The sequence below is a fragment of the Marmota monax genome, unplaced genomic scaffold (assembly GCF_021218885.2).
Source record: "Marmota monax isolate L192 unplaced genomic scaffold, Marmota_monax_Labrador192_F-V1.1 WCK01_AAM20220418_F8-fsc00008, whole genome shotgun sequence".
NCBI lineage: Eukaryota > Metazoa > Chordata > Mammalia > Rodentia > Sciuridae > Marmota > Marmota monax.
In genome coordinates, this window is record NW_026694432.1 from 6,914,930 (window position 1) to 7,203,287 (window position 288,358).

A 288,358-nucleotide genomic window follows, 5' to 3' on the forward strand; every position below is an offset into this window, starting at 1 on the left:
CTGAGCACTTAACTAAGCGGCACCTAACTAAAATCTATTGACTCATTTCATCTTCACAATAGTCTTATTATTCCCATTATAAAGATGAGGAAATGGAGAGGCAGAGACGATTTGCCTATGATCATATACTCCTCAGAGGTAAATTGCAGAAGGTCAACATTCAGAATCCAAGTGCTTAACAGCCATGTAATGCTTCTGGCAGATGTAATTAGTCAAGAAATAACTATCTGGCTCACAACCATGACAGATGGTGGGTATTTGCATTTTAATAGGTTCTGGACTTTATGCATACATAAACACATTCCCCTGGATCTAGGCATGCCATCTCCATTGTGGGTGGCCTCCACAGAAGCCTCTGGTCACTCTACTCAAAGTGGTCTATAGACAGTAGCAACAGCAGAACTGGGAGTTTTATAAAATGTGAAATTCTAGGCCCTGCCCCAGACCTGCTAAAACAGAACTTGCATTCACCAAAATCCCCAGACAATTTGATAAAGTTTGTGAAGAGATGATCTTCAGTATTTCCATCTGGCTTGCTCAGAATCAGGGATGTTTGGTCTCAAACCTAGCTTGTATTGGTCTTCGTGTTGGTACCAGAGTAGTAGTTATGATCTCTTCATGGAGGCCAAAGCCTCCTGGGCACACTGGTGGTTCCTATTCTGACTCTGAGAATTCAGATGCTGGCTTAGGCAGGGAAGGGCAGATTGGGATGGAGGAGTATGCATAGCCATGTTAACTCCTACATTTAACCCCTTGAACTCAACTGGGGCTTCCATTGCTGGCTCCTGCAGACCAGGTGTCCTCACATCTTTCTGTCTTCCTCCTTCTGAATTAATTTTACTAAAAAGGAATTTCAATAGGGGAGGGGTGGGTAGAGGGAAGTGTTTCCGCCCTCCTGTGAAGTCTTAGTTTCTCTGGCACCATTTTTCGGCAAGTTGTCCCTGATCCAGGTTTGTCATAAGCCCTGTCATCCTTCAGATTACAAAGACCAATGGTAATGACTTTGGATGCCTCCCTCTGCCCCAGTCTCCAATCAAGGGCTACCCAACTTCTATCAGATCAAGGAAGAGAGGAAACACAACTTTAATGTTCATGCAGTCCACAGCTTTGGATGCTAAGTGAATACTCCTCTGGGCCCCAGATTTAGTGGCCAACTGCTTACTTGGCTTCTCCATGTGTGTGTCTAATAAACATCTTACAATTATGATGGCCAAGCTAGGTGTGGTAATATATGCCTTTAGTCCCAACTACTCAGAAGGCCAAGGGAGGATCCTTGAGCCCACAGGTTCAAGACCAGCTTGGGCAACAGAATAAGATCCCCATCTCAAAAATAAATAAATAAATAAATAAATAAAAAGGCAAAAGAAAACTCTTGATTCTGGTTCTCACTTCTGAAACTTTGTTTTCCTACTTTTTTTCTTTTAACCCAGGGCCTTGTGCATGCGAGGCAAGTTCTCTACCAACTGAGATATATCCCCAGTCCTCCCCCCCCCCATTTTTTATACTGTGTTTTTAAAAATTTGTTCTAATTAGTTATACATGATAGTAGAATGCACTTTGATACATCATACATAGATGGAGTATAATTTCTTATTCTTCTGGTTGTACATGATGTGGAATGCCATCAGATGCATAGTTTATATATATACATAAGGTAATAATATTTGATTCAATCTACTGTCCTTCCTACCCCTATTTTCCTATCTCTTGCCTACCTCTGTAAATAACAACTCCATCTACTGAGTTGATCAAACCCAAAAGCTCATTACTCCTTGATTCCTATCTTTCTCTTAACCTACATCAAATTAATTAGTAGGTCCTGTACTTCCTTCCAAGTGTGCACTAAACCTGAACATTTTTTTACCCCTTCTCCTCCCATCCTGGTCCATGTCTGTGTTACCGCAGTAGCTTTCTAACTGGTGTCCCTGCCTCTGCTCTTACTCCTTCCATCCATCTTCCATACAATAGTCTGATGTTTAAAACACACATCCAGGGCTGGGGCTGTGGCTCAGAGGCAGAGCGCTCACCTGGCATGAGTGAGGCACTGGGTTCGATCCTCAGCACCACATAAAATAAAAAAAAGTTATTGTGTCCACCTATAATTAAAAAAAAAAACACATCTAATGTCTTCACTCCCCTCTTAAAATCCCCCAAAGACTTCCCATTGCACTTAGAATATAATTCACATGCCTGCTAATGGCACACAAGGCCCTATCTGATCTGGCCCCTGCCTGCTTGAACCTCATCTTCTATGACTTTCTTCTTCATCCTCCACCAGCCACAATAAACATTGTGTCTCTCATCTTCATCTTCATTGAACTCAAATTTTCTGCAACATTCAGTATTCTTCCCCTTAGGCTGTACAATGTCACATTCTCTTGGCTTCTTCCCACCTACTATAACATTCCCTCTCAGTTTATTTCAGTGGTTTCTCTTTCTTTTAAATATTGCTGTTCCCCAGGTGTTCTTGCTTAGCCCTAAGTGATCGTATGACTTCAATTTGTTGTATACACCAGAAAGTCCTAATCACTCTCTTGAAATTCAGTTCTCAAATTACTTTTTGGAAATCTCTATTTGTTGTCCCATGGGCACTTCAAACCCACCAAGTGCTAAACAAAACTATTACTAATTTTCACATGCCTGTGGTGAGCCGTGTTTGTAGACCGTTGCCGCCATTAGAAGATGGCGCCGGTCTCCGTTGTGGATCTTGGTAAACAACTCCTTATTTGGGAGAGTTGGCGCGCTGTCCCTCAATACCCTATGAGAAAACCCCGCGTGGCAGCTTTGGATTGGACTTGAGTAAGCTTTATTAGGCTGTGTGTGGGTGCGCGGAAGCAAGCGCGCTTGAGAGAAGACTAGAATTAAGGCCTGAATAAACCGCTGAAAGAAGAATCCTGTGTCGTGTCTTCCTTGCTGTCGAGGGGGTCGCGACACATGCCCTTTTGGATCTTTTTTCCTATGTTCTGCATCTCATATAGGCTACCCAGCCATCTAAGTCTGAAACCAGAGAGTGATTATCAAATCTTTAGTCTCCTTCTACTCTTGCATCCAAGTCCTTTCCAAGTCCTATGACTTCTACAGGGAAGCAGTATAATAGTGATTAAGGGTGCAGAGCCCATATGGGGCTTGTCTGTGACTGTCAAAGAGTTGACATTAGGAATGTTCCTCCTCCATGGGATGAGGCCCAGCTACCTGTCCTTGTCATTTTCCCATTCCCTCCTACTTTCACATAGCTAGAAAAAGCTGCCTTCCCCAGTCCTTTGCTTCTTTAGAAAATCAAGCAGGAACTGGGTTAGGCCTAGGAAAAAGGAGGCCATGTGGATCTTCCCACTTTGGCTAAAAAGTTGAAGACTCTTTAAGGTTCAGCCCAGTTTATAAGGCCTAGCCTTTTCTTTTGGAATATAAGGCCAAAGTCCTGGTTTTTGAAAGCTGGCATTTGATCTCTGGGTAGCCATTGTTCAGTAACTTTAGGGGTTGCTGGATGAGGACAGGCTCAGTAGAGTGCTGTAAAACTGGCTCTCAGAGAGGAGGGAGTCCTGTTTTGTAGGCTTTGCTGCTTTTTGTGGTGTTACATACTTCATAGGCAGTTTCAAGCTGCTAACGTGATGCCACTGGATGGTGAGTTGGGAAAAGAACTGGCTCTTGGGAGCACCTACCTGGGTCTTTGCCTTTCATCTTTGTCATTCCAGATTTCCTAACACCAGACATTTTATCCAATCAGGAAGCCTGAGTTCAGGTAGCTCTAGGCACCAGGATTCTGTATCTCTTCATCTCTTTTCCAACATTGCCAAACTTCTCTCTGAGACAAGGGTCTATTTATACCCCTACAGTGTACAGAGCACTGTACTTCCCCTTCCCTTTGTCAACATTAAGTTTGCCACTCTAGTCTACAAATGTTATCTCCTTACACAATATTTTCTGAGGCTTAAATTTGCTTTTATTTTTTCCCTACTCTAAACTCCTTTCATTGCTCCACATAATCCTCTGGATCAAGACTTCTCCCTAGATTCTGGGACATGGACTCTTCCCATCTAATCGCTCTCTTGAAATTTGAATTCTCAATTATTTGTTGGACATCTCTAGTTGTTGTTCCATAGGCACTTCAAACTCACCAAGCCCCCAACAGAACTATCACTTTTACATACCCTTTTGGAGACCAACTTTTACATACCCTTACCCTTCCCACCTTTGTGCCTTCCCATTCTTAGAATCTCTGTTTCATGATGTGCCATTCACTATCATTAAGCTCAACTCCTCCTTTGCTCCACCTCCCCCAGGGTCTAACCAGGTACAGAACCTTTCCAACTTAATAGCCTGTTGGATCTTTCTTTATGATTTCAGACCTATCCCCAAGTCACTAGTTCTTAGGAGTCATTTCTTACTTTCCAACTATATGTAATGAGGGCAAAATTCTAATTTAAAAAGAGAAATGCAATTTACACTCTTTTCAGAAGCCCATAGCTCTCTTGTGATCAGAAACAACTTGATGGACTTGGACTTTATTTATTTATTTTAATGAGGGCTTTGGGAATGATCTTGATAGGAAGCAAAGAGCTAAATTTACTGAATATGGAATAACTTCAGAGAAAAAGGAGAGGGGCCAATAAGGGAAAGATGGCAACCTGGGGGGCTAACCAGAGAGAAAAACTTCTTGAGGAGTATTTCAAAACAGTGATGCTCAATACTCATTTTAAATTTGTTCCCTATCCTGTGAATATTTAGCTTTCCTCCATCTTGCCCATCCAGTGAAAGATTTCCTGTGCTTAAAGCTCGTATTCATGGTGCTTTAGAAACAAAGAGAAAGAGGCAATTACATCTGTGGAGTTGAGAAAGGAATGGTGTCCATAGAAAATGAGCAGCCCAATAATCAAGAATTAGCAAGAACAAGGATTCAGATTGAGGGGTGATGATGAAGACTAAACCTTGAGGAATCCTGGTAGAAGAGAAGGGGGCAAGGACTTCCCAGAGGATGAGGAATAAGGATGGAGCCACCCTAATTAGATGTAAATGGAAAAGGAAGCCATAAGAACCTGCAAGCTTTGAGGACATCTGGGTTGCACACACATTAATCTTTCCTTCTTCTATGTCCCCACAAAATCTTGTACTTCTTTTGGGGCATTTTTGTATGAAAATAGTCATGCCATGCTCCTCCACTAACTAGATGAGATGTGAACCCCCAAGAAGAGACTTCAGCTCCCCTAGGGTGAGAACTGGGCAAGAGTGGCCTCCTCCTACTGACTCCCTCCCTTATTACTATTCTGTCTGTTACTGAAATCAACCATGCTGTTGTTTACCAGTGTGATGCTTGTGTTTTGTCTCCTTTCATCCTACAATAACTATTTAGCACTCAGTCCTCACTTTTCAGAAGAGGAAACTGAGGCTTAGAAGGAGTAAATGAGTTGTCCAAAGTTACTGTTAAAGGATAGATCTGAGATTCAGGTCTGTTTGACTCTGAAACTTGTTCTTTTTTTTTTTTTTTTTAATGCTAATTTCTATATTGCCTAGGCTGGTCTTAAGTTCCTGGGCTCATGCAATCCTGCTGCCTCAGCCTCCCAAGTAGCTGGGATTGCAGGTGTGTGCCACCATGCCCAGCTAAATCTTGTGGGTTTTTAAAAATTTTATTTTATTTACTTTTTATTTTTTAGTTGTAGTTAGACACAATTCATTTATTTTATCTATTTTTATATGGTGCTGAGGATCCAACCCAGGGCTTCGAATGTGCTAGGCAAATGCTCTACTGCTGAGCCACAACCCCAGCCCCAAGCCGGTGTTTTTAACCCCTCCATGGACAACTTTGACTAGGGCCACATTAGAGCTGTTTCCTCTGTTTTGTTCACTTATTTAATATCAAGTGTCTGGCACTGGGCTTAATGTGAGTCTCTCCCACAGTGTGAAGCTGAGTCCAAAGCAGGCATCTGGAGGGGTAGAATACTAATCAATGGGAAAAGGACCATTAAAAAAGCTACAGGGGCTCATCTGGTTAATCCTGTGCCTGTACTCCATGCAGCATCCTGGCTCCTGAGCTGCCCTTACTTTGGCTGCTGGCCTCTCTCTGATCCCTGGATTCAAGGCCTGCTGAGGAAAGAGGAGGGCCAGCCCCACCATTGCCAGCTTCTGCTTTGCCCCAGGAGAGGGCCTGGGGTGAGATAAGAGGATACACAGCCCATGGGAGGAGCCTGAGCTGCCCAGAGGGCCCTGCAGGAAACCACCCTTTCCTTGGGGGTGAGAAGGGAATGAATGACTCAGGACTGACTGGTGGGAGTTCCGTTTTCTGTGGTCAGGATGGGCAGCCAGGAGGCCCCTCAGACGAAGTGCCCACCAGGTTCGCCTTTCCTGATGCCTGTCTAATGAGGCTTTTCCTTTTGCCTTTTCCGTCATTTCTCTGGAAACAAGTTTGTGTTGCTGGGCTAATCTCTTGCTCCAACCCCTGCCCAACCCAGGCCGTCTCCCATGGGAACAGGGCGGTGGAGTGAGCAGTGAGAAATGAAGCTAGAACTGGGTGGGGCAGGTGAGGTGGAGAATTTATGACCATGCTGTGTGCCTGCAGTTCCCAGTGGGGCCTTGGGTCCTTATGGTGCCACAGCAGGAACGTGGGGTTCTTCTGTGTGGGGAGGGTGCCTTTGGAACTACCAACTTAGGAGGGAGTATGTGATCAATGTATTTGTATTGGGCTTGGAAGTGTTCTATACCCAAATCTGGCTCTTTCCCATAGTGTCAGAGGCAGCTCAGTGTTATGGCTAAGAAAGCAACTCTGGAGCCAGAGGTTAGAATTCCAGCCCTGCCACCCACTAGCTGTCAGACTTTAGCTAAGTTACTTAACCTCTCTGAGCCTTAAAATGAGGATAATAATAATGGTATCTACCTAATAGGTTGTTGAAGATTAAATAAATTAATATGTGCAAAGTGCTTGGCATTTAAGCATCATACAAGTGTTAGCTGTTTTTATCCTTTTAGTGGCTGACAATCCAGTTGTATCAACAGAAGTTTGGCAGTAATCTTAGACTGTTCCCTCTCCAGATCCAATCCCAGATCCAATCCCTGCCCATTCTTTCTCCTAGGTATTTCTTCAGCTCACTAGTGCCACACTATCATATCACCTGCACTCTTGGAGTAGTCTTGCATTGATTTTTTTTTTGGAGGGGGTATTGGGAATTGAACTCAGGGGCACTCAACTGCTGAGCCACATCCCAGCCCTATTTTGTATTTTTTTAAAAAGTACTTTTAGGTTTAGATGGACAAAATATCTTTATTTTGTTTATTTATTTATTTTTTTATGTGGTGCTGGGGATCGAATCCAGTGCCTCATGTGTGGTAGGCAAGCACTCTACCACTAAGCCACAACTCCAGCCCCTACTTTGTATTTTATTTAGAGACAGGGTCTCACTGCTTAGCAGCTTCGCTTTTGCTGAGGCTGGCTTTTTTTTTTTTTTTTTTTAAAGAGAGATAGAGAGAGAAATTTAATATTTATTTTTCAGTTTTCGGCGGACACAACGTCTTTGTTTGTATGTGGTGCTGAGGATCAAACTCAGGCCGCACGCATGCCAGGCAAGCACGCTTCCGCTTGAGCCACATCCCCAGCCCCCTGAGGCTGGCTTTGAACTCGTGATCCTCCTGCCTCAGCCTCCCAAGCTGGCATGTGCCACGGTGCCTGGCTTGCACTGATTATTTTTTACTTCATTATTTTTCTTCTTTTTAAATAGTTTTATTGAAATATAATCACATATCATATAATCCACCCATGTAAGATGCACAATTCAGTGGTTTTTACTGTATTCACACATATGTATAACCACAATCAATTTCTTTCTTTCTTTTTTTTTTAATTTTTAAATATTTATTTTAGTTTTTCGGCGGACACAACATCTTTGTTTGTATGTGTTGCTGAGGATGGAACCGGGGCTGCACGCATGCCGGGCAAGCGCGCTACTGCTTGAGCCACATCCCCAGCTCTCACAATCAATTTCTATTACTTCAAAAAGAAACCCTGTACCTTTTTGCTCTCACGTTTATCCCCCACAACTTCTTCCCAATCCTAAGCAACCACATTTCTAGCACTTTTATATAAATAAAATTCAAATTTGGTCTTTTTTGACTGCCTTCTTTTACTTATCATGGTATTTTTAATGTTCATCCATGATACACTGTGTATTAGTACTTCATTCCTTCCTCTTTTTGTGGGGAGGAGTACCAAGGATTGAACCCAGGGGTGCTTACCTATGGAGTCACATCTACAGCCCTTTTTAGTTTTTATTTGGAAACAGGGTCACACTAAGGGCTGGGGATGTGGCTCAAGCGGTAGTGTGTTCTCCTGGCATGCGTGCAGCCCGGGTTCGATCCTCGGCACCACATACAAAGATGTTGTGTCCGCCGAAAACTAAAAAATAAATATTAAAAACTCTCTCTCTCTCTCTTTAAAAAAAAAAAAAACAAGAAACAGGGTGTCACTAAGTTGCTAAGGGCCTTACTTACTACTGAGGCAATTGATTGAACTTATAATTGTCCTGCCTTAGGCTCCTCAGCCTTTGGAATTACAGCCACGCATCACGGTGCCTAGCTTCATTTCCTTTTAATGGCTGAATCATGTTCCATTGTTTGGATACACCATATTTAATTTATCCATTCATCAGTTGATGGATATTGGGCTGTTTCCACATTTTGGCTATTATGAATCACGTTGGTATAAACATCTGTGTACAAGTTTTTGTGTGGACATTTTATTTCTCTTGGGTATATATGTAGGAGTGGAATTTCTGTTTCTTATGGGAACTCTATGTTTAATTGTTTAAGAAACAGCCAGAATGTTTTCCAATGATGCTGTACAATTTTATATTCCCACTGGTAGTATATGAGAGTTCTGATTTCTCCTTGCCAATACCATGATTTTTTAAAAATTACAATTTTAGTGTGACCCTGGTGGGTATGAAGTAGTATTTCACTATGGTTTTGATTTTCATTTCCTGATAACCAAATCATGTTGTGTGTGTTTTTTTGTCCGTTGTATATCTTATTTGGAAATGTCTATTCCGATCCTTTGCCCTTTTGAAAAAATTAGGTTATCTGCCTCTTTGTTATTGAGTTGTAAGACTTCCTTATATATCATTAGTCAGCTTTTTCATTGCTGAGACCAAAATACCTGACGAGAATAACTCTGAGGAGGAAAGATTTATTTTGGCTCATGAACATCAGAACATCACAGTGGATGGATGGCTCAGTTCAGGGCAGCCAGGAAACCTGGGGGTAAGGGGAGTGGCGGGGAGGGGGGGAGTGGCGGGGAGGGAGGGAGGGGGGAGAGAGAGAGAGAGAGAGAAAAGAGAGAAAGAGAGAAATAAAGGGGCAGGAGAAAAGATAAAGCCTTCCAGGGAACAACCCTAGTGACCCACATCCTCTAACCAGGTCCTACCTCCCTGTAGTCCATTCTTTGATCAATGGATTGATCCCCTGCTGAGGTCAGAGCTCTCATGATCATTGCCAAAATGATCCACCTCTGAATCTTGCAGTATTGGAAACCATTCTTTCAACACAAGACTTTGGGGGACATTTTGGATCCAAATGACAACAGAAATTCTAGATATGATTTTCTTATAAGAGAAATAATTTACAAATATTTTCTCCCATTTTTGTGGTTCTTTCCTCCTCCTCCTTCTTTGTGCTGGGGATCGAACCCAGGGGCATTTAACCACTGAGCCACATTCCCAGCCCTTTTTTTTTTTGTATTTTATTTAAAGACGGGGTCTCACCAACTTGCTTAGGGCCTTGCTAAGTTGCTGAGGCTAGCTTTGAACTCTTGATCCTCCTGCCTCAGCCTCCGGAGCCACTACTGGGATTACAGGCAGGTGCCACCGCACCTGGCTTCTTTTCATCTCTCTCTCTCTCTCTCTCTCTCTCTCTCTCTATATATATATATATATATATATATATATATATATATATATATATATTAGTTATTTGTAGTTGGATACAATACCTTTACATTATTTATTTATTTTTAATTGAGGATCAAACCCAGTGGCTTGCACATGCTAGGCAAGTGCCCTACTGCTGAGCCACACCCCCAGCCCTCTTTTCACCTTCTTGATAGTGTCCTTTGATACACAGACATTTTCAGTTTTGATGAAATGTAATTTATTTATTTTTAATTTTATTACTTGTATATTTACTGTCCTACCTAAGAATCCATTGCCAAATCTAAAGTCATTTGATGTAACCCTATGCTTTTTTTCTAAGGGTTTTATAATTTTGTATTTAATACTTAGACCTTTGATCCATTTTGAGCAAATTTTTATATATAGTCCAACTTTACTCTTTTCCATGTGGACATCCAGTTGTCCCAGTATCATTTGTTGAAGAGAATGTTGTTTATTTATTGAATGGCTTTGTCAATTGACAACAGACACATGGGTTTAATTCTGGACTTTCATTTCTGTTCCATTTCTAGTATCATCCTGTCTTGATTATTTTTGAAGGGGGTACTGGGGATTGAACTCAGGGGCACTCGACCACTGAGCCACATCCCCAGCCCTACTTTGTATTTTGTTTAGAGACAGGGTCTCACTGAATTGCTTTGCACCTTGCTTTTCCTGAGGCTGGCTTGGAACTCACAATTCTCCTGCCTCAGCCTCCCAAGCGGCTGGGATTACAGGTATGTGCACCCCTGCACCCAGCCTGTCTTAATTTTTTTGTTGCTTTGTAATATGTTTTGAAATATGGAAGTGTGAGCCTCCTGACGTTTGTTTTTTTTTTTTTTTTCAGTATTTGGGATTGAACTAAGGGGTAGTCTACCAGGGAACTATGTTCCCAGCCCTTTTATTTTAAGATTTTTGTTAAATTTTCCAGGCTGGCCTCAAACTTGTGATCCTCCTGCCTCAGCCTCTTGAGTCAGTGTGATTACAGGTGTGCACCATTGTGCCCTGCTCTTCCAACTTTTTCAAGATTGTTTTGACTATTCTTCATCCTTTGCAATTTCATATGGATTTTGGAATCAGTTTGTCACTTTCTATAAAGAAGCCATCTGATATTGTGATAGAGATTGTGTTGAATATATAGATCAATTTGGAAAACATTATCATGTACCAATGTTAAGTCTTCCAATTTGTGAACATGAGATACTTTGCTATGTATTTAGATTTTTTTTTTCCTGCGGTGGATGTTGAACTCAGGGCCTCACACATGCTAGGTAAGTGTTCTAGCACTAAGCTACAGCCCCAGTATAGAGCTCCTGTAATTTCTTGATTATTAATTCAATTTCTTTTCTTTTCTTTCTTTCTATTTAGCCAGTTTTTCATTGCTGTGACTAAAAAACACCACCACAACAATTGTAGAGGAGGAAAAGTTTATTTGGGGCTCATGGTTTCAGAGACCTCATTCCACGATCTCTCTCTGTTCCTTGGGGCTGGAGGTGAGGTAGAATACCATGATGGAAGTGTATCATGGAAGGAAGTAGCTTATATGATGATCAGGCAGCAGAGAGAGAGACTCCCAAAATATATACCCCAAAGGCATGGCACCAATGCCCACCTCCTCCAGCCACACCCTACCTGCCTTCAGCTCCCGCTCAGTTAATCCCATCAGGGATCAATTCACTGATTGAGTTAAGGCTTTCATGATCCAATCATCTCTCCTCTAAACCTTGCATTGTCTCGCACATGAGCTTTTGGGAGACACCTCACATCCAAACCATAATGCTTTCTTTCTTTCATTTTTTTTTCTTCAGTATAATGGATTGAACCTGGGGCACTCTGCCACTTTACCAGCACTTTTAAAAAATTTTTGAGAGAGTCTTACTAAATTGCTGGGGATGGCCTCAAACTTGTAATCCTCCTGCCTCAGCATCCTGAGTTAAATTCAATTTCTTTACTTGCTATAAGTTTATTAGATTGTCTATCCTTCTTGACTCAGTTTTGGTGGTTTTTAATCTTCCTAGGAATTCATCCATTTCATCTAAGGTATCTAATTTATAAACATGTTTCTCACCTTTTCTCTTTTCCCCCATATAATCCATTCTCTACAGGGTAGCCAAGTGATGTTTTAAAAAAATGTAAACCTGATTATGGTATATACCTGCTTACATACCTGCTCTTCTATGGCTGGTCTTTGCTTCTAGAGTAAAAGCCTATATCATTTTTAAAAATTATTGTTTAAAAATTTTATTGGTACATTATAATTATACATAATAGTGGGATTCATTATGCCATATTTGTATATGCACATAACAAAATCAGTCCCCTTCCCCAGTACCTCCCCTTTCCTGCCTTCCTCCCTCCCCCATTGCTTGATCTACACTTCCAAACATATTATTAATATTTTAATTATATATACTTATGTATATGTGTATATATATACATACACATACATGCATATGATTCATTGTGGTATATTCATAGTGGACATGGTATAACTTGATAGATTTCATTCCCCAGCACTTCCTGTGCCCTTCCCTCCTCCCTCCCTCTCAATCCCCTGTTACTGTTATTAATGTTACTTCTCATTAGAAATGAAAATCTATTCAGCTATGCTTAAAATTTCCTTCTTTAAAAACTAATTAATTTTTTTGGTCATACTGGGAATTGAACCACATTCTACCACTGAGTTACATCAGTTATATCCCCTGCCCTTTTTATTTTAAGACAAGGTCTTGCTTAATTGCCCAAACTGGCCTCTCACTTGTGATCCTCCTGCCTCAGCCTCCTGAGCAGGTGGGATTACAGGGGTGTGCCACTGAGCCTGGTTTTCCTCAGTTATTGAGCATAGTTGCAAATGCCAGGCTACTTTCTGCTCTGAACCAAAATATTGGTACTTACGCATGTACATTATGAGAGGAACTGTGGAGAAGTGCTTGCTTCTGTACATCCTCACCAACATCTAGTGTTAGCAGACTTTACAATTGTTTAAATAATGGATTTGAAATAACTCCAAATGGGCTTAATTTGTATGTCTTTGATTATTCAGAAGGTCTTTTTATGGGTTTATTCATGAGCAGATCTTTTCATATGTTTTTCTTTTTTATATTTAAAAATTTTTAATTTTGATTTCTTTTTTTTTTAAATTTTAATGCCAGGCAAGCGCGCTACCACTTGAGCCACATGCCCAGCCCAATTTTTTTTTTTTTTAATTTTTATTGTTGGTTGTTCAAAACATTACATAGTTCTTGATATATCATATTTCACACCCCAGCCCAATTTTGATTTCTTTGATTGCTAAGTTTCTTAAACATTTTTCACATTTATTTGTCAAATGTTATTACCACTCTAAGAATTACGTATTATCTATGGGGTTGTCACTGTTTTTATAAGTGATTAATTTTTTTTTGATTTATTTACTTTTATTGGTTCTTTTTAGTCATACATGACAGCAGAATCCATTTTGACATATTATAAAAGCATGGAATATATCTTGTTCTAATTCAGTCCCCAGTACCTCCCCTCCCCCTCCCTTCCCCCCATTCCCTTCTTTCTTCCCACTGCTCTACTAATCTTTCTGCCATTTAAGACCTATATCCTTAATGCTGCCTCTCAGGCCCAGCATGGGCTGGTCTCTGTCACCTCTCTGGGTGCTTGACCCTCAGAGTTGTGTTTTCCCTTTGTTCCAGCCACATGCAACTATTTGCTGCTCCTGAACACAGCATATGTCATAGATGCCTAAGTTTCCTATGCCAGAATCTCTTCCTCTGGGAATGTCTGCTTCCTCTCTGAAGTGCAGATTAAAATGTCACTTTCTATGGAAAAGCTTTCTTGGCTCCAACTCCTGTTTCAGTTGTTGCCCAGGTCCCCTTCCTCTCCTACAGCATATGACACTGTATTTTAATGTTTGTTTACATATCTGCCACCCACAGGGGCATCCTTGTTCTTTTCCATATCAGTCCCCATCTGGGACAACTTTCAGTGCCCATACCCTGGATCACATCCCTTCAGTAAATGCAGATCTGAAATGAAGTTACATTCTAGTGAATCCCATCTCCGCATCCTATATAACTTCTCATTACTCCAATTAATTTCTTCCTGAATTCATCCCCATACTCCAGCCATTCAAGTCTGTTTGACTGCAGATCTGATACCCCCAACTTCCTGCATTGTATGTAATGTGATCAACTGACATTTACTGAGCTCTTACAAGATACCTGACCCAGGGTTGTGGAAGACAAGCCTGTGAGATCTCATTTGACACTAACACAACAAAGTGCTCTAATTAACCCCATTTTTTTCACTGGAGAAAACAGAAACTCAGAGAGGTGAAGTGACTTGACCAAGGCCACACAGATAGTAAGTGGTATAGAAGGGATTGGACAGGTCTGTGTGAATCTGGGATCTGTGTTCAGCATGTGCTTTACTGAGCTACATTCCCAGTCCCAGGATCTGTGTTCTTAACCACAATGCCTCGCTGTGCTATGCCTTCTTTGATTTCATTTGGTTCACTGGAAAAAAAAAATGTATGACGTATGACCAGTGTTATTTCCTAAGGACTGATGGGAGGGAAATCTGAGGCTGACTTTCAAAGCATAAGCAAGCCAGAGGCCCCATGGCATGGGGTAGAGTGAGACTAACTTTCAGAAGTGACAGCAAGAGCCCAGTCAAGGAACACTGCCCAGAACACTGAGACCCAGAAGAAGGTGAAGGAATCCAACTCTGGCTGGCTCAAATTGGGGGTGGCCTCTGTCTTCCTCCTTTTACACCCACCAGCTGGGCAGTAGGGAAAGGCTGTCTGGAGGGATAAGGAAAAGGATAGGAGCAGGAGGAACTTGAGACAGGCCAGAATCTGGGGTTGAGTGTCAGTTTGAGCTGAGGCTGGGCTCCAGCCAATCCTGGCACGGACTGTGCGTGGACAGAGTGAAGAATCCTAGGCTGGCAGCTACCCAGAGATACTGGGAGACATGTTTGTGAGGAGGCTGGAGAGCAGGGAGGAGACCAGGGGAAGATAGATTTGTGTTTAGGACAGAGATAGGGACTAAAGGTGTCAAATGGGTCTTCCAAAATGTCTCCCAGCATGGAGAGGCAATCTCTACAGGGCCTTGGGCCTCAGGCAGTACATGTAGGATGGCGCTCCTTTTTCCGGAAGTCCAGTTTCCCTCTCCCAACCCCTGCCCTGGGATGGACTAAGCGGTAAAAGGTACACATTTCTCAGAGCATTTATTTATTCTGAGTACAAGGCAGAGGGTGGGGAGCAGCTGAATAGGGAATGCATGCTGGCTTGGCAGAGGAGCTGGAGTAGGGGCTTGAGAGTGGGGAGCAGCAGAATGGGGAGCACATATGTGAAGCAGCTGAAGAAAAGGAAGGATGTGAAAGATAGCCATTAAGAGCTGCAAAGGATGGGGCTCCATTCTCCTAGGCCACCCCCTCCATGGATTCCCTCTTTCCCCTCTTAAGTTAAAAAATTCCTTGGGGAGGCTCAGGTGAGAGGCTAGAAGGGTCAGAAGTGCAGGTTGGTGAGCAGAGTTTGCTCTGGCCAGCAGAGCCAGGTTCTGGTGTGTCGGCGGCTCAGGCCTCCTCAGCTGTGGCGTCAATGCCCGCGTAAGTGAAATTCTCAAACAGCGACATGTTCACATAGGCCTGGGTGGGCAAAACGAGCTTTAGTGGAGGCCAGAGATGGTGGCACATCTGTCCTCCTGTGTAGTTGGGGCATTTAAACAGACACTGATTTGTGCCGAGGCTCCATTAGGCCCCCATGGCCAAGGTTGATCTTCACCGGCCCAGAGCAGTAAGGGCATAAGACCACCGCTGGGGGTCTCAGGTGGGAGGCAGACACAAAGGAGAACTTTTTCTTCTTTTTGTTTTGTTTTTCCTTGTCTTTATGGATGCATAATAATTATGCATAATGGCAGGATTCATTGTTACATATTAATTCATGCACATGATATAACAATATAATTTGGCCAGTATTATTGCCCACTATTCCCCTTTCCCCCTCCTCCTCTTTCTTCCCTGATCTGTTTCCTCTACTTTACTGGTCTTTTCTTGATTTTCTTAAGGTCCTAGAGAAGCTCTTTTTTTCATGTATTCATTAGATGAATTGCTCATTCATTTATTAATTCATTTGCTTATTCATCTATTCTTAAGGCTATTATTGAGTCACCATTTATATGGTTATTTCATATTCAATCCTTCTTAAGATAATTATATAATCACAAATTCATATAAATAACTATTTTAAAGTTTACTTATTTTAATATATTTCTTCATTATATTTATTTGATAATTCATTTATTCATAGTTATTAGAGTCAATTATTGAATTGTGCATGCATGTAATTATCATATCATCCACCCACTAATTCCTCTTATTTAAGCCTTTCCTGTAACATTCATTCACCCATCCAGCTTGGGTTAGTGGACCATTCATGCATTCTGCTCTGGCTCTGCCAGGTGAGGACAGGTGTCTCATCAGCCTGGGCTGATGGCCTCTGCAGTGGAGGACAGGCAAGCAGTCTGGGACCAGGGACTGCAGGGAGGACTTACTGTTGGGGCTGAACAACAGCAATCCTGGAAGTGTGTGGCATGGCCTTGTGTCTAATCCAGCAAGGGCCACAAAGGGAGCCTGCATGCTGGGGCCCCGAGATGATGACAGTTCTGGCTGAGGGAGTTTGGGTGGCCAGGGGTGGTGGGACAGGGGACATAGTGGCTGTGCTCTCTGGCATCTAGGAGAGAGCACTCCTGTGAGCCTGGGGAGCCCCAGCTCCATCACCTCAGTCTCCTCACCTTCCTGGCCTCCAGCATGCGGCCCAGCTGCAGAGCGATCTGGGCAAAGGGCGGGCGCTCATGTGGACGGTCCCGCCAGCACTGGCGCATCAGCTCGTACCTGCGGGTGGGGCATTTTGAGGAAAGGGGTTAGGGCCAGATGGGGTGATGGGGTCACAGAGCTCAAGGGTGAGGTGACTCACACTTCATCGTCACAGTTTCGAGGCTGCTCCATGCGGTAGCCCTGAGGCAGCTTCTCATAGAGCTCTGCACAGGTCATGCCGCAGTAGGGTGTGCCTCCTGCAGGAGGAGACGAGGCTCCCTCAGACCAGGGCCCCCCTCATAAAGCGGTGCTCTGGGGAACAGCGGTGGGTACTCACCAAGGCTCACTATCTCCCAGAGGAGGACCCCAAAGGACCAACTGAAATGAGAAGGATGTACTTAGTTGCCTTCTAGGCCCTGGCACCCAGTAGTCTACCTATTCACGATGCGTGGCCTCTCCCAGACCTGCATGTGTCTGCTCTACAAGTGTCTGGCTTGGCCCGCTGCTCTCTCTGCTTCACTGAAGCTCCTTCATACCTCTAACCCTTGGTTCAACATAATTATAGCTAAGATTTTTATTGAATACTGACTACAGTCCAGGCACTGATATATTATATATATTAACTCTCACACCAGCCCTAAGATATGGGCGTATTATTATCCCCCATTTTACAAAGGAGGACACTGAGGCACTGAGAGCTTGCCCAATGTCACACAGCTAATAAGTGGCAAAGCAGGAATTCAAACACAGGCAGTCTAGTTCCAAAGCCCTTGTACTTAACTGCATTTCAAACTGCAACAACCTCCATGTAGGTATGTATCAGACCATCTGGGGGAGGGAATCTAGGGAGTCTTATGGTAGAGCAGGAAGTAAGCATATAGTGGATAGAGGAGTGGTCAGCGAGCAGGCAGGCCAGGCCGAATGGCTCAGGGCCAAAGCAGAACAACTCAGAAGTCAGGGCTGAAACATTGAGTAGGTCAGGTTCAGACTGAGATGGACGATCCTGGAGAGAGGGTGAGAAGTGCCAAGATGGCTATCTGAGGTTGAGGAGTACAGAGAAGGAGTTGTGAGGATTGTGTGATGGTTAGCCATGCCCCTGCCTTCCTGACAGGAAGGTGAGAGCACGTCCCCAACGCCTGCCTTAGAGATTATCCATAGCATTCCCCAATCTCTCCAAGGCATCGCCCATCTGTTATACAAATAAAATTTTCAGCTACCCTTACCCAAGTCCTACCCCTAAAACACCTTCCAAGACAAAACTTCCTTCCAGCTAGTCCCCTACCTTCCCATTCAGGTGATGGGCACTGCCAATCAAGACACACCAGTTTCACACCCAGCAGTACCCAAGTCAGGCCTTGGATTATCAGATGTTGCTGAGGTGTGTCTAGGTTATGCCTGCCTGATCTTTGGGCATCAAGCCCTCCTGCCCCTTCCCACCCTCACACTCACACGTCACTCTTGGTGGTATAGACACTGTAGTTCAGAGACTCGATGGCCATCCAGCGCACAGGGAGACGCCCCTGGGAGAGAATGGGTTTGAGGGGTTGGGTGTGGAGGAAGGGCCTGTCTGGAGGCTTTGGGGGACCAGGCCCAGCCAGGCATAGACCCTTCAGGGGAGGGTTGACTGAGACTCACCATTGTCTTCTTCACATACACTTCTTCCCCCCGAGAAAGGCCAAAGTCTGCGATTTTGGAGGCAAGGTTCTCTCCAACCAGCACGTTTCGGGCAGCCAAGTCCCTGTGGATGAACTGCAGACAAGGCCAGAAGTCAGGGGGAGGAGGGTGACTGGGTTAGCGGGGCCAGGGAGGGGCACCCTCAGGCTTTCAGGAGCCCCTTCCTCTTCTTCCCACCCACATAGGCCTCAACCTTGTGTCAGCCGATGTCTATCTGAGAGAAATCAGTGCTGGCTCTGCTCCTCTCCTTCCTGTGACCTGGGCCTTGGCCAAGTTCTGGCTCATCCCTCTTCCTGAGACAGCGATGGCCACATTGCATCTTCCCTTCTTCCCATGCTCCCCATCCTCTTTCTCCCACTCTCTCCTCATTGGTGAAAGACCCTAAGCAACCCTCCCCACTGAGTTCCAGTGTCTCCCCTTGGTCCTCCACCTTCCTCAGAGACTTCTCTTCATCACCACCTCCTCCTGTGTTGGCCCCTGCCCCTCTGTTTTCAAATATTCTCAAACTTGACTACCTGTAAAATGCCTTCCCTCAGTCCCATGTCCCCCTCTAGAGGCTTTCTGCTCCCTCCTCCCTTTCAGGCAGGGTATTCTCAGATTTGGCTCAGGGCCCCCCCTTCACCGTTGCTGGTAGATCTACTCACTCCCTCACCACTAGTCACCATCTTGGGGTGCCAGCTCTCTCCTGAGTGCTGGGCTGGCCTCTACAAGTGCCCACCCCACACTTGCCCCAGAATGTCCCTCACACACTACAAATGCAGCACCTTCTCCAGACTCGCCTGAGCTTCTACTCAACGTTACTTGGGTTAGGTACCCTGGGCCATGTCCTTCCCTCTCACTGTCCCTCAGTTCCCACACCCAATTAAAGCCTGCTGATTTTATCTTCTGAGGTTGGCCCCACAGCCCCTCCTCTGCCCTCAGTCACCCACTGTGCTCACACAGACCTGCTTCTCACTCAGGTACTGCATCCCATTGGCAGCATCACTGGCAAAACGCAGCAGCTGCCGGGAGCTGAGGGTGGAGGCTGTTCCATGTTCTCGGGCAAAAGCTGGATCAGTCTCTAGCACCCGACTCTTCCGCAGAAAATCTAGCAGGTTCCCATAGGGGGCATATTCGATGGCGATATACAAGTATCCTGGGAGTTGAGGAGATACAGGGGGGTGATTTAGATGCAGCCCAGCTGGAGTGGGAGCAGGTACCCCAGGGTAAGAGCTTACAGCATGCAGGAAATGTGATGAAGGTGACCTCCAGCTCCCAGCAAGCCACTGATATGTTAGGGGCAGTGGCCAATGATGGGGGTGGGAGAAGGACAGGGGCCTCACCTCGGTTCTCACAGGCCCCCAGGAGGTTGATGATGTTGGGGTGATGCCCCAGTTTGCACAGGACCTCCAGTTCTCCAGCAAAGTCACGATGGTCATTTTCAGAGGCATACTCTGTAAAGAATCCAGTGTCACCCTTGCCAGAAATAACTAGAGAAAGGGCATGGACTGGTGAGGGCTGGGGTCAATGCTGGAGGGGTCTAGGTGAGGCCTGGGGTCTATGAAACAAGGTAGAGGGCCAGGGCTGAGGTCAGGGGTCACTCTTAGGGACCTTTCAGCATCTTGATGGCTGCATTCATCTTGAGCCCATCCTTCTTGATCATGGCCCGGATGACTTGGCCGAAGTTCCCCTCTCCAATGAGGTCCTCAAAGGTGATGTCCTCCCACTCCAGCACTGGGTAATTCAGGGGTTCGGGCTGTGGTTTTGGCCGCCGAGTTAGTGTCAAGGTCCCTGAGCTGAACTGCAGGATGGTTTCCTCACCCTTCACAGGATGGAACAAATGAGCTGGCAGTCCATGCAAGAGACACGGGGAGGGGGCAGAAGGAGGCGCAAATATCATGCAAAGAGAAGGTCAGTGGTTAGAAAAACGGACAAAGAGCCAGACAGAGGGCCCCCGAGTGGTCAGCCAGGGACATACTTACAGACAGAGGACATATACTGAGACAGAATCATAGGTGACAGAGCCACAGGGGGGTCACTGGGTGGACTGATGTCCAAGAAGAGAAATGCAGAGGCTGTAGCATGCAGGTTTAGTAGGGTTAGTGTGGGGCTATGGAAGGCAGAACAGGGCTTGTGGGTAATTTTCTAAATGCTATGATGTGAGTCAATGGAAAGATGATTTTCACATTTAAAACAGAAAAGAATTGGGATGAGCTGTGATGGGAAGCAGGGGGCTTCCTGTTATTGTGCTAATCCCACAACTAGGCTTTTTTTTTTTTTTTTTTTTTTTGCCAGAGTGCTCTGGAGAGGAATCCAGCCTTAGGTATATTTACTGAGCACCAACTACATGCAAAGCCCTGAAATACTGAGAGTCAATGGAGGGGTTTTCTTTTCCATAGTAGCAGAAAAAGAGAGATGACTCCTGTCCACCCACTTGGTGTCTAGCCATAGCTCTAGAACCAGGCCAGCACCCAAAGATACTAAGACCCTAACAAAGAGGAATGTTCACTTCCCTCTATTGAGTAGGAGGTTCACCTGGGCAGGACTGATGGCAGGAAAAAGGAATAGCTAGCTGAACAGGATCAAGGGAACTGCCAATATGAGACCTGGAAACAGGATTAAGATAGATCTTGTGGAGCCTGGGGTTGTGGCTCAGCAGTAGTGTTCACCTAGCATGCGCGAGGTCCTGGGTTTGATTCTCAGCACCACATAAAAATAAATAAAATAAAAGTATTGTGTCTAACTACAACTAAAAAAAATAAATATTAAAAAAAAAAGATAGACCTTGGGCTGAGTTTGGTGGTGCATACCTGTAATCCCAGTGGCAGGATGATTGCAAGTTCAAAGCCAACCTCAGTAATTTAGCAAGGTCCTAAGAAACTCAGCAAGATACTGTCTCTAAATAAAATATTAAAAGGGCTGGGGATGTGGTTTAGTGGTTAAGTGCCCCTGGGTTCAATCCCTAGTACCAAATAAACAAACAAAAAAAACCCTTGGGATGGGGGTTCCTAAGTGAGCTGAAGCCTAGCTTGATGGGTGGGGACTGAGGACATGGGTCACATGGATTTACATGAAGCATGAATAGTTGCAGGCTTATACCAGAATGCATGCATCCATGCAGAGGTTCAGAGGCACACAAGGGCCTGGAGCTACACAGGCACAGGGATACACGTGCATCAGGAACACTTATATACATGGGAGGACTCATAGAGGATGCATACATCTACTTGGACACAGCACATGAATTATATCTGTGGGCAGACACAGGTAGCAGGGACACATCTTGATATGCGTTATGATAATATGAACACTAAAGGCTGCTTTCTGTGCCACCTTCTCTCTGCATCTGTGCCCAACACCCTCCCTCACTAGGCAGTGATGGCTGGCTGTGTGCCCTGACCTCAGAGGGAGAGCCCAGACAAAGACACCAATTGAATCCCTGGATGGAATTTTTTAAAGGCATAGTAGACACTAGACTTGGACACTGGACTTTCTATTACAAGAGTCAGCCCTTGAGAGATAAAAAGGGTTTGTGTGGTTTTTGTTGTTTTGTTTTGTTTTGTTTTAAATACTAAAGCTTGGCTCTAGATATCAAGTGCTCAGGCCTGAAGGGCCAAGGGCCCTCAAATCCTAAGTGACAACAGTGGGGAGAGTCTCAGAAGAAACATGACTGGTGGGATAGGCAGATGTGACAAAATGAGGTGATGCCAGTCCCTGAAGAGGAGCCAGCACCCCTCCCCCATCCCATCTAAATGTCAGCTCTGAGGCCAGAGGGATGTAGAATACAGGAGGACTGAGAATCCAGGCAGGTTTGCAGGGAAGCCTGGAAGAGTGGAGGTGACTGCTTCTCTTCTCAATGGGTGCTGGTGAGGTTGCAGGCCAGACTCAATTCTAGAGGCGTTGAGCCACAGAACATGCTGCCCTCTGCAGGGTACAGGCAAACCAAGAATTCAAAAGGATGGAAGGAGGCTGAGAAGAGGAGCTCACAGCCTGAGTGGCCTGTTGGCAAGAAGCCACAGTAGTGCTGAGGACATCAGTCACAGATGTGCAGATGGAGGCTGGCTCCCAAGTCGGGAGGGCCTGCAAGGACAAAGGCTAATATGGACTCCAGGTGCCAAGAGCAACCCCAGGAAAAAGGCAAAGATTGGGCAAGATAATCTCAAACTGACCCCATTCAAGCCTGGAATTGGCCCTGGTGAAATATGGACAAAACTGAATTCTTTTGAACTAGGAATACTAAATATTTCCCTCTAGTAGAAATGGGCTCATGAGCTGAATTCAGTTCTAGAGAAATAGAAAAGGATTATATTTTGTACCCTTAAGTGTGGTTCAATGTAGTCTTATACTTGTGACATAAACACATGTACACGCACACGGTGTACAAGTACTTGTGTTTATGCAGACAGAGATGCATGCACATTGGGGACAGCGCTTGTGCACCTGGGAGTGTGGTTCACTGACCGATCCTGACTGGTAGGTGAAGGTGCGCCTCCGACGCACACAGCTCCTGCGGATGCACACCAGGGCTAAGAGGGCAGCCAGGGTGGTGAGGCAGGTGGCAGAGATGGAGCCCACTACAGCCAGGACCAGCTGCTGATCCAGGCCCTCTTCAGCTGCCCGGCTCTCTTGGACTGGGCCTTGGCTCTGTAGCCCTGGACACAATGAAGGATAGATGATGGGGACTCCCAAGTCAAGGAACCCAGAGGTCACCATAGGGTTCCACAAAGGGAAAGTATTCAGATCTCAGTAATAGGACATGGGGAGGTACTGTGGGGCCAGAGGTGTCACAGAACAAGTGTGATTACCCAAATACTAGGATCACGAAATGGGCAAGGTGGGGGCTTGTGTCACTTGTTGGGAGGGCCCCAACTCCAAGGTAGCTAGTGAGATGGATGGAGTGCATGCTGAGACCAGCCCCAGGGCCCAGGTGTCCTGTGGGCTCTTCCCTCTCACCGTTGCCTAGAGTGGCCTCTTCTACCATGTTGCTCCAGTCACCAAGACCTTGAACGCTGGCGCGCACGCGAAAGAGGTAGCGTGTGCTGGCATTGAGGCCACGGACGATGGTATTTGTCTCCTCAGGTCTGTCCACGTCCATCCACAGTGGGTCTCCTGAACCCCCAGCCACCTGCACCTCCACAATGTACTTGGATATAGGCCCAGATGGAGCTTCTGGCCGCTGCCACGTTAGCTGGATCTCAGAGTCTGAGAGGGCCTGGGCATGGAGATGTCGGGGGGCTGGAGGCCCTGGGGGAGAGGGGAGCAGGAAGGCAGGGCTCAGACAGGACCAGACCATATGGTCATGGGTCAGTTACATAAGTTACAGCTGTGTGTCCTGCTCTGTGGACTCCAGAATGGGAGCCACCCTGCCACCTGCCCCCTCTCCCAGTTGGATTCCTCTCCATCCTAAGGCCACATTCACCCACAAACTTCTGCTAACCCTCTTTTTTCCATGTAGTTCAAGACCTCCCTATGTCCCCCATACCTTGTGGTTCTCCAAGTTTCATGTCCTCCAATGACCCTTATTTTCCACACGAACCATGAACTCCTCTGTCCACATATTCATGGTGATCTATGTTCTGGTAGCCTCTACCTTCCCCCTGTCCCATGTCCTCCCTGGTTCCCGAATGTGTCCTGTGCTATCTCTATGTCCTCTTCTGTGTCTCTTGTGTTTCACGTATCCCCATGTGCCCTGTACTCTCTTCATCCCCCACTCATCACCCATTCCATGCATACCACTGAGAGGCAGCAGCACGTGTGCAGGGGGCGATGCAGGACCTAGGAGGGTGCAGTGATAGAGCCGCACATTCAGCTGGTAGTGGGTGCCAGGCGTGAGTCCAGTCAGGAGGGCAGTGCGGGCCTGGGGGGATGAGACATTCTCCCGCCGCTCCTGTCCCCGTGCCCCGTCCCATAGGCGCAGCAGGAAACCATCACCCACCAGCGGCCCAGGCACCGAGGGTAAGGACCAGCTCACTCGAAGCCGGTCAGGGCCTTCCACATGCCAGCCCTCCAGCCATGGCTGCAACAAGGGCTCTGGGGCCAAAGGTCAGGGGTCAGAACTGTCCAATGGGTCTTCAGGGCTGGGTGGGACAATGATCCCTAGTGAACAGGTAAGAACCTCCAATGGGAAAGTTAGGGGCCCCTGGATGGATAAAATATAACAACCTGAATGGACAGGTCAGTAATCCTAGGGACAGGGCAAGAAGGGATGACTCTTGGCCTCTCACCAGGACAGTCTGTGGTCATGAGGGTGGTAGGTCCCCAGGTCCCCTCTCCCCCTTCCCCTGGACGGCTCAGCTGCACACGGACACTGTATCTTGTCTTCGGCTTCAGATTCATTAATGTCACATTCTCACTGGGGTCCACTGAGGGTGGGTATGGCACACATATCATTTAATGCCAACCATTCCTGAATCCACCTGCTCCCTTCATTCCCCCCTATTATACAATCTTCCTTCCCTTTCCATTCTCACCTTATCCCCTCACTATTACCCAATACCCCTGTCCTTCCCCCAGCTCTCTCCCCACTCACCCACAATGGTGGACCAGCGCATGGTGCTGTCCTGGGGCCGGTAGTACAGGCGGACAGAGGAGATGGGTCCATCCCCAGAATATGAGACCAGTGGGGAGATCACAAGCTGGCGGCTCTGCTTGGCCAGGAGCCGAGGTGCGGTCAGGGGCACTGGGGGCACTGCCAGGAGACTAGGGGTAAGGCACTGCCCATAGGGCCTATCCTGTCCTCAGAAAAGGGGGAACACTGTGCTTTGCATCTTTATTTGGATCTGGGGACCCTCTGGACTGGGTGCAAGTAGACCAAGTTCAATAGAAGATCAGAGTGGCCAGGGCCCAAGAGGACACAGTTCTGGTCCTTGGGTGGCTTAAGATACAAGGATTCAATGACAAGGACATTGGTATCTCAAAAGATGTGAAGCAAGGGAATGACATGGTCAGCTGGGCTGGGGAAGAGCACCTTGTCCATGAAGTGTAATGTAGACAAAAGGGGCTGGAACACAAGGCAGGGAGACAGCCTGGGTATCGTCTCTTCTCTGCCCCTCCCCTCATTGTTCACTATTCTCTTTCTTTTCACCACTCTCTTAATTAAAGCAAGGTGCCAGTGATGAAGTCCCTGCTCCACCCTTGATGCTTCATATGCATGACCTTTAATTCTCACAACTACCTTTCAGATGGAGCTCATTACCCCTGAGTCATGAATGAAGAAACTGGGGCTCAGACATTGAATAACTTGCCTAAAGACTCACAGATAGGAGGAGAGGGTTTGAACTAAGTGTGTCTGGCCAGGTCACTTCAAGTCAATGGATTCTACCCTGAAATAGCTTTTATGTTCTTGCCCAGCTTCCTTACTCTGTGGTCACTGCCCCTATTCTGGCCTCAGCTTTTCTCTCCAGATTATTGCATTATATGCCTTAAGAGGTTCCCTTGCTTCTTCCAAATATTTACGAGATGTGACTTGGAAGAGAGGGAGGGAAAGAGGGGGGAGGGAAGGAAAGGAAGGAAGACTGCTCAGGGAAGATGCAGGGTTGTGAGCTGAAGGAGCATCCGATAGCAATGAGCACATCAGCAGGAGATGCAGGTTTGTGAGGAGACGAGGTCCAGCTTGGATACTGAGGAGCCCCTGCTGGTGGCTGCAGCTTATACAGAGGATCAGACACGCAGGCTGGATATAAAACAGGCCCTTGAATCATACACCAGTTAACTTTCACACCAATTTCAGAACCAGACCTCACAGAAGATGCCTCACTTCATGGAGGTCCTACCAATAAGTCTGGGGCCAGAAGGATCTGACTACAGATCACATGAGGGCATTACCAGACAAGGGTTGACACTTTGGGGACTAGATGTCATTTTAAAAATATCAATTGTCAACATATACTGAACACATACTCTGTATGAACTGCTTAAAGCATCATCTAGTTTAATCTTTTTTTAAAAAAAATCTTTATTTATTTATTCTTATGTGGTGCTGAGGATCGAACCCAGTGCCTCATGCATGCGAGGCAAGCGCTCAACCACTGAGCTACAACCCCAGCCCCTAGTTTAATCTTTGTAACAACCTTATCTGGTGTGTGCTAATGTCCTCATTTCACACGCAGACAAACTAAGAGAGGTTAAGTTACTTGCTTAAGGTAATGGGACTAGAAATTTTTTAAATTATTTATTTTATTTAGTACTCGGGATTGAACCTATGAGCACTCTACCACTGAGCTATATCCCTAGCCCCTTTTATTATTATTATTATTATTATTATTTTATTATTATTTTGATTCAGTGTCTCACTAAGTTGCCCAGGCTGGCCTTGAACTTATGATCCTCTTGCCTCAACTTCTCTAGTAGCTTTGATTACAAATGTGAGCCACTGTAACCAGCAGAACTTGGGACTTATATAGAAGGATTTAGACCCAGGGTTCTGGGTCTGAAGCCTTGGGAAGACTGAGAAGAGAAAGGCTGAAGGTGGAGCCTTGTGGAGGAGGGGGTGGTGAGAGGACATGGTGAGGAACCTGGAAGCAGAGTGTGACAGTGAAAAAGAAGAAGGTGAGAGAGAGCTCATGTAGAGGAGGAGGTCAGAGGGAAAGTGGTGGGGTCTGGGGGTGGCAGGGCCCAGGGGTGTGACCTGCCCATGCTATGGTACTGAGAAGGTACAGGAATACCTAATTTGGGGAGGGGGCCTCTTCTCTGAGCACTCCTAGATGCTGGGAGTTAGCCCCTTGTTCACCTGGCAGACTTCTATGCAGTTATCCCCTCTGGGGAGCCAAGCAGATCACCCTTGAGTTCCATAGATCCTGTGCTCCCCAGTCCCAGCACTGAGTGCCTATGCAGGGAGACTCAGACACAGGGAGCAGTGTCCTAGAGGCAGAGTCAAAGGCACAGTGTGTGTGGTGGTGGGGGTGGGGAGGCATGGCTAAGCAGGAGGTAGGGAGAGATTGGAGGGCATCCCCCATTTCTGGGGTGTGGAATATCCTTTCCAGATGGGACCAAGCTGTGCTCCAGCCTTGACACTGCCCAGCCCAGACCTTTGGTTGACCACAAACCCTCTTTGCCTGATGCTGGCCTGACAGATTGGATGCCCTTGCCCTTTCTGCTGGGATCCCCAGTCTGAGCATTAGGTAGATATCTGCCCACTGTCCATCCTCCATGGCCCTAAGACATTACTGACCTTTGACATTGACCTTAAAGCGCCGGCTGTCTTGACCACCAGATGTGTACACACGACACTCCCAGAACCCACTGTCCCCAAGGGCCAAGTGGGGTACCTCGAACTCAGCTGTGGTCCTATCTGGCTCCACAATGGCTTTGGTGGACTAAGATAGACAAAGAGAGGGGACAGACCACAGAGATTGTGCACCTATGAGGCATATATGCAAATATGTTTGGACTATTGATGGGAGAGGGGCCCAGTAGCAACCCCTCACCAATCAGCCTCACCCTATTAGAGCCATGCCCAGGCTAGGGGGTAGAGTTTGCAGAAAGTTCTGAGGGGATGGGGTTCTGAGGAATCAACTAGGAAAGTGGAAGGACAGGGGACAAAGGGTTAGGATCACTGGGACTGACCAGGAGTACAGTGCCATCTGGTTTACGAAGCTCCATGCTGCCCCTTACTGGGAAGGGGTTCCCTGAGGCTGCGCAGTTGATCCGGGGCATCGTCTCTAAGTTGAACTCCAGTTCTGAGGCCACATTGAGGATCTGGGGGATCTGGTCTGGGGAGAGAGAAGACTAGTGCTGGGACTCCCATGGGGCAAGCACGTGACCATAACCACGAAAGTGCCCCTTGTCCCTTGCTCTGCATCTCAGTAGAGGCACCACCATCTCACTCAAATTTGAAAGCCAGCAAAGTCCTATATGATCCCTCCAGTGTCCTCGTGCCCCATATCTGATTAGCCACAGGGTCTACCTCCTCTTCCCCCTCTCTACAGCACTCTTCCTCATTCCTCCATTATCCATGGCAGGCCCCTCGCTATCCTCACAGCCAGCACACTGTTTGGGCCTCATTGGTTTCTGGTCCCCAACCACAGACTCCTTGCAGTTTCCAGCTTCGGCACTCTACCCAGCAGTGAGAGGTCCTTTCTGAAAAGAGTCCGACTGCCTCAGGCCCCTTCAACAAGTCTCCCTTACCCCTATCATACCAAGTGCAAACCTTTGACCTGGTATTCAGAGGCCCCATGATTTGACCCCTTTGGACATTCTCCCTGCCCCTTACCTCATTGTCCTGATATCCAAGCCTGAGTCCCAACCCTCAGGCTTTCTCCACACTCCTTCCCTGTCATCTCTCCTCTGTCCTCCCTATCTAATCTCAGATCTCACCTCTTCCCAGAAGCCTTCCCGAACTTTCTCTCTCTCTCATCCTGGCCAGGAGCCTCCTGTGGGCTCCAGTGCCCTCTGGGCTGTCACCTTTCAAGTTATGGGCGGCTGAATGGTGAGAACTCCTGCCAGACTATGCGGTCCCTTGGGCTGTTAGCAGAGAAAGGAAGGGCAAGGCTCCTCTGTGCAGACATGTTCAGTGGGGGCTGACTTGTCTTGACCAGTCTCTAATGCTCATACCTGACTTCTCACAGTGGACTCCATGCCACCCAGAGGGGCAGACACAGCCACTGAACCGGTCACATGTGCCACCATTCTGACACTGGCACTGGAGGCGGCAGTCAGCCCCAAAATGACCAGGGGCACAGGCTGGGAACAAAGCAAGTATAGTTAGGAGGCTTGGTTGGGGGCCATGAGGGCACAGATGGGGCATGTGTTGTACAACAGGCTGAATGTAGAGGGGGCACAGGTCAGGGGACTGTAGAGGGCTTGGTGTGTAAGTCAGGGTCAGAGTGAAGGGTCCAGGCCAAGCCTGTGGCTGTGGAGGGTAGGTTAGTTCATACCTTCCTGGCACTGGCTTCCTTTCCATCCAGATCCACAAGAACAGCCATAGGGGTCTGGGAGGCAGAAAGTGAGACCCCGGCAGCCTGATGTGCTCGGGCACTGCTCCTGGCAGCTCTGTCCAAAACGGCCCTCTCTGCAGGCTAGAAAGAAGATATGTGGCATATGGGTCTCTGTTGGGTGCAGAGTCCAGGACTGAATCAGTACCTCACCCTCCAGGTTCTGAGTCTTACTCCAGTCAGGTATCCTCTCTTGTCTGGGTCTTAGCGGCCCTCCTCCTTACCCTGCTCACAGCGGGTACCAGTGAATCCAGGGGGACAAACACATTCGCCATCATGGTCGTGGCAGACACCTCCATGTAGGCAGCCTGGGCATTCCTTCGCACAGCCTGGCCCCCAGCGGCCAGCCTCACAGCCTGGAGGAAAGTGTCTTCAGTAACTAACCTTCACTCACCTACCCATGGCCACTGAGGACTGGGGTAGCTTCAGGGACTTTGGGAATCTCTAAGACCTATGGGAAGTATAGAGCTTTCAGGCTCCCACAACACCCATAACCCCTGCCCTTTGCTCCTGACCCCGCACAATGAGCCGAAAGAAGGCACTGCCCAGGGGGCTGGCTTCAAGGTAGGTAGCACTGTAGATGCCGCTTGATGGTGGCTGCACATTTGAAAGCTGCACCGAGAACCGTCCATCCCGGGCCTCCTGCCGGTCCAAGATATTGAAGTAGGATCCTGGGGGCGGCATGAAGGGATCAGGGGTCTCAACACCATCATATACGGGCTAGTGTCATCTCCCTTTGCCCAGGTCACATCACTGTGCCCTAGCACCAACCACCCAGTAAATCACTAAGTCCAGTTCAGTCCATCTCCTCCTCATCTGTGAAGTTTCCTATGCAGGATCTCTGCCTCCAGCCTGGCTCTTCCCACCATCCTCCACTTCATTTAGCAGCCAGTGAGGTTCTTCTACAACAGATTCTTCACCAGTTTGTTTTCACCAGTTTGGCTCCTGCTGAGCCCTCTAGCTCTAAACCTCCCCACTCCCTGCCCTGCCCTGCCGGACTCCAAACATTCCTGAATTGTTTGTTTCCCTTTTGGAAACATCTGGTATTTCAGAGGGTCCAGCCTTTGCTCTTGTCAGTCCAGCCTCCTGGAATGCTCTCCCTTCGTCTTTGTCTGGCTCCTGCTTCTTCCCACTTCTTTTGGGTACACTTTCCATCTACTTTGGGTCTCACTCTTGCCTCTGCTTATAACAGCATAGAGACTCTATACTCTATGTCTATAAGTCTCCCTGCCTCCTCCTGCATCTCCTGTCAGTTCAGATGGCCTGGAGCTCAGGGTACAGACCCCTGGGCCCAGGAAGGATCCCAGAGATGCAAGAGTCATTCAAAGGATTGTGTATCTGAGGGCTGAGGCAGGAATCTTTGGAGCCATACAGGAAAACTGTTCTCCTATGGGGTAGCCAAAAGACAGAAAGGATCAGGATGGAGGGCAGACCTGGGGCTGAGATTCACAGGTGTGCCCGGATGGCTCTTGTGGACATTTGGGCTGGACAGGACTTTGATAAAGGCTGGACTTTCTTGGTCCTGTGTTGGACACATTGTTCCCAGTTCTCTTCTTCCAGTTGGGAACAGCTGCTCTTTCCAGGTGACACACCTGCCAGTTCCCAGTTAAGGATGAATACTTAACATAGTGCTTAAAGGGTAGCTGGCCCACTGGCTCCTGGTCCTCTGAGTATAGTAAGAGGGGGCCCAGAGCTAGAATGGAGATGAATTCAAGTGTGTTCAGGTCAAGGAGTGGCCCTGAAGGGTGGCTACAGGGACAACAGGTGTATCAGGGTGATGGGGCCCAAACTGAGAATTCTGAGGATGGAGGTGCTGGGGAGTCAGAATTGTGGGTCCATCTGTCCAACCAAATGCCCCTCTCACCATTGCTCTTCCAGATCACATCAGTCTGCTTCTCCTTGTGCACACGTGCAGAAAGCACCACAGTGTCACCCTTGTTCACTGTATGTGTGACCTTGTCTGGGAACAGATGGGCTGTGGAGTGGAGGGAGGGTGGGGTCAGTGATCCAGGACAGTGCCCACCCCCACCCCTCAAGGCCAGAACTCACCCCCTGGGCTGTTGTGCACATAGATGACCCGAGTGCGCCGCGACCCAGCACCACCCACGCAGGAGAAGACACCCACGAGGTCTGAGGGCTTGGAGAAGCCTCGCAGCGTGACCTGGTGTGAGCCATTGCGCGCCAGGTGCAGAGGCTGTCCGGGTGGAAGGGTGCGCACGATGCGGTCGTCCTTCTCCAACAGCAGGGGCGGGTCCCAGGCATCCGAGCCCCTCCCCGCCCCAGCCTCCCCGGACACGCAGGTCAGGAAGAAACGCTGAGGGTCCGTGAGGCGCAGGTTGGCCAGCAGCGTCAGGTCCACAGCCGCACCTGGGCCAGGACAGCAGTGACTCCATCATAGCCCCAGTGAACCCTTCCTTGTACCCCAGAACCCCCTATCCCAGTCCTCTTATCTTACTGTTCTACCGCACCCTCTGAAGAGGGTCCCCTCTTCCCACCCTCTTTCCTTCCCTGTTGGGACCCTCAGAGCCTACAGGCACTTCATTTTATAAGGTACTTCCATCCCCCTCCTTTCCCCTTCCATGTGCACTGGTCCTTTGCCCTCAAGTCTCTTCATCCTAAAAGAACAAAAACAAAAACACAAACCCTTCTCTGGCTGGACATTCCCCGCCTTCTCCTGCCACATGGCTTTCCATTACAGCCCAGCTGTCAGAAGTAATGATCTCTGCTCCCTGTCTCATCTCCTCACTTTATTCTCCGTCAGGCCCCTTTCCCAGCTCCTCTCCAAAACTGGTTCATCAAGGTTGCCTCAAGTCACTTCTCTCTTCCCCCATCCAGACCAAAAGCATCTTTTAGGGCCCCCCTCCTTGTTACCACAGAAATCATGAAATATTTGATGTGTTGGGATTTAATTTGGGTGTGTAGCAGAAATGAAGCCAGTTCTGCCTGGCTTAGAGACAGAGGGCAGGTCCAGCACAGGCCTGGGGCCCAGATGGATGCAGACACAGGTGGGTCTTGGTGTTTGCTTTCCAAATAGTTTACTGTCTGGTTGGAGAGGCAGACATGGACATAGCTGTCAGATGCAGGGTTCTGTGAGAGGGAGCAGAGAGAGGGGCACCTAACCCAACCTGGGGGTGGCAGGAGGGTGGGGAGGTGTTTCCTGGGAGATACAACTTGAGGACTTTCAAAGCTCAAGCAGATCACAACAGGTGAGGAGAATGGGGAGGGAGACAGGTCAGGGTGGGAAATGGGCATTCTAGATAGGGGGAAGAGCTATGGAAAGACATGGAAGGAAAAATGCTATGGTGTGCGGAATGAGGCTGCCCAAGTTTGGTGTGACAAGAGCATAAAACATGTGGTCACATGTGGGCAGAGACCAGATAGAGCCAGAGTCCAGACCAGATCCAGGAGAGCCCGCTTGCCTGCCTCAGTTCCATGATTAATTAATTAAATTAATTAATTAAATTAACTTAAATGCCACTTAGCTTATCATTTAATGTTCTTTGAAAGCTTGATATGAGTAAACAAAACTGGCATTTATTGACCATGCACCAGGTATCAAGCACCCTTTTCCTATTTATCCTGGAAGCCTCCAGTGAAGTTGATATTCTTTCCACTTACAAAGGAGGCAATAATAATTTTTATAGAGGCTTCTTTGAGCAAGCTCCCTTTAACTATCACCTCTGAGTCAATAACTCTGGGATGGCCTTTCAGCTCAGCGCTTCATTTCCATCAGCCTTCCCAAACCTGCTCCTCTCTTCTGCTCCCTGACTCAGCAGACAGCACCTGCCAGCTGAGGCAGTAACTATGGAGTCATCTCATCCTCCCACTGCCATAACAATTAATGTTTATTGAATGTCAATTATATTCAGGACACTATACCAGCCACTCTATTGATGTTCTCTCATTTTATCATCCTGACTGTCCTGGGAGGTGGATGTTATTAACCATGTTTTATAGGCAGGGAAAAGACTCTGAGAAGATAAGTAACTTGCCCAAGGTCACACAATTAGTAATGAGAAGAGCTAGGTTGTTTGATTTTAAAATCCACACCATTAAGCTTTGTGCCAACTACCCCAACCAATCACAAAATTCTTTTGGGAGACTTTATCCCAGTCTCCCAAAAACCTTTGTTCAATCCTTATCCCTAGTGACATGGAACATTCCAAGAAACCACATCTACCTCCCCGCCTCCTCTTTCTCTTTCTCTCTCTGTGAGATATTCCCCCCTCCATGCTGGAGATCAAAACTAGAGCCTCATGAATGCTAAGCAAGTGTTCTACCACTGAGATATCACCACTAGCCCCTTGTAACACTCTTGCTTGTAACTTCCATGGCTCCCCATTTGATGTAGGACAGTGTGCACGCTCCTGAGCCCCTTGCTATACACACTCTGCCTCTCTGTCTGCTTTCCCTATAGGACCCTTTTCTCCTGTGCTATTCCATGCTTCTGAGACTTGCATTGATTCTTCTGACTGCCAACTTTCTTAGTGAAATGTTTCCTGACTCTGTTCTTGTCTATTACTCTGACTCTTCCTCAGTGCTCCCCTAGAGCTCCTCATGACTATCTCTGATTAGCTCATCCCATGTGCTGTATTCCCCACTATACCACGAGCCACTCAAAGGCAGCTTCTGTGTTCTAATCCTCCTACCAGGAGACTGAAGGACTAAGCTTATTTAGAAATCCTTACCAAGTGCCAGGCTTTGTGCCAAGCAGGCTATGTACATCATCTCATTTAAACCCCATAACAGCCATAGGAGGTCAGCATTGTTGAGCCTCACTGTATAGGTCTGGAGGTTGCCAGCCTCGAAACTGATGGAATATTGTTAGTGTTCAGGAAACATTTGTCCAGTGATTACCGGAATGAGCCCAGTACACTGACTCTATAAGCATCCACTGAAAACATCAGTGAGTCTATAGGCCCTGTTGCTCCCACAGATCCTGAGATCCAACAGTCAATGGATGTTCTCCTTCCCTCCCCAGCCCCAGCATGCAGTGATTTCTAGTATCTGCCTAAGTTTTCCTGACCCTGATCTTTGCTTTCTGGCGGGTCAAAATCATGACAGTGATGATAGAGTTTCTATTTTTCCCCCAATTTTTTTTAATGTGGCAAAATACCTAGAATTTACCATCTTAACCATTTGGGAGCATACACTTGAGTGTTATTAAATACATTTGTAATGTTGTACAAACTTTACCACTAACCGTTTCCACAACTCTTTTCATTTTGTAAATCATAAACTCTATACCCATTAAACAATAATTCCCATTCCCCTTCCCCAGCCCATGGCAGCCATTATTCTCCTGTCTGTTACTATGACATGATAGGATTTCTTTGGGGGAAAATCAGGACCTTGGGGCCTAGTAATGGGATGGGGGACTCGTGGAAGACTTACCAACATGAGAAGCCAGGAAAAGAACAGGGAGCAGGAAAGGGGGCTCCAGCCAGACCATACTCCAGAGGCTGACCCAGGCCAGCCAGGACAAGCTGAGCCTGGGGTCAGTTGTGGGTCTGAGTACTCCGCCTGTGCCGGTCAGTAGGCCCCAGTGTTGAGGAGGAAGAGGAAATGAGGTGGCTCTGGTGGGAGGGGTGGCAGGGGAGAGGATGGGAGGACTTATCCTGCTTCTCAGTCTCTAGATCACCCAGTCTGGCCACCACAAAGCTGGGGATGGGTGTGGCCTGGAAGGCCCTGGAAGGGGGGCTATTTAGTTGGAGGTCGGGGAGGGTTATGGTAGAGAGAGACCTGAGAATGTTTGGGCTAATTTTCTATCCCTTCTCTGCCTTCAGTCCACAGTCTTGCTGGCATACAGGAGGCAGGAAACAGAGGAAGTCAGTGGCTTCCGCCTATTGAGGAGCTTTGGAGAGATGGCATTGTTCTGGGGTCTCCCCTCCTCCCAGCACACACACACAAGTGTGGCCCACATGATGCCTCACACATGTGCTCCAAGATGCAGACAGTTACATGGGCTCCTAGAGAGGAGTTCTCATGTAGCACAAGGATTTTTGGGACCTGAGAATGAACACACTCAAAAGAATATGGGTTCAGGGCCACAAAAAGTCTTTGAGTCTATCTTGTGGACTTCTCTTGTTTTACAGATGGGAAAGCTGAGGCCTGCAGTGCTTGAAGGCATGCTGAGGTTGGGGCAAGGAGGGGATTGGAACTTCTGACTTGGTGCTTGGTTACTTGATGCTGATTACTCCACAAGTGCACATGTTAAACAGACCCAGGGGAACCCATGGACAGCGCGGATTGTGACATAGGTGCTCTCAGCTGAAGCTGCTGACAGAATGAAGCCTCAGCTCATTGTCCGCCTGCTGTCATTCATTTTGCAGCAAACCCATGTCTATCCCTATGAGCCAGGGAGATGCACCTACTCTGGAAGGCTTGGAGCAGACCTGGGAGCAGACTCAGACCCTTGGCCACGGCTTCAGAGCCTTGTGGATCTTGGATCTGCTGTACTCTCAGCACACTGGCACCCATGCTCACCTCTAGCCACCACCGGCAGTTCCCAGACAGAACATGACCTGCAGGTACAGAATGCCCATGGGAAGGTCCTTCCAGGGAACAGCAAGAGGAGCCATCAGGTGGCCAGGGCTCACTGGTTAAAGCTGTGACCCCCACTACCTGCCTTGGATGGAAATAATTGGGGTGGGCTGAGACCTGGTGCTAACTTAAATGACTTGGAAACCCAAACTCCCTCTGGGGTGGGGACATCTTTCCATTCTTTGTTCTGAATAAAGACTTGATTCTACTCTGGATCCCCCATACTCAAATTCTCTTTCCGATGGAAACTGGGTCCCTCCAGGTGGTTCAGTTGGGTTACATCCCTCTTCTGAAAATCTCAGGAAGGATTTTGACTCCTGGAGTATCATAAAAAAGGACCAGAGAAAAATCTGCCCACCTCACAGGTACTCCCCTTCCCAGGTCTGAGGCCGAGATGAGCTTTTTCTGCAGGGGCACTGGGTGGGAGTGGGAGTCAAAGAGTGATTTATGCCTTAGACTTCAGCTCATTTTGGTGCCAAGATCTTTGGATTTGGGATGAGAAAGGAGCTGGAAAATGCTGGGGCATTTGTGTGGCAGGACTGTGGGCAGAGTACACTTGTGTGGAACTTTCACTGGTTCTGGGAAAACCTGGTGGAGTTGATGTCATTTTGCAGTTGTAGTACGAGCACTGGGGCAGAATTTGTTTTGAAAATGTTACAGATATTGGCAAAGGTTTTTTTTTTTTTTTTTCTGAATGGGGAAGTTTGAGATACTGTGACTGGCACATGAAAAAATTCTGGGCCCATCTGTCTTCACCGCTTTCAACTAGGAAACAAAACTCAGTTAATGATCTGTAGATAAATGAAAGGCAAATGTTACAGAGTTTGCATACAAGAATTTGTATTATAAAACAATGTCCTATAAGTGTAAAGCTATTTTTACATGTATCGAGTTTATATTGCAAGTAATTTAAATAGCATTAGTTTACACACAGCATATGCCAAATGAAATATCACAGCACAAACAAATGTAGAGTGGGTTGCGTATACATCTGCAGTTACAATAGGAATATTTAAGCTACCATGCAGATCTTGAAGTCTCAGTCACTGGAAAATTATAGGCCAAAAATACTTTTTAATCCTGTTCTATACATTGGAAGGTTAACCCACAGCCCAAACAAACCAAATTGATAATGTTAGAGCTAAAGTAAAGGTAATTTGTTAAAAAAAAATAACAACCAAAAAAGACTAGCAGCATGATCAACTCCTCATAAGGCTGATAATTCACTGTGAACAAAGCCACTGTCTTGAAAGTAATGGGAATTCCAGCTGTGGGTATGTGGACAGCATGTGGGGCTTTTCCAGGTTGACAGGGGTCCAGGGTAGCCAATCTTCCTGGTGAACACTGAAGTTGAACTTTTAGTAAGCTCTATATGCCAGTTTTAGTTTCCAAATGCTAAATTTTAATGGCTTTCATTTAGAATTAGCTAAGTAGTTGTAGTTGAACCTAAAAAGAAAAGCTAATCAAATTAGTTATCATTTACCTTTATCAACTGAAAAGAGGACTTGTATTTTTGGACCCATCCAAGCCCTGTCAGGTGCTCATGCCCCCCAGAGGGCTGTGGAGCTAAGTAGGTCTGTGTTTGCTTGATGGCAGCAATCATTCTGAGTCATTGTAAAAACTGTGGTATATTTTTCATAAGCATCCTGTAGATTTGGGGCTGCTGCATTTGGAGTAGTCCTTCTGTAGGACCAGGTTAATGAAAACAAGGTGAAGACAGGGATACAGCTTCACAGAAATCCACTCACATGTGCATGTGTTTATTGATCCATTCTCCATGTGCCAGACCCTGTGAAGGATAGGTGCCATGCATTGGAATATGGCCCAAAAAGAAGAGGTTATTTCATGGCAGAAACTTGAAGACTTGAAGTTTCAAGGCACTTGTCCAAAGAACAGAGACCAACTTACTTTTTTTTTTTTTTTTGGCAAAGACCTTATTTTACTGTATGCTTGCTTCCCTCCCTCCCTCCCTCCCTTTCTAGTATTGGGGATTTAACCCAGGGTTATTCTACCACTGAGGTACATCCTCAGCTCTTTTATGAGACAGGTTCTCACTAAGATGCCCTGGCTGGCCTCGAGCCTGATGATACTCCTCAGCCTGCCAAGACTTGGGATTATAGGTATGTACCATTATGCCCAGCTGTTTTGTTTGTTTTGATGCTGGGTATTGAACCCAGGACCTTGCACATGACGGGCGAGCACTCTACCACTGAGCCACATCTTCATCCTTGAGTTTATGATTTAGCAAATCTCATGATAATGTCTGACCCATATTGAGCTTCCTTAGGAGTGGTGTTTCTTTTTGGGGTATAAGTTCCAGAATAACAGCTTCAGAGGCATAGGGAAGTACCAAAAGGATCTGATATGGCCATAAGGAGGCACAACTCTGTACTATTTTTATTTCTGAATGTGATAATAATGTGCTGAAGCCTTTGTCCTTGGCTGATGGTGCTCTTGGGAGGCGGTGAGACTTTAGGAGGTGGGACCTAGTTGGAGGAAGTAGATTGGGGGTATGTCCTTAAAGTATACAAAGGGACCCCAATCCCCCCACTTTTGCTTTCTGGCTGCCATGAGGTGAGCAGTTTTGCTCCACCCATGCTCTCTGTCATGAGGTTCTGCCTCATTATAAGCCCAGAATAATGGAGCCAAGTGACCATGGACTAAAACCTCTGAAAGTGTGAGCCAAAATAAATCTTCCCTCCTTATAAGTGATTATCTCAGGTATTTTGTCATAGCAACAGAAAGTTGACTAACACATCCAGTCTAAGAAAAAAATGTTAGAATCACATAAGCTGTGCTTCTGCTTTCCATTGTGAAGGGAAACTCTACCTCCCCCAGGGACCTCTCCATTACACCACTCCCATCTGCCCACCTCCACACAATGCCCAGCTGCACCATGTGTTACATCTTCAGTGAGGTTTACATTGTTTCATGGCTTCCTGTACCTCTCCTTTATGTTCATAAATAACCTTCAACTTCCTTGTAAGGTCTATCCAATGTTTCCTTTTGAATTGAGAACTCCATGGACCACAACTGCAAATGATTGACATCACTGGCAACAATTGTCTCTCAATAAATATTTGGTAAAAAAAATAATAATAACTGTGTGTTTGTTATGTTCTATTATAACAGGGAAAGGCATGGATCTTCTTTGAAGGGAATTTTGTTTCCATGATCCCAGAGAAAGGACCCTTTCCCACTCTGAAGAGCAACAGCCTGAATTAGAAGGGGATTCATTCTAGATTGAAATAAATGGTGTGAACATTCATGGAGGTGCTCTCTGGTGATTTAGGTTGGGAAGGACATAAAAGTCTGGATTCAGAAGTATTTCTCTTGGAGAGGGGTTGCTTTTCCTAGATTGGGAGGAGTAAGAAACACCAGCTTAAAGGTTGAAGCTAGGAGTGGTAGAAGGGCCATTTAATGCATGTTCTCAATTTACATTGACCAACACAGACTTTCCTGACTTATGTACTATCTGCACATTGTCTATGACAATATGTAAGACTCTTAAACTCTCTCAAGGTGGAAGTCCATCTTTCCTAGAGAGTGGCTTCTAGCTTTTTTTTGAGGTGGTGATGGGAAAGACAGGCCTCCTCTAAAATCCTGCTATATGTCTCTAGCAGGCAACTACTGTCACATGCTGCACTTTTTTTTAAAAAAATTATTTTATAGTTGTTGATGGACCTTTATTTTATTCATTTATTTATATGTGGTGCTGAGAATTGAACTTAGTACCTCACACATGCAAGGCAAGTGCTCTATCACTGAGCCACAACCCCAGCCCACATACTGCACTTCTTGTGTGAATTCTTTAATACCTGATCTGGTCTGTACAATTCTGCTGATCATACACTTGGCTGTTGCAGGAAGGTCAGATTGCTATAAAAGTTTCTGAATGCTATTCTGAGCTTTTGCCCAGGTCTCATTGTAACACTTCTCAGACCAGTGCAGGGCTACATTTTGAGTAGCACTAGTCTAATGGAGTAAGAGAGAGAGGGTTGTAGGGATAGATGGCTGAAGTCATAGTTGAAGTTTGAATTTGGGGAGAATCCTTGCATTTCTGGATTATTAAAGAGTCCATGGTGGGGCAGGGTAAGTGGCAAGGAAGTGAAGATCACAGGAGATGAGGTAGTTCAGTGAAGTTCAAGTTTGGTAGGTTCCTCTATGCAGTTATGCCCCTTTTCCCCTTTACCATGCACAACACAGAGATGCAGGCATATAAGACATATGGTGAAGGGACTCTGCACTGGGCATTTCCAACACAGACTTTCCTGACTTATGTACTATTTGCACATTGTCTATGACAATATATAAGACTCTTAAACTCTCTCAAGGTGGAAGTCCATCTTTCCTAGAGAGTGGTTTCTAGCTTTTTTTTTGAGGTAGTGATGGGAAAGACAGGCCTCCTCTAAAATCAAGATGGTGTTAGGGAGGTGGTACTGGCCTTCTTTGCCTGCTATGACCAGTGTGAGTCCCACTTGATTCCAGCGCTTGGAAGGCTCCAAACTATGCTTACTTATGTGAGGATAGAGCTGCTTTTCTCCATGTTGGACTGTTCCCCACCTTTCCTCTGATCTCTGTCACTGTCCTTCCTCAGTGAATGGAGGGTGGGGAGAATGTGGGGGAAACAGGGAAAAGCAGACCATGCTGGGGAATGGGTAGGAGGCTAGGTGGGAGCTCACTATGGAGGGACAAGGATTGACTGGCTAAGGCCCACTGAGTTTGTACTTCTAATAGTGGTGGTCCTAGGAGAAATATCCCTTCCCCTTGTGCCAGGCTTAAATAAGGAAGTACTTAAACTTTCACCCTGACTCTGTATAGGTGTCATGGATATGGCTGATAGTGCCAGGCTCGGCTTCTTCAGTGTTGACAACAGAACACTGGGAGAAGAGGCAATGGCTGGCATGGCCCATGGCCACAGCCACAGGCTCCTGTGAATCTTATTCTCTTGAACTGAAGGTGCTTTTTAAAAAATTAAATAGACTTTATTTTTAAAATAATTTTAAATTTACAGAAAAATTGAGAAGATAATATAGAGAGTTCCATGGTATCCCACACCCAGGTTCTCCTGTTATTAACATCTTACCTTATAGTGTGGCAAATTTGCTACAATTAATAAACCAATATTATTATTAACTAATAATTATTATTAATAACTAAAGTCACTTGTTTAGTAGATTTTTTCAGTTTTTCCCTGCCTCTTTTCTGTTCCAACATCCCATTCATGGATATCATGTTAAATTTAGTTATCATGTCTCCTTAGATTCTTCGTGGCTGTGAGTTTCACAGGATTTCCTTGCTTTGATGACCTGACAGTTTTAAGGAGCACTAGTCAAATATTTTATAGGATGACCCTCTACTGGAATTTTCTTCATGATTAGACTGATGGGAGGAAGAACATAGAGGCAAAGTGCCATTTTCATCCCATAATATGAAAGGCACAGAGTAGCAACCCAGTGTTGATGTTGACCTTGGTCACTTGGCTGAGGTAGTAGTGGTCAGGTTTCTCCACTGTAAAATTACTTTTTTTTCTCCCTCCTTTTCCATACTGTACTTTTGGGAGAAAGTCACCATATATAACCCACACTTAAGGACTGGGATTTATGCTTCCCTCTCTTGAAGGTGAAGTAGCTCCATAAATTATACATTTCTTCTGAAAGCCAGATTTATCTCTCTTTTCACCCACTTGTTTATTTAGTTTATTGTTTATTTATATCACTGCAGGCTCAAAGATATTTATTTCATACTTTGGGTTATAATCCAAAACTAGTTTATTTTGTTGCTCAAATTGTTCCAGTTCTGTTAATTCAGTTGGCTCTTGTGTCCCTTTAACATCCCCTTCCCTACAAATATAGTTTGTTGTTCTTGTTTATTCTTTAGCACTTCCTTACTTCTTGGCATTAATAAGATACTCCAGACTCATCTTGCATATTTCCCATTCTAGTCCTGGGAATCAGCCATCTTTCCAAGGAGCCCTGGTTTTCTTCATTTGAGAATGGTACTAGAAACCAAACTCTGGGCTGCTGCTGTGCTCATTGATACTGGAGTGTCATTGCTTCTAGGTTCTCTCAGCTGACAAGTCAAGGAAATACACGTGTGTATACTAATACACATATACACATATCTATAAATATTTCTATGTGTAATTATTTGTATTTATATAAGCTGAACATGAATTCATAAGGATGTCTCCAACTTTAATCCATTACCACATGGATCAGGGACAAGGCTTTTTTATCTGAGAACCTACCCTCTCCCCCCCCTCCACTAAATACATACAACATTTATGCCTATTGTTTGATTTAACACACACACACACACACCCATTTTCAGAAATGAATCACATATGGGAACTGGTAGGTATGGCTCAATGGTAGAGCGAGTGCTTACTATGGATGGGCGCCTGGGTTTAATCCCCAGTACAAAGAAAAGAAAGTAAAGAAGAAAGTAAGAACTTATCCATATTTAGAGCTAAATGTATATTATGAAAATGATAAAACATTAGCACATGATTATAAGTGAACTCACTTCAAGTGTAAGGTTTCTAATTTGAAAGCAGAGTTTTCTTCTGGCAAAAAATAGCCAGGAATACTCTGGAAGAGGTCAATTAATGGTGCTCTATCCCTATCAGAAAATAAAATGTGTTGGACCATAGTTTTCCAAATTGGCCACAACACTCTCACAACCTGGAGCTGCCATGTAAAAGGTCTGACTTCTCTAAAGCTGCCATGCTGTGGGGAAGCTCAAAATAGCTTATGCAGAGAGACCACACTGAAAAAGCCTCGAGGCATGAAGAGAAAGAGAAGTTTGGCTAACTCCAGCTCCTCTTTTGCCCCCTCCAAGTAACTGTTCCACTTTCAGTTACTCTCTGACAATAATGGTCAAATAATACTGGTTCTGAATGAGCCAGAACCACCCAGATGAGACTTTCCAAATTCCTCAAAAAGACAGCAAGGTATAACTTTTTTTCTTTTTTGCTTTAAAGGACTAGGTTATGAAACATTTTATTCTATCACAATATTTGCAGAAACATCAAACATATCTAAAATATCAGTAATTAAAACCATGTAATGCTGGCACACAAAAGACCAAGACAATAGAAGAGAAAATACAGAAATGAAACTAAATACACGCAGGAATTTAGTAAAAAGTAATATGTCAAACCAGTGGGAAAAGTTGGGCTTTTTAACAAATGGTGTTGCAATAACTGGGTAACCATGTGTAAAATAAATAATGTTTACAACGCTTATCAAGACTAACTCCTCAAGTGTTGAAGATTTAACATAACAAAACCCACAAAAGAACTAGAAAATAACAGGAGCACATTGCTTTACAACTTTAGGGTAGGTGGACCTTCCTAAAACTAAAAATTAACAGATCTGAACAGAAACTATTAATCAAATTTAGTTCAAATAAAAAAATCTGAATGGTAAAAACTGGGAGATAAACACAAAAAAAAAATTTGTAACTCACATTGCAGATTAGAAATCAACTGATTAGAAATCTAAACCACCTAAAATCCAATAGATAAATGGGCAGATTTTGAAAAAGTAAAAGTTGTAATTCTGAAAAGTTTATAGAAAAGTAAATATAGATGACCCTTTAACACATGAAAATATGCTCAACCTCACCTATAGGAAGTGTAATACAAAATGAAATTTCCTAATTATAATTTTTACCTATCAATTGCAAAAACACTCTGTCTTGGCAAGGCATTGGTACAACTTCCCAGGAGAGCAATTTGGAAATATCTGTCAAAATGTCAAATATGGACTGGGGTTGTGGCTCAGAGGTAGAGCACTCTCCTACCATGCATGAGGCACTGGGTTCGATCCTCAGCACCATATAAAAATAAAATAAAGATGTTGTGGCCACCTATAACTAAAAGATAAATATTTTAAAAAATTCAAATATGAGTTCCCTTTGACTTACGGTCCCATTTTGGGGAATTTTTCCTACAGATACCCTTGCACAGAAAAAAAAATGTCATGGTTACTCACTGTGGCGTTACATGTACATTGGAATCGACCCATGTGTCAATCAAGTGGAGACTGGTTAAATAAACTGTGATGTAGCTATACAAATGAAATATTCTGTGTTTTTAAAATGGTTGAAGAAACTCTCCAAGTCTATGTACTGATTTTTAAAGTTCCCTAAGACACACTAATTAGTAAGTGAAAAACAACAAAACAATATGCGGAACAGTGTATATAGTAAGTTTTTGTCCCAGAAAGAAAAAAAATAAGCATATATATTCATTACTTGTATTTGCATAAAGAAAATTGAGAAAGATATACCATAAGGGAATAAAAGTACTTACCTGGGGTGAGAGGAAGGAAGCAGGGGTGGGGTGGGGGAGCAGCGGGGTGGGAGTGAAAATTTTCACCATATATCTTTTATATTTTTTTCGGTTCTCTGACCCATATTACATAGTTGAGAATAAGATAAAATTAACTTGAAGATAATTCAGCTTTTCACATTTATTTTCTCATTTTGACAAAAGGCAAGAAATGTCCCACTTTACATGATAAAATTTGGCAGCATGGTTATCAATTGTAGTATTAAATTCTATTCTAGAAGGAGTGCTCAGCTGGAAAGCAAAGCATTATTTTTTTGAATTGTCTTTCATTTTAGGAAAGTAAAGGCCTGTGGTTTGGGTGCACTGTTTTCCAAGTGACCCTCAGGTTCCAGAGGGACAGAAAAACCTGATAGCTCAATTTCCATTGGTTTCCCTGAAGAGGTGGCTCAGAATGCAAACTGATGATATCTTCCTCTTACAACATTCATTTTTTTTTTTTTTTGTGCAATGTCTTAAACTGATCTTAGGGTTTTAGAACACATGTCAACATTCGTGGGAACATTCGGGAAACTATTGCAAATGCCCAAGAATTTGACTTAATTGTCTATGTAGATGAGGTCCTTAACCTTCTTGCGGAAATGGTGGTGCAGTTGAGGTCCATTTGGGTGAACCTGCCATACAAATTATGCACACACACAAAAAAAGCTGGTCAAATTTCTGGTTGGATCAAGAAGCTGTCTGAGGAAAAGACTGAATCTCTATGAGTTGCCTTTTAAAATTGGTATCAAGAGGGCTGAGGATGTAGCTCAGTAGACGAGTGCCTGCCTACCATAGGGTGAGGCTCTGGGTTCATTCCCCAAAATAAATCAAAACTGCCATCCAGACCATCTGAATCAGTGTCAAATTGGTCCTCTTCTAAGTAACAAAGACTCCTCCCAAGAAAACCTGCCAGACTGAGGTGGATCACCTGAGTGTCCATGCAATTATTTTTCTAAATAAACGACATGAGAGTCCCATCTTTGCTTCTTGGATTTGAGCGAAGTTATTGTGTATAAACAATGTAAAGTCAGTAAGTGAAGTTGAATGCTGCTTTGTTTGTTCAGTGATTTTTAAAGGAAATGGGTAGTTCCAATATGACTTCCCCCCTCCCAAATTACATTCCTGTCTTCTCCTAAAGCGTGCCCTTGTGTCTTGCCTTCTAGAATATTTTTAAAAGTATTTGAGCTATTCCTTTGTTATATGCAACCCCCAACGCTGGTGTCTTTGTATATTCTATCAGGGCCTTCACTCCTTGCTGTTGGGCACAATTGCTTTTTGAAGGACCCAGTAAATATTGCCCAGACAACATTTATGAAGTTGACTTTTGGTTAAAATAAGCAACATGTTGATTGGCTTCCTGAATTCTACCTTTGCGGAAATCAACTTTACCAATAAATCACTTCTAGTGTTCATCAGCCAAGAAAGGAAAAATATCTTTTTGTGGGCCGGGGTTGGCGGGGGGGGCGCAAAAAGATATTTTTTTTTCTTTAAAAAGAAAAAAAGTAATTTCTAAAGTTTTTTTAGATTACTAATTGATAGCAATGGCATTTTCACTTAACTTCAGCAGTAACCAAAGCCATATTGTCGATTAAGAACAACTTTTGCTGCTCTTCCAGGAAATAACTGTGTAGTTAGAGGAAGTTTGTCAGCAAATGCTTTTGGAACATCAGGCCGAGGCTGTGCCCTGAAGTTAGCAAGGTAGTGAGCGTGTGTCTGTTTTCACTCTGGTCTGAAAAGATGTGCCAGGTTTTTGTGACAAGCTGTGATGAGGACTGTAGATTACTTGGAATCCATTGTGTTCTTTTCCTTGTTAGAAAAAGAAGGCTTCTAAAAACAAGCCTTTATTTAAAGGAAGCCCCAGTTAATTCAACAAGGCTCTGAATGAAGTCCCTTTATACAAACTGTTTGACAAAGGCCATTTGGTTCTGAGGAGTCTTGTGGGGCCAGAAGTTGAAATCAACACCCCACACAGGGTTCAGGCAGTTTGAAGCTCAGGACTTACTTAAAGCATAACAAACTTCTATTGAGTTTGATCAGGATAAAATTTACCCAGTAATGTAAACAGTCTTATGCTAGAGCACCAACAAATCTCCATTCCTTTGGTGAACAGTGATTGAACATTTACAGGTGTAAAGAAAAGGTGAAGGCCACACCTCAGGGTCTCTCAGGCTTCTGAGACAGTTTTCATTATTATCCCTACTTCTCGGATGAAGAAACCGATGCATCCTCAGATTAGTTAAGAGATAGAGCTCAACTTTGACTCCAGATAGTTCAAGCCATAGCCAGAGAGTTCGCCTGAGTACTAGGCTCATTACATGGTACTACCCAGGTAAGAAGCAGGTTGAAAGTTACTGCCAGCAACTACAGGAAGGCTGTTAGCTTCTGTATACACCACCTCCCAAAAAATGATCTAAGAAAACCCACCTTTATGTACTCAGGCAGCATTAGAGTTTATTCTGGAAAAAAAAAAAACATGAGTTTAGTGCTGTACTGGATTCTGATGCAACAGGGCCTTGTAAAAGGCACCCGCAGATCAGGAGAGATGGGTTGGCATGAATTTTAAGGGCATCTCGCCTTTAAGTTACACCAGGTCACTCTGAAATTCTAGAACCAATTGCACCCTCAGTGTCTGAGGACACAAGTGACTCATTGTCTTTCTGCCTCAAACAACAGCAAGCCTACTTAGCATACAAAGCACATGTTATGAGAGAAATCTGTCTCCATGGCCACAGTCACACACATTCCTTACAGGACCTGCACATGCGGATTGCTTTTTGGTTGTTCAGTATTACTGGCACTCCACTAGCACTCACCATCATGGCCCAGGGGTGACAGGGAAAGGTTTGAAGGTAGCACCCTCACTCCACCCTTTTCTTACCCCCTTTTTCCTGACTGCATAGTGGTGCTCTAGAGTTCAGCCCTTGCCCCCACCCTGAGGAGGGGATACTTGTTCTGACCGGGGAACTGGAGTGTGAGCTATTGCAACCACATGCAGGTGTGGGCCTCTCGCCCCCCACGGGGAGATGATATCCTTCCAGGCTTAAGTGGTGCCTGCCACCAAAGGACTTCTGCATGAGAACTGCTCCCACACCCCTGGGGTCTCTGGTGGACACCAAATTCCTAGTCCTCTCCCTTTCCTAACAGGGCTGCCATGAAAAAGCAGGAATACAGTAGGGATGACTGACTATTCCTACCACAGAGGGCCCAGGAGGCAGGGCTGGGAGGGGACACCAGGGTGGGCAGCTCTGCCCAGCTGATCTACTGCCTCTGGCCACTTCCATGGACCTGGTGTCTCTAAGGAAAGGAGGTCCCAGGCCTGCTCAGCTCTGTTTCCCTAGGCCTGGCTACCCCAGAGATTGTCAACCATGGGGTTTGCTAAATTGCTATATTGCTACCCTGTGCATGGGTGATGTTTAATTATTTTTATACATCAGATGTGGTAAGGGAAAGCTGGTGACTTGGGGAAAAGTTGCCCATGAGCTTGGATATTGGATCCGATGTGGCAACTGTATGAGGTAATTTTATTGAGTTTCAGGGTGGTGTGTTTGGAGGTGTAGGAGGCTTGGTGTAAGCTCATCTTCAGGGCCTCGCGGAACATTGTGGCTCTAGATGGGCTCGTTTGTCTTGAAGAAGTGAGGAAGCCCTAGAAGATGAAGTCTTGAAACATTGCCCTGGTCTCAGGTCTCCTGGGAGGCTCCACTGAGGACATAACCTTTTGAGCTTATCTCACAAACTAACTTAGTGATAATTGGATTGGAGGGCTTGTTTCCATCAAACTTCAAGCCTAGTTGTTAAGAGTCTTCAAGGAGGCTCTGAATACTGGGATATGTCCAGGAGGCAGATCAGAAAAAAGGCTAGCCTCCTTGAAAGGTGAAGGTTGAAAGGAGGCCAGGCATGGTGGTATACACCTGTAATCCCAGAGACTTAGGAGGCTGAGGCAGCAGGATTGTGAGTTCAAAGCCATCCTCAGCAATTTAGCAAGGCCCCTAAGCAACTTAGCAAGACCCTGTCTCTAAATAAAATATAAAAAGAGACTGGGGATGTGGCTCAGTGGTTAAACACCTCTGGGTTCAATCCCCAGTATCAAAGGAAAAACAGTTGAAAGGAGGAGGCAAAGTTCTGTGTCCTCCTAAACATGCTTCTAAGTGCCAGGGAGGGGCTGACAACTTTCTGAGAGGCAGGAAGAGATTGGAAGCATGGGAAATGGGTGGCTTCCCTCCAGAGGCTTGCAAAGAAAGCAGCGTAGAACATAAATACCTTAGAACAGAGGACCTTGCACACAGAGTGGACAGGGTTAGTACCAGTTCTGAACCTGAAGCAAGCAAGTGAACGCCTTGGAATTCTAACCCTGAATTTATCCAACAATTTATATTGAGCATTTGGTAGAGCCAGGCCTGTATACATATTCCTGACTGCAGGTACACACGCATTTCCTGCTTTCATGGCTTTTCGGAGGGGCTCTGCAACTACCCCAAACCTAAGACCCCTGGGTGAGAAGTTCTGTCTGCCTCAGGGAGGAGTTGGGTCTGATGGAGAAGGTGACTGGTGGGTGTTGGGGTGGGGGAATTAGGGCTCCTCAGACTTTTGCTTGCTCAGCATCTGTTCCCTGTTCAGCTGGCAGAATCCTGTCTTTTCTTTGGGGGACATAAAATCACATCATTGAAGGGAAGAGATTGTTATCTGTCACTCCAAATGACTGAGGAATTGAACACCTTGATAGGAAATTTTACTCATCAGAGTGGAGACACAGCTGATGCAAAGGGGCCATACTTGGAGTCAGAAGCCTGGGTTTGAACTCTTGCTCTGTTATTTATTAATAGAGTTTTTAGAATGTTTTCCTTAGACCTCTGATTCAGAAGGTTAGCCACATGCCTCAGATAAGAGTAACCCAACACTGGTCTGCCAGCCCCGCCCCAAGACCACACCACGGTCCATTTCTTAGGACTTGTCCTTATCAAGAATTGCATCCCCAGCTGGGCGGTGGCACATGCCTGTAATCTCGGCGACTTGGTTGGGAGGCTAAGACAGAAGGATAGTAAGCTCCAAGTGTGGAGAGCCATCCATGGACTACGCGTGGACAGGTCGGCATGGAAGCTGATTGAATAGGAAAATCTGGTATTTGGGAACTTCTGGTGGCAATCAATCCTACTGGTTAAGACCAGATACATGTGAATTTCTATTCAGCTCTGCCAGGTCCCACATAGCACCAGAGATGGGGTGACCTACTGCAGCCACACAGCTTCTCAGAGATTGGTGTAGCCTGCCAAGATGCCAATCAGCCTGTTGACTGCAAGACAGCATGGAGCAAGACTCCACCCCTGAAACCTTATCCCTGCCTTTGATGTACCCCCTTAAATAAAACCACCAGAGCCATTTTCTAATTGTTCAGCTCCAGCTCCTGTGTGGGCTGGACCTATCGGATGCTCTGCATTTAAAACTATTTTTCTGATTTTGTCTTTTATTTCTTCACTAACTCTTTCAGACTTTATTTTCTCAGTGGCTTGTCCCCTTCTGCATAGGAAAAATCACCCTGGCGAGGCACTGGATGCCTCGAGATACTCCAGGACAGCCTCCGCAATTTAGTGAGACCCTGTCTCAAAATAAATAAATAAATAAATAAAAAAGGGCTACAGATGTAGCTCAATGGTAAAGTGCCTCTGGGTTAAAACCCCAGTACCATGGGAAGAAAAAAAAGAACTGCATTTCCTGGGTGACTTTAGTTTCCACCTGCCACCATCTGCCCCCCCACCCCATCTTTTCACTTGCCCTCTCTAGTACACCAACAGTCTCCCTAAAATTCATGGATCCTGGGGCTGGGGTTGTGGCTCAGTGGTAGCGTGCTCGCCTTGCATGCATGAGGCACTGGGTTTGATCCTCAGCATTACATAAAAAAAAAATAAAGACAATAAAGTCCATCAACAACTAAAAAAAAAAAAAAATTCATGGATCCTGCCACCCTTGCTCTGTGATAATGAACTGAATCCTCACCTTCTCTTCTCTCAGCCAATCTCAGTGCCTCCTCCCTATTTTTCAAATCTCAGCTGGGGACATCACATCCTCTTTACTCTGGAAAAACAGAAGCCACCAGAAGAAAACTTCCTCAGGTTCTCCCCACAGACCTGCTGTATTTTACCTGTACAGGCCGCCTTCCCCCGTGACTCAGCAGGACTCTGTTGCACCTGTCCAAGGCCAACCCTGTGCACCTGACCCCACCCTCCTGATTTCTCAAGGACTGGGTCTTGCACTGTCCCTTCCCTCTCTCCTCTGCATCATCAAGTTACTGTCTTTCCTAGATTCTGATCAGCATAATGCATGTTCTAATAGCTCTTAGCCTTAAAAAAAAAAAAAGATAAAACAAACCAACAAAAACCAAACTCCTCCTTTGATCCGCACCCCTCTTCAGTGTCTGCCCCATTTCTCTGCTCCCTTTATAGCAGAATTCCTTGGAAGAGCAGTCTCTGCTTCCTCCATTCCTCTGCTTGTGTTCTCAAGCTCTCCTCCAGCCAGGATTTGTCCTCAATACACTAGCGAAACTGCTCTTGTCAAGGTCACCATTGTAAGACTGGAAGACGCCGCACCACATGACACAGATCACCGAAGAGGTTCCGCTTTATTACAAAAGGCTGTGTGTTTATATAGGTCTAAGGAGAGGTAGCAGGGCTGAGGTAGGTAACAGGTCGCCTGTTTATTGGCAAGCTCTTCCATATGTCAGTTCCGGAGCCCAAGAAGTTAATTCTTATTGGGGCTAGGGCTTCCCACCAGGAGGGTTTGAACATTGGCGCCAGCGGGAACGTTTCGCGCCAGTGAAAGAAAAAAAAAGGAGAAAGAAGGTTGTTAGGCGCCATGTTGGAGTTTTTCTCGGGGGTGCTGCCGCCGTTATATGTTTTCCCAACAACCATGACTTTCACTTTGCCAATTTAAAGGTTGATTCTCAGCCCGCATGTTAATTGACCTATCTGCAGCATTGACATCGATAACCAATCCCTTGCCCTTGCAGTGCTTGCTTCTCTGGACTGGACGCCTCTTACTGTACCGGCCATTCCCTAGGCTTCTTTCCAGCTTTTCCTCCCCACCTTGACCTCTCTTCCTGGCCTATTCCAGAGCGCCTCTCTCTCCTCTCCACCTCTCTCCTCACCCAGATGCCTGACTTGAAAAATCATGTACATTTTGCTGGTTCTCTTACTCGAGGGGGTGGTGTATCCAGGCTAGTTCATGCTACACCTACTTGGTGTGCTACTGGGTTGTCTCGCAGGTTCTGCTTTCCCTCCAGATCCTGTCCCTGCTTTAGCAAACCACAGATCCAGTCTTCCAGTTGTTCAGCCCAAAATTCTTGTTTTTTTTTTCTTTCTTTTTAACTCCAATCCACACCCAGTCAACGAGTCTTATCAGTTTCACCTTTAAATATATCTGTGACCTGAGGATTTCTCCCACAGCCAGGCCCCTTGTCTTCCCCCAAACAACATCTCCTCTCCCTGGATGACTGCACCAGCTCTCTAGCTTGCCTCTCTGCTCTATCCTGGCCTGCTGGAGGCAAACCAGCAGTGAATGAGGTCCACGGGGGATGAGGACTCTCCCCCAGTCACCTTCCTGCACTCCACTCCCAGGCTCCTTTCTGTCCACTTGAACCAGCCAGTCACGCTCCCACCTCTTAGTGTCTTCCTGTGTGTTCCCTCTGCCCGGAATGCTCTTTCTCCAGACTTTAGTGTAGTTGCTATCTTACTCTTATCTAGATCCTGGTTCAAAGGTTCCCTCTTAAATGAGTCCCCTCTTTAGATGATCTTAAGTGAGATCATCTAAAGTAGCAATCTCTTCTCATGTTCACATGAAGCTATTTTCTCCATAACACTCACCACCATCTGAAATAGTCTTATTTGTTTCTTTAATTCTGTACTGTCCATCTTCTCCATTAGAATAAAAGCTTTACAATGACACTAACTCTAATCCTAGTAGCTTGCTCAGAGCGGACCACATGGTTGCCAGGGCTGTCATGGAAGTTGCTCACTGCATCAGAGCTCCTGGCTGAAGAGCCAGCAGAAGTTGATATCCAGCCTTCTCTCTGTTCTCCAGGTTACGGGGGCATCCAGCAGATTGCCTTCTGCTGTTTTACAATGTGAGCAGGATGGACCGGATGTGGATCTCTCATGGGCATTCAAGAAATTTTCTTTCACTTATGGATTGACAGGTGGATGTGTGGACCTTTTGCTTATTTTCTTCTTCTCCAGGACTTCAGGCCAATTGCCTTCTCACAGCCTAATTTTCTGCACCTGTTAAAGGGATAAATAACATCTATCTCATAGCCTGGTTATGAGGATCGAATGAGACAGTCCATTAAATAATCACAATGTGATTGCATCCATGTGACATATCCAGAATGGGCAAATCCATAGAGACTGACAGCAGATTAATAGTTGCTAGAAGCTGGAGGAGGGGGAAGGGGATGCTTTTGGTGTGAAGAAAGTGCTTTGGAAATAGAGCTATGGTTGCCCAGTGCCACCAACATACTGCTATAAATGATATGCTTTACAAAGTGTGAATTTTATAGTATGTGAATTAGGGCATGTTATATCTCTTTTTTGAACAATGCAGTGGCAGGGGCATGCAGGTGTTCTGTGGATATCTGTTGAATCCTATGATTTTTTTTTCCAGTACTGAATCCAGGGTCACTACACTCCCAGACCTTTTTATTTTTCCTTTTGAGACAGGGTCTTGCTAGTTCCCCAGGCTTGTCTTGAACTTGAGACCCTCCCTTCTCAGCCTCCAGAGTTGTAAGGATTATATGTGGGTGCCACCAGGCCCCTCTGAATCCTATGATTTCCTTGTTTCAAAAATAAAGTAAACACCCACCTTTCTTGGCGCCTCTTGCTCCATTTGGATTAATATTGACTTTCCTCTCATTCATTTCATAAGTATTTATTGTTGCCATTTTGGAGTTGGTGATATGATGAGAATTTAGACACAGACCCCACATCCAAAGATCACAGGCTTGTGGGAGAAAGTAAAAAGAAAATCACCACACGAGGTGGTTGGTGGTCAGGGTTGTGAGGAGAAGGGTTGAGGTCTGCTGGCATGGGGCATGGCATGGGGCACGGAGGAGGGCACGTCACCCAGACAAGGGAATGTCAGGGAAGGCTTCTAGATAAATGAGGCTTGGTAGCTGGAACCAGCAAGGTAAGGAGGCCTGCTCAGAATAATTCAGCAGTTAGAAGATGCAGATGTCGGGGAGGGGTCGGAGGTGCCATTGGAGTAGGGAGGGGCCCAGGAAAAGAGCAGAACACACAAATCCAGGGAGGGGAAGTGTGGGAAGGCATTGCAGGTGTAAGCCAGATCAGGGAGAAGTCGGAAGGGGCTCCTGGCAGTGAGTTGAAACTCCATCCCGAGACATTCCAGGCCTCTGCTCTCCAGCACGGTTGTCCCTGTTGAACATGACTCACAAGACTGTGAAATCTTGGCGAGGAAAGGTGAGCCATTACCAGGCTTGCCAGAATGGACTTGTCTTGGAACAAGCTGATGCAGCCCCCACCAGCAAGGACCAGTAGTGGTTGGGAAAATGCCAGAGTACTTTATTATGAAAATCTAAGGAAGGCAGCCTGGTTGTTCACACCAGACCCATACTGGCTATAGATGAGAGGGCTGGGATCACACCCCATGGCCAGACAAGGCTTCGGGACAGGGAGGCAGTCATGATGGAGAAGCAACCTGTAAGCAGGACACGGCGGCACTCCAGGGTTTAACAGAGCTCAAGAAGGTAAAAACACACTTTGGTTCTTGTGGCCTGTAGCTCATTTCTGATCTAACTTCCCCATCTGGCCTCCCTTTCATCCCCAGCCCTGTGTAGTTAAAGTGAGGGCATCTCAGAGTTTTTTTCTTAACATGGCCTTTGCAACCATCCTCCGCAGCCCTTGCTCCAGCTGTGTCCTGTCCTGTCTGACCCAGTGGATCCTGGCCCATTTGTGCCTGAGCCCAGGTAATCCGTCTTCCCCAAGAGCCCACCTCACCCCAGGCCCTGTGCTGGGTGTTGGGAACCCAGGGACTCCCAAGAGACTGCCTCTCACCCTGGGAGAGCTCCCACGCTAATCGCTAATCGGGAAGCAGCACAAAGAGAAGTACAAGCGGGTGGGTCGAAATGCTGTGATACAGAGGGTGCTCCGGGCATGCCACAGGCGGCCTTACCAGGCTCAAGGGCTCAGGGAAGGTGACTCCTGAACTGGATCTTGAAGGACAAGGAGGCACCAGGCCCAGGGATGAGGTGCAAGGCAAGAAGGAGCAGCCCTGGAGAGGCCCAGAATTGGTTGATGGGGTCACAGGGAACCTTGAGATCCAGATGAAGGCCCAAATTGGGTAAACACACACACACACACACACACTTGCAGGAAATTTTAGAGAGTCTGGTCCATCTCGCTTTGCCTGGGAAGGTCACTCTCCCCCTCCCCCTGCAGTTCCGGCCCACCTCCTTCTCAGGCCTGCAAAGCTCCCTTCAGCTCTGGACTTTGTACCCATCACAGGAAATTTACTTGTTTATCAGGGCCACGAGTCTGAGTAGCTGCCTGCTGAAGTCTGCTTCTATTAGGGCCTTCTGGACCCTCCTCCAGATTCCAGCTGTACACCCACCTCCCAGTATTGGGGGTGAAGATGTGGGATGAGTCTACCCTGCGGGAGGCGCTGCTAGCCGCCCTGCTCTGCCCTGGCCTCCCCTCCCCTCCCCTCCCCTCCCCTTCCTTCTCCTGCTGCTTCCGCCCCACCCACCGCCTTCCCAGGTGAGTCAAGTGGTAACTCTGTCCCGCCCACCTGTCCAAGTTCTGCCGGCCCAGCCGGAAGCCACCTCCACGGACTGTGCCCAGTTCCTGAAGGTGGGAGCAGAGTGGGGAGACATTGGGGGGCGTGGGTGAGGGTGCACAGACTCTCTGTAGATTCCCAGGGGCTCCTGAGAGCAACAAGGAAACTACAGATCAGGGTGGGGGTGTGTCTGTGCAGATCAGAGGGGTGTGTGGTTATCTGACCTGAGGGGGCAGGGCGTGTGTGTGTGTGTGTGTGTGTGTGTGTGTCTGTTTGTCTGTCCGTCCTTGGGAAGGATTCATAGAAACAGGCAGGGAGGAGAGGAATTGGAGTAAAATCTTAGGAAAGTCAAATTGAATTCAAATCATTTCACTATAACAAACTCTTATTTGGGGAAACTTAGTGCCTGGGGAGAGATACGCAGCAGGCGACCAAGAAATGCTTGCAAATGAATGAATGAACTGTATACCTCGGCCTTTCTGATGTGTCCTTCCCCCCTCCCCCATAAGTTCACTCTCTCCTTCCTTCCCTGCCCCCAGCCCCCATTCCCCATTCATTTCATTAACTTGCTGAGCCGCCAAAGGGCAGCTCTGCCCGCATGCACCTTGATGCTGATCAGCCAGCCAAGTCCTTGTTCCCAGAGAGCTGCTTGGCTGGAAATAGCCGGTTCTAACTTGTGACTCCCTGAGCAGGACAGGACTGAGGCCACTTCGGGGGAATCCTTGGAAAACCTCAGGGGCAGGATGATCTGATTTGGCCTTGAGGGATGGAGATTCAAAAAAGTGTGGAGAGGGTGGTTAGAGGTAGAGGGTGGGTGTGTGTCTGAGTGTGGATAAGGACCTGTGGCAAAGAGGTAGGAGAGTTTGTTTGCCCTGAGGACCCCACGCTGGATTGATGGCGAGGCCTGGGAAGACGTGCTGGCCATCAGCCTGCAGCCCTAAGAGGCTTGGAGCTTTTGAAGGGCTTTTAAGTAGGTGATAGGGTCAGTGTTGGCTCTGTGGAGTGGACTAGAGGCAGGGAAAGATCATTTAGGAGGTCGTGGCGGAAAGATCATGGCAAAAGGTGCAAGGAAAAGGTGGCTTGGGTACAGCAGTGGCTGTCAGGGGAGGGGAGGAACAGGTCACTCTAGACATTTAGAGGAAGAACTGATGGGGCTTGATGGCAGTTTGGATGTGAGGGGTGAGGGTGTCACTCGGTTATCTGTATTAAAGAATAGGACAGAATACTTCCCTACACCAAGTGCTTCCTTATAGGTACTTCCCTAGCCTGGCTACTCTGTCCAGGGACTCCTCTGATTCAGGTGCTCCACCTGCAGATGCTGCCCAGCCCAGGTACTTCCTGGGCTGTCTCTCCCCAGGTACTTCCCAACGTTGGAGTTCTTCCTCCAGCTCTGCTGCAGGTCCAGGTGGGCCTCCCCACATGCCTTTGATTCAGGTGCTCCTCCAGCTATTCCCCTCACCTGGGTGCTCCTCTGGCAAGTTCCCTGCCCAGGTGGCCCTCATCTGTAACCTTTCCTGACTCAGGAGGCCCTTGCTGGAATAGTTAGTCTCTGGCATGATCCTCCCTCTGGGGGCAGTGTGGGCCTTCTGTGGGTGGAGATGAGTAGAGGGGGTTTGCTGGAAAGCTTGAGGGCAGAGGTGTGGCAGCAGTGGTACGGGGAGCAGAGGTTCAGGGCTGCCCTGGCTATGTCTGGAGCCCCTAACCTGGGTAGGGTAAGGGGGTATTGGCCTTCTCATGTGGTCTGCCTGTGTCTAGGTAGCTCCAAACAACTGCTCTTGTCCAACCTTTGGGAGCCACGAACAGCCTCTGCCTCCATGTCCCATCCTTAGCCAAATAGCATAGCAGACTGGGCTGTGGTGTCAGAGACCTGGGTTCAAATTCTAGGGCTTTGATTGAGTTAGTTTTTGGACCTCGGCATCCTCTTCTGTAAGGTGGAGATGATGTTCATACCCTTAGGAACGTACAACCAGTTTCTGCATACTCGGCTTGTTTCTTCTGTGGACAAGTGATGTGGTGAGTTGTCCAGGCCCCAGCATTTGTGCCATGCCCTAACATGGCTGTGTGACCTGGAATATATGCTCTCTGTCTATCCTTGACACCCACACCTCTTTGTATTTTCCAGGACAGAGGCATAGGCCTCTGGCAGAGGTTGAGGCTCACTGATGTCATCAGGCCCTTCCATGAATGGGACAAACCAAAGTGAGTGACAGCACACGGTGGATGAGGAGAGGGTGGGTTCTCTTAGCTGCTGAGATTGGGGGAGGACCCTGCCCACCCTCCTTTCAGTTTCCCACCTATAATGCTTCTCTTTCTCTGCAGCCCCTGTGGAGCCCTCGAAGCTCCCCGCAGTAATATCCACGACCCCTGGACTGGGCACTGGGGGCCGGGCGTGGCCTGTGCTGGTAGGGGTTGTTCTGGGGGCTGTGGTCTTCTCTGTGCTCCTTGCACTTGCTGCCAAATTCCATGTCTGCCGTCGCTACTATGCCAGCTACCGACACCGCCCACTGCCCAGAACAGGAAATGGGAACCGCCCAGAGGTGGGTGAAGATGAGGATGATGATGGTTTCATTGAGGACAATTACATTCAGCCTGGGGCTGGTGAGCTGGAGACAGAGGGGAGCAGGGACCGCTTCTCCCTCTGAGCCCTGATCTTTGGCAGTTTTAAGGACAGCCGATGCTAAATAGGAGCCTCAAGCCTCAGGGACAGAGGGGACAATGACTTAAATGTTGACCAAGAGTAGTGCAATTCTCTCCTTCCTGACACTAGCCACAAGTGACAATGACCTTCTCTTGCTCAATAACTCTAAATGACTCCCTGCTGTACCTGGAAAAAGCCTAACAACCCTATGAGTATGGAGAAAAGGCCCTCTGTGACCGGCCTCCGTGGACCTCTTGTTTCCTCTTTTGCCTTCCCCTACTTAACTCCCTTCTTAATTAGATGAAGTTTTTGCTCAGGTTGTTCCTCAGCCTGGGCTGCCGTACCCTTCTCTAAGTCCCCTCTGATAATTCTAGCCCACAGGCCCTCTATGGCCTGCTTGCCTACCTGCCAGCATTTCAGATGTGCCCAGATGGTGCATTTGAGCAGGTGAAATCAGTACCAAGTTTCCTAATGAATATATTTCGTATCAATAAAGTGGGTGATCTGGTTGTAATATATTGTTTTTCACAGGAATTAATAAATCTGTTTTCATTTTGGATAAACATAAAAAGTCATCATTCATTTATATTTTACCTGAAAGATACATATCATTCACAGCTGGAAGACACTGCTTCGAGGTCCCTTGCACCAGGATACCCTTCATGAGCACCTCCCTCAATCACACCCTGAGAATTTCTCCATGTTGCCCCGGCCATGTTTTATTTTAATTTCTATGACAACTGATATCACCCTTCATCATGCCTTTCCCCACAGCTAGACTGTGAGTTCTCTCAGTCTCCAGGTTGTATCTTATTCTCTAGTCTTGTTACTGGAGTCCTAGGCCAGAGGTCTAGCTAGGGAGGTCTCAACAAATCAGATCCTGCCACACACCCCAAAAACCAAATAGAAAGGTAATGGTAAAAAGCAGGAAAGTAATCTTAATCAATATAGCCATATTGGGAAGGCAAAGTGAGAACAAGCATCTCAAACTTCCAGCTGCCAGCAGCTCTGTCTTTAAGGGTCTGACAATGACTTTGAAGTTTTACAAGAAGACAAATGAGGGTAAGGGTTGGACATTTTTATGGCTGGAGGGTTTGCACAGCTGGCAAAGCAGTGATCTTGGTCAGGTGGTCTGTTCCATCATATGTCAGGATTGGTCAATCAGGGCTTACCCTAAGAAAGTTATTACTGCCTGGGGAGGGGGTGGTTCCCTCTATCATAAAATGTTTATCGATAAGATCTGTTGTTTCTGGAATCTAAGGTGCCTCAGAGCAAAGAAGATAGAAGTAAAATGGAGGCAGAGATGCCAAGTTTTTAATCCTGTTTTAAATTAACCATTGGACATTTGCAGGCAAAAGTGAAGCCTCTCAAGTCCTTGTTTCAGTTTTAGATTCTCTCATGACATGGATGCTAAATAGATACCACAGATCTCCATATCCATGGGTTCTGCATCCTTGGATTCAACCAACCATGGGTTGAAACTATTTGGGAAAAAAAATTGCAGAAATATCCAAAAAAGTAAAATGTGGATTTGCCATTTAACAAGTATTATGATGAGTCCATGGGGATGAGCTAATGTACAGGCATTGTATTAGGTACTATAGGTAGTCTAGGGATGATTTAAATTATGAAGTAGGATGTGCATAGGTTATATGCAAACATGATGCTGTTTTATTTAAAGGACTTGAGCATTTGTGGATTTTGGTATCTGTTGGAACCAACCCCTTGTAATTCTAGATTCCGAGGGAGAGTTGTATTGTTGAATTACTATGGGCTGAGGAGTGAATGGATGAAAGGTGAGGAAGTAGACAGATGTGGAAGATTTTACCAAGAATCTTGGCAAAAGAGGAGAGGGAGAGGGTCATGATTTTGGAGGGGAAATTTAAGAGCAAGGAAGGCAGTTTTAAGATGGGAGAGACCTGAGTTAAGCTTCTCTAATTGCAAACAATAGAAAGGAGTTTGGAGAAGAATTCTGGCTGTTGTGTGGAATCAAAGGGTCAGCTGATAGGAAAAAGGAAAAGAAAGGTGGGGGCGAATCTCATGAAAATCAAAGGGAGATCAGTAGAGGAAAGGGAGGGGTAAACTGCCGGGGTGTGATATTGGCCAAATTATATTGTTATATTGTGTGAAAGTATGAATATGTAATAAAAAAAATAAAAATGTACATCATTATGTACAACAATAATGTACCAATATAGAATGTGGGAAAGTAAATAAATGGAGAGATAAACAATGTTCATGGATGACAGTAAGAAAATAAAAGGATGACTTGGATATAGGTGGTCTTAGTGGTTGGAACTCAGGCATTGTAATCTGTGCTCGTCACTTAGGGGCATTGATGAGACTCTCTCTGCTTAGGACTCAAATTCTTGAATCCAAATTTCAAGTTCTTGAGCAAGAGAATCTGGCCAATTTGGGTCAAGTATTCACCGCTGGGCCAATCCGCTATGACTAGGAAGCAGGGTCCTATAGCATTCACATGATTTGAGTGGTCCACGTCTTTTTTTCCAGATCATTCCCAGACAAGGGGCAGTTCTCACAAGCCAGGTGGCCACCTTTCCATGTGTCCACCAGGATGCAGTGTCAGTATTTGAGGGAAAGAAGAAAAATGTTGGTGTGTTTTACACAGGGAGGGGCTTGAGACAAGCAGAAGGTTAAGGAGGACTTGAGTCTAGTGTCCGGGGGTGCCCGTGGCAGCCATGAAGCTTGAGAGGATTCATTAGAGCTTTGGAAGCTGAGATGCAAAGCTCACAGTTCAGCCTGAGAGCAACTGAGGCTCAACTGTGACTTTGTGTGTATGTGTGTGTGTGTTATATAATCATGATAGAAAAGTCATCTTGTTGTGCAGAGACAGAAATTCAAAGACCAGCTAAGGTGTGGCTAGGGGAACAGAGAGACTCCAGAGACAAGGAGGCATAGTTGACAGAACTTGTTGATTTGGGATATGGGGAACAGAAGGTATCGATACAGTTGCCCTGTTTTCTGGCTTAGTAACTGGGTGCAATGAAGAAGAGTAGGTTGGGGGATTGGTGGTTCAATGTTGAATGCAGGATTTCCAGCGGGAGATGCCAGGGACAACTGGGCTCATGGGGAGAAAAGTCCAGTCTCTGGACATGGGTTTGTGGATAATCAGCACTGTGGTCATTGAAAGCAGGAACAGTTGAGATGGCCAGGGAGGGCCAGAGTAAGAGGAGGTTCTGGAATAGAGTGGGGACCTTATCTCAGGGATTGTCAGCAGAGGAAGGCCTGGAAGGGAAGGCTAGAAGGAAGCAGCAAGCTCATGCAGCCCACCTAGCAATTGCTGCTGAGTCCAGAGGTTTGACCCTCAAAGGCTTGGGAGAAGCAGAGGCTGCTATAGCCTGAGACTCACAGGGAAGGCCCCGAACAGTTGGCCTAAGAGACAGAGGGCTCCTTGCTTCTGAGGGAGGTGTTGCTGCAAACACAGTTGAGCCTGTCCCATGCATTTGAGTTTCTTTGATTCCCACCACAGAGGAGCTGCCCTACACACAGTTCTGTAACAGAATAACTTTGCTGTTCTTATTTTCACATACTTTTTGACATCTGGGTCAGTACCTCTAGGGGTCCAGAAGAAGGTAAGCTCTCTATTCCAGATTAGCAGTTGCTTTTCCTGAGCCCCAAACCCACAAGGTTCCACTAGCTAGGATTTCTCTTAGAACCTGCCAAACTGGGCTCAGCAGGATCCTGGAGTTACAGGAATCTTGAATCCTGTTTATCTAGGCCTCATTGGATTCCTTGGAAGACTCTGTTCCCATTGCTTTTCACATGCCTGGCCCCAGGCACAGAGGGTGCTTGAACTGGATCTGCAGGCTCAGAGGACCAGAGCTGCTAGAACTGTTGGGAGGCTTGGCACTCACCAGGGCCTCTCTGTCTGGTCTGGCGTCAGATCCTGGTCCTCACCTGCCTGTGTCCCTAGCCCTGTACATTGTCTTTCACTCCTCAGCACCTGCCACTACCTGTATGCCCCGGGAACCTCAGCATGTCTTTGGAGGACAACCCAGCTTCCTGGCTGCTTCCAAAGGCAAGGCCACACATCCCTTATCTTGTGTGGTGGTCAAAGACAGTGGGGGTGGGGGGAAGAGGAAGGTGTCACAAAAGCCACAGCCACAAAGTGTAAGAAACTCCAGCTGCATTCTAGCTCAGTAGCAAAGTGATTTGGGAGCACAGGTTACCTGGATTCAAAATCCCAGATCACATGCTGTGTGATCTTGGCAAATTACTCAAACCCTGAGTTCCCTAACGTCATCTCAGTAAAGTGGGGATCATAAGTATTTGCTTCACATGGCTGTTAGCTGGACTAAAAGAATTCTAAACATAAAGTAGAACAAGTGCTCTAGCTGTATCCTGACCCGCACCCCCAGGGCACTGGCTCCTCACAAAGGTAGCCAGCCTTAATCCCAAGGGTGGGGAGTTTGCCAAACTGCCACCCTCCTCATTCACTTCCTGCTGGAGACTTGAATTTTTCTGTTTCCCAGGATAGGAAAGATCTATTCAGAACAACAAAGGATTTAGATTAAAACCTCTGACACCGTAAATATAATATTAACACGAGGAACAATGACATATTGTTGTTGTACCTGTACTTATCTTATAATAGCTCTGCTGGGCAGGCAACCTTGCTTTCTAGACTGAATGTTGAAACTAAATCATTTTCACATGTCTGGCCCCAGGCTTTCACCACCTTACCCAACTCATCAGCATCTTCTTGTCTTTTCACCCAGTGCCAGCTTAAATTTTGAGGTTTGTTATGCCACTGTCTCTTGCCTGTATCCCAGCAATTGTAATTGTAACTTGCCTGTTCACCCAGCAATAACAGCATTGTCTCACCTTTTAGTAAGGATAAAACGGACTCACAGCAGGAATGTCCTAGGTGTAGACCCACCACCACCTTGCCTGGCTGGCTCCCCTATCACCCCCATCTCAGCAAACAGGGGCCGAGCAATTTCAGAGTACAAGCTCCAGGTTTGGGAGAGCAGGCTGTGAAGGTGGAACTGGTCTGCTTCATGCCAAAGCCTGGACTTTGGCATCTGTGGTCCTTCAGATTCTGGAGGTGACTTCTAAGGCTATGACCAGAGGAGTCTCACAGGTCCTGGAAAAGAGTCAAGAAGGCATCCCCTGTCCTTATGAAGGATGCTGAGCACGAGGGGGCATGTGCAGGTCCCTTGGGCCCTGGAGGAAGTTTCTCTAGGGAAAACCAGTGTTTTCAGAAGGCCTGAGGCCTCATGTGGGATGTGACTGGATATGGTATGAGAACCACCTGAACTGGACCAGATTTGGCAGTTTCTTGAACATATTCTTCCATTATCCAGATATTCAGGCATCATGGTTGAGTTTTCCAGGTAAGCCAAGGGGGAAATCTTATGGTTTGGATCTGGAATGTCCCACAAAGTCTCATGTTTGAAGACTTGGTCTCCAGTGCAATAATATTCCAAGGTGGATTTTTAAGGGAATGATTGAATCATGAGGGCTGTACCTCACTGATGGATTAATCCATTTGATGGATTAATAACTTGAATGGCCTACAGAGAGGCAGGTGGGGTATGGTCAGAGGAAGCAGGTCACTGAGGGTGTGCCCTTGGGGACTCTATCTTGTCCCCTCCCCATGCCCTTCCACCATGATGTTTTTGCCTTGAAGCTAGCTGACCATGAACTGAATCCTATGAAACTAAGCACCCAAACAAATCTTTCTTCCTCTTAGTTGTTTTTTTCACAACAGTGGGAAGCTGAATAACACAAGGGAAATGTGTCAAGTTTCTCTCTCTGTCTCTCTGCACCTCACCTGTCACCTGATGAGAGCTTCTAAGTCCAGACCACACTTCTCCGCTTCTATCAGCATCTTCTTCTTTGAACCAGTGGTTCTCTATTGCTAAGCTACATCCCTAGTTCTTTTTATTTTATTTATTATTTTGAGACAGGGTCTGGCAATTTGTCCAGGTTGATCTTGAACTTGTAATTCTCCTGCAGCCTCCCGAATCGCTGGAATTATAGGCTTTCACCACCTTACCCTACTCATCAGCATCTTCTTCTCTTTTCACCCAGTGCCAGCTTAAATTTTGAGGTTTGTTATGCCACTGTCTCTTGCCTGTATCCCCAACTTACCTGTCCATGGTCTCAGCATTGCATACTCTTGGCGACACTCTCACCTGGGGTCAGCTGCTCCCTGCGCCTGCAACTTGGCCTTTGGTGATGCCTGGTCCCGAGCCTCATGAAGGCTCTCAAAACTTCCACAAATCTTGCTGTTTTCTTGGTCAGATCCTTCCCCCTTCTCCATAGCAGTTCTTTAATGCTGCTTTCGCCTTGCAGAGAATAGCTGTTGGTCAAGGCCTCTCTCGATTTTCTGTTTTCAAACTCCATATCCTTTCTTCTTTCCTATTAAAATGGAGCTGCAAGTCCAATTCTCCATCTTGTGGCTCCACCCACCACCCCCTGCTCAGGGACTTTGTTCTAAGACTGACTTCCCTACCATGTATCTTCACCCCTTCTTTTAATCAACATTTAACTCATCTTATCTCTCCCATCTCAAAAAAGCTTTACTAGCTAGTCACAAAGACCTGTCAGATTCTGAACATCCATTGAATCTGTTCTCCTTGAACTTTATCCCAGCAGCCACTCCCCAGTTTAAGCCCCACTATCACACACCTGCATAAAGTCCTTAACTGGTTTCCTTGCCTCCATTTTGGCCCCTTCCAATTAATTTTCTACACTGTGGGCAGAGTGATCATACACAATTCTAACCGGGCCATTTCTCTGCCTGACACTCTCCACTGGTTTCCTCTTGTCCCTGAAAACTAGCCCGCCTGCTAAGGGGATTCTGAAGCCCTGGGACTGGCCCATAGCACTCTCTGGCCCCACTCCTTGCCTCTTCCAGCATGGCCAACCCTCCCTGGTGCCTCCAAGGAGCCAAGGTCCTCTGGCCTCTGGGCCCTTCTTCTTGCTATTCCTTCTTTCTAGGATTCTCTCCTCAACCTCTATTGCTTGGTCAGTTGCTTCTCCTCCCTCTGGGCCAGCAGAGACAGTACTTCTCTGGGCTGTTTGGCCACTTCTTCTTTTCTTCCCAAGGCCAAGCCCCAGTGCCATACAGCAGCCAGCACAGCCTAAATCCTATCCTGGCCACACTACTCCCTGATTACAATTGTTTTATGCTTCTCAGTGCCCTGAGGACAAAGTTCAAATTCCTCTATTGGCCTGACAAAGCCATTCCTCTGACCAGCAGGAGTAGGAGAGGAGGGATCCCATCACATACTGTCCTATTCTGATGGATTGGGAGGTGGAGTCATCTGTGAAGAACTTTGGGGGCCAAAGAATCTTAACTAAAGGACAAGGGAGGTGCAGACAGCAAGTAGGGGTGGGTGTGTAGGGGGGCCCCGCTTGCAAGTGAGCAGAGAGGCTATTAGACAGCTGGTGGCAGAGTGGACTGGGCAGGAGTTCAGCTAAGTGATTCGAACCCCTGCAGCTGAAGGCAGGGGTGGTGGCAGGCCTGTGTTAGTGATCAAGGGACCCTGGTACAGTTCTCACCATCTTTTGTCTGGTGTTAAGTTTGGATGGAGAGGTGCTGACTTCCACTATCCCGTGGAGTAGGCCCTCTGGGGGCACAGACCACAGTCTCCATCTGGTGTCCTTTCAGAGAAACCTGACATTGGCCTTGCTGATGCTCAGTCAGATATTTAAACTGTGTGGCCCTGCCCTCTCCCCATTTTCTAAGCCTCTTTGTTTCTCCTCTCCTTTCCTTTTCCTTCCTTCCTTCCTTTCTTTCTTTCTTTTTTTTTTGGAACTGGAGGTCGAACCTAGGGCTTTGTGAATGCAAGGCAGACGCTTTGCCACAGAGCTATATCCCAGCCCTCCTTTAGTTTCTTAAAAGGAATATTGGGAGGGTCTAACTTTTCTCAGATGAAAGGAAAAGGTACTTCTCCCTGTATTATGGGACAGGAGCATTCTGTGGTCCTCCCACAGTCCAGGAGTTGGCATAGGGGTAGATCCCTCTTGAGAAGTTAGGAAGAGTGAGGAAGGATTCAGAGTCAAGTGCCCCATGGCCTAACTTCTCTATCCTTCCCAGCTAAAGGTGGGTCTCCCTGCCCCTTGCATACACATTGTCATCTGCCCAAGCCACAGTCCTTCATCCATCCCACAAAGCCACTACCATGTGTCAGGCCCATGCTGGGAACTAGGGATACATAGGTGAGCGAGACCCAGAAGAAGCTCATCACCTAGTTGAGGTGACAAGTACACAAAGAAAGAATTGCAGCTACTGTCTGCATTTGAGGGTCTTCAAGCCAGGGTCTTGAAGAACAAGAAGGCAAAGAAAACAGAACATCTAAGACCCGGACAAGTGGATTCATTTTGTGGAAATAGTTTGATGTGGCTGGTTTTGGGGGGTCTTTGAGGGGAGAATGAGATCATATGATGTTAGGAAGGGTGTGAGTGGTGGGGAGCCACGGAAAGATTTTAAGGTAGGTTCCCATCTTAGTTTCAGGATGATCACTCTGACTTAAGTGTATACAGGAGCATGTGGCAGGGGGAGGTGGATTTAAGAGGCAAAAAGAGAAGAGGTCGGGAATGCGTAGTAAGGAGGCAGTTGTTCAATTCAGGCAAAGACAAAGGGAGTTCCTGCTAGGTAGGATACAGATGTGGATTAGCAGGCAAATATCTATGAGGGGAATCAGAGAAATTGGTGATTTATTGACGGAATTGGGGGAAGAGACTGTGAAGGTACCACCATTTAGCACCACTCTGAGATCTCTGACTTGAATACTAGGTGACTGGTGGCACTTCCAGGTGAGACAGAGGAGCTCCTTCAAGGTAGCAGAAAATTCCATTTTGCATGTGTGGAGCATGACTAGGTGTTCTTGGACATCCCTGGCTTTCCCTCTGGGCTGCCCGTGTTGCCCCGTCCCTATAGCTCTCTTCTCCTTGACCATCAGCCCTGTGTTTTTCCAGAAGACAGGCCCGCCCTTGCCTGCTGAAAGCAATTTTCTCACGTGAGGGCCTCTAGTGTAATGTTTCTTAGGAGACAATTCTCTTTCCCTGACTCTCTGGCACCTTCCATCTGCACCTTGCACAGCAGGATGTGAAGCAGCAGTAAGCAGCCCGGCTGTGGGCTGATTCCAGTGGGGCTGTCTTGCTACCACCCAGGAAGTGCCAGCACACCACAGAAGGGCAGGTTCCTTCCAGGGCAGGAAGTGACTCTTAGCACCCCAGAATCCCAAACTCCTCTCCTATGCCCAGGAGCCCACAAGCAGGCCAGCTGGTGTAGTGACTAAATGGATGTTCTGGTTTCCAAGGTGGGGTAGGGAGATTCAGCCTCCCAGTCACCCTCAGGGAGTCAGCTGAAGGGAGACAGTGTAAAGGAGGTGCAGTCTCCAGAGAAATCAGCTGAGAACACCCCAAGGCTTCCGGCCTCCCCTTGAATCAGCACGTGAACAAACGTGAAGGACTCTTCAGGTTCTCCACCCTTTTTCTGGAACCACAAACTCATTATCTTCCCAAACCTGAACAGCCATTCAACACTCTTCCCCTCCTTCCCCTTATTACCTGAGAGGAGAAACCCCAGGCCAGGCCCAGGCCACCTTCAAGGCTCCCTTTATGAACTGACATGGCAGGGAAGAGCTGGCCTTGGGAGGAGTGGTGTGTGTCCTAGGGAGAAGGAGGATCTCCCAGGTGAGATGGTGAGGTGAAGATGACAATGAAAACAGCAGCCACCACTTTATTGTACATGCATATCTCTCCTGAGCCCAGTCCTTCCATTCATGACAACATTTAATTCTCACAAACAGTGGCAACCTGACCTCTAGAAAAGGCCAGAGAGACTAAGTTGCTTGCTGAATCTCCCAGCTATTAGGTGCCTGGGTTGGGGGTTGGAAGGATTTCAATCCTGGAGCCCCTGTTCCTTCTGCTTTGCCACCAGTCATTCTTCTTGATGAGCGGTCACTGGTGCAGTCTCTGGGATGGACAACAGTCACCCTGTGGAAACCCTTGACGGGTATTGCCGGGCAAGGCTAGAGTTGAGGGGTGTTGGAAATAGGGATTGCAGATGTTTCTCTCCCTAGAGAACTCAGACCCAGATAGACAGAGTGACAGTCATCAGACACAAACATGCAGTTCCAAGGAGGCACACGCTAACCTGTGATGTGGAATGTGAGTACATGTGGGCTCCTAATCCCATATCACACACCCAGTGAAGGGCTGATGTGGCCCTGAGACATACACACATTCACACACAAGCACACACATGCACGTCCTGGCACAGTTTTGGAGACGCTGAGACAGGTCCTGGGAAGGAGGATTCTGGCTCTATCAGATGAGGCTGGCGATGCTGGAGGTGGTCTCATTACGCTGGCCAGAAGACAACTGTCCTGAGATGCTGAAGATGCTGCTATTGCCACCGTGGCCACTATGGGTTGAGGGGGCAGCTGCACGGGTAGCAGGGCAGTGTCCACTCACGCCCACCTGATATAACAGCAAGCCCAGCAGCAAGAGCGAGCCCAAGGCAGCCAGGGCAATCCCCACAGACAGCATGGTGGCCAGTGGCCGAGCAGGAGCCGGGGCAGCAGCCAGTCCAGCCAGAGTTAGGCCGGTGACCAGCAGCACGAGACCACTGAGCAACACCACCAGGGCATCGGCCCCTCCACCGCTGCGCAGCAGGGCCACGTGGTGGGCCTGGCGTATACAGTTCATGTCCTGCACAGCTGAGCTCATCAGCTGCTTCACCAGAACCAGCAGGGCCAGTAGGCAGAGCACAGTGCCTGTTGCTAGGCGCCACTCACCAGAGCGGCTGCTGGTGGAGGACAGCAGGGCCACGCCACCTGCCCCACAGCCTGCCACAAGGCCCACAGCGACGCTGAAGCACAGCAAGGAGCGTCTTGGCTGCTGGGACCACCACAGTTCCACCTGCTCTGCCAGCATGTCGGGGGGCAGCCCCCGGCCCAAAGGGGCTTGAGCTTGTTCAGACATGGCTTAGTCAGGCAGGTCAGGGCAGAAGGTCAGCGTCAGGGATCAGAGGGTACAGATCATGGCCTGGTGCCCCTACCACCTGCTTGGCAGTCGCAGGCCCAGAGTCTTGTTCCTCTCTCAGCCCAGGCTATAGTCATCATCACCTGCAGGGGAAGGATCTCGATGTTACCTCCCATCCACCCAGCTTTCATGGTCTCACCTGGGAGCCTTGGGGACGATCCCCGAGTATCCTCCCCTGTGTCCTCTGGAATCCCCTTTGGGAAAGTCTCCTCCCCAGCACTACCCCTTGGGGAAGCCTCTACAGTGACCCCAGGAAAATTCCCCTCCTCCCAGGATACCCCCACACCCTTCCAGGAAATCCCGTTGCCCAGCCCCTGACCTCTCTGGCTCTGGCTCTCCCAGTCGCCTGTCCCATCCTGGCCAGCCGACGGAGCTGGTGCCACAGTGGACGATGGGACGAACAGCTAGAGATAAAGCCTCATTCAGGATCCAGACTCACATGGCCTCAGCTGTCACCACTGGTTCCTGGGGGGGAGTTGTGGGGAGGGGGGCTGATGACTTAACTCTTCTGGAACCAGTGGCCTGATTCTGTAACTTCTCTCTTAGAGATGAGTCTCCTCCTTCTCTGTGGGTCAGAATCTGGCCCCTAATACCCTCCTTCCAGGCCTATCTCATCTCACAGCCTGGCAGGAAAAGACTTTGGTTCCCAAATTTCCATCTCCAACCAGGATCTTCCTCCCAAGTCAACTGTCATTGTGATGTCCCATTGTCATCTCTGATGCAACAGGTCCCAACCCAAACTGGTCATCTTACCCCAAACCTGCTTCTCTTCTGTGTTCCCAACTTCAGGATTGCATCACACTTCTCAGCCAGGGGGGCTGGTCTCCCTCTGTCACACCCAGTCCACCAGTCAGGCTGTCTATCTATTCTGTTCCTACAGTAGCCCCCCTGTGCCTGCCTCTTCAGCCCTGACCCCCAATAAGCTTTCTGTTGCCCCACTCTTCTCCACTTTCACCCACACCCCACCCATGTCATCCTCCTCCATGGTTTCTTTAAAGTGCTGAGGAAAAAGAAAGGCTCTGGACTTGAACCCCAGCCCAGCCCTCCCCACCATGGAAACATGGGGAGGGACCTAACAGTGGTTACTCATTTAACCTGTCCTCTAGAGGACAGCCAGCATGACTCACACAGGGCAAAAATAAAGCAGGTGCAGTCCCTGTCCTCAAGGAGCCCAATTTGCCACAAACATCAGAAATAAGCAGGTCCTGTTGGCATGCTAGGCGTTGGGTGTGCTTGGTCAGACAGGGCCCTCTGCACCCAGGAGAGGAGATGGGGAGAGTCAGGGGGCCCCATGAGCTCAGCTCTTAGAGCTTCAGTCTCCTTATCTAAAAAGCAAGGACTGTGACATTTGTCTTAAGGGACGGAAGGGAGTCATTTGACCTCTTCCTTTCAGAATTCCAGTGGGGCCTGGAGTCTGCATAGAGGCTGAAGCATGCTTTTTGGATAAGTGAACCCGATGTTACCCCTCTGATTTCAGATAGGACGGAGCATAGGTCCTGGATCGTTCCAGATATGATAACATGACTGTGCAGGGGTACACCCTGAGGAAGTACGCATGCTCCACGACCCCTCCGCTGGGGCTACCCAGCAGGGGAAGTGGGCGGGGCAGATACTAATGCCCCAAGGGAGGTGGGGAGGGGCCGTGGGCGGGGCATGGACTCTGTCCCAGCATTCCCTTGGGTTGTGACTCGCTGGTCTGAAAGTAAGGGCACAGGTGTATTGGGTCGGCGGGCGCCAGGCTGGGGGTGGGGTGGAGGATCTCAGGGCGAGAGCTAGTGGGAGAAGGTGGGGGCGGAGCGGGTGGGGAGACTGTGGGGCACTCACGAGAAGCCTGGACGTGCTGGATCCGATTTGAGCAGGCAGGGCCGGGCAGGTGGGGCGCTCTAGCTCCGTTTCCGGGGAGGCACTTCACCTGCCTAACCTGCACTCAGGTGAGCCTGGAGGGAGGGGGATTAACAGGTGTTGTTTACAGGGCAGGGCCTAAGCCGATTGGCTGACGTGGCAGCGCTCCTTCTGCTGGGCAGAGGCATTCCTGGGAAGGGAGGGGATTTTGTCAGCTGCTGTTGGGGCTCCGAACACAATTCGCTGCGGGGGGGAATGTTGTCTTTCTGCCCCAGAGCCTGGGCCGCAACCCAACCCCCACTTCAGATTTACCTCGGAACCTACCCCCAACTCCAGCTGCACTTGCAAACCCTACCTAGAACCCCCCCACCCCCAGCCGCAGCTCCTTTTCTACACCCAACTGCTCATCTGGCCTGAAACTAACTCCTAATTTTAACCCAGATTCTGAACTTAGATCCTAGACCCCAACCCTACCCTCAGCCCCAACCTTGACTCCTGTTCCTGAGTCTAGCTCCCTAAAACTCAACTCCAACCTCAAATCCCAGAACCAGGATCCCCTAACCCAGCCCAGGACCTCCATCCCTTGACCCTCCCAGGCTGGAGCCCCACAAACCCTTTGCTTATTCTCTAGTCTCAAATGCCAGGCAGAAGCAGGCCTGCTGCACCCAGTCTTTCCTGCTGGGGAGGCCTAGAGGAGGAGTAAAAGCCTTTCAAGTGGAAAAGGGAGATCCCAGAATAAACATTTGACAATAAATGCCATACCGCCCTCCAGTCAGGATGAGTGTCAGTCAGTTCTGCAGGCTCTGCCCTCCACCCTGCCCTTTGCATTTTGAACTCAAGTTCCTTCCACCTGGAATATTTACCACTCCCCAGACGCAGTCTGGTTTACTCAGATTCTTCAGCTGAGATGTCACCTCCTCCAGGGAGCCCTCCCCAACCTAAGGCTGGCTTAGGTGCATGCATGGCCTCTGTGCTTCCCCACAACTCTCTTACTGCAGTGGGCCTAATGCCCTTTATTTACTTTCCTCTTAACCCCCCCCCCCCAGATATGTGGCCCCTAGGGAGTACAGGGATGGTGCCTGTCTTGCTAACCATCATGCCCTAGTAGCCAGTGCTCAGCCTGCACATGGGAAGCAGTCAATATTTGTTGAATGATTGACTGAATAAATAAAGTGTGAACTGACCAGTGTAGAGGTTTTGAGCAGGGAGCATGTGAGAGGAAACTGGAAGGACAAGTTTGGCTCAGGCTTGGTTTGGGACGGGGTCTTTAATGCCAAGGGAGGTATTTGGCCTGGGCAGGGTGCCCATGGAGGGTCTGAAGGGTGACAGGGACATAGTTGATATTCTTTTTCTCCTTCTTTGAATTAAATACAGGGGTACTCTATCACTGAACTATACCTCCAGCCCTTTTTATTTTTTGAGACAGGATCTCACTAAGTTGGTAAGGCTGGCCTCAAACTTGTGATCCTCTTGCCTCAGTCTCTCAAGTCACAAGGATGACAGGCATGTGCCACCACACCTGGCAGGGTTCTGCTTCTAATCAGCTAATCTGGCACCACACACACCGTGCTCTGGAGTGGCAAATGGGTGACTGGTTGGGGGGGTGCAGGCTGTTATTTATCTTCGGAATTAGACCTTTTAAGGCCCCTTCTCTTTCTTTCTGATGTAAATGGAATAGAGAGAAAAACAAAGTCAAAATGATCTTTTCATTATCAGTTTGCAAAATAATTGCGCCTGAGCTGTTTGTATTCCTCTTTGCTTTGCTCTGTTGAGATGGCTGGAGGCTGTCATAACTCCAGGACGACACATCTGTAGATGCACACCTTGAGCACCTAAGTAAATACAATGTTCCCAATAACATGTTTCAAAAGAAACAGGTGTAATTCACACATTAAAATGAATATATTTTAATTCCCCAATATATTTTAATATACAAGTTACAAATGAGCTATTTGACAATCTTTTATTTTGTACAAAGTCTTGAAAATTTTACACCCACAGTGCATCAGTTCAGATTGGCCACATTTCAAATGCCCAATTGCCACGTTTGGCTTGTGGTTATGTCCTCACTGGGGGCCACAGCTCTAGATGTTCATCTTCTGAAGAAAAGCTTGGGGCAGGCTGAGCACTGTGGGGCAGGCTGGATGTGGGGGTGATGATGTTTTAGGTGTTCATTTTGCCACTTTGCAAAATATTATAAAGGTGTCCCTTTAGAATAAAGGGGCTCATGGGAGCAGAGGGCCTGGCAGGATTTGCCAGCTGTGGATTCCTCTTTTTTTTGTATGGTCTTGGGAATTGAACCCAGGGCCTTATCCATGCAAGGCAAACACTCTACCAACTGAGCTATATCCCCAGCCCTGTGGCCTCCTCTTACACACATCAGACATTTATTTATCATCTGGGTCCCAAGGAGGGTACAGTCCCAGGCAGACCCACTGTCTAGCAGCTCCAGGCAGAGTTGGGGTAGTAGACTCATAAGATTTAACCTCCCTTTCTTCTGGGAGTTTGAAGTGGGGGAGCATAAAAGCTTCCTCAGTTTAAACATTGACCAGGCACATCTTTGTTCCAGTCCTGGGTCTTGTCAAATGACTTGCAGTTAAAGGACAGGCAGGCTCTGCACAGGGATGTTGCCCTCTGTCCTCAAAGTGGAGGTTGTGGGGACAGCTCAGATGGACAGTAATGAAGATCAGGAGGAGGAGGTGGTGGCAGTGGGTGTGCTGGGGAAAGTGTACATTCCATCTGCCCTCAGGAGCATTAGAAGATGAAGGGTGGGAGTGCTGGGAGGAGAAGGGAGAGCTGGGGGCCATCTACTGCTTCTGCCATGTTCCCACCTCACATTCTGCTCACCCTGGAAGCCAGAGTGATCCTATTGTTAGGTAGAGCAGGTAGTGTCACTGCAGCTTGAGTCCCTCCCTCTGTCCCTCCAGGTTCTTAAGGCCCTCTCTGACCTAGTTCCTGTTACCTCAGAGCCTCTGCACTGGCTGTTCCCTCTGCCTGGAATGCCTTTCTCCCATGTGGCTCCCTCCCTCAGCTTCAGGCCACCCTAAAATTCCAGTCTCCCCCAATATTTCTGATTCCCCCCACCTTGATTTCTTTGTTTCCCCCTTAGTATTCTTTTGTACTATCTATCTATCTATCTATCTATCTGGAGTATTTTCTGCCTCACTGGGGGCCACCGCAATCGAAATGTCATGAAAAAAGGATTTTTTTTCATTGGCTACTATATTCTCAGGAATAGGAATAGGAATAGACCTGGTATATCGCTTGCATGTGCGATAAATGTTTATTGAATGAATAACTGAGTAGTGGAAAGTATACTGGTTTGGAGCTAGATCGATCTTGAAGATTCCAGTCCCAGCTCTAGATGTTTAACATTAGTAAAATTGCTTACCCTTTGTGGGTCTCAGTGTCTTCATTTGTAAAATGGGGTCATTAGTGTTTAATCCTAAGGAGGTTTAAATACTGTAATTCATCCACTGAGCAAACATTTACTGTACCTCTTGTCTGGACTAGGTAGAGTGCAGGTGCAGGAGACACAGGAATGGGCTAATAAGTCTAGGAGAATAAGGGTCATATAGCACAGGGAAGCCATGTGGCTCACGTAACTGGCCCCAGGTAACTGGAGCTTCAGTGGCTCTAGGTAACTGGCCCCAAACTTTGCAGGCTGATGGTTCCCTGTTATAGACATCTTTTGAGGTATCATTCCCACTCACAATAATCGTTCTCTTTGCAGGAAAGAACCCTGGCAACCAGGATTATATTTTGTGACTCAGTCCTCTGACTACAGGTGATTAGGTAGAGGTAAGCTCCCAACTCAAGCTAGGTCCCAAAGATTCCCTTGTGGAAATTTAAAGTTGGACTGGGGATTTTGTTTCAGCCTGGGGACTTCTTATCCATTCATCTATTATTCTTCTATTCTCATTCATCTATTAATGAGAGATGCTAAAATACTCTTCTGCCAACTGAATTGGCAATGGAAAGCTGGTTTGGACAGAGAGGCAAGGACAAGAAAGAGAGAGGGGTTGCACCAATGTTCCAGGTCCTGGCTCAGGTTCTTTTTGAGATTTAGGTGCTACATTGCCAAGAGAGTCCATGACACACCAAGAGCCAAATAATAAATTCTCCTTTTGGGCTTAAGTTAGCTAGTTTGTTTCTGTTACTTTTGGCAAAAGAAGGGCACCCACAGCTCCTCTGTTCATTCAGAACTAGAATCTTCTAGTCCTAATTTTAATAATACGTACTACACCCAGTATGTGCCTAGAAAGTTGCAGTTTATCCTCACTGCCCCTGCCAAATCCCATCATGTGACACTACCTGAGCAATAAATATAAATTCCTGTATACTACTGGCCATAGGATGTGATCAGCAATTGCTGCTGCCCAGCAGGATTATTTCTTTCTAAGTCTGTTCTCCTGCTCAGCTCAGCTCAGGGGAGTTAGATTGCCTTTCAGATTTATGTTCATGTTCAAACATAAGCAGGCCTTGGAACTCCTGATAGTCCTGGGGCGCTATCCCAACAGAGCTCAGGGAAAAGTGAACCCCACTCCTGGTCCTGAAATGCCATTTCTCTCATTCCAGATTTAGAACAGTGATTTTTCAGAGGGTCCCACCTGGGTGCACAGATATTCCCAGGCCCTTCATTATTCCTAAGTCACCTCCTGGAAACAGCTGGCCAAGCTTTGCGTAAGAAGCAGTGGGGAAAGTAGATGTTGATATTCGGCCCTCCCATAGGGTGGGGTCTTTGGTTCTGAGAGAACAGGACTGCACAGAGGCTCATCTGGGCAGCTCACACTGTCTGGCCATACCTCTGGAGGAGGGGGGAGGGTCAAGTGGATATCTGAGGGGGGTGGGTAGAGAGAGAAATTCTGGAGGTTTCTGGAGAGAGCTCAAGAATCAACTGCAACTAGATGGGCATGAATGGAGTCCATGTGCTAATATCTAGTCACTTAGGTGACCAGTGGGGCCTGGGTGGCTGCTGCAGGAGGGGGTGACTTCTAGATCAACTCCATCAATGAGGGGCTGAAAAGAAGTTGGCCCCAGTAGGGGGAGTACTTCCAGCCTCCCCATGAAGTCAGGATAGACAAAGTGGAAGGAGGTCTGAGATGCAATATCCAGAAAACCAGGGCCAGTAAGTCAGCTTAGGAAAACTGTAGACAGAATGTAGAAAGCAAAACAAAATTGCACCTCTAGCCCCAGATTCACTAGCAAGACACTGTGTTCATCAGTATGCAGCAAAGAATTCGCCCTGCTGACCTGCTGGCCAAGGTGCCAGGTTCTTCTGGGGTGGGTCTCTTCCTTGGCCTGGACTTCCTCCTCCTCCTCCTTCTCCTCTCCAGCTGGAGAGCAGCCAGGTTTAAGTTAGGCTCAGCTTGGTTTTCAGCTCCTTTTCCTTCTGGTTCAGCCTCTCTGGGAGTCACATTCACATCACCTTCACACCTAGTCTGGGGTGTATTTCTTGGGTGCTTCTCCAGAGCACCGTGTAAGAGCACGAAGCCCTGGAGTCCTCGGGGCAGATGGGACTACCGTCCTGGCTCTGCATGTCTGATCATGTGTAGTAAATTTACTCTTTCTTGGTTTTGATTTCCTCATTCGTGAACTGAGGTCCATCTTGTAAGTAAAAGGTGAATGTCTTGACTCTAAGATGTTTTTCAGTTGAAGCATCCATCACTTGAATATCAACACATCCTAGCCATGGTGGATTTCCTCTGCATTTTTCTTCTTCCCAGGTCATGCTTCTTCCCCCTCAGCTTGGCCAACTCCCCCGATTCCTTATGTTAGAAGAGTTCTCTCTTCTGTTTCCCCTCTGAATCATCTTGGTCCAAGCCACTGGACACCCACAACTTCCTCCTAACCGGCCCCCACCTCCTCTATTGGGTTCTCTTAATCAACCCCATCCAGACACCCAAGTGAATTTTAGATGCAGGCATAGCTCTTGCTCTGGTGGAACTTTCCTAGCAGGAGAGTTTAAATACTAAATGGACAGGGTATTGTGAGGGTCATGAAGGAAAACAATATGATGGGTGTAATTTATATGAGAGGGGTCAAGGACTGACTTTCTTTTCTTTCTTCTTCTTTGGTACCAGGGATTAAAGCCAGGGCGCTTAACCACTGAGTCATATCCCTAGCCCTTTTTTGAGACAGGGTCTCACCAAGATGCTTAGGGTCTTGCTAAGTTGCTGAGGCTGGCCTCACAGTTGCGATCCTCCTGCCTCAGCCTCCTGAGTCACTGGGATTACAGGCGTGCACCACCATGCCTAGCAGGGACTGACTTCCTGAGGAAATGACATTTAAGCTAAGATCTGAAGGAGGTATGGGGGCAAGAGCATTTCAGGCAGAGAAACAGTATGTACAAAGATAAAAAGGCATGAAGACCTTGGCTAGTTCGAGGAACTGAAAGAAGGCCAGTGTAGCAAAACCCTGGAAAGTAAGAGGCCAAGCAGCAGCCAAGCACTGGCCTCTGGCCTCCAGTCCATATCTTTTATGTGCTTTTGAGGACCTGAAAGTTCTGGCTCCGCTGACCCACTTCATATCTCATTTCAAGAGTTTTCTTCTGTAAAGGTAAAGCCAAGATGCTTCTTTGGAATAGAGAAGTCTGAGTCCCGGAAGAGCCCAGCTACCTGGTATGATAATGTAATAGGCCGTCATCTTTGTGGCTGAACTTTTCTCAGAGGTGTATGCATTTTTTCCTGCTCTTGGGATCTGTTCTCCCAGGCAGTGGATGGCGTGCTAGCGGGCACACTGGTATGGAGGAGATGAGCTGGCTGTTGTGATAGGGGGCAGGGGAGGGTGAGGAGGTGGTCACTAAAGTACTTTGCTTCTTGGCCTCTGTCATGTCCCTTCTGTCTGCTGCCCCCACCACCTCCAGGAGAGCTAAGTCTCAGCTCTAGCCTTGAAAACTAACCCAAGAGCAGTGCCAAGAGAAAGTAAAGCAGACTGAGAAGGTGGTAAGCCTTGGCGACAACAGGCAGCAGGGGTCAGGAGGGCCTGTGGGCTTAGGTAAGTTATCTGGGCATCAGAGGCGCATCTGGCCTCTGCAGGAAGAAGCAGGGGCTCTTGGGTTATATTCCTTTACTCTTTAGGATAGAAAGAAGTATCTTTCCTGGTACCTGTGTGTGGCTGAGTCTCCCAGGATGGGGCCCAGAAGCATTGCTAGAGGAAGAAGTACCTCTCAGAAATGGAGGTGCTGGGAAGGGCACTGCAGAAGATTAGTCTAGAGCGATGGGGAGATCAGAAAAAGGAGGGTGGAGCTCTGCTTGTGATCCTAAGAACAAGGTGTGCGTGTCATACAAGATGGGGGTCCCTGTAAATTTGCATGTTTGTTCTTTTACTCTCATCTTTTCCGTCACCTTTATACATACAAAAATCACCAGAAAGCCTCATGACATTGCATCATGGAGAAGAAAACGTAGGAGGTGTTATCTGGTTCTGACTTCACTGACAAAGGAGGGAACCAACGAGCAGAGTCGCCTAAATAGGAACAGGCAGCCCTGGCTGGCCTCAGGCCTCAGGTGGCAGGAAGCCAGTCCCAAGCCCACTGCGATGTTCATGGTGCCAGGCAGTCCTGTGCCTGAAGACACAAGCAGCAGTGGCTTTGGACAGCCCCCCAGTCCTCGGCTCCTCTCTTTCCCTCACCTGCCCTGGCCCCTTAGCTAAGCAGAAGTTGGACAAAGTTGTAAGCAAACACCTTTATTCTGACCGTATCCCCAGTTCCCAGGGCAAGAGAAAGGAGGGGTGGGTCAGTGTTGCAGGGACTGCCCGGACCCCGGCGTGAATCTGGCCTGGGGACAGACATGTGGTACTTGTGGCTCTAACTGGAGCTGGCTCATGCGAAGAATCACTTGCTCATCGTATTGACATCTGAATCAGGCATGGAAGGAAGCCGAATTCCAGCAATAGTGTGGAACCCTGGGACCTGTTCTTGTTCTTGAATCTGGTCTCTGAGCCGCCGGATTTCTAGGCGTTGCATTTCAATGATTCTGTTAGTTTCTTCTTGCTCCTTCAGCCTCCTGATGGGAGAGACGCGGGGCAAGTCCCTGCTGGGGACTGTAAAGAACAGGGAAGGGCAAATGTGGCCTGTTTATTGGACTACTGTGGCCTCTGCCCTCCCTTCATCCCTCTTCAAACATTCACTGGGTACCTGTTGTGGGGATGCCACTCAGTCCCAGGGGTGTGGAGAAAAATAAGCCCTTTCATTGTCTGGCAGAGAGACATACTTCCAAATGATAAGGTGAATATCAGTGACACCAGCCTAGTCTCTCCCCTGGGCCCCCCATGCACCTGTACTGAGATCCTGGCCAGTGAGGCTGCTCTTTGTCCCATTCCCCATGCCTCAGGCAGGATGGCACTCTCCTCTGGACTAGCTGGCTTCTATGCCACCAGCCCTCCTCCTCACGTAAACCCCTGCTCCCCCCTGTGTGGTCATGCACTCACGGTCCCTGAGGGCTTTCCTCACCCCCACTCAAAGTCTTCCTCCTTGTTTCAGGTTCTGCCATTTGTTTTGGGCAATGTTAGTGTTCACAAGAGTCATGACTCATCCCATTCCCATATCAGCACCCGCTTCTGTGGCTTCCCCTCTCTCCTCACCACCCAGGATTCTAAATTTCACCCCAGCATGCTGTTCTCTGGCCACAACCTCTCTTCCTGCTGCTCAAGACTCAGGCTCTTTGATTCCACTTTTTTAATCACCACATGGGCTCCTGTGATACGAGCACTCCCTTCCGTGGCTAGTTAGACCCATTGAGTTTCTTCTTCTCTTTCTTCGACAGCAGTCTCAGTATTCTAGTTGCCATGTCCTTCTGTTTCAGTGCCCCTGCCTGGAGTGGTACCCCCTTTCTCCACAGAAAAGTCTTAACTGGCTTTCTCCAGAAATCTTCACCATGGCTGATTTTAGGACTGTCAGCAAAAGAGTCTCTGCAAAAGAGTTCAATGTAGATAAACTTCCAATTTTTGTGTTGCTCTGTTTCACTTGGCCACTGGCCTGGAAGAAATCAGCACTCCAGGTGCTGGACATCCCCACTAGTTTTTCACAAACATGTATCTAGTATAATAGTTTGTAGAAATGTGTAAACAAGGCCTTTGGCCTTGAGCTGAGCTTCACAGAGATGGTCTACATTTCTAATATAAAAGAAGTTACCAATTGGGCTCCATGGTAACAGCTGGCAGGGGGAGGAAAGGGGAGAAGAAGCTGTCTCCTTCTCAGGTGTTGTCCTTGAAGGGTTAACCTGCCCAGAACAGTGGAAGAAAAAGCTGCTTTTATGTGAACTTCTGCAGACTGTGAACTTCTGAGCCCCTCCCCTTATATGCTGGGTATAAAACTCTGAAATTACCTGAACTTGGGGTTCAGGGGATTGATTGATTACAGCAAAAGCTGTTCCTCTGAACCTGGCTGCAGCCAAATAAAACTGTTTCCTGTTACCTTCGGTGCCTTGCTTCATCTGTCCCCACAACATGCCCAGTCCAAATCTGAGGTAACCACCTTTCAGCGTCTCCATGTCTACATCTGGCCTGCTGTGTGTTACTGGAACAAGTAGCATGTAAGACTGAAATGCTTGGTCTCCAAACACTGAGGGGCTTCATAGTCAGCAAACTCTCCAGTCCCCACAGCTGCATGTTTGACCTTTGAGTCTCACTTCTCCCTCACTCTTAATAAATGACACTGCTACCTGTCTCCAGTTCCCTGAAACTGTCTGCAACTCCTTGACCCTAGTCAAATATCTCTCAGTGGAAAAGGGGTCTCTCCTTTCCACTACCCACCCTTCCCTGTACATCTGGAGGAAAACTAGAAAAAAACAGATATTGGAGGCAAAGGAAGAGAGAATTTCAAAGAGGAAGTGGTTTGCAGCGGCCAGTGGCCACACTTGCCTTGGGCCTCTAATTGGTCTAATGGGGAAAACATTCAAACAGCACCTGGCTTATCCCATCCCTCTTCCAGGGGAAGTTTGGGCCATTCTCTCTCTGCCTTTGTTCCTTGAACACTCTTCTGCAATCTCTTTGTCCTCCTCACCCTCCATATTTTTTTACCATGCATTATATTATACATAATGGTGGGATTTGTTGTTTTGTATTTGTTTATGATATAACAATATAATTGGCCAATATCTTTTCCTAGTACTTCCCCTTTCCCTCCCCTCTTTCCTCCCTCTGGTCCCTTTCCTTTACTATACTGATCTCCCTTGGATTTTCATGAACCCCTCACCCATCAACCTTTCTTTTTCCTTCTTCCTCTCTACCTTCCACATGTGAGAGAAAACATACAACCATTGACCTTCTGAGTTGGATTATTTTGCTTAACATGTTTTCAAGTTCCATCCATTTTCCTGCAGATGACATAATTTCATTCTTCTTTATGGCTGAATAAAACTCCACTGTGTATATATGCCGTATTTGCTTTTGCTTTTTCTATTTTTTTTTTTTTTTGGTATCAGGGATTGAACTCAGGGGCCCTTGACCACTAAACCACATCCCTAGCCCTATTTTGTATTTTAGAGACAAGGTCTCACTGAGGTGCTTAGCACCTTACTTGAGGCTGGCTTTGAACTCGTGATCTGCCTTCCTCAGCCTCCCCAGCCACTGGGATTTCAGGCATGTGCCATTGAACCTAGCCTTTCATCCATTTACGAATACCAATCTCTAGATTCTTAATCTTTTAGTATTCCTTTTTTTCCCCCCCTAGATTTTGGCTTTACCAAAATCTTTACCTCTGCTACTGGTTGCTCCTGGAACCATCCCCTCAGTCAAGTGGTGCCCTAGGCCTGGGGCCCTGGGAGAGCAGAGCTCCTGGGGAAGGTACAACCCGCACAGGCCTGTAAGTCCATCCACAGGCTCAGGTCTGCATTGGTCAGCTGTGCCTTGTTTCTGCTTAGCTCTCACCTGTTTCTTCAGCTACTAACACAGTCTGTGCCCTCTACCATCAGCCAATACACAGCTATTTACCTCGTCATCATCTGGTTTCCTAGGGGGATCTGACCTGTTTATGAAGTCACAGTCCTAGAGGTACTCAGTGGAATGAGTTTGGAAATGTCCCAGCACTTGGAATTCTCTCTGCCCTGCCAGGAGCAGCACTGATTACACCAGCATCTCTTTGCCCATATGTGCTTCTGCAGGTGGCACAAGTAGCATTAGGGCTCTTCTGGCTGCCCCCAACTGTGAGTGGATGGACCTCAGAGACTGGGCAGTGGTATGCCCTGTACTGGCAGGCTCCTCCCACACACGAGGGGAGGGGGAGCAGATACAACTGCAGGGCAGCTCAGGGCTGCGTGAAGCTGCAGGCTGGAGGCTCACCTCCAGGAGTTGTCATTTTGGAACATGACCCACAAATGTTCCCGGAAGTGTAGCTCACTTCCTGGGGGACCAGCTCATGTGGAAGATGGCCCAGTGAACCCAATGTGGTGCTTCTGCTTTGTTTCCTGGTCTATCTCCCCTCTGATCTGTGTCTCAAGGGCACAGGTTTGTTTTTCCTGTTCTTTCTTTCACTCCCACCATTCTCTTCCCTTTGACATTGACCAACCTGCTCACATACCGTGTTTCAGTCTTACAGGGGGCCCTTTGATGGTTCTTCCAGGAGCTGTGCCAGCGTAAGCCTCCTGGCCCCCATGGCTGTGTGAGGCCAGTTCTCTCCATGTGACCCACTCTCCTGTCTCTCCTCAGATCCCAGTCTCCTCGTCCCTTGCCCAGAACCTGTCATCTTCCAGACCTGGTCAGTCTTCTTCTCTGCATCCTTCCCACATGCTTCCTTGGATAGATTCAAGTCTGATTTTAATTAATTCATTTAAACATTTTTTTAATAGTATTGGGTATCAAACCTAGGACCTTGTATACATGCTAGTCAAACACTGTACTACTGAACTACATTCCTAGCCTGGATTCGGATTATTTTAAATAATGGAAAATAAGAATGTGATTGCTAATACATCGGGGTTCAGTTTTACCTTTTTTTTTCACTTTGTATCATGTTTTCTTTCTTCCTTGTTAAAATGCTGTTTTCAAATTTAATATTTTTTCCCTTTATTGGTTTGTAAGCTTTTCCCTACTTCCTTCTCTTTCTTCTTCCAGTTTTTATCCTAGTTACTCTAAAAAGTTTAACATGCATTTTTAACATGAGTCCAAAGTAGATCAATATCATTAACCTCTTGTAAAATAACAAAGACTTAGAATGATTTAGCTCTGAGCCCTACTGGTTTTTATGCCAATACCCAGTATTTTAGATGATGATGATGATGATTATCATTATTACTGTTGGCACCAGGGATTAAATCCAGGGGTGCTTAACCACTGAGCCACATCTCCAGGCTTTTTAAAAAATATTTTTTAGTTATACATGGATATATAATATCTTTATTTTGTTTATTCATTTTTATGTGGTGCTGAGGATCAAACCCAGTGCCTCACATGTGGCTAGGCAAGCGCTCTCTGCTACTGAGCCACAACCCCAGCCCCATCATCCCCAGCCTTTTTTTGTATTTAATTTAGATACAGGGTCTCACTGAGTTGCTTAGGGTCTCACTAAATTGCTGAGACTGGCTTTGAACTCGCAATCCTCCTGCCTCAGGCTCCCAAGTCGCTGGGATTACAGGTGTGCACCACTGTGTCCGTTAGTTCTATATTAATATCTTAAGCCACAATTTAGACATTGCTTTTAGTACTTTGTAAAGTTAAATTTTTTTAAATTCTATATATTTGCCTTCTTTATTCATTGTTTCTTCTTACATTCAGACTTTCTTCAGGAATAGTTTTTCTTCCTAATACATATTCTTTAGAAATTCCTTTAAAGAGGTTTTGTTGGTGACAAATTCTGTTTTTGTCAGAAAAAAATCTTTTCTTTTGGCCTCTTTTTCTATTTTGTGGTGCTAGGGATTGAATCCAGGGTCTCACACATGTTGGGTAATCATGTACCAATGAGCTACATCCCAGCCCTTCTTTTGGCACCATTTTTAAGGAGATAATTTCATTGGACAATTGTTACCCTTCTACACCTTGAAGATACTGTGTCACTATTTCTGGGTTTTACTGTTGCTATTAGGATGTCAAGTGCCAATTGAGTTGTCCTTTTGTGTGCAGTCTATCTCTTCTCTCTGGCTGCTTTTAACATCTTGTTTCTAGTGTTCTGCAGTTTAGATGTAGTTTTCTTTTTAATTATCCTGATTGGGCTCCACTGGGATTCCTGGATCTTCTGACTGGCATCTTTCATCCATTCTGAAAGACTCTCAGCTCTTCCTTATGGTAATGTTGCCTTTCTTTCTTTCTTTTTTTTTCTTTCTTTTACTTCAATTAGACATAAATTAAATCATTCTGTTCTTTTTTTTTTTTTTTGTCTTTTACTATATCTTTGTCTCTCTGGGCTATAATTCCGGCAACTTTTTTTCTTTCTTTTAATTTACAAATTCTCCCTTTAGAAATGTCTAATCTATTGTTCAATCTGTTCACTGACTTTCTAGTTACAATTATTATAGCTTTCATTTCTGGAAGTATTATTTGTGTTTTTAAAAATATGCCTATACACATTTAGGAGACTCTTGCTTTTTTACCTTTTCAAATTCCTCTTTTATTTCTTTATACATATTAAACATTACCATTTTATAATTCTACCATTCACGGTTTTAGTTGGTTTTATTGTGTAATTTGACATTTTTGTGGCTTTTCATGTATTTAGTGATTTGGGGTTGTGAGCTCCTGTTCCTTGGAATGTTATCTATGGGAATTCATAGTTTGGATTTAAAATGTACTCTTCCAGAAAGAATTTGTATTGGCTTCTGCTTGGGATTTGGGACCTGCCATCATGGAATCTTTTAAATGAAAATTTCAGCTACAGTTGCTTTGAACCAGAAATTGAGTGTTAAGTTCTGGACTTAAACCTGAGCATGGGCTTTTGGTTAGAGATTCTCAGGGAAAGACTTTTTTTTTTTTTTTCCCCCCCTCAGATTTTTTTTCTTTTATTCATCCAGAGCCAAGGCTGACAGATACTTATTTTACCCATCTCCCTATGCAAGGCAGCTTTCCCCCTCTAGTTTAGTTTCCTAATTCATTCTATAACATTTCCACTCTTCCTTTCTTTCTCTCTCTTCTCTTCTCTCTTTTCTCTCTCTCCCTTTATACTGGGGATTTACCCAGAGGCCTTCTAACACTGAACCACACTCCTGTCCTTTTAATTTTATTTGGAGACAGGGTCTCACCAAGTTGGCCAGGCTAACCTCTAATTTAGGACCTTCCCACCTCAGCCTCCCAAGCTGCTGGGATTATAGGTGTGGAGCTACCACTTCTTGCTCTCTTTCATTTTTAAAAAGATGTGTCTTCAGGGTGCTGGGAGTGTAGCTCAGTGGTAGAGTGCTTGCCTAGCATGTATGAGGTCCTGGTTTCTATTCCTGATACTGGGGGGAAAACAAAAAGATATACTTGAAGTAGAAAATTGGAAGGCAAACATGCTTTTCCTAATGACATATTTTCTTAATTTGGTAATTATTATTTTCACAATATATGGCCATAATTTGGAGTGGATTAGCCCTTCATTGGTTATTACAACAGTATCTCCCATAATATGCTTCTCCATTCCTCAAACTTCAGAGCAAGTGTTTCAATTACTTTAGTTGATTCTTTTGGTTTCTACCTTTTACACTCTGCTTTGATAAATATGCTTATATTGCTTCTTTGATTTATTATTTTCAGGTATTATCTATTTGTCTTCCCACTAGGAGACAAGAGAGTTTCTCTTTTCTTCAGCACCCTCCCCTATTCCAGGCATGCTTGCTATTCTCCCATACCCCCAATTTTGAGTGAATTAATAGTCAGAATTTATGTTACCATGATTTATGTAACTGCTGGTTGCAGCTGAGCCATGTAGTATACAATGATTCATTTTCCTTTTCAATATAATAATTTGCTTTCCCTGGAGTTAATTATTTTGTTTTTTTCATTTGCTTGATTTTATAGGTACATGCTGCTAATTCAGTCTCAACTCTCTAGCTGTTGTGTAAATGTCCTCTCACTAGGTATTTAGACATTCCAACTTCATCAGGTGCCTTCTTACCTGCCCAGTCTTGACTGAGTGCTTGCCAGTTCTGTGGTAGAGCTACTACATGGGGCTTTTGTCCACCATCATTTTGGGGGTTTCTTTTTGCCTCTTTCAAATTCAAATGTCCTGATTCTTGAATCCTATGTCTTTCTTGTTTTACTTCCTCACTTTTTTTCGCCTGGTACAGAGCACCCATTAGTAGCTTCCTGAGACCCATGAACATCTGAAAATGTCTTAATTCCACCCTCTCCCTTGATTGATTGCTTGGCTGGTATGAAGGGTAATATGGATTGTCAACTTGATTGGATTAAGATACTTTTGAGTATGTTGATGAGAGCGTTTCCAGAAATTATTGAAATGTGGGACAGCAAACTAAGGAGGGCAGACCAACCCCAAATATGGACTGTACAGCCCAATGGGACAGGAGGGCAGAGAAAAAGGGAAATCAACTTGGACACAGGCACCATTTTCTCTCTCTCGGAGGGTGCTTGGACTGACCAGTAACTCGCCAGGGCATTCCCAGGCCTCAGGTCCTAGACTGGGGCTGCATCATTGGTCCCTCTTCTGAGGCTCTAGCTTCTTGGACTGAACAGCTACTGGCTTATCCAGTTCTTTAGTGTGTAGACAGCCATTATAGAACTCCACGGTTTCTGACCCTGTAAGCCAATCTAATAAATCCCCTTTTATAAGTCAGTCAGTCTGTCTGTCTGTCTATCTATCTATCTATCTATCTAATCTTCTATCTATCTATCTAATCTATCTAATCTCCTGTGTTTCTGTTCCTTTGCAGACCCTGACTAATACAAATGAGTATAGAATTCTGCACTGGAAATCATTTTCCTTTGGAAGATTAAAAGCCCTGGTCCATGTCTTCTGGCTTCCAGCTAGCTTCTAACTTCTAGCTATTGCTGAGAAGTCCAATGCAATTGAGATTTGTTATTATTGTTTGATAGTTTTAGATCCTCTAATACCAAAGGCTAAATGAAGAAGCCATTTTTTTCTATTGTGATACATGGATGATTAAAAAATTTTAAAAATTATATGCTGTATAATTTTCATATATGCTCAAGTTTGGATCAGGAATGTCCCTCAGGGCCCCTGTGTTAAAGTCTTGGTCTTTGACCTGTGGTGCTATTGGGAGGTGGTGGAAACACTGGGAGATGGGCCCTTGTGGGAGAAAGGTAGGTTATTGGGGGCATGTTCGTAAAGGAGAAAATGGGACCTTGGCACCTTCCTTTCCCTCTGCTTCCTAGCTGCCATGGGGGTAAACAGGCCTCTGCTACCATGTACGTCCACTCATGGCATACTGCGTCACCACAGGTTCAAAGCAACAGGGCCAAATGACCATAGGCTGAAACCTGTGGAACTATGAATCAAAAGAAACCTTTTCTCCTTTAAGTTGATTATCTCAGGTGTTTTGTCATAGTGGTAGGAAGCTGACCAACATAACAAAAAATTTACCATCTTAAATATACAGTTCTGTAGCTTTCAGTACATTCACACTGTTGTACAATTACCACCCAAATCTCCATCCATCTTCATATAAGCCAACTAAAACTTTGTACACATTAAACACTAACTCCCCATTATTCTTTATTCCCCAGTCCCTAGAAACCATCATTCTACTTTTCTTTCTTTTTTTTTTTTTTGGTACTGGGGATTGAACTCAGGGGCACTCGACCACTGAGCCATATCCCCAGCCAGCCCTATTTTGTATTTTATGTAGAGAACAGGGTTCTCACTGAGTTGCTTAGGGCCTCACTAAGTTGCTGAGGCTGGCTCTGAACTCATGATCCTCCTGCCTCTGCCTCCTGAGCTGCTGGGATTACAGATGTACACTACTGTGCTCGGCTTCATTCTACTTTTATGTCTATAAATTTGACTATTCCAGGAACATAATTTAAATGGAATTATGTATGCACTGTTTGTCCTTCTGTGACTTGATTATTTTACTTAGTGGAATGTCCTCAAGGTTTATCCAGGTTGTAACATGTGTCAAAATAAATGTGCTTGCCAGGCACAGTGGTGCACGCCTGTAATCCCTGCAGTTCATGAGGTTGAGACAGGAGGATTGCGAGTTCAGAGCCAGTCTCAGCAATAGCGAGATGCTAGGCAACTCAGTGAGACCCTGTCTCTAAATAAAACATAAAATAGAGCTGGGGATGTGGCTCAGGGGTTGAGTGCCCTTGAGTTCAATCCCCAGTACTAAATCATCTTCATCATCATCACCATCACCATCATCATCATCATCATCATCATCCCTGGTACCAAAAATAAATAAATAATAAATAAATAAATAAAATGTGCTCAAGATGACATCAGTTCCATTTGTCTTAAGTCCTGGTGTTGTGTGTATGACAAGCAGCAGCCAGTTGTGATGACAGATGATAGAGCCAAATAACTATCAAATTTGTTGATATTTTCCCATTTATAAACCATCCTTAAAGAAAATCATATATGGGTCACACCATTCTCACATAGTCCAGGAGACCGACCATGCCACCTAGATTCATGTTTTCACCAATAAAGAACTGGAAGTTTTTAAAATTAGCAAGGATGTGCCTGATTTGTTCTGTAGCTCCTGTCTGAAAAGTTTTACTCTCTGGTGATCTCTGTTCTATAAGTTTGCCTTTGATTGATTTCATCTAATCTTTGATGTATTTCTTGTATGTTTCTTTTGTGAAGCTGGTTTCCTGCAAATGATGGTTCATGACAATATCAACACCAGTGATTACCGTGCTTTCCATACCTTTGCCCTTGGGTCTTTCAGCTGAGGCATTTCCACCAATCAGCGAGTCATCAATGTTACCCTCTGTCCTACTGACCATCTTGCCCTCCAGCTCCAGGAACAGCCTGTCCAAGATCTCCTGGATCTTGTAAATGTCGGAGAACATCTCATAATGGCTGATGAGGTCCAGGTAGATAATCATGATGGAGACTGGAGGGCGGCACTAGCTTAGCAGGAGCCTGGAGATCAGAGCTGAGGGCCGGGGATGGTGGGGGTGGAGGGGCAGGGTGGGGGTGGTGGGGGTGAGCAGGGGGAAGAGCTGGCGGAAAAAGTGGATTTTTCTGTTTCTGCAAAAAAAGTCATTGAAATTTTGATAGGGATGGCCTTGAGTCTGTAGATCACTTTGGGTAGTATTGACATCTTTAACAACATTAAGTCTTCCAGTCCATGAACATGGAAAATCTTTTCATTTATTGGTGCCTTCTTTAATTTCTTTCAGCAATGTTTTGTAGTTTTAAGTCTTTTGACTCCTTAGGTTTATTCCTTAGGGTTTTTTGTTTTGTTTTGATACTAGGAATTTAATCCAGAGGTGCTTAACCACTGAGCCATATCCCCAATCCTTTTTATTTTTTGAGACAGGATCTCACTAAATTGCTTAAGACCTTGCTAAGTTGCTGAGGCTCCTCTTGAACTTGCTAGCCTCTTTCCTCAGCCTCCCAAGTTGCTAGAATTAAAGGCATGTGCCACCATACCCAGCAATGGAATTGATTCCTTAATTTTCAGCTTGTTCACTATTAGTATATAAAGAATACAATTGCTTTTGTACATTGATTTTGTATCCTATAATTAGGATTTAAAAAAATTTTTTTTTGTTTGTAGATGGATTCAATACCTTTATTTTATTTATTTACTTTTATGTGGTGCTGAGGCTCAAACCCAGTGCCTCATACATGCTAGGCAAGCGCTCTATCACTGAGCCACAACCACATCCCTGTAATTGGGATTTTTGATTCTCTATATGCAATCTCTCACTATCCCGCCCTTGGAAGTTTGGAGGAGTTTTTTCTTTGTACTTTTGCGATTTGAGATTTCATGATCATAGACTTGATGTGGGTACTTGTAGCCATTATATTGGATACTAGGTAGATCTAAGAGTTCTTAGATTTTTTTTTTCTCCTGTTTTCAGCCCTATCTTCATCTGTACTTCCAGAGATATCTGCTACTGATAATTCCTGAGACATCTGAGGGTTTTGTGGTTTATATTAGGTTCTCCTGTCCTCCCCTCCCCCACGTTTACCATTTCTGGTTTAGGATTTAGGCTTCTTGGGTCTATTTAATCAGTTCCCAGCTCTCAAAATTTTGTCTCTTACTCCTTTTGTGTTCTCCTTTTTTCTTATGGTTTATTTGTGCCATTTTAGTTTATTTTAAAGTAGCCATCTTTAGTAACTGAAAAGCAGGTGTGTCTTTTAGATCTGTTAGTTGATTGTCATGTGTATGAAAATTTAATATAAATGCTTAAATTTAATATAAACTTTTATATTATATTATTTAATATAATATTATTATATTAAATAAGAGAAATTTAACAATTTCTCTTACTCAGATAAAGAATTCTTAAATACCAACTGAACTGGCCAATTTCCTTCCTTTTTTTTTCTTTTTTGTAGTTGTAGATGGACATAATGACTTTATTTTATTAATTTATTTTTTTCTGTGGTGCTGAGGGTCGAACCCAGTGCCTCATGCATGCTAGGCAAGTGCTCTACCACTAAACTATAGCCCCAGCCCCCCAATTTCTTATATAACTTGAGAATGTATATTTTGAGCTGACTTGTCTTGGTGGGCCATGTTCAAAATCAGAGGTCAGACGTAGGCATTCCATGATCATGGTGCACAATTGATACAAATGAATGCTGCTTGAGTAAAACCTTTCAGCTACTTCCCCCCAGTGATAATATTGTGAATACCTACCATACATGAGACAACTGACATTTTCCCTAATCCATAGCCATGGGATGTTTCAGCTTATCCAGGTCTCTAAATTTTATTCCTGAACACAAACCACCACAAATGAAATAATTGAACTATGCTGGATTACTTTTCATAGATAAACCTTATACCTTTGGATGTATCCATTGTCTTTATGTAGATACCTAAAGAATGTTTCTTTATTGCCTGAAGTGTCTATAGTTTTTCCATCCACTGTTATGCAGCATTCCGTTCAAAAAGATCCATGTGGTAAATTTCTCATAGAATTTGGTGTCAGGCAAAGGCTTGTTTCTCCAGGAAAAAAACTTCCTTTTGCCATACAAGGAGAACTATTTAAATAATAATATTTTCTTATTTCCCCTTTTATCTTGGCTATTAGTAATTCAGAGGCACCTGGAGTTATAACTAACTCATTGATTATTTCTTTTGTAATCATTCCTCTCCCCCTTTAATAGTTTCTCATCTTTTGGTCTTCATTTTAATTGTACAGATCCACAATCCCTTGATCACAATTCTAAAATGCAGAAAGATTTAAAAAAGGAATGCTTTTTTAAATTCATGAAGCTTAGGGTGAATATTCATATATCACTACAGAATACTAAAACATTTAATTTTTAGGGCACTACCCTGCACCCCTTTAGCGACATTACATAATATATAGTATGCTCTCTCTAAAGCCTGAAAGATTCTCAATTCCAAATTGTAGCTAACTTGGGATTTCAGACAAGAGATGTGGAAATGTGAATGTTTGAATGTAGGATGATCCTCACATATATTTTGGAGTGCAAGCATGTGGCATTGAGAAGTTCTCAGAGGGCCATAGTGGATGTGACCTAATACAAGAGGAAGCTAAAGAGAGACCTGCTTGTGGTTGCCATTGGTCCCTTCATCCCAATGCCCATCTCCCTAGCCACTGATGACATTACCTGTCTCTTGATCTTCTTGTGTTCGGATTTTTTTGGACAGTTTCAGAGCAGCTTCAAGGTCATAAACTTGAGAGCGGGTGAACTTCAGTTCCCTACGGAGTTCATTAATTTCCTTGATTAAGGAAACATTTTCCTTTAGAAAAGAAGGAACAAGAGTGAATATGTATGAATGAGTGACTGTTGGACACAAGGCATGGGATTGAAGGGGTGGGAATGGACAGTGTTGGTCTGGACCCAGGTTAACTCTCTGGATCTCCCTTGGGGTGTGAGTATATTTGGCTTTCTCATTGTTCAGCCTCTCAAGGTAATAGCTAACTTACTTTCTTTCAGGTGAGCTCAGCACGATTCCCATCCATCTGAGCTCTTTTGAACAGCATCAATGTTTTCCTAAGTACTTTTTATACAACTTTAATGTATTTAAGCATCATAATAACCCTATGGCTAGATTCTATTACAATCATACTTTTTTTTGGGGGGTGCAGAGATTGGACCCAGGGTATCACACACACTAAACATACTACGTCCAGCCCCTATGATCACAATTTTATAGAAGAGGAACCTCAGGCACAGAGGCTGTGTAACTTAGCAAGTGACTGAGTAAGAATTCTAAGCCTAGTGGTCTGGTTCCAGAGCTCTTAAATACTGAGCTATCCTTTATTCATTTTTTCCCATTCATTTGTTGAACCTACATTTATGGGGCATCTGCTATGTCCCTCAGAATGCAGACTTCAGAAATAAAGCATGATACCTGTCCTCAACATCATTCTATTTAGTAACACAGAAAAATAATCCGATAATTAACATCAACTGTATCCATTGGAAATTCACTTCTCTTGTTTGTGTGTTTGACAAATATCCATCCATCCCGCTCCCCGCATCCACTTATCCATCCATCTCCATCCAATACCTTATACTGAATACCCATCATGCACCAGCCACTGTGATGATCCTGGCATTTTCAAAGTGAGACCTGGCCTCTGCTCTTGGTGGGGCATATGGGCCCATTTTAGCATGGAGCCACCTTGTTAAGGTGGAGGATAGGTCACAGAGGAAAGGCACTTAGTCAAGCCTGAATGGCGAATGGATTGCTAGGAACTGACCCCTGAGCTGAGGCTTAAAGGAGGTTCTCAAGAGAGGGTAAAGGGTGTCCCAGAGAACTGGAATAATAGGAGTCACGACAGAGAAGTGTGAAACGGTTGACATAGGGGGATGGTAGCAGTTCTGTATCACTATGAGATGGAAGAGGGGAGTAGAAGAGAGCATGAATGAAATTTACTACAGGCCAGCTGCTGGGGTGCTGTGTGCTGGGACCAGATAGTCTCTTCTCCTTTTCCCACACCTCAAGCTTCTACCTTCCATTTCATATTTAGCATAGGGGCCCCAGGTGGCACTAACGAGGAGGCCCCACGGGTCTCCTGCTTTGTTCCTAGGGCCCCTGGCCTCAGAATTCAGTTTGCCTATCATAGAGCCCCACCTAGGACTGTGAATAAATCATCTGAGCATCTTATTAAATGAAGCTGCTGATTTGGTGGGTCTTGGGTGGGGCCTGAGAGTCTGCATTTTTAACCAACTCCCAAGGGATGTTGCTGTGGCTTGTCTGCAGGCCACACTTTGACTAGCAAAGTCTTGCAGGTCAAATCTACATGAAATGGGCCTGCTCCAGGAAAGAACTTGGGGCACAGTCTTAGAAGTGGGGAGTATGGGTCAGGGCTGGGCAGATCTCAGGCACCCTTCTCACTGAGCTGTGCTAGATAAGCCCTTCTCTGCTAAGGGTATGTGCCCCTCAAGCCAGGAAAGAGCTGGGACTGCTGAAGATATCCCAGATTCCTTCCCTCCAGAGACTCTTCCTTTAAAAATAGATCTAGACTTTTAGAGGCTCAATATATCACTTACTTTTAGTTTTTCTCACTAAAAAAAAGATTCCCTCACTCTTGGATGAAATGCCCAACCCTCACTGCCAAACCTGTTGTTCCCCAGGCCAGGCTTTGTGTCTATTTTTCTGTGTCAGCAGATTTTCTCCATGCAATGCTTTACCCTTCTAACCAATCCAGGCCTTGGTGATGAATTGCCTACATTTACTTTCCAGATGCTGCCCAGTGAAACTCTCTGATAGTCCCCTCCCCTGGAACTTCCCCATGCCAACTTTATATCATTGACATGATTGATTTAATATATATTTATTGCTAAAACCCTGGATCCTGCCCTTGCATGTAAGAAGTGCTCAAAAAATATTTGTGGGATGGATAAGCAAATCAATATGAATGCATTGCACACCAGGTTGAAATAAGAGAATATACTTACTAATAAAGAAATTAAGGGGTAAAGGTCAGGTAGAGGAGACTAGAATAGAAGAAGGTCTTAAAAAGAACCACAAGAAAGTCACCGGCAAACTTGCTCTCTTGGGAGCTCTCTCTAGGTTGGTTTTGCTTAGCTTCACTTCTGCTTCATCCAATAAAGTAATAATGGCAATCAGAATGAAGACTAGAAACTCAAAGTACCACTAAAAAAAAAAAAATTTGTAGTTGTAGATGGATAGCATGCCTTTATTTTGTTTATTTTTATGTGGTGCTAAGGGTCGAACCCAGTGCCTCACATGTGCTAGGCGAGCACTCTGCCACAGAGCTGCAGTCTCAGCTCCTCAAGATACCATTTTGAGCCCTCTCAGGTTACATCTGTAGTTATTTCCTTTTCTTGGTCATTTCCTTTTATCACAGAATCCTACTGATTTTGTGCTGGAGCTGCACCTTGTATTCACCTTGCTGTGATTATAACTGGCTCTTGGTCCCTCTCTCTCCTCTAGGACTGTTGTGGTCCCACGGGAGCCCTTGCCCTAGTTTCTCCCTTCCCCCTCTACCACCTACACCCTGTGACTGGGATTTCTGGCTCCGGGTATATTTTGGTATGATTGTTAATGATCCCACTGCCAGCCTTTGACACTTCCATGATCCTTCCTTGCCTAAATGGGCATCTCCAGGGCATGATTCCATCCTTATTAGAGTGTGATTGAGGCCCATGACTCAATGAAAACTGATTCTCTTGTTTTTTGACCCTTCCTTCCTTCCTTCATCCCAAAACCAAATCATCTATTAACCAGTTGTTCTTGAAACTTGCTGTGCGCTCGTCAATGTGCTGAACAGGGAAGGTTCCTCTAGGCTCTAATGCAGAGAGATGCCATCAGAGTTAGAAGCAGGGGCCCAACCCAGTGTGAGGAAGGTTCTCAGGGGAGATTGAGGTTGGGCAAGAGTATTCCAGGCCTGGAGCCAATATGGAGCAAGCAGAACACAAACACTAAAAGCTTGCTATTAAGAATAAAAACAAGAGTAATCATAATTGCAAGGGTCAATTGAATTCTCACAACATATCAAACATTTTACATAATCACCTTATTTCATCCTTACAACTACCTTATAGAGTAGGCATTATAGGACTTGTTTTGGATGTAGAAATAATGCAGAGGATAAATGGTAGCTCCCAAGAGATGTTGCTATGGCTTGTCTGCAGGCCACATTTTGACTAGCAAAGTCTTGCAGGTCAAATCTACATGAAATGGGTTTGAAGATGCCTGTCTGCCTCCAAAGTGCCCTGTTCCTCCATGACTGCTGCCTTCAGACACTACTCCGTCACCACTCATTTACCTCCATTCCAATATCTTGCATAGTGTGATGGCCAACGACATCCCCAATGAGTACAGGTTGAGTTCTTTATAAAATGTTTTCAAGGGTGGCCACTGTTCTGAGGAGTCCAAAGATCACACTCAGGTCAACTGTATGTACATTTGGTAGCTTTGTGAATTAAAAATTAACACACCAAGCTTCCGAGCCCTGTGTTCTGATAGCTCCCTGGTCAGGATAGCTTTTACAAACTCCTACAGTTCTCCAGACCCATCTAACTACTCAGCTGCAGGAAAAATCTGACCTGAGCCTGGGAAATGTGAGAGAGACTGACTTGGCTAGAGGATGCTAAGGTCCATATATATGGAGGTTTCTAAACAAAGGGACTATACCTAGCTAGGGTGACCAGAACTGCCATAGGCCTTTGGAACAGCCTGATGACCCTGGCTGTTCTTTCAGACACCCTTGATGGGCAGGGCAGGGAAAGAAATGTCTGTAGCACCACCTTCTGGCAGGCTCAGAGTCAACTATCTTTTGAAAAAAGCAAGCAACAGATGCATTCATTGCTCCAGTAACTTGGAAACCTGGCATCCGGTGGTGTCTTTCTGGAACCCACAGTTGATGGCATCTCCATCTGTCTAATTGCACAAAATGAACCATCTCAGACTCCTTTTCTGCTCTTTTCACCTATATCCTGTGTTTAAGACATTTCTATTTGTCATTTCTGCTCTGAATTGCCTTCTGACATCATAACTTGCCCCTTTCTAAGGGGCAAATGCCCTCTCATTTACCTTTAATGCAATAGCAATCTCCTAATGAGTTTCCCTGCCGCCTGACTCTTTCTCTACCTGACTATGGAGTACCTCCAGTCTGTCCACCATGCCAAAGGAGTCCATCTTTACGAAACAAAGATAACATCCCTGCCAGCTTAAGAAGTTTTTCAGGTCATGGATGTGCTCAGGATGAATCTCATGATCCTGGCATGGTGTGGAAGGCCCTTTCAACCTGACTGTAGACTACCTACCATTTCAATGGGCCCTTTCTCTCTGCCCCCAACACTTTGCAACAAACTGAGGTCTGTGGACTCATGGAGTCTGCAACCACCTCTTCCCCCCAAGACCCTCTCCTTTCTTTTTCTCAGGTTATTCTCTCTTCCCCCAGTTGGTCCCTGACTACCCTCTATCTACCCTGAGCTCAGCTCAAATGCCACCTTCCCTCAGAAATCTTCCATGAGTTTCCAAGGCATAATTGCACTTTGCTTCCCCCCATTAGCCCACTGCACTGGGATATACTAAATGGAGAAGAGATTACTTGAACCTGGTCCAAGTTTCCTGGGAGGAGCTTCTTGAGGGTAGGGACACCCTCACATTCATCTTGGAATCTTCCATGGCTGACACAAACCTTGCTGTATACGAGGCTCTCAGATGTGAACTGAATGAATGTGTGTCCTAGATGTTTGTATTCCATAGCAACTCTAATTTCCATATCTGCAAGTATGCTGAGAATGCAGCAGGGAGGCCCCGAGCTCCTATCTGAATATACAAATGAGAAAGTGGCCTCATTTTTTGTTATTTTCTAATGAGTAGCTCTCAGATGCCATGTCCATCCCAGCTTTCCTCAGCCTTTTGGATTGAGGTGCCAGGGACCCAGCAGCTGCAGACACAGTTTCAGCAGGCTCCTGACAAACTCTTGCCAAAGGAGCAGGAGCACTTGACCACCAGCTGGGGGTCTGGAATAAGTTGTGCTGTCCCTTCACCCACCCCCAGGAGCAGCTACCCTGGCCCTTGTTATGAGGGGTTTCTAGGCTCTCCCACTTGGTTTCTACCTTGGTTCCTATATGCAGTCTTTGTTAAGAAGAAGGGAAGGGAAATGACATTTTTTTTGTCTTTGCTTTGCTTTCTTTTCTTTTTTTTTAATTGTTCAAAACATTACAAAGCTCTTGACATATCAGATTTCATACATTAGATTCAAGTGGGTTATGAACTCCCATTTTTACCCCATGACATTTTTTTTGAACACTGATTCTGTCCCAGGCCAGTGCCTTGTACATTACAAAGGTTATCCTGTTCAGTCCTCATAGTAACCATGGAGGTTAGTGTTTTCCTCTCCATTTTATAGATAAGGAGGGCATCTCCTGGAGAAGTCAAGGAATTTACCCATGGTCTGCTGGCCAAAGAGTGGCAGAAGCAGCATAACTCAGATCTACACAGTGACAGTGCCCATTTGCCTTCCATATCCTGGCTGGGAACATGATTCCAAGCTGAGGTTTGCTTGTATAAACCCTGCCATCTGGCCTGGCCCTGGCCCAGTCCTCCTTCAATTTTAACATCAAATAAGGAAACAATTTTTAGCATCCAGAACAGCAGTTCGAAAGTTTTCCTTTAAAAAAAAACAAACCTTCCTAACTTTGCAAACAGAATCCTACACAGAGCCCCACTGTGATCAGCAAGGAGCCTCTCTGGTTGAGGGGGAATGAACTCTGAACCTGCCCACAGGGCCCCTTTCTTGTTCCCTGTTGTTATCTGAGTCAATTCTCTGGATCCACAGGACTGCAAAGCACCTAGGCTTACAATGCTGCTTGGGAAGACGCTCTTCTGGGGACTGGGCTTGTGGGAGGGGCTGGGCTGGATAGGAGCTCTGCTGTATCTCCTTTTCTCCCCACCCCCACCTTGGCTTGGGGGGAACAGGAAAGGAAAAGAGGACACGATGCCTGCCCTGTCAGCCTCGTGTGGACTCCTGCATCCTATGACCAGCCTGTGGTCTTCAGTTCCTTTCTTCTCTCCTTTTAGGACTGACATTTGCTTTGGACATCTTGCTTGGCATAGAGAAAGGGACCCAGTCTTCAGAGGACCTCCCTGGCCTGTGTGCCAGTACAGGCAGGGCACTTGAGAGTTCAGCTATGACACCTGCTGACAAATATTCCTCTGTCATTCTGGTCCCACTGCCCAGTTTGCTGCATTCCAGGGCCCAGGAATCTCTCAGTGCTCTGGGCACTTAAGGCCCCTTGCAATGGCTCTGTGTGGGGCTGTTGGTGCCAAGGGTTCTGCCTACTGGATCTACTCCCCTTTCTGGGCCTCTGACTGCTTTTGTGGCCCAGAGTTGAGTGATGGTTTGATGGAGGAGGTGGGGCTGGTTGTAAAATGACCTGAGACCAGCCATGCCTGGGTCTGGCCTGAGTTGCAATGTGCTCTGCCTAGCTATGTGTGCACTACCCAACTTAGGCTCTAGTTTCAATCCAATGCAACCTGTTCCCATTCCAGCATTTTAATTAGGCTATTAAAGAAATGTAAATATAAGAAGGTATGTGTTTTATAAATGTGATTCTGATGTTCTCTTTTGATATTAATTCACCTTAATTGCCTCAGATGATACTGATATCAAACAGAAATCTGGCAGGAGCCTCCTGACCAGCAGTCCTGACAACATGCTTAAATGAGGTGGCAGTATTGGGGCCAGGCTCTCTGAGCATCCCTGTGAAGGATCCTGGAGGTTGGGTGTGGAGAATTTATTAAGTCAGAGTGGGGCCAGCTCAGGTGGATGTGGTTTGCTCTGGACCAAGAGATAAGGGTAGAGACCTGCGGCATCAGCAAAGTGAGAAGAGGCAGGTGAGACAGGCGTGTCCTAGCAGGAGTGAGCATCAGAATAAAAAGCAGCAAAACAAAATAAGACAAAACAAGAGTTGGAAACGGAGGAGAGAAGATGGAGAGAGTGACTTAGGAGAGCTAAAATACTGTGGATGAAGGTCCTGAGGGACAGGATGGTGAGAGGAGTGAGTCAGGACACAGGTGTGCTTTGGATAGAGATGGGGAAGGAAGAGGAACAGGGATGCTGGTGACCAAGGGGGCACAGAGATGCCTAGGAAGGCTCCTTGGGTGGGCTCTTGGCCATGGTCACAGTCAGGGCAAGTTCTGAGAGGACAGAGGACAGCAGCCAAAAGAGAGCTGTAGGGAAAGCTAGTGGGTCCTCTGGATGCCTGGGGAGCCCCGAGGATGGTGGTCTCGGAGGGACTCATCTCGACAGCTTGGCCTCCTGGTGGGGGCAAGGGTGTGTACCTGCATGATGCGGACGTAGTCAGTGCGGTGCAGCTCGCTCTCCTTGAGCACCTTCTTCTTGATCGTGGCCAGGTTCCTCTCCAGGTGCTCCCGCTGGCGGGCGTACTCCTGCTGCAGGTCTGTGTTCAGCCCTGCCATCTCCACCTGATGGAGCCCAGGGGGTTCTCAGCAAGGAAGGGAGGCTGCAGAGCACAAGGCAGGGCAGGGCTGCAGGGGAGGCTGCTTACCATGTCTGCCTGCTGCACGTACTTCTCAAACAGACCTCGGACCTTCTCCTTCAGCAGCGGGGGCTCCTGGATATATGCCACACAGTTGTGAAGGTCTGTCTTAAACCATTTGACCACTGCTTCCAAGTCCCGCTCCTGCAATTAAAGACATTTACTTTGGGCACAGCGGGCCACACTCCAGGTAGAAGGGCAGGGGCTGCAGACGGAGGCAATGGCACAGAAAGGGACAAGAGACATCTCTTCTGGGACTTACAGCTGACTGCCAGGGGACGCACTAGGCACGGAGACCTACAGGGCCTAGTGACAGCACTGAAACTTTTGTGCACCTGCCTGGGTCAGGCATCTGAACAGCCTACAAGACCTGGTGCTTGATCCTTGAGAGACCATACACAAGGCTTCTTTTATTGGCTCTGGAATCCTTTCAGGACCATGGGGCTTAAAAGATGAAAGGAGGCTCATGTGTCTACTCATATTCCTCTAGAGCCAAGATAGATGGTAACATCACTCTCTGGCAGATCCCTGGCCAGGGCTTGTGCAGCTCCCCTTATGAGCTCGTCTAGTGCTTACCCCTCCTGACAGTTAGGAGATGTGGAAGGGTATGGAGATAACCCCACAGAACTGGGCTGCTTCATCAGCCTATTTGGACTAGTTCCCCCTCTTCAATCATGTTTCTCTGATACATGTTTTCCCTGACCCTGACCTAGAAAGGGTCTTTCCTTTCTTTTCACTCTTCTAGCTCTTTATCTATATTCCATAATTTTCTACCTTGCATTACAATAGGCCCATGCCACAAGTCACCCATTAGCCTCTCCAGCCTGTGAAGGGCAGAATATGAACCAGCTCATATTTGTAGCCCAGCAGCTTCTAGTAAATGTTTGATGTGGAGTAAATGCTTGAGGTGGAGGATGGAAATTCAATCTGACTCAGCAAATGTTACCAGGTGGCTAGTGCTGGGGGTGAAGGTTCAACTATGTCCTGGCCCAGGACCAGAAGACCTTTCTCAGACTGGCTCAGGATGCACTAACGGCTATGGATGCTGGATGAATTTCTTAACCTCCTAATTATTTGGACTGATTATCCTTATTTATAACATAAAGAGACTGGTGTGGATCTCTGAGGTTCTCCTAGCTTCAGCAATCTTTTTGTCATAAAAACCCTTAAATACTGACCACAAATGCCCTGAGAATATTCTTCTCCAGGCCAAACAAGGCAAAAGCTAAGAATGTTCCTCCAGTACTGTCTTCCTACCCCTGATCACTGTTTTGTAGTCTCAGATGAATTCTGAAATCAGGCAGCACTGTGGGCAAATAAAGAACTTAAAATGGGAAGAGTGTTTTAGCAATGGGCAGGCTGTCCCTGAGAAGCCAGCTGCCCACTGCAGGCAGGTGCCAGATTCCAAGTGCAATCGTGCCAGACTCTGAAAATCTTCACACCTTCTGTTTCTCTTTGCGCATCTCTTGATCGGTGGCTCTTAGTTTCTGCCACAGCTCTGTGATGTTCAGTTCCAGTTGCGTGTTCTGTTTATGAAAACGCTCCAGCTCGGCTTCCATCTATAGAGAACAAGGGGAAAGTGCGCCAAGAAAAAGAAGGTGAGAGCTCGCAAATATATTTGAGAACTGAAGTCTTCCAGTGTATATGTGCCCCAAGATCAGGGTATTATTTTTCAGTTTCCACCTGTATCCTCTGGAACGAAGCCTTTCTTCTTACTCCCCACCATCCTAAAAGCCCCCACCTCCTTGGCTGATGTGGCAATTCAGGGCCATGGATTTCTATGTCATGATGGGAAGTTTCCCACTTGGCCACCTTCTCTTTCCTTAATTGCTGATCCCTTTCTCAAATTCCTTCTAACTCCATGACTCTCAAGTACCGAAGTCTCAACTGTAACATGAGGCAGGTTCTCCAGGGAAGCATCCTCTTTGCTGCTTGGTGTGGTTGTATGAGTGAACCTCACCCTCAGGGGCCGCAGTCATTCTAAAGCAGAAAGCTTAGTCTAAAGCAGAGTTTGAGGGACCAGCATGGCTCAGAGGTATACCCAACCTAAGGCATAAAACTGGAAAGAGCAGGTTAAGTCAAAACCTCTGTCTCATCATTCTATTGAAAAGGTCTTAAAAAGTATAACTGAGGGGTATCCCATCTTCAAAGGAAGATCAAGAAACCACTAGGGAGCTTCTGGAAGATTTTCTGTTCATTGGTTTATTTTATTAACTAAAGATGTGTCAATGAGGGCTGGGTTATGGCTCAGCGGTAGAGCGCTTGTCTAGCATGTGTGAGGCTCTGGGTTCGATCCTCAGCACCAAATAAAAATAAATAAAATAAAGATATTGTGTCTAACTACACCTAAAAAAATAAATATTAAAAAAAGATGTGTGAATGATAACTGAAACTTCCCATTAGGATGAGATGGGCTGTGTGTGAGCTTGCAATGAACTGAATTCCTGCCAAAGCAAAAGGTGATACTTGATTTGCGCCCGAAATTTGGTGGACACTAGGATTCCTGTTACTAGGGACGCTCAGTGGCAGGGAATGCTACAGCTCATTGGATATTTTTCATGGCTGGGTGGAGTAGCCTCCAAATCTATCCCAGGCCCTTTGCTCAGATTCAAGGCTCTTGCCTCTGTGGGCTACCAGAGGCCCCACTGAGTCACATCCATGTTCTAGACATAAAAAGGGATGCTTTTAGAATTATATTTTCTTTGTTACTGGGAACATTGTATTTTGACAGAATAGCCCTTTGACACAATAACCTGGCATAAAGGTGGCACTCAATACATACCTGAGTGAATGGATGGCAGTGTGAAGGACAAAGGGAGCCATATGGGTGGTGCAAGGAGAGGGTGAAATGACCTGCCTCCGGAAGAGGAGTGATAAGCAGGGAGTGTTAGCAAAGCTATGCAGAGCCACCTTGCACAGGATGCACAGCAAGGGTTGTTTCGGCACAGCTAGAGAAAGAATGTGCCCATTAGAAAGGTCCACCTAGCTGCTGTGGGCTTAGGGACGTAGAACTGATTAAGAGGGAGTCTTGTCTTCCGGAAGCCTTAGGACCAGAGGGATAGGAGAAGTAAGTGGGAAGTGAGGGTGGAATGGGAGAAACAGAGAAGGTGAGCAGGTGGCCCCCAGAAAAGGGATGCTTCAGCTGGCTGTCGTAGGAACAGTAAATATTAGAGAACGAAAGGGAAGAGAGAATTGCAGGCAGAGAGCAGCCTACACACAGGGGACCAGAGGCGTGGCAGCCTGGTGTATCTTTACCAGAGGTTCCAGTGAAAAGAGCAAAACTGGGTCCAGGGATACCAGCCAGGAGGCTGCTGCTGGGGCCCAGGCGAGAGATGATAGTGTCCTTGACCAGGCGAAATGTAAGAGAGAAAGGGCTTTCTCCAGTTTGCAGGGCTACCAAAAGTCATACCTGAGTGCCTATCGTCAACTGTGCCTCTCTACAATCTTAAGTCAGTAATGACAAGTTGAGTTAGAGTGGAAGAGAAATAACAGGACAACATTTTAAAAATCTCTGCTCTTTTTTTCCCCTAAGGCAAACCCTCAAATTACTATTTTATAGAAAAAATTATGAAATACGTAAAATTTGAGTATTTGTCTAGACTGCCAGAAGGCTAGCTTAGTAGTTGGAAGAAGCATCCTTTTCCTAGCTCAGCTTCCATCTATAGAGAACAGGACTCCATCTATGTTCCCATGTTATTCATCACACTCAGTAATTCTCAATGCAATGGGGGAGGGAGAGGGTGCATCCCCACTTCCTGCTCCCACAGGATATTTGGCAATGTCTGGAGACATTTTGGGTTGTAATACCCTGGGCAGGGGATACAACTACCTCCAGTGGGGAGAGACTAGGGATGCTGCCAAATGCCCTACAATGCAGAGAACAGCCCCCACAACAGGTAATCAATAGGTTGATGTTGAGAAACCCTGTACTAGATGAATAAATTAATAATTGGAAATTCAAACAACAAGGTTCCAGAAACCTTTCCCCTAGGAAGGAGAGAGGGACCTGGAGTTGACAGTGAAAAGCTGGAAAAGTGTAAATGAGGGATGGTACCTGAACCAAGGAAGGCTATATGTTCTTTCAGAGGTCTCAGCCATACACATGAGCCAAGGGTTGAGGCCTCCTTCCTACAGAAGAGGAACTTCACAGGAGATCTGCAGTGGGTGGGCAGAATAAGTCTGATCCCCAGAGGAAAATTCCAAGGTCAGAGGCCCCTGGAAGGAACCAGACCCAGATATCAGCCCTGGTGGCATCTGGCATGGGGTGGAGGTAGGAGGGACCTTGTTAAAATCATTCTCAAGACACAAGCATATACCCTGCTGAGTATCAGTGCCATGCTTGGCCCCTGTTACTGCTTGGGAAAGTAATAATCCCCCATGTATGTTGGGGTGGAAGGTTAGCTGAGCTTTAGCAAACTGTGATCTTAAATCCAGGTGACAAATGTCAAATGAGGAAAGAAAATTAGGACAGTGATTTTCAGGGTTCTGTGGCATACTGACCTTCCAGGAGAAAGGGGGCTCCAATCTTTCTCTCCTTGGGATGCTGCTAGAGTCTGAATATATGTGTTCTTCCAGAATTTATATGTTGAAACCTAACCCCCAAGGTAATGGTATTAAGTGATGGGGCCTTTGGCAGTTGATTAGGTCACAAGGGTTTTTGATTCTCTTAATGGAATCGGTGCCCTTATAGAAGAGGCCTGAGGGAGCCTGTCAGCCATCCCCCTTTGCCCTTCTGCTTGAGGGCACAGAGCAGTTGGAACTATGAGATGTAGGCCCTTCCAGATATGGAATCTGCTGGCCCCTTGATCTTGAACTTCTCAGCCTTTACAACTGTGAGCAATTAATTTCTGTTGTTTGTAAGTTACCTGGTCCAAAATGTTTTATTACTAAAAGGAGTAATCAGTTGCCATTTGGGGGCCCTGAAGTCATTCCAGAATGGTAGGAGGCCCTGAGAAGGCAGCTCTGTAGTCAGGTGAGTTCAGAGAGAACAGCCTACAGCTGCTAGGGACAAAGTCACTGCCACAGTCTCTAGATTCCTTTGTGCTCCCATCCTTGGACCAATCCCCACCTAGTTTCTTTACTGAACCTCCTAGAGAAAAGGAGTCTTTTCACTGGACTGACCAGCACCTGATTCTAGCAGGGTCATTAGTGGTGACATACTTATACCTATTATCCTTACTTAGCACAACCAACTAGAAGATGGAGGGGAAAGCAGGATCCTATTTTGTCTAGAGTGGTCAGAGAAGGTTCCCTTGAAGAGGTGACATACAAGCTGAGACCTGAAAGATGCAAAGAAGCCAATCATGTGACAATTTGGGGGAAGAGCCTTCCAGGCAGAAGGAACAGCCCTGCAGAGATCTCAGGATGGAAAAAGCTTGGCTTATTGTAGGATCTGTCAGAAAACTGGTGAATGGAACAGGAAACAGAAGCTTGAGATGAGACTGGAGAGCTAGGGAGACGCCAGGTGGTGCAGGGCTTGTGGGACTTTGGATGTTATATTCAGTGTGGGATAGGACACCATTCATTAGGGCACTTTTGCTCTGACCACTCCCTGGAGACCAGGCTGAAGCCTGGAGTAGAGACCAGATAAGAAATGGTGGAGGCTTGGGTGAGGATAATAGCAGCAGGGAGGAACAACGGATTTGAAATATCTTTTGAAAATTGATTAGATAGATGTTAGTGATGGTTTGGATATAGGCTTAAGAGAAGGGATGAATCAAGAAAGACTTCTAAATTTCTACTTTAAGTAACTGGGTAGATCACAGTACCATTTTCTTTTCTTTGTGCATGTGAGACAAGCACTCTACCAAGTGAGCTATATCCCCAGCACCTCCACTGTACCATTTTCTGAGAAAAAAAAGAAACTGGAGAAAGGGTGAGGTTTTAAAATCAAGAATTTGGAGAGGAAAATGGAAGAAAAATAAAGAATTCAATTTTAGATCAACCACAGACCTCACCGTTAGCTACTTTCTGCCCACTGAGGGGAGGCTGTGAGGTAAACACATGTCACAAGGGAATGCAATGTGTAGGGGTCCAGGGGACAAAGGGGAACACTTATACCTCACTGAACTCTCAGAAACCCTTGTCCAACTGATCTTGCTTCTAATCTCTCCTCTCTCAACCTTCATCCTGTTTGCTTTACAGAATATATTCTTAACTGTGTCCTTCTTGGCTCAAGAGTCTTTGAGGACTTCTTATTTCTTATCAGATTAAGTCCAAACACCATGCCCTGGCCTGGGCCCCACCATTTCCAGTTGAGAAACATTGAACTGGTGGGTTGTGCCGGGTGGTGAGGCGGTTGGCTGAGTATACACTGCCCTCTGGTGGTCGAAGGCCTGGGGCTGGTGTGCTGAGGTAGGCAGGGCCCCAACCTACCCAGAGCCCTACAGCAAGCCTAATTCTGAAGCATTTTACTTTCACACTATTGGGCCCTCAGTCGCGCCAGGGCTTTCCTCGCGGCATGGTCTGTGGAGTGGAGGCTGCACATACCTAGGGAGCAGAGAGGGACTAGAAAGGAGAGTTTACTTTCATTCCCGAGGCCAACTTGGAGTAGCGAAGGCAGAGAGAAGGTCTCAGAGGCTAGGGTGTCGCAGAGGGCTCTCACCTCCTGAATCTGTTCCTTCATCTCCTTGATCTCATTCTCTCGAGGTTCTATTTGCTTCTTCAGCTCTTTTATTTTGTAGTCAAGCACAAACTTGAACTTCTCTAGTTCTTGATTCTTCTTTTTCAGATCATAAATTCGTTTCTCCTAGGGGTAAGATGAGTGAGAAGTGAGAGATCACAAGGCCCTGGCACGTGGAATTGCTTTAGGGCAAGGAGTATAAATCCTGTGACTCTCCTGATTGAGGAGGCCCAGTCTTCTCTGCTCACTGGGGATACAAAGGCCAACTCTCCCCGACCAGGTCACAGCATTGATTCCTTAGCTTCTGTGCTTGCATATTGGGTTCAAGAGTTCAGAATTTACTTGTGGCCAGGAACCTCACTCACTCACTCACTCACTCACTCATATGTAGGTTTCGGGCAGCTGCATCTCCTTCCCATACTGCAGCTCTTCTACAGTGTGACCTTGATGCTTCTGTAGCAGCAGGCACAATCAAAGTTCCTCCCCTTGCATCTGGCTATACTTAAGACTTACTTGTCATTTAGCAAATATACCTGAAGGGAGGCTGTGTGTCTTTCAAGACTCAGTCAGAAAAGTCACATGGCTTCTACATGAGTCTACCCATTTTATCAAACATTTACTGAATGAACATCTTTTGCCAAGTATTGGAATGCCAAATATGGGTGTGGCATAATCTGTCCCTCAGGAGAAAACAAGAGCTAGGAAGGCAGATGTGGAAACAAACACAACCTCAAGATGTGATAAGTGCTGTCAGGGAGGGGTGGTCTGTATTGAGGGTGCTCAGCATACCCTGCTGGAGTGTCTGGTGGTGGCTCACAGGGGAAGTGAGAAGTGGGGGCTGGGGGGATAGGGAGGAAGGCAAGGAGTTCAAGAGTTCAAAATTTACCTTAAAGTCCAGGGTTGGCAAACTCAGCCAGGGCTAAATTTGGCCTGTTGCCTAATTTTGTCAGGTCTTACGGAACACTGCCAAGTCCATTCATTGGTATTTTCTTTATGGGTGTTTTCACACATGATCTTTGGCCTCTTTCTTGTCTGAGAATCTGAAGAGAGCTTTGAGGCTCCCACCCGAAAGCCCAGACCCATACACAAACATTCATACAGAGAAATGGCTTGCAGGTACTATCTCATTCAATCCTTATTAGACCCCTTGACAGGGGTCTAAGAAATGAAGACTTGGAGAAGTTGCCCAAGGTGCAATGCTGGGCCTGACACTGAAGCCCATGTTCGCCCACAGGACAATTTCTGCCTAAGACAATAGATGCAGAATGTGTGGAGAGGAGTGCATGGAGTCTGGATTTGCTCAGAAGGATGATATTAAATTTTGCATGCTGAAATGGTATGCCCCTTAGAATGTGTGTCTGTGTTCTGAGTGCTTTGTGAGAAAGGCATCCCTAAAAGTGGTACCAGCTTCCCGGGGCACCCAGGAGGTACAGGTTCAACCTCAGGGGAGTCCCTCTCTGACCAGGCGGACCATGTGGGCAATATATTCACAGATGGATACCTGGATCTGGGAGGGCAGGGGCCTTGGAGTCAGCTGACTGGGTTCCTGTCCCAAGTCCATCCTGTATACACTGTGTGACCTTGAATACTCAATCTCTTGGAACTCAGCAGCCATTAACACTGCATTGCTCATACCCTGGGGTTGTTGGCAGAACTGAGTGTGCCATGTTGACAGTAATTAACACAGTGCCAAGCACACCACAGGCACCTTGCTGACCTCTTATTCCCAGAGATCAAGTTAAATACATGTGTTCCAAGAAGCCAGGGGCCCTCTCTTTTCCAAGTCTTGCCCTCATGGCTTGGGTCCCTCCGGACTGTGGCTGGGTAGGACAGGAGATAGTCTTCACCTTGTCTTGAATTGTCTCATCTCTCTCCTGGATCTCTCGTTTAAGGCCTTGAATGTCTTTCTCTAGGGACCTGATGACTCCCTGAAGCTTCTCCTGCTCTCCCTTCAGCATCTCAATGTCGTTGGTTCGCTCTTCGATCTCCTTCTGCAGACTGCTGAACTGCAGATGCAAATAGCAACAGCAAAGACCCCTGAAATCTCAGAGCTCATCTCCACTCCTTCCAAATCATGAAAAAAAGCTCCCTATCACTGATCAACTGTGAGCTGGACCACCTCTCTTCTGTCAACTGAAAACACTGAGTATACAACATTTCTAAACTTTGGGGGGAGTGAGTTTTTGCAGAATTTAAAATGGCTCAGAAATTTCCTAGGCCAAATAGATGATCACATTGACCTTAAAATGATCACATTGACCTTAAAAAGTTTGAATCAGTGGCCCACCAAGTTCACAGATGCTGGCGCTACCCAATGAGCCATCTTAGTCATGTCCAAGACTGTCCTCTAGACTTCCTAGCAATATGATTTCTAATACGAAGAAACAGGAGCACACTTTGAACTTGGCTTCTGTAAGGCTAAAGGTTTTGGTGAAACTGTGACAATTCCACAAGGAACGGTGAATTGAATAGCCCTTCACTCAATCACCAGTGAACTAAAAATACTTGCTCTACCTTGTAAACAAAGCTCTTTTACCTGTCTCCTTCTCCCACCTGTGGAGCCTGAACGGGAGCCACCAGAGCCCAGGACACTTCCAGGCTGAGAAGACCTTATTTCCATTTCTAATTGATCTTACTTGGAAGTGAAAGCCCAAACAGAGTCTATCAGCCACAGGGGAGCTCGACATCACTGCCAAAAGGAGAGAGGCCAGATGGCTGCCTTTTCAGAGGATGTGGCAAGGTCTGTCTGCCCCCGCAGGAGCACCTGCCAGTGCTCCTTTCCTAACCTGCTCACTGGAGGTGAGGACGTTCAGGTGAGAACTCTGCGCAGCACCCAGGGCTTTCTATTCACCTGGCCCAGCTTTTTCTGCATTCCGGCCCTTGCCCATTCCCAAGTCTCTCAGAGAAGAGCCTGATACCTTTTTCCTCATAATGCCTGTTTCTCCCTTGAGCCGCAGGTTGGATTCCTTCTCTTCCCGAAGTTTTTTCTCGTACTTGATTTTGATATCTTGGATTTCTCGGTCTTCATCTTCTTCAATCTGCTTCTTGGTCTCTTCAAATTCCCGCAGCTGCTGCCTGACATCCTCCTGGGCCTGGCTCAGAGAGAGAGAGAGAGAGAGAGAGAGAGAGAGAGAGAGAGGGAGAGAGTGCAATCATGGGAGAAGGGGCTCACGGATGCCTCTGTGCTAAGAATGCCTGGGATGAGACTAGTCGCAGAGCCCTATCATGGCGAACAGGAGATGAGTGTTATTACAGAAATGGAAACTGAGGCCATTTGTCTCCTGACATGTCCACTTTCTTCGTGTCTCCCATATTTCCATCCAGGTCAGGCCTCGGGCTCCATCACTTCAACCACACATTTAGCAACATCCCCATATCCTGTTTTGCCTCTGGTCTTGACACCAGCACCCAGACGTCCTGTTTTTCCTTCACAGAACTGTGACAGCTGTAATTTTATATTTTTTACTAAATTACTTATTTTCTCTTCCATTAGATGTAAGTTCCTTAAGGGTAGAAACCTTTTCTCTCATGCCCACCACTGAATTCCCAGTGCATAGCACATATGGGCACACAGTAGCTACTCAATAAATAGTTGTGAAACTACAACTGCTCTCCTTAAGCCAACCCATCCTGCTTTTTCTCTATGAAAGGGAGGCACAGTGAGATCTTAGTTCCTGAGAGTACCTCTTCCAGAAGGGTGGTTTTCTCTTGCAGCTTGGCCTCATAAAATTCAGTCAGCTCCTCCAGGGCTTGGCTCTTGGTCTCATCATTATCTCGGAGCTGTTTTTCATACTCTTCCTGCATCCTTTGGGACTTGAGTTGTAATTCCTGGTATTTCTCATATTCTAGAAGCAACTTTTGGTTGTTGCAACATTCTGGAGAGAATCAAGAGGGAAGTATTTAAGGTGGGTGAGAAGACCAGCCTCAGGGGCATGCAGCAACCCTGGGTGCTTTCCTACCCCTTCCATGCAGCCAGAGTAGCACCTCTGGAACCAAAATTCCATGCCTTCAGCCAACTTCATCCCCTCCTGCCCTAGGCAGAAATGTTTCTAGGAAGGTGCAGAGGGATATTTGAAGGTTCAAGGCCAAGAAGACTAGCCTGAGTATGCAAAATAAGTATTAGTGTCCTATTTTTTCAGAACAGTCAGCTGAGGTTCAGTCAGGTTAGGTGACTCCCTAGAGCACCCAGCAAGTGAGTAGTGAGTCTGGGACCCAGGCAAGTCTATATCTCCTACTGGCAATGCAGTAGGTGTTTTTGTGTTTTGTTTTGCTTTTTTGGGGGTACTGGGGATTGAACTCAGGGGCACTAGACCACTGAGCCACATCCCCAGCTCTATTTTGTATTTTATTTATAGGCAGGGTCTCATTGGAGTGCTTAGGGCCTCGCTAAGTTGCTGAGGCTGGCTTTGAACTTGCAATCCTCCTGTCTCAGCCTCCTGAGCTGCTGGGATTATAGGCATGCACCACCGTGCTCACCTTATAGTAGGTGTTTAACATGGTTTTATGGAAGAAGTAAATACACAGGAGTGAAAACCACCGTGAATTCTGGGGGATGAATGTAGCCTGACCATAGACAGGGCCACAGTCCCTGGTACTTCTGCTGTGTCTGGGGGACTCCTGGTATTTTCTCAACCTGTGTCCTTCCAATGCCAAGCAGCCACCCTCAGCCCTTGTGGCTTCTGCTTGAGGGAGGGCTCACCCAGGTCTTGCAGCTCCCGGTTCTGTTTGTCTAGGAGGTCTTCTATGCGCTCACGGTGACTTATATCCTGCTTCTCTTTTTCTGTTCTTAAAACCTAAACCATAAAGTGACATTTTCTGATTTCTAAACATCTGCTGAAGGCACCACAAGGATGAGAAATAATTTTACAAGTGACACCCTCCTTCGCTCACAAACACACACATTTCTCAAGCCCTTACTGTGCACCATTGTTCTATGGAATGACACATGTGCTATCACTTCCTCCTTATTTATATTATATTCTCCTCTGAAAGTTCTATACTTTCCCTGTCTATATCCTTGTTAATAAATGGGTTTGTGAGTGATGAGTTTAGTTTGAGATATGTGTCAAGTGAATTTTGGGGTGAAAAAATAGGGATTCATTCAAATCCCCTGTTGCCTGCACCTTACTCTCAGTGAACTTCTTGGGGTTAACTGTGAGCTTCTAAGAAGTGTCTTCTCTACTGGAGCAGGACAGATCCTCGCAGACTGAGACACTGCCATCCCAGGACTTAACTTTGTGCTTGGCTTATGTGGGGCACCAAAGAAAAAATGTTTGTTGACTAACTGAATGGAATTACAAATGAGTGATGAATAAAATCAACAGCCATGTTTTTTTCAGACAAACTCTCTGACTCACAGAGATAACATAATAGAACAAATTTTCTTGAGCAAAAGATTGGGGGCTTTGGATGAGAAGGTCAGACAAATTTTTGTAGAACAAAAACAAAACTATGTAACTATGTAACCTAGGACTATGTAACTTTCTGACAATCTAAAAATCAATATTCTGCTAGTTCTTTCATTCTATACTTTTTTCTTGCTATCTTTTCATTTTGTTTTAAAGTAAGTTTTTTCTGATTACAAAAGTAATGAATTATCTATCACTGCAGAGAATTTGGAAACTATGGAAAGGTATAAAGAACAAAATATAAAGTATCTATCATCCAAACATCCAGAGATAGTTACACTACTATCTATTTTATTTTACCTATTACCATTAGTGATAGAGAATTTTATATTCTTTTTTCTACTTAGTGCCTTACTGTACTCTGATGATTTCTGACATTATCAACAGTGCTTTATGTTCTTTGAGCATAACTAGGGCAATACATGCCAGCCCCATGTTGAGCTGAGTAGAAATTTCTCTGGCTTGTGGCTGTTGGTTCTGTCTCTCAAACAGACCTGGTTTTTGGTTTTCAAGGACTCCATTTCCTGGAGGAATTTGTCTGTAAGCTCCTTAATCTTCTCAGAGTAGTTCATATCCTTTAGTCGAAGTTGATACTCATTCTCCATTTTTAATTCTTCCACACGAGTCTTTAGCTCCAACATAATCTGAGCCTTTGGAAGAAGGGCAGAGAATCAAGAGCTTTCATAGTGGGGTGAATCAGAATATTTAAACCTGTGGCCTTGACCTGAGACCTGCAGCTCTGTCTAGTTTCAAACTTAACATGTCTCAGGTAGAGCTTATCATCTTTCCCCACAAGATTCATTCCTCTGTCCCCACAATATGTACTCGTGGGCTCTACTGTGTGCTAACAACTCTCACATCTCCTTCATTCAAATTGGCTCACATGTCACCTGCTCCATAAGGCCACTTGAATCCCACTATTTAATCCTGCCACCCCCTTCCTATTCCCACCACTTCCTTCATGACCTCCCGTCCTGCCCTCTTACTGTGCTCTACTTTGGATTACTTCCTTAGATCTTGGCACTTTCTAATCTACTATATAATTTACTTATTATTTTATTTTCTCCCCCATTAAAGCTTAAGCTCCAAGAAAGCTGGGATCTTTGTTGGTTTTATTTGCTGATGTTATGGTTTGGAAGTGAGGTGTCCCCCAGTAGCTCACATGTGAGACAATACAAGAAGGTTTGGAGGATAAATGGTTGGGTTATAGCCTTAACCTAAGCAAACAGAGGCAGGTGGGGTGTGGCTGGAGGAAATGTTGGAAACTATGGAAAGGTATAAAGAACAAAATATAAAGTATTTATCATCCAAACATCCAGAGATAGTTACACTATTATCTATTTTATTTTACCTATTACCATTAGTGATAGAGAATTTTATATTCTTTTTTCTACTTAGTGTACTCTGATGATTTCTGACATTATCAACAGTGCTAGGGGAGTGATTATGGAGTAAATATTTTATCTGGTGAGTGGAGTCAGTCTCTCTCTCTCTCTCTCTCTCTCTCTCTCTCTCTCTCTCTCTCTCTCCTTCCTGATCATCATGTGAGCAGATTCCCTCTGCCACGCTCTTCTGTCATGATGTTCAGCCTCATCTGGAGCTCCAAGGAATGGAGTCAGCCTTCTGTGAACTGAGACCTCTGAAACTGTGAGCCCTCAAATAAACTTTCCTCCTCTATAATTGTTCTGGTTGGGTCAGTGAAACTGCTGACTAAAACAGCTGATGTACCCCAAGTACCCAGAACAAGGCCTAACACATAGTAGATACTCAAAAGATATTTGTTTAATCACAATCCTTGCCCCATGGAACTTACAGTCCAAATAAAAATATAATTAAAATGTGATAAGTGCCCAGAGCTGGGTAGTTCTCAGTACTGTTAGTTGTCCATCCTGATGCATCATATACCTATGCTGGCCTCAGTGCTATTACTTTAACATAGGTCCTAATTCTTCTGCCTGGACAACTCCTGTCTCCACTGTCCTCCCTGATGCCACAGTTTTCTAAAACTACTCTTAACACATACACCTCTCACTTCCTATGAAGTCAATGTTGATGACACAGTGGGTGAGGACACAGGTGTTTTGTTCTCCCTCACCTTGATGACACCCCATACATCCCTATCAATCATCTTTACTTGTCTTTCCTCTACTGCCTGGGAGTGACTAGACCACAAGGAATGTGTTATGCTTGGCTCTGCACATGGCTAGCATGCTAATGTGGACCTGGCATGTAGGAAATACTGAGATGAAGTATGAACAAAAGTTGCATGTACAAAGTCAGGGAGGTAGGAGTGAGGATGTACAGTCAGGGCCCTCATATGACTTGGTGACAATAGGAGGCAGCAGGAGAGGAGGCTGAGATTGGGCAAGTTTATCAAGGTCCCTGTAGGCCATGTAGGAAATTTATACTAGAGGGCTTCCAAGGGTCCTCACCTAGCTCGATTAAGCTGACTTTGATGTTATAAAGGCCTCTCCAAAGACAGTGTGCAGCATGGACCACTTTAGAGATGGAGTGAAGGCAAGGTCATTAGTTGGGGGACAACAGCATGGTCCAGGTGAGAGATGGTTAAGGGCTTGCACAGTTGTGGACGAGGGGAGCCGAGAGGCATGGGAAGACTGGAGTGAGATATTTTGGAGAAATGGTGCTGACTGGGTGGGAGGTGGAGGTGAGAAGATTGTGCATGAAAACTTTTTCCCCAGGTAGAGTCTCCAGGACCTGAGGGTTAGGCTTGGCCTGTCTTGTTTCACTGCTTTCTCCCCAGAGCTCAGCATAGAACCTGCAATGCTGTCAGCACTGATAAATATTCATCAGATGAACAGACATCTGTCTTGGACTAATGGGATACATTTATAAGTGGGAAAGATTCAGTTTTGATATGTGACATTTGAGGTAACTGCTCATTCCATGTTGCTGTAATCTCTCCAAAGCGTGAACCTTGTCAAGATGCTCCCTAACTTATTAGTAGTGGGGCCTTATGAACAGTTTCGGTCTAAAATGTGGCTTAAAAGTCCCTCATGATCTCTCTGATTCTCTCACCACCCTTTCTCTCTGACACATCCTCTATTCTCATCCTCTATTCATCCTTGTCTCTCCTAGAGCACCTGACCCTCATCCTCAGCACGTACTCATTCCTCTGCGTGGAACACCCTTTCCCGTTTGTTCTGGAAGGTTGTGTGGGGCTCACTTCCTTTGGGTCAGGGTCCTTCCCCTGTGTTCCTGACTTCCCTATTTTTTTTTTTACCCAGCCCTCCTCTCAGGATATAAGCTGAAGGACTCGCCATATCTTTTGCTCTGTGTCTTATCTCTCTGTCAATATCACATGGAGAATGAATAAATGAAAAACGTAAAGAGGGGGTAAATCCTGGGCTGACAGAGAGTTACAAAGAATGTCACAGAATATAAAGGAAAAAAGAAAGAGCTGGCAATTCTGGAGAATGTGACTTTTAAGAGACAGGTGGACGAGGGGCCAGTAAGGAAGTCAGGGAGGAGGAATCAGAGAGGTTGACCGGTCATAAGCAGAGTGTGGTCATACAGATGTTGAAAGAGAAGGGAGCCAGGAAGGGAGTCTCCCATTTTCAGCCTAGCAATAGTGCTGTCAGGTGTAGCTGGTGGTCAGCCATCAGCCCAGACATCTTCAGGCCTTGGGTTCAGCCTGGGGTCTCCTACTTGGCCTCTTTTCTACACCATGGTTAGAAAACAGAAGAAAACAGAGAGAAGGAAGAGAAAGAGACAGTTGCTTGCCATAAGGAGGCCAGGCTGCCCCTCTCCCTTTCTTCCCCCTTTGTCTTTCTGCAGAAGGTTTGAGGGAGCTCTAGCGGGCATCTCCAGGAAACACCAGAGGCCTATCATCCGGCTCTGTGGCTGCCTTCGCATTGCTGTTCTTACAGTTGTTCTTGTCTCCAGCCCCTATCTGGCTGTGAGCTTCCTGACCACAGAGCCCAGGCCTATCTTTTCACATGTGCACCCCCAATGCTTAGCTAATGGCAGATATTCAATAGTACTCTTAGATTCTTGATGAGCAGCAATGAATGCATGACTCTCAGATTCTCCATGAACCATCCAGTCAGCTTCTCTCAGGGAGTGCAGCACAGAGCTATGCAATCAAAACTCCAAAACCACATCTTTATGGAATGCTTACTGCATTCACAGGAGGGTTGTCCCTAGGTACAGTGATGAGGAGTGGGCTCTGGATGAAATCTGGATTAGAAAACTGGTCTACACCTTGCCAGCATAGTCACTTTGGACACAGCACTCTACCTTTCCAAACCTGTTTCTTGAAATATGGGATCAATAACAGTACCTTTTTCTGAGATGTATTGGAAGATATAAATGAGAAATACTTATAAAGTAGTCAGCACAGTGCCTGCTTCTTTGCAAATGCTGGGTTTTTTTATACTTAGGGTTTTATTATTTAGAAGTCTGGTTAAGAGTTTTAGGAATGTTTCTTACATCCTTCATTTCTTTCATTTTTTTAAAGGAGGTTCTCAGTACTAGCAATGACTATGTTTCACAGAAACAACTGGTATGTTTGGTTTGTCGGTATATTTATTGTCTTCCACATGCCTAGCAAGAACTAGAAACTATTGGTCATACAGGAGAATTGGACGCCATGGTTTTGCTCTCAAACAGTAGCAAAAGAAAGCCGAATCAGTGGATCAAGGTCAAGATGACCACGTGGAGGAAGACAGACAGTGTGGGGGTATAAAAAGAATCAAGTGCCAGCGAGAAGGACAGTCACAGGGTACAGCCAGGCTGAGGAGGACCTGCGATGCTGCTCTGAGGAGCTGAAATGCAGTCTGGCAAGGATTTTCCTCTTCATTGGGCCCAATTCTTACCTTCTCTTCCATGTCTGTTTTAGTCACGAGCACCTCTTCAGCAAAGCCCACCTCCCTTTCCCGCTTGATTCCGCGGCCATCCTTATCGAAGACCTTCCAGGTGAACAGGCAGCCATCCTCAGCAGTAGTCAGCAGGTACTGATCATCAAAGGTGAGCAACATCTGCAGGGTAAAAGATCATAGGAAGCTTTTTAGGGCCATAGATGACCAGGGTGACTGTGCAAGGCCTCCATCCACACAACCTGGGAATAGCCTCATAGCAAGGCAGATCTGGTTCTGGGTAAGAACGAGGCAGGAGCCCTCACAGACTTCTTTCTGTGAACAAATGAAAAGAAGCAAGGCTATAGCTACATTCCCTGTGGATTTGAACTCTTTGAGTGAAATATGACCTAGAATGTATAAAGAATTCTTAAAACTCAGTAGTAAAACAACCTGGCAATCCAAAGTGGGCAAAAGATTTGAGGACACTTCAGTGAAGAGGATATATAGATGGCCATGTATGCACATAAAAAGATGTTCAACATTATTAGTCATTAGAGAAATACAAATTAAGACCATGATGAGATATCACTACACACCTATTAGAACAGCTAGAATAAAAATTGTGACAATCCCATGTGCTGGCAGTGATGTAGAAAAACTGAAACATTGCTGATAGGAATGTAAAATGGTACAGCGAATCTGGATAAGCTTGGCTGCTGCTTAAAAAATTAAATACCCACTTCCCATCAGATTCAGCAATCATACTCTTGGGCATTTATCCCAGAAAAGTGAAAATGAAAGCCCACACAAAAACCTGCACAAGATTGTTCAGAGCAGTTTTATTTGTAAAAGTCAAACTAGGAAAAAAAAATCAAAATATCCTACAAAGGATGGATGATTTAACAAATTGTGCATACTGTGGAATATAACTCAGCAATAAAGCGAATCAACTATGAGTACACAAAACACCTGTTAGATCTGAAGAGCACTATGCTGAGTGAAAACCCCACCCTCAGAAGGTCACATAATGTATGATCCATTTATATACAAGTCTCAAAATGACAAAATTATAGAAACAGAAAAAAAGAATGGTTGGTAGGGATTAGGGATGGTGGGGAGGGGTAGGCATGACTACAAAAGGGTGGCAAGAAGTAGGTCTAGGTGGTGAAGGAGCAATTCTGCATCTTGACTGTGGTAGGTTATATAAATGACCCATGTGATGAAATGACCAGGCTCATACTCAGGCAGTGGACCAGCGCCAGTTTTCTGGTTTGATATTGTACTAGAGTTACATAAGATGATCACTGGGGTAAACTGGAATGAAGGCTACACAGGACCTCTGTGCTATCTTTAAAATTTCCTGTGACCCTGTAATTAATACCTAGTAAAAAATTAAGACAAAAAAGTTAACTATAAAAAATGCCTTCTCATAATTAGCAATGTGCAGAACTTTAAAAATAGTAATACTCTTTTACTTAGGAGTTCTATCTCTGTCTAGGAATTGAGCCTTAAAAAATTGTCAGAGATGCACATATAAATTTGCAGACTAGGATGTTCATTATAGTTCATAATGTAAATGCCTAGTTGAAAGAGAAGAGTTAATAACTTATGGTCCATCATATAATAGGATATACAAACACACACACACACACACACACATATATATTCTACCATGATGTATATATATGGACTTTTATTTCTAAAATAGACATGCATTGCTTCTATAATAGAAATTATTTTATTCATAAATAGTATATCTTAAAAGAAGAAGGGGAATATATTACAATAAGTTACTTTGGATCTAAGGCCTAGGCTTAGCACAGGGATATTTCATTTTATAATAAAAATACTTTCTTAATAAGAACAATGCCTACAGGTAAGCCAATATAGAGTTTGGAACATATTAAAAACCTTAGGTATTCATGTCATTCAATCTGAAATGAGAGAAAAGGGAAGGGAGATGATACACATTTTTCCCAGGTCCTATTTTTAGTAAACTACTTTTTTTTTTTCTACGAATAACCTTTAATTTGCTTTTGGGTATGATTTCTTTTTCTTTCTTTCTTTTTCTTTTTTTTTTTTTTTTTGTGGTGCTGGGGATTGAACCCAGGACCTTGTGCATGAAAGGCAATCACTCCCCTACCAACTGAGCTATATCCCCAGCCCATATTGGGTATGATTTCTTGGAAATCATCTTTCATGTCAGAGAATTATTTTTTATTCACATTTTTACTGTGGCAAAATATGTATAACATAAAATTTTACCATCTTAACCATTTTTAGGATTTCAGTTGTATTAACATTTGTAGTTGCTATGCAGCTATCACCATCACCCAACTCTCTTTTGTCTTATAAAACCAAAACTCTATACCCATTAAACAAGAATTCCCCACTCCTCCCTCCCCCAGCCCACTGCATTCTACATTCTCTTAATGATTTTGACAGCTATAAGAATCTTACAAAGGTAGAATCACACCATATTTGCCCTTTTGTGATTGACTTACTTCATTTAGCACAGTGTCCTCAAGCTTCCTCCCCATTGTAGCATACTGAAGAATTCCCCTCCTTTTTTTTTCTTTAATATTTTTTTAGTTGTTGATGGACCATTATTTTATTTATTCCTTTATATACTGTGCTGAGAATCAAACCCAATGCTTCACACATGCTAGGCAAATGCTCTATCACTCAGCCACAACCCCAGCCCTTCCCCTCCTTTTTAAGACTGAATACTATTCCATTGTATGTCTATGCCACATTTGGCTTATCCACTCATTGGCTGATGGAAACTTGGGTTGTTTTCACATTTTAGTTATTGAACATAGACACTACTTCATGAGAAGAAATGGAAGGATAATTTACAAATGTGTGCTCATATTGTTGTCCCCAGCAGTAGCCTTTTGCATCCTTGGGGAGTGGTAGTAACTAGTCTCCTGATCTATGATTCCTTTTAGTCCAGGGCAATCTCTGGAGGAGGGAATATCTGAGAGTCCTTAGCAGTCAACACTCATAGAGCCTGGGAGACGTGATGGTGACTGGTGGCAGTCACCAAATGGCCATTACTGTGCATAATATTATGGTGAACAACCTTGTACATAAATCTTTAGGTGTAGCTCTGATTATTTCCTAGGATAAATTCCTAGAAGTATTTAAACACAAAGTCAATAGATGCTTACTGAATGGTTGGTAGGTGAATACACAAGGAGGAAGAAGGAATAAGGAGAGAGAAAAGACAATGGAGGCTGAAGGGAGGAAGAAGGTATGTTGGGTAGGGTCTGGACCTGGACCCCTGAGGAAGGGTCCCTCTTACCTTGGTGATAGGACCAGCATGAGCCTGATACTCATTGAATTCTTTCTGCAAAGGCAGGGGGTACTTCATGGTGCGGATGGTTCCCACTGAGGTGCCCACAAACATCATGCGCCCGGAATGGGAGATGACAATTGCCGTGTAGACGACGTCAAATGCTGACATTTCTCGCAGGACCTGGAACACAGACAGCTCTGTTTAACTGAGAGGCTGAGCTATGTTTCCTGTGTCCTGATATCATTCTCTTCCTTCCCTCTAATAGCACTCTTAGAGTCTGTATTAAAAGAATGTGTTTTTTTCCCTATTCCTTACCACATCTTGCATGGTGCCTAGCACATAAAAGGTTCAAACTAGGTATTTCTCAGTTGCTTGACTGATGAATGTTAGAAGTTAGGAATGATGCCAATGACTGGAATCTTTGTACAGCACTTCCTCTGTGCCAAGTACTATTCTACACCCTTCCCATGTTGTAACTCGTTCAGCCTTCACCAGAATCTGGAGAGAGCGACCATTAGGCCTATTTTAAAGATGATGAAAAGATGAGTCAAGAGGTGAAAAATAACTTGCCTCAACTCATAAACCTAGTAAGTGCAGACTGACTGTTCTTCTTTTTTTTCCTTCTTCTTCTTCTCTCTTTCCCTCTTTTGGTACGGGGATTGAACCTAGGGCCACTTTACTGCTGAGCTAAATCCCCAATCTTTTAGTTTTAATTTTTTAATTTTGAGAAGGGGTCTTGATAAGTTGTTTAGGTCCTTGCTAAGTTATTGAGGCTAGCTTCAAACTTGCCATCCTCCTGAGTTGCTGGGATTACAGGTGTGTGCTACTGACCAGTCTCTCTGCTCTTGATGGCCATGCTGTCATGCACCTCAGAGTGAGAATAGGAGGCTGATCATAAATTTATTCAGAAAACATTTATTAATTCCCACTATATGAACATAACTCCATCTCCAGGGAACTCATTCATTTCTTCACTCATTAATAAACTCATTCCCCCACCTATTTATTGAATGTCTATTGCAGACCATGCAGTGCACTAGTAGTAGGAGCTTTATTTTAGTGCAGTGCTATAGAAGCTGCCACAGAACTAGGACCAGGTTACCTAGGGTACAAAGGAGTCACCATTCACTGAACTATGTTCCAACCGTGGGGAACCTGCCTTAGGTTGGTTTGTTGCTGCAGTAGCTATGTGCAAACCGCCCCCCCCCCCCCAGCCCTATGAGAAGAGCTGGGGAAAAGCCAGAGAAGCCAGTGATAATCAGCTGTTGCTGGGCTCCTGGAGGAGCACCCAGCCACATTTGTGTTAAGTCTCTTTCCAGAGCCAAATGTGGTAATGCTAACATCTGAGAGATGAGGGATTTCGAAAGAATACAGAGGCAAGTCCAGGTGACAGCAGCTAACTATACTTGTGCTTTTACCCCAGCTAAGTGCCAACCAAGGGCCAGAGTGCGGTTTAGAGACACTGCTGACCTCCATGCCTGGCGGGCAGAGGGGAAGTTACAGATAGCAAGCAAAATGGAAATGGAAAAGGGGCCTACAGTTTAACCGCCAGGAAAGGCACTGAGCAAGAAATTCAGGAAGTGACAATAACTGAGCTGACCCAACAGGAAGAACAGCCAGAGGCTGTCCTATGAGGAAGGGCCCTCTTTGCCAGCACACTGTCTGCTGTAAGCATGGGTGGCTGTCTTTTGTAAATCAACACAATAGCCCAGCGGTAGGGCAGGGGCAGACTCACTGAAGAATCTGCAATCTCCTTGAGGGTCTGGTCTGATCCAACAGCAAAAATAATTCTGCCATCAGGGGAGACAGTAACACAGTTGTAGCTGCAGGACTTGAGCACACACTCTGTCTCTCTCTTTCCTGAAGACAGATTCCATTCATATATAGCACCATCTGTGCCACCAGAAATCAGTTTGCTGTCATCTGCGTTCCAGACAATTGAGCGAATCTGCAGATGATGAAGACACACCCAGGTAAGAGTGTTTGCACACACACGGCAACATGGCCATGGGACGAACTCCTCAGGTGCTCCACTAGACTGAGGCAGGATGGCTGTTCCTGGTAGAGGAAATCACAAAGCATAGCTTCTTGGAAATGTTAACATTCTGTTTTCTAGATGCTTGCAAAATACTGCAGGTAAAACATTCACATTTCTTTTATACTTTATGAATGCAAAGAATGACTCACAATGGTTTCTTAATGCTACAGCCAATTAATTATTGCTACATTTTAAAAACTTTGAAAATTTGAAATTGTGTGTGTGTGTGTGTGTGTGTGTATGTGTTTTCACAGGAAGTTGCAAAAATAGCACAGAGAGAGTGGATTTCCAGGGTGGCAGAATGAGGATCTCAGCTGATCTCCCCAGTGAAATGAGTTAACTGGTCAAAAATGATTGAAACAGTGAAATAATCTTTTAAAGTCTCTGGAAATTCTCCTAAGGGCAGGCAGTAGATTCAAGAGAATCATCTTGGTAAGAACAGTCTGTGGTATCTGAGTCATGACTGGCTCCATTCCCAGCCTCAGCTCCAGAATCACCACCATTGTGCACTCTGAGCAGGAGCTGCCAAGATGTGGGGACTCCCTTTCCTTACAGCTCCCGATCTTAGGCTATGGTTCATCCTGGGAAGGTCATACTGCTGGCGTTTCTTATCCCCACTCTAGCCCCAAGTTAACAACAGCTCTATCTCAGGCAGGCATGGCCAAGAAGACCTGGTTTCCCCACCACCAACTAGTCCCTACTCATTGGCAGAAGAACTACTCCAGTTACAGCAAGCCTAGAATACTGGTGCCCAATTGCTTGTGCCTGTTTGCTCCCAGGTGGAGGCTCCTCACCATGAGGAGCAAGCTGAAAAGATCAGGGGTTCCATTTACCCTACGTACACACCACAAGTTCCACTCACAGAGTGGGGGTGTCACTCAGGAAAAGCAGGTCCCTGCCCTGGCACTGGTGTGGTAGAACCAGGATTTTGCCCAGGGAAAAGTCAGGCCTTAAGACAAAGAACTCTATAGCTCTGCTTGAGGAGACCGATTTTACTTTACTTGGGACAGAACCCAGTGAAGTCTGTGCCTATGGGCATGTTTAAAACAATGGAGACCTTGGTGGAGAGTGATTAAGAGGAGGCTGGTAATCATGATATAAGAAAAATCATAGCGCAACCAAGTTTCAATAGAACAAGGGAAAGAGTCGAGAAGAACAATCTGTGGGCTGGAAGGCTGTGGGCATGTGCTACGCTGCACACCCTCGGCAGCCACTGGAGCAGAGATGGGGAAACATGAGCACACCCCTGTACTGCTGGAAGACCTGCTAGCCCCTGGAGGAGCCCCACTACGCATTGGACAATAAGCTCTGACTCTGGGGCATCTCATAGGAAGCAAGGCTTAAAAATAAAGCCACATGCATCCCTGGCAGCCTGGAAACTGCATACCTGATCATGCCATACTTTTTCAGGGACAATCAGAGTGGGCACATCACACTACCAATCTCTGCTGAACATGTAGCAAAACCCATAAACTCCCTGAAACTGTGATAGTAGCTCCCAAGTCTCACACAAATCCAATAGTAAAAGGTAAAAATAGTAAAAGGTAAAAAAAAAAAAATGGTTAAGAGGGTTCATACACAATCCATGATTTATAAGCAGCTTACACCACCTGGAGGCAAACCCTAGGCAGCCAGGTTAAAAACAATAAAAAGAAAAAAAAAATCTAAGCAGGGATATTAGAGGCTTTACACTGCAGGGGAAAAAGACTTCATAGAATTAGTTCAACCAACGGCCACCAACAATTTCCTATGGGGAATAAGAATCCATATCTAATTATTAGATATCTAGTATCTAATAATTAAGATAACACGTTATCTAAAATAAAGTCCATAAAAATTATGAAGCATACAAAAACCCCAAAATCCCCAACAGATAGTCTGACCAAAAAGAAAAAAGTAAGCAGGCAAAAGAAACTGCCTTTGAAGGGGCCCAGAGGGTACACTTGAGACAGTCAGAGACCCCTGTAGACACAAAGGATAAATGCACTCCTGAATTTTTAAAAATTTAATTTAATTTATTCTAATTATACATGACAGCAGAATGCAATTCAATTTATATTACCCAAATAGACCACAATTTTTCATATCTCCGGTTGTACACAAAGTAGAGTCACACCATTCGTGTTTTCATACAGGTACTTAGGGTAATGATGTCCGTCTCGTTCTGCCATCTTTCCTAGCCCCATGCCCCCTCTGTGCCCCTCCTTCCCCTTTGCCCTATCTAAAGTTCATCTGTAAGCCAATCTCAAAAAACCAAATGTCTGATATAAAGATGTACTCCTAGATTTTAACTCATAGCTTGTTAGCTATTGAAAGCATGGGATGCGCTTCCCTGCTCTCCCACTTTCACTCAGGGCTTGTTAGCTGCTAAGAGCATGATCTGTACCTTCCCACCCCCCACTAACTCTCAGTCTTATCAGCCTCCAAAGACCAGGTGTATCATTAAAGCCATGACAGCCTTGCTATGACTCTCTGAGCACAAACAACATAAAGGATAAAACTGTTGAGGAGTTTTATCCTTTATGGTGAAACAGCATTGAAACCAGGGCCCTTGTTACCTGCCTTGATTTGTCTCCTTTTTCACTCCTACCCATGTGTTCTCTTAACAGCCACACAGCAGCTCATCCTCATCACAAGACAGAGAGGTTCATACAGGATGTCACATCGATTTGCAAGATGTAATATCTGGTGCCAGGATGATGGGCTAAGGTCCCCTCCCTCAAGGTTAAGAGCTTTCCCAGGAAAAGAAAAACACGTTTAAATATGTACCTGAAGCCAATTAATATTCCCATCCTCACATGAATAAACTAGCTCTTTCCCTCTGTCCTGGGAGCTAGCTGGACACTCTTTGGTCAGTGCTGTGTCTCCCTTCTGCTTGAGCAAGAAGTCCCAACAAAGTGTCCTGACCCTGTTAAGTTAGTGTTCCTTTATCTGATCTTTCTGATGGAGACCACAAGACCCCACCTAGCTGGTAACAGATGTAGCAGACAAAGACTTCAAAGCAGCTAATAAAATATGTTCAGTGAACTAAAGGAAACCATGCTTAAGTAATTAAAGGAAGGTATGATGACAAGTCTGATCAAATAGGCAATATTAATAAGAAGCCAGAAATTATTTTAAAAGTTAAACAAATTCTGGAGTTGAAAAGTATAATAATGAAATGAAAAATTCACCCAAGGGACTTAAGAATAGATTTGTTTTGTTTTAGTTTCAAGATTCTCACTAGTTGCCCAGGCTGGCCTTAAACTCTCCAACCTTCTGCCTCAGCCTCCCAAATAGCTGGGGTCATAGGTGTGTGCCACCACACCTGGCTTCAATAGTAGATTTGAGCTGGTAAACTTGAAGATAGGTCAATGGAGATTATATAATCTGAAGAACACAGTAAAAAAATTTCAAAAAATTAAAAGAGCCTCAGGGAAATGTGGGTGCCAATTAAATGTACTAGCATGTATAACAGGAGTACCAAGAGGAGAGAAAGAAAAAAAGGCAGAAGATATATATATATAAATATTTAAGGTTGAAAACACCCCAAATGTATTGAAAAACATTAACCTACACCTCCAAGAAATGTAATAATCTCCAAGTAAAATAAATGCAAAGAAATCGACATTCAGACACACTATAGTTAAAATACCAAAAGCCAAAGATAAAAAAATCTTAGAAGCTATAAGAGAAAAACAATTTATCACAAATAAGCGAACCCCAATAAGATTGACATTGGACTTCTTATTAGAAATAAGTACAGAAGACAGTGGGAGACATTTTCAAAGTACTGCCAGTAAAAATCAACCAACCAACCAAACAAACAAACAACACGCCCTTACATCTAGCAAAAATATTTTCTATATTTGAAACATGAAAGGCAAATAAGGATGTTCCCAGATTAAATAAACTGATAAAATTAATTGCTAATAAGTCTGTCTTTCAAGAAATACTAAAGGAAGTTCTTTAGACTGAAAGCAGGCCACCCAACACAGCAATCTAAATCCATGCCAAACAAAACAAAACAAGCAATTTCAAAAGTAATCAAGTCACTGTGTAATTACATATTATATTTTCTTTATTCTCTAAGCTCACTGAAAGAGCAATTGCAATGAGAAAGTTCATAAAAAATTCACAAATTTACACTTGCTCTCATTTTTCTCTCAGCTTCTTTAAAAGGCAAAAATCAGGTAATGTAAAGTAATAAATAAACACTGTATTGTTGAATTTGTAAAAGGAAGATGCAATGTGTCTAACAATGATAGAACAATGAGGGCTGTACTGAATGGACCTTTGTAAGAGCAAAGCTTCTAGTTAGGTAGTGTTTTAAGTGTTTTTTTTTTTTTTAAGCTGGTTTTCCATCTTTAGCCTGTTAATATGGGGGATTACATTGACCAATTTCATATTCTGAGCTTGGCTCACAGTCCTAGGAGAAACCCCACTTGGTTTTCCAAATTCATTTTCTTACCCTCTTGATCTTTGGCCTCTTCCTCTTCAGGTCTCACATTTAATCTCCTCAAGGACCTTTTGATTTTATTTTCTAAATAACTTGAATCCACCCATTTCTTCCTAACATAGCTACCACCACCAGGATGCAAGACACTAACATTTATCATGGAACTATTCAGAACAGCCTCCTTATTGTTTCCATCTCTATCTCCTTCAATATATCGTTCATTCTGCAGCCCAGGTAAACTTTTAAAAATGCAAGTTTGGCCACATCATTCCCTGTCTTGAAAGTCTTCAATGATTTTAAGGAACAAAGAGGATAAATAAGAAAAAATCCTTATAAAACCTACATGATTCCATGCACTGGGGCTCCTGTAAACCTCTCTATAGTCTTAGCTCACCCAATGATACTAACGTTCCATCCCCACAGACACTTCAGCTCCTCTGGTATTCCCTGCAATCTGCTGTCTCTGGGTCTTTGGATCTTTAACTGCAGTGGAGAGTCCCATCAGTTGTCTGATTAATTCCTTCCCACTCCTCTATGACTGAGCCTTTGCAAGCCCCTCAACCTACATTATACCCATCCCTTCGTCATTTCTCTCATAACAACCCCATGTTTATTTTCATTAACTGCATTTTGTCTGTGTATTTTTTTTTATCATTTCTCTCCCCAAGTAGACAGCAAACACCACAAGGAAAGGAACCACTCCTCCTTGGTTTACCTGTGTCCCATTGACTAGCACAGTGCTTGGCCCTGTGCCCCATTTTCCCAGATGCCGTGCATTCACTCACCTTCCCCGTGTGTCCTTTCAGGTTTGTGATGTTCTCTAGGCTTGTGGTGGTAAAAACGTGAATCACATTTCCATTGATTGCAGCAAACAGGTGGCCTCCATTGCTAAAGGCACACTACAGGGAAACAGCAAAAGAGCAAGCAAGAGGTGAGCAGTCAACCGCACGCTGCCGCCAAGAGCTGCTTCTCTGGAAGAGTTCATGTGGGAATTGTGTGTGGGATGGTGGGGGGAAGGTGCAGCAGGTCCGAGACTTGGCTGATATCTTCAGACACTGTCACTATTCTATAGCTGGCACCAGCCAAGATTCACCACTGTCTTGTTTCAAGTCATCCTGGGGGATCCTGATGGGCTGGGCACTGCCTCTTACTGTTGATGATGACTCTCTGAGATTACTTTTCTTTTTCACAATTTGTTAGCTCCATGATCACAGAGCAGACTTATCATAGGTGGGATCCTACAATGTTTTAGGTTCAATGAAATATTTTGGCCAGATGTGGTGGCACACGCTTGTAATCTCAGTGGCTCAGGAGGCTGAGGCAGGAGGATTGTGAGTTCAAAGCTAGCCTCAGCAAAAGTGAGGCACTAAGCAACTCAGTGAGACCCTGCCTCTTTAAATAAAGTACAAAATAGGGCTGGGGATATGACTCAGTGGTCGAGTGCCGGTGGGTTCAATTCCCAGTACCTCCTCGCACCACCACCCCCCGAAAAAGAAAAAGAAATGTTTTGGTGGGCATAAGAAAACAGGGATAAACCCATATGCTCACTTTTATGAGCTTGGTGGGAGAAGCATTGGATTTTTTTAAGCTTTGGTCTCACCTCCCCAGAGTGTTAGTTCATGATTTTTCAACCCTGGATTTCCAAGAAACCAGACCTTCATCTCCAGCAGATATTACCTCTCTGCATCCTCTGATAGAATACTCTTTGAAAGAACGTATATCATCAATGAGTAGATTCATAAGGCGTAGTTTATCAGCAAACCCTACTACAACGAAGTGTCCAGATGGGTGAAGGCTGATTGTGTATGCTTCTTCTTGATATTCCTTAAAAAGTTCCAGAGTGCTGTGAAAAAGATCCATTATTGAATTTAAGCCAAATTCCTAAGTTCCCCAAGTCCTCCATTGATATGACATATATTATTATCACAGTATTAGGGATATTTTATTGTTTGCAATTATTGTTTCCTCTGTTTTCTAGACTTTGGTTACTTATGGCACCTAGTATGGCCATTGGGGGAACTGGTCAAGGTGTTGCCTAGTGATGTCAAAAACACACCTCTGTTGGGATTCCAAGAACCATGAGTACTGTGCAACTATTCTTTTTGTTTCTAGTAGTCCCAACAGCTGCATACCAGAACAAAGAAAACACTACAGGTGTAGTCTAGGGTGGGAAGTTCTTAGGGAAGTTGCATCAGAAACCTACAATTGCTAGGGACTTGGGGGTGACTAGGGCAGTGATGAGGAGAGAGGAGTAAAGGGTGTGGACACTCCAAAGAGTGAACAGCAGACCCAGGGAGAACTGGGGAGACAGTAGAGTTTATGTTAGAAGGTGAGACATTGGTGTGTTATCTTTATGTCCCAAGTGTACAGCACAGTGTCTAGCATGGAAAGCATTTAATAAACTACAAGTAATTTTCTAGTCCATTCAAGAGTGAAAAATAGGTAGGTTGACTGACTTTGATTTTTAAAAAGGGCTTTTCCAACTGAAAGCTTCTAAGTAATTAAATTGTAAAACTCTGTAATTAAAATTTTCACATATGTAAATTTAATAGGAATTCTGCAAACTACAGCAACAAAGCCTTTCATTTCTTACTTTGATTCATAATTCCAGATGCGAACAGATCGATCCAGTGAACAGGTAGCAATGAGGGGTTTGCGGATGCAGGTAGATAGACCAGTGATGGATGCTGAGTGTAATGGGTACATCAGGTACTCGAAATGAGCAGGCTCCCCCTGGAAACCATACAGAATGAGATCCAGAAGGGTGAGCAAAAAATTTGGTTATGTATTTCAGCTCTAATTAGTACCGAGGAACATTAATTAGCCTATATGCATAGAAATTAGGCCACGGAAAATTATTTTAATGTTATGCATATTTTCGTATGCTGCATTATTTTAAAATATTATTTTTTAATGGGAATAAACATTTTATTCTATGAGTACCCCAAATTTAATTTAACCATTCCTTTATTGTGGGGACATTTAAGTGGTTTCCAATTTTTATTAATTAGGAAAAAACATTAGTCTAAATATCCTTACATGTAAGTTTTTGAGTATCTCTCTGCTGTTTCCTTAGGATACATTTGTAGAAATGTGGTATGGATGATTTTAAGTATCTTAATAGGTAACCCCAAGTTTCTTTCCAAAGAAACTGCACCAGCAACAAATGAGAGTAAATGAGTAAGTGATTTCAAATTGAAATGCATCCTATTGCATTGGTCATGAAGGTGTTTCTATGTCTGTGGACCAGAGGCATTATCCCAGGGACTTCTGCATGAGGAATGAAGCTGGGAAAGTTAATGAGGTGCACATATTTTACATCTGTCCACAAGTCAAGACAAAGGCAGAGATGGAAATTCCCTCGAATTTTGGGCTTTCTTATATGCACTTACTCCTTCCTTCTCTACCGTCTCAGGGAAAGAGGTGCCATGCTGGGTGGTGGGGGTGGCACGAAGTACTTCTATTCATCTCCATCTGTTACCCCCCTTCCTACCCCACCCACAATATCTTGAAGATCCCCGTCTCCATCTGCACATTCCCATTAGCTTTTTTTAAAAAAATATTTTTTAGTTGCCAGTGGATCTTTATTTTATTTATTTATATATGGTGCTGAGAATCGAACCCAGTGCCTCACACATGCTTGTCAAACACTCTACTCTACTGAGCCACAACCCCAGCCCCTCCCATTAGCTTTAAATACACTCAAATCTTTCTTGCCTTAAAAATAAAAGCAACCCTTTCCTTTCCCCCTGTTCTTTGCACCTATGCCTGCAATAGTTGTTTGTCAGGTGAGAAGTCAGACAAATGGGTGTACTGGTTTCCCTTAGAATTCATGACTACAAACCTGTAGGGGTCATTTAATACTGCTTGGCAATGTTTTCCAAATATGTTTATTTTCTGAATCTCCAACATGACTATTTCATACTATTTATTCTCTCTTTTTCAAACTTCCTAAACTTTTTCATCCATGTCCTCTTCTGAGGACCTCACCTCATATTTCTTTGATACTTTTGTTTCATTTTCTATCTCAAAAGCATAATTAAAACTCATATAACATAAATTTTACTTTATGTTTATTTAATCTCCTCCTCCGCCTTCAATTTCCTATTTCTTCCTTATCATGGATGGATTTTACTGATCTTCTTGACTATAGGTATATTTTGTATTTCTATAAATGAAAGGTGCTTTAGATCTCATCCTGTATTTTTACTTTTTCCTCTCAACACTATATTTTTAAGGAATCACCTATGTTGTGGCATGTATAATTTATTGCTTCTAATAATGTCTGTATTCTCTAATTTTCGTCTAGTTACTTTATTTCTCCATTACCACTAGGGATGAATACTAGGAGCGTCTTAACTGTCCATTGCTACAAATACAAAGATGAACATCTTTGTACATGTTTAGCTTGTGGGTTGAAATTTCTGGTATGTATTCAGTGGCAGACTATTGGCTACCAAGACACATACATTTTCTATTTAGTTTTCTAGAAAGAACTATCAGATTGCTCTCTAGAATGGTTGTACCTATTTACACGCCTATCAAGGCACAACAGGATTCCCATTCCTTTTTGTCCTCAGAAATCTCTGGTTTTTTAATAATATAATAAAGAAAATCCTTGTAAAGAAGGATCTTAGTGTTGTTTTAATTCACATTTTTCTGCTCATAGGCAACAGAAACTGTGAGAACAAGGTGTTTGATTTAATAGACAGTGGTTTCAAGGTAGCAATTATAAATATGTACCAAGAAATAAAAGAAATCAACGATTTAAAAAGTAAAGAAAAAAGTGATGACAATGTTTATTAAATACAGAACATCAGTAGAGGAATAGATGGTATAAAAATAGAAATTCTCGAGTTAAAAAGTATAATAATTGAAATAAAAATTCACTAGAGGGGCTCAAGAGTGAACTGGAACTGGCAGGAGAATTAATAAACATAAATCACTAAAGATAATGCAATTTGAAGAACACAGAAAAAGAATGAAGAAAATCAAGAGAACTTCAGATAAGTGTGGGACATCATATTAAGCACACCAACATATACATAATGTGAGTATTAGAAGAGAGGAGAGAAAGAGCCAAAAAATATTTGAATACTGGCTGGAAATTCTTAGAAAAATGCAAACTGAAACTGACTCAAGAAGGACCAGATAATCTAAATAGATACATAATAAGCGAAGAGATTGAATTAGAAATTAAAAAAAAAAACTTCTCACAAAGAAAAGCCCAGGCCTAATGGTTTCACTGGTGACATTTATTTAAGGAAGAATCAAGGCTAATTCTTCACAAACTCTTCATAAAGTAAGTGAGGCTGGAATATTTCTTAGTTAATTCTAGGAGGCTCTGATACTAAAAACAAAGACATCAGAAGAAAACTAGAGATCAGTATCTCTTATGAATATCAATTCAAAAATCCTCAATAAAATATTATGGTTTGAATCTAACAACATATAAAAAGGATTATATACCATGACCAAATGGATTTTATCCTAGGAATACAAGGAAGATTTAACATCTGAAAATCAATTAATATAATATACTATATTAATAGAATAAAAAACAAACTACGTGGTCATCTCAATATACACTCAAAAAAAGTATTTGATAAAATCCAACATCCTTTCAGAGAAAAACACTCAACTAGGAATGGGGGCAGGGAAATTTTGTAGCCTGAAATATGATATCTTCCAAAACACTTTGGATAATATCCCACTTAATGGTAAAAAATAGGATACTTTCATCTTAAGATCAGGAACAAGATAAGGGTATCTGTATTCATAACATCTATATAACAGGGTTCTAGAGGTTCTAGCCATGGCAATTAGACAAAAATAAATAAATAAAAGGCATTCAGATTGGAAAAGAAGAATAAAATTTCTCTATTGCAAATGACATGATCTTGTGTATGGAAAATTCTTAGGAATCCAGTTAAAAACTATTGAAACAAATAAATGAGTTTGATAAGGTTGCAGGATATGAATCAGTATGCAAAAATTTAATTGTATTTTTATATTCTTGGAACTAATAATTAAAAAACGCAGCACAACTCTATTTACAATAGCATAAAAAAATATTAGCTGGGCATGGTTGTACATGTCTGTAGTCCCAGCTACTTGGGAGGATTAGGTGGAGGACCTTTGAGCCCATGAATTCAAGATCAGTCTGTGCAATGTAGTGAGAAACCCCCATCTAAAAATATATTTAGAAATAAATTTAACTAAAGAAGTGCAAAAGTTACATTCTGAAAGTTATAGAATATTATCAAGATAAATTAAAGATCTAACCAAATGGGTAGAAAAATCCAATGTTTATGGATTGGTAGGCCTAATATTGGTAAAATAGCAATAAGTGCATTAGGGCTGGGGATGTAGCTCAGTGGGAGAGCACTTGCCTAGCATGCATGAGGTCCTGAGCTCAGTCCCCACAATCCCCACCCCCCTACAAACATATAAATGTAATAAGTCCCAAATCGCTCTACAAATTAAATGCTAATCCTATAAGGATCCTAGATCACTTCTTTGTAGAAATTAGCAAACTGATTCTAGAATTTATGTGGAATTGCATGGGACTTGGAATACCTATAACAATCTTGAAAAAGAACAAAGTTGGAAAACTCATGCTTTCTGACTCCAAAACTTACTGATAGGCAACAATAATCAAGACAATGTGAAACATGGCAAAAAGTAACACAATGTGGTACAGGCAGAAAGACAGATGATTAATGGAACAGAGAATAGATAACCTAGAAATAACCTGTGTATCAACTGATTTTTAACAAGGGAACTAAGACCATTCAATGGAGAAAGAATAATTTTTCAAAAAGTGGTGCTGGAACAATTGGACCCCTACTCTATGCCTCTTACATAAATGAACTCAAAATGGATCAGAGACTAAATGAAGAGCTATTATTGTAATACTCTTAAAAGAAATATAGGGGTAAATCTTTATGACCTCAGCTATGACAAAGGATTCTTGAATATAACATTAAAAGGACAACCAACAAATTAAAAAATAAATTCAGCCAGGCAGGGTAGCTCATGCTTATAATCCCAGCAACTTAGGAGGCTGAGGCAGGAAGATTTTAAGTTTGAGGCCAGCCTTACAACTTAGCAAGACCGTGTCTCAAAAAGGGGTGGGGATGCAGCTCAGTGGTAGAGCACCTCTGGGTTTAATCCCCAGAATGAGTGAATGAATGAATGAATGAATAGACTTCATCAAAACTGAAAACTTTCATGCATCAAAGAACACTATCAAGAAAATAAAAGGACAACATACAGAATGGGAGAAAATACCTTCAATTTACACAACTGATAAGAGACTTGTATGTATAATATATAAAGAACACTTACAACTCAATAAATAAAGGACAACAGAATTTAAAAAGTGGGCAAAAGATCTGAATAGACATTTTTCTTTTTTTTTTTTTTTTTTTTTTTTTTTTTTTTTTTTTTTTTTTTAAGAGAGAGTGAGAGAGTGAGCGAGAGAAAGAGAGAGAGAGAATTTTTCAACGTTTTATTTTTCATTTCTCGGCGGACACAACATCTTTGTTGGTATGTGGTGCTGAGGCTCGAACCCGGGCCGCACGCATGCCAGGCGAGCGCGCTACCGCCTGAGCCACATCCCCAGCCCCTGAATAGACATTTTTCAAAGAAGACATACAAATGGCAAAAAGCACATGAAAAGATGTTTACTATCATAGTGATCAGAAAAATGCCAACCAAAACCATGAGGAGACTCCACATATTGTGGGATGGCTATAACCAAAAAGCCAGATAATAACAAGTGTTGACAAGGATAAAGAGAAATCAGAACCCTCATATGCTGCTTATCGGTATATAAAATGGTGTAGCCCCCTTGGAAAACATTCTAGAGCAGCTCCTCAAATGGTTATACACAGAGTTACCATGCCACACAATTCTATTCTTAGGAAGAGAAATGAAACCATATACCCACACAAAAACTAGTTCAGGCATGTTCACAACTGTAGTATTCATAAATATCCCAAAGATGGAGAAACCTTAATATCCAAAACTGATGCATAAACAAAACATGGTATATTCATACCATGGAATACTATTTAGCTATAAAAAGGAATGAAGTAGTGATACATGCTACAACCTGGACGAACCTTAAAAGCATTATGCTAAATCAAAGAAGCCAGTCATAAAAGTCCACATATTGTATGATTCCATTTATATGATATGTCTGGAATAGGCAAATCTATAAAGATATGAAGTAGATTAGTGGTTGCTTAGGGTTGGGGAAGGTAGGGTAGGAGGATGGAGAGATAATAGCTAAAGAGTGAGGGCTTTTATTTGGAGGTGGTGAATATGTTCTAAAATGAACTCTGGCATTGGTGTACAACTCTGTAAATACTCTAAAATCTGTTGTATGATATACATTGAATAGGTAAACTCTATAATGAATTAATTCAATAAAGCTCTTATTAAAATCCATTACTTAGAAAGGTATGTTAAAATCTCCTACCACAATTGTAGGTGGTCTATTTTCCTTGTTGTTTTGTCAACTTTCACTTTATATATTTTGGATCCATGGTGCTAGGTGCATACAGATTTAAAATTATGATATCTTATTAAGTGAACTTTTTATAAGTACAATGTGAGCTTCATCTTTAATGGTACTTTCAATGGTAATGTCTGTAGTGTATTTATACTAGCTTTCTTTGTCATTCTAAAATGAAGCAAAAATCCAACAAAAACATTTTTTATATAAATACTCTTGTGCCCATAAACAAGTATAGCAAATTAATTCCTTGAAGAGCAATTGCTGGTAAAAGGTAGATAGGTAGGATTTACATGTGACAATGCCAATGTGTCCTCCGAAGAGGATACAGCAACAATCACAATCCCACCCTGTGTATCAGATGCTTCTAAGCTGATATCTTAAAGTTAGTGTTTCCTTTACTCAGTTATGAAGATGGGGTGGGGTGAATGATCCAGTCTCAGCTTATGAAGAATTTGTCCACACAGTGGCCAGTCCCTCCACCACCGCAGGCCCATCTGGAAGGAGGCTTTGCTGGGAAGACTCACTTTGCTGATCTCTGTCAGGGACATGGTGATGCTGTAGATCTGGTTCTTACTGGTGCTGGCAACCAGGGTTTCCTCCGAGGGACTGAAGCACATGCACAGAATGTCCTGTTTGTCAGACTGACTTGGGTCGTTGCTCTGTGGGTCCACAGGAATCTGCTCAAGACACAAGATGGCTGTTAGTAATGGCCCCACACGTCAGCATGTCCTCAGGCCTGGAGATTTCTCTCAGATCCCTTTAGCTTACAGACCCCCAGACCAGGATGCTTCCCAGGCTCCTCTTCAGGTGTGGAGAAGGCAGGGCCTGAGCACCTCTGCTTCTATGGGGCTTCAACTCTGCTATCCATTCACCTTTAAGTGATGAGTGGCTGAATAACAAAAAGCACTATGAAAATTGTCAATCCATCATCTCCACTTGAGATTCCCCTTTCAATACGCATTTATCTAAACCTCACTCCTGCCCACCTGTTGGAAGTCCAGGGCATGTGCTATCTGGCACCAGGCATACCAGTGTGCATTTCAGGGCAGCAGAGGGCTGTGGCAGCCCTTCCACCATGTGTGGTAGTGACAGGATAGAGAAAAAAGAAGGGTCACACAGTTTCTGCCAATAGTCTCTGACAGGGTCTATGGTTCTCAGCTAGACAATAAAATCAGATTTCCTTTCCCTGGCTGTTCATCTTCTTCTATTGGCAATCAAACTTATTGAAGGGCTGGCCTACACACCTATTTTTTATTTTTATTTATTCCCTTTCATTATGTATGGCAGTGTGTCAGCTTAGAACCAACTTCCTTAGCAAGAGTCCTAAAGTACAAGAAGTAAAATAAAAAAATCAATAAATGGGATGGTATCAAGCAACAAAGCTCCTGCACGGCTATTTCTGCTTCCTTACCACAAACTCAATTTTTAATTCCTTAGCATTTGGCTTCCACTGCATCATTCTATCCTCAGGAAGATCAGAAATCTCCTTATCAGAAATCTCCCTGCTCAGTCCTCATTATCTTGGCTTTTCTTGATCTGTGGAGCTGAGGGCAGGACCTACCTCCCTAGGGGGCAGGACACTGGGCTCTCATGCTTAGGCCCCTCTGCTTGGAGTGCCATCTTTCCATGCAGTCCAATCCTTCTTCATGCAGTCAGTTTCCTTGCTTTGGCAGGTTAGAGCTGGCTCTAGGAAACCTTCCCTGGCCCGCCTTGGCTGGGTGGGCACTGATATTCCCTAATGTGCCCACAGTCCCTGGGAGTTCCCTCTTGTCACATTTATCACACTGTGAAAAGTACAATGGGTGCCCTCGCACTGGAGACCTCGTCCCACCTCTGTATCCCAGTGCTCACAGCAATGCCTGGCATGTAGTAGGTGTTCATCAAATGGATGGTAGCAGCTTTCTTGTTCTCCTCCAGAGACAGCGAGTTCCTGCCCCTCTGGCTTCCTGCCCTCTTCCTGGCTTATCTTCTTCACTGAGTTGATCCCCATCTGACACCCTGATTGCATTTGTTTCTTTGCCTGTCCTTTGAGGTCTAACATCATGCTTCTCATGTGATGGCTTCTCCATGTAGTTCCAGCCCCTGCCACAGAGCCTGGCACATGGTAAATACTCCAGTATTCATTAAATAAATAGATCAAGAAACATAAGAGTGGGTTGCTTTATAGGCAAAGTAAGCTCACACCACTCCTGCCTTCTCCCCCTCAGCCCACACCCTCCTCACTCTGACCCCCGATTTTCCTCTTTGGCACAAAACTTTCCCCAAGCATCCATCTTCAAAGCCTGGCATCATCTCTGAGGGCTCCTTGCCTCTCTGACCTCCCACCTCCATTCACACTTAACCTTCAGAAAGGTGCTCTTTTCCCCGCCTTCCCTGGTACCTACTACCATCGTCTTAGACCTCACTACCTTTTGGCTGCCATAACAAACACCTCTCAATGGATTCCTAATCATAGCTAAACAACTACTACTATTCTTGGAGCACCACACACCAAGCACTGCACACGCTGATTTTCAGAGACTGTCATTTCATTCTTTCAACAACCATCCTTCTTGGTGTAAGTGTGCTACTTTTCTCAATAAAGAAACATGGATTTTGGTAGATCCAGCAACTCATCTCGAGTCACTCAGTCAATAAATGGCAGATCTAAGTCAGAATTCATTCTTTGTATTTTTAGCAGCTTTCAATCCAATGCCTCTAGACTCACCCCCCACTATGTATTACGGGCAGATCAGTGTTTTAATAAGCATGACCTTTCCCACTAGACAGCCTTACAGGGTGCTGCTGAGTTATGCAAATCACACCCCCAGGCTGGCGTTGGAGATCTTTGACCAACCTCAGCTCCCCTCTTACCCTTTCCAGTGCTTTCCAATCCCTCTTGGCTGTGGAAAAGGTCTTCCCCACATACCCCTGCTTGTCCCAGGATGCCTCTGCTAAAGCTGTCCTCTTCATCTGGAGTACCTGGTTTTGTTTCTTCCTGTCAAATGCTATCCATCTCCTAAGACCCTGCCTCAAAGATTACCATTAAACACCAAGGAGCCTTCTAGATTCTTCCCCAACTCAATACATATTCTCTCTCTTTACAATACCTTGTATTTATTCCACAAACATTGCTGGCTGCTTATTATGTGGCAAGTAATATGTTTGGTCTTAAACATTAAAACTGATCTAATAATTACTATGAGAACACTAAGGTTCCAAGAAGAAATGTAATTTACTCTACAGTTCTTTCCCAGGATTCAAAACTAGACCCTTCCTGCTCCTAAACCCCAATTTTGTCGGCTTCATCCTGAATCCTCCCTCAAGACAGATACCATCTCAAGTCACCATTTCTGTTCAGCACTCCAACCCCATCCCTCTCCATCAAGTGCCCTGTCAGAGCTCTGCTCTTGGACAACAAATGCCAATAGGACCCTGGTTTGCTTCTTCCTTCCTCTATTCCTTACCCGGATTTCCCTGCTCTCTCGGTAAAAGTCCTTTTCTTCTATCTTTTCAAACAGCAGAACTCTTCCGGGTCCAGCAGAGCAGGCAAACCCCTTTGAATAGGCAGCAATGGCGAACACCCGGGGCATGACCAGTTGGTTGTGGCTACTGGTCGTCACGATCTGTTCAAAGGAAGGGACTGGGGAACTGACTGGTGGAAATTCGACCAGGCTGGAAAAGGAAAACAGCACATAAAGGGGTCAGACAATCCCACGAGATGAATTCTGCTCAGAAGAAGAAAGAGGGCTGTCCTTGGATGTGGCAGAAGCCACTCAATGATCTCCTTTCCTATTGCCAAACTGCTATCCTTTGGCCTGGGAATGCCACAAACTCCAAAGACAGAAGACTGGAAAGCTACACATTTATTTGGTAGTTTCTCAACCCTCATGGTCATGATAATGATATGATGATTCCCATTCTGTTTAGATAAAAGTGTCTCAGAAGGGTTGAGTTTTCTAAGGTCACACAACTGTGGCTGAGATTGGATCCAGGTTTTCATTTTTATTCACTTATTAATCCATTTGTATAATACATATTTATATTTGCTTATAAATATTTATCTGAAGTTATACTGTGTTAATGGCTTTGTGAAATGATGGTAAGAAGGACTGACACAGTCCCTGCTCTCAGAAGCTTACAGTCTAGAGGGATATATACCAAGGACTGTTAGGGGCAGCTGAGTACAATGACAGAGGAGCTCATCAGCAGATAACAAGGGCTTTCTGAGGGGAGCAGAGGTGGAGAACTCTCAGCTGAGACCTGCAGCACAAACAGGAGCAAGTCAGGTGTGTGCATGTCTGGGGTATGGGGTGAAGTGGGGGATGGAGGGAATTGCATATGGCCCAGTCCACAAGCAAGGGAGTGCCTTGGGCATGTGAAGTAGATCCAGGCAGGAATTGAAGCTCCATGTCAGAAAGGGTAAGAATGTCAAAGATGTGTGGGCTGAACAATGTGGTCTGGGCTTTGTGCTAGGAGTCTGGACCCATTGAAAGACTGTGCACACAGCACACTGGAGAGGGAACAGGGACTTATTAGGAGACTTCCACATAATCATAATAAAAAGGAGATATCACTGTAATGGGAAGATGTTGAAAATGGGTGGACTGACAGTCACTGAGGAAGAAGAATCCACAGGATGCCCTGTGGTTGAGGGCCTGGGCTTTGGGGTTGGACAGATCTCAGGCTGAATCCTGATCCTGCCACTTAGAGTATGGTGATCTTGGGTGAGTCATTTAACAACTTTAAGCCTATTTCCTGCTCTATAAAATGGCCACGATAATCATATATACCACACAGGTAGGACTCAAATGGGAATATACAGAATGTGATTAAAAGAGTGTCTGCCACATTCAATGACACTTTCCAGTATGTGTGAGACATGATTATTCTTGGTTATAAGAGAGGTACTCCTTCCTGAACTCCTCTTTGCCCATATTCCTCTTTCAAATTTAGGGACAACATTCCCTAGCACTTCTGTTATCTGTCACCTCCCACTCAATTTTGAACTCCTAGAGGACTTGCATCCTCAGTACCTAAAAAGATGCCTTGTAAATTGCAAGTGCCAAGTGGGCATGTATATAATAGTTCAGTAAACCAGGCAGCCAGCCAATAGAACAAATATTTTTGAAAAAACTATAATTTTGAAGACTAGTTATGATAAAGTGTGTAGAGAATTATAGAATACTTTCTTTATCTCCCCTTTATTTTGTGGTATTGGGGGTTGAACCCAGAGGCTCTCTATCACTGAGTCATACATACCCCCAAGCCTTTAAAAAATTTTGTTTTGAGACAGGGTCTTGCTAAGTTGCTGAGGCTGGCCTCAAACTTGGGATCCTCCTGTCTCAGCCTCCTGAGTCCCTTACAGGCTTGTGCCATTTTACCCAGCTTAAAATGTGTATAAAAGAAGTTAGGTATCATAATAAAAAAATTGTATCTAGAAATGGTTATAATTGGCAGATTTGTGCTTGAATATAGGAAGAAGGAAAATGAACATAGTTTTTAAGGTAGAGGGGTTATGAGTGGATTTTGAAGAATGCCCTCTCTGATTAATGTTCTCAGTACAGTAAGCATGCGGGTATCAGCCCATGGGGCACCGTTACCTCTCTGACTCGTGGATAACCTCCAGGTTCTTTGAGCTAGCCGTGGGCTCCTTGACCATTATGTTGGTTTCCCAGCGCTGGTCTCCAGATTCAAAGAGAAAAAGCTTTCCTGTATCAGTGCCAACAATGACCTTGTCTTCAGCCACCCAAGCATGGGCTAGATAGTTTTGGGATTCTCCTCTCTGAAAATTGGTTTGCTTTAGGGTTCCCTCAGCAAAACGCAGAAGCTTAAACATTCCATTTCCAGTGACACAAACCTGAGTGTTATCCTGGGGATTAATGCTCACCTGCAAAAAGTAAGAGAATAAAAGCAAAAGATATATAAAAACTAACCTTAATGGAATTATTTCCAACTTTTCAAATTAATACTCATTGCAGGTAGTTCAGAAACTCCCTTACACATCACTAAGTCAAGGAATTTTATACCATGTTTGATGAGGGCACACATGTGTATCCATGTAGATGTAGGGCCCATGAGTTCCACAAAGAAAATCTACAAAGGTGAAATGCAGAATGAGCATGTTCCAATAATAATCAAACTCTGTGCCAACAAAATGGAATGAAGCTCAGTGTGAAGAGCGGTGACAGTGATTGGGAGACCAGTGCCTGAGATTGGTATCCCTGATAACTTTGTGGCTGTGGCATGCTTGGTGCCTGGGAAAGTTTCTGTGCACAGGTGCAGGATGCTGGGTTGCTGTGGTAATGCCCTCCATGGGGAGTCTCTATGCTAGAGCTTATCAGCTTCAACCTTGCTCTAAGGCCCACAGCTCCTGGGAATAGAGGAATTCTCTTGCTAAGACAACCACAATGTTTTACCAGCTCTGCTGCTCCTGAACCTGCAGCATAATAGTAACTTTAAACAATGGATTTTCTTGAAAGCTACACAATGCTCCTATAATTGTAGAATGTAACTGAGGAATAAGCTGCATAATGTTGCTAACTCTGTAACTTTCATGAATACAAAGAATAATGCTTGCATAGTCTTTAATCTAATTAATGATGTGTGTGTGTGTGTGTGTGTGTATATATATATATATAAAATAAAGATTGCTGGTTTAATTCTTTAGAACTGCTTCTCCATCAGAGAGTAATGCTCCACCCAATCCCAGGTGTTAATTTCACAATCTGAGTTTGTGAGTCTTATTTCTTCCAATCTCCCATCACCCCTCACTGGAACCTGCTATTTTGGCTGCGCTGGTTGCGGCAGCTCAGCTAGAAATGGAGAAATGAGGGCTGGTCAGGTGTGTGCACATGTCTAGGGGCATGGGGTGGAGTGGGGGGATGGAGGGAATTGCCCTGTCCATGGAGGAAAGAAATCACCTATCAGGAGAATCTGCATGGTCTCCCACCAACTGAGTTTCCTTCCCTAGAGGCTCTATCCTAACATACTCTAATGGGCAGTCAACCTGCTCTCCTCACTAGGCATGGAGCAACTTGCAGGGCTGTGTGTGGCTTCTTCATCTCTGTATTCCCAGCTGGGTTCATAGTGGGCATCCAATAAATGTTCAGTGGATCTACTTGAGAGGGGATGCTCTCTGCACGGAGCAGGGATGCCTCCTCAGGCCTCATTATGGCCTGCCTTTGGTTTGATTCTAAGATCACCAAGCAACCTTCTGATTACTAATTTTGCCTCTAACCTTCTCTGTATTAGGAATGAAATACACTGGATAAATGATGTGAGTTTTCTGGTTGTGATGTCAATCTCCTGTGAGATGAATAATTTAGGCTTGAGATGCTAATTGATTAGCTAGTATCTCTGGACATAAACAGAACTGAGATCTTGTAAAACTGAGTATAAGATCCTAGACTGAACCAAGAAAAAACCTTTGAACTCCCTGCCTAAGAGGCAACGAGCTTCCTAATGAGTCTTCTTTATTTTTCTCTCAAAGAACAATCAAGAATTGTTACCCATATAACCACAATTTCACTGAAAGCTTCCTAAAATGTACCATTTTGCATTGCATTCTTGAAATCTTCCTGCTGCCTAGCAAAACTGCTGGAAATGACCAAAGGGCGGGGGGAGAGCATGCAAGTGAGCCTGTTTTAAAAATTCACCTCTGGGCCTAACCTGTAACCAGAAAGCAGTTCTAGGTAGAGGAAAGAAGGTAGGAGCTGGAGTCAGGAAAAATCACCTGTGTGATTTTGTATGAATTATTTAATCTCTTGGAGCCTCAGCTCCCTCATCTATAAAATGGGAATAATAATTTTGCATTCCTTATATAAAATTATATTTATATATATTCCTTGTGAGACCAAAATTTTAAAATGCATGTAAGAAATATATACTATGATACAAAACAAGGATTCAATAAAAGACTGCTCTTACTATTCTATGAGCTACATGATACCTGTTATACTAGGAGGTACCTGGTAGATAGGGTTGTTCTGAGTGTCAGTTCTAATAATGGCCATTACTTTCTGCTTTTCCCACAGCCAATAGACAAGGTTTGATTCTGGAGGTGATGTCTGAGTCAATAGATACTTGGAGTCTGGAGAAAAGGCCATGCTGATAAATTTCTGAACTGGAAAGTCAAAAGTATTAAGGACTTTGCGCTTCCGGCACGGGATGGATGACAGCTCATAAATGGTGATTACAGGTTTCTCCTGCACAATCTCGGAGATGGCGAGGTACCGCCGATTGGGGCTGATGGACAAGGCCAACATACCCTGACTCTTGTCTGAGCCTGCAAACAGAGGGAAAAGGGGATAGTGAGGGTAGGTTGTGCTTTCACCAAGACTCAAGCAGGCTCAGCAGTGACACTGCTGACAGAGGAGAAAGGTGCACGAACACCTAGTTATCAGTTCCTGGCCATCCCTCCGTACAACTACACCTGGGGTGTTATGAAAATGATCAGATGGGCACCTCACTGAGGATGAGGTGGGAGAAGTCAAGGAACCCTTCGTGAAGGAAGAGGAGTTGGGATGGAGGATGGGATATGTGGTGGCAAAAGTTGGAGCAACGTTGTGGAGGTGACAAAGAGTAGAGTGCTGTGGGGGAACTGGTAGCAGCAGGTATTGCTGGAGAAATGTATGTGAGTAACGATGATCAAAGATGGATCCGGAAGAGAGGAACAGGTCCAATCATAGAAGCTTTAGTGCTCTGAGTGGCCAGCACTCAACACTTTTAAAGGCCGGGATATTAACTCAGCCTCTCTTATATTTAGGTGATCTGTGTGACATTTTAGTTATGAGACGGATGCAGAAGTCTGCTGAAGTGGTTTTATGATAAAGCTTTATGTTTTCTTGAAGATCAAGGGCAGATGCATTCTATCCCCCTTCTCCTGGAATATAGAGGTAATGTCTCAAGATATAGCAGTTTTCTTGCATTCACGAAGTAATGAGCATGAAAATGAAAGCTGTGGTCCTCTAGAAAGCAGAGCCTGAGGCAAAGATTAAAATGTAAATCTTTTTTTTCAGGAAATTCAATGAGGGCCACATTGCAATTTTCATGGGCCCTAGACACTTTTGCTTACATATGTCCCTTCCTCCATAAAATAGTACAAGTATATTTATTTTCCTACACTATTTAAAAAATACATGCAATCACACATTTGATGACTGCATTAATATAAAGATGAATATGATTCAGGCTGGATTCACTCTTATATATTCATTATTGTTATATTTACTTTTTCTTATTTTAAAACAAATTTAAAACATTTTCATGGGCCCCTAAAGGTATTGTAAGCCCTAGGCACTGTGCATAGTGGAAAAGTCTTCTGTGGGTGTGGGGACCTGGGCAGGGAGGATGTGTGAAGCAGGGGAAGATGCGCTAGGAAGTGATGGGCTAGGTCCCCGTCTGATGGACTCCATGCTGGGAGGGTCACAGCAAGTTGCCCAGCACATGGAACTTTTCTGGAAGAGCTACAGGCAATAAGGGAAGCTCAGGGAAGAACCAGGTTTCGGGGTCATTGAGAACTTTGCCAATGATTTTGGATTACACCTGGGAAGCAATGAAAGCCACTGAAAACTTTTAGGAAAGTTGGATTTCCAGATGGAAGGCAGCCCTGGAGGGGATGAGAGTAGCCAGCAGGTTATTTGCAGAAGCGAGAGGTAAGGGTGCAATACACTATAAGGCGGCAGTAGGGGTGAAAGTAATGGGAGGAGGGGAGATTAGAGAAATGCCAATAGGTAGAACCAGTAGGATTTAGTGACTGCTGGAATGAGGGAGAGAAATGAGAATGAATTCAGGTGATGGGGACGAGTGGGACCCCTGGGATAGAATTTAGACTGAGGGAGTTAGGGGTGACGGTGAAGACTATGCCCCATGACTTGCTTACACAGCCCATTCACATACTTAGTATTTATGCGTACTTGCTCCCAGCTTTTTACAATATTTTTAAGCTTAAACCTTTAATTCATCTTGGACCCATGATGATAAAAAATATGAAGTGAGGATATAAAGTGGTTCCCATTTCTCAAACACCTAGTCAGTTGTCCCAGCACTAATTAATAATGAATGAATATATTAAAGTTATATTTTTGCATATATAGCATTGGGTTTCTAGAATATTTACGCTAGGACAGCATGACTTTTGTAGTCATATCTTTATCATGAGTTTGAATATCTGGCAGTTTGATCTTTAGGAAATAGCAGGAGAAAAGAAGAAATGAGAATTGGATTTTTGATACAGTGCACAAGGTATATTGTGGGGCATTTGGGTAAAGAGGCCTAGCAGTTAGATATGATTCTAAAGCTCAGGGCAGAGGGTGGGACTAAAAACTCAGATTTGAAGTAAAAGGCCTGGTGAGAAGCTAAAGCTGGGAGCATAAGATTGCCTAGAGAAGATGAAGGAAAACTCACTCCTCCTGGGTTCCCTATTTTAGGTGGTCTTCTAACTATAGCCCTTACCAGGGGATGGAATCCAGGGACCACCTGGCATTTGCATTGCATTTTCTATATCACATTCCAGGTACCCAGGACTCTGGAATTCCCTGCCTAAATGGTCCTGAGTCTAACGACAAGACCAGCATTGGCTCTTTCCTAGGTCTCTACCATCAGAGAAGGCCTAAAGATGTTCAAAGGGTGACTGTTTACAGGATATATGGGCAGCATTTAAGTGTACAGCTGAGAGGACCCACACATGAAGGAGGTCCTGCTGATATAAAATGGAATTCAGAGCAGAAGAGATGCGGTATAGGTAGGAAGTGTGAGAATATGAGCATAATAACTGAAATGATAATCTCAACGGATATACTAAATTGTAGGCTAGATATGGCTGAAAAGAGATTCAATGAAGCCAAGAGATAAATACAAAGAAAAAAGAGTTTAAAAACATGGAGGGTTAGAGTTGAGATGGTCTGGAGTTCTTGGAGATAACAGAATGAAAAAGGTACTATATTCCAAAGTGACAATTGTTAAAAACTCTCTAGAATCACTGCGAGATGCCTACCCTTGGATCCAAGAATCCCTAGGAAGATTAGAAAGGGAAAATAAAACCTACAATATAATAAAAACAGACACAGAAAACTTCTTAAAAGCATCCAGAAGAACAGACTGATCATCTATAGATAGAAGACCCAATGGCTAATGGCTTAACCACAACAAGAAAACAGAAGTAAAAAACATTGCAGCAAAAACTGCAATGTGCTGACAAAAATTCTATACCTGGCCAAGTTCTCTTTCAAATATGAGGACGAAATTAAAGTAATTTTAAATTAACATAATCTGGGAGCATCTACCATTAACACATCATCACTAACTGTAGAAGGAAAATGATTGCAACTGGAATATCTGATTTCTAAAGAGTCATGGTGGGGAAAAAAAAAGAATCATGGTGGACAGAATTCAGTAAACTTGAGAGCAAATATAAATAAATGTCTATATAAAACAATGACTGATTTAATATTAGAAATCCATATAATCTTATGGAAATATAGAAAGTGCATGCAATAAAATTCAGTATGTGTTCATTGGGGGGAAATGCATAGCAATCTAGAAAATTAAAGGATTTTCCTTAACTTGATAAAAGACATTGACAACTGCCTGCAGTAAACATCCTTCTGTGTAACAAATATTGAAATAATTCCTTTTAAGAGTAGAAGCATGACAAGGATGTTCTCTTTCATTGTCCCTATTCAACTCTGTCTGGAGGTGCTTGCCAGTACAGTAACACAAGAAAAAGAAATAAAACCATCATTTTTTGTAGATAATATGACACTCTACGTAGAAAACCCCAAAGAATCCAGATTTGTTATTAGAATTAACAACAGTTGAGCAAATATGTTAGACATAAAAAAGCCAACTATATTTAGTACAATTTATTCTAACAGAATATTACCTGATGTTTGGTAAATCTGACTTCAATAAAATTAAGAATTTCTGTCCATCAAAAGATAACATGGGGGAGAAAATTCAAGCTCCAGATTGGAATGATCAGTACATAGACAATACAAAGTGTGTCATTAAGTCAATAAGGAAGTTACTAAAACAAAACAAAACAAAACAAAAAAACCCCAAGCCCCATGAAGAACAATAGAAAAATGGATTAAAAAGCTTGAATGAGACAAATAACACAAGGCTAAGTAGGAGTAGTCTGTAAATATGTGAAAAGATACTAATTTGCATTAGTAATAGAGAAAGGCAAAATAAATCACAATAAGATACCTCTTCTCAAGCATTAGACTAGCAAAAAATGAGAAGTTGAACATGACAAAGGGTTGGTAAAGTTGTGGAAGAATGAGGACGCTTATGCATTGTTGGCACTAAGGGTCCTCATTAATTTTATTCCTGGATGTGAGTCCTAGAGAATCTTTGCAAAGTGCAGGAACATGTATGAATGCAAGAATATTTATAGTGGTAACATTTCTAATAGCAAATAGCTGTTATTTCCCCGAATGCCCCTCAAGCCTAGGATGGGTATATAAATATATATTTGAGACATTATATTCAGAGATTGGAATACTATGCTACAATAAAATGAACTCAGTTATATGTATCAAGATGCATGAATCTCAAAAGCATGATGTTGAACAAAAGAAGCAAGTTACAGGCTACATACATTATGATTCCATTTAAATAAAATTGGAAAATAGCAAAAATAAAAATATATTTTGCATAAAATCACACATATATGTAATAAAAACTGTATGGAAAATAATACAAAATTCAAAAATGGGGGTGTGTGGGGATGGGAGAGAAGTACTGGAACTGACAATGTTCTATATATTATCTTGGATGGTTCATAGATTTTCATGTAATAGTAATTCTTTATTACATATATAGAGTATATACTTTTATATGCACATATCATAATAAAGCGTTCAACACAATAAAGAGTGGGGAAAAAGAGTGGATTGAATTGTCATAAATATCACTGACAGGATGAATGAGAACAAAAAATGTAATGTCATACAAATATTTTTTTGTGTGTGACTAAGGGTAAAATTTTCTGTGTCTTCATTGTACCAGGATTTAAAAGGTGTACTGAAGATGGTGTATTTTGGAAAACTTGTGTTTACAACTCCATAAGGGGGTCTGGTGAGGACAAAGCCAATGACACTGAAGATGCATAAAAAGAGATCTAAAAAATATTGTTTTCCTGAAATTACAATGCAAAAATACTTTAAAATTAATATTAATTTTGTTAAATTTAACTGTTTTTTTTTTTTTTTTTTGCTTCTTGGTTTTTTTCTTTTTATTTTCATTGTTCTTCTTCTTCTTTTTTTGTGCTGCTGAGGATTGAATCCAGGCCTTGTGCATGTGAGGGAAGCACTCTACCAAATGAACTATATCCCCAGCCCAATCGTATCTTTGATTGGTCTATAATAAATAATGCAAGTTGACTTTTATTTCTTCTAACTTTATAAAACTGTAATATTCCAGTTGTCATAAACTGTCTTTCCAAACGTGGTTTTGAGATTACAGGGTTCTATTTGGCACGAGCCGTTAATGTATACGTCAGGATGTTAAGGATTTTACCTGGAATACATTTTTGCCACTTCTGATCCACATTGTACTTCACACAATGATTTCCTGAAGGATATATAATAATCTGTTCATCGAAGAAAAAGATATTGTTGGCCACGTGGGCTCGAAGACCAAAAACATGCAGCCACTGAGCTACGACGGTAGACATGATCCCTTGCCAGAGTTCTGCTAAAGACCAAGCAGCGGGTCAGAGCAGAATAAGTGCATTGCCCCGCCCCGCCCCACCCAGGACACGCCCCTGGCCCCGCCCCCGAGCCCTCCTCCTCACCTCTGGGTGCCCCCCCAATCTAGCCGGTCCCCTAGGGCTCCTTCTCCCCTTTCCTTTTCTCCCTTGCACGTTCAGCTCCTCCTGACGACCTCAGGGACCTCTCCCACCTTTCGCTTCTTCACTCAGGCTCAGCAGACCAAGCACGTATCCAGAGGTGCTACCCCCTAGGGATTCCAAGCAGCCCGGGCACTTCCAAACGTCGCAGCGGTTCCTATGGCAACCACAAACCGGAAGTGTGGCTTGTAGCCGGAAGCGGAAGTCCCGATCGAGGAGCTGAGCACGGTCGGTGAGTTGTTGGTGCTGGTGTGGCTTGGGCGCACGTGGAGCTGCGAGTGTGAGTGGGTGCTGAGCGCAGCGTCCGCGGCGAGGGTCTCCCCTGCCAGTCCCGCGGGCCTCGGGCTACCCTGCGCTTCCAGGTAGGCGCGGGTCGGGCGTGCGACGAGATGGACACTCCCCCGCTGTCGGGCTCCGACTCGGATTCTGATGATTCTCTTGTCACGGACAGAGAGGTATGTCAGCAGAGCTCGCCGGTCGGGGCGCGGAAAGAGGGGCTCTTACTCCTCTGATACTGACCGCCACTGTGTCTTGCAGTTGCAGGATGCGTTTTCCCGCGGACTCCTGAAGCCAGGCCTCAATGTCGTGCTAGAGGGGCCAAAGAGGACTGTGAATGACGTGGTGAGCGCGGGCGCCGGGCAACTGGTACTCGGAAATGGGATGCGCACAAGGCAGTGTTGTGTTTGGAGACTGATTCTTGTCCCAGGAAGATGCAACCTGCCCAAAGCCTAGAGGGTCTGTCTGGGTATTTGGGTGTAGCACTTTTCTTATTGGGTTTGTGCGTGAGAGAGACAAACTCTTGCTTTTCTTGTGAGCTCAGTGTCTGAATTTCCTAGAATGGCCTGAAACAGTGTTTGGCTGAATTCAAGCGGGACCTGGAGTGGGTTGAAAGGCTCGATGTGACCCTGGGTCCGGTGCCAGAAATTAGTGACCCTCAGCCTACACCTCAGAACAAAGACCAGAAAGCTGTTAATCCAGAAGATGATTTCCAGCGGGAAATGAGTTTGTATGTTTATTTTCCACTATGGGAGAAGTTGGGGTCCTTATGCTAGAGAATAAGGGAGAGAAGGAAGTAGTGAGACTGCACTCTCTGGATCCCCAGGGAGTTAGCACATGTTTGGGAATGGGAAGACTCTTCCCTAGAGGAGGAAGAGCTAAGGGATTCTCCTTGGTTGAGAGAAGAGCTCCCTGGTCTACTAGTTCTGATTTTAAGTCCAGTTTATAGACTATTTTGAAATATTCACTTGTAAAGCTTATGTGTGTGCACATGCAGTTAGTTATTAGAACAAACTTTGTTTATGGGAGGGGGGGTTCCCTGACTGTACTTTGTTTAGTAATTATATAAAAATTCATAATTGACATTAATTTGTGTGTTAATTGGCACCTTTAGAGTAGTCATTCTTTTAAACTGCTAACTTATTTTTAGCAAAATTTCTCTCCTTTAAAATAATGGTGTACAGTGAAATCTTTCTAAGATGCCAAATTAATAAGGTTTCATTCCCACTTTTGTGTGTTTATTCATTTGTTCTTGTTAGTGAAGGTCAGATGTTGAGTGCTTCTCAGCTTGAAAAACTCATGAGAGGCAGTGAGAAGGAATGAAAGCCTTTCTCCCTCATCTCATTTCACGTTTTGCCCTGTAATCTCAGCTACCGCCAGGCCCAGGCTGCTGTGCTTGCAGTATTACCCCGCCTCCATCAGCTCAAAGTCCCTACCAAGAGGCCAACCGATTATTTTGCAGAAATGGCTAAGTCCGATCAACAGATGCAAAAGGTAAGAAATGTTTTTGTCTGGAAAGCCAAGGCTTTGTACTGAAGTATATTCAGCTGGCCTATCTCCTATAGTGTTTTAGAAAGAACTATAAACCCAATATTGGGGAGCTGGTTGTCAAAGACATTTATTATCTCTTTCAGAGATTTTCTACTTTAGATTTGGGTTGTTACCACCCATTAGATAAATATAAGAATGACTTTTTCCTAATTTAAATAACTAAGGAGAAAGGAAGTAGTATAAAAATGGTCCTAAAGTTAAGATGGCTTTCATATTTCCTAGTTGCCATGACACGGTGTACAGAGAACACAGCACAGTTGTTCTGGTGCTTCTATTGCCAGGAAGCAATGCTATCACTTGTAAATACATTTTCTTCTTGCGCCCTCACTTCTTTGTAAAATGACAGATTAATATGTGGCTCAGATACAATATAATTTAGAGTTAGGTGGCACTTGGTCCTCATTTTAACTTGAGTGGGAGAGAATTGCCAACACTGAAGCAAGGTTATATTTAAATGGATCCCCTGGGTATCAAGTTAGATGTTAGGGAACTATTGGTGGTACCCAGAGAAGCTAATCTAGAGAACAGCTTATACATGTCTCTTGTTTGTTTGTAGTGATATCTTATCCTTCAACTGAAATGTGTATGTTTGATGGAAGAGGGTGGGTATTAGATATCTGCTGGAGTTTTTTTTTTTTTTTTTGTGAGGCCTGTTAGAGAAGGGCACTGAGGCTGCATGCAGGCTTAACCTTTGTACAGACAGTGGGCATGGGGAGAAATTGGTTTTCTTTCACGGATGACAACTTTTGTGTAATGGGACAAACAGCACACTGGGAGTAGGAAGTTACTTTTAAGCTCTGGCCCCACCACTGATACTTTTGTGTTCTTGGGCAAAGTGCTCAGCCTTTGGGCCTCCTTGTCTTCATATGTGAAACATGGGTCAGAATAGATGATTTATAGGTTCCACGGTATACACTGTTCTCTGTTCTTCTGCACCCTAAGTAGATCTGACAACCTTTTGCATTTTAGATTCGACAGAAGCTGCAGACTAAACAGGCCGCCATGGAGAAGTCTGAAAAAGCTAAACAACTGCGAGCACTTAGGAAATATGGAAAGAAGGTGAGAAAGAAAATGTGTAAGGACTAGAACAAGACCATATTGTATGTGAAATCAGATTGCCAGGGTCTGATTTGGTTCTAGGCCTTGAGGGTGTTTGATCATGTGTTATCTCACAGTGGATTGTGTGCAGTGCCAGGACTAGGGTGGTAAGGGCAGGTGGAGCTGACAGCTTCTCTGGGCTTTAATCTTCACATCTGTACAGTAATGGGTTGAGTCCAAATCGGTGGTTTCCATACCTGATCTCTCAGCAAAATTACTAGGTGAAAATTTTTGAAACATTTCCATGCTTCAGAGTTTCTGGGAATCTGTATACTTTCTCCCATGCCCCCCAAAGGCTTCTCAGGTGCTTTTGATATGCATCTTGGATTGGACTCACTTGCCTTGATTTTCCCGGTCTGAGGGAAAAAAATGGTACACATGTTTTTGACTATGATTATCTGAGTTCTAATGTAAAACAAGATTAGGCTTTCTGTGAAACTGTTCTCTACTTCCTTTTTATTGTATAGTCATGTAAGAAAGATGACATTATAGTTAAGGTATTATAGTTAAGGTTGTGGGAAGGAATGAGTGAGGAGGATTTACATGGGAGTTAAGGCTTTGTCACAGTGTTTTGGACATAACCCTTGTGATCTGGGCATGGAGCCACTTGGTAATTTTCGGATAAATCCTCAGCAGAGGAAGAGGAGACTAACATCCTGTCCTCTGCTAAAGATCAGCTGTGGATTTAGTGTTTCTTTGATCTGGAGGTGGGTGGTTAACATTATCTCAAACATACTGGCAATGGCTTTATTGAAAGCAAAGCTCAGCTCATCTCACTTTCTAATTTGAGGATACCAGTGCGCAGTGGTTCCCAATGTGAGGTGATTTTGCTTCCAGGGAACATTTGTCACAGTATACACACATCTTTTGGTTGTCATATCTTGGAGTGAAGGGTGCTGCTGGCATCCAGTGGGTAAAGGGCAGGGATGTTGTTAAACACTCTGCGATTCACAGGACAGCCCCTGTGCCAAACAAAGAGTTACCCTGTCTAGAATGTCAGTAGTATTGAGATGTAGAAGCCCTGCCTTAAAGTATATTGTCTCCTTTTGTCTTTAAAGTTTTTTTCTTTCTTGTTTTCTGGGGAGTTTTTTTTTTTTTCCTCCCTTTTTCTTTTAGTGCTTTCATGTCTAGTAACAGTGGGTTGGATATTTAATCTTCCCAAGTATGACCAATGAGAAAAATTGACTGTAGACCTAAACACGATCTGTAGGATTGTGTGAAGAGGTAAGAGTACAGACAATGGAGTCAGGCTGCTGGCTTGTGTATCTCTGCTCTGCACATTCTTGCTATGTAACTTGAACAAGTACACCTTCTGTGTTTCAGTTTAATAGATAATAAGAATTTGAAGGTGAACTGAGAATATATAGAGAACCCTTAGCACATAGATGTAAATGTTAAATGGTAGTGATATTAATCACAGCATGTGGTTGTGTGTTTTCTTATCACATTGAGAGAATGTGGACACTTGGAGTAATGATTTGAAATGGGTATAACTGTCCTTGTGTCCATATCACAGGTGCAAACGGAAGTTCTTCAGAAGAGGCAGCAGGAGAAAAAGCATATGATGAATGCCATTAAGAAATATCAGAAAGGTCAGTCAAATATCTCTCTGCTAAGGATGTAGGAGAATGGGGATAGAGCATACCTGAGAGGTAATTTGAACATGGAGTGCTTTGAGTCTTCTTGATTGATGGGTAACAATTGGACCTAAGTTCTGGGAATGATATGGAGAGCAAGATGTGCTTCTTAAAATCAGTTTGGAAAATAACACCTTTATTTTGAGTTTTAAACCTTTCTTCTTTCTTAAAACATAATGGTGCTGATCAAAGTGCTTCTTCACTCATAGGCTTCTCTGATAAACTGGATTTCCTTGAGGGTGATCAGAAATCCGTCCCACAGGGCACAAAGGCAGCAGCTAAAGCCCAGCAGATGAAGAAAGGGTAAGAGGTTTTTGGTTTGGTTCTGTGATGTGTAGTGGATGGGAGGACCTTCACAGGAGTGGCTTCTGAGTTGAGAGAATGCAGCTGCAGATTAGACCCAACAATTATAGCACCATGTGATGGATCTTTTTAGCTATATCAACCTTTGAAGATGAAAATAAAGTACTTGGTTTATGTTAAGTGAACGCTGAAGCATCATGTGGTTCCCCATCACACAATGTGTTAGTTAAAAGCACACATCTAGGGGTCAGATCTGGATTCTGCTGCTCATTAGTAGGGTAGCTTTGAGGAAGTCACTTGTTAATTGCCCATTTACTATAATGAAGAAAGGTGTGTAGTTATAGTACTGTGAATATTAAAGGGGAGAATGTTGGCTATTATTCTTCTTAGTCCACCTTTCTGTATACCTGCATACCAGGCCTGATGGGGGAATGATAATTTCCATAAAGTACAACAAAAACTATGATAAAGACATTTAGGGAATAGTTTAGAAGCACATTTTAGAAGTTTCTTACATAGCCTGGGCGTGACTGCCCGGAGAAGGATCCCATCTGAGCCTAGTGTGAGGAGTAAGAATTGACCAGGAGAGTAGGAGAGAGAGAGGAAGGAGAAGGAACTCCAGTGAACAGAGGCATAGAGTCATGAGACAGCAGGTTGTGGATAAGGAACAGCCAGCATCTGGCCCCACTGGGAATGCAGTGGGAGGTGAGGAGTGGGGAGGCGGGCTGGGCTGGGCTGAGCTGAGCTGAGCTGTTGCTCACTGTAGAGGAGCTTGGGCTTCATCCAGGAGGCAGTGGGGAGACACTCAGAGGCTTTACTGAGAATGATGAGCAGATCGTACTCATGTTTGAAAAGATTACAGTGGCATTTGGGTCAGTGATGGACTTGAGGGAAGTGGAGACATGATTAGGTGTCTATTTCAAAAGTCCAAATGCACAGTTAATAATGCTGTACACATGCAGAGGATAGCGAGGAGAAAACATGTTGAAGAAGCATCTAAGAAGTCACATCAGCATGACTTAGTAACTGAAGTGGGTACTAAGAGTGGGTGTAGAGCCGGGCATGGTGGCGCATGCCTGTAATCCCAGTGGCTTGGGAGACTGAGGCTGGAGGATTGTGAGTTCAAAGCCAGCCTCAGCAAAAGCAAGGCTCTAAGCAACTCAGTGAGACCCTGTCTCTAAATAAAGTACAAAATAGGGCTGAGAGTGTGTCAGTGGTTGAGTTCAATCCCTGGTACCCTAAAAAAAAAAAAAAGAGTGAGTGTCTGCTGCCTGGGTGCCTGGGCAGATGGTAGGAGCTCTAGCCCCAAGGTGGAGCACAAGGTGGAGCATTTACATAATTTACATAGGAAGTCTAGGAAGGGAGATGACATATGATTTTGAATAGACTGAATTTGATGACTCTAAAATTTATTACATTTGGATTTTGACTGCGTCTTATATCCTTGAAAGGAATAGCAACAACTGAGGATGGTTTAGCAAGACTAACTTAAAATAAGAAAGCTTTCCAAAGACACATGTCATATACAGATTCTATCCTATTTTTTTTTTTTTTTTGGTCTTCCTGCTCTGGGGGTTAAAACCATAAATAGATGAGGTAATTTATAAAAATGCAGGGCCAAGGATGGAATTGTGGTGATAGTAGTGCCTGCAGAGCTGTACAGAAAGGAACTGGAGAGTATCATCAGGCCATAAGGTCATCAGGGGTTACAGTGCTCCAGTGACCTGTAGGACCCCCTTTCTCCAGGCCCAGTGCCAAGCGACGATACAAAAACCAGAAATTTGGTTTTGGTGGAAAGAAGAAAGGCTCCAAGTGGAACACTCGTGAGAGCCATGATGATGTATCCAGCTTCCGGGCCAAGACAGCCCATGCCAAGGGCCCCAAGAGGCCTGGAAAGAAAGGAGCAAATGTAAGTGGTGGGGGTACGCAAATCAGGGTGGGCACCATCTCCTCTCCCCCTAAACCCACTCTCCTCATCTGCCTCTTCTCACCCTGGGGCAGAAGATCAAGTGCTGTGTGACCAGATGTGATTCTTTTTTTGTGTAGAAGAGACCTGGAAAACGAACGAGAGAGAAGATGAAGAGCAGAACCCGCTGAACAGCCTCTTTTTATACAAAGAACAAAGCAAAAGGCATGAAGCCTTGGAATTTCAAAGTACATTGGTTTCTTTTTGTTTTAAAAAAAAAAAAAATTAATGAAATGTATACTCTTGGACTGAAAGATTTGGAAGTGACTTTGCATATTAAATAATATTCCTATTTATTAATAATTTAGACTTTGAGCCTTTTTATTACTATAGGTGAAGATTTAAACTCTGCCTCCCTCATTTTCTCTTTCCAGTCCTTCCAAATAATTATATCACAATCACTGGTTGTAAAGGGAGATTCATTGTGATCACATTCCTGTTTTGATTGTTCCTTGGTTATTGATCCCCTAGACATTTTTCTCCTGCCTAATTTTCCTCTGTGTCCTTAGTTCTGTCCAGATGCTTTACCATTTTATCCACCTTCTGCTGCAGGTCTGTCACTTTGTCTCTTGTAGATCTAAGTTGGCTCCACTACTTCTCAGATCCCTCAGTTTCTTAGCTTACACCTCTTTTCATTCTGTATCATTTTCTGGTATCTTCCTAAGAAAAGGAGTATAAGAGGTAAACTTTTTATCTCCCCATGTTTCTGAATTACTTCTAATTTAGCTGGTAACACTTTTCTCTTAAAGTGTTGAAGATTCTCTGTGGATCTGGTGTCTCTCATTCTCACTTCCCTCTGGAAGGTTTTCTTCTCCCTGAAAATATGAAATTTTATGGTAACATGTCTTGGTGTGGGCATATTTTTGTTCTTTGATTAAAGTGTTTAGAACGATTCATATTTTTCCATTCTGTGAAATCCTACTAGGTAACTTCTCTTCTCAAGTAGATGGCCATTTTTCTTTGTTCTGATTCTGGAATTTGTTAGTCAAATGTTGAACCTCTTCTAATTACTTGTAGGTTTGCATTTTGGGTCTAATTTGAAACATTTCTTTCTTTTTGTCTCATCATTTTATTAAATATTTATTTTAGTTTTCCTTTTACCCCTGAAGGTTTATTCTCCAATTGATTCTTTTTATATCATTTTGCATTTCTATAGTTGGAGTACCTTATCATGTCATAAATTATAGGTCAAGTTTTTTTTTTTTTTTTTTTAATTTTTTTGTAGTTGTAGATGGATGGGATGCCTTTGTTTATTTTTATGTGGTGCTGAGGATCAAATCCAGTGCCTCACACATGCTAGGCCAGCGCTCTGCCACTGAACTATAGCCCCAACCCTGGTTCAAGCTTTTTATAAAAGTTTTCTTTTGTTCCTTCATTCTATTTCCTTAGCCCCCACTTGTGCATTTTGCTTTTCCTTTTTCTTTTTTAAAAAATTCATTTGTACTTTTATGAGTACCATGGTGTTTCAGTACATATATACATGGTGTACTGATCAAACTAGAGCAATTCATGATTTTAATCTCATTATTACATTGTGTATTTGGAGCCTTCAAAGCCCTTCCTAGTTAATCATAAAATAGGTAAGAGGTTATTGTGAACTATAGTCACTACCCAGTGCTGTAGAACACTAGAAATTACTTCTCTCTGCTGTGTTTTGGTACCATTATTTAACTTCCCTCCAATCTTTGCAGCATGTAGTAATCACTGTTTTATATTCATTCTGATTTTTTATTTTGTATTCACATATGAGAGAACATTCTGTATTTGTCTTCTCTCTTTTGCATGTTGAGCAATAGTATTGTAGAAATTAAAAACTTGGACTAGTGGGTTTTGTTGTTTACTTCCTATTTGACCTTTGGCATGTTATCTGACAAAATGTACACAATATAGTAACTAACTCTTTGGATTTCTGTCGGTGTTAATATATGTAAAACACCTAGAACATTGTATACCGCATAATTAAGTAATAATCTTGATAATCCACTCCTTCCATGTCCAATAATCCTGTTGTTTCCCTTGTTTAGGGTTATTTTCTTGGTGTGGTTGATTAGTTCATTTTGTTGCTATAGCAAAATAACTGAGGCTGGGTTCTTTATAAAGAATAAAAGGTTTACTCAGTTGGATTTAAAGACTGAAAAGTCCAAGATTGGGCAATGACCTTATCTGTACAACCTGTGTGGAGGGCCTCAGCTTGTGGAATCATGGTGAGAACGTGTATGGAAGCAATCACATAACATGACACATAGCCTCAGAAATTCAAGTACTATTTTGCTCTTTTATAACAACTTAGTTCTGAGAACTCCTTGAGACCAGTATAAATCCCATCTGAGGGAAATACTCTACCGAATCCCCTTGCACTGGGTCCTACTTCAAAGGGATCACCACCTTTTTATACTGCCAGAATGGGGACCACCCTCTAGCACATAATCATTTGGGGGACAAATCACATCCAAATTAGAGCAGGTAGCTTTCCGATGAGCCTTGGTTGTCTGGATTTGGGAGATGGTCCAATGTTGACTGGAAGCTATGCAGAGGCTGTATGTAGGTGGGCAGGCCAGTGTAGGTGCTGGCTTTACTTTGGGTGGTAAGCTCCTTTACCTGTCTTCCCTGTCTGTACCTGTTAAGAAGTCATACTTTATTTTTATGGAAACTAGAAATATCTGAGAAGTATATTTTTGAGCAGATTTTTAAAATATTTTGTGATACTGTCACTGATACAAAGAACAGTTCTATTTTCATACAATATTGAGTTTCTAGAGCAAAATTAATTTAGTTTTCATAAGCTAATTTCAGCTAACAAAATTCTGATCACACAGCTCATGTTTTCAGAAGACAAAAGGGAAAAGGGTTAAAGTTAGAGTAAATTCACATAGGGGACCTCAGAAGCAGGTAGACACTTTGAATTATGTGTGGACCCTGTTAAGAGTCTAAAGAAAGGATACAGTATGCACTGGTAAGACCAAAAGTAAGTTATTAGTGCTAAGTACTTTTAAAGGGCTTGAAAACTATTTCTCTGCCTTTTGTCCTTCCTTCCCTTTTTCCTTTTTGCCTTTTTAATTTTACAAATGGAATCCCTTGCATTAGCCTCAGAACTGTCCTCCAGAACTCATTGGCACCAGTTCTATATCTTTCCTGCCCTTGGAGTAAAACATGATCAGGATGCAGGCAATATTATCCCTTTGTATTTCTTACTTTAAAGTACAGTCCCATGCATTGAGAGATAGCAGTCCCTAATGCAGAGTACAGGCAGTTCTTTTCATGATTTAATATCCATGGATTGCAGTTATCCAGGTGCTGTACAGCAGTGTCTCAACAAGACTGCTTTTCATTTACCAAAGTGTATCAACCGAATAGTGAGTGGCCTAAGGTAGAGACAATCTCTGCTGGCTCTTTAGTCTGCAAATCACTGCATAAATAACTGATGCACAATAATCAGTGGTTATTCATCATTTCTTTCAAAGTCCATCTGTGATTGGTCACTATGCATCTGTTATTCATTTCATAGACACATGAGAACAATGTGTATAATTGTGTTTTCTCCTTGTCTCAGCAGTGAACCCACACATATTTTAAAGGAGCAGATGATGGAAAGAGAATTGATCAACAAAGATGAAGGTGCAGTTGGGCTGGGTTTGTGGCTCAGAGGTAGAGCTCCCGCCTAGCATGTGTGAGGTGCTGGGTTTGATCCTCAGCACCACATAAAGTGAAATAAAGACATTGTGTCCACTTATGACTAAAAAAATAAATAAATTAATAATAAAATTTTTTAAAAAGATGAATGTACAGTCAAGAAATAAAAAATGATCAGGCTTGAAGTGAAATTTGAAAAGAACACCACTGCAGTTACTGATACAGTTACTGATACAGCAGCAGCTGATACACCAGTGTTGTTACTGCTGCTCTTCTGGAGACTAGATATGCAGCTTGAGACACTTAGGGAAAGCAATCTACTGATATAAATGGGGAAAGATGAAAAGGGGGGAAGGTGTTCCCCAAGAGGTAACACTGGCAAAAGCAACTTTTTTTGGAGGGGGTACTGTGGATGGAATTCAGGGGCACTTGATCAGTGAGCCACATCCCCAGCCCTATTTTGCACTGTATTTAGAGAGTAATTTTCCATCTATTGACCTCACACCTTGATTCTCGGCTTCAAATTCCAACTTGTCCATGCTGTACTCAGAGTTGAATCCAATCTCCCTTATAGCAGAATCCCATTCCGGTGCCTATTCCTATGGCATTAGTAGCCTCCCTTGAAGAAAGTCTTCCTTCTGGACTTTAAAAGTCACTGAACAATTGGTTCATTATGCATATTCTTGTACCCTTCTTTTTCCCTTTGGTGTCATCTCTTCCAGCCTCTAGCCATATCTTTCCCTTCTATACTCACCCCTTCTTTGTATAAGTGGTGGGGGCTCCCACAGAAACCTTCTGCCTGAATCCTGCAGTTTCCTGTCTCAGAGGCGACGCCCCATGTCTGAAGAGGAGCTGGTGCAAATGAGCCGCTCTATTACTGCCCTGCTCAGTGGTTCAACCTGGACTAAAGGAGTTTTGAATTCAAATCTCCATGAAGCAGCCTGTTGCAGAGCCACGTGCCCCAGGCTAGAGGTGAGTAAGGGAAGACAAGGGCAGGCCCCTGGAGTGGGAGCTGGAGAAGTGCAGGGTGCAGAGAGCTCCTGGGAAGGAAGCTCACCCCGGAATCACCCAGTGGATAAAGATACCTGGGGTGAAGACAAGGAGACAGGAGCAGCATCGGCTGGGTCTGAGGTTGGCCTCTTACCCTCCTTTCTGTTCTTCCTGGTTTGCATCAGAGTAGCCTGCCCATGTGTATTGGGCATGGGTGGACCAGGCCTGGTTCTGGGCCCACCAAAACCACCACCTCCTTTGCTACTTATATATCCAAATGAGAGAGTTGCTGTAATGTCTCCATTCCATGACTGGGGAGCTAGGTTTAAAAATGTCGTGGTAACATCATACCTGAGGTCACACACCTGTGAAGCAGAACCAAGGCCACCTGGCTCCCTACCCTGCCCTCTTAGCTACCACCTCTATTGCCTTGGTGCTTCCTAGTGTTTATTTTATTTATTTTATTTTTTCAGAGTGGAAATTAGAAGTTTATTAAAGGACAGCAGAAAAGACTTCTCCCGGAGGAAGAAGGGGTCCCAAGAGATGGAATCCTCCTAGTGTTTATTAAGTATGGGAGCCACACTCATCAAAACCTCTGCATCCCCTCCATTTCTTGACTTTCACCCCGTCTCTCTGGATGTTCCTTCCTTGGTCCTGGAGCAGCATGAAGAGTGAGATTCAGAAACCTGGCAGGAGACACAGCCCGAGTTAGGCAGGAGTCAGGATTTGGCACCAGCACTTGTGCCTGTGCTTGTCCTTGGCAGCACCTGTGTTCTGTGCTGGGTCACACCAGCCCCATCCCCTGTTCACTTGTCTATATCCTCGCAAGTCTGCTTGTTTGTCTCTCATGTAGCTGTGAGGTTCCCATACCCATCATGGTGACTACCACTTGGTAAGAATGCCAACAGTAGTCACAGCTACCATTTCAGAAGCCCAAGCACTAGATCCTGTCCTGAGCACTTGCATTATTTTACTTAACCCTCCTAGCAACCCTAGGGAGTAGGCTGAGAGAGGGTAAATCCCTGAACAAAGTCACCCAATGAATGAGTGGCAGAACCAGAGTATGCACTCAGTATGACCCCAGACACTCTGCTTGTGCCATCTAAATGTCTGATGAGTGAATGAATGTAATGTTAAGGTCATTAGGAACATTTTTGTTGCTGGACAGTTAAGAAAATGGCACTATGGTTGAAAGTATGTCTTGTCATCTTGGTTGGTATGAATTTTCATCCTCAAAGCAGAGGACTGGGAGGCCTAGCCCAAGTTGACAGTACCATAAGAGGTCTCTGAGCCGTATCCTCTGTGTGCTTTATGTCATGGTTTTCTCATGCCCCAGGATGTACATCTGTAAGTTCCTCCATGTTATAGTGCCAAGACATGGGCTTTCTGGTGCCTGTGTGAACCAGAGACAAACAGCGTCGTGGTTCACATTAGAACACAACTCTGCTACCTGCAGGGCTCTGATGAGAACAAAAGAGACCTTCTTCCCTTCTTGCCCATTTTTCAAGGGCAGAAAATGCCTAGTGTGTTGTAGAGTCCTAGGATGAGGGAAAATGGAGTCTAAGAGGAGCCAGACTTAAACAACTATAGAAATTATCTCTGAATGCATAGTCTTTAGGGAAAGCCAGACTTAAACAAAACAGAACATGCCTTGAGTCTTCATTTATCTGTACAGGGCCTTAGGTCCTGCCTGAGAGCCCTTGTATCTGTCTTTCTTGCCCTCAACTTTACATTAGGGCACATCACAGGTCTTAAGCTCATAGAGCTCCTTCCTCATACCCTGCCCTCACTGGGCCTGCAGGTTCTGTGCTTATAGCCCTAGTTCCACAGAGAAGCCAGGGACAAATGCAGAGCCTCCTTCAGGGGGCAGAGCAGACAGGGGAGGGAGAGGAACTGGCTCTCTGGGAAATTGTTAACGGTCTCTCTGGCATCCCAAGAGGGTTACCATGATAGTAAGGTAACCAGGGTCTGGACACGGGAAAGGGTCTTGGAACTCACCAGAGAGATGCTCCAGGCTGAAGCTTGGCTTGCCCTCGCCCTGCCTTCCTTGGGTTCCCTGGGTCAGGCTGCTGGGAATCCAGATCCTGGCCATTTTGAATTGCGTGGGGAGTAGGGACGCCATCCCCAGAATGCGAGTCATCAATGGCTCAGTCTGGTTTTGGATGACTGGATTGTGAGCGGGGTCAAGAGAAGAGGGAACTAGAAGGAAGGGCTGGGAGGAGGAGTAGGGGCCATGATGGAGGAGTAGCAGGAAAGGGGAGCAAGACGAACAGGCTGGCGAGTGGGTGGTCCAGAAGGAAGAGAGGAGGAGCTGGGCATGGAGATATTTAAGGTGGGTAGTAGGAACTGGCACCACTAGCTAGAGGAGGGAACCAGGTAGGGCAGAAGACAGAGAGGGAGGCGTTGCGCTGGACAGTAGATGGAGGGAAGAAAAATGGAGTAGTCAGGGGAGGAAGGCAGGTTGGAGGAGGAGTGGTTGGAGGAACAGAGGGAGGAGGAGGCTGGGGTCGAGGTGGGGAAATTTGAGGGCGCTTCCTTGTCATCATTTCAAACACTGCTGGCTTCTCAGCTTGCCACAGTCATGGTGAGCAAGTGATCTCATGCCAGAGCTGCTCCAGCAGTTATGCCACACATGAGGGCCCACATCACCCCAGGACTGCATGCCCATTATGATGCTACCAACCCTGCACTTTGGCCAGTGAGTGGGTCTCACCAAGAGGCAGTGGTCCCAGTGAGCATGGGAAACAGTGAAGAGATGGAGCTCTGATATTAGTCCCCATTCTTGAGATAATGTGTAGTTTTGACCCTTTAATGTTCAAATATCAATGAAAGTGTAGGACAGAGCTAAGAGCTTGGGGCCTGGCAGAATAGTCCTGAAGCAGGAATTGGGAAAGTAGAAGAAGCCAGTGGCCCGTAACCTGCCACATTTCCAAAGCCCTTTCACATCATTTATATCACTTCAGAGAAGAGATATTGTTTTCACTTTACTAATGAGGAAGACACTGAGGACCATGTGCAGGCAGTAGGTGACAAACAAGTGGGGACTAGAATATGTACCCAAAGGAGTGTTCTGCAGAAGGAAGCATACGATGGCACAGAACACTGAGGCAGCATGACACCTCAGTATTTTGGAACAGGATGCTGAAATGGGTGCTTCAGAAAGAAACTTACTAGTTGTGGCTTATCTCTTGGACCCTGTGTTACCTCACCCAACTCTTAACAGGAATCATTAACCTAGAGCCAAAGCCAGCGGGATGACTGTCCACTCCTGATTGCCTAATGCTGGCTCCCTGAGATTCCCAACTCCGTCTCCATGACTAAGGAGGCTTCTACACACTTCCATCTCTTTTGCCTGATATAGCAACCATTTCTTAACACTTGTGGTTTCTTTGATGATCATAAGACCCTTTTGTCCTGGTTTTTGCAATCTTATCACAATAATATTCTGCTTTTTTCTCCCTTGAATAAACACCGTTTTCCTTCTACTCTTTGCAAAACTTTCAGTTTTGCTCTTTAGAAGTCCAGTTATGTGATAGCAAATTTCCCTATTTCATATTCATAATATGAAACCTAAATATGTGTGTGTGTGTGTGTGTGTGTGTGTGTGTGTGTTCCCTGTTCTCTTGTCCCTGCTCACAATCCAGTCATCCAAAACCAGACTGAGCCATTGATGACTCTCATTCTGGGGATGATGTCCCTACTCCCCATGCAGTTCAGAATGGCCAGGATCTGGATTCCTAGCAGTCTGACCTGAGGAACCCAAGGTTTTATATATATATGAAGGAGAGAGAGAATTAAGTAATTGTGGTATTGCTAAAGCAATTTAGGATATGAATAGAATAAATTATCATATTTGCCAATTTTTAGGTGAATGGACTTTGGTGCCCATTTAGATGGAACTAAAAAATTATCTGGGACTAATGGTGTAGCTCAATGGTAGAATGTTTGCCTAGTTTTATGAGAATCTTGGCTCAATCCCCACCACTGTAAAAGAAAAAAAAATCCCTATCCATTTTCAAGAGAAATAACAAGATGTATCATTAGGATGTATTTTTAAAAGAGGGTTCATTTGAGAAATTCAACTCTGAACCTTCCTCTTGCCTAGTTTTGAACTCAAATTTAAATGATATGGTTGGTTCCAGGTCAATGTTACCTCCAAGGTTTTAGGAAAATTAGAGCTTATCACTCTGTAGAAATATTATCATAACCCAGGCCCCTAGGACTTCCCCCAAGAAAGCCCCAAATAAAATTGGCCCATAAACCAAAATTACAGAGCGCATGATCAAACAATTTGCATAATGAATTGTCAGCAGATAGGGGAAAGAGCAGATTTGTAGGTACTTTACCTTGACTTAAATACAGTTAAAGGCACAAAATAACAACTTGAAATTCTAAACAAAAGAACAAAAAAAGAATTCCAGAATGCAAACTGTGATTATTGAAAAAAGAAATTCTGTGGAAAGTATAAATTACAGATGAGATAATTTTAAATACTAGAATAAAAATATGGACATCGAAATAATAATAACAACAATAAATCACTGTACAGAATAAACTTGATATTAGATGCCATCAAAGAGAGAAAAATGGATCCATCTGCGGGAATTGTATAGAAATAGTGCAAAGAGATAAAAAGCAAATTATGAAAGAAAGGTTGAGAGGTGTGTAGAATATAATTTTAAAATCCAGTAAATGGATTACTGAACTAGGCCCATTTTGCATGCTATGCAGTATGCTGATCACCAAAATAACAAGTTTGTAATAGAGAAAGAGTTTACTCACGAGGCAGTCAAGCACATGGAAGACAGGAGAGCAAGTCTCAAATCTGACTACCTGAGGTTAAGAGTTTGGGAGTACACATGGGATAAAGAAGCAGGTGGTCTAAAGTCTGGCTAAAGGCATCTGGTAGTAAGGAGGAGTGAAGTAATTGGTAGCCTGCACACGTGTAATCCAATTTCGTGGGTCTTCCTAGGACAGATGTTCAGAAAATGGCGGTGTTAGCATCATCTGTTGGTGGAGGTTTTTAACTGTGTGACATCACATGTCACCCAGTGGACACTTGTGCAGGTTCAAGTAATGTGGCTGGTGGCTTCAATCAGTTTGAGCTAGAAAAGGCTATACCCCAGTTCCTCAAAAACAACTTACTGTGGTGACCACACTTGATAGGTATTATTTAGGGCAAAGTTAGTGGGGGTGTGATACTTTATTATTTAGCTACGTGACTGCTAAAGTTAGTGATGAAAGCAAGTAACTAGAAACAACTGAAGCTGGAGGATTTAACCAGGTTTCACTGGGCTTCAGTTCCCACTGTGTGAGTCCGAGCAAAACTGATCTGGATGCTTCCTTCTGGACTATGGTGTAGATCTGGGTTAGAGGAACAGAAATGTACAGAACTCATTGGAAACTATTTGTAGGTTCCCTGCCCGGGGGTGAACTAATATTAGAAGACAAGGGGTACCCAGAAGGAGACAAGTTAGATTTTAAACAATGATTGAAACATGTAAGTATCACCTGAAGAAGGAGCCAGAGGCTGAAGCCTAAAATTAAAAGGATCATTATAAACTGTAGGGCAGAGTGCAAATGGAACTGAGGCCCAAATGTAGCCAACTAAAAATAATCTGAAAAGGGCAAGTGAGACCAGCTCAATGGGCCAGGGGATGGGACCCCTTCAAGAGGCTTAGCCAACCTTAACGTTTTAGATGTCTCTTAACTCCACCTGATTGGCAGTGTTCATCCAATCGCAACACGAGGTGTTTACTATGGCACCTACCCTACCCTGTAGCTAGGAGATAATCCATGGCAATTAGATTGTCCAGCACGATTTAGGCTAGGGATTCTACTCTGTTGAGTCCCAATGGTCCAAGAAGTAGAAGGGAGATCCTACTAACCTTATGGGAGATTATTGATCATGTGTTCATTCCAGGCAGAGCCAATTCCAGCCAGGATCCTTACATACTTCCAGGTCTGCCTAACCTCCACCATCAACTTCTTCTGTAAATCACATCTTTGAGGATGTTCACAATTACCATCTTCAGAGTCTGGGGAGTGTTGCAGGATAGTCATTGATGATAGAAAAATCCTTTTAAAGAGATGGTGATATCGAAGAGAACCTTGTGTCATGAGTTAGAAGAAACTAAAAGGGATAGTTGGGTATCCTAAAAACATTGTCCTCCCATATGCCATGACCCTAGGTATTCATAAGCCTAGGGATGATTTTTGAATTCACAAACAAAAAGGACCAGAGAAGGCAATAATTTGCTAGTTCTGTTGATGAAGTTTAAAGACTCATTGGTTGCAAAAATTTGGTAATGTTCTGAAAGCAGGATCAGTGTTTGGGTTGGACTATAAGGTACTGTTAGTTTCAGAGAATAGGAATATGAACTGTGTGGTCAGTAATCAAAACATAGAGGTTTGAGATATTGGGGATCTGTCTAGTTATAATAGGATTTTTATAAATCATTTGTGGCCTTAGGAAGTGAATAAAAGGTGGCATTACCAAAGCAAAATGTTCTAGTCTGTTTGCCAATCTTTCTTGGAAATGTCCATTTGTCCATAAGGAACTGCATCTTGAGTCTGAATAAAGGATAGGAGTTGTCTGGGGTCTGGGGGTCTGGCCAAAAGCATGGTATGTTTTTACACAAGAGAATGAAGTGGACTTGATAGGCAACATCTAGGGGTGTTTCTTCATAGGTTATAGGAAAGGAGAGAACCAGGAATTGGTGACAGGTATATCAAGCAGAGCATTAGCTCATGAGAAGGAATTCACAAATAAAATATGGCAAATCCAACAGTCAGGTTACAGTAGAGATTGGGATAGCTGAAAAATAGTATCCTATTTCCATTCTTTTTTGGTATTGGGTATTGAACTCAGAGATATTTGGCCACTGAGCCACATCCCCAGCTCTATTTTGTATTTTATTTAGAGACAGAGTCTCACTGAGTTGCTTAGCACCTCGCTTTTGCTGGGGCTGGTTTTGAACTTGCAATCCTCCTGCTTCAGTCTCCTGAGCCACTGGGATTACAGGCATGTGCTACTGCACCCAGCTCCCTTTCTGTCTATTAAAGGCAAAGCCCTAAAATGGAAAGTATGGAGAAAAAGGCCAAGGAGAGGAAGAACCATTTCATCATAGAACCTACTAGTTACAGTTACAAAGGGAGGGGTTTAGCCCTTCAGGTAGCACACAGTAAAACATAGAAAATAGAAGATTGAGACAGAATAGGAAAATGGTCCAAAAGTAAAATCAGAACCAGGGAGCCATTCAATAATTATGTGTAGGAGATGGTCTTCAAATTGAGGATGGTCCAGGGTTCACTTGCCGTTTGGGAGATTCAGTGTCTGGGATATTAGAGCAGCCAAGGATTCGGTGACTTTGGACACTATGTTCTTATACAGCATATTTTCTGTTTCCCATGCTGTTCACAGGTAGACAGGACACAGAGGACCTGATGACCTTTGCAGAAGCAATTTAACTCAAGAGCAAGGGATCCATGGCCTGACTCCTGTGTTTCACTGTAGCACTTCATAAGGTCCAGTCCAGGAAAGATGGAGCTCATCTTCCAGATGCTTATTTTCAAGCAAGATCTCAGTAGGACCCAGTCTCCAGGACACAGAGGCAGAGAATGTCTATAGGGAACCTCAGTTGGCAAGAAGCAAATTTATGTATGGCAGGTGGAGTAGTTCCCAATCATTGTCCATACATGATCGTGTCTCATTTTAATCTGAGTTTCCTACAGGTTTCCATATTCATCTCTAAAACACAGGAAGGTTCTCCCATGGAATATTTCATAGGGGCTGAATTGGAGTTTGTGTCTAGTGGCCATACTTGCCTGAAGCTGTTCAACAGGCTGGATTACTTTCCTGAGAAATTTTAGCAAAGGTCTTTTTAAGTATATAATTCATCTTTTGTTTTGCCAATAGATTGAAGTCTCCATGAAGAATGTAGTTTCCATTGAATTCCTAAGGCCCCATGCAATTCTTGAGGTATATTTGTCATGAAGGATCCTCTATTATTATTCTGAATGAACATGGGTAGCATGAACCTAGGAATTATTTTTTTTAAAATGCTTTAAGAACCTCAGAGGTCTTATCGGAATAGCAATGAAAAAGGTTCTATTCAATTAGTAACATTGTCCTCAAATACTAATAAGTATTTAAAATTTCTAGTGACTCTTGGCATCATAGTAAAGTCAATTTGTTAATCACCCCTGGCTCTGGGGCCTCTGGATGGAACTTCTTTTTATGGGTAGCAGACCTGTTCTGGGGTTATTTGTGGATACTCACTATGCATATTTAAATTACCTTTGGAACCATCCTTGGCATGTGAGTGTCTATAATGAATTTGTTTATTCATTGGAGGATGGCATCCCTCCTCAAATGGATACTATAGTGCATATATGACTTATTACATCCTCCACAGGATGCTCGGAATGAGGATTTTACCTTGTGTGTTATAAATCCAACCATCCTTGGTGTATGTATAATTGACATCCTGGGAGTGGTCAGAACCATATTTAAATTCCTATATGTAAGCATATGGCATGCAAATGATAGAGGCGGGAGATGGGAAGCAAACCTCGGGTCAGCAAGCTTTGCTTTATTCTGCAGTGAAGTCAATCAGTCCAGCACAGAAGGGCTCATTTTCTGGGTATGGAAATGGTCCCCAGGTTACAGAAGGTTTACAATGAATTAATCATTGGAGACTGCAGACATGCTGTTTGGATAGTCAGGGACCTAGTTGTGCAGGTTAAAATTTTAACTCAGGAAAGCAGTTGTAAAAAGTTTGAAAAAGCTCAGAATTCGGTGTTCACTGCTTATTTTCCTTCCTCTGGGACCCATTGTTACCCAGAGCTTCACTATTTGTTTTTCTCCCTCCAGAACTCATCTGCAGTGGGAAAGGGTAAAAGTCCAGGATTTCAGTATTTGCCTCCTCCCTTCAAGACCCATTGTGGTTAGGAAGGGTTAAATGTTTGTTTTTGGTGGAGATGCTAAGAATGAACCTAGGAAGGGATGAGGCTTTTCCTCTCAGGCCCATTATTACTGGGAAAGGATGTACTGGGAGAGGTTTAATGTTTGGCTAATTTCCCTCCCTCCTCTAGAGTCACATTCCCTCATTTTTCCCAGAGGGCTGTCTTGTAGGAATATTATTTTCCATAAACCTTCACTATACATTGACTCTAAGTCATCAGGGGAATGCTGAAGGTGTCTCCCCCCACAAATCTACATCAGGATTCAGGGTCGTTAAAGGGGATCTAGATGTTTTTGTCTTGGAGTCCACCTTTGCAGCATGATCTGCTCAAATACTTCCTTAAGCAGTCCATCTGATTTCTGATTTCTGATACCCTGGAAAATAGATGATGATCAGTTCTTTTGACTCCAGGACAGCTTCTGATAAATGCACAACTTCTTTAGCATGTTGAATTTCTTTCTTTACAAGCAGTTAGTAGTTCCTTCTTTTTCCAAATAGCTCCATGGGCATGGATCACCAAAAAAAGAAGCATATTTGGTGTCAGTGAAAATAGTTACTCTCTTGTTCTTACCTAAATGAAGGACCCTTTTCAGAGCTATAAGCTCTGGCAAAGGGTTTCTGCTTCCAGTGTCTTGATGGGTTATCAATGTATGCATACCCAGATTTGTGTTTTCCTTGGTCCATACAACCAATCCCATGTGTGAACATCTCAAGGTATGTATTCTCCAATGCAGGTGTGTTAGATCAGAATGGCTGTAATAAACCCTTTCAATTATCTGGGTATGATCATGAACCAATTCTTTAGTATTAGTGGGAAGCAGAGTGGCTGGATTTAAAGTCATTACTATGTTCAAGGTAACATTAGAATTGTTTAGGAGTGTAACTTGATATTTGCCTACTATCCCAGACGTGAGCCAATACCCACCTTTCATTCTAATTGCCACAAAGTGACAATTGTCAATAGAGGTGGGCTGGCCCAAGATAAACTTATCCACTATTGTAGGAAGTGGCCAGTGGTGTTGATACCCTCAGACACAAGAGCCATTAGTCATTATTTCCACTTGTTTTCAAAATATGCAACAGATCTTCTCATATTATTTAGAGTTTTGGGTTGAGATCCCAGTGCTGACTCCTTATCTTTCATGTACAAAGAGATCAAAGGACTTTTTAATGCTTAGTAGACCTAGATCACCAGCAGTCACTAGCTTGTCCTTAGTGACTTCGAAGGCCTTATAGAATTTATTAGTTCAGGGCTGGGGATGTGGCTCAAGTGGTAGCGCGCTCGCCTGGCATGCGTGCGGCCCGGGTTTGATCCTCAGCACCACATACAAACAAAGATGTTGTGTCTGCCGAAAACTAAAAAATAAATATTAAAAAAATTCTCTCTCTCTCTCTCTCTCTGTCTCTCTCACTCTCTCTTTAAAAAAAAGAATTTATTAGTTCAGTTGAAGAGTTGATTTTATCCTCCTTTTAGAGCATCAACAAGGGCTTTGGCTATTCATCCAAAGTTGGGCCTCTAGAAGTGTAATAGATCCTTGCCATATCCAGGAATCACTGTGATTGTTTCCTGGTAGTAGGCTCCGTAGTGCCTCTCTCCTGCCAAGATAAATTTCTTTGCTCCCAAGACAGCTCAAAACTCAGATATTTACCAAATGGTTGAGAGATATGGGCCTTTTTCATGCAGACCTGGTAACCTTGCTCTGTTAAGAAATTTAATCATAAGTCTGTTCTGACTTTATCTGTGCTCTTACTAGCAATTAGGATGTCATCTACATATTGAAGAAGAGCTTCCTCTATCACTTGAGAAAATCTATGTCTAAATTTTTGCTAAAAAGAGTGGGGGTATTTTTAAAGTCCTGATGAAGGATAATATCATTGTTTGAGATTTGGGACTAAAAAATGTATCTTAGAGATGAAGAAGGACAGGAACAGAGAGACAATGTAGAATAGAAAAAAGAAAAGAGAGTAGCAAAGTCTTTGGCATCAGACTGCTGTTGAGTTAAACACTAATCAGTGCCTGGGAAAGTTTGCAGTGAGAAAGGATTCTGAAGAATGTGGTAACAAAGGATATGGAGAGGGGAAACCAGCCACTTCCCCCATCTCCGATCCTTAGGTGAGAATGAAAGCAGAGTGACCTAGGCTGTTCAGAAAAGGAATGTACTGGTAAAACACCCGAGGAAATCCACCTGTGCAGTGGGCATGCAGCCTATCTGACACATTGCAGTGTTGCCCTCCATTGTATCCTGGCCTGCCACCACTGAGGAGTGAGTAATAAAATATCCAAAACCTCTTCATTGAGTCCTCCAAGTTCTTCCTTTGGGGTCAGTAAACAGTACACTGGAGCATTTATAGCCCTGGGGCCGAACAATTGGCATAATTGGCAGAATCCCTAAGAGAAATATGTTGAGTTGACTCTGGAATTGGAAAAGGACATGGAGTTACAGGAAAAATTCTGAGTCGGCCCCAAGCATCGATGTGGCTTTAGGTTATACTATGGTTTAGATATGAGTTGTCCCACAAAGGCTCATGTGGAGACAATGCAAGAATTTTTAGAGGAGAAATGATTAGGATATGAAAGGTATAACCTAATCAGTGGATTAATCCACTAATATAGATTAATTTGGTGGTAACCATAAGCAGGTAAGGTACAGCTGGAAGAAGTAGGTCACTGGGGGTATGCCTTTGGGATTTATATTCTGTCCCTGATGAGTGGAGCTCTTTCTCTGTTTCCTGGTTGCCATGTCCTGAGCTGCTTTCCTCTGCCATACCCTTCCACCATGATGTTCTGTATCTCCTCAGGCCCAGAATTATGGAGTCAGCTGCCCATAAACTGAACCTCTGAAATGGGGAGCCAAAACAAACTTTTCCTCCTGTATGATGTTTTTGTCAGGGCTTTGGGTCACAGCAATGCAATAACTGATTAAAACAGATGGCTTCCCTTTGGAGGGATGGAGACCACCAGGTGAATATAGGGATGCCCTGAAAACACTGAGAGTATCAGAAACCATATCCAAAGTAGTTGTGTGAAGGACAAAGGAAATGAAGCATGCCATGGCAGAGCGATGTGGCCCCTGCTGTGTGCATTGAAGTTAGCCACAGATGGGAATCACTCAGGCTCAGCTCCACAGAGTATAGGAAGAGTTAAAACAAGAGAGAGATGTCTGTTGAGCACAGGTAAGACAGAGAGGATGTGCTGTCTTGGAATTAAGAATTTGTAAATAAATGTCTGTAGGTCATGGCATACTGTTATACTACTCTGAGGTGAGAGACATCATGGCCCAGAGCACATTTTAGGGTACTGATGACTTGTGAATAATGGGACTCTCAGACACAAGGTCGATTCATGGAATCCACTCTTTCTAGTGGCTCAGAAGTTGAGGTGTAAGATGAAGATATAATAGATGCCAGATGAGTAGTGGTCCCAAAGTTAAAGACCCAGCAAGAGTGGCCTGAGGGAGTAGATATAGATCTGATCCCCACACCAGAGAGATATTTACATATTACTCTGAGAACGTAGACTCATGCAGAGTTGGTGAGCTAAGTTGGGAGCTAAGTTCAGGTAGAAAACAAAAGAAAGTATACCTGCATGGCTGCTTCGTTTGTGGGACACTGGAGTAGATAGATTGTCTTGAATGGCATAGAATTGTCTAAAATGGCTTCAATAGCTCCTCACCCTGCTTCACATCAGCAGCTTTACACCAGTGCCACTTATGAAAGTGTAGTGTTATTGTTAGCTAGTCTGCTTCTTGTAGCTTGCAACATGTGGCCAAATTCAGGAGATATTCCTATGCTTAGAGGTACGTGACCCTCTATGGAAGAACTACAGAGCTAATTGTGGTAACTGGGAATGAATCAAAAAGTCTGTTTATGTCCAGACTTTCTCAAGACCAGAGAGTATGATTTTTTACTGCCAGGATGAGGGATGCAGTATTACATGTGGCCCCTCTGTTCACTTATGGTGCCCTGGTTTTTCACCACTGTGACCAAAAGACCTGACAAGAACAATTTTAGAAGAGGAAAAGTTTATTTGGTGCTTATGGTTCAAAGATCCATAGATGGCTGACCCCATTGCTCTGGACCTGAGGTGAGGCAGAGCATCATGGTGGAAAGATGTGGAGGAGAAGTGCAGTTCAGAACTTGGCAATCAGGAAGGGGGGGGGGGGAGAGAGAGAGAGAGAGAGAGAGAGAGAGAGAGAGAGAGAGAGAGAGAGAGAAGAACATGCACTTAGCAGACAAAAATATATACCTCAAAGGCATGCCCCGAGTGATCTACCTCCTCCAGCCATACCCTACTGGCCTATAGTTATTGCCAAGTTAATCCATTCAAATTGTTTAATATGTTGATTAGGTTAAGACCCTCATAATCTTATCATCTCACCTCTAAACTTGCATTTTCTCACATGTGAGCTTTTGGGGGATACTACATATCCAAACAGTAACACTTGGTATTAATTTTTTTCTTTTTTGTTATAGATGGACACAATATCTTTATCTATCTATCGATCTCTCTATCTATCTATTTATTTATTTATACTTCAAACACCCAGTGCCTCATGCATGCTAGGCAAGTGCTCTACCACTGAGCTACAACCCCAGCCCTGGTATTAGTATTAATCTGGTTAGTAAGACAGCCCATCCAATGAGCAGCACAATTTAGAGGAGACAGAAAGATTACAGCAGAAAACAGGGTCAATGAAACCAGCCCAAACTGGAAGGACCTCTCTGGGTCTCCTGTAGACAGGTGTGGGTGAACTTCTTAACAGCAGGAATAGATGAAAGGAAAATAGATAAACAACCAATTACTACCCTGGTACAGTGGTGGAAGCAATTACCAAAAGACAAGAGGTTTTAATCATTACCTTTCAATATAGAAAAGAAAGAGAAGAAAGGTAGAATGAACTCTGCCTCCAGAAACAGACCAAGACAATCATCTCCTAATAGGAGATGTAATAAAAGTAGAGCCCAAGGCTTCTCCTCAGGAGTCAGAGCCCTTGGGTATGGGACGAGTTGGGAGAAGTCAAGGTTCTGGGGTCTGCCATGTCTCTGGAGCAGAGGACACATATAGAAATGGTAGTATTCCATTGTGTATGTATACCACATTTTCTGTATCCATTCATCTGTTGAAGGGCCCCTAGGCTGGTGCCATAGTTTAGCTATTGTGAATCGATGTGGCTGTGTCACTGCAGTATATGTCAAATCTACTGTCATGTGTAATTAATAAGGAAAAAAAAAAAGAAATGGTAGTACATTGATCTTCAAAAAATATCCAGAAAGTAACAGCATTAGTGAATACAGGAACTGAGAGTACATTGATACATACGCTAATCCTGACAAATTCTCATGGAGGTTAACTGCTATTGATGGATATAGGGAAAATACAGTGAGAGTCTGAGCTATAATGTTGACTCTGTGGCTTGCACATCTGCCACCCACCCACTACCTGGTAGCTCCTATTCCTGAATATATAATAGGTGTTGATATGTTGTGGGGTAAATGGTTTCAAACACCCAAAGGAGAGTTCCATTTGCACTGTTAGGAGATTAAGCTTGTGTCAGCCTTGGTATACACCCTGCAGAATGTTGATACCCAATAGTATTGGCTCCCTTGTGGCCAATGGTCACATATGTGACCACTGTGAACTGGCCAACAAGGTAAAACATAATTAACCAAACCTGCAGACCTTTCAACTCTCCTGTATGACTGGTAAGAAAGTCAAAGGAACTTTGTGCTTGACAGTGAGTTGCAGGGAATTAAATAAGGTGATCTGCCCACCTTATCCACTGTTCCCAAAATAGCCACCATTCTAGAAGAGTTCAGCCATCTCCTGGGAACATACCATCATGTACTAGATCTTGCTAATGTTTTCTTTAGCATAGATGTACCCCTATGATTCAAGACCCATTTGTCATCATCACATGGAAAGGCCAACATGGACATTTGTGATTGTTACCTCAAAGATATCTCCATTGCCCCACTATCATTCATGGTAGGGTAGTGCAAGAGACACAGTCTTGACCTCCGTGGTAAAAATGTTTCATTATGTTGATGGCACTCTTCTCACTTCTGAATCTTTCTCAGCACTCACTGAGGCTCCACTCATGCTTTGGACTCATTTGCAAGAGCGAAGAGCAGCCATAAAGCTGACAAAGTGCAGGCCCTGGCTTATCAGAGAAATTCTTTGGTGTTTTCTACTCTGGGAAGACAAAGATTATGCCTCAGGCTTTACTAGATAAAGTTCAGGTGTTTCCACTTCCCAACATGGTAAAGCAAATACGAGAATTTGTGGGGCTACTGGGAGGGCTCCCATCCTTCATCTGGCTCAGTTATTACAAGCCCTATATCATTTGTGCAGGAGGGGTACAGTATAGGAATGGTTTGATGGCACACTGAGGTATTTGATCAAGCCAAGTGAACAAATAGGCACAAGCCCTTGAGACATTATGCTTATGGAAACCTGCTGAGCGTACTGTCCATATCACTCTGGTGGCTTTGGATGGGGCTATGGCAGTGGATTAAGGGACATAAGACCCCTTTGGATTTTGGTCACAGTAGTGGAAGAGGGCAGAGGAACAGTATAGTTTGTTGGAAAAACAATTGTGTGATACTTAAGCTGCTCTTCTTGCCATGGATACCATCCCCAGGGAAGCTGCACTCAAGGTTGTGACTGCTGAGAGCGAATGATGCATGGCATTTTTGCCAGAACGGAGTGATTGAGAGGTGATGTCAGCGAGCCATTGAGATGATGATGGTTATGTTAAGCTGTGTATTCAATTGTATATTAGACCCCGCTACTTTGGAGTTCTCAGCGGGGATTCCTGGGGAGTTCTCGGGTTGGTTGGGGAAGTTCCGGAGGAGGGATTTCCGGTTGTTGTTGGTGTTTCCTGGGAGTGCCGCGTGGGTGGTGTTCGCGGGAGTTCAGGCAATAAAGGAGTTCCTGTTTTGAACCTACAAGTGCCTCTTGGTGGTTCGGTTATTTTGTGCCCAGCCAGACTGCGGCATGTGACCATGTACCCCATGGGTGGATGATATAGCAAATGGCCAAGGCCCCATAATTGGAGGTAGCTCAGATGGCAATCATTACTAGCCATTTGCCATCCATTGATGACAGTGAGGAATGGAAAACACTTCACTTCTCAAAACTTCAACAGTTCCTGAGATGGGTCACATATGTAGCAGAAGGATGACATGCCAGAATTCACACCTTCATCCCTTCACCCATACAAGAAGGCCAAGCTCCAACACCAGAGTCAGCCTGTTACACTGATGGATCAGCAAAAGAAACCCCCAAGAGCCGAGGGCTGTGGCCCATCATCCAGTGATGGAGACTCTGCAGATTGAAAAAGGAAAGGACTCAGCAACCAATGGGCTGAACTACAAGTGGGATGGGTGGCTATTGCTCACAAAGTGCCTGTCTTCACAGACGTTGGGCTGTATTCAGAGGACTTCTAATGCCTCAATGGCAACAGAAACAGTGGATAATGAATGGCAGGTCTCCATGGGGGAGAAAACAGCTATGGGAAAATTTTTGGCCTTGTGTCAAAACCAAAGTTTTCACAATGTTCCATGTGACTGTTCATTGCCCTCTCCAGTTTTCCAGAAAATGATGAGGCTGACCAACTGGCAAAGATACAATGGCTAAAAAAATCACAAACATAAGAAATTGCTACTTGGTCACATTGTATTGTAAGAGTAAAAGAAATTGAAGTTAAAGTGTAGAAAGACCGGGTATTGTAAAGTTTCTAAGCTGCAAAGCCTGAGTTAAAATATAAAAGACCAGGTATTGTTAAGTTCCTATGCTACACCCAAAACCTGAAATTCCTGTAGCTGTTAGGACAATTCCCAGGACTGCCCAGTAGATATTCCCCCTGACCATTTAGTTGTTTAATAACCTAGAACCCTGTGCAGCTTGGCACGTAGGCATCTCAGGGCCCAAACCAATCAGTTTGAATGTACCCCCCTTCTTAGGATTGACCTATCACTCCCGCCCGACCTGTTCCCGCCAATGAATGTACTAATCATGTTTAAGAATTGTTGTTTGATTTTCCCGCGCCTCATGATGATTTGCTCTGATGTATGCAAAGCCCCCGCCCTCCCCAAAAAGTGTACTTAAGCACTGCTCAACCCCTGCTCGGGGCTCTTGGCCGCTCTCCCTTCTTGAGTGAGCCTGGAGCCCCCGTGCGCTGGATTGGATCCTCAATAAATCCCCTTTTGCTGTTGCATGAGCCGGTCTCTTGGTGGTCTCTTCCTCCAACGTTCGCCGGACCCTTACAGTATTAATAAGCATATAGAACAAAAGAGTATGTGGGCAGGTGTGACACCCTGGGTGACACCCATAAAGATGCCTGATGTTGCTGCTGCGTGCCAGAACTGTCTTGCCTGCTCTTAGTCCTACTCTTGATGCCTGGATGCCACCAAGGGCCATATCACTGCCTCTTCAGTGATGGCAAATAGACATCATTGGCCTTCTCCCATTATCAGAAGGGACCAAATATACGTTGACTTGTGTGGACACAGTTGCAGCCTTGATGCAAGCCTACCCCAGCCAAAAAGCCAATAAGAAACCAGCTATTTAAGGAACCAATCTGGCTGAGTGGCATACATGGCACACCACAGGCAATTGAGAGTGACCAAGGGACCCATTTCACAGGCCATGACATACAACAGTGGGCTCAAGACTAGGATATTATGGATTTCCCACCTGCCATACAATCCAAGAGGAGCTGGATTGATTGAAAGCCAAGAACGGGGCCTTTTGGACACTCCTGAGTTAGAGACTGGCTCCAGTTCAACTTCCACCAAGAAGCCATTCCTGACCCTTTGCGTAAATTCACAGAGAAACATGAATGGATAACTACAGAAAATGGTATTGGAACAGTGGGAATCAGCAATTTTGCACAGGAAGCTCTGGGAGATGTTGTTTATTGTAGTCTGCCTGAAGTTGGAACAAAATTGAAAAAACAAGATGGAAAGTGTGAAAGCTGCCAGTGAACTCTATTCTCCTCTATCAGGAGAAGTAACTGAAATTAATGAGGCACTTGCAGAAAACCCAGGGCTTGTGAACAATCTTGTTATGAAGATGGTTGGCTGATAAAGATGACACTGAGTGACCCTTCAGAACTAGATGACCTAATGAGTGAAGAAGCATATGAGAAATATGTAAAATCTATTGAGGAGTGAAAATGGCACCCTAAATAAACTAGTGTGGAATAACTGAAGCAGTTGTCTTAAAGTAGTGGTGGATAGAAGACTTAAAAAACTACTCTTAACAATGCTACTGGAAGAAGATACCCCTTAACTTCCCAATGACTGCTGATAAACACAATATGCATCTTTTTTACAATTCCTTATGATTTTTAGAGTAGGCACTAGGCTGATATCAGAATTCATGAAATTATCTGTGGTAAAAATACTTATAAAAAAGTATGTAATTCAAGGATAATCTTGTTATAAGCCTAATATAATATTGTAACGTGCTTACATCCCATCTCTGGATCTGGGTCAATATACTTAATGATCTTCCATTTGAAAAAAACTGGACATAGAGGACAGTGTGTGTTGTACAGTGTCAGAAGAACAATACTGCCTTAATTTTATAATGTACTGCATTCACTGGTGTTATTTTTATACACTGAAACAGCAGCTTGCAACAAAATAAGAAATAAAATATTCAACTTCATTTAAAAAAAAAAAAGCAAGAACGGCCTGCAGAAACAGGTCTTAAGGCCGAGAGTAACTCCATGCAGGGCTGGGCTACTCATCTGCCTGAGGCACTGACATCTCGAAATGAGAAACCCATACATCAGTGCCTATTATCTTGCCCATGGCCACCAGCATTAAGGTTACAGATATAGGAGAACATTTTCTTTCTTTTTTTATGTCCTCATTTTTTATGAGTGTATTATTGTTGTATATATTGATGGGATTTGTGTCCCATATTTGCACATGCACATAATATAACAATATAATCTGGCCACTATCATTCCTGAGCATTTCTCCTCTCCTCCCCAGTCTCCCACCCCTTGATCCCTTTTCTCTACTGATCTCCCTTTGATTTAAAAAAAATTTTAAGTTGTTGATGGACATTTATTTATTTATATGTGGTGCTGAGAATTGAACCCAGGGCCTCACACAGGCTAGGCTGGACCCATGACCCCAGCCCCTCCCTTTGATTTTTAGGAGCTCCACCTGCACCTTTGTTTTCCTTTTTCCTCTCTAGCTTCCGTGTATGAGAGAAAATGTGTACCACCCTTAACCTTCTGAGTTTGACTTATTTTGCTTATCATGGTGGTCTCTAGTTCTGTCCATTTAAGGAGAACATTTTCGTAAACTAGCCTGTGGTACAAGTAACAACTTACTGTTGCCTGCTCCTCAAGGGAGACAAGGAGCTTTAGGTGGCCAGGGACTACAAGCCCCCAGTGGTTTGCCTTACTGACCCCTTGTGGGGAGGGAGGATGTCTAAATTTACAAGTAAAGCCTACTCTGTTGGGAACCTGGCCTCCACAAGTACAGGTGATGTTACCCTCGGGTGTCATCACCTAAGGAACACTTTGTATCAGTTTATGGCAGTTATATGTTCCTGGGGTGTATCATTCTTTCTATACCCCCAAAGTGCAAACAGATAGGTTGGTATGCTGAACTTGCCCAAGCAAGCCTACTGTTCAGGCTACTTTACTAACATGAGATTGAAAAGTGGCCTGTATACTGCCTCATGGAGCTGATTTGCCATTATTGGTGCCTATTAAACACTTGTCATATTCCCCGTAGGTTAACAATGAGCAACCTGTTGTTGCTGGACCGGGCAACAGAAGTTGCACATCATACCAACTAGGCAGGTTGTTGATCTGGCTTAGAACTCCCTGTGACCTCAGGGAGTTAGGGTTAGGGTTAGGGTTAGAACTTCCCTGGAGAGCCCAACCTGCAAATTAGACAGAATGGACTTGTCTGATACAAAACCAGCCTGAAAACACTCACCGCCCCCCAATATGGTCATCATATGATTACACTAAGCAAAATGTTTTTGCTTTGATTGGAGAACTATTAAATATCTGTCAAGTACCTGGGTATTCTTATATATAGAATGGGCTTTCATGGAAAGTAGCAACTCAGATTCTAGTTAAAAAGACAGCTTTCCTTTGTGTCATTCAGTATGGTCATGATACAAGATGGTGGGCCTTCTGCCTGACTCTCAGTGTGAGACCATGTCGGTTTAATAGATGTCCTTGCCCATTACCCCATGTTACTCATGGGGCTTTCTTCATGGGGTGTGCTGTGGACATGAGGACCCTAAGGATGACCTTACTTACCTTACCCTTGGATAGGACATTGAAATGGGGATGGCTGTTAGGACAGAATGCCCAAAGAAATATATTGAGACAGAGTTTCATGCTCAGAAAGCAAAGTTTATTTGCAGGGAAAGTCTGCCAGGCTGCCCAGTAGAGTGGCGCAGCAGACAGAGGTATCTTACTAGGGTTTTTATATTCTTTAGCAAGGAATAAGAGCAAGTTGGACATGGCCTTGAGAGCAGTAAGAATTGACCTAGAATTGACCTGAGGTGCAGGTGGTTGGGTAACAACAGAGTCCTGTATTTAGGGACCTTGAGGCGGGACATGGGAACAGGGCATTCCAAGTTTCTTTTTCTTGGCAGCTCATAAGCCAGGGCCCTGGGCCAAGATATAGTTCCAGAACCAAAATGGAGTCATTAATGTTCAGGAATCCCATTAGTGGCCCTATATATCCAGCCTCTTTTACCACACACACTTGTAATTGGGACAGTGTAAAGTCACAGCCCTCAAGACACTACTGTGCCTTCCGGTGGCTCCATCCATTAGTTTTTCTTTCCCTATGAGCTGCAGTGATGGACGTAGAGACTCAGGTCTTGGCTTAGCCTCCTGCACTGCTCAAGCTCTGAAGCAGACTAAACATGCCACAACCTTGTTAACGGAGGAAAACTGCTCAGATAAGAAAGGAGTTTTGCAAAATAGGATGGCACTAGATAATCTCATAGCTGCCCAAGATAGAGTGTGTGCAATCTTGGGGACAGTGTGTGAGCTGTGTGGGTTGCTGATAATGAACATAATTACTCAACACTTTAACCCAAGTGTCTGAACAAATTAATGCCATCTTAATTACCTTAGCATGCTTGCTGGTAGATTCTTGCTCTTTGTACTGCTGTTGTAAGATATAGATGCAATGTGCCTCTGGAGCCCTATTCCAAACACTTAACAGTATGAGATTGTGAGGAACATTAGGAGCTTCTGAGGCACTGAAGGGGCAGAGTGTGGGGTTAAACACTAATCAGTGCCTAGGAAAGCTTTCGGCGAGACATTTGAGGAAATGGAGAAGTGTAATGCCAAACCATGGGTTTTGCGGGCCACAAGCTTTTTATCTTAAGACCTATGGAAAGTTACTGAAGTACATAACCTGGGGGTGATGTTCTAAGATTTGTCATTTAAATGGGTCATTCTAGCTGCAGCATGGGGGACAAATGATCAGGTTAATACATGCAGGCATAGCTCTCTTTCCTTGAATTTTCCTGGAACATGGTGGGACATCTTGATCTTCAGAGTATTTCTTTTGAGATTTAGAAAGTTTTCCTATATTATACTTTTGGATATTACCTCGGATACATTTATAATTTCTTCTCTAGAAATTCTTTAATACTTATAGAATGGATCAATGCAATTCATCTTACCTTCTGCAATTATCATAATTTTCTTTCTTTTCTCCTGAATTCTGAGAATATTTCAATTTTTATAAGAGGTCCATTTCCATATACTGTTTCCAGTGTCTTATTTTATTTTATTGTATTTAATGCAATTTTCTTACTTTGGTTGATTACCTTTTTATCATGGTGTGTTTTGTCCTCTTGCTCCTGATTGAAGTTACATTACAGATATTTAAAGATATGTTTTCTTGTCTGTTTTAAAAATAAAGGCTTTCCCTCTGAGTCCTCAGGACATTGTCCGTTTTGAGCTGCTGATATATATTGTAGTGGTGGTCAAGGGAACGATGGAGGGGTGAAGCTGTGTGCTGGTGTTTGTAATGGTGATGGGGGTGATGATAATACTGACGATTCTGGTGAGACGGTGAGTTGGAAATAACAATGCAGTAGGGAAAGGATGGTAGTTTGGGAATGATGTTTGATCAAAGGGATGTGAATACTGCTGAGGAGATGAGGTGGTGATGATGTAATGTATGATGAAGAGAACAGGGTATTGATGATGGTGAAAGAGAAGGTACCTTGGATCTGTGCTTAGTAGCTAGTGTGCACACTTGGGATCAACTTAGGAAAAAGTTAAAACAAGTTTCTTCAGGTGCCTCTGAGGGACACTGAGTCACTTCTGCCTTTTAGCTGCTAGTGTTGGCCCAGCTGCCTAATAAGCTAAGTTCTTAATGATGTTCCTTCCATTTTCTTAAGCACTGAACTTAACAAGCCTCCCAGGAATTGTCACTTCAGAGCTACTCAGCTGTGGCTTAATTGGGCCACAGCTGGGAAGGGCTCCAGGGGGCAGAGGGACCCAGGAGTGGCCTCCAGAAACTGGGGAATAAACATGGAGACTCACAGCAGGAGAGGGAAGGAGGAGGAGTGGAGACTTTCAAGACATTACATTTAGCTCAGTTGGGATTAGAAGGGTGCAGCTCTCTGTGTGGTTGGGAGTTCTTCTATTCTCCCAAGAAGCATCAGGCTAGTGAAGAACTTGTGGAGAGTCTCAGCAGCTCCAAACCTGGGGCCTACTATTGCACCTGTGAAGCCACACACAGGATCCCAAGACAGGTCTCTGAGTTCAGGAGCCATGTGCTGCTGCCTGAGGAGGTTTTGTCCCCCTTGAGCTAGCTTTGACTTGCAAAGCAGACGCTGAAGATCAGAGCTTTTAGGAGCCTTAAAGTTTGGCTTTGTTAGCTCTTAAGTGACAATTTAAGGAAGGGTGATAATCTGGCTGTATCGGAAACCCCTGAAGTTTTTATTGCCATTCTTTACAACTTTTAAAATTCTTCTCTAATGACACAACTAAGTATTACTATCCTCTTTATAAACAGCCATAGAGCACAGATAAGTAAAAGTTAACTTTGATCCTTTCTTTCATACCAGTCCCCACATCTCTAAATGTATTTCCAGATTTCTTAGAAATATGCTTTAATGTTGCATTTATGTTAACATACAGAAATATGATTTTCTTCCATTTTTTTTCCTAAGATGGAGGCAAATAATGACATCATAACAACATAAAAATACATGATACACTATTTTTTACTGTTAGGTCAAAGTTATATTTACTTTTGATAGATTCTTCCAAAAAGGACTATTTCATTTAAAGTCCAATTAAAATGTAAATGATCTCAACCTTATATCTGAGTTGAAGCCAATTTTTTATAGTCCTTGTTACGATGAAGCCAACATACATGTGGAACTCCTTGGAGGTGATGAGAATTTTATGATTACACAATCAACAGCAATCATGACAAATGACCATCAGACCATCTCGATTATCTCTTTTCATTAGCTTTGGGAAAGAAAAACAATAGAAAAAGGAAACTATCCTTAATGATAGTTTCATATGTCCTAAGAAAAAACCTATGATATAACCATATAACTTGGCCCGATTCATTCCCCATTATTTTTGCTTTCCCTCCCCTCCTATCTGCCCCTGGTCCCTTTCCTCTATTCTACTGATCTCCCTTTGATAATCACGAGGTCCCCTTTCTTTTCCTTTTTCCCTTCTAGCTTCCATAGATCAGAGAAAACATATAACCCTTGTCATTCTGAGTTTGGATCATTTTACTCAACATAATGTTCTCTAATTTCATTCATTTTCCTGCAAAAAATGAATAATTTCATTTCTCTTTATGACTAAATAAAACTCCATAGCATATATATACCACATTTCTTTATTTTTTCAACCATTGATGGACAGATACACTGGTTCCATAGTTTGGCTATTGTGAATTGTGCTGCTATAAACATGGATATTCACATTTTGATATAGTATGTTGACTTTAATTCTTCAGGATAAATATCAAGGATTGGTATATCGGGGTCATCTGGTGATACCATGCCTATTCTTTTGAGGAAACTCCATACTGATTTCCATAGTGGTTGTACTAATTTACAATCCCACCAACAATGTACAAATATTCCTTTTTCTCTACATCCTCTGCAGCATTTATTATTTTTATTCTTGATGACTGCCATTCTGACTGGTTTGAGATGAAATCTCAGTGTTGTTTTGATTTGTATTGCCCTAATTGCTAATGATGTTGAACATTTTTTCATATGTTTGGCCATTTGTATTTCATCTTTTGAGAAATGTCTGTTTAATTCATTGGCCCATATATTAATTGGCTTATTTGATTTTTGGTATAAATTTTTTGAGTTCTTTATATATTCTAGATATTAATCCTCTGTCAGAAAAGTAGCCATGCAAGTATGATTCAACACATGCAAATCAATAATTTAAGTATCACATTTCCTATTTTTCTCTCGTTCTGCAGGTTCTCTCTTCAGATTCCTAATTGTTTCCTTTGTTGTGCAGAAGATTTTTAATTCAATGCCATCCCATTTATCAACTCTTGGTATTTTTTCCTGAGGTTTAGGGGTCCTATTGAGAAAGTTGTTTCCTGTGCCTATATGCTGGAGCGTTAACTCTACATTTCGTTCTAGGAGTTGCATAGTTTCTGTTCTAATTCCCAGGTTTTTGATCCATTTTTTTTTTAGAGAGAGAGAGAGAGAGAGAGAGAGAGAGAGAGAGAGAGAGAGAGAGAGAATTTTTCAATATTTACTTTTTAGTTTTTGGTGGACACAACATCTTTATTTTAGTTTTATGTGGTGTTGAGGATTGAACCCAGCGCCCTGCACATGCCAGGTGAGCTACTGCTTGAGCCACATCCCCAGCCCTTTTGATCCATTTTAAGTTGATTTTTGTGCAGGATAAGAGATAAGGGTCTAGTTTCATTTTTCTACATATAGATAACCAGCTTTCCCAGCCCATTTGTTTAAAAACTGTCTTTTCTCTAACATATGTTTTTGGCACCTTTGTCAAGGATCAGATAACTATAGATGTGTGAGGTTTATCTCTGTACCTTTTATCTGAATCATATGTCCATTTTTATGTTAATGCCATGCAGTTTTTGTTACTAAAGCTCTTTAGTATAATTTGAAGTCAGGTATTGTGATGCCTCCAACATTGCTTTTGGCTTAGAATTGCTTTGACTATTCTGGGTATTTTATTATTTCAAATGAATTTTAAGACTACTTTTTTTTTCTAGTTTTGTGAAGAATGTCATTGCTATTTTGATGGAGACTGCACTGAACCTGCATATTGCTTTTGGTAGTATGGCCATTTAAACAGTATTAATTCTGCCTATCCATGAACCTGGAAGGTCTTTCCAACTTCTTGTGTCTTCTTTAATTTCTTTCTTTAGTGTTCTATATTTTTCATTGCAGAGGTCTTTCACTTGCTTGGTTAGATTTGTTCCTAGGTATTTTAATTTTTTGTGTGTCTATTGTGAGTGGGATTTTAAAAATTATTTTCTCAGTAGATTCATTGTTGGTATAGTGGAAAGCTATAGGTTTTGGCATTGATTTTGTAACCTACTACTTTGTTGAATTTGTTTATTAGCTCTAGCTGTCTTTTGGTGGAGCTATTTGGATAATGTAAGTGTAGGATCATATCATTGGCAAACACTGATAATTTGAATTCTTCCTTTCCTATTTGTATCCATTTTATTTCCTTTTTTTGCCCAATTGCTTTGGCCAGAATTTTTAGAACTATATTAAATAAGAGTGGTGAGAGTGGACATCATTTTCTTGCTCCAGATTTTAAAGGAAATGATTTCAATTTTTCCCCATTTACTATGATGTTGGCTTTGGGTTTTTTATATTTAGCCTTTATGATGTTGAGGTAGATTCCTTTTATCTCTAGTTTCTTAATCATTTTTATCATGAATGGGTGCTGAATTTCATCAGAGTCTTTGCATCTATTGAGATAAGTGTTTTTTGTTCTTAATTCAATTGTGGTGTGATGAATTACATTTATTGATTTGCATGTGTTGAATCATACTTACATATCTGGGATAAAATCAACTTGGTAATGACATACAATCTTCTTAATATGTTGTTGAATATGATAAGGCTTTTTGCATTTAAGTTCATCAGGGCTATTGCCGATAGTTTTCTTTCCTTGATATGTCCTTATCTATTTTTGGCATGAGTGTGATACTGGATTTATAGAATAAGCTTGGAAGTGTTCCATTCTTTTCTATTTCATGTAATAATTTGATGAACATTTGGATTAGTTCTTCTTTAAAGATCTGGTAGAATTCAGCTAAGAATTCTTCTGGTCCTTGGCATTTATTTTTGGTTGGAAATAAATATTGTTATTACTGCTTCTATCCCATTGTTAGTGTTTGGTCTGTTTAGGTTAGTTCTATGTCCTCTTGATTCAATTTTGGCAGGTTATATATATCTATGAATGTATACATTTCTTCTAGATGTTCCAATTTTTCAAATATGTTTTAAAAATTGTCTTTAAGGATCCTCTGGATTTCTGTGATGTCTGTGGAATTTCTCCTTTTTTTATCTCTTATTTTATTAATCTGAGCCCCTCCCCCTTTCTCTTGGTGAGTAGGCTTATCAATCTTGTTTATCTTTTCAAAGAACCAACTCTTTTTTTGTTGATTCTTTGTAGTTTTTTTTTTAATTTAGATTTTATTGATTTCAGCTCTGATCTTAATTATTTCCTTCCTTTTACTGGTTTTGGAATTGGTTTGTTCTTTTCCAAGGGCCTTGAGATACATCATTAAGTTATTTATTTGGGAACTTTCTGATTTTCTTATGTAGGCACTAATGACTATAAACTTTCCTCAGAACTGCCTTCTAGGTGTCCCAAAGGTTCTGGTATGTATATCACTATTCTTTTTTAATTCTAAGAATTTTTAATTTCCCCCCCTGATTTCTTCTACCACACATTCATCATTCAAAAGTGTATCGTTCAATCTCCATGTGTTTATATAGTTTCTGAAAGGCTTTTGGTATGAATCTCTAATTTCTTTTTTTTTTTTTTTTTTTTTTAGTTTTCGGCAGACACAACATCTTTTGTTTGTATGTGGTGTTGAGGATCGAACCCGGGCCGCACGCGCGCCAGGCGAGCCACATCCCCCGCCCCTGAATTTCTAATTTCATTCCATTATGATCTGATAAGATGCAACAAATTATATCAATCTTTTTGTTTTGGCTAAGAGTTGTTTTGTGGCCTAAATGTGGTCTGTTTTGGAACAGGTTTCACAAGCTACTGAGAAGAAAGTATATTTAGCTGTTTTTTGGATGAAATGTTGAATAGATGGCTACTAAGTCCATTTGATTTATATATTTCAGATCCAAAGAGTCTTTACCAAGTTTATGTCTAGATTATCTAATCTATTGATAGAGGTGTTGAAATCATCTGGTATTATTGTACTGGGGTCTCTCTGAGGCTTTAATTTGAGTAATATCTCTTTTATGTAATTAGTTGCACCCATGTTTGGAGCATAAATATTTACTATCATTTTGTCTTCTTGTTAGATTGTTACTTTTACCAGTATGAAGTGACCTTCTTTGTCTCTTCTGATTAATTTTGGTTTGAAGTCTGCTTTTTCAGATATGAGAGTAGCGATTCCCTCTTGTTTGCAGTCTCCATTCATGTGGTTTATCAGTTTCCATCCTTTCACTTTCAGCCTGTGGCTATCTTTGCCTATAAGGTGATTCTCTTGCAAACAATGTATAGTTGTGTCTTGTTTTTAAATCCATTCTGACAGGCTATGTCTTTTAATTGGAGAGTTGAGACCATTTATATTCAATGTTATCATAGAGAAATGTTTATTAATTCCTGCCATTTTGACTTATTTATAATGTTTAATTTGGTCCTGTTTCTCATTTGCTTATATACTCTTCAAATGAGATTTGTTGATTTGTGAGCTTTGGAGTTTGTTTTTGATTTCTTCTGTGTGGAGCATTTCTTTAAGTAAGTTTTGTAGTGCTGGGTTATCAGACATGAATTCTTTTAGTTTCTGCTTATTTTGGAAGGTTTTTATTTCCCCTTTGATTTTGAAGTATATCTTTACCAAATATAGTGAACTTGGTTGGTGGTTATTTTGTTTCAGGACTTGAAACAAATAATTCCAAGCCCTCCTGGATTTTAGAGTTTGTGCTTTGAAATTGGAAGTAATTCTGATTGGATTTTTTATAAATGTGACCTTATATTTTTATCTTGAGGCTTTAAAAATTCTATTTTTGTTCTGCATGTTAGGCATTTTAATTATAATGTATCATGGAGAGGTTCTTTTTTTGATCTTGTCTATTTGGATTCTGAATGCCTCCTGTATCTGGATGTCCATTTCATTCTCAAGTTTTGGAAAATTTTCTGCTGTTTTTTCCTTGAAGAGATTATCCATGATATTATACTGCATCTGACAACCCTCCTCAAGTCAATGATTCTTAAATTTTGCCTCTTAATGTTGTCCCATAGTTCTTGTATATTCTGATCATGGTTATTTATTTACTTTTCTTTAATAATGTCTAAAGAATGAAATTATGGCATTTACAGGTAAATGGAAGGAGTTGGATGCCACAGTCTGGCTGGGCACAATTCATGAGCCCCACTTGTTAAGCAGGAATGAACTTTAGTTTTTTTGAACACACGCCGCACCACCCGAGCTCTCCAGGAATTCCCCGAGAGCCCAACTGCCACCACCAGCTCTTCCGGCGAGCCTCTCAACCGCTCTTGAGGCAGATTGGCTGGGTCGCGTGGGCAGAGCCAAAAGAGTCCCCCAGTGAGCAGCTCTGTGGTCTGAAAGGGCGGGGAAATAGCCCAGTGAGCATCACTGCAGAGGAGCCAATCAGCTGGAAGTTTGCTGGGGCCGCTTCAGCTGCGGCTCTCAAAACTCCCCCTCTCTAATTAAGCAACAAGCATGTGGCTTAGGGACCGTGCCTGTCTTAGGTTGTCCAATACTACATATGGTCCTTACCTGTCATCGGATGAGCTGACCTCAAGGCGTCAGCCTCCTGTCTTAGGTTGGTACCATTGCAATTGGATCTTACCCGTTATTGACTACCGGTCCAGCATACAGCCACACCTGTGGATAGGCCTTTGTACCAGTGGGGGGGTGAGGTTCTTTGCCTCACCTCTGTTGGCCCCCAAATTTTAGCTGAATGACCATCACAAGCATAAGGGAGGAGGATACAAAATGCCACGACACCAAGCCAATTGACGGCTCCTTTCGGAAAAATTGTACCACCGATGACACCATCACCAAAAATACCCCGGCACTACCACAAGTTGCTGCACCAATAGATAGTTCACAATGCATACAAGTGAGTTCACAATGCATACAAGTGATACATAGTCCAGGCAAGTTCTGCAAGCAGTTCAGTGATAGCTATTGCAGAAGCTGTAGTTTGGTTTTATCTTTGTCTTCACCAGCACTGGGATGAAGATAGGAATTCTGGCAATGATGGCTAAAGAAAAAATTATGTAACATTCCAGCAGGCACTAAAAGAAAGCAATTTTCTGAACAATTTACATTATCCTGAACAGAATTATTAAATATAATGAAAAGGAAAGGTGAAAGTAAACAAACAGATCTGTTAACCTCCTTTTTTGTTCACATATTAAAACTATCCTCAACAGCTGTTTACCCAATTTAAATTAAACCATTTAAATCACGTGAATAAGAACAAAAAGAATATTTGGATCCATTTTTTCATGAGCGCTCGTCATATATGATATATGGACATACGCACATACAAACATACAACACAAAACACAAGTGTGCGCACATAATATAATACATACAACACATAACATAATAGTAAAGGCCTTGTAACTTTTTACAGGTGAAATCTCCATTGCAATGTTTAAAAACTCCATAGTCAAAAAATAGAACTGATCAGCAAAACATTAACCTAGGTCTGTATGAGCTCAAAAAACAAAATAGAACTTCATGATGTGGGAAAGGGCAATAATAAAATAGATATTGAAAAAAGCATCCTGGTTTCATTAGCCTCCAGGTGTGGAAGAACCACTGTCACAGATGTAAGGATAGCCAAACTGGAGTTCTAGATATCAGCTGTTATGGATTTAAGCCAAATCATCTTCTTTTTGGTCTGTAGAAATCACTTTAGTTAATCTCTCTGGAATCCAAATCGGCTGCTGTTCTCCCTGTGGAAACACACAAGCAGACCCCTGACTCCAGACAATCACTGGGTCAGGACCTTTCCATTGTCCTGTTAGAATATCCTTCCAAAGTACCTTGGGCTTATGTACATTTTTGGACACATATGCCTTTCCGCAGCACTAAGCCTTGATGAATCCAAATTTAAAAAGTTTAGAGTAAAAAGGGTTATTTTAAATTTATCTTTGGGGGATATATACCCCTTCCCAATTCCCTCTTTTTGCTTTAATAAGTACATTTTAATAGTTTGATGAGCTCTTTCAACTATGCCTTGTCCCTGTGGATTGTATGGGATTCCTGTTATATGAGTAATGCCAAATGATGAGCAAAATTGTTTAAAAGAGGTAGAAGTATAACCAGGGGCATTATCTGTTTTTAACTGTTTTGGAACGCCCACAGTGGCAAAATTTTGTAAGCAATGAGCTATAATATCTTTAGTTTTTTCTCAGGCATGAAGGGAGCCCATCAAAAATCCGGAAGAAGTATCAACTGTAACATGCAAATATTTTAATTTTCCAAATTCTGGCAAGTGTGTGACGTCCATCTGCCAAATATGGTTAGGTATCAGTCCTCTAGGATTGACTCCAAGATTAACTTGTGGTAAAAAGGTCACACAATTTTGGCATTGTTTTATTATTTGTCTAGCTTGTTCCTTAGTTATTTTAAAATGCTTTTTTAAAGTATTTGCATTGACATGGAAGGATTTATGAAAATTTGTATCTTCTTCTAGCATAGAAAAAATATGTATGTCATGTGTAGTTTTATCTGCTAAATCATTGCCCAAACTAAGGGCTCCAGGCAATCCTGTATGTGCCCTGATATGTCCTATAAAGAATGGATATTTTCTGTCCCAGATTAGACTTTGGATAGTGGAAAACAAAGAGAAAACAGTAGAGGAAGGGGAAATCCTACCAGCATCTTCAAGGGATACTATAGCATTAACTATATACTGACTATCAGAAAATAAATTAAATACAGAATCTTTAAACATCACAAAAGCTTGAAATACTGCATTAAGCTCTACCTTTTGAGCTGATTGTTTGGGTACTAAAAATGTAAAAGTTTGATCAGGGGTAACTACTGCTGCTGTACCATTATTTGACCCATCAGTGAATATATTTGGAGCATTCATGATAGGTGTTTTTCTTGTCATTTTTTGGAAAAACTACAGGATGTGAAGACCAAAAAGACAACAAAGGATTAGATGGTAAGTGATTATCAAATGAAACATTAGATTTGCTCATGATTATTGCCCAAGTATTTAACTCATTAGCTAACTCATCAATTTGATCCATAGTATATGGAGTAATAACTTTATTGGGAGAAATTCCAAACACTCCCTTTGCTGCTTTTATTCCTTTGAGTATTAATTGTCCTACAGCCTCAGGATACCTAGTAAGAATAGTGTTAGGAGAATAAGATAAATGTATCCATAATAATGGACCCTCTTGCCAAAATACTCCTGTAGGAATATTTTTTGTTGGTAGTACAATAAATAATAAAGGCAAACTTATATCAATTCTATCCAAATGCATATTTTCCATATATGTTTCAATGATTTTTAATGTCTTTCTTGCTTCAGGCGTTAACATGCGGGGTGAATTTGGATCTGATGGACCTTTTAGTATATTAAATAAAGGTCCCAAATCTCCTGTTGGTATGCCTAGATAAGGCCTTATCCAATTTATGTCTCCTAATAACTTTTGAAAGTCGTTAAGTGATTTGAGTTGATCTACTCATATTTGAATTTTTGGTGGATGGACCATGGTCAAGGATAATAGAACTCCTAAATAATTAATTGGAAAATTTAATTATACTTTATCTATTGCTATTTCTAGATTATAATTTTTTAATAAGTTTGTAGTGTGGCATAACATTCTAGCAATGTGTTTTTATCTTTGTGTGCTAATAATACATCCTCCATATAGTGAAATATTTATAGTTCAGGATTTTGATTTCTAAGTGGGCTGGATTGCTTTGTTAACATAAATTTGACACATAGTTGGGCTGTTAGCCATCCCTTGAGGGAGTACTTTCCATTCATATCTCTGATCAGGACCTTCATGATTCAACGCAGGGACAGTAAATGCAAAACATGGACTATCCTCAGGATGAATTGGAATTGAAAAAAAACAGTCTTTAATATCTATAACTAAAACGTACCAGGTTTTTGGCAAAGCAGACAATTGAGGAATCCCCGATTGAGCAGGTCCCATAATAACCATCTCATTATTAATGGCTCTTAAATCCTGCAATAGTCTCCATTTACCAGATTTCTTTTTGATGACAAAAATGGGAGTATTATGGGGAGATACAGAAGGTTGTATATGTCCCTCCGCTAATTGTTGTTTGACCAGGTCATGGGCCGCTTGTATCTTTTCTTTAGTCAGGGGCCACTGAGGAACCCATACTGGTCTTTCTGATTTCCAAGTAATTTTTATTGTCTCAGTGACCCCCTCCTGAAAATCCAACCCATGTCTGTCTGTTCCTTGATCTATTTGTATTAGTGCTGCTATACCTTGTTCTTGTTCTCCTAATCTTTTTCCTTTCCTAAAACCTTGTCTAGCCATAATAGTGGACACATATGAATTGATGTTATTTGTTAATGTTAGTCCTAATTGATCTAGGACATCTCGTCCCCATAAATTTACAGGAAGATGATCCAATACATATGGCTGTATAGTTCCTTCACATCCTTCAGGATCCTTCCAATCTAATACCTTTGCACTTCTATGGGGATTAGTCACCACTCCTAGGTCTCGAAGTGTTTGAGTGGCTTGTTGTAAAGGCCAATGTTTTGGCCATTCTTGACGAGAGATGATGCTAAGGTCTGCACCTGTATCCAGTAGCCTATTAAATTCATGTCCTTGAATATTTAGTTTTAGCATGGGGTGAGAATCTAAATTTAAAGAAAGCATAGCTCAATCTACACCTGTGGAGCCTAATTCCCTGGAACCTCTTTCTATAGTACAACTGGAAAATTTGTCATGTAGGCTGGGTATTATTAGTAACTGTGCTATTCTATCTCCTGGTGAAATTACTGATATACCCTTTGGAGAACTGGCTATAATTTTTATTTCACCTTCATAATCGGAATCAATTACCCCAGGACTTATCATAAGTCCTTTTAGAGTAGAAGAAATGTGTCCTAACAATAAGCCTACTGTTCCTTGGGGAAGAGGTCCTTTTACTCCTGTGGGAATTATTTGAATTCCCATCTCTGGAGTTAGTACTGCTCTGGTGGAGGCGCAGATGTCCAACCCTGCACTCCCTCTGGTTTGTCTGATGAGAGATCTGATGGATAATGTGTCCTGGGCACTACCCTGATGGTGTTGCTGGGTTCCTCCATGATGTTGCTGGGTTCCTCCAGTGCCCTGTATATTTGTGGTCGTGGGCCCAAGAGCATTGGGCCTCCCTGTCCGTTTTTTGGCAATGGAGCCTGATGCCTTTCTCCATGATATTGTGGGTAAACACCTGGTTCTTGTCCGTTTTTTTGATAACGGAGTACCCTCTATGATGGTTTGAGAACAGCATTCATTAGCCCAATGTCTCCCTCTATGGCATTGTGGGCAAATACCCAGTATTCTACCCCTTTGATACCTAGTTTTGTTAAACCCTCCTCCTATGGGGCAATTCCTTTTAAAATGTCCTGTTTGTTCACAATTGTAGCATGTTTTTGGCCTGGCATCTAAAGCCTGTTGTACTGCAGCTGCCAAGACTTGCCCTTGTTCATTAATGTCTCTACATAATTTAATATATGTGTTTAAATCTTCATGTTTCCATGGTCTAATGGCCTCCTTGCACCATCGATTTACTTGCTCAAAGGCTAGCTGTTTAATTAATGGCATTGCTTGTTCTGTATCCTCAAAAACTCTGGTAGCTGTTTGAATAAGCCTATCTACAAATTCAGCGTAAGGTTCATTAGCTCCTTGTATTACCTTAGATAATTGACCTTGTAAATCTCCATGTCCTTGTAAAGTCTTCCATGCCCTAACTGCATCTGTAGCAATTTGTGAGTATATGGCAGGATCATATCCAGTTTGTTGCTGCTGACCCTCATAAGGTCCCTTTCCTAACAACATATCTAGATTTCTCTGAGGATGCTGCATTTCGCCTAGCTGTCTCCTTGCAAAATTCCTCATTGGCAACCTTCCATAACAGGTATTGTCCTCCATTTAGCACAGCTTTATACTAGTCCAATCTGCTGGTGTCATGTTCAAGTTGGTAATGGATTCGACCATGCTTACAGTGAAGGGTGTTTGAGGACCATAGGTTGTTACAGCCTCTTTTAGCTGCTTCACTGTTTTGAAATCTAAAGAATGGTGAATTCGCTGCCCTCTTGCCTCCTTAAATACAGGGCATGCTAATCTTTGAGGTCCTGTCTCAGGATCCCATCTATCAACTTCAGGGGTTGAGGGCCACTCAGCATATGTTGTCTCCATAGGTGGAGCTGTTGGTCGGACACTTATGCCCTCTGGTGATATAAAGCTGTTAGTAGCAGCCTCCTGTTGTAACTTTTCCCCTGATAGCTTTTTCTGATCTAAACTTTCTTCCCCTTTCACACTATCTCGAGAGGCCTCCTCTTTTTCCTGATCTAATATGTCTTCTACCATAATCTGAACTGAAAGCTTTGGAATAGGCAAACAAAATCGTATCATCATCCACAATGGCAATGTGCCAACTGGCAGAGTTCCTGGGTTTTCCTTTCCTATCCTTTTTAAATCTTCACCATGATGGTTCCATTGTGATATATTTAATAACCCCTCTTTAATGAACCATGGGCTACACCTTTGTATCATCTTAACGTATGCCCTAACTGTTCTTGATTTTACTGGGGTGCCTCCTTCCTCTAACAATACTTAACACTTTTTCGGTTTGTTTTATACTAATTTTTAATTCCATATTTCCGTGACGAAGATACCCTTCACTAAGATAATGCAAAAGAAAAGTGAGACAAAATGAAACAAAAATGGAACAAAAATTCATTATATCAGCCTTTCTATCCTCCTGAAATGTCCACCCGTCCTTTCTCCCTATCTGTTCCTCAGACGCAAATAGTTTTTCCTCAGACGCAAATAGTTTTTCCTCAGATATGAGCGGTTTTTCTTCTGTCTCACCCATCTCCAGGGACAGGCAACTTAAAACAAAAGCGAAACAAAATGAAAGAAGAATCTTAAAATGGCTACCCATCCTCTTGCCCTTCCCTCAGGGGCGAGCAGTTTACCTTATCACTTACCCTCAGTTGTTCCCCGTATGGGCCACCAAATGCCGCAGTCTGGCTGGGCACAATTCACGAGCCACTTGTCAAGCAGGAATGAACTTTAGTTTTTTTGAACACACGCCGCACCACCCGAGCTCTCCAGGAATTCCCCGAGAGCCGAACTGCCACCACCGGCTCTTCCAGGGAGCCTCTCAACCACTCTTGAGGCAGATTGGCTGGGTTGCGTGGGCGGAGCCAAAAGAGTCTCCCAATGAGCAGCTCCGTGGTCTGAAAGGGCAGGGAAACAGCCCAATGAGCATCACTGCAGAGGAGCCAATTAGCTGGAAGTTTGCTGGGGCCGCTTCGGCTGCGGCTCTCAACAGTTGGAAAATATCATGATAAGTGAAGTAAACCAATCCCAAAAAACCAAAGGCCAATGTTTTCTCTGGTAAGTGGATGCCTATCCATAATGTGCGGACAAGGGAAGAATGGAAGAACTTTGGATTGAGCAGAGAGGAAAGGGAGTATGTGGGGGGAAAATATGGTGGAATGACACAGATATTATTACCCTATATATGTGTGTGATTGCATGAATGCTATGACTCTACATCATGTACAAATGTTGTGGTATAAACTAATCAATAAGAGTATAAGTTATAGGTTATAGATTAGTAAAATATATAATTAAAGATATAAGATTTTGAAAAGTGAGATAAGATAATTATAAAGCAAGAACTCTCATAGACAGGCCTAAGACTCCATTTTGCTGCCATCTATAAAAAACTGTTACAAGAGCTGTTTCTGAGAAACTGAAATGAAAGCTGTTTTCTTATATTATATTGTTTTCTGTACTTTGTACCCCACAAAATGTACTCAACCCATGATAAGGTGGTCTTGGTGACCTAAGATTTTGACGTAGATTCTTGCCCTGCTATCCAACTGCTCGAACTCAGGATTTGATTGTCTAACACCTGCTTGGACCCAAGATGTGGTTAACTGAGTTGCAAGGCTGACCACTTTTTTTCTAGTTTCTGTGATTGGCTTGCTTGCATGACGCTAAGGAAATCTCCTGAGTTGTGGTTTTCATCTTTAAATTCCCAGGATACAGGGCAGGGGGCTGCTCTTCTCCCACAGAACTTCAGTCTCTATGGGTAGGTGACAGTCCCTGGCCAGGTAAATAAAGCTCTTATTGATTAGAATTCGCACTTAGAGTGTTTTCTGAAGCAGCTCCCCATAACACAACCAGAGAAATGAAAAGTTGTGCTTCATTTTTGTAAAAAAACAAAATAAAATCTAAAAAATCAATTTTAAATTTTACTAATAAACTCTTTTTTTCATTAATTTATGCATTTACTTTTGTTATTTCTTCATTTGCTTAGTATTTACTTAATTGCCTTTACATAGATTTCATTAAGTTGAAATTTATATATTTTTTTAAAAATATTTTCCCTAGTAAATATTTAAGTCTACAAATTTTCCCCTGAATATTTCATTCTACCTGTTTTAATATATAATAATATTTTTTATTATTCATTGATGCAATTTGACATTTCCATTTTATTTTCTCTTATATCCAAGAGTAATTTAGGACATTGTTTTTAAATTTCTAAGTACATATTTTGTTTAATTACATTTAATTCCTGATGTCTGAATATTGCATTATACTCAATGAATGTGGCCTGGGTTGTATCTTTCTGGGGAGAATCAAAAGTGTTTTCATTAAAGCTTAATATAGGGGTCAAATTTTGGTTAATGACTTCCTGTTGCAACCAAATTTGATTTCATGCAGTTTGTCTTTTAGTATTTTTTTTCCTAGAGGATTTATTTGGGTAGTGAACTTTCCATGTTCCCACAACATCTTGAATATTTTTGTTTTAGTCTCACATACACAATAACTTGCACATTATTCAATGGATATTCATTAAGAGTCCTTCATGTTGAGGAAATCAGTTCCTAAGCTGACGTGTTAAAGTGTTAGGCTTACATTTTCTTCTAGGGGCAGGGTTAGTGGTCTTTAATCCACGTTGAGTTGAATTTTGTGTAGGATGAGAGACAGGTGTTAAATTTCATTCTACTACATATGGATTTCCAGTTTCCCCAGCACCATTTATTTAAGAGGCTATCATTTCTCCAATGAATGTTTTTGACACCTTTGTCTAGTATGAGATAATTATATTTATGTGGGTTTGTCTCTGTGTCTTCTATTGTATTCCATTGGTCTTCGTGTCTGTTTTGGTGCTAGTAGCATACTAGTTTTGTTACTATAGCTCTGTAGTATAATTTGAGGTCTGGTTTTGTGATGCCTCCTGCTTCACTTTTCTCACTAAGGATTGATTTGGCTATTCTGGGTCTCTTATCTTTCCAAATGAATTTCATGACTTCTTTTTCTGTTTTGATGAACAACATCATTGGAATTTTAATAGGAATTGTATTAAGTCTGTAATAACACTTTTGGTAGTATGGTCATTTTGACAATATTGATTCTGCCTGTCCAAGAACATGGGAGATCTTTCCATCTTCTAAGGTCTTCTTCAATTTCGTTCTTTAGTGTTCTATAACTTTATAACCTTCATTGTAGAAGTCTTTCACCACTTTTGTTCCCAAGTATTCTTTTTAGAGGTTATTGCGAATGGATAGTTTTCTTGATTTCTTTTTCAGCAGATTCCGCATTGGTGTACAGGGAAATTATTGACTTATGAGTGTTAATTTTATATCCTGCTACTTTGTTGAATTCAATTATTAGTTCTAGAAGTTTTCTGGTGGAGTTTTTTGGGTCTTCTCAGTATAAGATCATATCATTGGCAAATAGTTTGAGCTCTTCTTACCATTCCATGAATATCAAACTAAAAAACTTCATAGCAAAGGAAACAATCAAGAAGGTGAAGAGAGAGTCAACAATGGGAGAAAATCTTTGCATCTGCATCTCAGATAAGGCATTAATTTCCAGAATATACAAAGAACTAAAAGTGCTTAACACCAAGAAAACCAAATGACCCAATCAATAAATAGGCAAAGAACCTAAACATACACTCATCAAAAGAAGAAATATGAATGGTCAACAAATATATGAAAAAAATGCTCAATATTACTAGCAATTAGAGAAATGAAAATTAGAACTACACTGAGATTTCACTTTACTCCAGTCAGAATGGCAATTATCAAGAATACAAGTAACAATAAATGTTGGTGAGGATGTAGGGAAAAGGGGACACTCATACATTGTTGGTGGGACTGCAAATTGGTGCAACAACTATTGAAAGCTGTGTGGAGATTCCTCAAAAAACTAAGAATGGAACCACCATTTGACCCAGTTAAACCACTCCTCCGTATATATCCAAAGGAGTTAAAATCAGCATACTACAGTGACACAGCCACAGCAAAGTTTATAGCAGCTCAGTTCTCAATAGCTAAGCTATGGAACCACGTAAGTACCCTTCAACAGATGAAGAGATAAAGAAAATGTATACACAATGGAATATTACTCAGCCATAAAGAAGAATGACTTTCTGACATTTGCCATTAAATATAAGGATCTGGAGACTATCATGCTAAGTGAAAAAAAAGCCAATTGCCCCAGAAAAACAAATATCAAATGGTCTCTTTGATATGTGGATGCTAACACACCACAAGGGGGGAGGGGAAGAATAGTTCAGTGGATAAGACAAAGGGGAATGAAAGAAAGAGAGAAGGATGGGAATAGGAAAGACAGTGAAATGAATATGACATAACTTTCCTATGTACATATATGAATATACCACAGTGAATTTCAACATTGTGTACATCCACAAGACTGGGATCCTAATTAGAGTAAGATATATTCCATGTTTGTACAAATATGTCAAAATAAACTCTACTGTCATACAGAACTAAAAAGAATGAATAAAAAATGTCAAAAAAAGGAAAATGTTGACTTAAAAAAAGCAACCTCATTTTACTCACAAAATCTGGAATCTCCTAACTTGATTTATTTAAAGATAATTTAATATGCTATCAAAACTGTCTGGGGCTACTTTTTTTTCCCCAAATTCAAAACATAAAGTTCATACACTCTAATTAGATGTTTTTGTATTGAAGGAATCATTTTTCATCAGAAACTACAATAGATACTATGGATCAAAATACAATATTCAGAAATGGGATCTTTGAACTTTGGGTAAAATGCTTGTCGCAACTGTTCTGTAATAATTAAATTAACTTTAAAAATAGACTTCTGTGTGTAAGCATAGCACTGGAAACTGAATATGAAAATGAAAAACTTGAATCTCTTATCCTTTAAGGATTTGCAGCTTCATGGGTAAGAAAGATGATATATAAGGTACTGTGACAGTAGTTAAGAGGAAAGTGACAGTGCATTCAGACATCTTTGGTGGGAAGGAGATCTCTTGGCTGAGTGATCTCAAAGCTGGATTTTGAAATTGGATATTACAAGGCTAGGAGGGGGAGTCCTGGGACACATACAGAAAAATGTTCTCAGACTTGGAAATATCAAAGAAAAAATATAAATCCACAAATGGTCATGTTGTCCAAAGAAGCTGGAGCAAAAGTATGTGGGTTGAAGTATGAGAAGAAAACAGGGTACATGACTATCAGATAACAGAAAGCTATCAATATCAAGGGGTTTGGATTTTATCCTGCAAGGGTTAGAAGCCCAGTTTTGGAGCCAAGAATTTTGTTCAGATTTTCTAACCCAAATCACAGGTTTCATTACTCTATACTGTGAGATATGTTTCCTTGGTTAACCAGACCCTGAATGTGACTAGCAGCCTTCCCCAGACATGTCCCTCCCTTCCCTTGCAAACCACTTTTCAAATATAATGGATTCATAATTCTCCCTGGAACATTCTGTTCTTTTTCATGCTGTAGTATGCCCAAGGCTGGCTTGGCTGGGTGATTGCTAAAGCACCTAGTGTGGACTTTCTTGACCTAGGCAACATGGGTACCAGGGTCTTGATGGGCAAGCCAACTGGTACATAATAAGGAACATCAGAGTGCCAGCCCCAAGCACATACATTGAGCCCAGAGAGCTAAACACAGGAGGAAACCACACAGGCAAGGCTTGGAAGCTGGAAGAAGATGGGATCCCAGCAAGAGCAGGTGGGGAACAAGCCATAAATATCACACAACACTTGCATTTCAGGACTGGTGGGCAAGTGGTGTGTGGTTAGGCCAGGCTATCAGAGTGTATGCTTCACTTCTGCAGGAGCTGCTCCTGCTGTATAAAATACTCTTTCTTCATTTCTTCAGGAAGAAAAAGGCCTACTCTTTCTTCAGTGTTGCTCCTTGGAAGACCTTCTAAGACACAATTCCTCCGTCTGGCTTCCTGTGGCTCTCTGCGCCAGCCTCCATGAATGAATTATTTTGTTTTATTTTTGCTTCTGTGGCCATCTTCCCCTTCAGACTGTGAGCTCTCCAGGACAGAGTCTGGTCATTTATTTCTCTATTCCGAGTATCTAGAGAGGGCCTGCACATAGCAAGTAGGCAGGATTTCTGAGAGACAACAAAGTTACAAAGCTAACTTTCATCATGAGATGTCTATCAAATCCAGGAGACCTGGAAATATGGCTTCTGTCACTGCATGGAATGCAGCAAACAGGAGATCACACCGGAGGCTGTCCAGATGGAGAACACAGGCCCTCTCACCGGGAGGGCTCAGGGGATGGGTAGGGACAGGCCTGTACACTAGCATGCCTTTTTGTGTGTCCAGAGGGCTAGACCAAAACAAGAAAAATAAAACATAACAAAACAGATGAAGAATCCAATGGAAGATTCTGATGCAAAGCTTCAACCTCAAACAATGATAGCATTGTATTTTAAGATTAAACTAGGGGATGGGGTGTAGACAAGTAGTAGCATGCTTGTCCGGCGTGCATGAAGTCCTGGGTTCAATTCCCCCATCCCCAAAAAAGAGTGGATGAGAAACAAACCTTACCATACAGGTGGCAACACAAGAACTTGCACATTTGTAACATGACACCAGAAGATAAAGCTATCTCCCTAAGATTTTTTTTATTATTATTATAAGCTTAGCCTTAGGAGAGTGTGCAGTCCAAACTTTTACTATCTGCACAGTTTGAAATAATAACAAAATAATTTGGTTTAAAGTAATAACAGGTTGGTAGTGACCTGCCTCCCTAGGCAACTGGCTGAAACAGAGGCAAAACCCTCTGGAAGTATTCATCCTTCAATCCTGGGCTCAAAGGATTTCCGTGGTTCAAGGGTCAAATAAAAAACGAGCAACTGTACAAGAAATAACACTCTGTGAAGAAAAATCAGAAACATGAGATAATAGAACCACAACACAGACTTCGGATACTAGAAATATTAAATGGAAAAGGAAATAGAGGCTTTAAAATACTCATAAGGAATGGGACATTGTGATAAATGACAAAGAAGACTTGTAAAAGAAGTAGAATTTTTGAAAATAAAAACAATCAAAATAAACTCGATGGGCAAATTAGCAACAATTAGATGTAGTTTAAGAAAGATCTGGTAAACCTGAAGATATATTTAATGAACTTCAAATTATGTAGAGGAGCAAAGAGGTAGAAAAGAGAAAAGAGTCAAAATCTAACTCAATAATAAGAGTACAGAAGATAAGAATAAAAATAATGGAAAAGAGGCAATATTTGAAGACTTATGGCTGATAATTTCAATTAATATTGAAGATATTATTCTTCAGGTACAGGAATTTCAATGAATCTCAAACAGGATAAAATTAAATTCACATTTATAGGCAATCCAAGCTCTTATAAGCAATCAGAGAGAAAGGGCGTATTGCCTATAAATAAAACTAACTGCTGTCTTCTCAGCACCAACAGCAGAATCCAGCAGAGAATAAAGAAATATCTTTGATGTGATGAAAAATGTTTTCAATCTATGTTTTTAAGTTTTTGCACTGAAGTTTGAATCCTGGCCTTCCTTGTGCATGCTGAACATGTATGTGCTCTACCACTGAGTTACACACTCAGCATTCAACTTATAATTCTATATTCTGATAAATCATCTTTCAGGAATGAGAATTTTTGTATTTTATTATTTTGCTCACCATTTACTGAGCTTTCTTATATGTGTAACACTTTTCCCTTGTTCTTCTAGGATCTACTAATTGTAGTAGATATTTTGTTTGACTCCCTAACTCTCAAAAGAACCCTTCCCCATTGAGTGGTGGAAATGAAGACTGAGAAGTTGATCTCAGTTCAAGAAGTGAACCTTAATAGTCTATTTTCATCACTCCTTGTTTTGTGATTTAAACTGAGAAACATTTTATTAAAATGCGATTTTTGTCTAATTACTTTAATTGGCAAAACTGATTTTTGAATACAAAATAATTTTAACTTATAACACATAAAAATTATATATAACAATTGGATAAAATGTGATGTTTATACACACACACACATACTTATAACACTTAAATCAGATTAAACATGTCTATCTCCTCAATTGTATATCGGTTCTTCATGGAGATATCTTCAAATATTCTTTCTTCCAGCTTTTTTGAGGTATGCAGTAGGTAATTGTTTATAGTGACTCTACTGTGTAGTACTATTCCAGAGCCTCTTACTCTTACTCTTACTCCCACTCCCAATTGTAATTAACACCGATTCATCAACCTTTCCCCATCCCTTCCTCTCTCCTCTCCTCTCCCTGGTTCTGGTAACCACCATTCCATTTTTAACTTCCATGAGGTCAAGTTTTTAGATTCCACATTTGATTGCATTATGTCATGCCTGTCTTTCTGTGCTGGGTCTATTTCACTTAACTGTATAAAATACTCTTTCTTCATTTCTTCAGGAAGAAAAAGGCCTACACTTCCTTCAGTGTTGCTCCTTGGAAGTCCTTTATAAGACACCATTCCTCCCTCTGGCTTCCTGTGTCTCTCTGCGCCAGCCTCCATGAATGAATTATTTTGTTTTATTTTTGCTTCTGTGGCCATGTTATATCCATGTTATCACAAATGACAGGATTTCATCCTTATTTTTGGCTGATCAGAATTCTATTTTATATATACACACTATATTTTCTTTGTCCATTCATTACTTAATGGATACTTAGGTTATTTCTATTAAGCTATTTAAGTTTTTTTTTGATGGTTTTCTATAATTTTTAGGGTTTTTTCCAGTTCTATGAATAAAGTCACTGGTATTTTGATAGAGGTTGCACTGTATTTGTAGATCACTTTGGGAAGTGTAGACATTTTAATTTAATATTGATTCTTCCAATTCAAGAACATGTATATCTTTCCATTTCTTTGTGTTCTCTTCAACTTCTTTCAATAGAAATCTCTCACCTCTTTGCTTTTTATTCTTTGGTATTTTACTTTTTGGGGTAGCTCTTGAAAATTGGGTTGTTTTCTTATTTTCCTTTTTAAATAATTCACTATTGGTGTCTAATAGCAATGTTATTGATTTTTTAAAAAATATTTTTTAGTTGTAGATGGACACAACCTTTATTTTATTTGTTTTTAATTTTTTTAAATATGGTGCCAGGGATTGAACCCAGTGCCTCAGGCATGCTAGGCAAGCACTCTACCCCTGAGCCTCTACCCCAGCCCAGATGCTACTGATCTTTATGTGTTGATTTTATATCCTGCAACTTTGCTGAATTGGTTCTAATAATTTTTTGGTGAAGTCTTGGAGTTTTCTGTATAAAAGATCATATTATCTACAGTGACAGTTTGACTTCTTCCTTTTCAACTTGAATGAAAAAGCTCAAGAATTTCTGCTTTTATTTTATTTTATTTTTTAAGTTTTCATCTTTAAGGAAATGACTTTAGAAACAATGTACATTTCCAAGACCCTAACACTATGGTTTTCAGAATCACAGTAAGATACACTGAATTACATTCATAATTACTATGAATGCCAACATTTCAAGCAGTAATTTCTGTTATATGGCCAACAAGATTAAGAAAATGACCATGAAACAAAAAAGACCCATAGCTTCAAACAAGGCAAATCCCAGGATGGCATACAAGAACGGCTGCTGCTTCAGCAAAGGGTTTCTGCCAAGGATAAGGCTTCCAAAGACTGTTCCAATACTAGCATCATAACCAGCCACTCTTGCTGTTGCAGCACCTTGCACCAATAAATTTGGCAGCAGTACCAATGTTTCTGCTGATTGCACTGATTTGAAACTCCCATCGGATTAGCTGACACACACCATTCCAGGCCCTATTAAAAACTGTTGAGTCCTCTCAAGGCCTCTCAGTATTATCTGGTGGAGATAATACTGAGGCAGAAATGGGTTGGGCTGCACCTCTGGATCCAGCACAAATCAAAGCAGGGGTGCAGGTGAGCGTGGCACAGGTGAACATCTTAGACTTCTGGGGCAGTATGACTGGAGGATTTGAGTGACAAGCCACATGGGCTCCTCTTCCACTTCCTCTTTTCCCAGAGGTGGTGGTGGCATCTGTTGAAGGAGTGGGCAGAATTTCTGTTTTTCGAAAAACAACTTCGATCTCCCAATTCACTTTCAGAGTATTGAATTGTTTCTCTGTTCTCTTGAAATTTATTGAGTTTCCTTAAAGTAGCTATTTTGAATTCTCCAGTCAAGACTTTGCAGATATAAGTTGATATATGGTTGGTTTTTGGTGTCTTGTTTGTTAGGTGAGATTGTGGTTCCCAGGAAGTTGTTGTTGCTATCTTCCACTTCCTCCTCTTCCTCCTCTTCCTCTTCCTCCTCCTCCTTTGTAGCTATGTAGATAGAGAATCAGAAATACATAAAGTTTAAGTGATGTGTCCAACATCTAATGATCCCCTAAATCATGCATGCTGACTCCTAATGATGGGTAGAAATATATAACACATGACTCAAAAATATTCAACATAATAGTATTAAGATGTTCCCCGAAAGTGCTTGATGCTTGTTGGTGTACAATGTCATGTGCACTTTGAATTTCTAGGTAATTACTGGCAATCTTCATAATCTGCCTATCCTTTGGAAATTCTAAGCTGCTGCTTATTTTCTTTAAAACTGAGGGCACTTTGATTACTTCAGCACTAGATGGCACCGTAATTCCAGGTTTGCCTCATCAGCTGTGGCTATGTTGCTGTTGTTTCAGCCCTAGTGGGTGCTCCAAGATGAGGTCTGTCCCATATCTGCAGTTGGCATATTGTCCAGGATGAAGTAAAGGAATGTTTAAAGAGAGTAGTTTGTCCCTGCAAGTCTCAACCTGGGGCCAGGAGAGTCCCAGATACTTTGTCCACAGTCACTGGCCTGTGGTCAGGCCCTGTGGGAGTCTGCCTGGCTCTGGACCTTACCATGGAGAGAATAGTCCCAGGCTCCTATACAATGACTTGGTGCCCACCTCCCTTTTCTTTACCCAAGAGGACAATTATTCTCTCCACGTTGCTGCCTAGGGTTCGGGAGAGAATGGTGAGGGCAGTCCTTTGGCCATCAATGCCACAAGACTAGATCATGCTCGGAACCCACAACCTAATGAAATCAGTGCAGCATGGGGGCAGGACCAAGTCCTTTCTGCTATGATAGACTTGCATCCTTCAACCACTGGAACCTGGTCCAGGTGATTCTGGCTGGAATATAAGCCTGACTGACAGGAGCAGCAGGTACTTGGCACTGGGGCCAGTCCAGAGCTCTGTCTGTAGGCAGTGACCTGGGGACCCAGTGTTAGGTTTTATCAGTTGAGCACTGAGTTTCAAAGAAAAGTCCTGTGCTCACTCTTCTTCTCTATTCTCCTGTGGCTGGAGGCTTACTCCTCTCTGCATGAGATAGAGAATGGGTGGTAGAAGCAATCCTTGGGTTGTCTGGGTATAAGCTGGCTCATACCTGTGTCTCACAGCCACAAGGACCTAAAGAGTCGTGGGAGTGTGCACCGGGCCCTCATGTTGGTGGTGAGGAAACACAAGTCTGTGCCACTGGGGTGGCTGATCCCAGGGTAGGTCGAGGGACACTGGGTTGGGGATAGAGGTTGGTGCTGAGTCTCACTGCAGTGTGCTAGCCTGAGCTCCAAGGCAAAGTTCTCTGTTTATTTTCCTGCCCTGCTCCCCACAACTGGAATCTTGCTCCTTGCTGTCTTCTTGAGATTAGAGAAGGGTTGGTAGAAGCAGTCCCTTGGCTGCCTGGTCAAGGAGGGTCCAGAGGCTTAGGGTATGGATGCCAGCCTGGGAGCAGGGGACATGGGTCCCTGTCCAGCACTGAGATTCACAGTGGTGGGTCTGGTAATGGGTTTCAAGTCTAAGGTCTAGACTTTCTTTCCTCTTCTTCTCCAAGTATGAGGCATCCCTTTCCATGTTATGCAGCTAGTACTTCAGGAGGAATGATGTGGGCAACTTTCCTTTTTCAATCTGTCTTTCCTTATTACTATACTAAAACCAGGCACTTCGGCCTCTCACTTGACTCCCTTAGTTCTTATAAAGGTAGATTTTTGTGAGTAGTTTTTCAAATTGATGTCCCTGTGGGGAGACCACCATTGGGTGTCTTATTTAACTGCCACCTTTCTCTGAATTCCCTGAATCTTAACAATATTATGCCTTCCAATACACGAACAAAACATCTCTCTCCATTTGTTTAGCTCTTTAATTTCAACAATGTTTTATAGTTTTCAATATGCAGGTCTTACACTACTTCTGTTAAATTTTTCTAAGATTTTGTTCTTTTTGATGCTATAATAAATGGAACTGTATTATTAATTTCATTTTCAAACTATTCATTGCTGGTGTTTAGAAATATAATTGATTTTGGTATATTGGTCTGCAACCTTTATGAACTCATTTGTTGGTTTTAAAATCTGTGTGTGTGTGTGTGAAAATTTCTTGGAATTTTGTACATGGAATGTATTATCAACTGTGAGTAGATTTAGTTTTATTTCTTCCTTTGTGATCTGATGCCTTTTATTTTTTTTCTTGCTTAATTGTCAAGGTTAGAATCTTGAATACAATGTTGAATAGAAGTGGCTAGAGTAGACATTTCTGTGTGGTTCCTTATCTCAGGGGGAAGGCATCTAGTCTTTCATCATTAAGTATGATGTTAGCAGTGAGGTTTTTGTAGATAGATGCCCTTTATCAAGTTTAAGAAATTTTCTTCTATACAAGAATTATTGGTTAGAAGTCTTTTTCTTTCAACCGATGAATATGTAATATAGCCTCCTATCACCTTTATGGTTTCTGATGAGAAATCAGCCATTAGTATTATTGAAAAATCCTTGTATACGATGAGTTGTTTCTCTTTTGCCGCTGTAAAAATTATGTTTTTGGCTTTGGACATTGATTGAGATGTGTCTAGAAGTGAATCTCTTGAGTTTATCCTATGTGGAGTCTGCTTTTTCTCAAATTTATAAATTGTTTTTAATCAAATTTGAGAAGTTTTGGCCATTATTTCTTTGAGTATTCTTTTTGCCTTTTTCTCTGCAGCTGTGTTACTGTGACTACCATCATTTGCTTGTTGATAAACTTGATGGTGTTCTACAAGTTTACAGTTCTTTATTTTTTTCTTAATACTTTTTCCTTTTGTTTTCATACTATTTTCAAGTTTATTGTTCTTTTTTTTTCTTTGTATGAATCTTCTGGTAAACTCCTCTAGTAAGTTTTCCATTTTAGTTATTATACTTTTCAACTGCAGAAATTCTTAGTCCACTCCATCACCTGTGAACCCCATGTTTCCTGGCCTCAGGTTCAGTCTCCAGACTCAATCTCTCCCACCCCCGCCCTTTTGAATTCCCATCCAGGTGCATTGCTCTCAGGCGGTCCTACAAGCAGCCGGATGAAGGGGGAGTGGTAGAGCCAGTGGGTTTCCAAGATCAGTTGTCCTCTGTGTAAGCCTCTCTTTATATTTGATTTTCTGCTGGTCACTTAGGCACATTTTGTCATGCAGTGTGGGTTTGCAGGACCTGTATTTCGGGCCAGACTCAAGTTTGCCAGGAACTGGCTCCCTCAGCTGCTGGCCGCACACCACAGCTGTAAAATTGTTCCTTCCGCTCTCCTCTTCACGCATCTGGGAGGGATGGGGCTTCTTTCCTGCATCAGGAAATTGTGCAGTTCGGCAGGCAGTGTCTTTGATCTCTAAAGTCTCCATATGCAGATATGCCTCAGGCTTCCTAAAAATGTGTGTTCCTTTAATTCTCTCATCCCTCCACTTTTCTCATAGAGGGACCACTCTGGCTGGTGCCTCCAGCTGTGGCAGTGGTGGTGGCACTGGGGATTTCTTCCTTCTTTTATTATATCCAACCTCCTGAGTCCCAGATCTCCTTTGAGTGTCTCATATTAAACTCCAGTAAAGTCCTCACTCCTTTTGTGCACCCACCTTGCTGAGAAGCTGCCTCTCTACTTTTTTGGCTTCATGCCATGGAACAGCCAGGAAAGTGACCTTCTCTATTCCGCCATCTTGAAAAACCCACTGTTCATTCTTTAAACATATTTAAAACAGCAATTTAAAATCCTGTCTAGTAGGCTTTCTCAGGGATGGTTTCTGTTGATTGCCTTTCCCTGCCTGTATGGGCCACACTTTCTTGTATCTCTTCAGTATTATGATTTACTTGTTAAAAAGTGGGACCTTTTAAATAATATTATGAAGTGACTCTGGGAATAAGATTATTCTTCCTCCCAAGGATTTATTGTTGCTGTTTGTTTGGTATTTTTCTGAGCTAATTTTATGGAGCCCATACTCTTTGTCATGTGCTATGGGCCACTGACATCTTAGTTGGCTTAATGGCCAGATGATGATTGGACAGAATTGACTTAAACTCTTGAAATCAATAAATTTACCACTCTGCTGAGGGACTCTGCATTGAGGCACACCTTCTAACATTCATTCGAGAGTTGACTATGTTGCCTTATTTGCCATTTCCTGATTGTACAAGGCTTCAACATCAGCCCAAGGTGAGAGTTTGGGAACTCCTCAGGTCTTTTCTATGTAGCTCTAGGTAGGTACATAGCCCTATGTATATGTATGGCCTTTTAGAGTCCAAGGAATATGTCAGAATGTTTCAACAATCCTATCTGTAGACATCTCCTTCTCCATATTTTTATTTTAAATTTTGTGACCAGTCTAATATTTGTTCCAGTTGTTATCCACCACTGCATGTAGTAATGGAGTTAATTGATTGGTGTTTTTCAACACATGTCCCTGGAGAATAAGTCTTTTGCCCTGGGTGAAATCCAAGTCAAGTCAGACAAAGCTGTGCAAGAGGGGTGTTATAGGAAATCTGTTTGATCAAATGATGATAACTATCTCTATAATATTTTAATGTTAGTATTACAGACTAGATATGTAGACTTAGTTAAATCAATTTGGTGCATACAGTTTTCCCATTAATTATTCAACAAAGAATCATAAAACTATATTTTCTGAGTTCTTGCATATTAGAAATGTTTTATATATAGGTATATGTGAGAAAAATGTTGGACTTTATATAATATTGTTCAGGTCACATTTCTTTTTTCCCACTGAACACTTTGGGTAAAAATTGTTCTACTGTCCCATTTTCTACCATTGAATGATATGAAAAACTCTGTGGCTAACCTAATATTTTTCTTTATGGTTATTATTTCTTTGGATTCTCCAAAGGGGATTTTATAATTGAAGCAGAGTATACTTAATATGATAGGCCTCTTTGGTGGGTCTCCTCCCTACTTTGAGCCCTATAATTTGAACTAGGGGTGCTGTACCACTGAACTACACCCAAAGTCCATTTTACATTTTAGTTTGAGATAGAGTCTCACCAAATTGCTGATGCTGGCCTCAAACTTGTGATCCTCCTGCCTCAGCCTCCCAAGTTGCTGGAATTGCAGGTGTGAAGCACTGCACCTGACTCTTTGGTGATTTTTCTCTATCACTTTTTACTAGAACAGTGTATTGTATTGCCTTTGAATATGGTCAAGCTTTATTTTTCTTTTCAAATACTGTGTTAAATTTTGAATATTAATTTCTCTCACATTTACTAAGTTTAGTCTTTAAAGATATAAATCAATTGCATATGTCAGTCTTTGTGTCTCACCTCTACAATTCTTTATAATTCTTTCAAATTCTTTATTCATTTCCCATTTAATTATTTAATTTTTTAAATTCTAATTTCCCTCTATTGATATGTTGGTTTGTTTTTATTTATTTATTTACTTTTTGCAATAATCTGGCCTTCTTTTCCTTCCCTCCTTTCCTTCCTTCCTTTCTTTTCTGGAGATTTTTTTAAAAAATTTTTGTACCAGGTATTGAATCCAGGAGCACTAAACCACTGAGCCACAACCCCAGCCCATTTTTATTTTTCATTTTGAGACAGGGTCTTGCTAAAGTGCTTAGGGCCTTGCTAAGTCGCTGAGGCAGGCCTTGAACTTGTGATCCTTCTGTCTCAGCCTCCTGAGCTGTATACCACCATGCCTGGCCAAGCACTTTGAATTTTATGGCCATGAAATATTATCTTTAAACTGTAGCAACTAACTGTGCTGTGTGACACACATAAATCCCTTGAGAATGGAGCCATATATTATTTTTCCAATCTTCAGAGAGCAGACATTCTGGAAAGGCTAATAAAAGATACCTCTCCAAGCCAATATTTATTAATTCACAAATAAAAACTTTGTCTCAGACAGGGTGATCCTGTCCTAAGTTTCATCGGATGGAATCAGGAATACAACCCATGCCTCTGGGCTCTCAGGCATGGCTCTTACTTACAATCTAAGGAGGATCAGAAACCAGAGCAGACCCATTCTTCAGTATGTGGGCAGATCTATGACTTCCAGGGCTCCATCAGAACTCACATTCCTCTAGTCCTGGATTTCTCAACCTTAGACTTAGTGACCTTGTGGGATGGGTAATTCACTGTTGCAAAGGGCTGTCTTGTGCATTGTTGGGTGTTTAGTCACATCTCCAGTCTCTTCCCACTAGAGATCAGTAATAGAACTCCTCCCTGTACCCCAGTTATGATCTGTCCTCAGTTTCAGGTTTTCTCTTTCCTGGTATCATTATCTCTGGGATCTCCTTTCTAATTCACCCACACACCAGTCTCCAGATGGTAATTCTGAAATTTAGGCTATTTCATTTCCACATGTTAAATGCTCTCAGAATTTCACACTGCCCAGGGCAGAGTTCTAGATTCCTATCATGGTTTAAGGGACCTTTATAAGCTACCCCTGCTCTGTCTCTGACAGTACCCCTAATTCTCAGATACACACTCAGATCAATCCACTGAATCATTCACTGTTCCTCCAACACGCTGCAAAATTTCACATCACCTCTTTTTGCTTTCCTGTGTCCAAGATTGTCATTCCTTCTCATATAGAATATTCTACTCCATACTAGAGTCCCAATGTGAATGTCATTCTCCTAGGAAAACTTTACCTCTTCAGAGCCCCTGCATTTAATGCAGTTTTCATTAAATGGTCTAAAAATTTGCGTTTACGTACAAAGAAAAATTCCCCTTGGCTTTACATTCCATCTTCCCAGCACCAGACCCTGCCCAGAGGAGAGAGAAAATGTGAATCCTGGATGACACAAAGAGGAAGAGTCAAAGACAGATGATAGGTGACACTCTCTTGGGTGACAGAAGTCATGCAGGCTTGTTGGTCTTGGGTCTGTGACTAGGCTCGCAGGCTGGGCTCCTCAGAGTCTTCACAGGTTGCCCAGGAATTCCAATCACTATGATGGAAAGTGAGTCTTCAGGAGAGCCACCGAGACAAAGAAGGTGGCCTTGAAATCTAGGAGAGAATCAAAGACATAAGATGCGGAGTCCAGAAAGGGCAAAATGGGGCAGAATAATGCACTTGCTACAAGCCAGGCAGAGACCTTAAGATATTACACTTAACCTGTTTTATATTTACAACATTTTCTCTTTACAACCCAGTGAGGCAGGTTCTGTTTTACTGACAAAAGGTCTGGAGGCCCAGACAGGTTTTTGAAACTTGTCCTAGTTACACTTGGTAATGTGTAAATCAGGAACCCAACCCATGCAGTCTGGTGCTAACCCAGAGAAAAGACCAAGCCTGGGAGGGCACGGACAGGAAGAAGGGCCCGAGCAGGCCAAGAGGGGCCCTGGGGGTGGTCAGGGTTTGGGCTGTACACAGCCGTGGGTAGTAGGTGTTGGAGTTCTGACTTGTTGTTCAGATCTTGGGGAATTCAAAGGCACAGGAAGCTCATTAGGAAGTTGCTAGAATTGTCCTCCTGGGATCCAGGCTCCCTGGAGCATAGTTTCAAAGGAGAGCCTCTCCACCTCCTGACACATCCCTCACACAGAGCCCAGCAGCCGGTGAAGAGACAGGAGAGTAGGGGAAGGGGACCCGAGAGCGGTTTCTCCCTGTTCTACTGCCCTCCTGTCCCTCTCTTTCTGTCAGACTTAGGGTGTGCATTTCTGTCAAGGCATCTGGCCTTCAGTTGCCAGGAAAGACAAGGCAAAAGAACAGGGACCTTTTCAGGAAGGCTAAGGTAATTGGCTGTTCCATGTCCCCATCTTAACCAGGTTTGGTCCTACAAGAGGGTGGTAGATGGGAGATGGGGAGATTAGCGGGACAGCACTGGATAGAAGATAGAAGGAGTGCATGAGGGGTTCAAAGGGAAGGTAGGGATTTGGGGAACAACCTTGGAACTGAGAGTTTCTCTAAGGATCTCTTATTGAACAGGGGACAGATGCCTCTCACGCATATCCTTGCCATCCAGTGATGTTCCTTATTACAATCACCCAGGACAGCAGGGCTGAATGTGTTCTGTAGCCTGTTCACCTAGTCCCCCCCATTATCTCTGCCTCTTCCCCTTTAAGCACCCCATTATCTTTTCCACATTCTGCCCCATATTACCTGTGCTTAACAGGCACAGATCATGTGAAAAAGTTCTTTTATCAAGACTGCTCTTAAAAAATGCCATTGGACCAAGTAAGCGGTGGGCCTGGGAGAGGGTAGTCACAAATGAGGGGTTTCTACAATTCTCCAGGCATCAGGACCAGGGAAAGTTAGAAAATAAAGAGGACAGAGAAGATGGGAGGGTCCTTAACTCTTCCTGATAGACTGGACCTCAGTAGACCTTCTCTCTCTAAGGCTGGGTTAATACCCATGCATCCCTTACATGTTGTCTTATAGTTTGGCCTCCTATAACAAAAATAGCATAGACAGGGGGGTGGTTAGAAAACTGAAATTTATTTCTCACAATTCTGGAGGCTGGAAAATCTGAGATCAAGGTGCCAGCATGAGTAGGTTCTGGTGAGTGAATGCCCTCTTCCTGGTTATGTCCTTACATGTCCTGTGTCTCCTCCTCCTTTATAAGGGCACTGATTCCATCCTTAGCCCCATAAAAGCCCCATCTGCATGATCTAGGTGTAACTCCAATTACCTTCCAAAGACCCCACCTACTAACACCATCCTATTGGGGGTTAGGGTCTCCTATGAATTTAGGGAGGGGTGTACAAACATGCAGTCTATAACAGATACGATTAGTTAGATCCAGCATGAACTTCTCAACAGAAACAGAGCTCTTTGCCTCTCAGGATGGTCTTTTATATCTGGGAACAGCCCAGAGAAAATCTTCAGCTTGTCATGCTGGTAATATTTATGCCCAATTCTATGCTTGGAGCTTTGTTCAACAAATCTTATCCATGTTCCTTAACAAAGCCCTTCAGATACTTCTGCAGATGGACCTCGGCATCCTCCCTAACTTAAATTTCTGCAGAGTAAAACATCACCACTTGCTTAAATTTATTCTGTCATCATCACAACATATCTTCCTACAGGCCCGAACCTTCCACATATCCCTCTAAGGCATGGGTCCCAGGCGTAGTAGAATCTACCATCCAAATGTGTTTGTCCCCCTGGAGGGGACAGATGTCAATCAGCACTCTTTTTCCTGCTGTCATAGCTTTTAGGATGGAGTCCATCCTATGGACTTTTACGATGGAGTCCATCCTAAACTTCTATGCCTGCTTTCATAGTTTAGTAAATATTCACTGGGTTCCCACCATGCACTGGGTACCCTGATTGACACTGGAGATATATTAGTGGACAAAACAAAATTTCTGCTTTAATCATCTCATTGGGGGTAGCAGATAATAATTAGACAAGTAGATAAGTTCTTTTTTTTTTTAAGAAGTGAGAAGTATAATGAAAAATGAAGCAAGCTAAAGAAACAGTGAAGGACAGCCGTATTTCATAAAGAATGGTAAGAAAAGAGTTCTTTGATGAGATGACAACTGGGCAGAAGATCAGAAGTAAGGGAACAAGCTCACTCTGAAGATATCTGGTGAAAGAAGCACAGGTGGAGTATTATGTCGAAGGTTTTTAGGTGAAAGCCTGGGTGGCAGACGATGGAACAGAAAGGTTTACAGTGTGGGTTTTGTGGAGTGAACAGTGGCAACAACAAAGGAGATGAGACCCAAGAGGTAAATGATGTAGTGAAAATCAAGAATTTAGTTTTGCACACAAGTTAGAGGTGACTGTTAAATATCCAGGAAGGGGTTTCAAGGAGGCAGTTGTCAGCATGGAGTTCTGGGTAAGGGAGAAATGTGGAGATGCATGTAAGCCACAGACTGTCTGGTTTCAGACTGTAGTTCTTGTTGGATGGTTTTGGATCCTGATTCTGTGTGCACTGCATTTGCTGTCCTCATTTTAGGCAAAACAGATGTTGAAAAGGAAAGAACTCAGAGTTATCCAGTAAACTTGACACAGATCTACTTCCCAATTGTTGACATGATGCTGACTTTCCAGGTATTCTGTCTATGCTCATTCTTACCTCCCTTCCATCAATGAGGCTCCTCCTCTGATTTGAGTCCAATCTCTCCTCTTCTAGTCTGGAGCTGATTCTCTCCTGATTCATCAAAGCCCACTCCACGATTTAGTCTGTCACTTCCCTGTATTTTCACCCTTCTTGCATAATTGACAATTTCCATCACTGTGTGAGCAAGCTGTCATTCTTATGTCATTAAAATCTACTTCCTTCACCACGTTTCTCCTGACTTATACCTCTTTTCCACCTTGTGCAAATGTCTCAGAAAGCTAGCCAACAATGGCTTGTCCTAATAAACTTTGGAGCTATTCTTTCAAAGTCTCCGTGCTGCTGAAAACAGTGGGCATTTTTTTTTTTGTTGTTCTTGTCTCACTTGATATCTATAAACATTTGACCACAAAAACCATCCTCTCCTTGGAGACTTTGTCTCTAGTCCCTTTGTTAGATGTCATACTTCCTCCGCCCCTTAATACCATTTTCCTCTCTGGATTCTCTCTTTGAAGCCAGCCCTTAAGTGCTGTGGTTTTGCAGTCTTCTGCTTTTAGCTCTCTCCCTTTATACACCCTCTGGGGGGATCTCATCCCTCAATGGCTTTAGCAGCTGTAGAGTGTCAATGGCATTCACATTCCTACCTCAAAGCTTTTTCTTCAGTTCTAGACACAAGAATCCAACAGACACAAGGAATCCCACAAGCTGCCTGAGCCATGAACTAGACTTATCGCATGATCTTCTCATCTCCTTCCCCAAACTTTCTACTCCCGTGTTGATCATCTCAGTGAATGGCACCATCTCCCATCCATGACCCACACCTGGAATTCATCCTTGATTCCCCTTTCTGTCTCAGCACTCTTTCATCACTTATGCGTCCTAAGAAAACTCTTCTCTGATACCTACCTTTCATATCAATAATCACTTTCCACTCTCCGGCTCTCCTGCCTGAAGAACTACAGCAGTTGGCAATCTCCTCCTCTAATCTAGTTTCTATACTCCAGCCAGAGTGATTGTTCCCAGAGGGACCTGATGTCTATCTAATGCATTATTTCTTCTTCAGTATAAAATTCACCCTCTTCAGCCTGTTTTGCACTATGTGATGCGCCCTCCATGGTCTTCCTTGCCTTCTCTCCTGCACCATCTCCCACCTGGCTTAGTTCATGCTTCATGGCTTCACACATGATGCTCCTCAGCACAGAGTGTCCTTCTTGGCACATTACCTGCATTCAGCATCCACCCACCCTCCAAAGGCCAGTTTGAATTATGCGTCCTGTGGGAGGCCTTCTAGAACCCTTCAAATTGAGTTCTAGAATTAGTGGGCTGCAGCTCGCTGCCTGCAGCAAGAAGGGGAAGCCCGGGGGTGGGGGTGTTTCTTTGTCCTTTGTCAGTTTCTCATTCCTGTTATCTGTGGCTTAGTCACTGCCAGGGTGTTTTCTGTTCTTCACTGGTATTTAAAGATAATTACTTTTCTTAGGGAATTCTTTTTTATTGGGTTTTTAAGATCCAGTTTGATAATTTTTGTCATTTATTTTGTTTGCATAATATGTTTGCATTTAATGTAATTGCTCTTGGAATTAGTTTTATCATCTTACTCCTTGGTTTCTATTTGTCCCAAGTCTTTGTATCTTAATTTCACATTTCGTGTCTTCTTTTGAATTAAGCAATAACTTTCAATTATCCCCTTTATATTACTTGCTATATCTTGAGTTTTGTTATTTTGTATTATTCCTTTGGTTATTACTCTAGAACAGGGGTTGGGTTTTTAATTAAAAAAAAAACAATACAGTAGTGCCTTAACTAACATGGGGATACATTCTGAGAAATGCATCATTATTCAAGTTTGTTATTGTGTGACCATCAGAGAGTGCACTTACACCAACCTATATGGTTTCGGTCAGTCACTTGAAATGGCCTTGTGATGCAATCAAGAAAGGCAGAAATCCGGGATGTATGAGGCTACTGCCAGTGTAATACAACACGATGTTTTACAGCAACCTTTTATTTACAAGTGGAAGGAGTAAACTCTAAAATATGGTGAAAAAGAATAATATAATATGGTAAATACCTAACCCAATAGTCATTTATTATCATTACCAAGTATTATGTGCTATGTGTAATTGTATGTGCTATACTTTTATGCACCTGGCAGTGAAGCGGGTTTGTCTATACCAGTGTCACCACAAATAGTTGAGGAATGTATTAGTGTACATCAGCTATGATATCATTGGGCAATAGGACTTTTTTAGTTCCATTATAATCTTAGAGGATACTGTCATATGTGTTGTCTATTCTTGACTCAATTGTTACATGGTGCATGTCTGTAAGAATGCCACAGTGACTTTGTATAGCTGGCAAAGCCTGAGATACTATCTGGACCTCTACAGAGGAGGTGTTCTAACACCTCTCCTAGAGATTGAACCATGCATCCTATTGCAGGCTCATTTAAATTAGTACTTACCACTTCCTAAACAATGCAGAAATCTTAGAATAGTTTAGGTCCATTTATCCATTTCCCTTCCTACTTGTTGGGCTATTTTGTCATATATTTTACACATAGACACACATACACATGCACACACACACACACACACACACTCCAAGATCCGTGAGATATTCTTATTTTTGTTGCTTTAAACAATTGACATTCTACATGTTTACCCACCCTGTTTCGTATTTTTCTCATCTTCATTCCTTCTTCATTTTTATGCATCTGTCAAGGATCATTTTCCTTCAGACTGAAGGAGTTCTTTAAAATCCCTTTTACTGTGGGTCTTTTGGTAATCAGTTATTGTTTTCATTTGAGAGCAAACAGTTTTAATTTCTGAAGGATATATTTGTTGACTATAAATGTTTGAGTTGGTGGTTTTCTTCCTCCCTCCCTCTATTCTCCATTCCTCTTCCCTTCCTCTCCTTCCCCCTCTCCCCCCCTCTCTCCCCTTTCAGCACATCAAAAGTGTCATTCCAGTTGTCTTCTGTTTTCTATAGTTTCTGTTGCAAGACTTGAGCCTGTCTCATCACTGTTCATTTAAAGGTAATCAGTGTTTTTGTTTTTTTTCCCTAAGGCCTCTTTGAAGATAGCATTTTTGGTTTTTCAGCAGTTTTTCTTTGTATTTATCTTTCCTGGAGCTCAATGGACAGCAGCTCCATTCCATAGGCCGACACCTTTCCTCCATTTGGGAAAATTGTTGAACGTTACTTTTTAGTTACTTTATTGCCCCCTCCACCTGGTATCACTCACCTCTGATTCGTGAAAACACAGGATTTTGACTCTTCATGGAATATAATTTATTTTTAAGTAATAGTTATTTTCTTGCTATTCCAAGCTCTAGTAACAGTGTCTCTAAAGTTTCTTGTGTCCCATCAAGCTCTTTGAGTGGTCCAACTGAGACTGATTTGGGGAGCAGTTCCTAGGTGGAGGCATATTTTCCCCTTGGGATGAAATGCATAACAATTGCTATGTTCTTAACCATGTAATTCTTTCCTTAATCTCTTTGAATTTTTTTTCATAAGTTACACGAACTATGAAGTGCAAGACATTAATTTTGGACCCTCTTTTTTCAAATTCTACATTTCAGCTTGGAATTTGTTACTTGAGATCTCTGAATAAACTAGGATTATATAGTAAAATATTAACATGCCATTTTCTGGCAAGTGGAAATTCTTTTAAAAAATTTGGTCCCTGGCTTTGTAGGTTCTACTATGTATTTCTTTTGCTACTTGGGTTTGGCACTCCTATTACAAGAATAGCTGCAGGGTTAGTCTGGAGACTCCACCTTCATGATGATGGCTCTTGCTCTCTGTTTTTTCCCTTCAGCAGAAGGATGCAGGACTCCCTCTGGAGAAACCACAGCTCTGTTACTGAATTCATTCTTCTGGGATTCTCCAGGGACACAAAGATAAATGCTATTCTATTTGGTGTCTTTCTCTTCCTCTACCTCATCACCCTCCTGGGCAATGGGCTCATTATCACTTTGATACGCATAGATTTCCGCCTCCACACACCCATGTACTTTTTCCTCAGTGTCTTATCCATTCTGGACATGGGCTATGTCACCACCATAGTGCCCCAGATGCTGGTGCATCTGGTTTGTGAGAAGAAGACCATCTCTTACATCGGATGTGTGGCCCAGATGTACATCTTCCTGATGCTGGGAATCACTGAGTCTTGGCTTTTTGCCATCATGGCTTATGACAGGTATGTGGCCATTTGCCACCCTCTCAGGTACAAAGTCATCATGAGCCCTTCACTGTGTGGGTCATTGGTGGCCTTCTGTGGATTCTGGGGTATCAGTTGTGCCCTGATATACACTGTCTCTGCTATGATTCTTCCCTATTGTGGCCCCAATGAGATCAACCACTTCTTCTGTGAAGTACCTGCTGTATTAAAGTTGGCCTGTGCAGACACCTCTATCAATGACCAGGTGGACTTCATCCTGGGATTCATTCTTCTTTTGGTTCCACTCTCCCTCATCATCATTGTCTACATCAACATCTTTTCTGCCATCCTGAAGATCCGCTCAACCCAAGGGCGGCTCAAGGCCTTCTCCACCTGTGCTTCTCACATCACTGTGGTCACCATGTTCTCTATCCCATGTATGGTCATGTATATGAGACCTGGATCTGAGTCCTCCCCAGAAGAGGATAAGAAACTGGCTCTATTCTACAATGTCATCTCTGCTTTCCTGAACCCCATCATCTATAGCCTCCGGAACAAAGATGTGAAGAGGGCTTTCCTCAAAGTGTTAGGCCATGACAAAGGGTCAGAATGATGTCCCAGAAGCATGAACACCAAGAACCAAGCCAAAGACAACAGCCTACATATCTTCTTCATCCAAATTCCTTCTAACATCCAGTGGGCACACATGATATATTAATGGAAAATATTAGGCAAAATTATGTTTGAGAAGGCTAGGACAGTGGGTGCCTCTCAAACATGAGCACACCAGACCATAGACTCCATAAAGGCAGGTCCCGTAGTGATCTCTCTTATCATCAGCTTAGACTATCAGGCACAGAATTAGCATCAACATGTGGGTGCTTTATTAATGAAATAAGTTCAAACTGCAGGGCATACGGTGCCTCCAAGACACCCAGATCAGTAGCCTGACTACAGGTCAATCAGAAGCATGATAACTCTTGAAGAAAGAACAATTTGAGATAAGTCAATGGCTATCACAGTAAATAGAGTAATACCGGTCATTATTATCTATACTATTATTATTATTATTATTATACTATTAAGACAGTATGAACTTAAGGTACATATACCCTCATGCCATTAAAGAGAAGAGCTCTTTTTTTGGGAAGTGATATTTGTAGGGAGGAGATAATCTAGGGTGAACGTATCCTCTTCCATAGACTTCATAATGTACTTTCAACTTCATTTAAGTACATTGACATAAAATGAATTATAGAATTTATAATTTATATACAATAAATCCAATATAATTTGTATCCAGTTATATAGTCTGATGAGTCCTGATGCATGTGTATACCTGTGAAACCATCACCACAATCAACATCAAGGTTCCTGACTCTTTGCAATCCCTATGTATTAATAACCTAAAGGCATGTACTTAATTGCCCCCAAAGTTTGGTGGATAAAATTGCAAAAATTTATTGTTTTGCAGTTTCCAGGGATCAAGAATATCAATGAATATGAGATGGGTTGCTGGATTAGGGAGTCTCACAAGTTTGCTATCAGTGTACAAGCCAGGGTTGCAGATTTTCCAAAGCTCATCTGGAGAAGAATCTGCTTTCAATTTCACAAGATGGTTGTTGCAAGGATTCAATGGGGCCTGTTTAATTATTGAGTATTATGCAGAGGATCCATCAGTTCTTTGCCATGTGTGCCTCTCTATAGAGCTGTTCACCAACTGGCAGCTGGCTTCAGTGGAACGAACAAGCAAGAGAGAGGTTGTGAGCAGTGTGGAAGTCTGATGAGTTGGAGTCTAATTTTGAAAGAGTTGTCCATCACTCATGGGCTATTTTTTCATGAGAAGTGAACTTCTAGGTCCAGTCCAAACTCAGTGGGAGAGTGCTGCAATCTGCATGGCCATTAATTCAGAAACCAGCAAGGGGCGATGGGGTGGGGTGTGGGGGGGGTGGGGGTGGTTAGAAAAGAAATACTCAGAGAGAGAAAACTGGGACCAGGTGCTACCACAGTCTGGCTGAGCACAATTCAGGAGCCACTTGTCAAAAGAAACGAACTTTATTTTTAGAACACACACACCAAACCACACAGCTCCTCAGGAAAAACCTTCAGAGCCCAACTGCCACCACCAGCTTCCCACAAGCCTCTCAACCTCCCCCACTCCTCCTGCTCTTGAGGCTGATTGGCTGGGTCGCGTGGGCGGAGCCAAAAAAAGTCCCCCAATGAGCAGCTCTGTGGTCTGAAAGGGTGGGGAAACAGCCCAATGAGCATCACTGCAGAGGAGCCAATCAGTTGGCAGCTAGAAGTTTGCTGGGGCTGCTGTGAGCCAATCATCAGCTGGCAGCTGGAAGTTTGCTGGCAGCTGGAAGTTTGCTGGGGCCCCTTTCAGCTGTGGCTCTCAACAAGGTGCGACATCATCCTCTGGTGGAAGAACAATGACCCAGAGCTAGCTCAGCATGTTTATCATATAGGTTTTATCATCAAAAGGGTTTTCTATGAAAGTTCCTTCAAAGAAGGCAAGCTGAAGATCAAAGCACTGGCAAATAATTATGATTATCTACTTATGCTCATAATTCTCTATCCCCAGCAGCTGGTGAATTTTATAATCAGCTTGTCTGCACCAACAGAAAGTCCTGCTGCAGTTTTGGTGGGCATTGCATGAAAAATATCCGTTTAGAAAGAATTGAAAACTGGCTTTTATCTGAATCTTCTAGTTCACCAACAAGGTATGTCCTTTCACTTACTTAGTGAAAGGAAAGCGAAGAACTGGGAGAGGGCAAGCGAGAAATGAAAGAAACCAGGCAGAGATACACACAAGAGTTTGTCAGAACTGACAAATAAAGGCACATCTCTCCATAGATAGAGAAAGGCATACAGACTTGGGTTGGAGACTTTTATAGGGGTGGCTCAGGGATTAGAGCCAGGAGGGTCCTAATGTAGGCGATTAAGGGTGGGGTTGGTACCCCTTGGGCAGGAAACAGTGCAGGTGGTGAAGGGTTGGGGTTGGTACGAGGGAGTGGTGAGCCTTTCTCAGAAAAGCCCTTGGGTAGGAAAAGAAAAATCTTTCCTTAAAATGGTGGCTGTCACTTAAGATGGCCACCCAGATGCTAAGCAAGGATCTTACACTTAAGTTTATTTGATTCTTTTTCATCATGTTTGTTAAGTTTTACCTACATAGTTAAATGAGATAGTGTGGTTTTAATTTTGTTTTCTAATAGTTATTGCTGTTATATAGAAATAAGATTAATCTTTGGGTATTAGCTTTGCATCCTGTGACATTGGTAAACCTATTAATTAGTTCTAAGAGGTTTTTGTTTGTTTAGAACCCTTAGATATTTCTATATAGGCAATCATAACATCAGCAAATAGAGGCAGTTTGAATTCTTCTTTCCAATCTTTTATTTTCTGACTTCCAATACTGTTTTAAAGAGAAGTAGTGAGAGGAAGCAAGCACCCTTGACTTTTTCCTAATGGTAGGGGGAAAGTACCTAATCTTTTATCATTATGTATAATATAATATTAGCTGGATGTTTTTGTAGATGTTCTTTACCAAGATGAGGAGATTCCCTTCTAGTCTCAGTTTGCTAAGTTTGTTTTGTTTAAATCACGAATGAGTGTCAAATTTTGTCAAATGACTTTTCAGATTCAACTGATATGATCATAACAGTAAAGGAAGATTTTCTTCTTTAGACTGTTAACATGATGAATGACTTTGATTTTCAAATATTGGCCCAGTCTTGCATTCCTAGAATAAAACACACTTAGCTATAGTATTTACTCTTTATATACTTATGGATTTGATTTGTGTCTTAGCTGAGGTCACCATACAATGATAAAATACCACAGATTGGGTTAAACAATAAGAATTTATTTTTCTCAGTTTCAAAAGCTGGGAAGTCCAAGATTGAGGTGCTGATAGATTTGTTTCTTGGTTAGAGCTCTCTTTCCGACTTGTAGACGGCTGCCCTTTTGTCATGTTCTCACATGGCCTTTCCTCTGGTGTGAATTCTGTTGTGAGGGCCCTGTCCTCTTGATTTCATCTACACCTAATTAGTCACCAAAAGCCCCCTCTCTAAATACATTTTGGATGACCAGGGATTCAACATAGGAATGGGGAGCAGGGAATACAATTTTGTCCATAGGTTAAAAAGCTTTTCATCTATTTCATCTTTGGTGAGTACTTTGTGTTTTTTGAGTAATTTGTTTAATCCTTTAATATCATTTAAATGTCTATGGGGTTTGTAGTGATGTCCCCTATTTTTTCCTTATATTAGTAATTTATGTCAGTTTGGCTGAAATTTTGTCAATTTTATGGTGCTTTCAAAGACCTGGTTTTTAGCTTATTGATTTTCTTTATTGCTTTTTCATATTTTTAGTTTAATTTTGTTTTTATCTTTATTATTTTCTTCCTTATGTTTATTTTTGGGTGTATTTTTTTTTTTTTTTTTTTTTTAGTTTTTTTGATGGGAACTTATATTGCTTGAGGACTTTTCTTTTTTTCTAATATATATCATTATTACTATTAATCTCCTTTTCCAAAGAAGTAGTTAATTCTTTTTTAAAAATATTTTTTAGTTGCCAGTAGATATTTTACTTTATTTCTTTATTTCTATGTGGTGCTAAGGATCGAACCCAGGGCCTCACCATGCCAGGCAAGTGCTCTACCACTGAGCCACAACCCCAGTCCCAGAAGTGATTAATTCTTTAGCCATAAATTACAGACCTTTATATGTTGTACTTTCACCTTTTTTCTGTGAAATATATTTTTCATTTCTCTTGAGATTTCCTCTTTGATCCATGGAATTTAAAAGTGTGGAATTTAATTTCTAATTATTTGGAGAATTTTCTATTATCTTTCTGTTATTGATTAGTAGTTTGGTTCTTTGTGGCCAGATAACTTACCTTGTATGATTTTACTTATTTTAAAATTTACATTATTTTCCAGGATATGGTGTACCTTAGTAAATGTTAGACTTATTGTAGGAAAGAACTACATTTTTTATTAAATTGTTTATTTATTTTAATTTGTTATATATGATGGCAGAATGTAATTCATTTCCTATTACACATAAAGAGTACAATTTTTCAAGTCATTGATTGTATGCAATGTATTTTCATACCATTCATATCTTTATACATGTACTTAGGGTAATGATATCTAACTCATTCCACAGTCTTTCTTATCCCCATGCCTCCTCCCTTTCCCCTTCCTCCCCCCTCCCTCCCCTTTGCTCTATCTGAAGTTCCTCCATTCTTCCCATGCCCCCCCTCAGCCCACCATTGCCATTATGAATCAGAATCCTTACATTGGAGAAAACATTTGGCTTTTGGTTTTTTGAGATTGGCTTACTTCACTTAGCATGATATTCTCCAACACCATCCATTTACCTGCAAATGCCATGATTTTATTATCTTTTTATGCTGAGTAATATTCATTGTATATATATATATATATATATATATATATATATATATACCAAAGTTTCCCTATTCATTCATCTATTGAGCACATCTGGTTGGTTCCAGTATATGGTGTATCTTAGCAAATGTTAGGCTTATGCTAGGAAAGAGCTACATTTAAAAAATTTTTTTTTAGTTGTAGATGGATACAATACCTCTATTTATTTATTTTTATGTGGCACTGAGGATTGAACCCAGTGCCTCACACGTGCTAGGCAAGCACTTCACTACTGAGCCACAACTCCAGCCCCAAGAGCTATTTTTCCATCCCGTTTTTTCTCTTTTTTTCCTCTAGCTTTAATTACATGAATGTAAGACTGTTTGATATTATCCTACATCTCTTGATGTTATGTTCATTTTCCATCTTTTTTTCCTTTTAGTGTTTCACGGCATGATTTCTGTGGGCCTATCTTGGAGTTCATTGGTTCTTTTCTCTGCCATATTCTTTTGTTAGATAAGTTAGTAGAATAAACCATTCAGTTCTGATATCATGCTTTTTATTTCTGGTATTTTCAATTGGACTTTCAAAAATTATTATTCTTAGAGCAGCTTTAGGTTTACAGAAAAATTACACAGAAAGTGAAATTCTTATATATCCTTTCTCACTATCCCCAATACATAGTTTTCTCTATTATTAACATCTCATATTAGCGTGTATTTGTTATAATTGATGAAGTAATGTTGATACATTATAATCAACTAAGGTTCATAACTGGAGTAGTGTGTGTGTGTGTGTGTGTGTGTGTGTTAGCAGAGAAACATTGACCTAGTAGCCCTCTCCCACCATTATAGATTCTGACATCTGATTTCATGAGTGAAAAGGCATTTACAAATATTAATGGTGTGATTTCCTGCTTTTTGGTCTGCTTTACATCATGTTGGGAGAATTCACATTATACTTATGAAATAACATTTTCAATGGCCACAGAGTAAGTATACCATTATTGTCCATACCATATTTTAATGACACACTATTATAAAAATGTTTTCAATTGACTTCACTTTTTCCCTATCATAAGTCACACAATGAAAAATTTTGTGATACATTTTCTATGCTTCTGATATTTATTTCTTAAAATGTCCCCAAAGTAGAATTATTGGGTTGAAGGGCATGGACATGTTTAATATTCTTAATACATAAAACTATTCATCTTCAAAAAGATTAATCTATATTTCCACTAGAAATCTATGAATGTCCATGTTTCATTGCATTTTGGCCACCTCTGACTTTATTTAAAGACTCTAGCAATTTCAAAGTGATATTTCATTGATATTTTAATTTGCATTTTTTGATGCTTATTGTGGTGGGATTTCCCTATATGTTAATCAGCAGTTTGGATTTCTGTTGCCAGTTTTCTGAAGCATTTGTGTATTTGTTACTAATTTATGAAAGCTCTTTTTGTGTTAATGATACTAACCATGTATCTATAAGTATTTTGCAATTATAGTTCCTGTTTTGTCACCTACCTTTAATTTTGCAGTATTACTTATGCAACTTTCTGGATCCTGGGTGGGTGGGTAAGGTAACACCTTTGAGATCACTGGGAACCTGCACCCTTGGGATGGATCCTGGCTCTCATAGGGGGCACAGGCATTCATGTTAAAATTTTCAGGTCGTCCCAGTTGATTTTTTTTTTTTACAAGGGATTGCATAGGAGGAATATATCAGTGAGGGACTGAGGAAGAAGAACTGAAGGGAGGAGCTGCATATTAACTTGTGAGGCACATCTCTAGGGCCTTCTAGGGGTTGCTATGTTGGGTACTGGAGTTTCTGCAGCAGCCAGTAGAGGCAGAAGCCAGGACAGCATAATGATGGGTGACCCTACAGAATGGTGAAGCCTGGAAAGAAAACAATTTGTGTTTGTAAAGATTCTATTAGGAATATGCAGAGTTTGGTTGGGGGAGGATCCTCCAATTGAAAGGGAACAGAACCAAAACTCCCTGTTGAGTTTTTCCTCTCTTGAGACTGCCTAGATTTTGCATCCGGGGGCAGGCAGAGCTCTGCCCATTCTTTCCTCTTCTAATTTCCCTCATTTCTCTCCTCTTTTCTGTGAACAGAGTCCCTTTTCCTTGATATCACCCAAGATAGGATGCAATTTTCCAAAATGGACCTTATCAAAAAAAGGGGAGAAGGAAAAATCAAGAGGTAAAAGATTTTTTTAAAAGCGTGCGCACACGCACACACACACACAAATTAGTTATAAACCAGTGCTTTCCCCAAGATCATTTCAATCACCCTTGTGCGCTCTAAGTGCACAATTCCTAATGGATAGATATAGGTTTGTTTCTTCCTTTGCAAGTCTGTTTCACTCTAAGATTCTCCACTTTGCAGTTTGTGGGTTTCTAGTTTTGCTTTTCCCTCTAGTCCTCTAGTCACTTCCACAGCCCAGGAAGATCATGGCTAATTACTAGTTGATGGTTCATTCCTCAGCAATAAATTCAGTTAATCAACAAATTTAATAGAACTAACTTTATTGAAAGATTACTATTTTCCAGGCCCTGTACTAAGCACTTTTCATAAATTATCTCATTTCATCATTGCAACTTCCATGTGAGGAAGAATTATAAACCTCAGAGAAATTAAATGACTGGCAAAAATTTATGAATCTAATAATCAGTAAAAAACAAGGCTCTTATTCTGGTTTGTCTGGCACTAAAATCCAAGCTCTTCACTACTGCATCCTACCATTGCAATTGTTTGTCTCAAATAATATCACCATTCATATAGCAGATGGCAAGTACCCACTTTGCTTTGGTGAAGAGCTGGCTTGACAGAGCCAGTTATTCCTCGTCTCGTGGAAGAGTCTTGGAGAATGGGTGATTGTAAGTCTTATTTGTTTGTTTGTTTGTTTGTTTTTTTTTTTTTTTTTTTTTTCAGCTCTCCAGGTCTTTAAAGCCTCACTCTGGAGCCCTGCTCCATCCCATCAACTTGAGGAAAGCCTTCTTCACATCCTTATTCCTTAGACTGTAGATGACAGGATTGAGGAAGGCTGTGGCAATATTATAGAAAAGAGCCATTTTCTTGCCACTGTTTGATAAGGACCCAGAGCCAGGGCTCATGTACATGATGATACATGGAATGGCGAACATGGTGACCACAGTTATGTGGGAGGCACAGGTAGAGAAGGCCTTGATCCTCCCCTGGGCTGAACGGATCTTCAGGATGGTGGCAAAGATGTTGGCATAGACGATGACAACCAGGGTGAGTGGAACCACAATGACATTGAAGCCTGTGATGAAGTCCACCAAATCATTGAGGGATGTATCTGCACAGGCCAGCTTCAGAACAGCAGGAACCTCACAGAAGTAGTGGTCAATTTCATTAGGACCACAGTAGGGCAGGTACATAGCAAAGAAGGTATAGCACAGGCCACCCACCACACCATAGGCTGCACAGATACCCACCAAAAGAAGACACATCCTACGGCTCATGATGACTTTGTATCGGAGAGGGTGGCAGATGGCCACATACCTGTCCACAGACATGATGGAGAAAAGCCAGGACTCCGTAACCCCAAAGAGGAGGAAAATGTACATCTGGGCCACACATCTAGCAAAAGAGATGGTCCTCTTCTTGCTGAGAATATGCACAAGCATCTGGGGCACAGTAGTGGTGGTGTAGCACACGTCCAGCAGGGAAAGGACACTGATGAAAAAGTACATGGGTGTGTGGAGACGCAAGTCCTGGTGGATGAGTGTGATAAGGAGACTGTTGCTCACAAGGATCAGCAGGTAGAAAACTAAAAAGAAGATGAAGAGCAGAGGGTTGGTCCTGGGGTTGGGGGTGAAGCCCAGTAGAATGAATTCTGTCACGGTGGACTGGTTGAGTTCCTGCATTGTGATCTTCCTGTTTTTTAAAGAATTTTTAGGATATGGAATTTATTGAGTTCCTGTGTTAAGAGAATGTAAGGAATTTGCACACCCATTGTTTCATTTACATTTTCTAACAGAATCAGGAAACTTTGGACTGAAATGTGGAAACACCAAAAATAATTCCCAATTATATTCTGAATGATTTCGGAATGAGATTCAGGATTTACTGAGAGTCACACTGATGCAAACGGTATTTCCAGTCAGTCCAGGGTAGCAGCGTAGATTATGTTCTTTTCTGGCCTGTGGGAATCTGTTTCTCCTTTTCCTGACTCAACCTTATGTTGACTCCATTTTCCTTTTTCTCTTGGGACTACAGAAGTTGCTAAACCCTATGTGGATGAAGATGAGGATCAGAGTTGGGACTATTAAATTCATTATTTGGATTAAATTTTTTTATCATTGTTCAGATGAGATTTAAGGACATTGGGCACTAAATTAAATATTAAGTACAATAAAGATTAGAGTTAAACTTTAACATTTAGTTTTCTAAACTGAATCTTGACTGAGCTTCAATGGCATTGATTATGTCAGTCATTCAATAATTTTTATCAACATTTTCACTATAACATTGTCTTAACAAATATGAAGGTTGTTTTTCTTAAATATTGGGGCAGGATATTTTATAGTTAAGAGAAGATCTTGGATAAATTGAGTTTGGCTCTATAAACAATTTTTGGAATTACCAATATAAGAATAATCCTACTGCATACATCCAAAGGAGATATAATCTTAAGTTAATAATGTTTGAATTGCACAATTAATTATTTTTTGTCATGCTTTCTTAATTAGAAATACTACAAAGACTTGTTTTTCACACTGTCAGTGTGGTGCCAATAAACTGGTTTTGCTTTGTTGGAGACAGTGAACATCAGGAGATTCAAAATTTTTTTCCCTGTGGTTGAGTCTACCTTTTAATATTCATTATTGTTCTGCTTTATGACTCAAAAATATTTGCTTTGTTCCTAACATACTCAAAATTCTATGGTTTTGTGAAAGGCAATTTTTGCTAAGAGCTGATGATATGTGGCTGGGTAGAATATCTCAAGGTATCCGTTTTTGACTGGGACCTCTTTTAGTACCCTGGCTTCATAGATTCCTTTCAACTTTCTGTTTTCTGAACTGTCACAGAGACATTTAATATGGCATATATAGAAACTATCTTGACTTTATAAAGAATATCTGGCATAAACCAAAAGCTAACACTATGCTTCACACTAACACTATACAGTTGAGGAGGACCTACTGGCCAAATATAACCTTAGACCTGTTTTGTTTGTTTGTTTAGTTTTTAAAAGGGGTGCTTCACCACTGAGCCACATCCCTAGCTCTTTTTATTATTAATTTTAAAATTTTGCAATAGGGTCTTGCTAAATTGCTTAGAATCTCACTAAATTATGAGGCTGGCCTCAAAGTTGTGATTCTCCTGCCTCAGCCTGCTGTATCACTGGGATTATAGATATGCACAACTGTGCCAGGCTTAATTGCCAAAATTTTACTTATACATAAAAAAGTAGATCTTCTATAGGAAAAATCAGTGGAGTAGAAGGCAGCTATCAACAGGGAGGGAGAAGAGATAGGAAAAGGGAAGAAAAGCGAATGAATTTAACAAAACCACACTGTTCATACATGTATGAATGTATCACTGGGAATTCCACCTTTATGTATACGTAGAAAGTACCAATTAAAAATAAATAAACGAGTGAAAGAAAGATCAGTAGAGGAACGGGAAATAAGGGAAGGAAAGAGTTGAAAGAACTTGAAATGAAAATGGAATGAATCAAATTTCATGAATCTCTTGATTTTTTCAAAATGAACCCAACTATTGTGTATAACTATAATGCTCCAGACCAAAAAAAAAAAAAAAAAGAATGAAAAAAGAAAAAAAGAAAAAACCAAACTAGATCTTCAGGATCATAAATTTGGCCATAATGGGTCCAGGTTTCTATTATTGGCAATGGTCAGGAGGCATATGACTCTCCTTTTTCAGGGAGCATGAACTCCTCCACTCCCAGTGTGAAGTATTTCTTATCATTCATTAATACTTTTCATAGATTAGATTAGCTTTATACATTTCATTGCTTTTTGAGCCCTTGTACATGTGAATTTGTGGTTCCCATTCTAATGATGAACTATAATTATGGGCTGCTCTATCCATTGTTATATAATATTATTCAGAAAAATTTTTAGCCAAATAAAGAATAGTTATGAGAGAGGAAAATCAGAAATGGAGAAAGACAGTGGTCCTGGAGAAGACTGAGAAGAATAGAATAGAGTGTCCTCCAGCTCTCCACCGCAGAGTGACCTAGGGAATCAGCCTGTGTAGTTTAATGTTAAATTATTGGTTGGTTAATGCAAACCTGTTTTGCATAGAAGATTACCTGGGAGGAAGCAGACCAAGAGTGAAAGCCTAGGTGAGCTCTATGCATATGGAGAAGGTGGATTGGGAAACAGACTGGAAACCCAAGTTGTAATGACTCATCCCAGAGCCAGACTAGGCAGTTACAGAGAAGATGGTCATTACGCGAAAAGACAGATCCTGTCTTCCTGAGGCTGTTGGACCCCTGAGGCAGGAAAACTAAGGAGAAACCAGGCTCAAGCTTGGGCTGTTGTGGAATTGGACAGTGCAGTGGGGCAGAAAGAGCCCTGGATTTGGAGTCAGGATGACCAAGGCCCCAGGAGCAGCTTTGCCATTCTTGCTGTGTATCCCATGCAAATTATGTCACCTCTCTGAGCCTTAGTAGCCTCATCTGTAAAGGGAATGCCACAAAGTGTTGGGAGGTTGGGGGACAATAAAGAGTCTTGGGTCCATGCCAATGAATAAAGTAGATGCTGGATAAATACTGAAAACACACAAGGGACCTGCTGGTGTCTGCACAAGAGGTGGGAACACAAAATGCAGAGATACTTCTTTGCCTTCTAAACCATCATGAGAACCCAGCAAATGTGCCAGCTGAAAGGGGAGGAAGCAGACTGGCCCTGGGATGGCCTGCTCTGGGCTCTAGCTGCTCCGTCCATCTCTGTGCCCAAGGATCTATCTGCAGGCTCGCTCACAAGAGGTCTCCACCCCAGCTGCGGGACTTACTGTAGAGGAGCCCAAGACCAGACTGAGACTGCCTGCTACTACCAGTTCACTGCCCTCTTCCCCCAGCCTGCCACCCACCTAGGGCAGGAAGCAACTTGATCATTATTAACAATTAAGGAGGCCAGCCTTCTGAATGTGCATGAAAGGTCTTTACATTTGTCCCAACCAATTGTCAGGGTCACCGCACCCATTAAGTCCTGGTAAAAGTCGAGCCTTTGTTCTTTCTAATCTCTAATTTGCTGTGTGACTTTGGTTAAGTCACCTAATGTCCATGGCCTTCGTGATCTCATCTGTGAAACGAGGAGGTGGAAGATAGTCTGCAGTGGTGCCTCTCGAATGCACGATAGACACTTTCTATCTATGCCTAGCTTTGGGGCCAGGAGATGGTGTTGTAGAGAGAGAACCCACAGTCCCACCTCTCCATGGGCGCCTCATACGGACTGTCCTCGGCCCACACGTGAAGCTGAGCCTGGCAGGAAGTGTGTGTGGTGAGGGGATGCTGTCCTCTAGAACTGGCCACTCCTGAGAACAGAACTGAAAATGTGTGTTGGAGCGAGTGGACCTGTAGCTTTGAGAGACTTAAGTCTTACAATTTCACAGTTATGCATTTTCAAACTTTTTAAAGCCCTGGAACTTTTTTTGGTCAAAGGCCAAGTTCTACAGAAGCTTGGAAAGCATTCCATACACCTCTACTGGAAACACAGGATCCCTGGTGGCTCTTCTTACTAATTAAATGTCCCTTGAACCTCAATTTGATAGTATAAATTCTAGTATAAATTCTAGTATAAATTCTAGTATTTGATAGTATAAATTCTAGTATAAATTCTCTCACCAAAGCCCAGAGAGGGGAAGACACTGGGCTGAGTCTGCACAGCAAGGGGGTGCCTAATTAGGGGGGTACCAATTGTGTTGTTCCCCAGCCCAGACCCCTACGGCACCAAGTGCTGCTCTCAGAGGTGAGCCAGGACATGGGACTCAGAGACAAGGAATCTGATGCTACAAACCACATCAGCTCTGAGATATGGGGATCCTTAATAAATAAGAGCTATGATGATGAGAGGATACCCCATTCTTACCTCCAGCATGTGCCTGCAGGCTGAGGGCAGGGGAAGCAGAGAAGATGCAGGTGGCAAGTCCCTGATCCCCAGGACTCCTTGGTTTTGATGAATTGGTGTCTTCATCCAGAGCAGACCATGGGAACTGGGTTTTCTTCTCACTTTCCTTGGTTGGCCTGCTGAATGCCTTGGGGCCAACTGCTTGGCCTCTCTGAGCCTTAAGTTCTGACTCCGCCACAGCTGGGTTAATGATGATCTGTTGTCAATGAGAAGATAGAAGTGGATTGTGTGGTTGCAAGGTCCTGGCAGAGGGCAAGTCTCTAGCTCCCTGGGTGGCTGGGAATTGGGGTCAGGGGACCATCCTTGGTTACTTGCCAAAATATAATGAAAATCAGAGAAAAGCTGATTTTTTTTTTTTTTTTTTTTACTGTGGACCTTTTTATTTATCTCCTCCTGTCAGATCTCCTCTCCTGCAGCATCCACAAGGAGATGAAAGACTCAGAACAGCTGGTTTGAATTTCTCCCTTTGCCATTTACTGGCCACGACTCTGAGCAGTGATTGTTCCTTATCTTTAGAAAGAGGAGGTTGAGTGAAATAATATCTATTTCTAAAGATGCGTGTTTTCTCTCCCCTTCCCTTTTCGCCGGCCCCTTCCCCTATCTCTCTCTCTCTCTCGCACACACACACACACACCCACACACACACACACACCTGCCTCCCTCATGTCAGCACAGAGCTTCAGAGATAAGAACATCCAGAGAACAGATGAAATTTAAAAGCAGAGAGAACGATGGGGAGGGAGGGTGAGAAGGAAGACAGGGACACAGACCAGATGCGCACGAGGCAGAGAAAGGCACGGAAGGCAGGAAGGGCCCAGATGGAAGAGAGAGAAGGGGACGCACAAGGGACAGGAAGAGGAGAGTGGGGGCTCAGGAGGAGGAGGACGGTGGGACTGTATTTGTTCCTCCATTGGTGTTAGAAGAGGGACAGAGACACAGAGACCTGATGGATGACTGTCAGAGGGACCAAAAAGGGTAAGGGAACAAGGGGACAGAGAGGAGAGAGGACACGGAAGAATGTCTGAGATGCTGAGCAAGCAGGCTGTGAGGTCAGCTGGCTGCAAGGCAGAGACCAAGGGGAGGGGGGACAGAAGGGAAGAAGCAGGAGAGGAGGGAGCGGAGGAAGGAGGAAGAGCCCAACAGCAGGGGGGCGGAGTGACTGTGGACCAGGGAGGAAGTGGACAGACTGGTGGAGGCCAAGAGGTGCAGGCGGTGGAGGAAGATGGGCAGAGAACCAGGCTCCTGTGGGAGACCCTCACGGTGCAAGGCCTGGTGAATCAGAGACATGAGGGGAGGGGGAGGCATCAGGGATGGTTGGGGCTGGGGGGCAGCTGGGCCACCAGCAAATCCAAGGTCAGAGAGAGTCCAAGAGCGCAAAACAGAGAAGTCAAGAGACAAAGAAAGGCAGAAAGAGTGAGCTCAAGGTGCGGGCAAGAACTTCAGAGCTGGAAGAGGAACAGAGAGGACAAAAATTTTGGAGACAGAAATGCACAGAGACAGCAAAGAGAATGAGGCAGAGAGATAGATAGAGATGGACAGGAAGAAGCAGCCAGAGAGATAACAATAGGCCCAGAGGAAGAGAGGAGTAGATAAGACTCAGAGAGCAGGAGGCAGAGACAGGCAGCCACATATGCACTCAGATCAACATGGGAAGGGACAGAGATAGAGAGACAGACGGCTGGCCGACAGGAACTGCACGTCAGCCCAGACTCTTACCTGGAGCTCCTGGCCAGCAAGACCGGAGCTAGGGCTGCTGACAGCTCCCCTGCAGGACTGGAGACACTGCCGTCCTGAGCTTATAATCCTGCAGGGAAGGGGTGTGGGCAGGGCCCTCTCCGACTCAGGAGCCCACTCCTGAGAAGACCTGGCTCCAGGGCTCCAGCCAGGACAGTTCCTGCAGCCACCACTGGCTCAGGGAGGAAGCACTGGGCTCCTGTGGGGCTTTGCTGCCTAAGGATGTCCAGCCGTACCCTCTTCTGGAGCCCACGCTGCATATGGGAGGAGAGAGGAGGCTGGAGCAGGGTTCAGATGCTGAGGGTTATGAGCTGGGCTCACACAGGGCCCCAGGGCATGTCTTTTCTCAGTGACTCCTTCCCTAAGGGGAAAAAAATGAGGTCTCTGGGAGGTCTGGGGTGATGAAGGCCATGAAATTGTCCTTTCTCCTTGCCAGGTGATGTCCCCGGGGTGATTTCATCCACGAGGTACTAGAGGCAAAGTGTCTAGGCCCTTGAACTTTCTTGTCTACAGACATATTAGAGACTTGAAGTAAAATTATCACCTCAAAATAGGGGTCATGCAAAATAAATATTAGTCAATGTTTAAATGACTATTAAGTATAACCCCATCAGTTAGTCAACTCTATATGTTATTGAACTCTCACGAAAGGTGTGATATATATTAATTCACATAGAAAGTGATAAATTAATTGTATTTAATGTGGAACATGGTTAAATTTTAATATGTATCTCATAAAGTATGGTGCCCACGCAAGTCTTAAGCTATCCAGTGGGCTCTGGGGTCTCAGCCCCTTGGGGGGTGTTCTGGAATCTCAGGCCACCTGGTGACAAACCTTTCTCTTCCATGTAGAGAAAATAGGAAGAGAGAAGGGGCCAAGATTGTGGCACAGAAGGTTCAAGACAGACAGCAGAAAAAACGTACATCTTACAATTCCCAGAGTGAGGCAGCTGGGAGGATCTCAGGGCCTCCACTTTTGATGTCTTTGGCCAAAGGGGAGAGAGAAGCCCAGGTCTGCCTGGAGAGAAAAAGAAACTTCAGGTTCCATTTTTTTCTGAGCGTGAGAAATTCACTGGTTCCCCCAGACAGAAGTGATATTGGAACATCGTTCAGTATGTCACTCGAGGAGCCAGGGTGATGCTTGAGAAGGTGTCTGGGGCCATATACAGGCTCTGAGGAGCTGCTGGTTTGAGCTCAGCCAAGGAGTGTTGGCTGTGGGACAGGAGGAATCCTCAGGCTGGTTTGCCTTCTCCTGGGTGGAGGGGAGGTGGGAAGCCAGGGATGGGAGCTGTGACCTCATTGCTCTTGTTTTCCCTCTCCTACTCACTTGGTCACCTCTGTGGCCAAAATGACGGCTGGACACTTTTCTCAGAGGTGGGTTCCTTCTTCTATTCCCTCTCTTTTGATCCAGCATTGGAACCCACTACAGTACTGATCAGGCCATGGAGGCCTGTCCTCCAAGGGAGAGGATCTCAGGATTTGGTGGTGTCCACATGATTCTTCAGAGACCCTCAGGGAGGCCTTCACCTGCCACATGGGAATTCCCACTCCAGGGGTCTCCTAACACCTCAGGAGGGCTGTTTCTTTCCCAGCATTTTCCTGATCCATCCCAGAATCCTCTCCCTGGCTGCTCAATCCCAAGCTCAGGGACTATAGGTCTATGCTCCATTTCCCTTCTCAAGAAACAGGGCCTAAATTCAGCAACTAGGCTCTTTAGACCATGAGTGTCCGCATGGCTGCTACATCTGTCTTTCTGGTCTGCCGCCTGACTTTGCTCCTGTCCTTCTCAGGAACCTTTAATGGTTCCCATCTGTGGAATTCCATCTTAGCTCTTATCTGGCAACCAGAGCCCTTTCTGAGTGGACTCCTGTCCAGCTGTGCAGACGCCAACTCCTCAGCTGTTGTTTAACTCACACGTGCACTCTGCACAGCCAGGACCCCCCTGCTGCTCCCTCAGCCTAGGCTGCCCTAGGGTACTTCCTGGACCCCCCACCCCATGCCTCCTAGCCCAGCTTCAGTGCTCCCTCAGCTGTTGAACCTTCCTTTGCAAACTTAAGTGGACTTCCTTGAGGTCATCTGCTCTCAGCCCTGCACAGTTCCTTTCTGACATTTCATATAATGAGAACTCTGCTTTCATGAGAGCCCTCCAGGATTGCTTATCATGTTTCTCTGTGTGCTATGGTTTCACTGACCAGCTGTCTACAGATTCTCACAGATGCCAGTGGTGTGTCAGACATTACTGGCCACTGGAGACCAAAGATGCATAAGACCTGGTCTGTCCATGATGCTTTGAGTTCTGGTTAGGGAGATGGAGTTGGATACATGTGTACTAAAGGTCTGGGGAAGGACATACACAAGTGTCTTTAGTGTCAAAGAGAATGGTCCCATTGATTCTTTTTCTCTGAGCAATATGGAAAGAGTTCATAGAAGAGGCAGTATTTAAATTGAGTCTTGAAAGACGAATAGGAATTCGATAGATGAAGAGGACAGAGAAGGTACAGGGAACATAGTATGTGAAAAAAACAGAGGAAGGAAATAAAATGGCCATGAAGTCCTCCTTCAGACCACATAAGAACAGTGATGGTGTCATTACCTCAGTGTTGCACAGGGCTTGACATAGAGAGGGCATTGGTCAATAAGGATGGAGTGAATCAATGAAGAAATGGTGCATCTGAAGGACAGAAAGAAATATGATGTGAACAGAGCAAGAGATACATATTGATGGGGCATGGTGTCCTAGGGAAGACAGAACCCAAAGAGACCAGGTTTGGAATTTCAGGGTTGGCCAGCTCAGGGACTCCCAGCTAGATCTCTAGTCCCTGGAGCTGAGCAGGTCCTCCATGGGGCACTGGCTGTTGGCTTGGGTCCATAGCTCATTCCTGACCTTGCAACTTACTCCCCAAGGGCTGCACCCTTCTAAGTCCTGTAAAGGTGGCAAGAATAATTTCCTAGCTGAAGACACAGATAAATGGTTTGACAAAGGATTGTTGTTGTTTTTTTTCCGATCAATTAATTTAGTCCTGTAGGAAAACAGCTGCCCCAACTCCTTTCTGGACAAAGGCAGAGTGTGGGAAAAAACAAAATTAGGGAACACTTTGTATAAGTAACAAAAGATCTTATTCTTCATTTGAAAGAATAAAGTTACTCAAATCAGTACTTTTATGGAAAACCAAGGAGAAATATATTGTTCCTGTCCATAAGACAAAGTGGAAACAACAGCAATTCAATATCTAGAGTGTGTCCTTGAAATGTGTTTTCTCAATAAACACTCACAATCCTAAACAGGAGTTGCTATCCTTGTTTTATAGAGGAGAAAACTGAAAATTGATGAGCCACAAACTTTGCTAGCTGTTCTGACAAATATCAAACTCTCAGAGAGGAGAAAGAGGGATCAAAGGATGTCAGAACAGGTTGTTGTGAAGCACATAGTACAGAGGAATGAACACAAGCTTTGGAGTCATACACATTTAAATCTTTTTTTGTAAGTCCACTGCAGACTGCAGGACAAGTCATTTTTAGCTCTCCATACCTGCCTCATTTATAAAATTAAGGTAATTTAACCTATCAGTGTTGTTGTGAGAATGAGATAATGAATATTAGAGGAAAATGAATGTACTTCCTTTAAGAAATCTCATCAAATATTGTGGTTTCACCCAGCTATAGTAGTCCCTCTAATCCACAGGAGATATGTTACAAGGCCACCAGTGGATGCCTGACATGGCCAGATAGTACTGAACCCTATACATACCAACAGGTGGGTAGCATATTCAGTATGGATATACTGGACAAAGGATGATTCACATCTGGATGGGGCAGAACAGGACAGCAGCATATTTCATCTTGAGATGGTGCTTTGACTGCAGCCTTGGGATAGACCTTGAGCCAGAGGATTGAACTCAGTTGTGCCAGGGATCCTGACTCATAGGACTGTGAGATAATAAATGTTTGTTGTTTTAAACCATCACACTGCATAGAGAAACTTCAGAATATTATCATGAAAGACCAAAGTAGCCAAAGCAAAGGGAAAAAATAATTTAAAGAACAGATGACAGCCAAAGTTCTTTTCAACAGCATCAATGGAAATATGCTGAAAGAAAAATACTGACAAGGAATTTTGTACTCAGTGAAATATCATTAAAGAATGAAGTTGGAATAAAGACATTTATAAAGTAATCAAAATTATGAAAATTTGTCACCAGCAGTATTGCAGGGCAACCAACACCCTCCCAGGATAGATTTCTGCTCAGAAGGTGTGAGCTGCCTGAGAAATATAAAATCTGAAATAATTAGCAAAAAATAAGAGGCAGAGCCAGAAATTAGATAAAGAGGAAGTGGAGCATCTGATAGGTCTTCCAGTCCTGATAGGAGCTGGAATTGAACAACTAAAAATTGGCTTCTGTTCTTTATTTAAGGGGAGTTCATCAAAGGCAAGGATAAGGTTTCAGCAGGAGGAGTCTTGCTTCTCAGTGTGGCAGGAGTCTTGCAGTTAATAGATTGATTGGCATCTTGGCAAGCCACACCCATCTCCAAGAAGCTGTGTGGTCCAGTTGGTCAACAATGAAAATAAGCAGAGGGAGGTGTTACACTAAAGGAAAAGCTAATCAAAAGAGAAACCAAGTCAAGTTAAATACCAAAAACAAACAAAAATGGCTGGGAATGCAAATCATGTCTCAATAATAACCCTCAATGTTAATGGCCTAAACTCACCAATCAAAAGACATAGGCTGGCAGATTGGATTTTTAAAAAAAGACCCAACAATATGCTGCCACAAGGAGACTCATCTCATAGGAAAAGAACTATACAGACTGAAGGTGAAAGGTTGGGAAAAATCATATCACTCACATGGACTGCAAAAGAAAGCAAGAGTTTCCATCCTCATCTCTAATAAAGTAGACTTCAAGTCAAAGTTAATCAAAAGGGATAAAGAAGGACATTTCATACTGCTTAAGGGAACCATTCATCAACAAGAATATACAATAAATTATATATTATAATAATTATAATAAATTTATATACCCCAAACAATGGAGCATCTATGTTCACCAAACAAACTCTTCTCAAGTTCAAGAATCAAATAGATCACAACACAAAAATTCTGGGTGACTTTAACACACCTCTTTCACCACTGGATAGATCATCCAAATAAAAGCTGAACAAAGAAACTATAGAACTAAATAAATTAGACTTAACTGACATATATAGAATAGTTCATCCTTCAATGAGAGAATACACTTTCTTCTCAGCAGCACACGGATCCTTCTCTAAAATAGACCATATATTATGCCACAAAGCAACTCTTAGCAAATATAAAAAAGTAGAGATACTACTCTGCATTCTGTCAGATCATAATGGAATGAAATTAGAAATCAATGATAAAATAAAAAACAAAAGCTATTCCAATACCTGGAGACTAAATAATATGCTACTGAATGAACAATGGGTTGCAAAAGACAGCAAGGAGGAGATTAAAAAAAATTGAGGTTAATGAGAACACAAATACAACATATTGAAATCTCTGGGACACTATGAAGGCAGTGCTAAGAGGAAAGTTCATTGCATGGAGTTTATTCCTTAAAAGAAGAAAAGGTCAACAAATAAATGACTTAATATTACATCTCAAAGCCCTAGGGGAAAAAAAGAATAAAACAACCCCCAAAGCAGTAGAAGACAGGAAATGATTAAAATCAGAGCTGAAATCAATGAATTTGAAACAAAAGAAACAATTTTAAAAAAGTGACAAAACAAAAAGTTGGCTCTTTGAAAAAATAAGTAAAATTGGCAAACCCTTAGCCATGCTAATGAAGAGAAGGAGAGAGAAAACTCAAATTACTAACATAGGGGATGAAAAAGGAAATGTCACAACAAACACTACAGAAGTACAGAAGATAATTAGAAATTATTTTGAAAACTTCTACTCCAATAAAATAGAAAATATTGAAGGCATCGACAAATTTCTGGAGTCATATGATTTGCCCAAATTGAATCAGGATGATATACACAACTTAAACAGATCAATTTCAAGCGACGAAATAGAAGATGCCATCAGAAGTCTACCAGCCAAGAAAAGCCCAGGACCGGATGGATACACAGCTGAGTTCTACAAGACTTTTAAAGAAGAATTAATACCAATACTCTTCAACTTATTTCAGGAAATAGGAAAAGAGGAAGAACTTCCAAACTCATTCTATGAGGCCAATATCACCCTGATTCCAAAACCAGGCAAAGACACATCAAAAAAAGAAAACTTCAGACCAATATTTCTAATGAGCATAGATGCAAAAATTCTCAATAAAATTCTGAAAAATTAAATACAAAAACATATCAAAAAGATAGTGCACCATGATCAAGTGGGGCCCAGGGATACAAGGTTGGTTCAACATATGGAAATCAATAAATGTAATTCATCACATCAATAGACTTAAAGGTAAGAAGCATATGATCATCTCAGTAGATGCAGAAAAAGCATTCAACAAAATACAGGACCACTTCATGCTCAAAACACTAGGAAAAACTAGGGATGATTGGAACATATCTCAACATTGTAAAAGCTATCTATGCTAAGCCCCAGGCCAATATCATTCTAAATGGAGAAAATTTGAAAATATTTCCTCTAAAAACTGGAACAAGTCAGGGAGGCCCTCTTTCACCACTTCTATTTAACATAATTCTTGAAACACTGGCCAGAGCAATTAGACAGATGAAAGAAATTAAAGGATACAGATAGGAAAAGAAGAACTCAAATTAGCACTATTTGCCGACAATATGATTCTATACCCAGAAGACCCAAAAAGTCCCCCAGAAAACTTTTTGAACTAGTAAATGAATTCAGCAAAGTAGCAGGATACAAAATCAAAACCCACAAATCAAATGCATTTCTGTATATCAGTGAAAAATCCTCTGAAAGGGAAATGAGGAAAACTACCCCATTTAAAATAGCCCAAAAAGATATATTCTTGGGAATCAATCTAACAAAAGAGGTGAAAGACCTCTACAACAAAAACTACAGAATGCTAAAGAAAGAAATTAAAGAAGACCTTAGAAGATGGAAAGATCTACCTTTTTCCTGGATAGGTAGAATTAATATTGTCAAAATGACCATACTACCAAAACCATTATACAGATTTAATACAATTCCAACCAAAATCCCAATGACATTCCTCATAGAAATAGAAAAAGCAGTCATGAAATTCATCTGGAAAAATAAGAGACCCCAAAATAGCTAAAGTAATCCTTAGCAGGAAGAGTGAAGCAGGTGGCATCACTATACCAGACCTTAAACTATACTACAGAGCAATTGTAACAAAAACAGCATGGTATTGGCACCAAAATAGACTGGTAGACCAATGGTACAGAATAGAGAACACAGAGACTAATCCACATAATTACAATTATCTTGTATTAGACAAAGGTGCCAAAAACATACATTGGAGAAAAGATAGCCTCCTCAACAGATGGCACTGGAAAAACTAGAAATCCATATGAAACAAAATGAAATTAAACACCTATCTCTCATCATGCTCAAAACTCAACTCAAAGTAGATCAAGGACCTAGGAATTAAACCAGAGACCCTGCACCTAACAGAAGAAAAAGTAAGCCCAAATCTCTATCATATCGGATTAGGCTCCTACTTCCTTAACAAGACTCCTATAGTGCAAGAATTAAAATCAAGATTTAATAAATGGGATGGATTCAAACTAAAAAGCTTTTTCTCAGCAAAAGAAACAATCTGTGAGGTGAATAGAGAGCCTACAGCTTGGGAGCAAATTTTTACCACTTGCACAGATAGAGCACTAATCTCTAGGGTATATAAAGAACTCAAAAAGCTAAACACACACACACAACAAATAACCCAATCAATAAATGGGCCAAGGACCTGAACAGACACTTCTCAGAAGAGGATATACAATCAATCAACAAATATATGAAAAAATATTCAACATCTCTAGCAATTAGAGAAATGCAAATAAAAACTACTCTAAGATTTCATTCCACTCCAGTCAGAATGGCAGCTGAATACATACAACAATAAATGACTACAAACAACAATAAATGTTGGCAAGGATGTGGGGAAAAAGGCACACTCACACATTGCTGGTGGGACTGCAAATTGGTACAGCCAATATGGAAAGCAGTATGCAGTTTCCTTGGAAAACAGGGAATGGAACCACCATTGGACCCAGCTATCCCACTCCTTGGCTTATACACAAAGGACTTAAAAAAAGCATACTACAGGGACACAGCCACATCAATGTTTATAGTGGCACAATTCACAATAGCTAAACTATGGAACCAACCTAGATGCCCTTCAGTAGGTGAATGGATTAAAAATGCGGCATATATACACAATAGAATATTATTCAGCAATAAAAGAGAATAAAATCATGGCATTTGCAGATAAATGGATGGTGTTGGAGAAGATAATGCTAAGTGAAGTTAGCCAATCCCAAAAAATCAAATTCTGAATGTTTTCTTTGATATAAGGAGGCTGATTCATAGTGGGGTTGGGAGGGGGAGCATGGAAAAATTAGACAAACTGTAGATAGGGCAAAGGGGAAGGAGGGTGAGGGAGGGGCAAGGGGGTAAAAAAAAGATGGTGGAATGAGATAAAGATCACTACCCTAAGTACATGTATGAAAAGGACAAATGGTATAAATATATTTTGTATACAAGCAGATGAAAATTGTGCTCTACATGTGTAATATGAATTATAATGCATTCTACTGTCATATATAACAAATTAGAATAAAAATTTTAAAAAAGAATACAAATAATAATAAATGCTGGTGAGGTTGTGCAGAGAAAGGTACACTCTTACATTGTTGGTGGAATTGCAAATTAGTACAACTACTTTGGAAAGCAGTATGGAGATATCTCAAAAAACTGGGAATGGAACACCTTATGAGCCAGCTATCCCACTTTCTTGGTAATTATACAAAACAACTGAAATCAGCATACTTTAACAATACAGCCACTGTAATATTTATAAAAGCACAATTCAACAATAGCCAAGTTATGGAATCAATGCAAGTGCCTGACAATAGATGACTGGATTAAGAAAATGTGGTGTATATATACACAATAGAGTTTTACTCAGCCATAAAAGAAGAATGAAACAATGGCATTTGCTGGTAAATAGATGGAAATGGAGAAAGAACATCATGCTAAGTGAAATAAGCCAGACTCAGAAAATCAAGGGTCAAATGTTTTCTTTCATATGTGGAAGCTAGAGCAAAACCAGGGAAAGAAGTCAGTGGGGGAGAGGATTGGATATTGTAAAGACATAGGGAAGATCAGAAGTAGAATGAGAGGGAGGGAGGAGGATAGGAAAGGGAAAGAAATATGGACTGAAATATGAACTGAATAACGGAATCAATTTATACACATATATAAATGTACCAAAGGGAATTTCACTTTTATATACATGTAGCAAGTACCAATCAAAAATAAATAATTAAAGGAGTGAAAGGAAGATCAGTAGAGGAGGGAGAAAAAGGGAGGGGAAGTGGGGATTGAAATCAAATTCCTCGTATGTCTACCTATGTCAAAAGGAACCCAAATACTATGTATAATTATAATCCTCTAATCAAAAAAATCCAAAGGTTCTTCTCTTAGAGGATAATATCATTATCAATATCAATTACAATGAGAGTTTTAGACTTTAAAAATGAGATATGTGTGCTTTTCTCTTCTGAAAGAATAGCAATAAGTTGTTTGACTTCTAAAGTGAGGGGAGGAATCAAAGGGTAAATTTTTAACCAATCCTAATGAAGGCAAGAAATGATATTCAAACATTTGGAATTATAATTTCAAATATACAAGTGATTGCATTGACCAGATTATCGGACTGGCTTATAAAGTTAAAATCCAATTTAAAAATAAATCTAAAACATGACTATCCAGGAAGTTGGGAGTAAAACTGATAGAAAAAAAGATTTACTATATTGGTAATTGATGAAATGGATTTTAAAAGAGAAAAGCTTGTTGGAGATAATGACAGGAATTTCATGACAAAAAGTTCAACTTACATACAATTTATTTGTATGAATCTTACTGGCCTCCAAATACGCAAGGGACAAAGTGAAGAAAGAGCAAATCCATAATCAAGTTTCCTTGGAGAACTTTTCAGAGAGAGCATACGCATGTAATCACCACCAGACCAAGACACAGAACACCACCAGCACCCTATGAGCCTGCTTCGTGCCTCCTCCCAGTTGCTCTGAACATTTGCCATTTCAAGGAAAAGGCATTTTGGTCCAGGTTTCCAAGCTGAAATCATTTAGGCAAATTTCCAAATGTACTAAGTGGACTGAGTCAGGATTCCCAGATGCTTTTCAGACTAGAGTCAGAGCAAGAGCTAATTACAAAGAGTTGGATGCAGCGATGAGGTTATTTGTTTGATCACTGTAACTGTATTGTTTAATGTTTACTTGTTATGGATATATGAAAAAATCCCTTCCTCCTCTTAAACTGTCTCTAATATCAGCCAAGTAGATCTTGTTTTGGTAAACTAAAATGAAACGTTTTTAACTTGTATCTGATTCTTATTTATTCTTATCTGATTCTGAATTCAGAAACTCAAATTATGTCTCCTTACTTTTTATAGCAGCATTGATATAGCATGCAATCAATAGATTCTGTTTTTTTTTAGCCAAGTTATACTTGATTAGATTGATTATTAACCAAGGTCGTATTTTAAAATGAGTATCTTAGGATTGGGCAGAGAACTACGGGGCGAATCTCTATAAGGGTTTCCTAGCAAAGCCAGCCTGATATCTGCCTTTCAGAATCCTGTCCTGCTCTATCACTTCCTGGCCAGGAGACCTTAGCAAAGTTAGGGACCTTGATTAAAGAGGAGTTCATCCAAATGTATAGGTACTGCCAGTAAAATATGATAATTTCTTGGTTTTTCCAACCCCCTTGTGGCAAATAATAGGGAATTTTGAAAGTCCGATTTGATCAATTTGCTGGGGATCAAATTCAGAGGCTTAGCATGCTAGGATGGTGGTCTGCGACCGAGCTACAGTACAGCCCTAAAAGTCAAATCTGGGATTCTTTATTGAAACTTCTGGACAGAAGTTAATTCTATGACATTAGAAATGGCTCAATACTGCCTGTCTCTAGATAAGCAAAGCAAATCAAAGAAGCCTCTATGGTTAACATTCTCACCATGCCAGTTTAAGCAATGAGGCCAAACAATGTGACCAGCATTTATTTGTCATCCAGAATAATCTTTGAAGATTATCTAAGGATAATAAAAGTAGGATATTGTCAGGAATAAAAGCACCTAAGACTTGCAAAAGGAGGAAAAGGATTACTTGGTGGCTTCTCAGTACAGTCTGGATGTTGTCTAGATATCCTTGGAGCACTGTCTGTCTTTACAGGCCTGGGTCCCTTTGACTTCTTATAGATGAGGGTATTTTATAACTCTGCAGTTTTTCTGTTAAATTTCAGAAAACTGAAAGCAATGCAAATGAACCCTGTCCACAGTGCTGCAGATGAGCCCTGCTCATAATAATGCAAATAGAATTTGTTCAGTTGAGCAATATAAATCTCTGTAAATCAAGTTCTGTTTTGATCCAGTGCTGACATCATACTGGTTCCTTCATGGTGATGAGCTCAGTGAAATCTTTGACATATGTTCACTTCATAACCATAAAGGAAAAGATGCGTACATTCATCTGTATTAAATGAAGAATCATATTCATCAAAAGTTATTTGTATTTTATTCTATTCTAGTCATCAAAAGAAAGTGAAAAGAATACTCTTCAGCAGCAAAAATAAATCAACATAGATAAATGTCCAGAAACCTCTTGTTGAGTAATTGTGATAAGTAATAGAATATGCAGTGAATAATTCAAAGTTTGGGGAAAAAGATAAATTATTTAATAATTTTATGTATATTTCTCCAAAAATATTGATAGAAAAAAATTTAACAATTGAAACCCCAAAACATGGACACTGGAATGTTAACAATGGTTGCCTCCAGGTTTAAGATAAAGGATGATTTTCTTCTTTTTGTCTGTTTTATAAAATTTTAAGAATAAACATGTATTTCTTTTGTAATAAAGAAAACAAGTAATAAGTTCATAGACAATAGTTTCAATGCATGTAATTGACAAAAAAAATCTATGTACAAATGCATAACAAACTACAAATCAATAAAAGACAAACAAAATTTATAGCATGTTATTCACTATAAGTGCTTTGCATGTATTATCTCATTTAATTCTTCTGACCACCTTCTAAGGCATGTACTATTTTCTTCCCACTTACAGATGAGGAAATTGAGATCCAGAGAGGTTGGGTAACTTGCCCATCACCACTGAGTTACTAAAGGATAGATATGGAATTTGACCTTGAAGTCTGATTCTTGAGTCTATCACACTATGCAATACAACTGACAATCTTATGGAAGATGTTAACCTAACTGGCAACCAGGGAGTAAATGAGACAAAGAGCAATGTGACCACTTTTCACCCATAAGAAGGGTAGAAACATTAGAATGTTGATTCAAACAATTTCAAGTGTCAGTGAAGGTGAGAGGTGTAGACTGGCATAACTACTTGGAAGAATAACTTAAAACTATCTTGTAAATTTGAGATTTCTTTGTTTCTACAATCTACAAAATTTACGCATAAATCTTAGAAAAATATTTATATATGGATGGGTTCCTAAAGACTTTTTTTTAGAGAGAGAGAGAGAGAGAGAGAGAGAGAGAGAGAGAATTTTAATATTTATTTTTTAGTTATTGGCGGACACAACATCTTTGTTTGTATGTGGTGCTGAGGATCGAACCCGGGCGAGCGCACTACCACTTGAGCCACATCCCCAGCCCTCCCAAAGACTTTTTTTGCAGAATTATTTAAGTAGTGAAAAAGTGGAAATAAATGAATATTGAATGAAAGGGAATTAGATAAATGAAATGTGGTGTATTCATATGCTTATTAAAGGGAATGAACTAGACCTATCATCATCAAATGAGTAGATATCACAAACATGATATTTAGTACTTTTAAGAGTCATACTGATATCAAATTACCATTTAAGAAATTTAAACACATACAAGAACAGCTTAAAAATAGATTGAATACACTTCAGTTTAAATACAGGAGTTGACTTCGGAGTCAGAAATAGTCAAAGGGTAGTTTAACTTTATTATTATTATCTAATCCTTTAAAAAAGAAGAAAGAAGGAAGGCTTGGACAATGACAAAACATTATCAAGTGTTTACTTTGGGTTGGAGAAAATAGAGTCTTTGTTATATTATTTTCCATTATCTTTCTCATTCTCTGTATGTGTATGTAGATATAGATATGCATGATACATATTTATTTTTCCATTAGAAATATATATATATATATAATATATATGTTTTTTCTTAAATAAAAGTGGGATTTAAAACATAAATTTTAAATTGACCAGGTAAGAGTCATTTTCATAAGCTGAGCCCAGATTACGCCAATTATTAGCTATATTTTTACATGGGTATGACTAAAATGATTCTAGTCCATATTTTATGGCATCTAGTGCAAAAAGCAATGTTAAATATTGTGTATAAGTTGCTTATCAAACAGTAACACAAGACTGTGTCTCTACATAGTCTTGCTTACTCTTTATGTCCTTTTCATCCCCAATTCCTTTATAACGAAGAAAAGTTTGTGTGCATGTTGAACATTTGGCTGTGATCATGTTGAGATGACATAAACTTCCAGAGGTAAGGAGAGAACAATAAAGTAATGGCCATGAACTTTAAGGACACAGTATTTATAAATAGATTCTTTGCCTTCAATACTTAGCTCATGGTGGTGGCAACTGTACGCTTTCCAACCAATGGGAGGGACCTTCCATTTAGGAGTGGCCACACCTTCTCCTAGTTGCTCACAGCTCTGGGAAGACAGGTTGGTTAGAATGGATGAGTTTTTAATATACCACATGAACTCCATCCAGTCTGCCAGTGACTAGGGATGACTCTGGAACATCCTGGGTCAATGAGCTGTCCTTCTATCTCCAAGTACTTTCAGAAAGGCCCCCTTCACATCCTTGTTCCTGAGGCTGTAGATGATTGGGTTGAGGAAGGCAGAGACGACATTGTAGAATAGGGCCAGCTTCTTGTCCCTCTCTGGGTCATACCAGGAGCCGGGCCTCATGTACATGATCATGGCTGGCCCATAGAACATGGTGACCACAGTGATGTGGGAAGCGCACGTGGAGAAGCACTTGAGCCTTCCCTGGGTTGAGCGGATTCTTAAGATGGAGGCGAAGATACGGACGTAGGATGCCAGGATGAGGGAGAGAGGTACCAAAAGTAGGATGAAACCCAAGATGAAGTCCAACCGGTCATTGAGGGATGCGTCTGCACAGGCCAACTTCAGGACAGCAGAGACCTCACAGAAGAAGTGGTTGATCTTGTAGGGGCCACAGTAGGGCAGGCGCATGGTGAAGACAGTGTAGATGAGAGCCCCAGTGACACTAATGGACCAACAGACTGTCACCATCTTGATACAGACGAGACGGCTCATGAGGAGGGAATAGTGAAGGGGGAAGCAAATGGCGACATACCTGTCATAGGCCATGATGGCATAGAGGACACACTCAGCAATGCCCAGGACCAAGAAGATGAACATCTGGGCCACACAAGCACCCCAGGATATGGTCCTCCTTGGACGTACCATATTAACTAACATCTGGGGCACAGTGGTGGTGACATAGCTCATGTCCACCAGAGAGAGGATACTGAGAAAGAAGTACATAGGTGTGTGGAGGCGTGAGTCTAGGTAGATCAGGGTAACAATGAGTCCATTGCCCAGGAGGGTGATGAGGTAGAGGAGCAGGAAGAAGATGAACAGGGCCGTTCTGACCTGTGACTCACTGGAGAAGCCCAGGAGGAGGAACTCGGACACTGAGCTGTGGTTTTCCTTGCCAAGGCGCTGCATGGCGATCTGCCTGTTAAGGAGAGATAAGCACGTCCCTGTTCTGTCCCTGGTGTTGGGGGAGCAGGGACAGGGAGGACAGAAGCTGAGCCACACATAGCAGCTTTCCTGGATTTGGTCAAACCTTGTTGAGTTGGATGAAATGGGGAGGGAAGCTAGAGCTGGTGGGGCGGCAACCTTAAGTTTCCAGGGAGCTAAAGCCACAGAGAAGGACTCACAGAGATGATAAAAGACAAGCTGGGAGAACAAACAGAATTTTACTACTGACTTTAGGTTACAGCCAAATACACTTAAAGTACATTAATTTAGAAATTGTGATAATTTGGATATTGACTACCTAGGTTATAGCTGACCTCTCTGAACACATTAAAAAAATCAGGCAAATTAACTCTAGACAAGATTAGTATGGGTATGTTTACCAGCTTAAATGTCTCATGGCATATGCATTTATATATTAATAATCAAGGTCATTGGTTTGGCAACGTTTTGCTCATCTAATAAAAATGATGGTTTACAACGAAAATAAAAACATGCTGGGAAGCAGCGAGGAGAGATCTGCAGCCCTTGAACTGTCTCAAGTCGTCAGTGGCCCTGGTTCCTGACTGCTACTCCCAGTTCCCCTGAGGCCTGTCTGGACTTTGTTTCTTGTACTCAGATATATGTGTGACCTTGGGCAAATCCCTTCACCTCTGAGCCTCAATCTACCCATTTGTTAAACAAAAATGAAACATCTATGACGCAGGGTTATGGCAAAGCAAACCTGAGATTCTGTAGGTCAAGACATTTTGCAAAATATAAAACATGAGGCAAATAAAAGCAGTTAGTGTAAATGAAATGAATCCGGAAATCAGAAGAGTTAAGGTCTACTCCTAGCTTCATCCATGATTTGCTGTGTGATCTTGGGTAACTTAAAATTTCTGAGGTCCTGGAGGACAGGGCTGAAAACATGGTGGTGCAGATCGATTGCCATGGGATGATGGTGGAGGTCTGGAAGATGCAACAGGTGCTTGTGATTGAGTGGGTAAAAGGAGGTGGTGTGAGATGTGTGTTCTGAACTTTAAGGAACATCAGTCATTGGATGGAGGAGAAAAGTGTCCCAGGTAAGGAATGTTTGTGAAGATAAGAGGGGACCGAACACAGTTCAGAGCCTTGGATACTGAGAGGGCTACTTTCAGGGGTTGAGGAATGGTCTCTGGTGTTGAGATAGTGAGGGCTGAGAGTAAGGATGTGCCCTATTCTCCTTTCTACCCATCCACATCCCAGACCTGGACTTTGTTAAGGCCTCCCCCTGGTCTCCTTGTCCACACATCAGAAGAGGCAGTTTCATCTATTATGCCCTTCTCATGCCTTCTTGATCAAATTCAAGGCCCCTCCCAGTCTGGTTCTAACCAGTTCAGTATGATTCTCTAGTAGCTCAGTGAAACTTCAGAGCCACAATGCTAGCCACATGACCACCTGTGGGATCCTAATCTGGACAGTCTGGGGGTCTCCTCCTGGTGGAGTCACAGATCTTCCAAGCTAACTGGCTTTCTCAGCACCTGCCATGTATGCTCACCACACTTTGCTCTGGCTGTCCCTCTGTGGGGAATGCCTCTTCTAATCCCCTTTCCATCCTCAGATCCTGTGGACCTTCAAGGCCCAGATGAGGTTTTCCTCATCCTTACCTGACCAGTCCTTCATGGTTTCTTTTATGTGTGTATTATCTTAGGCTGTGGACAGAAGCCATTTCTCTTTAAGATCTTTCAATAGTATCTAGTACAAGGAAGTTACCTGTTCAGGACTTGGAAAAACCTGGGGTTCACATCTGTGTCGATTCTTGGGGAAAGATTTGTAAGAATCCACTTAGGCTAGAGCAGGGGCTGACAGACAGCTTTTGGAGCCTTATTCCAATACTCGAGTTTTCTGCTTTAAGACCAATTTCTGCTCTGCCTTCTACCAAACTAATAAGTAAGTGGCAGGACAGGGACTAGAATCTGGGCCTGAGGTTGCCCAGCCCACCTGAGCTTTAAACACTGCGCCCTACTGCCTCTAGCAAAGGCACATGTAAAGGAACAACTACATCAAGCTCTCTTAGTAGCAAAGCTCCATATTCACATCCACTCTACAATTTCTACTTACCAAGGTTTCCCTGCTCCTTCCCAGCCTCTGAACTTCTGGTAAAGAAGGGAGAGGATGCCTTATCAGGGCTCCCACTAGAGAGACTTAGGACACACTCTGAGTGCAGAGGAGAGGGGTGTGCTGCTGACAGGGACCTGCACAAGTCTGGAAATAGCCATGGAAGAGAGCTGGAGCTGGACCCGTGCCCAGGAAGAGCAGGTTCTTGTTCCTCCTCCCCAGTGAGTGGGCAAGAGAAGGTTAAGGACCCTTTGTCCATCCTTGGGGGATGTCCAGGGCAGAAACTTCCCTCCCTCCCCTCCCTCAGTCATACCTACAAATGACCTGAGTAGCTTCTTTTGCCTGGGCAGCTTCCTTCACCCCTGTAGCAGCAGCAGGCTATTTTCTCTTAGTTCTGTGCTTCTCAGTGGAAAGCAGCCATCTTCCTCTCCCTGGCACAGTGGCTCCATGGGGAAGCTCTGCACCTCTCTTAAGTGTGTTGGGCCTAAAGCAGCCCTGTAGAGACGGGCTCCTGGTTGGTAGACCCAGGAGCCCTCTTTATATCTGAATGGGATGAAGAGTGGAAATCTAGCCCCGGGAAAGCCTGTTCTTGTCTGTGCTGGTGAATTCAGCACAGAGCCCCTGGGCTGGATGGAAGAAGATACAGCCAGCAAGTCTAATGCCCCTGACATTTCAGGCTTGGTCTCTGGAGCTGGTGAGCTGGGCATTCTTTGTAAATTTCCATTTGGGAACTTAAATTTCTTCCCACTGAGACCGAGAAGGGAGGGGTCCCTCTGGCTGCATGGCCACATGCCTTTTTGACATGATAATAAGGCAAGTAAGATATGCTTTGTTTCCTTCCCAAACACTTTAACATCTACAGACATCTTAACCAAGGTCACACATCTAATAGAGGTAAAAAAAAAAAATAAGGCTTGGATATAGATAATATAAAGGCAACTAATAATGTTACTAGTATTCTATAACTACCATTTATTGAAGACCTAGTATCCTTAGGTAACCACCCTAAATCACATACTTCATTGTGGTATAAATATATCTTAATACCTACAATTGAACACCAACTTTTGTTAGATACAGTGGGCACTACACATAATATCATTAATCTTCACAGCAGGTTGGCAGGCCATTTGTTAGATAATGAGGCCCAGAGACTTTAAGAATTAAGTGGCTAGTTCACCCCACATAGTAGATATATTGTACAGCCCAAATGTGAACACGGATCTGTCAGATTTCAAATCATCCTACTACAGCATTTCTGTGACTGAGGCACAGTGCTGGTTTTCAGGGTGTGTGGTCAAGCTGTAAAATGTCCAAAGGCTGGTGTAGGAGCCAGAGGTCAAAGGCCAGGGAAGATGTGCAGCCACCTTCTGACCCACTTTGAGGATACCCTCCCCACTGGAATGCTCTGAGTCTGGAAGTCCAAGAGAGAGTGGCAGTTAACTGGCTTGGCCTCATTAACTGCTGCAGGGTAGGGATCACTAGAAAGAAGCTGCCTCGAGGACGGGAGGTAGGGACCAACTGTGAGAGATGGCTCGATCCAGCAAGTGACAACTAATTAATATATGCATTACTTTACATTAATTTACATTTATTTTGTGGTGAGAACACTAAAAATTGCTCTCAGTGAGATTCAAATATAAAGTGTGTTGTTATTAACTAAAGTCACCAGGTTGTCCAATTGATCTCTTGAGCTTATTCCTCCTATCCACCTGAAATTTGACCAACGCCTCCCCAGTTCTGGGAGCCCAGCTCTTCCTAACCACCCTCTGCTCTCTGCTTCTGTGAGTTGGTCTTTTTTAGATTCCAACATATAAACAAGGTTATGCGGGTGTCTGTTTGTACCTAGCTTAATTTACCCAACATGATGTCTTCCAGGTTCACACATGTTGTTGCAAATGTCAGGATTTTTTATTTTTGGAGGTTGAATAGTATACTTTTTGTATGTAGACCAGATTTTCTGTTTTTTTTTTAATGGTAGTTTTTAGTTATACATGACAATAGGATTCATTTTGACATAAATATAAAAGCAAGAAATATAATTTGTTCTACTTCAGTCCCCAGTACTTCCCCTTTCCCTCCCCTCCTCCTCTCTCCTGTTTCCTTCCCTCTACTCTACTGATCTTTCTGCTATTATAGTTTTTTTTTTTTTTGTAGAGTTACAAGATGGTGAGATTCACTGCGGTATAATCATGAACATAGGAAAGTTAGGTCAGATTCATTCTATTCTTTCCCTCTCCGATTCCTCCTCCCTTTCCTTCATTCCCCTTTGTCTACTCCACTGATCTCTCTTCTATTCTTTTTTTATACCCTCCTCCCCATTTCTTTTGGATTAGTTTCCATATATGAGATAAACCAACAGCATTCAAGGGTTTCCTTTTTGTCACAGCCTCACCAACATTTATTATCTATTGTCCTTTTGATCATATCCAGAATTCACATTATGAAGGGTGTGATGATGAAGGAGGAGTTCAGGTAGGGTGAAGCCCAATTTGGGTACTGGTGCACTTAAAGCCAATGAGAAATACTTTTACCTTGCTAGAGGTCACCGCTGAGAATTCAGATAAAATGACATCTTTGTGCAGGAACAGGGCCTGAGCCACAGAATGGGAACTGGGGCAGAATTGGATATGTCCCAGTCACTGGAAGGGTCCTAGCAAGACCAAGTCATCTGAGAGGAGAGGATCAGACATTATTTGGCTTCCTATATTAGGAGGCCATGAGCCTGATAGCTGTCTGGTATGGAGCAGGACTTACCAGGGTGTATGTGGTGTATTTTGCACAATATACTCATATACTTTCATATGTTTTCTGTCTTAACTGTTTGCTCCTTCGTGCATCATTTCCTTCCCTAGATCAGGGTTCTTAAACACCAGAAGACACAGAGCCTCTCTTTATCATATGACACACACAAAAAAAGACAGTTTGGGGGGTTGAACATTGACTTCACCAATTCCTAGCCATATGACCTTGAGTAAATCACTTTCCCTCCCTGAACTTCATTTTATTCATATTTAGAACACAAAATAATGCTGTGCATGTTTCAGTGATTAGCACAGGTTCTGCTCTGTAGAAGAGATCAGCCAGCGGTAGATCCTATCCTGCCTAGAAGAGGGCAGATATTCAGAGTGTGTTCCTTTTCCAGTGGGGAGCCAGGACACATATCACAGGGGCAGGAGCTGGATGCCTGGATCCACAGTGGAAGGCCCTTGTCCTGGATACACAGGTCTCAAGCAAGTGGGAGGAGGCAGTGGCCACTTGATGATCATTTCCTTTCCTCCTAAAAGAGGATGAACCTCTTGAATCTGGCATCCTGGGAATTAATGTCCAAGAGTGGGCTACATACCATGAACTGAAGGGAGTTTAGAAATACGGCCCATGTCAAACGTGCCAGCCAGTGCCAACCGCCCTGTAGTTATTATCTTACTGAATCCTGATCTAGGTTCAAATTCCAGACTGGTTTCTACTGGTAGCTCAGGAAATTCACTTGAACTTTCTAAGCTTTAGCTTCTTAAATGTAAAATTTGGATAATATGAAGTTCACATGATTGGAGAATTAAGTGAGATTAGATAATTAAACATTTGATAGCATGAGTGTAGCATGTACAGAAGAAATGGGAGAACTTATCATCATAGTCACCCTCATCATCATCTTCATCTGCCTGAGGTCACACAGCTAGGAAATGGTCCCGATGGGGCTGGAGCTCAGACTTATATCCCACTGAGACTGGTTTCCATTCCAGCCTACTTCTCTGCCTCTCAGCTTAATTCTCTTTACCTAATACTTGCAAGGTGTATTAATCTTTTTAGATATAGTTGGATCTAATTTGTGAAATTTCTGTTAATAATTTTTCTACCATGTTCATAGAAACATGGATATATAGTTTTCTTGTAACATATTTTGTTGGTTTTGATGTCAGGATGGTGCTGATCTCACAGAATGAGTTGACTGTGTCCTCTGAAATTTTCTCAAAGAGTTTGTTCAAACTTTGAAATATTTCTTATTTCTTCCTTAAATGATTGCTTGAATTCATGAGTTAACCTACCTGAGTCTAGTTTTCATTGTGAAAAGTTTTAATGATGAATTCAACTTTAAAAATAGATCTATGACTATTTAGTTTATATAATTTTTCCAATGAACTTCAGTAATTAATGTCTTTCAACAAATCTATCCATTTCATCTAAGTTATTAATGTGTTAAGTTATTCATAATATTCCATTATTATTCTTTTAATATCTATAGAATCTATAATGATATTCTCATTTCTGATACTGGAACTTTGTATCTTCTACCTTTTTTTCCTAGTATTGTCAGTATTATTTATGTTCTCAAAATAAAAACATAGGTTTCTTGTTTGATTTTTCTCTATTGTTTTTGTCAGTACCATTTAATTGATTTCCTAGTATTTATTATTTTCTTTTTTCTTCTTACTTTGAATTTAACTTGTTCTTTGTTATCTAGTTCTTGAGGTAGTAACAGAAACCATTAATATGAGATTTTTCTTCTTTTTTAATATAGGCATTTTGGTTCCACAATTTTTTAACTGTTTTCATTTTCTTTGGTTCCAAATATTTTCTAATATTTTTATTTGATTCATAGATTTTTTTTAGAAGTATGTTTTTAGTTCCAAATAGTTGGTAATTTTTTTAGATATATTTATGTCAAGGTCTTTTAGTTTTTGAATATCTAAAAAATTAATTGTTTACTTCAATTTTGAAAGACATTTCCTCTGGGTAAAAGATTCTAGTTTGACAGATATTTTTCTTCCTTCAGAACTTTAGAGACTCTGCTTCATGGTCTTTTGACAAAATTCTGTTATTGCTGATGAGACATTGGCTGTCCTTGATCCTCTGAGCGTAATACATCTTTTTTCTGGCCTTTTAAAGATGATCACAGGTTTTAAGCAATTTGACTATGATATGTCTTATTATAATTTCATATGTATTTTTTCATTGAGCCTTAATTGGATCTGTGGGATTATAGTTTTACTCACATTTGGAACATTTTGAGCCATCATTTTTTCAAATACTTTCCTGTTTTCCCTCTATTCCTCTTTGAAGGCTAATTATGTAACATGTGTTGGGCCAGTTGAAGCTGTGCCACAGCTCACTGATGCTTGGTTCCTTTATAAAGTCTTTTATCTTCCTGGGTTTCATTTTGGTATTTTTGTTGTCACATAACCATATTAGTCTTTTCTCCTGCAGTTTCTAATCTAGAGTTAATCTCGGGCATTTCTCATTTAACACATTGGAGTTGTCCTCTGTGTATAGTTTTACAATTGCTTATGTGTCTTAGACTTGTATTCAGTCTTTCCAGTCTTCTTAAACATATGGGATATAGATATGATAACTCTTTAACATCCCTGCATACTTTTTCTATTATCTATATTCTTTTAAAAGTCAATTTTAACCAGTGATCTTTCTCCTTGTCATGGGTTGTAACATCTTGCTTCATCGTGTTCCTCGTAATCTTTCATTGTTGGTCAGATGTTTGAATCTTGTGGACTCAGCTCTAATGAGTATTTTTGGATTCTTACTAAATATACTTGAGTATTTTTTTCTGGAATGCAATCCAATTACTTGTAAATATTTTGACCCTTTCGAGTTTTACTTTGGGTTTTCTTAGGTGAGACGAGAGCTGCATTTGGTTATCCCTGGCTCTGTGTGAATTCTGAGAAATGTTCTCTCTAAGCCTTGGCCTTGTATTTCCCCCTGTACACACTTGTTTTCTTCCTCCTCCATCCTCTGGTTGTTTCCAAACACATGTGCCAATCAGTGCTCAGCTGAAGTCTGGAGTCGACTCCAGCCACCTCGACCTCCCCACTCTATCTCCTCAACACAGGGGACCTCTGGCCTCCTCTGTGTCCTCCATCCCCACAGCACGGCTTGCAATTCTTTTGCGGTTACCTGGAAAAATCCTAGGGCTCAACTCGATGTTTTTTCCTTCTCTCATAGATCCATATCACTTGCTACCTCACATCCCATGTCTTGGAGAACATTATTTCACAAATTTTGTACAAGTTATTATAGGAAGAAGAGTAATTCCAGTTCCTCTAACTTCACCCTGGTGGGGAATAAATTCTGAAACTGGCATCTTTATATTTTATAACTCTAACTCAATCAGGTTTATGTATAGAAGGACATTTTCATTACTCTTTCATTACTATTTTCATCTTTTAAAAATTACTTAAAATAATCAACAAGCCAGTAGTGCTTAAACATCCAACTGCCTCATAAATTCCATTTGCACATAAATGAACAGATTTTTATCTATTATTTATTCATGTGACCCAATACCCAAATAAGTTTAACACATTATGATTAACTGACATAACACATAAGTCTTCTATAATTTTAGATTGTTCTTTCTTTTTAAAAAATATTTTTTAGTTGTAGTTGGACACAATACCTTTATTTAACTTATTTATTTGTATGTGGTGCTGAGGATCGAACTCAGGGCCTTGCATGTGCTAGGCAAGGGCTCTACCTCTGAGCCCCAGCCCCAGCCCCTTAGATTGTTCTTTCATCACCTGTAATTTGTTAATTGAAAAAAATACATGTCCTGTGGAGTTCCCCACATGCTAGGTGATTCTGACTGTATAATGGTCGAATCTTGTTGAACATGCCCTTCTACTAGCCTTCTTATTTGTTGTAACTTTATTTGATTTTGACTTTTGTTGAAAAAAGAAAAAAGCTCTTTTTTGACCTTCAAGACTTGGCTCAGAAGTCTAGGAAAACTGTCTGGGTCATCAGATTGGACAATAGTCCTGTCTATTCTGACAATACCATGAGTATGTAATAACAAATTCCTCATTATATGGAAATTTTTGACAATTGCAAAAAAAAAATCTTGCTACATTGCCATGATGTCCAATTTGGCAGTATATCATTTGTAATAGGGAAGAAATGAGATAAAAACTACATATCCAAAAATAGGTGAATGAGTATTTGAAAATGATAGTTACGAAGTATATGTAAGTATATGGTAAATTAATTATCATATAATATTACATCTTTCAAAATGCAGAATATTTAATCCATTAGAATTTTACTGCAAAAATAAACAGAAAAACCAACTAACAGTGATTTAGATAAACACGTGTTTGTTTTGTTTTTGTTTTTGTTTTTGTTTTTTTTCACATAGTAAGAAGTCTTGAGTACACCATTGTGATTCTTTGAGCCTTTTTCCTCATGGACTCAAGAAGGTGTGCCAAACTCCAGACATTGTATCTGTATTCATGGTGAAAGAAAGAAGGCTTGAAGGATGGTATTATATCACACTTAGTATCTCTCTTTTGTTAGGAAGTTAAGAATTTTTCACAAAAACTCCTTGATATAATTCCCTACATCTCACTAGACAGGACTAGGTTCTATATCTTCCCTTGACATGAAGGATTCTGGGAAAAGGGAAACAGAGCTGTCCTTTGAGCTTGGAGAGTTCACATTGTATTGATTGTTCCAAAAAATGTTGTCAGAAGGAACATGTTGTATCACCAAAGAAGGCATAAATGGTTAGTCAACCTACTAGTATCTGTCACAATAAAATCAAATGTAAAATATGATATCAACCAAATAAGAAAAAATCCACTATTGTTTAGTCATAGAAAAAAACTCAGAGAGGAACATTAAGAAATCATATGAGGGCTGGGGATGTGGCTCAAGTGGTAGCACGCTCACCTGGCATGTGCGGGGCACTGGGTTCCATCCTCAGCACCATATAAAAATAAAATAAAGATGTTGTGTCTACCAAAAACTAAAAAACAAATATTAAAAAACTCTCTCTCTCTCTCTTTAAAAAAATAAATCATAATGGAAATTTGCTGTATGTAGAACTAAAGGGTAATGTTTCCACCTTACTGTGTTCCACTTCTGTAACTCAGGAATAGGGACATATTGAGTAGGGATTATCCCAGGCATAAAGGAGTTCACAGTGGAAAACCTCTCCACTGAGGTTCAGGATTGTCTATTTCCTGCTTGGTCTTTCCACTTGCAGCTCAGGTGGAGACCTCAGGAGCAACTGGGATTCCTGGAAAGACTAGAATCTGGCTTAGGGACTTCTTTCTGCAGGTGACCCAGCTATCAGAAAAGCTTAGGGCAGACTCTCCCTCCAGGCTAGAGATTGGATGGTCCTGGCTCATCATCCCACCCCCAAGCAGAGTGCAATGTAGGCACTGTGTACTCCATCAGACCTAGATGGGATCTCAGCTACCTGGAACAGCTGTTTGACCTGGGATAGTTATTTTACCTCTCTGATCCTCAGTATCCTCCGCCTGGCTTGTGCTGGATCATGACACTGGGAGTATTGGTTAGGAGCACAGCTTTGGTCAAACAAAACTGTTCGCAATCCCAGCTCCACACAGAACACTTAATGTCCAAGTTTTCATTTTTATGTCTGCAAAATGGAGATAATGATACTGCAAAATTTAAGATATATCAGCTATCTGGCCCATAGTGATTATACAAAAAATTGCAAATATTGGGGCTGGGGCTGTAGCTCAGTGGCATAGCGCTTGCCTAGCCTGTGTGAGGCACTGGGTTTGATCCTTAGCACTGCATAAAAATAAATAAATAAATGAAATATTTTTAGAAAAATTTCAAGTATGATTATGATATAAGGAACACAGTTCCAATTTATAGAGGAAGCAGAAGTTCTGGGAATCCACGTGACTTGTCCTGGTTAGAGTGACCAAGTCTAACTACAGATCCCTGGCTCCTGTGCTGCAGCAGCTGCTTCCCCAGAGGTTGTTCTTGGGAGCCATTAGCTGCTGAGCAGAAGGGCGTGATGATCCCTGTGGCTGTGGGTGGAAGTGTCTGCTGGGGCTGCCATCTGGCATTGGGGATGTTGGGTGGAAAAAAGGATCCAGCTTGGGAATTATGTGCAGGATTAGGAAAAGAGGAGAGAAGGAGACCCAGACAACCCCACACGCCCTCCTAGACATAGATGAGAGCAGATAAGGGCTACTGTATTGTAATGCAGACTGGAGAGGCTGGAGGAGAGGTGTTGGGGTGGGAGGGTGGAGGTCAGAGCATGGGGAGCAGGGTACTTTAGAGAATTCATCACTGATTTTAGCACACACCAAAGTAAGTGTGTGCTCTTATTTCAGTACAAGAAAGGGTTTTTCTGAAGGGCAGAGCCACAGTCTCCTAAGCGTCCTTGACCAAGGCAGAGAGCCCTGTACCTGGAGGTAGGTGAATAGTATTGGAGCATCTTTTGCAGGTGAGGCTGCATAGATGCCCTTTTAGGGGCTGACTTTTCAAGATTGTCACTATCCCCAAAGTTTAGCACATCTCTGAAGTTGTTCAGAGCAGATCTGTGGGGTGGCATTGAGGATGGAGGGAGGTGAGTGCAACCCAGAGCAGATGAGAGAAAAAGCCAGAACTTGCTGGCTCTAGACTCGTGCCCAGGTCTTGCCACCTCAGACCAGACCCTTCCCAGATACAGAGGCTGTGGGGAGCACCAGAACTGCCTTTCTCAGCTGGGGAGAAGTACTAAGGTTGAGGCACTGGGGCTGCATCTAACTCTGAGGACAGCTTCTGCCTGCAATGCTCAGGGAGGCTGCAGGTTTCAAGCAGCCAGGAAAGATATGCTCCTGCAGGAGGTTGTGTGGAGGTGGCAGCCACTGAGCCAGCTGCTAGGGCCCTGGAAGTTCACCGCTTGCTCCCTGGGATCAGATTCCTACCCCCGGATTCTTCCAGCTTCCATCCCTTTCTAGATAAGAGGCTCTTTCCTGACTTTGTGGTCCTTTGTGTCTCCTCGTCTGTCCTTCTGCTCATTGACTTGGCCTCTGTGTCTCTATTCTGCCCAGCCCGGGGCTCTGGCCTGACCGTGGTCCATCCTTGCTGCTCTCAGGTGAGGGTCTTCCCCTCTCTCCCCACTCTGTCTTTTGTCTCCCAGATTCTCCTGATGGTGCCGGGCTGCCACCAGGTCTTCTCTCTGGTATTGCAGGTGTCAGAACTTAAAGAAGGCTGCCCCCACTCACCCTCATACCCCTGAGCCAGCCCTCTCTCCTCTTCCCAGATGACACTGTGGACTCCCTGGGAATATGGATGTGACTGGAGAGGACTGTGGGGAAGGCCAGCCCTGGCTCACCTGCCTGGCTTCCCATTAGAATGCCTCTTCCCTCCGTGCAGCCGGCTGAGAAGGAGACGATGGTGTGGAGGGCAGGGGGAAGAAGTGGACGCACAGGCTGGGGTAGGGCAGGCAGCCCCGGCAGCCTTCAGAACAAGCCTGGCGTCCTTCCCTTCCTGCATCTGCTGGGCCTGTCCCAGCTTTACTCATTCTGCTGTGGGGCCACAATTTCTGCTCCTCTTGTCCTTTTTCATTTGCATTCTACTTCTGGAGGAAGCTTCTACTCTGGAGGAGGCAGGGATGAGCCAGTAAGTGAGTGGGTAAGTGGTGAGATAGGGAGGGCACCCTGTTTTCAGGGTCAGTCAACCACACTCTTTCCATTGACAGTTGTGACCCTGGGCAAGGCATGACACCTCTTTCCTCATCTGTAAAATGTGCATAGTAAAAATGCCTACCTCACAGGACTCCTGTTCATCTTGTAGGCATGTTGCTACAGCTTTCCCTGTTTCCTAGGGCAGCAGTTTGTGCTGACTGGGGGCGGGGGGTGTCCACATTCATTGTTAAATCTTCCAACTATTACACCAGTTATGGGGATAAAGTAAAATAATTCATGTAAAGCACATGGATGTTATAGTGCCTGGCACATAGAAAACTGTTATTATTAGAATTATTATTATTTATTGCCTGGGACAGGAGTTGAGAGAGAGAGGAGAAAGATATTTAGTACCAGCTATCCCAACCCATTCATGGACTTATGGCATGATTTCTTCTGAGGGTCTGGTGACCTTCTGCATAAATGAATTTTTTTTCCTTGAACTCTGAGGAACAGGAAGGAAAATTAAAAAGAGAAAGAAAATATAAACATTCCTTTTTCTTTTGTCCTGGCTTCCCAGAACCTCCCAGTATGCAGATCATTCAGTAAGTATTTACTGGTGTCATACTGGCTCTGTATTCAGTAAGGACATGCACAGTGGAGCCAAGCTGCTCAGTGGGCACGTGTCCATCCTGTAGAATTTTCAGGTGAACCGAGGCTGGCCTTTGGCTAGGACAGAGCCCAAAGAAACAAACCACATGGCAGGGTGGAGGCAGCTGGCAACCAGGAGGTCTGGGTCCTCATCTCAACTCTTTCCCAAACCCCCATCATGCCAAAAGAAATGGGTCTCTAACTGCAGATCAGTGTCCATGTCTCCTCTCTGAAGACAGCTTCCAGGACTAGTGGGAGGCTTTGCAGGCCAGCCCTGTACTTGCTGAAGATCTCTCTAAAGGGCAGAGCCCACCAACCTGCCTGGGAACCTGGAGACCAAAACCAAGTCTGGCTTGAAGGAATGCCGGGGTGCTGTTCTAATTCTCTTAGCCTTTCACCAGCAGATTCATGAAGGAGCAGCCCCACTAGATTTTTGTTTTAGAAAGAGCATTCTGAAGGCTAGTGCAGAGAACAGGCTGGGCAGAGGTTCAGTGGAAGGACTGAGATAAGAGTCCATGAGAGAGAGAGGCGCTAAGTGTCTAAGCTGACATTGGCAGTAGGATAGTGGAGGGACACGTGGGTGGAGGAGGCATTCTGAAGGTGGCAGCAATGGACCCTGAGGACAGATAGGATGTAGGGGATGAGATAAGAGTTGAGGGGTCTTCCCAAGTTCCTGACTGGTTTGATTGGATTGATCTCACAGATGCCATCAATTACTGTATGTATGTATGTGTGTGTGTGTGTATGTGAATGTGCATGTGCACACACATGTGCTTATTTATATGTATGTATACATATATGTAAACTAAATTCAGTACAAGCTTCTATGTGCTCATGATTTGTCTTTTTGACCTAATAATCCAGGACTAAAAGACATTCTGTAAATTGAGGGCTCTGATTGGTTGAGTTCTAGTGAGCTCTGGTTTTGCTGGAAAACCCTACTGCTATTGAAGAATGAGTAAGATTCTGTTTCTCCCATACATTCCCTCTCTGAGCCTCAGTTTCCCTATCTGTGAGATGGTGATGATGATCCCCACCTTATATTTCTCACAGTCACGATGTAGCTCAGAAAGAATGAATTTCAAGCATGTTGTAAGGCACGTCCAACAAGCTGAATTATATATTTTTGGTTCAAAGGCACAAAGTCCAGGCTCATCATGGTAGGTAATAATGTTGCTACTTGTTCTTCCTCACATGGGATATCTGCTTTCTATGCTTTAGAGTTGGGCAGTTTTTCTCCCAAGTAGTCTGCATACTTTTGGGAGAGTCAAGGAGGGGTGGGGACCCAGGGAGCCTGTTTCTGACTCAAACTCCTGATCGTGGAACAGGGTCACTTTGCTGGTTTAGAGATAGCAGTCCCATTTTGACCATTGTCAAAATGTCCCCACAGTTCAACCAGGTTAGACCCTCCCAAACACCAGCCCCTCAAAGAAAATCCTACTCACGGGCTTTGTGTGAAAAATGAGAAATGGCAGCACATGTTCCCATTCTAAACTTCAAGGTAGAAAATTCTGACATCCTTGGGATGTTTCTTCATAGGAAGAATGTGGCTCGCAAAGATGTGTTTTTCCTTTTTTACTGCTGAGACCTAGAGAAATCCACTAATAGCCCAAGTCTCATAGCAGTATAGTCAGGGCCAAGATTCAAGAAGAACCAGCTGCCTCCACCCTGCCATGTGGTTTGTCTCTTTAAGACACCTAGCCCAGGTACTACTATCTTTTGTGAAGGTAAAGAAGCTAAGGCCAGCCTACAGAGACAATGTAGATTATAAAGGCTTTTTGGTGAAAAATAGGATTTAATTAAAAACAATTGTCTTCCTGCTGCCTGGCAGCTATTGGATAAGATCTGTGAAGGTCCCACAAAGGTCCTTAGCATATAAGAGGTTTAGACTGTGTGCAATTCTGTTGGCCAAAGTGAAGAAACCACCTAAGGTATTGAATGTAGGCACAAGGTTCTTATGAAGCCTCTCACTCCAATGCTTCAGAGAAGAAGCTGATTAGAGAACAAGTAGGCTGGAGATCAGATCAATTAGTGCCAGGGAAAGGAGTAACCCCCAACACCATCAAGATTGCTCCATTCCCCAAGTATCAGCAATGCAAATGGCATCTCTTTGGAGAGGTGTCCTTCCGTGTTCCCGTGAAGAAACTGACTCAAGCTCAGACAGAGCTAAGAGGGAGTAAGAAGCTGAAAGAGTGGAGGGGATGCTGGCTTCTGTAGGTAGGAGAAACAGAGGTAGGCACTGGTGGAGGGTTAATTGACTGCAGGCATCCAGGATGGGGGAGTGACTTCTCAGGACGTTTGCTTGTGTACCTTGGATCTGAATCTCAGTCTTATGTAAGAAGAATCACTCAGAAATGCAGGTAGCATTAACCAAGCATCAACTACATGCTAAACTTTCTGTGATGATTTTTGTGCCAAATATTATTCAATTTTTGCAGGAAACCTGTGACAAAGAGATATTTGTTCTAATTTTGTACTTGTTCAAAGCAGTATCAAAGGATTGGGGGGGGGAAGGGTAAATGACTTGTTCAAGGTCATTTAGCAAATTATACAGCCAGGATTGGGAAATCAATGTTTTTTCTAATACACTGCAGCCTGAAATGGGGTGAGTGGATAGTCAGAGATTCATCTTGCCTAATGAAAGACTAAGGGTAAAATTAAATTGGAAAATTAATTTATATATTTGCAATAAGTAAATGGATTCTCTTCCGGTTTCAGGCATTTGAAGTTTGCCAACTTGCATGGGGTCTGCACACCAATGGTAAGCTCTAAATACCTAGGTGTATGAAAGAGAACTGGATTTAAGGGGAATTAGTGATCAGCTTGCCCAATGCTTTCATCTCAGAGCAGAAGAAACTGAGGCTGAGATGGGAAACTACTAGTGGATTTGAGACCCAGCTAACCCCAGATAAGAAGCTCTCCTTTTCATAAATCTTCTGGGAGTGGTGAAAAAAGATAAAAGCAGGTAAGGTGGGTTGTCTCTTTGCCCAGGGAGAGCTTAGAGATTATGGTGTTCCATCAGAATTTGACACCAGCCACTACCTAACCCCTTAAGTAACCCCAGCTCTTAGTGTATATCTTGACAAGTCCACTGTATAAATTGGTGCCTCTCTTTTTCATTGAGAGGTAAAAGACAATGCAAAAGCTCAACCAGTCCTTTGTGAGTGAATTCATTCTTCTGGGCTTCTCCCTGGATCCCAGAACCACACCCCTGCTCTTTTCCATCTTTCTGATGATCTACCTGTTGATTATTCTGGGCAACGGCTTGATTACCATCCTCATCTGCCTGGATTCCCACCTTCACACTCCCATGTACTTCTTTATTGGCATTCTTTCCATGTTGGACCTGGGCTATACCACCACGACTGTGCCCCAGATGTTGGCACATCTGGCCAGCCAGGAGAAGACCATCTCTTTCTCTAGCTGTGTGGCTCAGATGTACATTTTCTTGGTGTTAGGTGTCAGTGAGTCCTGGCTCTTTGCCATGATGTCTATTGACAGGTATGTGGCCATCTGCCATCCACTCCGGTACAAGGTCATCATGAGCCCACGGCTATGTGGGGTAATGGTCATTTTCTGTGGACTCTGGGGTGTCATCTCTGCTCTTATCTACACTGTCTTTGCCATGCGCCTGCCCTACTGTGGCCCCAACAAGATTAACCACTTCTTCTGTGAAGTTCCTGCAGTCTTAAAGCTGGCTTGCGCAGATACCTCACTCAATGACCGAGTGGACTTCATCCTTGGTTTTAGTGTCATACTGATCCCACTGTCCCTTATCCTTATCATTTATGTCAACATCTTCATCGCCATCCTGAAGATCCATTCAGCACAGGGGAGGCTGAAGGCCTTCTCCACTTGTGCCTCTCATATCACTGTGGTCACCATGTTCTGTGTACCAGCCATGGTCATGTACATGAAGCCTGGCTCTAAGGCCTCCCCAGAAGAGGACAAGAAGCTGGCTCTGTTCTACAATGTCATCTCTGCTTTTCTCAACCCCATCATCTATAGCCTCCGGAATAAGGACGTGAAGAGGGCTTTCCTCAAGGTGACAGGCTGGGTAAGGTCACAGAATGAGTTTGCCTAAAAGGACAGAGAAACAATACTCAAAAGTGCATGCTGGTCATGGCTCTAAACATTGGCCGCACCAGTGCTCACTCCCCTTCAGCCTCTAATCACAACTCTGTGCGGGTCCTTGGAGACCACCCACTATTTGGCTGATATAACAGGATACTGTGAAATGTCTTCCAGGCACATCATATCTTTTGTCTCCTTTTGTTCCACAGTCTTGGTGTTCAGCAAAGGAGAGATAACGGAGCAATTAAAGTCTTTGAGATGAAGGGAAAGAGTTTGGGGGTATACCCCATTACTGAATCATGAGAAAGTTTCCCTATCCTCTGGAAACCATAGTCATGGTATTAGGTGAGCTGAATACAGGGGCAGGAGTGCTGTCTTAGAAGATTCCTGGCCCTAGAGGAGAAGTGAGTTTCAGATATGCTGGGTGGAGACAAGTTGGGCTTGAGGCCAGTTGCAATCTGACTCCCTGACCTTCTCAGATTCATCTCAGATTGGTCTGTCTTCCTCCTCTCACTTCACATGAATTGGTCTTCTGTCATTGCCTTTTCTGTATCAAACCTTCCACATACCCTACCCTCTCTCCTTATCCTAAACCCTACCCTCCCTCCATGCCACCCCAAAGGACTGTTAATTCCTGTTCATCCATCAGGTCTTGGCTTAAACTGAAGTTTCTAAAAGAACACTTTTCTTGCGTCCAAAAGAGTTGAGAGTGAGTTCACCTTCAAAGCATCCTGTACCTCCTCTCACATAATAATAAAGGTGTGTGGCTCAACTTCTTAGTTCTCTACTAGATACCAAGGCAGGAACCCTGACAGCCTGATTTACTGCTGTTTGCTCAGAACATAGCACCCCTGCTTCCCACAAACTGGTCTTCAACAAATAGGTTGTGGGTGAGGGAATGAACACCACACTTTGACCTGATTTCTAGATTATTAATTTTCTATTCAATTGTATCTAGTCTGTCATTAAAAACAGTAATAATCAACTCGTATATTGTTGGTGAGACTGCAGGTGCAATAACTCTGGAAGGCAGTGAGGAGATTCCTCAAAAAACTAGGTGAAGTAAGCCAATCCCAAAAAACCAAAGGCCGAATGTTTTGATATGAAGATGCTAACACATAAGGGGCAAGGGGGTAGGAATGATGGTGGAATCAGTTAGACATCATCATGATATAATGATGTGAAAGAGCTTTGGAAGCCCCATGTGGTGCCTGGAATACCAGCGCTCAGGAAGTTGAGGCAAAGGATTGCAAGTTCAAAGCCAGCCTCAGCAACGGTGAGGCTCTAAGCAACTCAGTGAGACCCTGTCTCTAAATACAAAATAGGGCTGGGGATGTGGTTCAGTGGTTGAGTGCCCCTGAGTTCAAACCCTGGTACACCCCCGCCCCCACTAAAAGAATAAAGAGCTTTGGAAAATGTGGCAAGTTAAATAACTGGGCCACTGGCTTCTTCCACTTTCCCAATTCTTGCTTCAGGTCTGTTCTCCCAGACCACAGGCTCCTACCTCTGTCCTACACTTTCATTGATGTTTAAACATTGAACGTACACATTATCTCAAGAAGGAGTCTAATATCACAGCCCCATTTCTTCTCTTGGTTGTCTCCCATGCTCACTCTTAGACCAAGGCACTGGGACCACTGCCTCTTGGTGAGACCCACTCACTGGCCAAAGTGCAGGGGCATGCTGGGGTGATGTGGGCCCTCATGTGTGGCATAACTGCTGGAGCAGCTCTGGCATGAGATCACTTGCTCACCATGACTGTGGCAAGCTGAGAAGCCAGCAGTGTTTGAAATGATGACAAGGAAGCGCCCTCAAATTTCCCCACCTCGACCCCAGCTTCCTCCTCCCTCTGTTCCTCCAACAGCTCCTCCTCCAACCCACCTTCCTCCCCTGACTACTCTGTCTTTCTTCCCTCTGTCTACTGTCCAGTGCAACGCCTCCCTCTCTATCTTCTGCGCTACCTGGTTCCCTCCTCTAGCTAGTGGTGCCAGTTCCTACTACCCCACCTTAAATATCTCCATGCCCAGCTCCTCCTCCCTTCCTTCTGGACCACCCACTCGCCAGCCTGTTCTTGCTCCCCTTTCCTACTACTCCTCCATCATGGTCCCTACTCCTCCTCCCAGCCCCTCCTTCTAGTGCCCTGTTCTCTCTTTTTTTTTCCAGCTTCTTTTTTTTTTAATTGATTTTATTTTTTTAAATACACGACAGCGGAATGCATTACAATTCTTATTACACATATAAAGCACAATTTTTCATATCTTTGCATAAAGTATGTTCATGCCAATTCAAGTCTTACACATGTACTTGTTTGTTTTGCATTACAATTCTTATTACACATATATACCACAATTTTTTATATCTCTGTCTGTATATAAAGTAGGTTGACGCCCAATTCGACTCTTCACACAGGTACTTGAGATAATGATGTCCATCACATTCCACCATCCTTGCTATCCCCTCCCTTCTCCCTTTCCTTCCCTCCCCACTGTTCTTTTGTCTCCCAAAACCAGACTGAGTCATTGATGACTCTCATTCTGGGATGGTGTCCCTCCTCCCCAAGCAGTTCAGAATGGCCAGGATCTGAACGCCCAGCAGCCTGACCTGGGGAACCCAAGAAATACAGGGCAAGGGCAAGCCAAGCTTCAGCCTGGAACATCTCTCTGGTGAGTTCCAAGACCCCTGGCTCAGCCAGCTTAGAGTCTAGGCAGCCTTTGTAGCCAGCACCCTCACCCCTCACCCACCCCCACTGCATTGTCATCTGGGTCATGGACCTCTGCAGGGTGTGCAAAGTTCTGGTTAGACTTTATATGAACAAAAACCTGGCTCCTGTACCTTAAGGTGCTGTATGTCCCTGAGGAGAGGGTGAAAGGCATGAGGGATGCAATCCCCCATCCTCCTGATAGAGCTCACATGGAAATGCCAGAGAAGGGGGAAATCTAACTAGGGAAGTCAGAAGGGTCCTTAAAGACACAGGAGCCAGTGATCTTGGAATCGATCTTGAAGCTGTCATAAGCCAGAATCTGCAGCAGTAACTAAAGAGATACTATGCAAACGAAAAGAAGTTTGCTGCCACCACAGCACCAAATGCTGCACATAGCTTCTGGAGATGTAATAGCTTATGCCCATCAAGTTAGATCCTTCCTTGACTACTCTGTGTGCCGAGAGGGCCTTGCCTTTGTACGACTGCAGCAGCCAACGCAGATCACTGCAGAAGGGAGGAGCACAAAAAAGAGTCTTCCAAAAGTATGACTCGTGTGATCAGAGTTTCATTTTATTCTGGAAACTCAGTGTCTGGGTAACCAGAAATGTCCTTGTGTCCAATAAGTGCTAGAAGAAAGAAGAAAATGTGAAAATAATTTTTTTCTTCTTAAAAAAATATACAGTTCTTAGGGCTGGGGTGTGACTTAGTGGTTAAGCACCCTGGGATCAATTCCCAGTATCAAAAACAAAATTAAAAGGCATGGGGAAGGGAGCAGCTGAGGAAACAATGAAGGAAACAGAAGAAAACATTCTTTTAAAAATAACTGAGGCTATAATTAAGAATGAAGAGAAATGATCCTGAAAGAACTCTAATTCAGATAGTTTATTGCATCTACAGAAGACTAAAATGATGTAAGACAGAACAATTAGAGAATAATTCATGGGAGATAAAATGAAATAAGTTAGATATTCAATAAAATGATTAGAAAAAAAAATTAAATGTTTCTCCCAAAGTAGGACCAAAATATGAACTTAGTAGATGTTCATCCTCTGAAAAATTCCAGAATCAGAACAAAGAAAGTGGCAGAGAGGTTAGGTTATCAAGTGGAATTCTCCAACAGGAAAGAAATTGAATCCTTCTAAACATCCTAGTGAAAGAGGGAACACAGGCCCACACCAAGGTATGTCATCGTGAAGTTTAAGATCTGCAGGAAGAAAAAAAAAATCTTCCAGAGAGAAGAACAAGAATGAGACACACCAGATTCCTCATCAGCAACACAGGAAGCATCAGCACAAAGACCCAGAACCTTCAACGTTTTAAGGGGAAAATTTTAGCAACCAAATTGAGGCCATTTCAGAAATGTGTGGAGATAAAAAGTCTACCTCTCATATTCTTTTTCTTAGGAAGATACTAGAAAATGATGCACAATGAAAAGAGGCGTAAGCTAAGAAAAGAAACTATGGGATCCGGAAAGTCACTGAGCCAACTCAGGACTAGAAGAGATGAGGTTACTTATTCCATGACAGACCAGAGCTGCAGCAGGAAAATTATAAGATAGATAAAATGGCAAAGCATGTGGACAAAGCCAAGGACACTGAAGGAAAATTAGGCAAGAGAAAAAATGTGTAGGTGATCATTAAGCCAAGGGACAACCCACAGAGGAAATCTGATCACAATGTATCTTCCTTGACAGCATTTGATTATGATGTCATTCTTTGGAAGGATTGGGAAAAGGGAGGTATAGGTTAGATCTTTACCTATTATTTTTTTTTTAAAAAAGGCAATTTGGACTCCAAGTCTGATTTTTTTTTATATTTATTTGTTTTAATTTGTTTCACTGTCGGAGTCCATCTCCAACAGGGGGTCTCAGGAGAGAACGGATGGTGAGGAGTCCGCAAAAGGGGGTGGAGAAACAACACAGACACAAAAGTGAATGTGCTGAATCCCAATCTTTACTTGTGAAGTTAATCATATATACTTTTCTTTTTTTTTTTTTTTTTAATTTTTTTTTATTGGTTGTTCAAAACATTATAAAGCTCTTCACATATCATATTTCATACATTAGATTCAAGTTGGTTATGAACTCCCAATTTTACCCCAAATACAGATTGCAGAATCACATCGGTTACACATCCACATTTTTACATAATGCCCTATTAGTAACTGTTGTATTCTGCTACCTTTCCTATCCTCTACCATCCCCCCTCCCTCCCCTCCCATCTTCTCTCTCTACCCCATCCACTGTAATTCATATCTCTCCTTGTTTATTTTCCCATTCCCCTCACAACCTCTTATATGTAATTTTGTATAACAATGAGGGTCTCCCTCCATTACCATGCAATTTCCCTTTTCTCTCCCTTTCCATCCCACCTCATGTATCTGTTTAATGTTAATCTTTTCTTCCTGCTCTTCCTCCCTGCTCTGTTCTTAGTTGCTCTCATTATATCAAAGAAGACATTTGGTATTTGTTTTTTAGGGATTGGCTAGCTTCACTAAGCATAATCTGCTCTAGTGCCATCCATTTCCCTGCAAATTCTATGATTTTGTCATTTTTTAGTGCTGCGTAATACTCCATGGTGTATAAATGCCACATTTTTTTTATCCATTCATCTATTGAAGGGCATCTGGGTTGGTTCCACAGTCTAGCAATTGTGAATTGTGCTGCTATGAACATCGATGTAGCAGTATCCCTGTAGTATGCTCTTTTAAGGTCTTCAGGGAAAAGTCCAAGAAGGGCAATAGCTGGGTCAAATGGTGGTTCCATTCCCAGCTTTCCCAGGAGTCTCCATACTGTTTTCCAGATTGGCCGCACCAGTTTGCAGTCCCACCAGCAATGTACAAGAGTACCCTTTTCCCCACATCCTCTCCAGCACTTGTTGTTGTTTGTCTTCATAATGGCTGCCAATCTTACTGGAGTGAGATGGTATCTTAGGGTGGTTTTGATTTGCATTTCTCTGACTGCTAGAGATGGTGAGCATTTTTTCATGTACTTGTTGATTGATTGTATGTCCTCCTCTGAGAAGTGTCTGTTCAGGTCTTTGGCCCATTTGTTGATTGGGTTATTTGTTTTCTTATTGTTTAATTTTTTGAGTTCTTTGTATACTCTGGATATTAGGGCTCTATCTGAAGTGTGAGGAGTAAAAATTTGTTCCCATGATGTAGGCTCCCTATTTACCTCTTTTATTGTTTCTCTTGCTGAGAGAAAACTTTTCAGTTTAAGTAAGTCCCATTTGTTGATTTTTGTTATCAACTTTTGTGCTATGGGTGTCCTATTAAGGAATTTGGAGCCCGACCCTACAATATGTAGATCGGAGCCAACTTTTTCTTCTATCAGACGCAGAGTCTCTGATTTGATATCTAGCTCCTTGATCCACTTTGAGTTAACTTTTGTGCATGGCGAGAGGAGGGGATTCAGTTTCATTTTGTTGCATATGGATTTCCAGTTTTCCCAGCACCATTTGTTGAAGATGCTATCCTCCCTCCATTGCATGCTTTTAGCTCCTTTATCAAATATAAGATAGTTGTAGCTTTGTGGATTAGTCTCTGTGTCCTCTATTCTGTACCATTGGTCCACCCTCCTGTTTTGGTACCAGTACCATGCTGTTTTTGTTACTATTGCTCTGTAATATAGTTTTAAGTCTGGTATCGCTATACCGCCTGATTCACACTTCCTGCTTAGAATTGCTTTTGCTATTCTGGGTCTTTTATTTTTCCATATGAATTTCATGATTGCTTTATCCATTTCTACAAGAAATGCCGTTGGGATTTTGATTGGCATTGCATTAAACCTATAGAGAACTTTTGGTAATATCGCCATTTTGATGATGTTAGTTCTGCCTATCCATGAACAGGGTATATTTTTCCATCTTCTAAGATCTTCTTCTACTTCTCTTTTTAGGGTTTTGTAGTTTTCATTATATAAATCTTTCACCTCTCTTGTTAGGTTGATTCCCAAGTATTTTATTTTTTTTGAGGATATTGTGAATGGAGTGTTTTTCCTCATTTCCGTTTCAGAAGTTTTGTCGCTGATATACAGAAATGCCTTTGATTTATGCGTGTTGATTTTATATCCTGCCACTTTGCTGAATTCATTTATTAGTTCTAGTAGTTTTTTTGTAGACCCTTTTGGGTCTTCTAGGTATAGAATCATGTCATCTGCAAATAGTGATAATTTAAGTTCTTCCTTTCCTATTTTTATGCCTTTAATTTCTTTCGTCTGTCTAATTGCTCTGGCCAGTGTTTCGAGAACTATATTGAATAGAAGTGGTGATAGAGGGCATCCCTGTCTTGTTCCAGATTTTAGGGGGAATGCCTTCAATTTTTCTCCATTGAGAATGATGCTAGCCTGAGGCTTAGCATAGATAGCTTTTACAATGTCGAGGTAAGTTCCTGTTATCCCTAGTTTTTCTAATGTTTTGAACATAAAGGGATGCTGTACTTTGTCGAATGCTTTTTCTGCGTCTATTGAGATGATCATATGGTTCTTATTTTTAAGTCTATTGATGTGGTGAATAACATTTATTGATTTCCGTATATTGAACCATCCTTGCATCCCAGGGATGAATCCTACTTGATCATGGTGCACAATTTTTTTGATGTGCCTTTGTATCCGGTTCGCCAGAATTTTATTGAGGATTTTTGCATCTATGTTCATCAGAGATATTGGTCTATAGTTTTATTTCTTTGAGGTGTCTTTGTCTGGTTTCGGAATCAGGGTGATGTTGGCCTCATAGAATGAATTTGGCAGAGCTCCTTCTTTTTCTATTTCCTGAAATAACTTGAAAAGTATTGGTATTAATTCTTCCTTAAAGGTTTTGTAAAACTCCGCTGTATACCCATCCGGTCCTGGGCTTTTCTTGGTTGGAAGTCTTTTGATTGCTTCTTCTATTTCATCTATTGTTATTGGTCTGTTTAAGTTGTGAGTATCCTCCTGACTCAGTCTGGGCAAATCATATGACTTAAGGAATTTATCAATGTCTTCACTATCTTCTATTTTATTGGAATATAGGTTTTCAAAATAATTTCTAATTGTCTTCTGTATTTCTGTAGTGTCTGTTGTGATATTGCCTTTTTCATCCCGTATGTTAGTGATTTGAGTTCTCTCTCTTCTTCTCTTCGTTAGCATGGCTAAGGGTCTGTCGATCTTATTTATTTTTTCAAAGAACCAACTTTCAGTTTTGTTAATTTTTTCAATAGTTTCTTTTGTTTCAATTTCATTGATTTCCGCTCTGATTTTAATTATTTCTTGCCTTCTGCTACATTTGCTGTTGTTTTGCTCTTCCTTTTCTAGGGCTTTGAGATGAAGTGTGAGCTCATTTATTTGTTGGTTTTTCCTTTTTTTGAGGAATGACCTCCAAGCGATGAATTTCCCTCTTAAAACTGCTTTCATTGACATATATACTTTTCTTTTTGGCAGGCTCACAGTATTTTGTGGTTACAAAACAGGAATCATTATTCAAAGAAACAAAATATTATGTAGCTACAATTAGATAAGAAGAATGTATCTTGGCTTATGCATAAGCAAGCATTTTTACTTTCGCGTTTTGCTTTGAGCTGTTTCTGCTTAGTTAGCTTTTAATAATAGTCAGAAATGTCCTAGGCTATTGGCCTATACCTTGACTATTTTTTGACTTACTGACTAGAATCGGCGCTACGGTTATGGCAAGTGGTTAACTTGAAAAGAGAGGCTACTAATTTTAATCAAACAAGAGCAAGAGCACCAAACTATTGTGCACAGGAACAAGAACAAGTTGTCCAGTACTAAGCACTAATCTGTCTTCTTAACATTAATTCTTCTTCTCTAGATTTTAATTTAATTTCTCAAAAACTTCCTTGACTGTTTTTCCTACAGGGGGTTTTTCATTAAACATTAACAATTTATGTTCCACAGCTGAATCATTGCATTTAGAGCAAACAGATTTATTCTTTAGAAGTAGTTGCATTAATTGGGAAAGTCATGTTTTTTCCTTCATACTTAATGGTCATATGAGAAGTCGCAACTATACTTATTTAAAGGAATACCAAAACAAACCAGCCCATTCCCAGAAACATACTGCGTTCCTCCAGAGGATGGACGCCTTGCACCATCCACCTCAGTACGGCCTTGCCATTGCCTGAGTCAGGGGAGGTGCGCAGCATTTCACTTTGTTGTACATGACAACAGAATGCATTTCAATTCATCATATACAAATGGAGTGCAACATTTCAATTCTCTAGTTGTACACTGTGTAGAGATACACCATTCATGCAATCATACATATTCCTAGGGTAATGATGTCCATCTCATTCCATCATCTTTTATATCCTCATAAAACCCCTCCCCACCCATCCCTTTGCCCATCTAAAGATCCTCCATTCTGCCCCCACCCATCATAGATCAGCATCCATTAATCAGAGAAAACATTCGGCCTTTAGTTTTTGGGGATTGGCTTATTTCACTTAGTGTAATATTCTCCAACTCCATCCATTTACCTGCAAATGCCTCAATTTTATTCTCTTTTAATGCTAAGTAATACTTCACTATGTATAATAAATGGGAATATTATTTCCTAGGCAAGTTCCTTTCAGTCTCGATTTTTTAACCAAGGGTGTATGTTTCATAGATAACTTCATGAAATTTTTTTACAAAAAGAAATCTTCATTTGCTGGCCTTTAGCTCCCACCTTTGTGTCCCATGCAATGAATCCCTGATCTCCCTCCAGGAAATCCATGAGGCTGGGGCTATAGCTCAGATGGTAGAGTACTTGCCTCACATGCACAAGGCCCTGGGTTCAATCTCTAGAACCGCTAAAATAAAAAAAATTAAAAAAAGCCTTGTGAGAAAATCTTTATCAGAGAAGTCTGTAATGAGAAGCACTTATATCAGCACAACTGCATTTTCAGAAGGAAAGTCTAAGCCTCAAAATAAGACTGTTGTTCAGTAAATTGATTTAAGAAGCAAATCTTGCTCCCACACCATTGGCAAAACTTAGGTCCAATAGTACCAAATCAATCAAGAAGATTCCAAAGCCCTGTGTCTTCAAATTAACTCTAAGGTGCCCTTATTCCCCTACATCTTTACAGGGGTGTCTGACCTTTCTGGTATTTCTTAATGGCCTTCATCATATAGTCTTCTGCCACTGCCTCTTCTGAAGAACCTCTATTTGCACAGGGATAGTCACAGCTGTTCCAAACCATTACTCCAAGTGTCTACCTTCTCTCAATAATAACACTGTGCTAAAAAACAAGCCTGCTGGGCTGGGGCTGGGGCTTAGTGGTAGAGCGCTTGCTCTAGCACCTGCGGAGCTCTGGGTTCCATCCTCAGCACCACATAAAAATAAATAAATAAAATAAAGGTATTGTATCCAGCTACAACTAAAATATAAATGTTTTAAAAAGAAAACAAAAAAACAAGCGTGCGTGTGTGCACACACACACACACTCTCCAACATGTGATTAATACCACTACCATTTAAATTTTACATATATGTGCCAAAAATGATCATAAGAGTCCCATGTATAGTCTCAGTTCACCTTCATAACAAGTCAATGAAGTTCAAATTCTTTAATCTACTAAACCGAAACACAGAAAGGTCACGTACTTGTTCAAGTCACATAGCAATAAGTGACTTTGAACTCGTGGAAATGCACACCCAGCAGCCTAGCTCCACTGTCTTACCCCATCACACAATCCTGCAGATCATGTTTAGGTCTATGTTCAATTTTTCCCACTGGTTATATTTAGGCATATTAAACATCCAAACCACCGTTACTAAGCATGAAAGTACCAAAAAGCAAAAACAATCTCCCTAAAAAACAGAAAAGAAAAAAGTGTTAAGGACAAAGGAAACAATACTGTAAAGCAGGGCTTCTCAGTCTCAACACTGCTGTCATTTTGAACAGGGTAATTATTTCTTTCCTTCTTTCTTTCTTTTTTCCACATTGCGGATTCAACTCAGGGGAACTCGGCCACTGAGCCACATCCCCAGCCCTATTTTGTATTTTATTTAGAAACAGGGTCTCACTGAGTTGCTTAGTGCCTCGCTTTTGCAAGGCTGACTTTGAACTTGTGATCCTCCTGCCTCAGTCTCCCAAGCCACTGGGATTACAGGTGTGCACCACCATACCCAGCTTGGTCAGGGTAATTCCTTCTGAGAGCCAGAGAGGCAGGACATGTCCTGTGAATTGTAGCAGCAGTCATGCCCTCTACCTATTGGAAGCTAGTAACACTGTCTGCCCTAAGATGTGACCATTGCAAGAGGTCTCCAGACAATGGCAAATGTTCCCTGAAGGGCAAATTCACTCCACATTGAGAACCACTGCTAGAAGTTTTCCTCTAGAAACAAGTGAGATAGAAAGCTTGAGTTTTTTTTTCTATGCTCAATTAGTTTATATAGGTTCCTAAATGGTAATGGTGGAATTTTAAATTAGTTGTGTGAAGAACATCCTATTCAGCTGGGCATGGTGGCCGTGCCTATAATCCCAGCTATTCAAGAAGCTGAGGCAGGAGGATTGCAAGTCTGAGGCTAGACTCAGCCTAGACCTAATAAGACCTAATTCAAAATTTAAAAGTTAAAAAATAAAAGGGTTGGGGACAGAGCACAGAGGTAGAATGCTCCTGGGTTCAATCTCCAATACCAAAAAAACAAAGAGCAGCAACAAAAGCCTTTGAATAAATGGTATTTGGATAATCAGCTTTTTTGTTTATAAAAAAGAGATCCCTATCTCACACCACAAAAAAAAAATAAATTTTTCATGAACCAAAGCATGGAAAATATAAGACTATATATGGAATATTTTTATAAATTTAGGATGTAGATTACATTCCTTAAAGGACATATACAACTATAAGGAAAAAAGACTAATAGATTTGCCAACAAAAATGCAAAAATTTTCAAAAGAAAGATGATAATATCTATAACAAAGATATGTTACAAAGATGAAATATTTGTTACTTACATAACATACAAAAGAGAGATAGGTAGAATCAGTATATAAAGATTCAGAATTACATAATACGTAAAGGATATATGAAGACAAATAACAATAAGTGTTGGCGAGGATGTGGGGAAAAAGGCACACTCACACATTGCTGGTGGGACTGCAAATTGGTACAACCAATATGGAAAGCAGTATGGAGATTCCTTGGAAAACTGGGAATGGAACCACCATTGGATCCAGCTATCCCTCTCCTTGGTCTATACCCGAAGGATTTAAAAACAGCATACTACAGGGACACAGCCACATCAATGTTTATAGCAGCACAAGTCACAATAGCTAAACTGTGGAATCAACCTAGATACCCTTCAGTAGATGAATGGATGAAAAAAAAATGTGGCATATATCCACAATGGAATTTTACTCAGCAATAAAAGAGAATTAAATCATGGCATTTGCAGGTAAATGGATGGTGTTGGAGAAGATAATGCTAAGTGAAGTTAGCCAATTCCAAAAAACCAAATGCCAAATGTTTTCTTTGATATAAAGTGACTCATAGTGGGGTAGGGAGGGGTGGAGCATGATAGGAATAGACGAACTCTAGGGCAAAGGGGTGGGAGGGAGAGGGAGGAAGTGGGGGATTAGCAAGAATGGTGGAATGTGATGGACATCATTATCCAAAGTACATGTATGAAGACATGAATTGGTGTGAACATACATTATATACAACCATATATATGCAAAATTGTGCTTTATATGTGTAATAAAAAATGTAATGCATTCTACTATCATTTATTTTTTTTTAAAAATCAATAAAAATTTTTAAAAAATAAAATAAAATGTAAAGCCAATGAGAAAAATGAAGTAATACCAGCAATGCTGAGGAAAAAATAAATAAATAAAGATATATTTAGGACATATAAATAACAATTTTAAATGAAAAACTGATAGTAAAAGTAGATCAATGATATGAATAGAAAATACACAAAAATAAGAATTAGTATAGCCAATAATTATTTGAGAAGATGTTCAACCTCATTATAATCAGTGAAATTCAAATTCCAGATGTTAATTCACATATCATAAAAGCTAAATATGTCAAGGAGTGATCTTTTTTCACAGTTTTGAAAATTCATAGCCTTTTTTCTTAGACTATAAAAATTGTTCTTTAATTATAGTTTGGTTTAATTTTTTAACATATATTTATCTTCCCAAACTACTGTTACAGTGAAAAGATAATCAAGGTGACCTGATGGTCAGTGATCATGATCACTCTTGATTCAGTAATCATAAAATTCTCATCACTTTCAAGGAGTTCCACATGTGTCTTTGGCTTCATCCTGTCATGGACTATTAATACTTGGTTTTGATTGAGATGTAGGGTTTGGATCATTGACACTCTTTGGGACTTTAACTGGAATAGTATTTGTGTGTGTGTGTGTGTGTGCAGTCAACTGCCCTACCATGGAGCTATACCCTCCCAGAATATTGCTATTTCTGTAAGTATCTCTTAAAAGTAACTATAACTGCCAGGCGCAATGGTGCATGCCTGTAATTCCAGTGGCTTGGGAGGCTGAGGCAGGAGGATTGTATATTTAAAGCCAGCCTCAGCAAAAATTAGGCACTAAGTAACTCAGCAAGACCCTGTCTCTAAATATAATATAAAAAAGAACTGGGGATGTGGCTCAGTGGTTAAGTGCCCCTGGGTTTAATTCCCAGTACCAAAAAACAAAGAAAAGTAAATGTACTTTTGATCTAGTTGCACAAAGTATATAATTTAAATTATTTTTTTGCTGTGTTACAATGTGATTATATGCCTTCATCATAGGTAAAAACAGAAGAAAAGCATATTTATGTATATTCACAAAAATGCAACCTTAAAGCATATTTCTAAAAAGTTTTAAAGTAGACTTAACCTCAGGTATGGGTACTAGTATCAAAGACAGGATCAAAGGTAACTTTCATTTATCTGTGATGTATGGATGCTTGCTGGTACAGTTAGAGAAAAACTAAAAGGAAGTAAAAATAATGACAATGTCAGGAGTTTCTGATACAGCCAGGTTATCACTGGTCCTTGAGCAGCCACTTAAGAACTAGCAGAGACTACCTTTAAGGCTTCTAAAAGCTCTGCTCTTCAGTGCCCATCTTGCATGTCAAGCCTAGCTCCTCAGGCAGCAGCACAGAGCTTCTGAATTCAGGGATCCTAGTGTGTGGCTTGACAGGTGCAATGATAGGACTTAGATCCTGAGCCACTGAGACTCTCCCTTGAGCTCTTCTAGATTGACACTTCCCAGGAGGACAGAAGAACTGCCAACCACACAGAGAGCAGCTCCCTTCTAATCCCAACTGAGCTAAAGTCTCCACTCCTCCTCCTTCCCCCTCCTGCTATGAATCTTCATGTTTATTCCCCAGTTTCTGGAGGCCACTCCTGGGTCCCTCTGCCCCTGGAGCCCTTCCTGGCTGTGGCCCAATTAAGCCACAGTTGAGTAGCTCTGAAGTGAGAATTCCTGGGAGGCTTGTTAAGTTCAGTGCTTAAGAAAATGGAAGGAACATCATTAAGAACTTAACTTATTAGGCAGCTGGGCCAATACCAGCAACTAAAAGGTCAAAGTGACTCAGTGTCCCTCAGAGGCACCTGAAGAAACTTGTTTTAACTTTTCCCTAAGTGGATCCCAAGTGTGCATACTAGCTACTAAGAACAAACCCAAGATACCATCACCAATACCCTGTGTCATCATCATAACCTCATCAATATTATCCCAATCAGTATTATATCACTTTCACCCAATATTATCCTAAATCTATCATCCTTTCTGTATTATCCCTAAAGCAAAGGGGAGAGTAAGACACCATGTTCCTGAATGTACCCTTTCTGTTCCTGAAAACCTAGCCAAGTTAAGGGACCAATGAGAGCAAGCCTGGGATGAAAATCCAGATACATACTACCCTGAAGGACACCAGCTTCCTTCTTTGCATACTGGGAACTAGGCAAGCTACTTTCTTGTGTATACACCAGGACACTTGCTCCTTGAGAGCTGGCATACAAGCAAACTAAGCAAGCTCATGCTGATGGTGTCACTGCTTCTGCAGCCTAAGATATAAAACCCTTCTCTGAAGGCACTGTGGAAAGGATACATGTCTCTCGTCCAGCTGGCTGCTACTGGACAAAACACCGTGAGGGAGAGAGGCACTGCTTGGCAAGGCACTATGAGAGCAGAGGTGCTATCAGCTTGTCGCCACTGAATTCTTTTTATAGCAGTCTCTGATCCCTTGGAAGCTTTCCCAATAAATCATATATTTACCATGCTGTTGCTGGGCACTTTGTTTGGCCTGGCTGCAATGTCTTCCTCTGCCCTGGCATAGCTGGGCTGTGGATAAGACTTTTTCCATATTGATTTGTCATGCTCAATATCATTCCCAACTCATCACCTCAACAAGCATCATCATCAGTATTATCATCATCCCCATCACCATTACAAACTCCGTCACTCAGTTTTACCCTTCCATCACTCCAAGACATCACTACATGTATGTCTGCAGCTCATGAGAGCAGCCCAGTATCCTGAAGACTCAGAGAAGTCTTTAAAACAGATGAGAAAAATATTTTAAAATAACTATTGTGTGATTTCAATCAGTTACAAAAAGACAAAGCACAGCATGATAGAAGATAATTGACGGAAACAAGGAGAATGCATTAAGTGCATAAAATTAAGTTGGTCACTGGAAAGAGTAAATGGAAAGATAGACCTCTCATAAAATTGAAATATTCCCCAGAATGCAGGGAAAAGATAAAATGATAAAATGTAGGATCAGTTGCTTTGATACATTCTACAAATATTAAAGAATTTCTAGAAAAGAAAACACTAAATGGATCAGAGGCAATATACAAAAGTATGATACAGGAAAACTTTCAGAATCTCAAAAGCAATACTTTGATAATCAAATGTTCTATTTATTCTAGGAAGATTATCAAGTGAGTGTGTGTATATACATATACACATTGTTCTCTACATTGGAGCTAGAATGATCCATTCAAGTCTTAGGACATTAGTCCTAGGTTTAAATATTTCAATATTTCAATAAAGTTCTAGCACTCTTAAAATAAAAAACAGAACCCCGGTGTGATTCACAAGTTTCTGTCCTTCTCCCTGACTTTCTGCCTAACTAATCTTTCTATTCCTTGTACATGCTGTACTCCTTCTGACAGTATGGAACTTGGGGTGTTGTTCCCTCCCCCAGGGCTCTCAACCCTCCCACCATCAATTTCCTCTGGTTATCTCCTACTTTGGGATCTCATGCATCCTAAAGAATGATCTCACATATCCTTGTGTCTCTACAAGGAAACCTTCCCAGACCTCTCCACTCCAGCTAGGCCAAAAGGATGTACCATAAGCTCTTGTAGTGCCACGCACTTTCCACTTGAGTACGTCTAACAAATTGGATTTATATTTATTTATATGATTCTTTGATTCCTATCTCTCTTCCCTTCAGTTATGATCTCCACGAGAGTAGGGACAAAGAGCCAAGAAAATTCTCAAGGCATTCTCCAAACAGGCTGGATTCACACTGCACCAGTCTCATTCATCCACAAAGCTCCAGGGGACGTAATCACCATTGCTCACCTCCTCACTGGGCACATGTCCAATGGCATTGTGAGATGGAGGTGTGGAGGAAACCTGGAGCTGCTATAGGACAGCCGGAATCTCTCCACAGTCTGTCTGTCCTGTGTCTTGAGACCCCTCATTTAACCAGTGAAGAAAAAGGAAGTCCCAGTTCCCTTTCCTCACTAAAAGAGAAAAGAGTTACATTGCCTTCCAGCCAGGAGATAGACCAAGCCAAATGCTTCTACTTCATTGACCTTCCTCCCACATTTCAAGTCTTTTCATGTAATCCACTAGAACAGTGCTGAAGTGATTTCCACAGGGCTGGTTTGTGTCTAGAAACTCATTGAAGCTCTTTGAAAAAGTGGAGATTTAACTAAACTTTAGAGCTAATAGAAAACATCCCAACTTCATGTTCTGAGAAAACGGAAGATAGTGAATATAAAAAGGGAATCAACCGCAATTCCACTTCTTTAAAACCAGTAGCGTTTTCAGCGTATTTTCTTTGTTATTTTATCAAGTATATATTTTGTATAAATTTGCATTCCCTGTACACTAGTTACTTATTTGGTAGACTTTTTTTTGCTTCATTTTATCATATGCATTACCCAAAGTTGCTTCACATTCAATATGTCTATCATCTTTAATGGATGAAAAATAACATGCACATGTTGATAGCATTATAAAAACAATACTGAAATGAGCATCTTTACAGCTGTTAAATTCTGCATTTTTAGACTACTTCTTTAGGAATTATTACTAAAATTGATGTCCTAGATTATGTTGAATCTGATTTTGCTAGCCAGCATCCATTCCCCATGCTTCTAGTAAGATATTTTCAGTAGAAACTTAGAAAAGCCCAGAAATTCCAGCATATTGTTTTGTATGGTTAAAATAAAGAGATGATTAAAGTATGATTTCATGAATCACATGTTTATGCATACAAAGAGTTTTTTTATTTTGTTCACAATACTTAATGTTAGGGAGGGTGGGTAATAAGAACAAATCTCACAGAGAATACTTCTGATAGATGAGATACATTATTAACCACATACAATGGAGGCAGATCTCTGTGGACAATAATGTCTAATTGAAGTTCAAGGTGAACCTGTAGGTGGCTTGTCCAATAAGAATAGAGATCACAGTGACATGTAAGGTTCTTGGATGTAGAGGGCAGTGTCCACGTTGGTGGCTTTGGAGATCTGCCCAAAAGCCTGTAGGTATGGTTCTGTCACAGCCAGAACTCTCAATCTTTGGATTGTGGCCAACAGAGGATAGTCCCACCATGGCCTAAGCTCTCAAAGTCCAACTCTTAGGTTTATATGTGTTCTGGAATCCACTAGTTGAGGTCTATAACACATGTGAGGTCTGAAAAAGTGTTATACAACTTTCTCACTGGGCAGGAGTATACTCCAAGTTCTTATCACAGCAAAACATTCATCACTTATGTAATAAATTATGTAAGTGTTTGCAATCATTTCAAAGCTACATAATACTTACTGGGTAAGTTCTGTCAAATTTTACATGAATAACCATGTCATCAAAGAATAAAAACTTTTTGTTCCTTTTTTTCTAATAGATTTTCTTTTCTTTCTTTTTCTTTTCTTATTGCCCCAACTCAACTCCCTGGTCCATTGTTCAGTAGAAGTGGTGAGAGTAGATATTCTTTCCTTGTTCTTGATCTCATGATAAAATTGGTCATGTTTTACACCATTAAATATAATTTTGACCTTAGAGTTTTCATAGTGTTCTTTATCAGATTCAAGAATTCTCTGATATTCCTACTGAGCTAAGAGTTTTATCAGGAATGGATGTTGGATTTGGTCAAAGATTCTCTGCATCTATTGAAGTGATCATATGGTTTTTCAGCTTACTTGTAACATGAACTACAGTGATTGATTTGTGGATGCCAAATCATTGGTATGTTTTTATCTTGTAATATTTTTATCTGGTTTGGGTACCAGGGTAATGTTGGGCTCATAGAATGAGTTGGGAAGAACATACTCTGTAGACTTGAATAATTTTCAATTTGTCAAGATTTGTTTAATATCCCAAAATATGGACTATGTCGGTGATATATTTTGTATGTTCTGGAAAGAAATGTTTATTCTGCTGTTATTGGGTGGACTGTTCTATAAATATCAATTAGGTCAAGTTGGTTGATAATGTTGTCAAAGTCTTTATTCCTGTGGATATCCTATTTGCTCGGTTGATTATTGAAAGAGGAGAATGTATATATCTGACTATAGTTGTGGATTTGTCTGTTTCTCCTTGGAGCTCTCTCAGTTTTTGTTTCATGTATTTTGAAGCCCCTACTCTCCAGGATAGATTTCCTTGAAACCTCCCAAAGTGACCTTAACCCAGCCCACCCATCATTACCCCAATAATGGTAACCGGAGTTGATCTACAGCCAAGCCTCTGTGTTTGTGGTTGGGGGGACTCCCTGCAACCTGCTCGTCAGACTCCCCACACATCCCCGGGATTCCTTGGTCCTTGTTTCCATGGTACACAGACCTGGAATTGTCTTGGCAACACAGAGCCATGGGAATGGGCAGGCAGGGAAAGACACTCCTTCCCCTTCTTCAATAGGCTTTGAGCTCTGGCGCAGATACAGAAGCAGGTAACAATAATGATAGGAAAGGTCAAAACAGAATCCATCCCTGTGGAAATGTGAGCTTGGCAAGACTGTAGGCTTAGGTTTCTACCCTGCCCTGATATTTGGTGGGTAAGATGGAGGAAACCCCTCCAACTCTTCAAATGCTGTGAACCACCTCACTTCTAAGGGACAGTTAGGACTCAGGAATGGAAATGGCATGATCACATTGCCGATGACCACCATCCTTTTAGCAAATTTGCTTGAGGGGTGGGGCAGGAAGGTGACTGTTGGAAGCATGAAGGGTGCAGTACTGGGCTCCTCCCCCTTGTCCCTTCTGTTGTCCAGAGCTTGTTTCTGTGGGGTTAAAGCAATCAGATAACCTTAGTACAAGGACTTAAAATATTTGTAACATACAGAACCTCATCAGTGAATGCTTGTGCAGAATATGTACACAACTAAAAATCAGCAAGGCAGGCAACCTAGTCAAAGATAATTTAGAGATAAGAATGGGCACTCAGTGGGGGGATCATGGGAAGAACTTCAGACAGGGCAAAGGGGAGGGAGGGGAAGGAACGAAGCATGGGGGTTGGAAAGTCGGTGGCATTACATGGACATCATTATCCTAAGTACATGTATAAAAACACAAATGGTTTGACTCTACCTTGTGTTCAACCAGAGACATGAGAAATTGTGTTCAATTCATATAATATGAATTGAATTATATACTACAATCATGTATAACTAATTAAATAAATAAAATTTAAATTTTTTTTAAAGAATGAGCAATCAGTAAAAAAAAAAAGAATACATAATAAATTGGCATTAAATAATGGCCCTGAGACCATCATTCTCTGTATCTGCACAAGCAGCCCAACAGGGACAGACTATCCACACAGCCCTCCTCATGCCTGACCCTGTTAGAAAGGCTCTTCTCATGGAAAGGCTTTTAAGCTTGGGAACAACAGGGTGGGAGGAAAATCGTGGATTAGCTGTAAAGGTTTCAGTGTGAAGAGCACAGTTAGGGGTTTGGGTGCTAATTCTGGGTAAGCCTGAGTTCTTTTTCTTGTACTAATTACTTTTCCCAATTCCTATCTATCTCATGGAGGAATGGGACTGGATCAGAGTTGGCACCTGGTATTTGACCAATGGATTCAATTTAGATTGTCCAGCACACCCTCCCTCTCTCCATATCTATCTATCTATCTATCTATCTATCTATCTATCTATCTATCTACTTATCTACCTTCCTGGGCAAATATACCTATAACCACTGATTAGGTTACACTTCTCATGACCTAATCATTTCTCCTCTGAAAATTCTTATATTGTCTCACACATGAGCTTCTGGGGGACACCTCATGTCTAAACTATAATACCACTTCAAGCCACATTAAGGCTTGGGGCCAACCCAGAATTTCCCCTGTGGACTCCATGTCCTTTTCCAATTCCAGAGTCAATTCATCATATCTCTCTTTGGGATTCCGCCAACTATGCCAATTGTTCAGCCCTAGGGCTGCACACACCCCAGCATACTGTTTGCTGACCCCAAAGGAAGAGCCTGGAGGACTCAACAGAAAAGTTTTGGACATTTTATTTCTTACTCCTCAGTGGTGGCAGACCAGGATGCAGTGGAGGGCCACACTGCACCTACAGGCAGGGGAGTGTGTCAGATAGGCTGTGGGCCCACTGCACAGGTGGATTTCTTCAGGTGTATTATCAGGACATTCCTTCACTTGATAACTGAAGTCACTCTACTTTGATTCTCACCTAAAGATTGGAGACAAGGGAAGTGGCCGGCTTCCCTTCTCCATTTCCTTTGTTACCACATTCTTTAGAATCCTTGTGCTACTGCAAACTTTCCTAGGCACTGATTAGTGTTGAACACAACAGCAGTCTGACGCCAAAGACTTTGCTATTTTCTTTTCTTTTTTTCTATTCTATATTGTCTTTTTTTTCTATTCTATATTGTCCACCAGAAAACTTCTAGAACTAATAGATGAATTCATCTCTAAGATGTGTTCTTTTTTTTTTTTTCTTAATCTATACCTAAGTCCCAACTCTTACCAGCTTTTAAATGGGAGGACCTCAAACAGTCCTTCTTCAGGGCTTTAAGAATACCCTTATACTAAAATAGAAAATATCAAAGGCATCAAAATTTCTAGAGTCATATGATCTGCTCAAACTGAATCAGGATGATATACACAAGTTTAATAGATCAATTTCAAGCAATGAAACAGAAGATGCCATCAGAAGCTTACCAACCAAGAAAAGCACAGGACCAGATGGATACACAGCCGAGTTCTACAAGACCTTCAAAGAAGAACTAACACCAATACTCCTCAAATTATTTCATGAAATAGAAAAAGAGGAAATACTTCCAAACTCATTCTATGAGGTCAATGTCACTCTGATTCCAAAACCAGACAAAGACACATCAAAGAGAGAAAACTTCAGACCAATAACTCTAATGTACATAGATGCAAAAATTCTCAATAAAATTCTGAAAAAATCAAATACAAAAACATATCAAAAAGATAGTGCACCATGATTAAGTGGGGCCCAGGGATACAAGGTTGGTTCAACATATGGAAATCAATAAATGTAATTCATCACATCAATAGACCTAAAGATAAGAATCATATGATCATCTCAGTAGATGCAGAAAAAGCATTTGATAAAATACAGCACCCCCTTCATGTTCAAAATGCTAGAAAAACTAGAGAGGACAGGAACATATCTCAACATTGTAAAAGCTGTCTATGCTAATCCCCAGGCCAACATCATTCTAAATGGAGAAAAATTGAAAATATTCCCTCTAAAAACTGGAACAAGATAGGGATGCCCTCTTTCTCCACTGCTATTTAGCATAGTTCTTGAAACACTGGCCAGAGCACTTAGACGAAAGAAATTAAAGGAATATGGATAGGAAAAGAAGAATTCAAACTATCACTATTTGCCTACAACATGATTCTATACCTAGAGAATCCAAAAAATTCCACCAGAAAACTTCTAGAACTAATAGATGAATTCAGCTAAGTAGCAGGATATAAAAATCAACAACCATAAATCAAAGGCATTTCTGTACATCAGTGACAAACCCTCTGAAAGAGAAACTAGGAAAATTACACCATAACAATAGCCTCAAAAAAAAAAAAAAAACAACAACAACAACAAAAAAACTTGGGGGCTGGGGCTGGGGCTGTAGCTCAGTGGCAGAGCACTTGCCTCTCATGTGTGAGGCACTGGGTTCAATCCTTAGCATCACATAAAAATAAACAAAGTAAAGGCATTCTGTTCATCTACAATTACAAAATTTTTACTTTGCATACAACCATAGATATGAAAAATGGTGCCGTATACATGTAATAAGAGTTGTAATGAATTCTGCTGTCTTTTATTTTTTAAAAAAATCAATAAAAAAATAAATAAAATGAAATACTTGGGAATCAACCAAATGAAAGAGGTGAAAGACCTCTACAATGAAAACTATAGAACACTAAAGAAATAAATTAAAGAAGACCTTATAAGATGGAAATATCTCCCTCC

The 288,358-nt window shown here is 42.6% G+C and overlaps 9 protein-coding genes, 2 long non-coding RNA genes and 3 pseudogenes across 38 annotated transcripts; 6 read left to right on the forward strand and 8 right to left on the reverse strand.

The window, feature by feature from the left end:
* Positions 1 to 15,102: 15,102 nt before the first annotated feature.
* Tie1 (tyrosine kinase with immunoglobulin like and EGF like domains 1) lies at positions 15,103 to 34,938 on the reverse strand. 4 transcript variants are annotated; one of them, XM_046469162.2, is made up of 23 exons: positions 34,685 to 34,937; positions 31,340 to 31,657; positions 31,155 to 31,265; positions 29,806 to 29,961; positions 29,515 to 29,646; positions 29,234 to 29,374; positions 28,911 to 29,039; positions 27,924 to 28,069; positions 27,529 to 27,673; positions 24,889 to 25,047; positions 24,584 to 24,721; positions 24,093 to 24,389; positions 23,313 to 23,603; positions 22,821 to 23,011; positions 19,971 to 20,181; positions 19,703 to 19,813; positions 19,325 to 19,515; positions 18,342 to 18,455; positions 18,156 to 18,226; positions 17,044 to 17,084; positions 16,867 to 16,963; positions 16,685 to 16,784; positions 15,103 to 15,539 (listed from the first exon to the last, which is right to left on the reverse strand). In XM_046469162.2, the coding sequence occupies exons 1-23, from the start codon at positions 34,740 to 34,742 to the stop codon at positions 15,468 to 15,470; spliced, it is 3,420 nt and encodes a 1,139-aa protein (XP_046325118.1). In that variant the 5' UTR covers positions 34,743 to 34,937; the 3' UTR covers positions 15,103 to 15,467. The 4 variants fall into 4 exon arrangements, with proteins under 4 accessions (XP_046325118.1, XP_046325120.1, XP_046325119.1 ...); XM_046469164.2 differs by having other exon boundaries at positions 24,093 to 24,134; positions 34,685 to 34,933; XM_046469163.2 differs by lacking the exon at positions 24,584 to 24,721 and having other exon boundaries at positions 34,685 to 34,938.
* A 15,824-nt stretch (positions 34,939 to 50,762) lies between these two features.
* Positions 50,763 to 54,867, reverse strand: LOC124075251 (uncharacterized). Its single transcript, XR_006845983.2, has 3 exons — positions 54,342 to 54,867; positions 53,016 to 53,153; positions 50,763 to 52,435 (listed from the first exon to the last, which is right to left on the reverse strand). It is a non-coding gene; the product is annotated as an uncharacterized LOC124075251 (long non-coding RNA).
* On the forward strand, positions 53,213 to 58,153 carry CUNH1orf210 (chromosome unknown C1orf210 homolog). 12 transcript variants are annotated; one of them, XM_058570820.1, is made up of 6 exons: positions 53,213 to 53,339; positions 53,793 to 53,916; positions 54,068 to 54,135; positions 54,694 to 55,018; positions 57,067 to 57,143; positions 57,264 to 58,153. In XM_058570820.1, exons 5-6 carry the CDS (start codon positions 57,107 to 57,109, stop codon positions 57,584 to 57,586), a joined length of 360 nt encoding a protein of 119 aa, XP_058426803.1. In that variant the 5' UTR covers positions 53,213 to 53,339; positions 53,793 to 53,916; positions 54,068 to 54,135; positions 54,694 to 55,018; positions 57,067 to 57,106; the 3' UTR covers positions 57,587 to 58,153. The 12 variants fall into 12 exon arrangements, with proteins under 12 accessions (XP_058426803.1, XP_058426807.1, XP_058426804.1 ...); XM_058570821.1 differs by lacking the exon at positions 53,213 to 53,339 and adding an exon at positions 53,495 to 53,629; XM_058570824.1 differs by lacking the exon at positions 53,213 to 53,339 and having other exon boundaries at positions 53,483 to 53,916; positions 54,694 to 54,925.
* Positions 58,154 to 67,280: 9,127 nt separating this feature from the next.
* Tmem125 (transmembrane protein 125) lies at positions 67,281 to 71,299 on the reverse strand. Of its 6 annotated transcripts, none has more exons than XM_046468399.2 (4): positions 71,212 to 71,299; positions 70,432 to 70,544; positions 68,927 to 69,072; positions 67,281 to 68,690 (listed from the first exon to the last, which is right to left on the reverse strand). In XM_046468399.2, the coding sequence occupies exon 4, from the start codon at positions 68,545 to 68,547 to the stop codon at positions 67,891 to 67,893; it is 657 nt and encodes a 218-aa protein (XP_046324355.1). In that variant the 5' UTR covers positions 68,548 to 68,690; positions 68,927 to 69,072; positions 70,432 to 70,544; positions 71,212 to 71,299; the 3' UTR covers positions 67,281 to 67,890. The 6 variants fall into 6 exon arrangements, with proteins under 6 accessions (XP_046324355.1, XP_046324357.1, XP_046324353.1 ...); XM_046468401.2 differs by having other exon boundaries at positions 68,927 to 69,011; positions 70,432 to 70,639; positions 71,212 to 71,267; XM_046468397.2 differs by having other exon boundaries at positions 70,432 to 70,639; positions 71,212 to 71,265.
* Positions 70,416 to 117,473, forward strand: LOC124109722 (uncharacterized). The gene is made up of 4 exons (XR_006857078.2): positions 70,416 to 70,538; positions 74,183 to 74,250; positions 107,513 to 108,412; positions 115,866 to 117,473. It is a non-coding gene; the product is annotated as an uncharacterized LOC124109722 (long non-coding RNA).
* Cfap57 (cilia and flagella associated protein 57) lies at positions 78,120 to 148,141 on the reverse strand. 9 transcript variants are annotated; one of them, XM_046468389.1, is made up of 23 exons: positions 148,016 to 148,141; positions 147,632 to 147,805; positions 142,078 to 142,394; positions 139,711 to 139,997; positions 137,575 to 137,782; positions 134,653 to 134,805; positions 128,195 to 128,334; positions 127,279 to 127,444; positions 126,387 to 126,500; positions 120,861 to 121,073; positions 119,132 to 119,305; positions 115,843 to 116,004; positions 111,502 to 111,657; positions 110,299 to 110,392; positions 109,284 to 109,474; positions 108,518 to 108,691; positions 107,447 to 107,605; positions 105,582 to 105,725; positions 100,420 to 100,536; positions 98,987 to 99,121; positions 98,760 to 98,903; positions 91,097 to 91,229; positions 78,120 to 78,492 (listed from the first exon to the last, which is right to left on the reverse strand). In XM_046468389.1, the coding sequence occupies exons 2-23, from the start codon at positions 147,786 to 147,788 to the stop codon at positions 78,284 to 78,286; spliced, it is 3,747 nt and encodes a 1,248-aa protein (XP_046324345.1). In that variant the 5' UTR covers positions 147,789 to 147,805; positions 148,016 to 148,141; the 3' UTR covers positions 78,120 to 78,283. The 9 variants fall into 9 exon arrangements, with proteins under 9 accessions (XP_046324345.1, XP_046324344.1, XP_046324346.1 ...); XM_046468388.2 differs by having other exon boundaries at positions 147,632 to 147,808; positions 148,016 to 148,139; XM_046468390.2 differs by having other exon boundaries at positions 147,632 to 147,808; positions 147,909 to 148,128.
* LOC131423199 (translationally-controlled tumor protein-like) lies at positions 79,356 to 89,653 on the reverse strand (annotated as a pseudogene).
* Ebna1bp2 (EBNA1 binding protein 2) lies at positions 148,035 to 155,096 on the forward strand. Its single transcript, XM_046468395.2, has 9 exons — positions 148,035 to 148,417; positions 148,500 to 148,583; positions 148,799 to 148,968; positions 149,609 to 149,732; positions 150,759 to 150,848; positions 152,404 to 152,479; positions 152,734 to 152,827; positions 154,574 to 154,736; positions 154,874 to 155,096. Exons 1-9 carry the CDS (start codon positions 148,352 to 148,354, stop codon positions 154,922 to 154,924), a joined length of 918 nt encoding a protein of 305 aa, XP_046324351.1. The 5' UTR covers positions 148,035 to 148,351; the 3' UTR covers positions 154,925 to 155,096.
* Positions 155,097 to 175,697: 20,601 nt separating this feature from the next.
* Positions 175,698 to 177,586, forward strand: LOC124075371 (glycine cleavage system H protein, mitochondrial-like; annotated as a pseudogene).
* Positions 177,587 to 203,672: 26,086 nt separating this feature from the next.
* On the reverse strand, positions 203,673 to 204,099 carry LOC124075406 (ATP synthase F(0) complex subunit C3, mitochondrial-like; annotated as a pseudogene).
* A 14,149-nt stretch (positions 204,100 to 218,248) lies between these two features.
* Positions 218,249 to 219,196, forward strand: LOC124075246 (olfactory receptor 2A12-like). Its single transcript, XM_046418755.1, has one exon. The coding sequence runs from the start codon at positions 218,249 to 218,251 to the stop codon at positions 219,194 to 219,196; it is 948 nt and encodes a 315-aa protein (XP_046274711.1).
* Positions 219,197 to 226,938: 7,742 nt separating this feature from the next.
* Positions 226,939 to 227,877, reverse strand: LOC124075405 (olfactory receptor 2G3-like). The gene has a single exon (XM_046418925.1). The coding sequence runs from the start codon at positions 227,875 to 227,877 to the stop codon at positions 226,939 to 226,941; it is 939 nt and encodes a 312-aa protein (XP_046274881.1).
* A 19,954-nt stretch (positions 227,878 to 247,831) lies between these two features.
* On the reverse strand, positions 247,832 to 248,779 carry LOC124075382 (olfactory receptor 2A12-like). Its single transcript, XM_046418911.1, has one exon. The coding sequence runs from the start codon at positions 248,777 to 248,779 to the stop codon at positions 247,832 to 247,834; it is 948 nt and encodes a 315-aa protein (XP_046274867.1).
* Positions 248,780 to 265,060: 16,281 nt separating this feature from the next.
* LOC124075384 (olfactory receptor 2A12-like) lies at positions 265,061 to 266,008 on the forward strand. Its single transcript, XM_046418912.1, has one exon. The coding sequence runs from the start codon at positions 265,061 to 265,063 to the stop codon at positions 266,006 to 266,008; it is 948 nt and encodes a 315-aa protein (XP_046274868.1).
* The last annotated feature ends 22,350 nt before the right edge of the window (positions 266,009 to 288,358 follow it).

Bases quoted from the DNA above. Each gene is read 5' to 3' on its own strand.
- Tie1 (XM_046469162.2), bottom strand. From the start codon at position 34,742: ATGGTCTGGCTGGAGCCCCCTTTCCTGCTCCCTGTTCTTTTCCTGGCT. The intron at 27,674-27,923 runs GTCAGTCCCAGT...TGTCTATCTTAG, and splicing joins CAGATGGCACTGTACTCCTG to TCCACCAAAGCCATTGTGGA. The intron at 23,604-24,092 runs GTATGCATGGAA...CCTCTCCCCCAG, and splicing joins CGTGCTGCTGCCTCTCAGTG to GGCCTCCAGCCCCCCGACAT.
- CUNH1orf210 (XM_058570820.1), top strand. From the start codon at position 57,107: ATGTCATCAGGCCCTTCCATGAATGGGACAAACCAAA. The intron at 57,144-57,263 runs GTGAGTGACAGC...CTTTCTCTGCAG, and splicing joins CATGAATGGGACAAACCAAA to CCCCTGTGGAGCCCTCGAAG.
- Tmem125 (XM_046468399.2), bottom strand. From the start codon at position 68,547: ATGTCTGAACAAGCTCAAGCCCCTTTGGGCCGGGGGCTGCCCCCCGAC.
- Cfap57 (XM_046468389.1), bottom strand. From the start codon at position 147,788: ATGTCTACCGTCGTAGCTCAGTGGCTGCATGTTTTTGGTCTTCGAGCC. The intron at 111,658-115,842 runs GTAAGAATTGGG...CTTCTTCCAAAG, and splicing joins AAACAGACATGGAAGAGAAG to GCTCAGATTATGTTGGAGCT. The intron at 98,904-98,986 runs GTAAGCAGCCTC...GGGCTCCATCAG, and splicing joins ACGTGCAGCAGGCAGACATG to GTGGAGATGGCAGGGCTGAA.
- Ebna1bp2 (XM_046468395.2), top strand. From the start codon at position 148,352: ATGGACACTCCCCCGCTGTCGGGCTCCGACTCGGATTCTGATGATTCT. The intron at 148,418-148,499 runs GTATGTCAGCAG...TGTGTCTTGCAG, and splicing joins CTCTTGTCACGGACAGAGAG to TTGCAGGATGCGTTTTCCCG. The intron at 154,737-154,873 runs GTAAGTGGTGGG...TTTTTTGTGTAG, and splicing joins CTGGAAAGAAAGGAGCAAAT to AAGAGACCTGGAAAACGAAC.
- LOC124075246 (XM_046418755.1), top strand. From the start codon at position 218,249: ATGCAGGACTCCCTCTGGAGAAACCACAGCTCTGTTACTGAATTCATT.
- LOC124075405 (XM_046418925.1), bottom strand. From the start codon at position 227,877: ATGCAGGAACTCAACCAGTCCACCGTGACAGAATTCATTCTACTGGGC.
- LOC124075382 (XM_046418911.1), bottom strand. From the start codon at position 248,779: ATGCAGCGCCTTGGCAAGGAAAACCACAGCTCAGTGTCCGAGTTCCTC.
- LOC124075384 (XM_046418912.1), top strand. From the start codon at position 265,061: ATGCAAAAGCTCAACCAGTCCTTTGTGAGTGAATTCATTCTTCTGGGC.